General features: G+C 47.3%; 3 protein-coding genes and 2 long non-coding RNA genes across 7 annotated transcripts; 3 read left to right on the forward strand and 2 right to left on the reverse strand.

The window, feature by feature from the left end:
- The first annotated feature begins 74,040 nt into the window (after positions 1–74,040).
- Positions 74,041–79,134, forward strand: LOC109251082 (uncharacterized). Of its 2 annotated transcripts, XR_002073337.2 has the most exons (6): positions 74,041–74,320; positions 74,399–74,650; positions 75,431–75,627; positions 77,663–77,884; positions 77,981–78,519; positions 78,884–79,134. It is a non-coding gene; the product is annotated as an uncharacterized LOC109251082 (long non-coding RNA). The 2 variants fall into 2 exon arrangements; XR_002073336.2 differs by having other exon boundaries at positions 77,663–78,519.
- Positions 79,135–104,464: 25,330 nt separating this feature from the next.
- Positions 104,465–105,902, forward strand: LOC109251209 (40S ribosomal protein S17-like). The gene has a single exon (XM_053894227.1). The coding sequence runs from the start codon at positions 104,602–104,604 to the stop codon at positions 105,205–105,207; it is 606 nt and encodes a 201-aa protein (XP_053750202.1). The 5' UTR covers positions 104,465–104,601; the 3' UTR covers positions 105,208–105,902.
- A 6,796-nt stretch (positions 105,903–112,698) lies between these two features.
- Positions 112,699–207,352, forward strand: BAIAP2L1 (BAR/IMD domain containing adaptor protein 2 like 1). 2 transcript variants are annotated; one of them, XM_019422600.2, is made up of 14 exons: positions 112,699–113,015; positions 138,628–138,703; positions 143,104–143,190; positions 180,873–180,934; positions 181,042–181,113; positions 182,334–182,471; positions 183,120–183,272; positions 185,058–185,225; positions 187,718–187,865; positions 189,733–189,949; positions 190,577–190,654; positions 191,705–191,885; positions 205,001–205,038; positions 205,533–207,352. In XM_019422600.2, exons 1-14 carry the CDS (start codon positions 112,965–112,967, stop codon positions 205,606–205,608), a joined length of 1,545 nt encoding a protein of 514 aa, XP_019278145.2. In that variant the 5' UTR covers positions 112,699–112,964; the 3' UTR covers positions 205,609–207,352. The 2 variants fall into 2 exon arrangements, with proteins under 2 accessions (XP_019278145.2, XP_053750201.1); XM_053894226.1 differs by having other exon boundaries at positions 187,760–187,865.
- Positions 207,353–207,523: 171 nt separating this feature from the next.
- On the reverse strand, positions 207,524–217,475 carry BRI3 (brain protein I3). Its single transcript, XM_019422603.2, has 3 exons — positions 217,121–217,475; positions 216,476–216,578; positions 207,524–207,947 (listed from the first exon to the last, which is right to left on the reverse strand). The coding sequence occupies exons 1-3, from the start codon at positions 217,260–217,262 to the stop codon at positions 207,815–207,817; spliced, it is 378 nt and encodes a 125-aa protein (XP_019278148.1). The 5' UTR covers positions 217,263–217,475; the 3' UTR covers positions 207,524–207,814.
- LOC109251213 (uncharacterized) lies at positions 208,225–211,014 on the reverse strand. Its single transcript, XR_002073409.2, has 3 exons — positions 210,029–211,014; positions 208,792–209,001; positions 208,225–208,329 (listed from the first exon to the last, which is right to left on the reverse strand). It is a non-coding gene; the product is annotated as an uncharacterized LOC109251213 (long non-coding RNA).
- Positions 217,476–223,375: the final 5,900 nt, after the last annotated feature.

Below are 223,375 nucleotides of genomic sequence, written 5' to 3' on the forward strand. Positions count from 1 at the left end.
ACAGCCTGCATGTCTAGAGGCCACGTATCATCAGGCAGAGGCCTTGGCTCACAGAAGGATCTGACCCTTCTTTGCAAGTCCTACATGGGGCCAACGTGGCTTATGGAACCAGAGCCCCTCTCTTGGGCCACGTGGGTCTTTATCATTATAGGGAGGTTAGGGGAAGCAACCACAGAGAGAGTTTTCCCCGACCTCAGCCCTGCCCCATTCTCCTCTGTTCCAAGAAAAGAGAAGGAAGAACAAAACAGAAACCCGGTCCAGTAGGGCCACAGCCAGCCAAGGATGCGGCCCAAGCATCACTCACTAAGCCACACTTTGGAGCCTGCCATAATCACTGGGAACACAACCAGTGCACCCGGAGCTGAGACCGAGAGCCAAGTCAGATGCAGGGACGAGCAGAGACAGGCCAGGCCACTCATGGCTCGTAGAATGGAGTGAGGCCAGTCCCTGGCCTCCCTCTCATCCCCAAGATCCAGACCAGGTGTTCCTCCAGCTGGGGCTTCCGCCACTGGTATGGGCCCTGGTTCTCAGGGCATCAGGGTCACAATAGGCCCCTGGGATCTTGGTCTGCTTGCCTGGCCTGGCTGGAAGGGGCCTGAACTGTGGTGCAGTGATCCCAGGTCCACGCCTGCCCCTCGGAATATTCATACCGCACCCAGGCATTTGGACCCTCCGCGACACACAGGCCTGACTTCCCATCCCCACATCTCCCACGGTGTCAGCTTGCGTCCTGCGCTCTAGACACATGGATCAGCTCGCCTTGCCTTTCCCCCAGTGCATCCCGTACATCCCCCCGACCCACTCGCACTCCTGCCTGTGTCATTCTCTGCACCTGCAATGCCTGCACTCCCATCTTTGCTTAACAAAATTCTGTCCATCCTCCAAAACCTATCTTGGATGATGCATCCCCCCACAGAGCTTTTCTGATCCTGTTGACTCAGTGGTCACCAACTTGTGATGGGGGAGACCAGGGAACGTTACCATAATTACACCCCACCCTCCAGTCCCCTTCACTGTGATCCTGCCCCTGGAAACCATGATACTTGGTATCATATGATAGCTTCCCCTCACCAAGTTGAGAGCTACCGCTGTGACCAGACATGACTGTTCCATCTTGGTGGTGCTACATGGTGTTGCAGTGATCTGTGAACTTGGCTCTGAGGAGTTTCTTCTGGCCGCATGGCAGTGTAGCTTAAGGAAGGCTGGCTGCCTGTCAGGCCACGTGGCACAGACGTCTGCCACACGCCGGCCCCACGTGGTGAACCTTGCCAGCGTCTCTGAGAGCATCAGCCTCAGGCTTGTCTCCTCTTAACCACTCACAGGAGACTGGTGTGTAAGGCCAACTTGACAATTTATGAGGAGATCAAACTAACAAATGATATTAACATAAGCCTGACCAGCTCCTCCTCTCCCTATAGGCACCCTGTACAGGAAGCCAATTGTAAACAGAAGGTGGTTTAGAGAGCCGGGAACCAGAGCAGCAGTGAGCAATTAAGCCACTTCGTGATTGGCGTGTTCACCGCATTGGGTTCTGTGTATCAGTCAGGTGTTATATGATGATGTCACCTAACAAACCCAACACCTCACTGGCCTAAACCACCAGCGTTCATTCCCTATTCACAAGTTTGCAGGTGGACTATGGAGGCCCTATTTCAGGCTGCAGTGTGGGGTCAGGTCAGCTCCACATGTGTCTCATTCTGGGGACCCGGACTGAAGGGGCTTCTGGGACAAACTCTTCTCGGGGCAAATGGCAGAAGCATAAGAAGCAGGCAAACACGCAGGCACGTTTAGGCCCCTGCTCCCATCACGGCTACGAACATTCCACTGGCTGAAGCAAGCCAAGGCCAAAGATAACGGGGCTGGGAATAGACTCGCCTCAGGGAAAGCATAGCAAGGGCAGGGAGGGAAGGAAGAGTTGGGTACAAATAGTGCAAGCTGCCACCCACGAGCAGCCCGGGAAGTGCCTCCAGGCCACAAGGACACCCCTGCCGCAGGGTGGGACCAGGGCGCCAAATCCCCAGCTGTGCTGGGCAGGCGGGGGAGGGGGTCCTCTCCGGTGATTTGTTTTCTGCACGGCACGGTCTTTCTTGATGTAAGTTCCGCATTAAATCCAATTACAGCCCTGCTGACTGACTCTCTCTTAAGGTGACTTTGCGCACTGAGCTCTGATGTAGGAGGTCTCAAGTCCATAATTCAGCTTCTCCAAGGTGAACCTTCTCTCCCTTACTTCCCCGATCTTTCAGGATGCCTCACCACTGCCCGCGGGTACCTCTTCCACGAGAAGGCCACTCTGTGAGGGCAGGGACCATATCTGCATGTTTGTGTCCCCCCATATTCCTATATTGAAACCCGACCCCAAAGGTGATGGTGTTAGGAGGTGGGTTCTTTAGGGGCACCTGGGTGGCTCAGTCAGTTGAGTGTCCTAATCTTGATTTCAGCTGAGGTCATGGTGGGGCCCTGTGCTGATAGTGTGGAGCCTGCTTGGGATTCTCTGTCCCTCCTCTGCTGCTGCGTTCCCTCTCTCAAAATAAATAAATAAACTTGCAAAAAAAAAAAAAAGTGAGGCCCTTAGGAGGTGACTAAGTCACGAGGGTGTAAGGGTTCTGTCCTCATGAATGGGACTAGTGCCCTAGTAAAAGGGACCCCGTAGAGCCTCATAGCCCCTTCCACCATGTGAGGACACAGCAAGAAGACACAGTCTAGGAGCCAGCTCTTACTAAACACCACTTCCCAGCCTCCAGAACTACAAGAAATAAAGTTGTGTTGTCTGTAAGCCACCTAGTCTGTGGTATTCTTATTGTAGCGGCTGGAACAGACTAAGGTAGAATTTCCCCAACGATCTCAACACACCTACACGGAATTGAGCGTTGGCTCCCAGAAGCTTCAGGAAAACTGATATGAGAGCACCCATTTTCCTTGTCTGTATCCCCGCTAAGCTCCATGAGGACGGTCCCTTGATCGCCGGCATATCTGCAGCGACTGGAATGGTGCTGGTCACAGGGAGAAGCCTAATAAATAGCTGTGACTAAATGAATGGGTTCTTGTTCTCCTCCTTTCATCAGGAGCTGCCAGTGACGTCCCCATCTTCGCTGCCTCTCAGCCTGACAGCCTGAGAATTGTCAAGGACATCTCCTAGATCATTGTCCCTGCCACAGCTCTGCCAAACAGGCACTTCTCACGGGAGGACAGAACAGAACGTTCCCTCTCAACACCTTTTCCCACTGGTTTTTGCATTTGCCTCCCTCAGACTCAACAATGGCTGATTCAAGGCCATGAGTCATGCTGGCACCGAGTGTGAATTAATGGGGGCTGTTGGACGTCACAACGTCACAAGAATCACACCCACTGACAAGGTGCTGCTCCGTGTATGCTCAGAGACCAAGAAGGAAATGGTCTTCTGGCCACTTGGGGGGCCGGAATTCCGGCCCCCGCCTTCCGCAGGTCATTGTGCGGATGAGCCTCTGCCTTCTTCCCGTGTCACATCCACGACCCCTGCTCCCCTCCGCGGGGCGCGGCTCTGACCGGGCACGCCTCTCAGGGAGGCCACTGTGTCCTGCTCATCCATGCAGAGCGCCATTTCTGGGAGCAGGCGCAGTTACCTGTTGCCGGAGAACCATTCAGAAGCGAACACTGGAGTCTCTACTGACTGTTCTGTTCAGTTCTTACTCATTTTTAGTACACATTCAGTACGTGAGAAAAAGGTGTCCCTCTCCATCTCCAGACAAGGATGGGAAGGAGTGGGGGTGGCCTCTTGCCACAGCACGTTTCCTTTCCTGTTCCTTGTTTCGGAGGTTAATTGGTGTCCACCAGGGTCTGCTGGTGCATTTTTAACAGCATTGTAGCGGCCAGGGGGCATTTACTGATACTAGGAAATCAGATAGAAATGAAAAACAATATTTATCTCCGGGGGGGCCTTTGGGGGCCCAGCTGCTCCTCCAGCCAGGCAGCCAAGGCGACCACGTTGTCACTACTCGTCAGCTGAGTGGCCTGGTTCCTACCATCAAGTCGGTCACTGTCCATGATCGTGACAGGACAGGGACACAACTGCCTCAGGTGGGAGCAGTGGTGAAGCCCCAGAGGAAGCGGGGGATTCCTTTGCTTGTCAGGCTCACTTTTCTCAGGAAGGAAGAAGAGTCCTACTTCTGGTCAACAATGGCTGGCAGAGAACCCTCAGTCCCCTCATGACTGGAGTAGGGGGAGAACGTGGTGTTGGGGGTATCAGAAGAAATCTCTGCTTCTCTTGGACTCTTCCCACTCCATTCTCTTCTCCAAAGGTGCCCTTGACACAGCACAGTGGGCAGCAACTAGAACGACAACATCACAAGCACAAGAGCATTTTACAGCTTCCATTTTTTCCCACAGCTGTTTTCTTATTTATTCCTCACTGCCCTTTATATAGGTGTTGTCGCTGTGCCCATTTTATAGACAAGACAACTAAGGCTTGGGAATTGTCAACGGCTCACCAGCCAATGAGTGATGAAGCAGGGGGCCAGTTTTGTCTGGGGTCAGCCCATCCTATGTGAATCATTTCCTTTGACCCCACACAGAAGGAGGGGGTGTGATGGTTTTACCCTGAGACTATTGGTTCCCATCCAAGTGGGGAAGGCTCCTCCTGGCTGTGAGCTCTGGGCTCACACCACCAATGCTGCCATCATCTGGGAGGAACAAACCAAGATAAGGGATGCTTGGGAACTAAGGCATCAGCTTCTCCGAGCAGGACGGGATCCCCTGGCCTTCTGTTCACGCTCAAATCATGTTCATGTTCGGGCTGGTTGCCAAGGGCATAGCTGATGATTCCACCCTGGCAGCTCGCTAATACCCATTAACTTTGCTACCTGGGAAGTGCGACCCCAGCTCCCACCAGAGTGGCCCCCTCCACCTGTCCTGAAGTTTTTCCTTATTTCCAAATTTAATCCACATCCTGCCACCACTGCAGTAATTGGGGGCAAAAACTTCAAAACCTTATATCGCGTGAAGATGGAACTTTTTCGCGTGAAGATGGAACTTTTTTTAAAAAAAAAATTGCTTCCCCAACCAATGGTGCCCCTAATGGAATCAGAAAACAGTTCTCTCTGGCCTTTCAGATGCGTCTTACAGGCGCTAGGCTTCCTTTGTCAGGGGAATCATTTTGTTTCTGTGGAGTGTCTTGTCTTACACCGAGCCAGGGTTTCGGGGCAGGGGAAAGAATCTGGACAGAAATAAAGAGATCTAGGCTCCTTTTGTTCTTTGCAGACAGATGCCTGAGAACTTTCCAGTGTCAGCCAATAAAAGGAAAGTCTATCTGGTCACAAGACTTAGTCTATTAATTTAGTTAAGCCTGTGAAGCGAGTTCTTTATCAGATTGTGTGTTTTTTTTTAATGATAATTGCCATAGCATCTGGCCCGGACAGAAAGGAACTCAGCATCAGAAATAGTTGTGGTGCCAGTGTCCTAATGACACAGGGAGAGCAGCCTCCATGGAGAAAAAAGACAAATGTCAGCACAGACTTTCAAATCCGAGCCAGAAATGTCTCAAAGCAAAGGCCAGTGCTGTGGATCAAGGGTTCCCCCAACACACACACACACACACACACACACACACACACACACACACACACACACACAGAGCTTTGTCTTGCCTGCTCTTAGATTAGCTAACCTAAATAGAAATATAAATTTAGATTGAAGCTAAGACTCCCCTCACCCCCACCACCACCGCCCCGCATCATCAGTGGTTACTCTGGAACTCAGGACCCAGGAACTGCCACGTTCTTGAAAGCCAGAGTGACCTCCAAACATCCAGAAATCCACTACCACTATTTAAATATGATTGTCACAGCCTGGGTTCCTCATCCCCAGCCTGGGTTCATCCCTCTCCCTGTGGGAACCGAATAGGTATGGCCTAGTGGATTCCTCTGGGAACCTCCCTGTCTTCCTTTCTTGATTCAGGAATTCAGGATCACACAATGGAAGGAATGCAGATTGGACCCCACCCTCTTCTCTGCAGTCCTGACCCTGACCGCAGCCACTGGCGTCAACCTTGCGCTGGCTGCCCCAGGCCCTGAGCTTTCTCTCCCCAAGCCTGTTGAAGAGCTCCTTCCCTGCCTGGGGAGAGGTGGGGCTCACGTGCTGGGAGCCAGGGTTAATTGGGTGCCCTGGATTTCAGTTCTGTTGGTGGTGGCGTATCTCAGCAAGGGTCCTTGGAAATAGCTCTCCCAGGACGCACACCCTCCTCGGATGAAGAATGCCCCTAGCCTCTCTGCTCTGACCGTCGCTTCCTTCCCGAGGTTCACCTGGGGGTTTTCTCAAGTGTGGCACACGCCCTCCAGGAGTGGGGAGCAGCCCCCTCCTCCACCTAAGGCAGAATCTAATAAAAAGGGAGTCTTCTGCTGTTCTCTGAGGCAGAAAGTCTACGTGGGGCTGAGTCCTCCCCAGACTTGTGCTGTCCTTTCTGCCAGAGGAGCCGGACTGAAACGCAGGAACTCAAGGCTGCTCACGGGAAACCAGGAAGTCTTCACGCCTGGGTGTCAGGAGGACAGACAGACACTCACGCCCTGTAACGGACTCTACCTAAGGATTTATGATGAGGACCAGACAGGTCAGTTACAGCATGCCAAGGAATCCCTGTGAAGACGAGAACAAGTTCCTCCTTCCTTTCTTCCTTCCTTCTTTCCTTTCTCTCTCTCTCTTTCTTTCTTTCTTTCTTTCTCCCTCCCTCCTTCTTTTCTTCCTTTATTTTTCTTTTCTTTCTCTCATCAGTCCATCAAGCCATCCAACCGTCCACAATAGGAGCCTGTTGGTCAGGCCTTGTCACAGACAGCACAGTGCTGAGTCCGCAGTGGGGGGGTCAATCACTCCACGAAACTAAGAAACTGCCAAATGGGCTGGGCTTCATGCCTGCCAGAGTCTCATAGATTCTCAGATGCATTCCCCTTCTTTCGTTGGCATGATTAAAGGTGTACAACCAGCCCCCCTACTCAGTATTCTTCTGATGGGGTATCAGAGAAACTGTATGAAATATAACTGATGGGAGCAAACCAGATGTAACAGAATTTTCACTGCAAAAATTCCACTTCTTCTAGCCACTGATCTCCAATTCGTGCCTCAGATTTTGCATGATCTTTTGGGAACAGCCTTTGAGGTCTGACTGAGGCTGGAGCCAAATAGATCCTGATGCTTTGGACACACGGAGGCCCGGAGGTAGGAGGACCCCAGGTGGTCCCCACAGCCGGAGTTTCATCAGCCCGGTGGTGAGGGCAAGGCCTTCACTATTTGTCTCTGCTCATTACTTCCACTGAAATCACGAGTCTTCAGAGCCAGAGATGTGGATCAGCTGTTCTCCTGGGCTCCGCGTATGCATCTCATTGTCTAAAGCCAGAACACAATGTACAAGAAATGGGAAAGCGAATGTCTGAGCGGCGCTTGTCGTTCACGAGGATCAGGCAGCAGCTGCCCCTCACTGGAGGCCCTGACGGTTCGGGGTGTTGATGCCCGGTGCCGCTATCAGTGGGCCCTCCAAACGCTCTTCAGGAACAATCCTGTATCGTGTGAATTAATTACAGCAGGTAAAACCACCTGACCCTGCATCCAGTGGTCCTGCCCTCGAGCAGGTGGAGGGGAGGAGCAGGCACGAGACCGAATTGTGTTCTCCACGTGCCCTGCTGTGTAGCAGCCCAGCCACATCTGTCCCAGAGAGAACCACCTGAAAACCGGAACCCCCTGACAGCCTAGGCGCCCCCTCAGAGAACGCAGGAGCAACGCTTCCTTTGGTTTCTATGGAGGCAGCCCACCAGGGCCATTCCTGTCCGGGGACCGGGGAGGTGGCGTGGTTCAGAAAGCAATTGTGCCCTGGCCTTCCTAAGCGCGTGCACACGTACGTCATCCCAGTGGCTGCCGCTGTGTCCCGCTCACACGTCCTATGCCAGGCACAGAGCTGACCTCATCATCTCAGTTAATGCCCGCGACAGCCTTGTCGGGTAGAGACTGTTATCCCGGCATCGCAGACCAGGAAACAAGGCTCAGTCTGGCGACTTGCCTCGTGCCTGGTGGTCATGGGAGCTGGACTTCAGCCCACGTTGTCTGCATTTGGGGAGCTGCGTGTGCCTCTCACGGGAACAAACACTGGAAGGGAATGTGCAAAATAAAAAGGGTGGTGTGCCAACTCCTGCGTCCCCATCCTTGCTCTGCATCTGTACCGTGCCCTCTGGACACCCCGGAACGTCCCAAGTGCACAGCGTGCTGAACCCTCATCTCCCGATTCGAGCCTGGCCCCCATGCCTGTGTCTTTTAACCAGATTTTCTAAGCCATACAAGTACATTGAAGGTAACCTTGTCTCTTGCCACCTGCTACACCCGACGGGAAATCCTCTCTGCCTGACCCAGCATTCCTCCCCTGATGCCTGTACCACCCCCTCCTTGATCCCCTCCATCTCACTGCCACAGCCTGCCAGACGCATTAGGTCCCATGAACCCATCTGCCTGCAGGCGTGCGTCTCCATTTTCTGTTCCATTGAGACATCTCTCCTGAGGCCATTACTGTCCAGCCTCAGTTTACCCCTAAAGCCTCATTTGCTGCCACCACCCCTCCCTGCACACAACCAGTCCCTGTACCCTCTTGTTTTACTTCTGTTCCCCAAACACCACGGCCTTTCATGGCTTGGTGCCCACATATCTCCAGGGGTACTCAGTGCTTCTCAAGTTCCTCTCTGCCCGGGTGCTCCACAACTTGCCCCGCCGAGCGTCTCCCTCCTGCCCCCCTCGGTCCTGTGCGCTCAAGGGCACGGGCTACCACCCATCTCTTCTCGGCCAGCACTGGGCTTGACTCCCAGGTGCAGCTCAGACAATGAGAGCTGGACAAATAAACTAGGGGCAAGAGGGAAGAGCCTGTGGGCACTGCCTGGGCCAGGAGCTATGTGAACTTGAACCGGCTCCTGGCAGTAACAGAGGATGGATGCACAAACAGCCTGGGACCCACAGTTAACTAACAGCCTTCTCTTCATCTGCACCTCGTGGAAGCAGAGTTGATGTACCCTCTGGGTTGGGGGAGATGGGGTTGAGCACCTCATCAAACACTCTGGGTGCCTGAGTCTCTCCACCTGGGTGAGTTGGCCTACCACCATGACTGCCCAGGGCCCAGTGCCGTCAGCTCCTAGGGCACCCAGGCAGAGGCACCCACCTTCCCCTCCTCCTACCTGCCAAAGGGCTCCTGTGCCTGAGTCAACTAGGCAACAACAAGCCCTGATGTGGGCTCCGTTTCTGACTGTGCGCAAGTTTGCAGGGATCACGAAAAATGTCCTCCAGAAGACCATCGAGAACACCAAATCCTTTGAGAGCCTCTTCATTTAGCTGTTTCCTTCCCTGAGAGGCTAGAAATGCACCCATGCATCCAGTCCGAGGCTCTGCTGCTTCCATGAATATGCAAAGCTGTTTGTTCAGTCCTGTGAACGTAGAAAAGAAGCCACCAGCAACGCTGGGGACTCCGCCGGCTGCCTGCCAGCGTCCCCCGCCCAAGCACATAACAGGGCCAGACTCCCGTGAAACATCGGGCTTCCGTGAGCTGTCCACCTGTGCATGCGACAAACTCTGGCCCTCTAAACAGGGTGATCCCGTCCCTGCTGCCACGGGTGACTGTTTCAGGTGACCCAGGGCTCAGCCAGTCAGCCCACAGCATTCCTGACACCGCCTCAGGGACGGACCTGTGTTCCAGTTTGGGGGAATGGCACGTAAGGAAAATTTGCTAGGAACCTCCTAGGAAAAAAACACACCTTTGCTTTTCTGATTTTACCATATCTCAAAAGGAAAGTGTGGTAGTGGTTGCTCCAGGTTGAAACTCTGGAGGCCCTTTTGCCACCGCGAGGGAGGCTGCTTGATGACGAAGCTGCCATCTTGGAAGGCAGAGCCTGAAGGAAAACCGGGTGCTTGATGGCTTTATTGAGCTGCTGAATCCAACCAACCCTGCAACCCACCTCGTCGTTGAACCTTCCCATTCTGTGAGCCAGTTGGGCCCCTTTGGTGGTGGAGCTAGTGGGAGAGGAGTTTTCTTTTTCGGGCAGCCCTGACAGCCTCGCTCCAGCCTGGAAAACGGCTTCCCGCAGAGCTGGGAGCTCTTCACCTGCATCAGCCGAGCCTCAGTCTCTCTGTCAGTGAAAGTGCTAGTTCATCAAACTCGCAGTGGACCAGGAGAGTAAACGTGGGTGTTGCAGAGTTCCCAGCACATAAAAGGTGCTCAATAAGTGATGTTTTCTCCCCTTGCCTTAGGCCACTTCAGGAGTCGATACTCCAGGATTTCGTTATAAAATGGCAGTCGTAATATTTGCCTTCCTCTCCTGAAGCGGCTGCTTTTAGGGTCAAATAAAAGAGATGTGAAAAAACTGAGCAATACGAAAGCCTCTACCTGGTTAAGGCATGAATATTGCAGACTCAGAGGGGCCCGATGGCCGTGATCTACTTAGGCTTCGCTATCCCTGCTGCCTCCTCCGGGAAGCCCACCCAGACACTTCCCTCCTCTGGACTCGGCCCCTGAGGTTCTCCCGTGACCCTCCTCACAGGCACAGTAACTGCACATTGACTTGCCTGCGTCCTGACTAGACACTGTGAGCACAAGTCTGCATTTGTCTCCTCTGCCCTGTATCTCGTACACAGGCAGGGGCAGAGGCTGGCCCTCGTTAAACAGTTCCAAAGAGAGGGAGACTCCCAAGGCCACTGTGAATGGCACCTTGGGAAAACTAGAAAACAGCATCCCTCCAGGCAGCTGGTGATCAGTGGGCACTGGTCTGGCCTGCAGACAGTTGTCCCAGCTGCCCCGTCAAGGTCATGGTGATTTTCCGTTGTCATTCTCTGCTCTTGTCCACCCATTTCTTTTCAGTTAACGCCCACCATGTCTCCGTTTCTGCCACTGCGTCTTCTGGTTCTGCCCCTTGCTCTCCACACCCCCACCTTGAGCTGGCCCTGGGGACTTTGGACACTGCCAGGCCTCTCCACCCTGTCTCTTGCTTCCGTTTCCCTCCACACGTCAACTCCTTTATTTCCCACTGTGGATGGCCTTTTTCCTTGTGAAAAAAAGATGCTCAGCCATGGCAGCTCTGAACTCACCTCCTCACAGTTTGGCAGCCCAAGAGGAGGGAATACAAATTTTAAAATCCCAGGGAAGCACTCTGATTGGCCTGGCTCAAATCATGTGCCCTACCCTTGGGCCAATCCCTGAGCTAAGGTGCTATAGTTGGCAGCTCCCACTAGAATGGCCCCCTCAGGGTGATCTGGCCATCCCAGGGAGTGGGTGGGGGGTCTGGACAGACAGAAAGGGTCCACTGAACCCCCAGAACAGGAGCTCTGCTTAGCTCCTAAGGACTGTCCCACATGGCCGGGCAGGCACCTGTCTTTCCCTCCCCATGTCCCCACCTTGCCCTCCCTCAGCAGCCCTGGCAGAGAGGAATCAGAGTGTACAAGAAATTTGATGCTTACTTCCGGAGACATAGGTTGCATGCAGAGAGTTACAGAAAGCAAACTGAAGAAGAAAACAAGCAAATTGAGACACAGAGAGGTCTGACAGCCCATCAGGGGCTCAATAAATGACACACTCTGGGGAGCCTGGGTGGCTCAGTAGGTTAAGTGTCCAGCTTCAGCTCAGGTCATGATCTCACAGTTCGTGGGTTTAAGCCTCGCTTTGGACTCTGTGCTGACAGCTCAGAGCCTGGAGCCTACTTCGGATTCTGTGTCTCCCTCTCTGTCTGACCCTCCCCCGTTCACACTGTGTCTCTCCAAAATGAATAAACGTTAGAAAAAAATTTTTAATAAATAAATGACACACTCTTCCTCTCTCTGTGGTCAGGCCTCTTGACAGCTGAGCCACTGTGAACTGTTGCTAAGTTTCTATACCAGACATCTCCCCCAGTGCCCGCTGGTGCCCCATTTTTACTCTCGGCTTTTGTCAAAATCCTGTTCAAATGTATCATCTAGGGACATCAAGGCACCACATCACTAACTATTCTTGTCAGTCTTTAGTAACTGATGAACTAGTCCTTCAGATTAGCCAGTGGGAGAGCCCAAGTTCTCTCAGCAAGAGGTATGAGACTCGGCATGCCACACTGCGTGTAAAGAAAAAGCCTCCTGGGAGAAGATGTCCGCACTCCCCTGTGGGGATTCTGAGCAGCCAGAAAGCAACGTGAGGACCCAGGCACTGTGGGGCAGAAGAATGCTGGGGAGACACCATTGGGTGCTCATGTTTGAAATATTTGTCATGTTCCAAAGAAGAGGTGACTCTATTTCTTGGGGGGAAAAAAAAGTGGAACACGGTCTGATTCCAGGTCAGAGGTCAGCTTTGCACACTTCCTGGAAGTTTACAGATGGGGGGAACTACAGCAACCCTAGGTAATCTCCAACTAATCTCACCAACCCCCCCCCCCCACCCCAGACTCTCAGTGCTGTGGCCTGGGCAGCACAAACAGGACCCTCCTGAAAGAAAGGTCAGTCAGAGGGCCCTGCTGCTCTTGGGGAGCCCAGTATGTCACGATTGACCTGAAAGCTGCAGTGGCTGACAATCGGGGCCTCCACGAGCTTTGGACCTCAAGAAAACGCTCACCGTCATTTTCTGCTTCTGTGGGTGGGGGAACCGAGGAAGACGGCAGCACAACGAACAGGGGGTTAACTTCAGGAGCGGCCAGTCCCACCTCCGCTATCTGCCCTTCCCTCAGCCTTCCTGACCATATTGTTCCTTCGGACGTACTGTGCCAATATAAGCAGTCATCAGTCGTCATTACTCTTCTTGTTAATTTAACCAAAAGTCATGTTTTGTACCGGATAGGTGCAGATGGCTGCAAGAAAAAGTTAATCGCTGCTTTTGGTCACTGAGACCCGGGGAAACCCGGCCAGGTGAACAGAGGCTACAGCTGACCCGTTACTGAATGTAGACACCCTTGGAGTCAGGGGGCGGGGCGGGGGGCGGGGTACGTGGAGAGAAACTGCTCTCATGCTTACAAGTTCATGAGTAAGGAAGGAGGCTCCGTTAGGACCCTTCGGGATTCGACCTCCGTCTTCTGGGGGTCATTACAGCAGGGCTTTTCAATAGCATAAAGTTTATTTGCCCTCCCACCCCCACCCCCACCGCCAAAAAGCCCTAAACCCAAGGAAAGAAGAGCAGACGAGTTTCAGAATATTTCTCTGAATGGCTGTCAGACCCACAAGTCTTTTTCCTCTCATTGATTGCACGGCCACCCTCCCCAACACCCATGCTTTCCTTCCCTGGGTACCAGTCCATTACTCCATGCACCTGCCCGCCCAGCCTCTGGACACTAGCTCTGAGGAGCAATTACCAGGTTCCTGGCTGTTTGCAGAAGCCGCTAATATCAAGTCTCATCAATGACCATACTTCCAGGAAGCCACAAAGAGCTCTGTCCCCTGCCGCCTGGAATTTCATTTGGCTCTGGCACCAGAACCATCTAGAAGGGGATCAGCGGCATGTCTGGGCACTTAAGCCGTTTGTGGTAAGAGGATCCGGATGTGCAAATGGCTGAGTTCCCTGATATTGGGTTGTTTTTTCCACTAGATGAAAAACAGACTTTTTTTTCCCCCAACTGGCTGCAGCTCCATTCAAGTACTGACAAAAAGAACTTATGGTGGCACATTATATACACGGTAAGTCTTTAAAAGAGAAGACTTGCTTGGTGTGAGGCCCAGCTTGGTGACACAGGGTGTCTGACGTTTTTGTTCAGTAGTCACCAAGCCCCTTTTTGTGCACGGTGCTGTGGGCCTGAGCTGAAAAGGAAACAGCAAATGCGTGATGAAGGAAGACTGAGAGGCAAGGGGAGGGCATGGGCGTGCGAGGCTGAGGATGCCTCGAAGACCCAGGCCGAGGAGGGCACAAGAGGACCTGGCCAGGTTAGGGACTTGTACCACCAGGGCAGGGGCTTCACGCAGGCCAGGCCGGAAGTAAACGCCCTCCCCCTGTCACCTGTTAACCTGAGCAGTGTCTCAGGTGGTGGGCTGAGTAGGCAGGTGAAACGGGTGAGGCCAGAAGCAGGGAGGCCAGCTAGGAGGCTTCCTTACGAAACATTTATTCAGCTCCAACTGTGTGCGGGCAACATGCTGAGTCCAGAGGTGCGACAGAGAGAAGACGGACCAGATCCTGCCTCCCCAGGGCTCCGATCTTGGATGATAATCAGGGAAACAGATGTTGTGATACATCATGAAGAAAATAAGCAAAGAGGAGAGGAAGCCGGAAGCAGGGGCCAGCCATGTGGATGTTGGCTCTCTTCCAGACAACAGTGGAAACAGAGTGAGATGAAGGTGTTCAAAGGGCTTTGGATCCTTTCCTTAAACCGTGCAGTCCCCTTTCGGAATGTGTCAAGCCCTGGGGCCACAGAACTCTCCTGAAACGTGCACGCAGCCCTTTAAGCCCATTTGCACAACCCTACTCTCTCGGCTTCCTCTCCCCCCAATTCTGGGCCGTACTGACGAGAGGAAGGGGGAGCTTCACTCTCTCTTCTAGTGAGCTAAGCATGCTGCTGCCAGAGCCAGTTCTGAGCCTTTTCCCCACGCCTTATTTTATTTTATGTTTTTGAAGATCACACTCCTACTAGGAAACCTGGCTCATGTGGATGCCCCACGTGGGCAGAGGTGTTTTAAATGCCACGTAGACAGCACAACTGAGCCATGTCTGGATGCCGTACGTTTTTAGCCACATGAAAAGAGCAGGGCTTTGTTGGCGCTGCGGGGATTAAGTTTCAAATCTGTTAGATCCGAGATCTCAGTGGCTGCCAAGGCAAGTCACCCGGTTAAATAGCGACGCTACAAATAGATCACTGCCAGGAACTCCTCCCAACAGTGGGGCTGTGGGAAGGCTTCGATGCGAGGAGAGGGGGGGAGCCTTTACTTCCCTCAGCCTGTGTCCACACGGCACCCGAGTCACAACGGAGTCCCCAGGACACGCACTCGCTCGGGGCTCCTCTGCCACTTGGGAAAGGTGATTTTGGCATGTGCACCTGGACCTGTAGTCTTTGAGTATATTTATGCCTTTGTTTCTGAACGGATGGCGTGGTGGCTTTGGGGCACCTCGAGCTGAGGACATAACTGGCTTTTTCAGGCCAAGGTTTCATGCTAAAGCCTGCTTGTCCCCAGTGTGGGAACCAGTTGTGCAAAAGAAAAGCCTCTTGGCCTCGCCAGTCTCCTGTGACAGAAGGATCTGGGGACTCCTGATTCCTTTTAGGAGTATGTGTGGGAATATTTTCCCCGTTGAAAGAAAAGGGAAAACCAACTGGGTGTACTACAATTTTGTACTACAGTTCAGTTCAGATTGCCCCAGAATTCTGTGCCCCCCGGGAGTTAGCACAAACCCCATAAGTCTAGGGCTCCCCAGGGCTACCCGAATTTCAGACACCAGCCACGCTTCAGGGACCACCAGGCCACCCACACTTCTGAGCAACTGGCTACAAATTTGGGGATTTCCACAACACCCTTGAATTTGATAATTCTCTGAAACGACTCACAGTATTCAGTGCGTTACCGAGTTACCTGTCACGAGGGATAAAGATACCTGTGTCCTGCAGCTCCAGGCTAACCTCACTGTTCCGCACGTCCGGGAGGGGGCTCCACCTCTCCTGATGAGATTGGAAAAAACTCGGCACGTGCTTCGAAATGCTGATGTGTCCGCTTTCCGCCCAAACACCCAAGGCGCTGCCTGAGTTGAGAGAGATTTCCCCCACGTTTTATACGATCAAGAAAAGAGTTGGTCCCCAAGCTTGCATTTAATTCTGCTACCTTGGGTCTTGAGCTATTAAAACTTTATAGAATTCTTTCACAGCCTTCCCCTGGGACCTTCCCGCACTGGCGGGTGCTACACTTCAGAATTTATGCTCTTTCCTTCCTGAAATTGAAGATTTCATGTCTTTCCTTGCTACATCTCACCTGGGCCACAGTAGAACAAATTACCTTGGCAGAACACATCCTTACCAACTGGTAACACCGCAGGACAGAAACTAAATCCACACTTGAAATAAATCTGAGCAGAATATTTTGAAGATCATCCAGAAATAATGTGCTGCTAGCTAACCCATTACTTGGAGATGGCTGCATCTGGGCGTGTGATCTCGGGGTGAGGATTCACCCCACGGAGGCCCCAGGAGCTGGCCTGGGAGGCACAGGCCTGGAGAGGATGAGCAGAATTGGAAGAGTAAGGATTGGGCCTTAGGTAGTAGGGAGGACGCGTCCATCCTACTCCTGGTTATTCTGAAAAAGAGTTGAACTAATTCAAATTTCTGGTTATTGATTCTAAACTTTTCTTCCCCCAACGCAAGCCAAGAGAGAGGCACCCGGCCCGAACTCCACTGGGCTTTCTTTGAAAATATTCTTTGTCGATAGAGGTGACCTCAGACTCCAAAATGAATCTCTCTTATGGGCAGCAGAAGAGAAAAACAGGAAGAGAGGCCAGAAGTCTCAGTGGAGGCAGGCACCCACAGCACCTTCTCCTCAGTTTACCCCCGAGACCTCCATCAGAAAAGTGTCCAGGTCACCACGGTCCTCATCAGACAGAGGAGGAGACCGAGATGATCAACTTTTGAATTCTTGTCCTCCTTCCTAATACTATCCAAGGCGCATGTGGCTTTCAAGTTCCTCAGATATTCCATGGGGGCCCCTCCTTCAGTGCTTCCTATGAGGTCCATTTGTCCTGACTGGACTTTTTCCAATCCATTCCTTTATGAAATGCCAGGATAATGAAAGGAACTTATTGGAACCTGGGGGGTTATATGAAATGGGCGGGTCACCTTAGCCTGGCCTAGGCCATCACACAGAGGTCATCTGGACACATGACTGTGACTTAGCCGTTTGTAACAACGATGTGCTCAGTGGGAAGAGGCAATTTCAGACTGTTCACGAGTCATAAACGCCTCCCTCCAAAAGCACATCTTAAACTTTTTAGAAAATGCTTAAGTAAAAAGAACGATAATCCTTGCTTGGAACTGAATTTTTTTTTTTTTTTTGTAAGTATAGCAGCTCCATCGTGAATCATACTAATTCTACTCTAAAATTACACTTGACCCCTCAAAGGAATTGATCCAACTGCATACCTCCAGACCATGATTCAGCCCTTCTGAGTGCTAAAAATGTCATTTTGCTCTCCAACGGCTTAAAACAAATTGATGTATTTATATCCTACCAATCTGTAAGTTCTCAGGGTGTGAATTGGTTGTTTACTGTAAAGAGAAGACAAAAAGTAAGAATTGTAATAGTGGTGGGCTCTGAGGGCTGAATGCCAAGAGCAGAACGAGCCTTCTGGGATCAGATTGGATAACCCACCTCCGGGAGCTGGTGAGGGAAGAAGGCACCCCACGCGCCTAAGAGGAGCAAAGGCCCACCCCCTACTGCTGATAATTGCAAACTTGTCCCAGCAGTCATCAAAGGAGTGTGGGTGACGGTGGCTGGCGTTTGTGGAAGTAGGCACTTAATCCCGACAGCAGCCTTGGAGGTAGCTGTGGGCATCGTTCCCATGGCACTGAGGAGGACACTGAGCTGGAAAGCACGGGGCAGAGTCCCCACCAGGTTCTTCGCCGATGCTTCCCAAGCCCCACTGTGCACTTAGAGCCCAGGCCTCCAGGCTCCCCGGCCGCCCTAAGCCCTGGCACGTAACTTTCATCGGAAGCTCATAGGAACCGACTGTGTGTTCATATAAGAAGAGATCTCTGCCGTGAGCCTGGGTCCCACCTGAGTGCCGCAGGGCAGAGATGCTCACAGCGATTAGTGCAGACCGACAAGGCCCAACTGGCCCCACTTCTTTCCCGCAGGACAGTGCTCTGGACAGCCCGACGAGGAACCAATGTTTCACTTACTTCTCTCCAGGCTGAGCCACGAACAGGGTTTAATTAACATAAAATACTTGAATGGCCATTTTGACCTTCACTCGTGTGTTCGGGGTCCTACCTGACCAGCAAAGCGAAGCGTTGCCTTTGATTTTTCTCCCTCGAATGGATTGGTCATATGCCTCATTTGGTGAAAAATGGGCTCCCAACACTGAGAGTTGTATTTTTTAATAAAAATGGATTTGTGATCTGGGGCTTACTTGTGTTTACAACTCTTATTTGCAACAATACGGTAATTTGTACGTCAGAAAACAGAACCGCCGCCCCAGAGGCTGCAGAGCTGCCTCCGAATGTCACACTCTGTTTACGAAATGCCACGCCAGGCCCCAGGGGCCTGCAGCCTTGCTCGCCTGGACGCAGGGCAGGCTGAGGACCCAGATGAGGGCACGTGCTTCAGAAGAGGCCTATGATTTTATGGGGAGACAGAGGTCTGGAACGACAGACCTGCTTGAGCAGGACTCTGGGGTTGACCTTGGCCAGACCCCAGGGCCACTGGTGTGTCACGTGCCACTGAGCTTCAGGGCCCTGGGCAGGGCTGACACAGGGTCACAGCCACAGATCAGACAGGTGGCTGTGATGAGAGGGACGCAACCAGCTGGCCCTCCCTGTGCACTCCTGATCGTGCTGGCTTCCTGCTCAGAAGGGCCGTGTGGTGGCTGAAGAATGTCCCCACCACCACCCTGGAAGTTCATACCCACTCAGAACCTCAGAATGTGGCCTTGTTTGAAAACAGGGTCTTTTCAGATATAATTAAGGTCTTACTAGATTAGCACAGGCCTAAATCCAATGGGATGGTGTCTTTAAAAGAAGAGAGACACAGACACGCAGAGAAGGCCATGAAAAGAGAGACAGAGACTGCAGTGATGTGTCCACCAGTGAAGGGACACCCAGGACTGCCAGGAGCCACCATGGCTGGAAGAGGCAGGAAGGACCCTCCCCTAGAGCCTGGGGTGAGGAGCATGGCCCTGCAGACAGCTGGATTTCTGGACTTCTGGCCTCCAGAACTATGTGATAATACATTTTTATTGTTTTAAGCTACCGGTTTGTGGAATTTTGTTAGGGCAGCCCCAGGACACTAGCATAGGCTGCTTTGCTGGTAGGTCCAGAGCATACTGGCACCTCTGATCTTCCCCTGGACTCAGAGGAGGCAGAGGCAGGGAGAAGGGAGGAAGAGGACGGCACTAACTGTCCCTGTCCCCACACTTTTCCTCAGATCAGTGGCCTCACACACCCTTGGAACCCGTGGTGAAAGGAACCCTTTCACGTGGTGAGGAGGAGAGAGCCACTGCTGTGCCCTGGGTCACCTGGGGCCGATTTCTCCTTTGTTTTTTTGTTTTTTAATTTGTTTAATGTTTATTTATTTTTGAGAGAGAGAGAGCGAGAGAGAGAGAATGAGTGGGGGAGGGGCAAAGAGAGGGGGAGACACAGAATCTGAAGCAGGCTCCAGGCTCTGAGCTGTCAGCACAGAGCCCAACTCAGAACTCAAACTCACAAACCGTGAGATCATGACCTGAGCCGAACCGACTGAGCCACCCTGGCACTCTGCCCATCTCTCCTTTGTGACCTCAGGCAAGCCGTGGCCTCCCTCCCCACCGTAAACCTCAGTCTGCTCCCTCTTCAACGGGCATTCAGTGCCTGCTCATGTTCAAGGCCTGCCACAAAGTGGACTCTCACTAAATGGTGACCAGCAGGCACGACACACTGGCCAGCATAGTGGGAATGGAAGTTCAGGGGTAGTAAGTGTCTTCTTAGGAAGGCTTCCTGTGTCCATCCCACGGAAGACCCCGGAAGGATGAGAGTAAGCTCAGCCACGGTTGCCGGCCGACCCAGAGCAGCGTGTCTCTCCCGAGATCACGTCGAGATGCTCTGAATGGACACTCTCGGCTGACCCAGTGACCATTGCCTCCAGCCAGCGTACCAGGACGCACGGATGGCAGGAATGAGAAAACACACCGGAAGTCTGGAGGAGGAGGAATCGGGAAGGGCCAGGCCTCTGAGCAGCAGAAACTAGTCAGCTGTCTGCCCTGAGCGAGCCCGGTGTGGGTTAGTGAGCGCCCCCAACACCTCGTCGTGCCTCCTCACTCCATTCCAGATGCAAAGCTCACAGAAAGTGAACGGCTAGTCCAGCAGTGGGGGGGGGGACTGCACGCCCCTTAACTACTGCCTGGATCTGCCTTTCTACCCAGATGGTGCGGTAGGGCGAGGTGGAGAGGATTCCCCAGGAGGAGCCGCAGGCCTGGTCGGGGAGGGTGAAGTGATGGACCCCAGGGGCCAGAACCCGGTGCCCGACCTGCACCTGGCTTGATCCTGAGAAGCGGGGACAGGAAGGTGTGACATGCCTGGTCAGCTCGCCACCATGGGCACCTATGTCTACAGCTTCCGCCACTCTTCTTCTGAGGGTGGGCTCGCTGTGGGGCGTCTGGGCCCCTGGGGGACACAACGTCACCCACGGGGCAGAGCACAGGAAGCTGCATGCTGCTTCTGCAGGGCACAACTGGCTCCAGAGATGGGAGCCCGAAACCAGGGAGAGGGGCAGGACTTTGGTGGTGGCATTGGCAGCCACACCCCTTGGACAGGCTCCAGCAAGCCCACTGCCCTCATCTGCTCAGAGGTCACAGAGAAGGACGGCAGGGCTGGGAAGGGAGGGGCGGGGGCTTGCCCAGGGCCTGAGGCCAGTGTGGGACCCAGGCCAGAGCAGCGGGGAGTCTCCCAAGAACGTGATAACTTGCAACCTGTCACGAAGCCGTAGCTCTCCCACAGAGGGCGGAAGAATGTGCAGTGGGCCCAAGAATGTTAATTAAAGTGTGCAATAGCAAAGGTGCAGTTAAAATCGAAACAAACAGGGTGTGCCAAGTGCACGAAGTTTGGGCAAATGGGCTCACAGTGTCCCTTTGTTTACCGAACACCTGTTACCTGGCAGGCAGGCCCTCAGTGCCGGGAACAGAAACCTGCCAAGGATACAGGCACCTGAAGGCAGAGACTTGATGCGTTTACATCTGGACACCAGGCTGAGGCCAGGGCCTATGCATTGTGCATGGACGGTGCTCAGTAAACCTCAGCCAAATGAATGAATGAACAAATGAATGAAACATGATTGAATGAATAAATAAGCCTAATAGGGGAAACAATCTAAACGTCTAAATGCAGCCAGGAGGGGAACAGGATTTGAGCTGCAGAGGAAAGAGTAATCAATTCAATCTGTGAGCAACCCAGTAAGGCTGCCTGTGGGAGGCAGCATTTGGTCTAAACCTGCAAGATTGAATAGAGTTTTGGAGACTGGAAAAGTAGGCCACAAATATATGTGTGTGTGTATATACATACATATATGTATACATACATACACATATATCTGTTATATATGTATATATTTATATCTCACAAATATATGCATATATATATATGTATATATATATGTACATCTATATACAGATTCTAGAACACTGAGGCATCTTTATACGTGGCAAAAGGGTCACACCAAGATCCCCAGAGGAAGTCGAGGTGGGGGACAGAGTTTGGCCCCAGGCTCCAAGGGGAAAGTCCAGTTCCTGGTCCTGTGCTGGTGTGGCATCACAGCGAGCAGTTAGCTGCCTCTCCCCTGGCAGGGAACACAGCAAGACCAGAGCCTCTGGGCCGTTCCCAGGCTGAGGGGCAGGGGCAGTGCAGGAGGGAGCTTGGCCCTTTCAGAGCCCTGATCTGCACGGCAGCCAGACAGGCGGGTTCCTTCCATTCTTGGCTTTCAGAAGAAAAAGTGGAAGCTTAGAGATGAAGACACTCCGCCAAGGCCGTCCCTCTGGGGAGGAAGGAGCTTGGACTTGCACCCAGAACCCAGAACCTCAAGACCAAAATTTATGACCTTGCACACCCGGATAGTTGGCAGAGCGGGGTGCCCACTGAGAGGGGAGCGAGGGGGCCCCAGGCTTCGGGAGGAGGCCGGGGGGTGGTGTCAGAACCCTGCCCTTGCCAAGCAGGCCCTCTGCTCAGCATATCACTCCCCTCCCAGACTTGAGTCAGATGTGGGTCCCAGAGGGAGTCCTGGAGGGGAAGTGGGCTGGGAGCTGAGCTCAGTGCTCCTCTGTCCTGGAGCAGCCCCCTCCCCTGCCATTTCTCCTTAGGCCAGAACTTCGAATGGGAGGCGTTGTTCCCTTGGGGTCACACGAGCCCCCCTCCCCCATCAGAACTGCAGACACACGAATAAATCAACTTGGCCATTTCTGGGCTGGTGGGAGTGAAGGGGGAGCAAACTCCTGTGTGTGTATGGGGGGGGGGGTGGTTCCAGGTGAAAAATGACAGTGTTGCCAAGTAGGCCTGCAGCCAGGGGTGGAATGAAGCTCCCTGCAATCCACACAGGTCCAGGGAGCTGTCACCCTTGGAAAGGCTAAGCCATTGCCTGGCCGGCACACCTACAGGGTCCCTCCAGGTGGCCCGTATCCCCCTCCTGTCACCCATCACTTCCTAGATGAGGGTTTTAGAAAGGGACCCACTTTAGAGCTCTGGTAATCATGGGAAAAATCAAACCCATCAGAAGAGAATATGCAAAGATACCTACTGTCCTATCAGTGTCGTGAGAAAGGATCGTTGAGGTAAAATACTGACTCTCATACAAATATAAAATAAACGTGTGTCAAAGATCTTACTGAACTCATCAGTTAATGAGGGAATCAGTGAGATAGGACCTGTGGTTTAAAAGAGAATGGAAAGAATCACACAAGGAAGGCAGACACGAATTTGCAAACAGACGCAAAATGGCGGCAGCAATACTCTGCCCTCCAGTAGACACAGTTGGCTTGCCTTTCGCTGGACAAGAATCAACTGCATCATTATCAGCTTTGTACAACTTGCAGACGTGAAACAGCACAGAAACAAGGAAAGGCAGAGACAAGGAAGGGGGAGCTAGACAGGCCCCTCTCTCATCCCACTTGCCTAAGGAGCTGTCCCCCCAAACTGCCAGGAGGCCTCTTTGTGTCCCACCGCCCTCTGGGCACAGACTCCCCTCCCCCTTCCACCAGCCTTGCCGTCACTCCAGCAACGACCGTCCTGCGTCGTCATCGCATTGTGACGTCTACTGGACCACTCCCAGCAGCATAAAAACAAGCTGTTAAGCCTCCCACCTAAAATCATAAAAGAAATCTTTAAAGAAAAAAAAGTCCTTGATCCCACTTCCTCTGAAAGCTACAGTCCTTGTCTTTGCTCTTCTCGGCGGTAAAACCCTTGGAAGGGTTCCCTCTTCTCTGCTCTCTTAAGCCCACCTGGCTAGAATTTGCTACCCTCTCCCCCGAGGTGCTTGGGATTTGTCTGCTGGTGCCACGGTGACAAAGTACCACAGATGGGGGGCTTGGCCAACAGACATTTATTTCTCGTGATTCTTGAGGCTGGAAGTCTGAGAGCAAGGTGTAGCAGAGTTGGCTCCTTCTGAGGCCTTTCTTTCTTGGGGTGTAGACAGCAGTCTCCTCTCTGTGTCCTCACGTGCTCCTCCCTCCATGCATATCTGTGTCCTAATCACATCTCCCTACAAGGACACCAGTGTTACTGGATTAGGGCCCATCTCTCATTCTACCATAATCACCCCTTTAAAGGCCCCCAGATACAGTCATGTCCCAAGATCCCAGGGTGTTAAGGCTTCCCTGTATGAGTTTGGGGAGGACACACCAGCCCATCACCATTGTCAAGGTCAACAGTGACCCCCGTTTTACTCACAGTCCCAACTCTCACTGGCGGCTTCTCTGCACCATGGGCTTGTTCCTTCTCTTCTCTTTGACTTCTTTGACTTTGAAGGGCCCCAGAGCTCAGCCCCCTTTTTCTCTTCATATGTACTTACTCCCTTAACCTCGTTCAGTCTCCTGGCTCTAAATTTCATCCATAGACAGACAACTCCCAGTTGTACATCCACAGTCTGGATCTTCCTCCCAAAGTCCAGACTCCTGTCCAGCAGCCGGCTGGGAATTGTCCAGTGGACATCTAAACTCAACCTTTCCAAAGCCCTAACCCTGACTTTCCATCCCAAACCTCTCCTCACAAGGTCTTACCCACACTTGTTGATGGCAGCCAAGGTCTTCAGTCACGTCCGACTCTTCCCTTCCCTCATACCCACATCCAATCTCTCTGGAAATACTCTTGAAAATACATCTGGAAAGCATCACTTCTCACCACTCCACTGTAACCACCTTGGTCCAGGCCACCATCATCTATGGCCTTCTGCTAACTGGTCAACCAGCTATGTCCTTGCCTCCCCCGATGGCAGATAATGCCATTCCTTTTATCAAAACCCTGCAGTGCCTCCCCCTCTCATTCAGAGTAAAAACTCAAATTCTTCAGTGGTTTCCCTCAGCTGCCACCACGCACCGGAAACACACCAGGCACACTCCTGCCACAGGGCCTTTGCACTGACTGTCTCCCTGCCCAGATGCTCTTCCCCTGGATCTCTACTTGGCTACTTCCCTGGTGTCCTTCAAGTCTTTGCTGCAATGCTGCCCACTCTCTGAGGCTTCCCCTAACAGCCTTATTCCATATCGAAACTCCTCCCTAGTACTCAGCCCATACGACTTGGCTACACTCTCAGCCCTTACCTGGCTGGGCTTTTCCTTTTTCCATAACCCTTCACTCCTCTAGCCGGATACAGAAACTCCATATGTATTCTGCTTTTTGTTTACTGTCTCTCTCCCGCTGGAATGTAAACTCACGAGTGAGGGATGTCTGATGTCTGGTTCACTAATGTCTCCCAAGCACATAGAACAGAGCCGGCACCCAGCTGCTTCACCAGTCTCATGCAGTGTTCTTTCCAACATGAGAAAACATTTGCTTTCCTTGCCTCCGCATGCCGCATCTGTACCACAGCCCGGTGCCTCACCTCCCTGAGGCTCGGCAGGTAAAAGGACACACCAACCAAGGTCACCAAGCCAGGAGGATGAGAAGAATTCGAACCCAAGACTTTCTCACCCCAAGCCTGCAGTCTTTCCCCAAGAGGTGGGCAGGCCTTGGAGGGCAGCACCTGAGTTGGGTGTGTCAGGTCTGCCCTGTGTCACCTCCTTGTCCTTGTACCCCAGACTCAGCAGCAGAGCCCTGGTGACCCGATCAGAGGGCGCCAGTGTTGACAGAAGCTCGTACGCTCCCAGGAAAGACAGGCTGTGTCGCCGTGGAGAATTTAATCTCCGAGCGCGTGCCCTTGTCCAAGACCACGTCCGGGCAGCGTGCAACCCGATAAGGCTCTGCCCCAATTAGCCTCGAAGTCTGCAGCACCTGGCACGAGATCTGGGGACGCTGGCAGAAGCAGCTGTAATCCCATCCAGAGAAAGGAAAAGGAAGAAAGAAGAAATGTCCTAATGCAGCTGAGAACTGCTCCTTGCCGTCGGCCTACTGGCACTTGGGTGCACAAGGAGGCACCTACAGGGCCGTGCCAGTGAGCGCTGATTGAACACCTGCAACCAGGTGAACACTCCTGGGTGGTAGTATTTGCCCCATGAGAGGCCCAAACTGTGCGTTTTGCAAAACGGCCTTCAGATGTGGATGGATGAAGTGGCCTGCACACCCCCACCCAGTCCACACACAGACACGGGTCCCGCCGTGCGCCAGACCCGAGTGAAGGACCCGAGGGTGTTTGGGGAAGGAGTCCCTTGGGCCCATTTCTAGTTACTATGGGAGCTAGAGAGCTGCGGGGTGGGGGGGCACTGGGGAGGGGGGAGTCCGGCCTGGACCTTTCCCAGCTCTGTACTGCGCCCTGGGATGCTGTCCCCTGCTGGCCCTTGGGGAGCACTCCTGGGGGTGAATGCTCCCCAGAACAATGCAGGTGCAGATGAAAACCTGGTTTCCTTCTGCCCACAGAAGAAGGCTCGCCCTTTCACAGGACTTTACCAGGTGATTCAGGAAAGCTGGGAGGAAGTCGTCAGGAAATATATAAACAGCCTCATTTTAAAATCCTGGCTTTCAGATCCCACAGACTACAGCCAGTCCCAAATGGCCGGTTCCTCCTGGCACCTCTCTGCCCCCATCAGGCGGCCCCTGGCACCTTCTTGCTCTCTGGACTCAGAGCTTATCTGGTGGGTCTGTGGCTGGGGGCGTGGAGCCCGATGGGGGCTCAGAGGCCATCTGGGAGGCAGAGATATCTCTCTGCAACACCGAGCACCCTCTGTGATAATCAGCTTTTACAAAGAGACTGTAGTGCAGCTTCCTGCACGGCCCTTGAAAATTTTCAAACCAAGCAAATGCAGAGAATCCATTTTCCTGCTTAGAATCCACACTCATTTCCTAGGGCTGCCGTAACCAAGAGCCACAGGCTGGATGGCTCCCATAGCTGAAATCTATCGTCCTTGAGTTCTGGAGTCTAGAAGCCCCAGATCAAGGGGGTCGGCAGGGCCAGCTTCTCCTGAGGCCTCTCTCCTTGGCTCACAGGGGCAGTTTTCTCCTGTGTCCTCCCCCTCCCATTGTCTTCCTTCTGGGGGTGCCTCTGTGTCCAAATTCCGCCTTTTCATAAGGACACAAGTCCTATTGGATTAGGGCCCATCCTAATGACCTCATTTTAAATCAATCATCTACAAACAACCTATTTCCAAATAGTCACATCCTGAGATCCTTAGAGGTTAGAACAGAGGAATGGGGTGGGGGGTGGGGGCACGTGGGACACAATTCAACCCATAATGACACCTGAAGGAGGGAAAAAAAGGTAGATGAAATGGACGTACCAATTATACCCCAAATATGATCTTCTGTCTGTGACCACCCCCCAAGTTTGGACAAGGACAAGAGGGGGATGCCGAGGCATATGCTCGAAGGGCAGACCTCAACACGGAGGTCAGTCTGGAGCCCTTGAGTGAGTCCAGACACCCTCCACATCCGTGGGTCAGCTTCGGGATAATAAACTGCATGGGGTTCTCATGGGGCTCACAGATAGAAAGCATTTACGGAGATTTTTGGAATCATTCAAAACCCTCACTCGGCTCCCCAGGAACTGGTCGCCCCGGAATGACCAGGTTGGCAGAAATATGTCCATTCCTGGGCACAGGGACCATCTTCACAGGAAACGCGTGGGTTGATTTGACCCAACAGCTTGCTCATCTCCACCATTTTACCCCCACAAACTGCCCCGGGTTGAGCAATTGTTTTAAAACCATGGCAAAGTTGAGGATGGATGGAATTGTCTGGAACATCTATAAAGGGAACCCAGAAAGCCCAGGCAGCCGATCATGCTCAGGCTCTGTGGATTGTCTGCCCAGGGCAGCTCTGGCCGCCGAGCTCAGGTCTCCATCTGGCATCTCGAGACCTGTTAAAAAGGCTGATGTGGTTTTCCTGTTGACGAGACAGACTGAATAAAGGAGAGAAATATAGGAGTGTACCCACAAGGGAGGGCTATCAGTGAATGAGAAACGTCAGTGGGTTTCTGGAAGATAAGGAAATGAATGGGGCCACGTGGCACAGTGAAATGGGGGGGAAGCCCAGACACAGGATCCAGTGTGGGGGCACTCCAGGCCTGATGGAGGCTGTGAGCAAGAGAGAAATCAAGAGTGGGGTGGTTATGAAACACCTACTTCTATGTGCCCTCCACCAGCTCCCTTCCCAGCACCTGTCCCTCACAGCTCAAGAAAACTATCACTCAATCCAAGGCAGACCACGGGGCCATTAGGAGAGAGGGACTCTGTGCCCAGAACTGCCTTTCTCCAACAGGGACTCAGGGCATCTGGGGCCGACCTTCCCTCTACCCTCAAAGGGAGCCCAGTCATTGGCACACCCGCCTGAGGTTCAAAGAGCCCGTTCAGGGAACCAACACAAGAATAAAAAAGAATATAACCATCACCCATTGGGAAAGGCAGGAAAGCAGGGAAGAGAATGGTGTAAATGAACTAAATTATCATGGACCATAACAGGATGGGTAGTTACCCCCTAAACTTGGTAAGTGAAGCAGCAGAGGAAGAGGCAGATTGTCTCGTATGCCAGCCACCATCACTAGGCAGAAACGGGGAGGTTGTCCTGAGTAAATGGGATGGGGACTGGGGATGGGCCACCCTAAGCTCTTCCATTCAGTCTGATTTATAACTGAGCATCTATATCATTGTAAACACAATGATATTTTCTTGGTAAATTTTCTTGACACACGAGAACATTCTCACAAGACTGATAGGGCATGGGCACCAACCACAATGGAGAAACTTTCTGGTTGCCCCATTTTCAGAACTGTTGGCGAACATCTTCTCAGAAGGCATTACCATTCCTCTGTCCCCAAGTCATCTGGGGCAAACGAGCTTATATGCCGATTTGGATAGAAAAGGAGAAACGGTGCAGACTGAGGGGAGGAGCAGAAAAAAATGTTTAGAACTTGGAGTATCCAATCCACTTTATATTTGTTTTCATAATGTATTTTTTTAAGTTTATTTATTTATTTTGAGAGAGCAAGGGCGGGGCAGGGAGAGAGGAAGAGAGAGAATCCCAAGCAGGCTCTGCACTACCAACACAGAGTCTGATGCAGGGCTCGAACTCGTAAACCACAAGATCGTGACCTAAGCCAAAACCTAGAGTCGGACACTTAACCAACTGAGCCACCCAGGTGCCCCACCTTATATTTATTTATTTTTTTTAATTTAAAAGGCAGTGCTGATACAGTAGGCCTGAGAGCTCACATGGTGTGTGTCCAAAGATGACAGCTCAGTGATGCAGATGGAATCCAGAGGTCCTTCTGAGCTGTGTTCTAGAACTTTCTTTGCATCTCATGGGCTCAGAGTGAAAAAGAGGAAAAATACAAATTCACAAGCCCAAGTTCTCTGTTCTATTTCTCTTCTAAAGTAAGAACTTTCACCACAAATACATGTGTGAGCAAAAGCTACAAAGTCCCCCAGCTGAGCAAACCGCCAGGTCTGTGTGTGTGGCTGTCTTTACTGCAGGCGGAGAATCTTGTTCAATTAGATAAAGATTGATAGGTGAGAACAGAGGGGCAAGAAATCTCTGCAAACTGCCTTTCCTGCACAGGCCTGCATCCTGTTGTTTGCCTTTTAGTGACATTGACCCTAGTCATAAAATGCTCCTGACTCAGGAATTTGAGACCAGAGAGGTGAGACCATCGCTTTTCTTACCTGCCCAGCCCACGTTGTGAGGTTGGAGTTCCCTAGGGATGATACACACCCAGCTGGGCCTACCTCTATCGGGATGTGTCCCCTAAGGCCGAGGCCAGTGTCTACACCGCGGATGAGTCAGTGCAGCAGGGGAGGGAGAGACGTTATGGGTCCCGAGGGTTGGGTATCTGGATTGCTGGGTGTTCATACCCTGTGCGGGGACATGTTTGAGATGAATAGAGACTTGTGTCTGTAGGAAAAGACACTGCACCAAACACATCATCACCATCGTCCCTGAAAGTTGGGAAACAGGAGGAACCAAGTTTTAAATGTGAGACTCTCTTTATACAGAAGAGCCAGTTGTGTACATTTCAGTCCCAAGTCCAAAGGCAGAAGACTAATGTCTCCCACCTAAAAGAAGGTCAGATAAAACGAATTCCCTCTTACCTAGGCTTTTTGTTCTATTCAACTGATTAGATTGGGGCCTTCAACTGATTGGATGAGGCCCACCCATATTAAAGAGGGCCAGCTTCTTTATTCAGCCTACGGAGTCACATTCTAATATCATCCAAAAACACCTTCACAGATGCATCCAAAATAATTTTTGACCAAATACCTGAGCACCCAGTTGTCCCGGTCAAGTTGAGACATAGAATGAACCATCACAGGTAAGCACCAATAGTGGGCACCATGACCCTGGTGTCTGTGCTGAGGGTCTTGTGTGCCAGTGTCCCTGAAGCCACAGCCTTCCTGGGCCCAAGCTGAGCCCTACTGATTCATTTAATAAACGCCTACATAGCACTTGCTGTGTTCCAGGCACCATTTTATAAATATGACTGATTTCTTGGTGCAAAAACAAAAACTGATTTCTTGGCACATGTATCTTGAGAAACTTGAGAGTATGCTTTTAGGATAACTTCATGGCAGTGGGGTTGCAGGGAGTATTTTTAATTTTCATAATTATTCCCTAACTGTCTTCTGGTACGAGGACACTGATTCATACTCCCACCAACAGTGTAGGAAAATGTCTACTTCACCAGCCCTGGGGCATCCTGGTTTTCCATTTTTGTTATTTGATAAGTGAACAACAAATTTCACTATTGTCTGTTTTACATGCCCTTCGTTAAGAATGAGGCCGGGCATCTTTCCCACATTTGTTGGCCATTTGTATTCACTTTTCAGTAAATCGCCCGTTCACATCCTTTGCCCATTTTTTCTATTGGGTTATTTTTTCTTGTTGACTTATGTGAACTCTGTAAGGCAAGGAGATTGGCCTGCCACATATGTCTGCCACAGACATTGCAAATATGTTTCTCCCAGAATTTCATCTCCCTCTTGACTCCGTTATGGTCTACTCTATCAAACAAAAGTCTCCGATTTTTATGTAGCTAAATTTATTGATTATTTCCTCTCCGAGCTCTAGGCTTTGCATTTTATTTCACTCATGCTCTCTTCTGTAATTTTTATGTCTTTATTGTTTTTAAATTTTTATTCTGAAGCAATCATAGATTTGCAGGAAGTTGCTAATATAGTACAGAGAGGGGTCCCTGTACCCTCACCCAGTTTCCTCCAGTGGTTACAGCTTTTGTGGTTATAGTTCAACTTGAAAACCAGGAAACTGACATTGGTTCAATGTGTGTGTGTAGTTCTGTGCCATTTTATCACTTGTGTAGATTTGTGTGGCCACCACCACAACCAAGATACAAAACTGTTTCATCTCCACAGAGATCTCCCACACACTGCCCCTTAGTCAGACCAGTCCTCCTTCCCCTACTCCACCACTAGCCCTTGGAAAGTACTAATCTATTTTCCATACCTGTGATTTTTTTTTCTTTTTTTAAATTTTAAATAGAGTATGCAAGTGGGGAAGAGGGGCAGAGTGGGGGAGAGAGAGAATCTTGAGCAGTCTTCCACATTAAGTGCAGAGCCTGACCAGAGCTTGATGGCACAACCCTGGAATCATGACCTGAGTTGAAATCAACAGTTGGACGTTTAACTGACTGAGCCACTCAGGTGCTCCTATGATTTTTTTGTAAGTGGAATCACACAGCATACGACCATTTGAGATTGACTGTTTTCACTCGTCATGATGCCCTTGAGATCATCCAAATTGTTGCCTGTTTTGACAGTTCATTCCTTTTTACTGCTGAGAAATATTCCATAATATGGATATTCCGTAATTTGTTGAACCACTCACCTGTTGCAGGGCACTTTGACTTTTTCCAGGGTTTTTTGGCTATTTCAGATAAAGTTTCTACCCACAATTGGACTTTTCTGTGGACATAAGTTTTCCCTTCTCTGTGATAGATACGCAGGAATGCAATTGCTGGGCCATATATTAAGCATATGTTTAATTTTTTTAAGAAACCGCCAAATTATTTTCCTGCATGCCTGTTTTTTCTAATTCACTCTGTCAATCTCTGTCTTTTAATTGGTATATTTAGACTATTTATATTTAATGTAATTACTGCTGTCAGGGCTTAAGTCTACCTTTTTTTGCTTGGTTTGTTTTCCATTCTTTCTCTCTGTTTCTCATTTCTTGTTTTCTTTTTTCTGCCTTCCTGTGGGTTACTTGAACATTGTTTAGAATTCCATTTTGATTTATAAATAGTGTTTTGGAATATGTCTCTTTGGATACTTTGTCATGATTACTTTAGGTATCTCATGAAACATCCATAATAGATCATAGTCTACTGATACTGGTGTTTAACCAGTTCAAATGAAGTATAGAAACCTTACTTCCCTTACACCCCATTACACTCTCCCATTTATAATATGATTGTCTTAAATATTTCCTCTACATATATGGAGTACTTGTCAAATATGCTAGAATTTTTGCTTAACCATCAAACATAATTTAGAGAACTCAAGAATAAAAGGAAAGTCTGTTGTGTTTACCCATATGTTTACTCTTGCTATTGTTTTTTCTGGTGTTTCAAGATTCCTGTTTTTATCATTTTTATTTCTGTTTTGAGGACTTTCTGTAACCATCCTTTTAGGGTAGATGAGCTGGTGACAAATGCTCTTAGATTTCCTTCCTCTGAGAGGTTCTTCATTTCCTCTTCATTCCCAAAGGATATTTTTATTTGATATAGAATTCTGGGTTGGTATCTCTTTCTTTAAGCTTTTGAAAAATATTGTGCTGCTTCCTTCTAGCCTCCACAGTTTTTTTTAATGTTTATTTATTTTGAGGGAGAAAGAGGAGGGGTAGGGAGGGGCAGAGAGAGGGAGACACAGAATCTGAAGTGGGCTCCAGGCTCTGAGCTGTCAGCACAGAGCCCAATGCAGGGCTCGAGCCCACAACCCACGAGATCATGACTTACAAAAATTTGAACATGGTGTGTCTTAGCATGGACTTCTTAAGGTCTGTCCTGTTTGGGGTTCACTCAGCTTCTTGCACCTGTAGGTTTATGTCTCTTGCCAAACTTGGGGAGTTTTCAGCCATTATTTCTCTGAATAATTTTTAGCCCCACACTCTTTCTCCTCTCCTTCCAGGACTCCTATGGAATGAATGTCAGACCTTTTGTTGTCATCCCATAGGCCCCTGAGTCTCTCTTTTTTTGTGTGATGATGACTTTTAGTCTGTTTTCTCTCCATTGTTCAGACGGGGTAATTTCTATTGTTCTATCTTCATGTTTACAGATTCTTTCTTCTGTCCATTATTGTGCTGTGAAACCCACCCATTGAGCTTTTATTTTGGTTCTCTCATTTTTCAGTTCTAAAATTTCCATTTGGTTCTTCTTTATAGCTTCTATCTCTTTGCTGGAACTTTATGTTTCTTTGCTAAGATATTCTACACTGTCTTTTGTATCATGCATGTTTATTATTTCCTGTGGAAGCATTTCTATGATGGCTCCTTTAACATACCTGTCAGATCATTCTGATCTCTGTGCCACCTCAGTGTTGGTTTCTGTTGATTGCCTTATCTCATTCAAGTTGAGATATTCCTGAGTTTGGGTATGATGAGTGATTTTTCTACCGAAACCTGGATATTTTTGGTATTATATCTTGAGAATCTGGATCTTATTTAAATGTCCTATTTTACCAGGCCTCCTGTGACATCTCTCTGGCAGGAGAAGGGGAAGGCCTCCTCCTAGCTGCTATAGGTGGGGTAGAAGTGGAGGCTCCCCTCTAGGCCTCAGCTGACACTACCCCAGGAGGGAGGGGGAGTGGCCCTTGTTACTTCCCACTGGGTGGTGCTTACCCCCAGGCTCCATACACAGCCTCCACCAAATCCACAGAAGGAGAGGGTCTCCTTACCACCAGCAGGAATAAAATTTGTAGCTCCCCATTAGGGCTTTCTCTGCCACCATTTTGTCAAAGGGGAGGGGGAGTAGGTTGGGGTGCCTCATTACAGTCTGGCAGGGGTGAAGTTTTGGGCTCCTCACTCAGCCTGTGTTGGCAGGGGTAGGGCCTCTGTTTTCAGTAGTGCTTGGCAGAAGTGCAGAGGTCATTGTCTAAAGTTGCCTGCTTTACTAGGCTCCCACTTTCCTTGTCCTTTGGCTAGAGAGAACAGATTCTTCGTAGGGCTTTTTTTGTCTGTACCTGTTGGCATTTCTAGGTTGCCAGCCTCTCTGATACTCAGTCTGAGATATGTAAAGTGCACACACACACTTACACATACACACACATCAAACTTCAAGGAACTCACTACCATGTCATTCCTTGGGTCCTAAGCTCCCTGGCCCGTCTGCCTTCTCCCCACCTTTCAGAGACTTCTTATGTTTGTTTTCCATACAATGTCCAGGAATATTAGCTATACTTAGCAGGCAGAATAGAAAAAAATACCTATTCCATCTCTTCAGAAGCCATGGCCTTCTTTCTCAGTAATACATTTAGCCCTCTGATCCATCTAGAATTCATTTTCACATAAACAGTGATGTAGGGAACCCCAGCTTCATTTTTTCCAGACTATTCCAAGTCTCTTTCAATACCGCTTATTGAATAATCCCACATTTTCCCACTGATCTGAAATGTTATACATCTTCCCATGCACATGTGGGGCTGTTTCTGAATGTATTCCCATTGGCCTGTGTGCTGCTTTAGTGCCAGATGCTTACCTATGCACCAAACATAGGCGCTGTTTGCTGAAACAAACATTCTTCTTCTGCCCAAGGGCCCACCTCTTCAGACACTGTCCCCACTCTCTGAAAGTCGCCATGATTCAGAGCAACATAAATTTAGTGTCTCACTGTTCTAGAGGCCAGGAGTCCAAAACCAAGGTGTTGCAGGACTGGTTTCTCCTTGGGGCCTCCATGTTTCTCCACTAGCTTCTGGTTCCTGGCAGTCTTTGGAATTCCTTGGTTTATAGATGCACTGCTCCAATCTCTGCCTCCATCATCTCATGGCTGTCTTCCTACTGGGCACCTCTGTGTCTTTTCTCCTCTTATGATTGATAAGAACCCCAGTCCCATTGGATGAAAGGCCACCTACTCCAGCAGGACCTCGTCTTAACTAACTACATCTGCAATGACTCTATTCCCAAATAAGGTCACATTCTGAGGATGGGGGAAGGACATGAATTTTGAGGTGATGCCCTTCATCTCTGTACAATCCCCAACAGGATGCACTTGTCAGGACCCCCCAGCATCTCCAACATCCATCCACCTTCCCCAGCTCCTCAGTTTGTGGCAGGAGCTCCAACTTCACAGCCCAGCCAGGGCCTCTGTCTGCCCCTGGGTGGGGATCACTCTGCACTGCAGAAGCCCAGCAAACCATCTCCCCCAGCCTGCTCAAACCTCTTCACTGTCCCCCATGTGGGCCTTTCTTGGATGTGCAAGAGAAGAGGAGCGGCCCATTAGGGGCTCAGACAGGGTGCGAATTCCTTGGTCTAGACAGTAGGCAGGGTGTCCCCCCGCAGATGGGCAGCAGTGGAGGATGCAGTCAGGGGCCCCTGTATCGGGGCAGATGGTCCCCGGTGCTCCCCTCCATGGAAGGGACAGACATCCATGAGAATATTTTTCCACTTGCCACCTTGTTCAAAATCCATAAAGTCCTAATCACTAGAGTTGCTACCCTGTGTTGAGAACCAGTTCACTGTCAGGCATGTCACATAGACTGTTCCTATTGCTGGGAAAGCTCTGTGGTGGACACACTGCTCCCATTAAACAGAAGAGGACACAGGCTCTGAGGAAGATGCAGACAGATTTGAACCAGCTTCACCTGGCTCCTCCCCCCATCCCTGGGGGCCCCCTGGGGGCCTCACAACCTGGCTGTTCTGCTGGGTCCACCCTGTAGTGCTTACTGCAAGACCACTGGGTTCAACCTTAAGATAAGTAATTCATGGACATAACCTTCATCTTGAGCCAAGGAGAACCCAGAAGCTTCTCATGCAATTGTCCAGTCAGCACGAGGGAAAAAGGGCCTTCCCCACGATGTTATTTTCATGAAGAGCAGAGTTTTAATATTCTTTCTCTTGAATTTGGGGAGTTTGCATTTAAACTCTTTCAGGCACCCCCTCTTTTTTTTTTATTTTTTTTTCAGAGTCATTAGCACTAGATCAAGGCCCTGCTGGGACCTTTCCAGCCATCGGCCACAGGTGATGGTGTTTCCATGAACCATGTCACCACCTCTCGGGGAGCAAGATGCCTCCCCCCACTCCAGCTACCTCAGCCCATCACTTCTCCCATGTGACCAGGCCCTCCTGGGTCTCAGTTACCTCTAGCGAGGACCATGAGTCCCAGTGGCCCAGAGGTAGTCTTGGGTGCCAGACTCCAGGTTTCACATCCCTGCTCTGCCGTCTACCAGCTGAGAGAGCTTGGGTGGGCAAGTAATTTAACTTCTTCCAGCCTTCCATTTCTTCACTGGTATGTGCCCCATGGGGCTGCTGTCAACTGAACACCACAGTGCATGCAATGAGTTTGGCACAGTATCCAGCCCATGGACTGTTCTTCAGAAATGCAAACCGTCAATCTAGCCATCACGGTTATTACAATTGCTGCTCTTCAGGCAAGACAACAATAACTTGCTGGTCTAAAATGCAGGAGCCTCTGGACTCCCAAGGACCAAACTGGAAACAGAAATGTAAGTCACTGGTTACACCAGTGTCACTATGAGCAAGGGGGTCTTGATTATTGGCTTGCTTCCGCTAATGACAGCTTGACATTTGTGCTGTGTACACATCCACCTGCACTCGCTGGCACATGCAGCCTTTCCTGCATCTGCGGGAGGGGGGCTGGAAAGACAGCTGTCAGTCATTTTGCAGACAAGCCACAGAGAGGACTTCACTGAGGTCACACATGCGCTGGGCAGACCAGGGCGCCAGCCGACTCTGTCTGGTTCCATCCCTCTAAGCTCTTACCTTGGGCTCTTCTGCCTTCGACCCCACCATGCCTGCATGGGAGAATTCTAGAACCCTCTCTGGGGACATCTTTGCCACAGCCCCTTAATTTTTAATGCAGATTTTTCCTGGGAAGATCTTGGGCAGGTTTGGGGGTGACCTTCACCAGGAAGCCTGGCCTCCCTCGGGCCTGAAACAGCACCAGCCACACTGTGGGCATTTTCCCATCCATGTCATCCATCCTTGTGGCTGGAGGAAGCTTCAAGCCTTGCTCCAGGATTTGGAGTATGTGATGGGTGGATTTGGTTGTGTGGTCAAACCACAATTGCCCCCCAAACAATTGATAGCTTCGTTCCTTTCACCAAACTGTAACGAGCACCCACAATGTGCTTTATGCCTTGGAGATACACTGAGAGGAGCCCGCCAGTCCCCTGCCCTCATGGAGAGACAAACGACAAACTCCATACAAGCAACTGAGAAGATATTGGGTGTGAGGTATGTGCAAGGTGTTACAACAAGATGACATCATGGAAAGTGATCAGATGTCCCCTTCAGATGGGCTGTCACAGAAGCTCACCATTTAGAGGGCATCCACGCTTGGTCTGAAGGAGCCAAACACGTGAATATCAAGGAGACAAACATTCCAGGCAGTGAAAACAACCTGTGCAAAGCTCCTGAGGCAGGAGTGAGTTTGCATGCTTAGAGAACAGGGGAGGACCAGAGCTGCAGTCAGGGCAGAGAGGACTCTACAAGGTGTGGAGACAAGCCTGACTCCAGAAGGCGGGAAGCTGGGGTTCAAGATCGTGTTCTGTTTGGGCAAGCCCCTTCCCCACCAAGCATCATGTGGCCCAAACAGGGAGTGCCCTATGTAGACAATCACCCATTTATCCTGGTCACCGGGCCTCAGGACTCCCCAGAGTTCCACACTATGCAGGCAGTTTGGTTGGTTGACAAGGATGGGACACACAAAGTCCTTGAGACCCAGATGCATTTCTGTATGTCATCGTCAGCAAGGACCACTGCCCCCAAGCACTTCCCCATGCTATAGGCAATGCAGCCTGTGGCCGGCTCATGGGTACCCACAGCCTGACTATCTCCAACCACCGCCATGACAAGGGAAGCCACACTTGGCTAGGCTGCCATTTGCACATTTCACGAGCACATTTCTGTTAACTCTGTTCTCCAGCATAGCTGGCAGATGATACCTTCTGTCTCAATCAGATAGCCTGGTTATGAAGCATTACCTCTATACCTTCCATGGATCTCCCTATCCCAAAGAGTTATAAAACAATAAAACGCATTTAGCACTAAAACCTCAGTGACCATAATTTAATCTGGCTCTGATAAACAGAGAGTCTCACCAGGATTTTTTGTTGCCTGAGAGTCATAATTATGAGTATCGGTTTCTATTTGTACCGTAAATGTGCAGATCTGCTGGTTAATAGACATTTCTGGTAGGCGAAAATGCTGTATCGACCATCTCTTATGATCCACCCCCTTTGCCAACCCGGAGAAGTAACACATACAGATGAGGACAGTTTTCTCCATCCCACAAACACCTGACTTAATGAAGATGTACAATACTCTATTTACTTGCCTTCATTCCCTCCAAAACTTGCATCCTCAGTGTATGACAGACGTTTGCAGACACCGAATATCTTTGCACTCCACTCAGACAAGATCTTCAGCAACATGCCTTTCCTCCAGGAAGCTGGATGATGCTTGAGAATCAGCAATCTGCTTCTGGGTCCTTCTGCCCTTGCCAGTCAACGAACTAATACAAATCTACTCCATCAGCCCCTGGTAATTAGACTCTGCTGAACTGATATATCAGATGAACACAGCAAAGTTTAAAAGAAGCCCAAATTAATCTCACTGAGAAAAGGGGCCTGATGCACTCTGAGACACTATTGATGTCAGGAAGATGCAGTAAATTTTATTTTTATCATTCCACATAGATTGATGTTCTCATTACCTATCATACTCACATATGATAAAAAGCAAATGTACAAGTGCCTGTTTTCCACAGAGGCGATCTTGTACGCTGTATTGAGGATGTGATCATTATACTTACACATTTTATAGTAATGTTTTCTTAACAGCCAAAAGCACTTTCATTTAATATTAATAAAACAGATGTTTGGTTGAAAGTGGCTGGAAACCATATGGCGTTCGCACGTTCAGAAACGGCAGCGCCTCCCTCTGCACTGTTCTCTAAGGGGCCCCACCCCTGCCTACAGAATCTGGGGCAAGCTGCTTCATTCAGTCCTGATCCCCCTATCTTGCCTCGTATCCCTAAGTGAGGGTAAATGGGGGAGAGTAGAAATCCTATTATCATTAGCCAAGGTCCAAAAGATGAGGTGCCCCTAAAATGGACAACACACTCCTTCTTCCATTTTTGCATCATCCACCCTTTCACCAGAACCAACCATAATTTTGAAAGTAATTGAGAGGCACCGAACAAGTGGCTTTAGCAGCAGAGTCAATCCCGGTAGCGCTTAAGGGGTGGTGGGAAAGGACAGTGCTTCTGTACTGAGCCAGAACTCTGAACACGTACGAGCCTCTTGCAAACTCTGTTCTTGGGGCCGCGTGACAGCGCTCCAGCCCAGCTATAAGCCTGGCCACTACTCCCTCTCATCGTCATAAAAAAAGCAGCTGGTTGGTAAATTTCCCCTTGGCAACCTCTTGTTCAGAGAGAAGATTTTTGAAACGTGTGGGGATGTTTTCTCTGTAATATTCTGGAAGATCCAACACTCGGCTTGTCCCTGACAACCTGCCCTATAAATAAAAGTGAAAATCCCACACTGGTGATACGGAGCTGGGGCTGGCCTCCTTGCCTTCCAGGCAGACAAACCCCTTATCAGGAATGCCTCCTGTACAAGCCAGGGAAGGAGTACGAGACTAGAGCAGTGAAGATTAGGACATGGAACTTGATGAATTTATTTGTTGGCAAGGCTGGCCAGCAATACAAACACGCAGAGCAATGGTGGGGTGAAAAGGTTGGACACTGTCTGGCTTTGAAGAATAAAATGCTTGCAGCCCTGATCAAAACGGGGGTCCTGGAGCACCCCCAGGGAGTGGCCCTGGGAGTGTGCAAAATTGATGGATGCTTTGCTGTGTTCACAAGAAGCCACATTGAAGTCTTATTTCAACTCGAGGCTGAACTCCTCCAAATGTTACACTGCACAAAATTCTCTAATCCACAGGGACGCCAAGCCCTCCGGTCAATTACCCAGATAACCTGGCCTTGGGTAGACACATTATTTGGGAATCGATTGTTTCATCTGACACAAGCAGGGTGCCTGATGCGCAACAGGCATTTGGTAATGCTTTTAATGAATGGCAGAATGAGTGAATTAACAGATACAGGGATGCCACGGTTTTCTCGGGGGTGATGGGTTAGCACTCCCAACAAAATGTGTTTATAGTCAAACTGCCTTGGAGAAACCCTTACCTGAGCCAGGGACAGCCAGGACGAGTGTCACCCTGGCTGGGATTCATGGCCACGTTAACAGGCTCTATTGGGAGCATTTGCATCATTTCCCAGAAGGGCCAGCTTTCCCACAGGACGGTCCCGTGTCCCTGGCTGCACCCATGTGGATGGAGCAGTGGGCTGGCTGGTGTTCCGTGCCTGGCTGCACAAAGCAATCGGCTCGTGTGCCAGAATCCACTCTGCCCAGCCTGGGGAACAAACGCACTTCCCACCTCAAGCTGGAGCCCACGGTCCTGTGCGTTTACATCAGTGTTTTCCTGTCCCACCACCCACCCCTCTTACAGTTATGCCAAGCGTGATGATTAAATTCTGGAATTTTAAACAACTACGTGAGGCCATTGCAAGGCTGAGCTGGCCGTTTGAAATCCGGACAGCTGTAAGCTTCATTCGCCCCAGGAATCGATTTGCTGTTCCAGGCCCCAGGCCCTGGGCACCCATCCACACTGCAAACACGGAGCCTGCAAGGCCAGGAGCTCCTCCCCTGGCTCCCGGAGAGAAGGGTGTGCGGGGGTGCCAGGAAGCCAGGGAATTTCAAGGGAATGGTGGAAAATTATGCTCGCTACCAATAGGTAAGAATGTCTCAGCAGATGAATAATGAAATGGTCTTCAATAATCCATCGGTTTGTATTTAAAATTCCAAAATGTTATAAAATCTATCTGTCTGCAAAGACACTGTTTCCGAGTGAGGTCGTGCTCACAGGCACGGCGAGCTAGGACTCGGACGTCTATTTGGGGAGGTCATTATACAGCCCACCACATCCACAAAGACTGGGGGCGTCAAGGTTACCAGGGAAGTTGCTGAATCAAAGTCACTTCTGTTGCCTGTCCATCCACATCTCATCTTTCCTGGTGTCCCCAGGTCCCCCGGAACCCCACTCTCCCCATGGCTCTCCTCCTGCCTCCCCCCACCTCCCCCATGGGCTTCCTCATCCGGGGGGGTCGCCACCCCATCCTCCTCGTCCTTGAGGTCAGAAATCATGGCGGTGGCATCGGCCACTCTCCCTCTTACACATCTGATCCCACAGCAAGTCTCGTGTGCACCATCTTCAGAAAAGACCCCGAATCCAACCAAGTCTCACCACCCACCTGAGAGCCTCCGGAAGGGTGTCCCTCTTTCTGTCCCACTCAAATCCATTCTCAACAGCAGCCAGCGTCACCCTGTGAAAACATGTCAGCTCAAGCCAGCTGTCCACTCAAACGCTCCCATGGTGCCCATTTCACTTAGAGAGAGCCAAGTCCTTTTAAGACCTACCAATCCCTCCCAGATTGGGCCTCTGATTATTTTTCTGAGCTTTACCCTACCCCCACCCCCACCCCCATATAGCCTCCTTCTTTTTTTAAAACAAAATTTTTTTTTACATTTATTTATTTTTGAGAAACAGGTGAGACAAAGCGTGAGCGGGGGAGGGGCAGAGAGAGAAGGAGACACAGAATCTGAAGCAGGCTCCAGGCTCTGAGCAAGCAGTCAGCACAGAGCCTGATGCGGGGCTCGAACCCACGAACTGTGAGATCATGACCTGAGCCGAAGTCGGACGCTCAACCAACCGGGCCACCCAGGTGCCCCCATATAGGCTCCTTCTAGTTCTCAACGGCCCCCAGCATACTCCCCACACCCCACACTGGGCCTTTACACTGGCTGTTCTCTCTTTCTGGAATGGTCTTTCCCTAGATACCCAATTGGCTCCCTCCCCCACCCCCTCCAAGTCTCTGCTCCAACATTGCATTCTCAGTGAGGACCCCCTGGCCATCCTATGAAGATTACAAACTGCCCCCTGGCCCTCCCGATCCCCACTGTCCTCCACTCAAACATACACTCCCAGAGTGGGGATCTTTGTGTCCATCCCCCACAGATCCCAACGCCTAGAATAGAGGAGACACTCAGCCAGTGTTTGTTGAATAAATGAAGTGAAGTGAGAAAAGGATGCCAGAAAAACAGAACGCTTCAACTGTAAACTATATCATATACCAAAAGGTGTATATAACCTTTACATATAGTTTAAAGAACAATACACACCCAAGTACCCAGCACCCAGCTTCAAATAAAAAGATGGCTCAGTTGGTGAAGCAGCAGATTCTTGATCTCAGCTCAAGTAATGATCTCACGAATTGTGAGTTCGAGCCCTGCGCTGACAGCACGGAGCCTGCTTGGGATTCTCTCTTTCTTCCTCTCTGCCCTCACCGGCTCATGCTCTCCCTCTCTCTTCTTCTCTCTCTCTTAAAAATAAACATTTTGAAAAAATACATATGGCTGTTCATTTGAACTCCTGTGTGTCCCCCATCACAGCCCCCTCCTAACCCTCCAAGTTAATCTCTATCCTTCATTTGCGTGAATCATTCCTCTGCTATTTCCCCAGTTGTATGTATCCCTGAATACGTATAACACATATATTCTACATCCACATAATATCTATGATAAATATTGCCTATTCACAAGTTTTAAAACAGAAGTGCTGACCGTTGTAGTCTCCAAATTATGGGCGACTTTTCATTTTCTTCTCGTTCTTTTCTGTATTCTCCAAGCTTTTACAATAAATATATGTTACGCTTGCAATCGGAAATGATGAACTACTTGCCCACAGACACCTGAGCTGTTCCACTGTGACACAGGAAACATGCTTGTTTGTGAAACAAATAAATATTGTTTCTGCACACATGTCCCTCTCAGACCTACCCTCCAAAAAAGCTTTAGATTTGTTTCTCGTGGTGGAGAAGGAAATATCGCTGACACGAATCTCGAAACCAATGTGCCCAGAGTGGCTGTCCGGGTGAGCTGGGGAGAGGCAGGTGTCCCAGGTGCAGCCCAGTGCTCGGCTCTGGTGGCAGCACCTGGCGTGTGTGCTGTTGCACTTTCTGTGATTTGTGAGCTGATGTTTGTCATGAGCAGGGACTTGTCTCTTCTATTATTAAGGACACCAACAGTCCTATATTTTTACTCCTTCGCCACTGCCTCTCCGGGGCAGTGGGCTGGGGGCTACACCAGGCCCCCAGCCCTGCCCAACCTCCCCCTTGACATGACCTCAGCCATGCCGCTCAGAACCCCAGCTCCCTTCTGTGCAGCAGGCAGATGGAACCTGGAGATTGGACCTGGCCCTGTATGTTTGTGGTTTTCATACTGTTTCTTAGCCTCTGCCTGGGCCTCCCTCTGGTCCCAGGGAAGGCTCCGTTTCTCCGTGCCTCTGCTTTCCCATCTGTGAAATGGAGATGACAAAGAATTCCGACACGGAAGATCTGAGGGGGACCTCAGAGCAGGGCCTGCTCACCGAGAGCTCTCTGTAAACGTGGGCTACAGTCCTTACACAATTTTTCCCCCTCCACTGTTTTGGGAGCTAGAGACACTCCATTTCTAGGATTTTAGCAGTTGCTGTTACATTTTTTAGCAGGGATCTCCTGTATCATGAAAGGCCGCCCTGAATCACCGGGCTTCGGTGCACCTTACACATCCTTTTGTGCCTCCCCTACTTTCCGTGATGTGTGGTATTTTACTTTCATCCTGTTTTTAAGCGTCTTTAGCGTTAGCCTTTTGTTATTACAGCCAATATTCACTTGGAAGAAAAGACTCGTGGATTTTCTCTGGGGGCTCCCCTGCATTAACAGCAGCCTTAGAGCCTCAGGCCCCGCTGGTCCGACTGCCCATCACCTCCCTGACTGGACACACACCCGCACCCCGACACGGACGCTTATGCCCACAGACACACGCACACAAACACGGACACACAGAGATGCCTCCGAGCGTGCACACAGACACACGCACATGCACGTGCACACACAGCTGGTGACTTCGAAGCCAGGCTAGTCGCGAGTTTTCACCACTGTACGACGATTATGTAAGATGCTAACTACAGCGGGGGGTGGGCGGGGGCCGGGCAGGTGAGGGTATATTGGAACTCTCTGTACTATTTCTGCAGCGTTCCTATGAGTTTCAAATGAATTCAAAATGAAACGTTTTTAAAAATTAACTTGGTGACTTAAAAATATATATTCCTGGGCCCAATGCAACTCTGTGGAATCAGAGCCGCTGTGGGTGGGATCCAGGCAGCTACGTATTCTCCAGACCCTATCTACAAATGCCGTCGCAGTCTGATGTATTAGCGGTTAGGACTTTGGCGGGGGACACAGTTTAGCTCCTAAGGGTTGAATATACTGATTCCCTCTGGCCTCTGCCTGTCCTTCCAGGACATCCATGTCCTGCTCCAGGCACAGCCCCAGGGTGGCACCATCCCCAGGCCGCATAAAGCACCCACCCTCACTCTCCTGCCATCTCCCCTGGTAGGACTGAGGCTGGTCCTACCTCAGGCTGGTAGGTAGCCTGAGGCTGGTAAATCTTACGTTGGGAGCCCAGGAAGGACCAGCACTGGGCCAGGGGCAGAGCCCAAGTGGGGAGAGGCTGGATGGAGAGGCCATAGGCACTCAGAGTGTGGGGCTAGATGCCGCTTGCTCCAGAGAGCTCCATTTTTTAATTTTTTTTGACATTTATTTATTTTTGAGAGACAGAGACAGAGTGTGGGGGGGGGGGAGCAGAGAGAGAGGGAGACACAGAGTCTGAAACAGGCTCCAGGCTCTGAGTTGTCAGCACAGAGCCCGACGTGGGGCTTGAACCCACAGACCGTGAGCTCATGACCCAAGCCGAAGTCGGCAGCTTAACCAACTGAGCCACCCGAACGCCCCAGGAAGCTACATTTTTAACAGAGGACGCTTGCGTTCCACAAAAGCTGGGAACCCCAAGTGCTCACCCATAAGGGCCCATCAGGGCTGAATGCACTGGCCAGTAGAACTTACTACTGATGATAGAAATGTGCCACATCTGCTTCCCCCAATACTGTAACCACTGGTTGCCATGGCTATTGAGGACTTGAATGTGGCTCATGCAACTGAGGACCTGAGTTTTAACTTTTATTTAATTTTCACCTAAACAGCTGCATGTGGCCAGTGGCTGGTGGATAGTCACCAGCACTAGCCCCTTGTGCCTCCTTCCCATCCCGCGCTGTGCACAAACACCAGGCTGGCATTTTACGTCAGCCTTACACCCACCCTCAAAGTGGGGATGTGGAGGACCAGGCAGGCCGGGGGGATTTGAGTGGTCGGGGCGGGGGGGACTTGCAGGCACTTAACTGAAATCTGCCTCCTCCCCAACCACTACTGTCTAGGCAGCCACAGCACTGGGTCCCTGCAGCTCTGAAACCAGTTTGGAATTTCCCTCTGGAGGAGAGCCGCTCAAGAGAGGGCAGCCTAGCACTGCATCAGTAATGAAGGAGCAGCCACAGCCCTGAAAAGCCTCACCCACTCCAGGTTCCCGGAGCCCCAGGGGAGAAGGATGCCTCCCTTCTCTTGCAGACTGGGCCGGGCCAGGCCAGGGCACAGAAGGACCGCCAGGACAGGCTTCACCCCAGCCACGGCACAGACCTCTGCCCTCCAGGCATGGGCAGCAGAGTGGCCTCGACTCCCCTGGGTCCCCACTGGCCTCATCTGGCCTGAGATGGGAGTCCATCCATCGACTGGCCCCAAAGGTGTCTTCCCACCCCCTGGGCACAACGGCCAGCTGGAATTGTCCGAATCCTCTATGGTAGCAACAAAGAAGCCAGGAATACAGCAGCGGAATCCAGCCCCCGAGGGAAACCAGGAGCGAGACCTTGGCAGAAGAGATAAAAGGACAGTCTTGCCATTTTGGTCACAGAGCCTGTGGTCTGGAGAGGACAGCCCGAGAGGCACCGGAATGCGCCAGTCTAGAGCAGACCCGAGATAAGGATTCGAGGCAAGTAGTTTCTCTGGGAGGTGACCCCCAGACCCCGGAAGCACTGCGAGAGGCAGGGCAGGTGTTTTAGATTGAACTGTGTCCCCACAAAATTCTATTTATTTATTTATTTATGTATTTATTTATTTAGAGTAAGAGTGAGCAGCAGAGAGGCAGAGAAACAGAGAGGCAGAGAGAGAATCCCAAGCAGGTTCCTCATTGTCAGCAGAGACCCCGACCGGGGGCTGGAGCTCACAAACTGCGAGATCATGACCTGAGCTGAAACCAAGGGTCGGACACTTAACTGACTGAGCCACCCAGGGGGCCCCTGCCCACAGAATTCTTATGTTGCGGTCCTAATGCACAGAGTGGCTATATTTGGAGACTGGGCCTTTAGGGGGTTCCTAAGGGTGGACCCCGCTCGAATAGGACTGATGTCCTTCTAAGAAAAGGAAGAGACACCAGAGCACTCACTCTGTCTGTCACTCTGTCTCTACCTCTGTGGCTCTCTGTGAGCAGAGAAGAGGCCAGGTGTGGATGTGACAAGGAGCCAGAAGGAGAGCTCTCACCAAGAATCAACACTGCAGATGCCTTCATCTTGGACTTTCAGCCTCCAGAACCGTAACAAGATACATGTTTGTTGCTTAAGCCGCCCAGTCTGTCATTTTTTGTCACAGCAGCCCTAACAAACTAATACAGGAGGGAAGGTGGCTAATAAGTCACCAAGCCAATCTTTCCTCTTCCCTAAATCCCCCAGGGCCCAGTACCAGACAGAGACCACCCTGTAGCTCAGAGGCCCCCCGGACTATTCAAACCAACGAGTCCTGGCTGTTTGCCTGCCCTGACTTTCTCCAGGGAAACCCAAGAGAGGATTCGGCCTCTGCTCTCCCCTCCCTCTGGCTTCTGTTGCCCACTCCCTCTGGCCTCTGCCTTCTGACTCTGGCGCCTGCCCACCTGGCCTGCCTGGATGTGTGCCTCTCATTTCTGGGAGAACTGTAACATTAAACTTTTCTTTCAATGACATTATCCCCCACACATTGTCACTCAGTCACCTTTATAATTTAAGACATGGTTACAGATCACAGACCCAGGGGAAGGTGAGGTCACGGAAGACAAGAAGGAAGAGAAAGACGTTCAGAAAGGAGGTAAGGCTGTCCGTGCATCCTGGACGCTGGCCAGAGCCCAGGGAGCAGACTGGCACACCCATCAGACCCGCCCAGAGCCCCGAGCTGACTCTGCCAGCGGGCCAGCAGGCCAGTGGGTGGCGTGCATGGAGGGGACGCATTCAACAGGTGCACAGAGCGGACTGAGCCTCTGCGCTCTGACCCAGGGCCCAGGAACAGGGCCGCGCTGGGAGGAGAGGGGAGGTCAAGGCAGGTTATGTAAGACTCACGCACATTTGCAGGCTGGTGGGAAGGGTCCGGGAGGGCGGGCCAGGTTGCACATGTCCCGTTGGGCGCCTTCCCACACGGGCTGTGCCGGTGGCTTCCCTGAAGACCATGAATAAATGATTACAGATCGACATTGATCCACAGACCTGAGGCCCATTTTATTTCTGACTCCTGTCTTCTCTAGTGATTGCTCTGAATGGATGTTGAGAAAGTAACCCCTGTTCCCTAATAAAAATAGCAGACTCCCCGCACCTGCAAAATGCTTTCCCAGCATACTCTTCCTGCTGGTAGCTTGTCGCACCCTGGCCACGGCCTCGGCGCCCCTGATCATGGGTCCTGCTGCCCGTTTACAAAGAAGGGGGTTGGAAAGACACCCTATGAGGGTGGGGCAGTGGCCTGTCCCCACAGCTGCCCTCACTCTGGCTGGCGGGAGCTTGTGGGGTGCAGGGAGTCGGGTGGGGATGGAGTGGGCTGGATGGATAGATGGTCTGTTACAGCCAGAGCCCCTCCTCTCACAGAAACAGAGGCAGGCATTCTTTTGACAAGAGGCTTTTTTTCAGAGGAGCGTTCTTCTAGAAGGTTTCTATTCCAAAGACCGAGGCACGTCTGACATGTTCTCTTACCCCAGCACTACAAGGGCATAAATTTCCCTTGCCAGTCTCCACTCCTGCCCTGTGAGTTACAGCAGCTTCTCAGTCATTTATTATTCTTCATTATTACGGTGACATATTCAGCCATCGAATTCATGGTCTCCAAGCGCTGACTTCATCTCGCTCCCTAAACGCTCACCGGCTGGAATTTCTTCTGACAAACTCCCGGCCCCACTCTGGCATTATCTTTCCCCAAACAGGCATGATCATTTAGAACTTTATTGGAGATCTCGTAAAAGAGCCCTTCAGAAACAATCAGGGCTTCGATGTATCACCGATCACTTAACACTTAGGAAGGACACACATAAGGACAAGATGAAACTGCCTGCTCTCCCTGCGCCACAGAGGAAGTTCAAGGTGCCACCACTGCGGTCCCTCCGGGGAGGCATCAGAGATGTCCCCTGGCTCATCAGAGACCCCCTGACTGCCACATCCATGGAATGCCTGAGTAGGGTGGAGACTGGAACCAATATCATGGATTCCCTCAGGCTGCCAGCTCAGCTCGAGGGGAGGGGCGGTGAGTCCTCAGACCCTCTGCGGTCACTCCATTTTTTTTTCTTTTTTTTTTTTTGAGAGAGAGCATGATTGGGAGCGGGGGAGGGACGGAGAGATGGGGGAACAGAAGATCTGAAGATGGCTCTGCGCTGACGGCAGCGAGCCGGATGCACGGCTGGAACTCACGAACCTTGAGATCATGATCTGAGCCGAAGTCGTAAGCTCAACACACTGAGCCACCCAGGCGCCCCTGCGGTCACTGCTGCTGTGGCCCCACTGGCTCATGCACCCAGTTCCCGCCCACGCGTTGCCTCCTACTCACTGCCCAGGGGGACCCCTGCTGTGGACCCCAACCTTCCCTCCCTCAAAAGTGGCCTGCCCTCCTTCTGTTCCTTTTAGGGACCTGCCTGCACTCACTGGTCTAAGGCCATGCCGTCTGGTAACACATTCTGCAGTGAGAGAGATATTCTCTGTCTGCACTGTCCAATAGGTAGCCACCGGCCATGGGTGGCCTCTGAGTGCTTGAAATGTGGCCCATGCAGTTGATATATGCATTTTTAATCTTATTGAACTTTAAGTTAAAATTAAATAGCTCTTGGGGCGCCTGGGTGGCTCCGTCAGTTGGGCGTCCAACTTCGGCTCAAGTCGTGATCTTGAGGTTTGTGAGTTCGAGCCCCGCATCCGGCTCTGTGCTGATAGCCCGGAGCCTGCTTCAGATTCTGTGTCTCCCTCTCTCTCTGTCCCTCCCCGACTCATGCTCTGTCTCTGTCTCTCAGACAGAGAATATTACATATTTATATAATAAATAAATGTTAAAAAAATTTTTTTAATTAAATATCCCCATGTATGTAGTGGTGACCAACTGGAGAAACAGATCCACGGCGGGGTGGGGGTGGGGGGCTTGTCTGTTCACGTGGCATATGTCATCTCTCCCAGAAAATAATCGTAGTTAACGCTGTCCAAGTTCTTGACAGGTGCCAGGCATGATGTTAAGTGTGCTGTCCACGATCCCATTTCGTGTTGATGACGACTGTGTGAGGTCAGTATCCTCATACCCCACTCTACAGACGGTAAGACTGAGGCTCGGGGAAGGTAAGGCACATTGCTAAAAAGAGCTTCAGACCTTGGCAGTCCAGACTAGAGTCTAGAAGAAAGCGGGCAGGCTTCCTCCACACCACAGGGGTCTGTGTGATAGGCTGGGCTCTGTAGGATGTCTCATCTCGCTGGGTCTCTGGAGCAAGATGACTCAGGGCCGTCCGATGCCTGCACTCTCAGCAGGAGCAGGGTCCCTCCCACCGTCTCCTGGTGGCTGGGAATATTACTGTCCCTTCTCTGGTTCACGCAAGCTTCACACCGCCGCCCCCTCCCCCACCCCAGCATAGGGTGGTCCACCCCAGCCGGGGTCTGGTTTTACCCTCTCTCTTGTGAGCCTCAAACAAGAGGAAATGTTACAACAGCAGCCGTTTAGGTACGACACGAAGGGTACTTTGCAGGCACTAGAATGAGCTTCAAGGGAGATGACAGCAGCAGCATCTCTGAAGAACCTTAAAGCAGCACGGCTTTCTGTCTGGGATCGTTATGAGAGGGTTCCATGCAGAGGCAAGGGGAGGACCAGAGGACCCCCGCAGTGGCCCCTTGGAGCCTCTAACTTTTTCTATGAAAACTGCTCTTTGTCATTAAAATCCCTCTGTCCATTGCTTGAGGAAAGGGAATAGGGAGCAAGACGTAAAGAAATAAGTCTGGGACTAATGGGGCGCCCTCTCTCCTAGACTGATTCTCCTAGGATTCATCTCTTCTTTGCTAACCCTTGGTTTCTGCTCCTCTTCTCAGGGAAAGTCTGTTCCTCCCTCTCATGAATAGCTTTGTCTTCTGCACACTCTCTGAGACTTAGGATAAGAAGGCGTTCCGGCAAATGGAGCCGTTGCGACTAATGGTGCGTCCTTCCTTCCTGCACCGGCTGGAACATTCTCTGTTCTTGGGTCCGGGACTCCCCTACCCACAGGAAGTTGTGTGGGGCTTCCTTTCCTGATCAGATGCTCTGTCCCTAAAACAGAACAAAACCTCCCTCACCGTCATCCCCTCTTCCAACTCACTGTGGGGGGATGTCAGTCGTTACTAGGCAACCAGCTGTTCGGCACACTTTTCCCACCCCAGAGAGCACCCAGGTCAGAGGCACGCAAGTCCAGAGGCAACGTTACATCTTCTTTTCAATTTCTTTCTTTCTTTCTTTCTTTCTTTCTTTCTTTCTTTCTTTCCTTCTTTCTTTCTTCCTTTCTTTTAAGCACTGCTACTTTTATTCCTCTAAGATCAGGCTATCATTGCTTTCTTCTCAGTCTTGCTAACTGGATGAGAAAGAGAGACACCTCATCCATTTGCGGCAAGATCACACAGATTCACACTGCGTGCAGATGTGCGTAATGTGGTCTCTTTATTCCTCTACAGATGATATCTATAAAATAATTCAATCTTCCCCCCAGGCCTACACCCCATTTGTAGCTGGAGGAAGGGGAGGGGAGAGAAGAAAACAAAATTTAGTGCCATCCAGTAAATACAGTGTGCCCTTTCATAATCTAGTGGTCTTTTTGTTCCCTTCAGGGTTTCTCTGCCCTCAGGTCCCCAAGAGTCCCCCCAGCCCCCTTGAGATGGTGTTCCAGCCCATGTGGATGTGGTTGGTTTTGTGACCTCATGACACTAGGGCAAAGGGGTCCTTGTGCTTGGATGAACATGTGGCTGGTGCCTCCTGAGAAGAACTGGCTATATACAACCGGCAGGACTCCGTGCCCAAGGAAAACGTGCGGTGCTTTGTGCAAAAATTGTTAAGAATTTTGGGGCGCCTGGGTGGCTCAGTCAGTTAAGTGACTTTGGCTCAGGTCATGATCTCGCAGTTTGTGTGTTCCAGCCCTGCATCAGGCTCTGTGCTGACAGCTCAGAGCCTGGAGCCTGCTTCGGATTCTGTGTCTCCCTCTCTCTGCCCTTCCCCTGCTCTCTGTCTCTCTGTCTCTCTCTCAAAAATGAATAAACTTAAAAAAAAAAAAAAGAATTTCAAGATGGCGACAGGGCACATTAAGCCAAGTGCGGGCCCTTCTGGGTACAGTCCCATGAACTGCACAAGCCACATACCCACAAAGTTGGTCCGGCCCCCAGTGCAGACCTGCCTCTGGTTAAGGTCTATGGCCGAGTGAAGGCTGTTGGAGTCTGTGCTCCTGGGACTTGGTCAGATCCAAAGATGGCTCTGACCTTTCTTGCCTCTGGGAGGGGTGCTATGCCCCATCCCCCACCAGGGCCCAGGAGGTTAGCCCTACAGCCCTTTGATATGGAGCCCGCAAGTCTCTGCCCAAAGGTCCCAACCCCAAATCAAGCCAGAAGCCCACTCACCTCCTCGCTCTCCCAGGAATGTGGGTACTTCCGGTCCTGCCCACCTCACATGGAAACAAGGGCACTTGGAGGAAGTGGACTCAGGGCTTCCCTCTTCCTACCAGGTGGGGAAGGCAGGCTGGGAGGCCACCTGCCCCCGCCCCCACCCAGACTCCTAAAAAGGAGGTGTAACAGAGGCCCCTATGTAATGCCTCACCCATGGGCACCCCCTGCCTGGGGAGAGGTGTTTATGATACAGGCTCTGTGTCCCTGTCTCCATGTCCCTCTTATTGCACGAGCCGCTGGGCTCAAAGAGACAGATCCCCTCCGATTCAGTGCTTCTTGAGCTACTAAAGGGGGAACTAAAGTAATTTCAAGAACCTTTACCTCTCTTGACCAAACCTGGCTTCCTAATCTGGCTGCATACTTAAAAATCCTATTTTGTGCATCAAAACTGATATTAGCTTTCCTCCTTTTTGTGAATCCTCTACCCCTGTCTCCCAGGAAACTGAAATGGCTTTGTGTTCTCATGGCTGGATCTGGAGCCCTGGCAGAACAGTTTCACAAGGACAAGTGCCAAAGGACAGAGGGCATGGCCCCGTGGCTCACTCATAGTAGGAAGACCCACCCTGCCTGGGTGAGGTCCCTGTGCTAGGGTGCCAAGGGTGGGAGATGCAGAGATCCCCCCTTTCAGATGAAATCTCAAGGAGGAACAAATGTGAATTTAGCAAAGGTGAGTGGAGATGAACAGGTGCAAGAAAGCAGGGGTGGGGTGGGGGGGGCGGGGGGGGGGGTTGGTATGTGGCAGGCCACCTGCCCTGGCTTAAAGGGGCAGTCCCCGGCTCGTGCTCACGCGGCCACAGCGGGGAATGCCAGCCTGTTAATGTTTTCACAGATTTGTTATGTGTTTAATGTTGACAGTTCATTCCAGTGTTTAAAAAATAATAAAACCGTGTGGTACATCATGCAGGAACCAAACAAAGCATTTTCTGGCTGAATCCAACCACTAAAAGAACAGAAGGAAGACTGGACACTGGGAATGAGGGAGTGAGGTGAGGCGGGAGGCAGATCTGGCAGGATCATGTTGTATTCTGAGAGAGATGTGTTCCCATCCCTGGGAAGCTGTGATGTGGTCTCAAACAAGGCACAGTCACCACCAGATCTGCGTCTTGAAAAGACTCCCGCTGGTTGGTGCACAGAGCCTGGCTCCAAGGAGAGAGAGTGTCCTCAGTTGGGAGGACAGAGCTGACCATGTGGTGGCAGCAAGTGAGGAGAGATGTTTAAGAGGTAACACTGGCGAGCCCTAGAGGTAGACAGTCATTAAATAAGCCAAGAGTTGATTCCCCGACCGACACAAGCCAAAACTACACATTAAAATGAACTCGGGGGGCGCCTGGATGACTCAGTTGGTTAAGCTGCCGACTCTTGATGTTGGCTCAGGCCATGATCTCACAGTTCGTGAGGTCAAGCCCCATGTCGGGCTCTGTGCTGACAACAAGGAGCCTGCTTGGGATTCTCTCTCCCTCTCTCTCTCTGCCCCTACCCCAGTCACTCTCCCTTTCTCTCTCTCTCTCTCTCTCTCAAAAATAAAAAAATAGACATTTAAAAAAATCAGCTCAGAAACTGGCAGGGATGTGGACCAATGGAAAGTCTTACTCGCTGCTGATGGGAACGTACAAGGGTACGCCCACCTTGGAGAACAGTCCAAAAGTTCAAGAATTTATACATCTGCCATGTGGCCCATTCTTTCCTGGGTGTCTACCCAAGAGAAACACACGTCTCCACACAGAGACTCATACCTATGTCCACAGCAGCTTCATTTGCAGTAGCCAAAAAGTAGAAACAATGGAAATGTCCATCAGTGGGGGAGCATATACATAAAATGTAGTGTCTCCACACAATGGGATGCTACTCGGCAGCCTGCTGATCAATAACAATGTGAGTCCCTCGCAGCTCATTCTACTGAATGAAGGGAGCCAGGTAAAAGAAGGCTACATACAATATGACTTCATTTATATAAAATTCTACAAAATGCAAATGAATTGAAAGACCCATCAATGGTCCCCTGGGGGTGGGAGGGGAGGGATGAATTTCAAAGGGCCAGAGAAAACTGTGGGAAGCAATGAAGTCTTTATCTTGAGTGTAGGTTCTGTCTCTGTGTGTATAATATATATATATATATATATATATATATATATATATATATGTATATGTATATAATACATACATACATAATGTGGGGCACCTGGGTGGCTCAGTAGGTTAAGGGTCTGACTCTTGGTTTCGGCTCAAGTCATGATCCCGTGGTTCGTGAGTTCAAGCCCTCCTGCATCAGGCTCTGCAGTGCTGGTGCGGAACCTGCTTGGGATTGTCTCTCTCTCCCTCTCTCAAAATAAACTTTAAAAAATCTTTAAAAAATTGTACACTTTCAATATGTACAGCTTCGCATACTTCAATTATATCTCAATAAAATTGGAAAACATTAACTCAAGGAACTGGAATAAAATATTCTGAGGAGACCCCCACGTCCACATCTGGCTCTGCATTTCTACCTCTTTTAACCCAGCTTCTAATTTTAGACAGAAAATAAAAAGGAGAGGTGAAGACACCAAAGTGAGATCTCACTTTAGAAAGGTGTTGAAAATATATTAAACACTGAGATTTACCATAATAAATTAAATGAATAATTTCAGATCTCTCTTGTCAAATGCTAAAAAAAATTTTTTTTAATTAGCAAGTGCAGAGAAAACTAACGTGAGCTAATCATTTTAAGGAATATATCCTAGTATGTTCTAATGAGTGGCTTTTTTAAATTTGGTTTTATTTTTTTTTTAAGTTTATTTATTTAGAGAGAGAGGGAGTGTTGTGTCAGCAGGGGAGGGGCAGAGAGAGAGGGAGAGAGAGACAATCCCTGCACTGTCAGCTCAGAGCCCGACGTGGGGCTTGATCTCACAACCATGGAATCATGACCTGAGCCAATATCAAGAGTCAGATGCTTAACCGACTGAGCCACCCAGGCGCCCCGATTTTATTCTTCTAACAGCTTTTATTTCCAGATTTTCTTAAAGGGGCTTTCTGATTACATGTTTTTAAAGTACAATTTGGAGAGAACAGGTTAGGTTTTAAATGACTATATAATGATGTTCCCCTAGGGCACAGACTTGGAAGCAGGCCAGTCCTTAGGTTCAATCCCAATCTGTCTCTTGTTTATTGTGACTCCATTTGTGCCTGTCACAAACAAATAGTTCCTCCATTTGTAATACAGAGCTAATGACTTCCTCTTCTCCAGTAACACATACTATAGAGATTGAACATGGATTTCCTCCCTCTACAGTGGTAGCTGATAATTATTAGATTTTATACTCAGTCCTGAAATTGCTGTCTCCCAAAAGGATATTTGAAAGGGGGGAATAGCAATGTTCATTCCCTTCGTTCAAGTCTGATTGTTGATCACACAATGAACTGGACCCTTCTGGATGCATCGTAAAACGTTCTCAAAACAATTCCATTTTTCGTTCCTCACCTGCCAGGCAGCTGAACCACAGCTTTATGAAATACGACACGAGTCTTCTTTTATAGCCAGGCATTCATCTTCAGACTCCTTGGCATACGAGTCCCTCCAAGTTATTTTATTATTTCCAAGAAACTGTAACTGAGCCTTTTTATATACCTTCTGTTGTCATAAGAGTGATCATACATAAAGCATGTCAACCAAATATGAGAAAGGCATCCTTCATGTAGTTTACGGTTTCCTTGAGACAACCACTCTCTGGGCCTGGTCAGCTGATGCCTCTGATAGGGCATTGAATGTAGCTTTTCAAGGAAAGGAAACCTGGGGCCCTGGTCAGTTCAGCCAGTGGTCTGGGGTCTACCTGGGGTCTGGGGTGCAGCCAAGGTGCTGAGCTTGGGCTAGATGGCTAAGGACCAGTTGGCTGTGCTGGTCTCAGCCACCCCTCCCTCCGTGTCCCCCCTACTTTCTGAGGTTCCAGTCCAGCGTGTTAACCCCTTGTCGCCTCCCCCTTTCCTGTCTCATCTCCTTGTTCCAAGGAGGCAGACCTGGTTCAGCTTGCCTTCCTGGGCCTCAATTTCTCAGTCTTTAATATGGGGATAGAAAATATGCCAGCATTGGGTTTTTTTGCTTTTTGTTTTTTAATAAGGATCAAATCAGATGGTGGCGGTGAACACGCTTTGTAAATTACCCAGAGGTGCGCTGTTACTGTCATTATCATTCCTGCTTTGCGGCAGGGAGCCCCAGGCCCGGCGGCATGCATATAAACAGCCAATGTTTGCCACTGTGTCCCTGCAGAAGCGCTGCTCCCGGGAGCCGGCTTAGCCCAGAGCTGAAGAAATCATCCACCGACTCAGGAATCACCGGCCTCCCCGCCCCCCAGCATCTCCTGCCTCCTAAAGGGATGGCCCGAATCCCCCAAAAGTTATGAAAAGTAAATGTAGTCTCATTAATTCTGGAAACAAGCAAGTGCAGAGGGAGAAGAAAGATGACGACCCGAATTCAAGGACAAGGCAGAAGGGGACCTGAAGTGCTTGGGGGGGCGGTGAAGGTGCAGGGACCCCAGACTCCTGCACCGGAGCCGACAGCCAGGTGGAATAGGAGAGGTGGGGCAGGCCTCGGATAGGGCGGGGCGCAAGGATGGGGCGAGGCACTCCGGAAAGGACCCGGCAAGCAGGATGGGGGCGGGGTGCACAGGGCTGGGCCGGGGCCCACAAGAAGGGGGCGGGGCTTGCGCGGGATGTAGAGGGAAGATGTGGCAAGGTTGGGGCAGGGTGGCAGGCTGGCAGGGCAGCTGGGGCCGCCCCAGGGCAGTTGGGGGATGCCTGGCAGCGATTACCCTCCGGGATGACTGTGGCTCATCCAGAGAAAGAATCAAGGGGAAGAACATGTCAGATGGGGGGAATAGCATATCCAAGTGCGGTGGGTTAAATCGTGACCCCAAAATGTCATATGTTGAAGTCCCACACCCCAGCACCTCACAATGTGACCGTATTTGGAAATAGGTTCGTTGCCGATGTAATTAGTTAAGATGAGGTCATCTAGTAGGGGGTCCTAATTCAATGTGTGCTGTGTCCTAATTTTGGGAAAATGTGGTCACAGTGATGCTCATGTAGAAGAGGCCGCGTCGAGGGACACGGGGAAGACAGCTACCTACAAGCCAAGGAAAGAGGTCTGGGACAGATTCGCTCTCACAGCCTCAGAATGAACCAACCTGCCCACACGTAGATCTTGGACTCCTGTCCCCCAGAAGCCCTGAGATGATAAACCCATGTCGTTTAACCACCTAGTCCGTGGTGCTTTGGTACAGCAGTTCCAGCGACCAAGTCACAGAGGTCTGAATGAAAGGGCACGGTGTGGAGGACTGCAGAAAGTTTGTAGCCAAGCAGGGAGCAGGAGTGGTGCACATGAGGCTCAGGACAAGGGGGATCAGGGAGCCACGTTCAGGAGGTTAGGGTTTGTCTCGCGTCCATGGGGAGGCATGCAGGCCTTCTAGCCAGCGCAGAAGGTGGTCAGTGTGGGCTTGAGGAAACCCACTCTGGCTGCAGAGACGAGGAAGCTGCCACGGACACGTAAGCAAGGGATGGAGTTCAAAGGCAAGGGAATGGCAGGAAGAGGGCCGCTCCGGGAGTGTGCGGCATCCTGGTCAACAGGACTCCCAGGGGCCAGCACGGGTGAGACATGTATCAGGCCGTGCAGGGCCGCCGTAAGGGAGCACCACACGCCGGGCGGCAGAAACTGCAGGCATGTATTCTTTCGCAGTCTGGAAGCTAGAAGTCCAAGATCAGGGTGTCTGCTGGGTTGGTGGGTCCTGGGGCCCCCCTCCTTGGCTTGTCTCCATGGACATCTCCTCACATGGTTGTCCCTGTGTGTGTGTCTGTGTCTTAATCTCCTCTTCTTTAAATCTTTTTTTAATGTTAATCTTTTTTTGAGAGAGAGAGAAAGCAGGGGAAGCAGCAGAGAGAGAGGGAGAGAGAGAATCCCAAGCAGGCTCCATGCTGTCAGCGTGGAGCCTGACACAGGGCTGGATCTCATGAACCTGAGCGGAAACCAAGAGTTGGACGCTTAACTGACGGAGCCACCCAGGCGCCCCTTAATCTCCTTTTCTCATAGGGACGCCAGGTATGTGGGGGAGGGCTACCCTAATGGCCTCATCCTCATCGATCTTTCAATTCCAGTGTACGTTGTTTGAGCCCATATGACATGGGACGCAGTTAAACGACCCTCTCCACATCTCCGTTTCCCTGCTGTGTCACTTGCTTCCCACGACTCTACAATCTCCTAGAATGCGCTTGGGGAGTTTCAGCCAAGGGCGAGTGTGTGTCATTTGAAGCTTGCACGGATCTGTAGCGGTGGCTTCCTGTGGAGGTGCTGCACTGGGCTGGCGCACCAGTCATGGGCTCTTTGGAACAGTGTTGACATCTGCATGATCTTGACTCACAAAGTGTGAATGGAATTGTAATCAGCTGTGGCCCTAGTGGCTTCTTCCCACAAGGCCGGGGGTGGTTGACTTCCCAACAGTAGAGAGTCTCAAAGCCTGTGTGTGTTCTTTAAACATGTGTCAGTGGTTGACTCCAGAGATGGTGTGAGGAGAGGCACGGCTGGGGCAAAGGGGGCCTTCCCAGGCCAGCATGGTGCCAGTAGGGGGGCACAGAAGGGTCTGGAAGGAAGACAGGCCCGGGAGCACACTGGGCGGAGAGCTCTGCTGGGCTTTAATAGAACCCTCAGCTCCACGTCCCTGAAGGCAACATTCCCAGCTGGTTGTCTGCCTCATTCCGTATACCTCTTTTTTTTTTTTTTTTTTAATGTTTATCTATTTTTGAGAGAGGGGGGAGGGAGAGAGAGGGAGGGACAGAGAGAGGTGGGTACAGAGGATCCGAAGCAGGCTCCGCACTCACAGCACAGAGCCCAACACGGGGTTCAAACTCACAAACTGTGAGACCATGACCTGAGCCACCCAGGCACCCCTGTGTGTACCTCTTTAAAGACCCTATCTCTGACACCTGAAAGGACCCAGGACAGGCCTACTGCTCCCCCCAATTGGCCCTCACAAGGCAACCATTTTTTCCTGGGAATCTGCCAGTATCTGGGTTCAGCCTTCCCAGCCCGCTCAGAAATCTAATTTTCATTCATTTGAGTGAATTTATCGAGCTGGCACCACACCAGACGTTGATTTTCTGGGCACAGTGAAATGGATCCATCTGTCTTGGGGGTGAACTGGCACCAACCAAGTTCAAAGAATCTGATAAATAAAAACCTCAATGCCAATTTAGTGGTTGGCCCTGTGAGACACAGCCATTGGGTGTGCAGGTTGACAGGCCAGTAGCCTCTCTCCCTCAGAAGACCTCCAACGAGAGCCAGGTGACCACTGGGGGCCACTTTGGGTGGACAGGCTTTCTGGCAGACTAACTACCCTTTCTTGTCCAACAGGCAGGCCTCCCGGAGAATGACTGATGCCCTAAAATTTGCCTGATTAGCCTGGAATCAGAACAAGGAGAGTGAGTAAACCTGAGCGGGGGCTCTGGGCCTGCACAGCCTGAGGTTCCCTCTCCCATGGCAGGGATTGGCCATCTCGAGCTGGCCTCGATGCCTCCACCAAGATGACTCCTGCCTGACCCCAGCTGGACAGTCTGCCCACAACTGTCCCCAGGCCACTCCCCTTCTTTCTACCTGATCTATTTCCAAACAGAGTAGGATTCAATTGGCCAGATTTCCATCGACTGAAATTGTAAAACGATGCCAGGCTACCTCCAGGCATGTGTCCCCAAATCCCAGAGTTCTGGATGTTTCCAAAGCCTCCAGCCTTATTCACAGACCCTGGATGCTGCCAGAGGCAAATCCCAGCCAGAGCAGAGATGTAACTTCTCTGGGCAGCCCCATTGCCAGGGACAGATTTTCAGGCAGGAAGCCCCAGCATCAGGACCTCTTGTTTGCTTGGGCCCCTGTGAGAGCTGGAAGATCGTGGGAGTCCTAGAACATTCTAAGTGGAGAGAAAAGCCAGGAAATCAGCAAATGTGGCTAGTAATTTGCCTAAAGAGATAGCAGAAGAAAGTGACCTGAATTCCCAGGGATCCAGTACTCTGTGCTGATTTCCTTTCTTATTCTAAATAAATATTCACTTCCATACCTAAGTGCATATTGCACTTATGTATTCTTTTTCTCAAAGGGAATCCCTCAAATAATCAGAGCTCTGCTCTCTCAAACTCTGGACCCACTCCTGCTAGTTTGCCTTGAGTCCTCATTCCAGGATGGTGCTGGGAGTGAGGGAGTACCCCTTCGAAGACGAGAGGCTCCTTTCCTTCCAGAGTCACAGAAACACTGCCCAGGAAGCGGGTTGAAATGATGAGCCAGAGAAAGAACCTAGAAGTTTTCAGCGTAGAGCCTTCAGTGTGTAAAGGAACACTGGATGTGAGTTCTGCCCCCACAGTGAAGAATACTCATTAACCACTGGGCCCTCTCCAAGGAGACCACCATGTTGGAAATACCTACTTGGCTGGTTGCAGCCATGTTTTTGCTTCATTTTCATTAAAGGGAGAGACTTTCATCTCTTTTTTTTTTTTTTTAATTTTTTTTTCAACGTTTTTTATTTATTTTGGGGACAGAGAGAGACAGAGCATGAACGGGGGAGGGGCAGAGAGAGAGGGAGACACAGAATCGGAAACAGGCTCCAGGCTCCGAGCCATCAGCCCAGAGCCTGACGCGGGGCTCGAACTCACGGACCGCGAGATCGTGACCTGGCTGAAGTCGGACGCTTAACCGACTGCGCCACCCAGGCGCCCCGAGACTTTCATCTCTTAATAGCACACGTCTTCGTGTTCTTTTCCAGGGACATTTTTAAGCTTAAACGAAAAAAATAAAACTTTGAAAATTGCTTTAAACGTTAAATCACGAATTTTTGTGCCTCCCCCTCAAATTCAAAATAATGTATTTTTTGCAAACGACAGAAACATCAGACATCTTCCCTCAGTCATCTGTCTGTCTGACTGACACATTTTTAGGGACAGGCGACTGCAGTGCTTAATTTATGTCTTTGTGTGTTTTAACGAGCTTTGTATAATTATTTTGATCTGGGAGTTGCTGTATGGCTCTGCTTCTCTCATTAGTCATCTCCTGAGGCGTTGTTTGTCATCTCCTCACCTGTGGAGAGTTCTCCCCACCCCGCACTTCATTGTGTGTCTGCGGGTTCCCTCCCCATCCCACCCCCGCATAAGCTGGGCTCCATATGGGAGTTCTTCGGGTGCCAGATCCTCCCTTCATTCAGGATAAAGTCTGTCACATACAGACGTGAGGGGGAGGAGCAGTAGCCAGGGCCCCATCACCATGTGAACTGGTGGTAGGGCCCTGGACGCTGCAAGCTTCGCCTCTAAGAGCAGACATCCACCTCCCCCTTACAGAGTCTGCTTCCTTCCGCTCCCTGCCCCCACTCCCAGCTGGGGCCCCAGACCCCTTGCCTTCCACAGTGTAAAATGGCTCCCCCACCCTTTGCAAGAGTTGCCACCACTCTGAACAGCAATCACAGAAGCTAATGCATGATTCATAGGAGGCTCTTGGCCTGGGAGTGAGTGCCAAGGGAGAGGATCATGAGGCCCACAGAAGCACTTTGGTTCAGGGAACATTCTCTCATTGATGCACATCTGTGCTGCCTGGAAGTGCATTAAAGAGAATCAGATGTGCTGCTACTTCTAAAATAGCTTTTGAATGTGCAAAGTGCCCAGGGAGGATGGGGAATGGCACGAAGCTGACGAGGCACTGGGCTGCTAGAGTTTCATTCCGGCTTTGTCCTTGAAGCACAAAGCACCACGTGCCCAGTAGTGGCCCTCCTGGACGCTTGGGGAAGAGAGAGGCCTGTCTCAGCAAGTGCAGGACCACTGAGACCAAAGAGCCCAGCACTCCACCCCCTCAAAAGTTCAGCTCTTTTGGCTCTGTGGCCATTTCAGAAACACAGATATCTTTGTCATCCTGCCTAACAAGGAAACCTCCCTATAGCTCTCACCAAAGGCCTCGCTTTGGGCAAAGTGGCCAAAGGGCCCGACATCCTGGTTCAGCCCCAGCCCCACCACCCACCGCCTCCCTATAGTCCTCGGGGGAGTCACCAAGCCTGGGGATAGGAAAAGCATGCCCTCCTGATGTAAAACTCCCCAGACGGTACCCCACCAACTTCTGATCTGCTTGTCTTTGTGCTGTAGGGTATTCAAAGGGACCACTTGTCCTGGGGACAAGACCCACAGAGCTGCCGGCCAAGGAACACTAAATCAAGAATGTCTGTGAAAGCCAGGGCATTGACCCAACACACATATATCCATCATGGCTTCCAGCGGTAAGTGATTTAAATCTCAACACAAATTGGCCTCACAAAAAGAGGGAACTTATTAGTACCCATAGGTGAGGTTGCCTTCAGGCACAGCTGTATCCAGGCATAGAAACAATGTTGTCAAGACCCTCTAATGCTGCAGCCCATGACCCTGTCTTCCCCTCTGTTGGCTTCATTCTCAAGCAGGCCTGTCCCATGTCGTAACTTTACAGCTTTGCCACCCCAGTGGAGGGAAAGAAGTAGGAAGGAAGGAAGGAAGGAAGGAAGGAAGGAAGGAAGGCCTCTTGTCCAAGGGTTCAATGAGAGTCCCTGTGACCAGAAAGATGGATTGAATGATGAGCTTGGGGAAGAGAGGTGTCCATTCCCAAATCTACACAAAATGAAGGAAGAGATTCCTAGAGGAAACTCAGAGTCATCAGAAGTACAGGGACAGTGTGCAGGGAAGAGAAAAACACTGAGGACCCAACATGGAATGAAGACGGGACCCTGTGGCTGGTCTGCTATTTACACAGACTGAAGCAATTATTCCTCCTTTCAGGTTTGTTCTCCCCAGGGCTCAGGTTACAGCACTTGGCATTTGAGCTGAGCTGCTGAGAGTAAGCTTGAGTTTTCCAGGTGGGAAAGGAGGGAACAAACAACGTTCCAAGCAGTGGGACCAGCATAAGCAAAACCACTGAGGTGTGAAAATGCATGATCCCCATTCTTGCCAGCACCGCATGGGCAACAGAAATCACAGAGTGGGAAGAGCACTGGTTTAGGAGTCAAACATGCTAGGTTCAAACCCCAGCTCTGTCACTTCCTCTCTGTGAAGTCTTGGCAGGCCCCTTATCTTTGCTGGAGTTCAGTTTCCTCCTCAGGACACTGACAGGCACAGGAGATTCTGAAGTCCTTTATGCCACTGATATGTGCTGTTTTTACAATCACACACACACACACACACACACACACACACACACACACACCAGCCACCCATCCTAAGCCTTTCTCTGTACACTCTCTATGGCAGAAAACTACATTTCCCAGGCTCCCTTACCCTCTGGTTTCTAGGTAGGTTTAGTCAACGGGAGTCAATGGGAGGTTTAGTCAATGGTTTAGTGCAAGACTGAAAGGTGATACAATGATGCTCAACATCATTAATCTTTAGGGAAATAAAAGTCAGAATCATAATGAGATACCACCTCACACCCATTAGGATGGCTACTATTCAAAGAAACAGCGACAACAGAAAAGAACAAGTGTTGGCAAAGACATGGGGAAAGTAGAACCCTGTGCACTGAAGGCAGGAATGTGAGTTAGTGCAGCCATGATGAAAACAATATGGCGGCTCCTCAAAAAATAAAAACCGGGATTACCATAGATGATTGAGTGATGCCAGTTCTGGGTATATATGTATAAAAAAAATACAGCAAGGTTTCAAAGAGCTATTTGTCCACCCATGTTCATAGAAGTATTATTCACAGGAGCCAGAATGTGGAAGCAACCCAAGGGTCCATCAACAGGGGAATGGATAAACAAAACGTGGTATATCCATACAGTAGGATATCATTCAGCCATTAAAGGAAGGAAATTCTGGGGGTGCCTGGGTGGCTCAGTCAGTTAGGCATCCAACTTGGGCTCAGGTCATGATCTCACAGTCTGTGGGTTCAAGACCTGCGTTGGGCTCTGTGCTGACAGCCCAGAGCCTGAAGTCTGCTTCAGATTCTGTGTCTCCTTCTCTCTCTGCACCTCCCCCACTTACACACTCACTGTCTCTCTTAAAAATAGGAGGGACATTCTGGCACCTGTTACAACACAGATGAACCTTGAGGATGTTATGGTAAGTGATAAGCCAGTCCCAAGGAGACACTGTATGATCACATTTATATGTTATCTAAAGTAGTCAAATCTATAGAGACAGAAAGTAGAAGGTGGGAGCCGAGGGTGGGTGGAGGAGTTTGGGGGGACAGGAGAGCCAGAGGGGACAGAGTTTCAGTTTGGGAAGGTGACAAAGTTCCAGAGATGGATGGTGGTGTGAACGCATTTGACACCACTAATCCGTACCCTTAAACGTGGTAAAAATGGTAAATTTTGTTATGTGCATTTCATTATAATTTTTTTATTTTTAAAATATTTTTTAAAGTTTATCTATTTAGTGGCGCCTGGGTGGCTCAGTCGGTTGAGCGTCCAGCTTCGGCTCAGGTCATGATCTCACAGTTGGTGGGTTCGAACTTTACATCGGGCTCTGAGCTGACAGCTCGGAGCCTGGAGCCTGCTTCAGATTCTCCCTCTCTCTCTGCCCCTCCCCCCACTCATGCTCTGTTTCTCTCTCTCTCTCAAAAATAAATAAACATTAAAAACTTTTTTAAAACTTAAAGTTTATTTATTTTGAGAGAGAGAGAGAGTGAGAGACAGCAGGGGCAGGACAGAGAGAGAGAATCCCAAGCAGGCTCCACACCATCAGCTCAGAGCCCGATGTGGGCTCGAACTCATGAACCATGAAATCATGACCCAAGTTGAAACCAAGAGTCGGATGCTTAACAGACTGAGCCACCCAGGTGCCCCTTATTGTATTTTGTTTAAAAAGGTAAGGTGGGTGGGATAGAGGAAGAAGCCAAGATCTGCCCCCTGCCCGGGCGGGGTCTCCAGCAGGGATCCTCCTCCTCCATGGCTCTAGCACCCTCTGCACAATCCTTCCCTCCATGATCCCTGCTCCTGGCAACCAGCCACTGCCATGGCTCCACCTGCCGCCAAACGGCCCCAGATCCTGGGCTTCGGTAAAACCACATCCTCCGTCGGTTTTACCAATCCCGGGGATGGGTTGCAGCTTCCGGGTTGCTAATCTCTGAGTTACCCTTTTGGCTTCTCTGCTCATCAACGCCCTGGGTTACCAACAAATTCACTTTGTTTCAATACCGAGAGTGGTTTCTCTTTTCCTGACTGGGATGGTCTGTAATACACGTTAACACGCGTGTGGCCAGCGGGCAAGGGGCTCTCCAGCAGCAACCCCCAGCGGTTCCCGACTGGCTGGGCACACACGGACCAAGCAGAAGCCTGGAGGTTTGGCTGCCTCTGGGGCAATCTGCTCAGCCAAGCCCCAAACCCCCAGCGTGGAGCCTCCGCTTCCCCAGCAGGTGGGCACACGCGGCAGACCCTCCACAGGTGATAAGGAGAAATCAAAGAGAATCCACAAGCATTCTCCACATGCTGTTCTGTAAGTAGCTGCGGAGGTTCATTATTTATACCTGCAGGCAGGGGGCGTTCCTGGGGCCTGGGTTGGGCCCCCATCCAGCCCTGTTATACCTTGGGGACCCCCTGGGAAGTCGTCTCAATGACCCTCAAATCCTCCTGCTTTTCCTCAGATCTACCCCCTTATTCGAGATCTGCAATCCTGAGCTCATCTCCCTCCCAACTCCAGGGCCAGCCACACTGTCCCCCTAAGGACAGCCCTTCTGCACACCCAGGAGACAGAGAGGAAAGCCCGCTCCACTCCCCAGCTGGGCTGGGCCCCACCTGAATTCTGACACTTCTTTTTTTTTTTAATTTTTAGGTTTTTTACTGTTTACTTATTTTTGAGAGGGAGAGAGACAGAGCACAAGCGGGGAGGGGCAGAGAGAGAGGGAGACCCAGAATCTGAAGCAGGCTCCAGGCTCCGAGCCGTCAGGACAGAGCCCGACGCGGGGCTTGAACCCACGAACCGCGAGCCGAAGTCGGGAGCTTAACCAACTGAGCAGCCCAGGTGCCCCCTGAGGCTTCTTATCCACGGCCTCCAGCTTGCCTCCAGGTCACGGGCAGAACGCGTGTAGAGGCTGCTCGCCGCTGGACCAACTCAGTCGCAGAGAGCAAAGGTAAGAAGATTGCCTCCTAGGAACCCCAAAACCAGAACCACCCCACTGAGATGCAAGAGGAATGAGGCACAAAGAGGGGAGATGATGTCCAAGGTCACACAGCCAGTTGAGTAGTCAGGGAAGGGAGGACCAGGAGCCCCAGCACGCCTGGAATCAGATCGCGAGTGGGGGGCTGATGTCAGGCTTGCATTCCCTGAGCCGTGTCTGGCAGACCTGGGGAGAGCCGGCCACCCTCCCTGCGCTGGGCCTTCGCTGTCCTCCCTCACCGGAGGCACCCACCACGTTGGCCTGGGCCCTGGGCTCCTGCCTCAGCCCAACCCTGGCTGCCCTCTCCCGAGGGGCGCCCTGCCCTGCACCCTGGACCCCTTTGCACATCTGATTTTGACCATGCCGCATTCCCTCCCGGGTCAGCCAGCCTCTGAATTGCAAGCAACAGAAATGAACTCTGGTTAATTTGATGAGAGAAGGGAATGAATGGAAAAGGTAGTGGGGAACTCACAGACTCGCCGGCAGGCTGGAGAACCAGACCCCAGACAGGTGGAAGTCAGGCCAGCTGGGGCAGCAGCCCAGACTAAGGTCGGGGAAGACATGGCTGCCCCTGGGGACACACTGGTCCCCAGGAGGCCTCTGCGGTGCTTAGTGGAGGCAGAGCCAGGAAAGGAGTCACCCTGAACACCACCTGCTGTCAGGGCTGAGTCCTTGTGGTGCCAAAGGCCCCAGGCCCAACCGTGTCCTGACAGACCCTGAACCTTGGTAGTCTCCAAGGGGAGTCCACCCCCAGCCCCCACTGAGCGCCTTCCTCCGCTCCCAGCTTGGCCCACAAAGTAGGAAATTCTGCTCTCACTGCCGCCTTCCCAGGAGACACTGTGAGGGCAGCATCCGCCTGGTCCTCCCTCCTCCATCCCTGGTCATGACAGGCCAGTGACCACTGTGATCGTCAAGGGCTGCCATCACTAAGAAACCAAAGACCGGCAGAGGCCTTGGACTAGGGAAGACGGGACCGTGCCTCCTGCTTCTCTGCTTGGGGAGATGGTCTCCCCCCTCTACTGGCCCATGGATGTGGGCAACAGGACCCGGCCCTCTGCTCTGGCCCCAGTACGTGTTCGCGGTGCTCACCAGACTCTCCGGGGAGGAAAGGCAAAGAGGAAACCTGTTCTGGTTTCTTTGGTGCCTAACTCCCCTCTCCGGTGTTAAGCTCTGCTTTTATTCTGTTAAGCTACGCTTTATTTAATTTATTTTTTTAATTCACATCCAAGTTAGTTAGCATATAGCGCAACAATGATCTCAGGAGTAGATTCCTTAGTGCCCCTTACCCATTTAGCCCATCCCCCCTCCCACAACCCCTCCAGTAACTCTCAGTTTGTTCTCCATATTTATGAGTCTCTTCTGTTTTGTCCCTCTCCCTATTTTTATATTTTTATTTCCCTTCCCTTAGGTTCATCTGTTTTGTCTCTTAAAGTCCTCATGAGTGAAGTCATATGATTTTTGTCTTTCTCTGACTCATTTCAGTTAGCATGATACCCTCCAGTTCCATCCACGTAGTTGCAGATGGCAAGATTTCATTCTTTTTGATTGCCGAGTAATACTCCATTGTGTATATAGACCACATCTTCTTTATGCATTCATCCATAGATGGACATTTGGGCCCTTTCCATACCTTGGCTATTGTCGATAGTGCTGCTATAAACATGGGGGCGCATGTGTCCCTTCGAAACAGCACACCTGTATCCTGTGGATAAATGCCTAGTAGTGCAATCGCTGGGTCGTAGGGTAGTTCTATTTTTAGTTTTTTGAGGAACTTCCATATTGTTTTCCAGAGCGGCTCCACCAGTTTGCAAAAGAGATTCTCTCTTTCCGCATCCTCACCAACGTCTGTTGTTGCCTGAGTTGTTCATGTTAGCCATTCTGACAGGTGTGAGGTGGTATCTCATTGTGGTCTTGATTTGTATTTCCCTGATGATGAGTGATGTGGAACATTTTTTCATGTGTCGGTTGGCCATCTGGATGTCTTCTTTGGAGAAGTGTCTATTCATGTCTTTTGCCCATTTCTTCATTGGATTCTTTGTTTTTTGGGTGTTGAGTTTGAGAAGTTCTTTATAGATTTTGGATACTAACCCTTTATCTGATATGTCATTTGCAAATGTCTCCTCCCATTCCGTTGGTTGCCTTTTAGTTTCACTGATTGTTTCCTTCATTGTGCAGAAACTTTTTATTTTGATGAAGTCCCAATAGTTCATTTTTGCTTTTGTTTCCCTTGCCTCCGGAGACCTGTTGAGTAAGAAGTTGCTGCGGGCAAGATCAAAGAGGTTTTTGCCTGCTTTCTCCTCAAGGATTTTGATGGCTTCCTTCTTACATTGAGGTCTTTCATCCATTTTGAGTTTATTTTTGTGTCTGGTGTAAGAAAGTGGTCCAGGTTCATTCTTCTGCATGTCGCTGTCCAGTTTTCCCAGCACCACTTGCTGAAGAGACTGTCTTTATTCCATTGGATATTCTTTCCTGCTCTGTCAAAGATTAGTTGGCCATATGTTTGTGGGTCCATTTCTGGTTCTCTATTCTGTTCCATTGATCTGAGTGTCTGTTCTTGTGCCAGTACCATACTGTCTTGATGATTACAGCTTTGTACTATAGCGTGAAGTCCAGCTTCGCTTTTATTCTTTGAACAAAAGAATTACAAGTTGCCTAGAGACAGAAGCCTTTTGCCCTTTGAAATCCAGCGCCCCCACCTGGCTTAACTGTGGGACGCATTTTCTCTGCTTGGGGTGATGTGGCAGGTATGAGGCGTCGCTAGGGTGGTGTGGACCTCATCCAGCCCTCTGCTCCAGCGCAGAATGAACATCCTGCTCTCTGCTCAGAACCCTGCTGTGGCCAGGAAGGCTAAAGAGAACATTCTGTCATCCCCTCCCTGTTGGACCCATTTAGGCCCTGCTCAAATAGTCTCTTTAGGCCTTACATAAATGGTGAGGCCTCTTCCCGAGGAACTTCAGACAATGGGAAAGCAAGGGCTCTCCAGGAGCGTGACATATCATCACAGTAAAGGGGGCAGTGGCTCTGGGCCTGCTCTGCTTGGGGACAGGGGTCAGGAATTTATAAATATTTCCCCTTCCCGTTGGGCTAGCCTCCCTGTCCTCCCCAGCTCTGCTGTGAGAACACTGGCAGTGGCCTCTTCTGGGCCCTTGGTCTGTCTGCCAGTTGATGCACATTTAGAGGGCAGAAGAAGTTGAATGGTGTCCCCCAAATCCATGACCTCCAGAGCTCAACCTTATCTGGAAATCAGGTCTTTGCAGAAGAATGATTGAGGCTGGAGCTGAGGCCATACTGAATTACAGTGGCTCTAATCCAGTGAGAATCTCCTCTAAGAGACAGAAGGGGACCTAGAGAGCCACAGGACAGGACGGGTGGAGAATAGAGTGAGGTCTATAAGCCTGGGGGATAGCCAGGAGCTTCCAGGAACATCTGGAAGCTGGAGAGGCAAGAAGAGATTCTCCCCCTGGAGACTTCGTAGGGGATGTGACCTGCCGATGGCTTGATGTTGGACTTCTGGCCTCTGGAACCCTGGGAGAATAAATCCCTGTTGTTTCAAGCTGCCCCTTTGTGGTGCTAATACAGAGAAGTGTCCAGAACTGCCCGCACTGCTTAGCCCTCAACGACAGAGATGCCCACCGGTCACCTCCCAGGACTACACTGCAAGGCATGAAGCCAGGGCTGACTCCTCTGACAGGCAGCCTTTCTGCTCAGAGTCTTGGAAAGTAAAGTAACTCCCTGCCCAGTCATCCTTCCCCCAGAGCCGGCCAGGCTCCGCAGCGAGTAGCGTTATCAGGTCCCAGGCAGCCATGCAGTGGGGCCCAGAGCCTGGAGGCTACCCGCCCTCGCTTGCTTGTGTCCAGGACTGTGCTGCCCAACATCGCACCCACCCACCCCCCATTTAAAAACAACAAGTAAAAGGGGCACCTGGGTGGCGCAGTCGGTTAAGCGTCCGACTTCAGCCAGGTCACGATCTCGCGGTCCGTGAGTTCGAGCCCCGCGTCAGGCTCTGGGCTGATGGCTCGGAGCCTGGAGCCTGTTTCCGATTCTGTGTCTCCCTCTCTCTCTGCCCCTCTCCCGTTCATGCTCTGTCTCTGTCTGTCCCAAAAATAAATAAAAAACGTTGAAAAAAGAAAAAATTTTAAAAATAAAAAAAAAAAAAACAAGTAAAAAAAAATTTTGAGAGAGATACAGAGCACAAGTAGAGGAGGGGCAGAGAGAAAGGGAGACACAGAATCCGAAGCAGGCTCCAGGCTCTGAGCTGTCAGCACAGAGCCAACGCAGGTGCTCAAACTCCTGAACCGTAAAATCATGACCTAAGCCAGAACCAAGAGTCAGATGCTTAACCGACTGAGCCACCCAGGCGCCCCTAAAAGTAATAGTTTTTTGTGTGAATTACTTATTTTATGAATAGGCCCCTCCCATCTTGTTTTAATGTTTTATTTTATCAAATACACAAGGAAGTCATATTTCATAGCTTGGATAATCCCCCCGCCCTCCCCACCCTCTCCCCCACCCCCAGAGTATGTTTCAATAGAACCAAGGCACAAGACCAAAACATTCAGATGTAATAAAAGTCACGAACAGGCAAAGGCAAAATCCAGGTAGCCGACAAGTAAATGAAAACAGAGATGCAGGGGCTTCTGGGTGGCTCAGTCTGTTAAGCGTCTGACCCTTGGTTTTGGCTCAGGTCATGATCTCTCCTGGTTTGTGGGTTTGAGCCCCATCTTGGGCTCTGCACTGTCAGTACAGAGCCTGCTTGGGATTCATTCTCTCTCCCTCTCTGTTTGCCCTTCCCCTGTTCTCTCTCTTTCTCTCTCAAAATAAATAAACTTAAAAAAGAAAAAAACAGAGATGCAGATACCAATTTTATCCACCAGATTGACAGCTATCAGAAAATAGGATACCAAATAGGATATTAAATGTGGATGAAGACAGGGAACACTGGGAGTTCTCCAGCATAGCGGGCCGAACAGCACTGATGAAGTGAGGTGTCTGGTTCTGTTCCGGAGGGCTGCCTCTCATGTTGGGGCCACACACCCCAGGAGGGGACCCGCACCAGGACACCCATCATAACCCTGCTGGAGATGGCATGTTGTGGAGGGAACCCAGGCTAGATCCCTCAGAGTCCTAGCAGGAAACAGATGGCATGCCCAAATCAGGATCCTTTGAGGAGGGTTAATTTATAAAGGGACTGTTTACAAAAGTGTGGGGACAGGGAAACCCCAGAGATAATGCAGAAGCCCCAGGTTCAGAGCAGCAGAGATGATACCGAGGCCATTTGGGTTTGGCCAAGCGTTGTGTGGACAAGCAGGATCCAGCCAGCTATGGGTCTGCTGCCAGAAGGATCCCCAGAAAAAAATGTCCTGCCCCTCTGTCCCTCTCCACTCACCCCCCTCAGCCCCTCTTGGGACTTCTCTTTGGCCACACCCAATCAGAAGCCAGAGAGCAAGGAGCCCATTGTTGGGTTCATATGAGGCATCCTGCTGGGCACAGAGCAGGAGGAGAGGGTGGAGGGGAGCCTGAAGGGAACGGAAGGCACCCCATGTCCTCCCGCCCTGGAGAAAAGAGGAATCACAGCACATACTTGCCTTGGAACACAACACGGCCATCGGAAGAAGTATAGACCTACAGACAACGTCATTGGGTATTAACATCTGGTGCTGAGTTAAAAAAAGACAACAAAGACACAAGATGGAGAGCCCACCATGTGCACACGTTTAAATGCTCATGTACACGAAGCCAAATCTTCTCAAAGATTCGCGGGACATCCGAGGCACCAACCAGAAGGAGGGCCGTGGGAGCAGGGACTGGAAATCTGTGAGGGAAAGATGAAGAGCAATAAAACAAGAGAGCCCCCCAGGACTGACTGAGCAATGAGCAGGGTAGGATCGACTCAGTGCCTCGCCTGGAGGACAGCGACAGACTCCCTGAATCCTGCTCCCCAGACACCCACGTGAGCATCCCAGAGTGCCGGGGGCCCAGAACAAATGGTGGGGGTTTCAGAATCTTGGGGTTTAACGGACCGGACCCAGTGTTTCTTAGGATGGAATTCTTCAGTGTTTCTACTCCTCCGTCATGGGGGTGGGTGCATTTGTGGGATCTACTCTGGGTCCCTCTTCCTAACAGAACCCAGATTCCCATTTGGCCACCCATCTTGCCTGGTGTGGTCCATGTGCTCTGGGGAAATGAATCCACCCCAGGTCTAGAGGAGGTGTGCTAATGTTTGCAGGGACCACCATGATGAAGTACCACAGATGGGGAACTTAACCATCAGCCATGTATTTCTTGCAGTTCTAGAGGCTGAATGTCTGAGATCAAGGGGTCAGCAGGGCTGGTTCCCTCTGAGGCCCCTTCCTTTGGCATGTAGATGGCCGTCTTCTCCCTGTATCCTCACATGGTCATCCCTCTGTGCATGTCTGTGTTCTGATGGCCTCTTCTTATAGGGACCCCAGTCCTGTTGGGTCAGGACCCATTCAGTGGCCTCTTTTTACCTTAATTACCCCCTTTGAAGGCGCCGTCTCCACAGTCACATTCTTAGATCCTGGGGGTTAGATCGTCAACATGTGAATCAAGGGGGGACGCAACTCAACCCACCACAGGCTGGCTCAGTTGGTGTCTCAGTGGACAGAAGCCCATTGGCATCTCCATTTCCCTGGCCACAGGCATTACTGTCTGGTCAGTTTGGATCTCAGGCTTAGATACGGGACAGAGAGTCCCGTCACCATCCAGATGACAGGGCGTGAAGAAGTGAGGTAGATGATGTGGAGCCATGAGGGGGAGCTGACTGAGAATAAAGCTTTTGTTGCAGAAGGCAGAGCAGAGAGATGGGAGGAAACTCTCCATGACACCTTAGAAGCACTAAATCAAACCCACGCTGACGCCTTCCTGCCTCTGGCCTTTTAGTCACATTAGTCAGGAAATATTTAACGGTGGAGCTGGTGTGAGTTTGATTTTCTAATGCAAATGCTGTTCACATCCTGGGTCTTTGCAGTTCCTGGCATGGCTCCCATGTTCCCCCTGGCTCCCTCGGGAGAGTGCTGATTCCTCTCCTTTCCTTTGGGTTTCTCCTCGGAGGCTTACCCTTTCCTGATGGGCCTTCAAGGCCTTATCTCTCAACAAAGCCACATCCAGGTTCTCTAAGTGTCCTTTGGGATTTAAACAGCAGGATGTCCCTGAGAGATGGCCACTGGGCCCTTATTACCTTGTGTAACCCAAATATGTCAGGCTGTCCACATAGACCAGTCACTGTGCAGAGTGTACTAATGTAGGTCTTTAAAACTGAATTCATCACGGGAAGCCGGGGGGTTGCACCAAACATCACGTGGAAATTTCCTTAGAATTCTCCCTAGACATCTGTTTCTCTCCCCAGGATTGCCCACCCTTGGAATCTGCTAAAATATCTCTGCAGTAGGGGCACCTGGGTGGCTCAGTCGGTTGAGCGTCTGACTTAGGCTCAGGTCACGATCTCATGGCTCATGAGTTCGAGCCCCACATCGGGCTCTGTGCTGACATCTCAGAGCCTGGAGCCTGCCTCAGATTCCGTGTCTCCCTCTCTCTCTGCCCCTCCCCTGCTCATTCTCTGTCTCTCTCTCTTTCTCTCTCTTTCTCTCTCTCAAAAAATAAATAAACATTCAAAAAAAATCAGTAAAAAAAATAAAATAAAATATCTCTGCAGCTTATCCATGTGACTCTCTGTGCCGCTCATCCTTTCTTCCTCCTGGGGGGCCGAATCCCTCCCATCCACCTGCACCCCTTCCTTTGACCCTCCTCCAATACACGCCCCTTTAGTTCTCCTTTGTCCTGAGCATGAGCCCATCCTGGGAGATTAGTGAATCAGGATCTCTGCCACACACACACAGCCACACACATACGAGCTCCCGCTCAGGCACACATTCACCCTCATACACATAGGCCCACAGACCCACATGGTCATACACAAACACACACATGATTCAAACATACAGCACCCGTGCACACTCATCAGACACTGGTACACAGGCACGCATTCACCCTCACACATGGACACTCACACCTGCACACACATGCTTGCACGGACTCATGCTTGCACGCACACATCTTCGCTTCCTCTCAGGGGCCTCTGGCGATGCTGTCCGACCCCACCAGGCTGACCCCTCGCATTTCCTCGCAGAGGGTTGAAGAGCCCGGGGAGTCTGACATTTCCCAAGCATCAGACCTCTTGAGGGAGCTATTTCTTCTCCAGCCTCCGGGCTCTGTGTCTGGTGTCAGAAGAGGGAGGCACAGCCAGCCAGCCATTTCCCTTGGTGGGCGGCGGGGGGGGGGGGGGGACTATTGGCCTCCGGGTGTTTTGTTGTTGTTGTTTAATGTTTATTTTTTGAGAGAGAGAGCCAGAGTGCAAACAGGAGAGGGGCAGAAAGAGAGGGAGACACAGAATCCGAAGCAGGCTCCAGGCTGTGAGCCATCAGCACAGAGCCCGACGCGGGGCTTGGACCCACGAACCAGGAGATCGTGACCTGAGCCGAAGTCAGACACTCAACTGACTGAGCCACCCAGGCGCCCCAGCTCCTGGGTGTTTCTTGCTGTCAGGCCTGAAGAAGGCATCGGGCCATCCCTGCTCCCAGATTTCTGAAAAGCCTCTGAGTGGTGCGTCTGTGAAATACCAGGGCGTAGGAGGTCAGACCACCCAGAAATGCCACTCCTGACCCACCCTACCACTCTGTTCAGTTGTTGGAGACCTCATACCTCCCTCCAGCCCCGGCTGCCTCTGAGGGGATTGCTGACCACCCCACCCCCTACGAGACTTGTTGGGTTGCCTCAAAGGCTTGGGCCCACCCGCGTGACTTCTGCAGGCCTGCCTGGTGCTCAGCACACATCCTCTTCACTGATCCTGGAGGCTGCTGAAAGGGGCTCTTTTCCATCCTCGACTCTGGTGAGTGCCACCGTGAGAATCGGGAGACCCTCATTTTGTAAGGAAATCTAATGTATTCACAGCAATTCTTGCCTCCAGGAAGTTCTCATACACACCCGGCCCACCGTGCCTGGATCTCCAAATTTTGTTCAAATTTCGTTCAACTGCCCACGATGGGGAAGCGGGGGAGTCCATAGTGACTCATTTTCCCCATCGGCTGAGATGGCCTTTGACAAATGAAGCCCAGCCAGATGCTCCTGTGGGACCGAGAGACTGTCCACCTCAGAAACGAGACCTTGGCTTCCAGGCCAGGAACACCTCCCATGTGGATCTTCAGACTCTCATCCACCAGTGCGTCTCTGCCTGCCCCCCCCCCCAATCCCCTTGAGGACTCAGGACGTCCCCAAGCCCTTCCTCCTGCTCTCCACATGCCATGTCCTCATGCCCCTGCTGACAGCTTACCCTGAGCTCACAGTGTGAGATCCCCCTATGGCAAACTCACCACAACCGACACGTCGCAGGAGACCTTAGGGACAGAGTGAGGCTCCCGTTCTCCATTGGGAAACAACTCTAAGTTCTTCACAAATGGGATACCTCTTTATTTATTTATTTTTCAGAGAGAGACAGTGAGCAAATGGGGGAGAGGGACAGAGGGAGAGAGCAAATCTCAGGCAGATTCCATGCTCAGTGCAGAGCTTGATGCGGGGTTCGATCCCACGACCCTGAGATCATGACCTGAGTGGAAATCAAGAGCCGACCAACCGAGCCACCCAGGCCCCCCATGAATGGGATACCTCTTAAGGCAAGGCTGAAAATTACTTCCCAGCCCTTAACGTCACGAAGCTTTTAGACTTCCTTGGTTTAATGAATTTATATGGAAATCTGGCCCTCCAAATCTGTGCCTCCTCCTAAAAATAGTAATTCCGATCTCAGTGTGTTTTTCACAACATCGCCCCTTTGACACTAGCGGTATTCTAAGCTTCACGAATTCCTTTGGGAACATGACATTCGACGGTGAGGTGGTATGTGTGTGCCCACCACCATGCCTGACACAAAATAAGCTCTCGGAAAATATTTTTTGGTTGAAAAAAGATGAAATAAGATATGGCGTTTGTTCTCTTGGCTCTGCAGCTACCGTGATGCAATTCTAACCACCTGGAATGAACATGGAGTCCACAGGGCAAGACTGCCCCCACGTCCGTCACCAGCCACAGGCTCAGGGATTCCCAGGCCACGTGCAATTCTGACCCACCGGCCACAAATCTGGAGGGGGGGTTCATGACCCCCATCAGGTTTAGGAATTTGCTAGGATAACTCACAGAGCTCAGGTAAGTGCTATACTCCTGCTTATAGTGTTATTATAAGGGATACAGATCAGGACCAATCAGATGAGGAGCCACTTCGGGCAAGGTGTGGGAGGGACTTGAAAACTCGGCTTCCGCGCCCCCTCCCCTTGGAATCTGGGCAGGTCACCTTCTGGCACAACAGGAAGCTTCGCCCAGCCTTGCGTCTGGCGTGAACCAGATTCCTGTCTCATCTGGTTCAGAGATGGCCGTTTTTTCACTGTGTCCTCACATGGCCAAAGGGGCGAGGGAGCTCTGTGGGGTCTCTTTTATAAGGACACCATCACGTTCACGGAGGCTCCACCCTCAAGACCCTGTCACCTCCCAAAGGCCCCACTTCCTAAAACCATCACATTGAGAATTAGGATCTCAGCATAGGAACTGGGGGGGCCACGAACATTCGGACCATAGCAAGCTGGTATCATTGGCCCAAGGCTCCAGTCTGCTAATCACATGGGTGTTCTCTCTGGCTCGGCCAGCCCCCATCCTGAGCCATTTCATTAACATAAACTCAGGTGTCATCCAAGGAGGCCATAATGAATAACACACACTCCTATCAACTCAGAAAATCCCAAGAATTTAGAAGTTCCCTCCTGGGATGAGAACAAAGACCAGTCAGATTCTTTATGATACAATAGCTCAGATGCTGAGCGATTATGTATAATAGGGGGTGCACCTGAACACAGCACCTAGATCTCAGATCCTGAGGGTAGCTGTCTAAATGCAATCCGAGTCCATCTCGAGGCTCCAGGTGGCATCATCTTCAAAGAAACACACCCATTGCATAAAAACTATCAAAAGATATTCTGGGGCCCCTGGGCGGCTCAGTTGTTAAGCATCTGACTTTGGCTCAGGTCATGACCTCATGGTTCGTGAGTTCAAGCCCCACATTGAGTGAGCTCGAGTGCCATTCAGGTGAACACGAGCCCTGCTTCGGGTGAACTTGACCTTTGCTTTGGGTGAGCCCCACTTCTCTCTCTCTTTCTCTACCCCTCCTGGGATACTTTCTCTCTCTCTCTCTCTGTCCCTTGTGCCCTCTCTCTTTCTCTCTCAAAAAAAAAAAGGGTATTCTGATCTGGGGCGCCTGGGTGGCTCATTCGGTCGAACATTTGACTCTTGATTTCAGCTCAGGTCGTCATCCCAGGGTTGCGGGATCAAACCCTGTGCCCAGCTCTGCACTGAGCATGGAGCCTGCTTAGGATTCTCTCTCTCCCTCTGTCCCTCTCCCCCACTCTCTCTCTCTCTCTCAAATTAAAAAAAGAAAGATATTTTGATCTATGCTATGACTCTTAAAGAATATTGCACATTGGTGTTTCCTCACGTGCCCTTCCCATCTTTTGGCGTCTGGAATCCTCATCCCTGACAGCCTCCCCGGAGCTCCCGTTTCCTCCCCTGCCTCAGGAAACGAGCCGAGCTGCCAAAGACCGTGCCTCCAGTTTCATGAATGAGAAGAAGAAACTTTCCAGATGGTGATGTCAATGTAATGTTATGTGTCAATTTGACTGGCCACGGGGTGCCCGGATGAAACGTGATTTCTGGGAGTATCTGTGAGGGTGTTTCTGGATGAGATTCGCATTTGAAGGTGTGGACTCAGGAAAGAAGATGGCCCTCTCCCGTGTGGGTGGGCCTCATCTGATCCACTGAGGGCCCGAACAGAGCGGAAGACGGAGGAAAGAGGGATTTGCTACTTTTTTCCTGACTCACTGCTTGAGCTGGAATATCACTTCTCATTTGATCTTCTATACCATCCGCTTTTCTGGGCCTCCAGCGTGTAGATGGCAGTTAGTGGGACTTCTCAGCCTCCATGTCACATGAGCCAAATCCTCATTATATAAATCTCCTTTGAGATAGGTTGGTAGGTAGGTAGGTAGGTAGATAGATAGATAGATAGATAGATCCTATTGGTTCTGTTTTTCTGGAGAACTCTACCTAATAAGCAAGCCTAACTTGGGTTTAAAGAAGACATTTGGTCCTGTCTCCTCTCCCCTCTGGTTGATTACAGCAATTTATGTTTGCATAGGGATCTGGAAGTCAAGGTGAGAAGCTCATTCAGTGTGAGCTTTACAACACCCTCGGACCATCCACAGAGCGAATGCTACTCTCTTCTGCTGTCATGAAGGAAAGACTTAGTGCATTGTGACCTGCCGAAAGTCACACAGCCAGCAGACCAGCCCACCCTCAGCCTGGGTCTTCTGATGCTGAGACCAGGGCGTTTCCAGAACACCACGCTGAGACTTCACAAGTAAAAACCCTGACCCAGAAACACCACAGGATCCTGTATTTATCTTTCGCTATTTACCAAAGTAGACGTTCTAGAGATCTTTTTTTTTTTCCCCAGTGTAATTTGAAAGTTTGAACCAAAAGGGCTTCTGAGAAGCATTCAGTTGACAAGAAGCAGACAGCTCCTCCTCCTTCCCGCCCATTCATCTGCTCCCTGAGCCCTCTGGACAACGGGAGAATTTAGTTTGAATGCCCGTTTCTAACAACTCGGTTTCCCGAGTTTCTGAGCAACCCAGGCACCCGCTATTTGTCATCAAGAGGGTGACCACTGTGTCTGCCCAGCTTGGTCATGGACTGCGGCCTTCAGATGGGAGAAGATGCTTCCAGACTTTGCCCGGTCATTCTTCTCCACACCTTAACTCACCTGAAAACAGATGCAGCGAGAAGCATCTTTCTCTGCCCGGCCGTCTCCTCACAGATGTCTCCCGAAACATTTTTTCACAACACCTTTTTGCCTTTGAAAAGGGATCAACACACAGTCCCTGTCTGGGGAGCCGTGGTGCAGGGGAGTGTAGCAAGTTAAACCCAGTCTCCACCACTCACCGGGTAATCTTGGACGCATTATTGGTCTCTCCGAGCTGTTTCTATGCCCACAAGGTAAAGGGCTTCCGTGCGACAGGGGACACGTCTGGGGGTCCTTCCCACTTGTTGATTTTCCTCAAGAAACCCTCCTGGGGGCAGACCCCACACCCCACCCCGCCACCGAATGACGGCGCGCAGTGCCCCCAACAACCCTAGAAGTCCTCACCCCATTGGGACCCAGCTCTCCACTGAGCTGGCACCTGCCAGACCACGTCACGGGCAGCCACCACTCCCGTGTCCAGCTCAGACCAAGGCGAGCAGAGAAACTACTCCCCTTGCCCGCCTCCTCCCATGGTGACTGAGGGAGCATGGGAATGGTTCCCCGGTTGCTCAGGTTCCCAGTAATCCTACAAGCCACACTGTTGTGCTTAACTTCCAGACAGAGGAAGAGAAATGGTGCGTGTCCTCTCATCCCCAGTCCCCACTCCCCCACCCCTGCTCCCTGCCCCGAGCCGGGCATTCCAAGCAGAAAGCAGACCCCTTCGGGCGCCCAGCTGGGATCAATTCGGCAGAGCCACACAGAATGTGAGAAGCCAACCAGTTCAAAGCCAGGTTTGCACAACTGTGTCCATTCTTCCTCCAAGAAATTTCACACCTTGACACCAAGGAGCCGGTGTTTAAGAAAGAGGAATTTAAGGTTAAGTAGCATTTTCTCTTTTTTCCAAGTTTATTATTTATTTTGAAAGAGAGTGAGAGAGCATGAGCAGGGGAGGGGCAGAGGGAGGGAGGGAGGGAGAGAGCAAATCCAAAGCGGAATCCACACTGTCAGCGCAGACCCCCCCATGTGGGGCTCGAACTCATGAACCGTGAGATCACGACCTGAGCCGAAATCAAGAGTCGGACGCTTAACTGACTGAGCCACACAGGCGCCCCCAAATAGCATTTTCAACTGTGGAGGGGTACGTGAAAGAAAATCTGTGTGGCCAGTGGCCCCCTGAGATATGTGAAAGGGGGCCCTTCCCCCCAAAAAGTGAACCTCTCATGACATTCAAACCCCAAGTCACCTTATCTCAAGAGGACTCGTTTAAAGTGGGTCAGTGAAAATGGCACCTGCAACTATAGGTTAGCTTGCATTACCTGGCATACAGTGGTGCCCAATAAATGTTGGATGGATGGACGGATGGATGGATAAATGAATGGATGGGTGGATGGGTGGACGGGTGAATGAATTATTCAATGCCCCCATCACAAGCCAACATTCATTAAAGCCTTTCCATAATGATCTAGGTGTGGAAGAACTGTTTATGGAAAGGCAAGAACCCAATTTGCAAACCCTCCTGTTGGCTTCGCAATAATTCATGCTCATCTGCGTCTAATAAAATATGGAAGCAATTTTACGGGAACATTTTGTGCTTTAGCGATTCATTTAACTATTTCCTCTGGGGGGCAAGTCATATATTCTCATCCAGATGTGTGGGGAGTTCCGTGAATAAATCTGCAAATATCAAGATGAGATGCTGCCCCCACCCCCACCCCTGGGAGCCTGAGTCTAACTAAATGGAAGCATAAACGTGGAGACCAACAGAAGCCATTCTGGCCTCCATTCCTCCTCACGGTGTCCAGGCCCAAAGCACCCCAGGCCCACCTGCTGCTGAAGTGACCGGAGACTGATAGAGGAGCCGAGCGCCCAGGTCACTTTCCTCAAAGAACTTTCCTCGGTCTACTGGCAGTGCCTTGGAGAGATGAGCCCCCAACTGAGACACCAGGAAGGACACTCAGGTGCCACAGTGGCCACCATTGGCCCTTCTGACACCACGTACGGCCCCATCACCGCGTCCCCTGTGTGAGCTGCCCCCAAGCCCCTTGCAGATTTAAGAACTTATGAATACAAATGAGTAACACCTGCCTGGAGCCGCCTATCAATCCGTTCACATCCTGATTTTCTGGGTCACCAATTTTTCTAATTAAACTTTTAATTTTGAGATAATTGTAGATTCACATGCAGTTGTAAGAAATAATATGGAGAGATCCCATGTCCCCTTTATTCCATTCTCCCCTCCTTCCCGCCTTATGGTAATATCTTGCAAAACTGTAGTGCAACACTGAGTTACCAATCTTTAAAATGTAACATTGCATGCCTATTCTTAATGTACGATCAATCGATCAGAAGTGTATTTTCACCAGATCAAGACTCTTGACCCAACCCCTCACCCACTGCAAAACCTGCTTGATTTGACCACCCAATATTTCCCATTTTGGTAAAGGGCACTCCCAGCCCAGGAGAAAATTCGGAGTTTTCTCTCTCTCTTCTTTGCATTCCTCAACTCAAATCCCAACTAGCAGCCAGTCCTACGTGTACGGGCCAAAAGGTCCCGCATCCACCCACTCGTCACTCTCTCTACCACAAGGACCCTGCCATTAGCCACTGTCAATGCTCTTCAGCAGAACCAGCTACAGAGCTTGCAAGAGCCAGTGAAGAATGAACACCAGGAGCCCTTCGTTCAAAAATTAAGGATTTCAATATGGTGGCCACACAGCATTAAACCAAGTGCGAGGTCCTTCTCAGTGCAGAGCCCTGTGGACCACGCAGGTCCCACGGCCGTGAAGCCCATGCTGTCCTTCAAGCTGTGGCCACCGGGAGCACACTGTGGATGAAACAAAATCGGGGTCTGTTAATTTGATGCAACAAGGGTGAGCACACACTACCAGGAACCCTAGGGCATCTCAGTTAGGACCTACTGCAGGATGGAGGTTTAGATTTGGTGTGGGGGTGGGGGCTCAAGAAAGCAAGGTTTGCTCTGGATTGGATGCTCTCAGGCGTCAGGGGTAATGCTGTGATTTGGCATCTTAATTATTCTTCTCCGGAAAATGACAGAGATGGAGCAAAGCTAGAGCTGATGTTGACTTAAAAAAAAAAAGAGGGGGCGCACCTGGGTGGCTCAGTCGGTTAAGCGTCTGACTTCGGCTCAGGTCATGATCTTGCGGTTCGTGGGTTCGAGCCCCACATCGGGCTCTGTGCTGACAGCTCAGAGCCTGGAGCCTGCGTCTGATTCTGTGTCTCCCTCTCTCTCTCTGCCCCTCCCCTGCTCACACTGTGTCTCTCTCAAAAATAAATACATGTAAAAAAAAATTATTTAAAAAAAAAAAGAGTCACATTAGCCAGGACGGGGGATGTCTGGTTCATCTTGTGGTTTGGACCGTATCCACACGTTGTCTATGTTCAGACATGATTTTAGAGAGGTCTCGTTGCTCTCTTGATCCAACTGGGGCCTTGCCTGAGGTTGCTTAAACTACCAGCAGCCTCTGCAGCCAGTTGAATTGCTCCCCCCCACCCCCGCAAAAAGATATGTCCAAGTCCTAACCCCTGGTACCTGTGAATGCGACTTTATTCAGAGGCACTGTCTCTGCAGATATGATTAAGGATCTCAAAAGAGTTGCATTTCCGGTGGGATCTACGTCCGATGGCTGGTGTCCTAAGAAGAGAACACAGAGACACAGAGAGGGGACCGTGTGAAGACAGAGACTGAAGAGGAACGACCACAGCCAAGGAAGAGCTGGAGCCATCAGAACCTCAAAGAGGCAAGGAAGGATCCTCCTCTAGAACTTTGGAGGGACCTCGGCTCTACCAACATCTTTTTTTTTTTTTAAGTTTATTTATTTCGAGAGAGTAAGAGCGCGTGTGTGAGCGGGGGAGGCACAGAGAGAGAGGGAAAGGGAGAATTCCCAGTAGACTCTGCACTGTCAGCGCAGCGGCCAACACGGGGCTTGAACTCACAAACCGTGACACGATGACCTGAGCTGAAATCAAGAGTCAGACACTCGGCCGACTGAACCACCCAGGCGCCCCTGCTGATTTCAGAGTCCTGGCCTCCAGACCTCTGAGAGAATGCATTTCTGTTTTAAGTCACCAAGTTTGTGGTAATCTGTTGCTGCAGGCCTGGAGTATAGTCTCTTATTGCAATTAGAAAAGACGTCGGCCTGCTAGACCCCCCGGGACCTGGGCCTGCCTCTCGCCATCCTCATGTGCAAACTGCTTCTCCCGTGTCCCCCCACCCCCAGCTTCAGCCACGCCTTTCTCTTCATCCAACACACCAGCCCTTTGCACGTGCTGTCCCCACTGCCTGGAATCCACTGCTTTGCTCTTTCCCTGGCTGATCCTTGTCATTATTCAGATCTCCATGCAGGTACCCCTCCTCTGGAAGACCTTCCTTAGTGTCCTTGGTTAAAAGAACACAGTCCCCCCCACACACCTGCCACTTGCCCTCCATCCTGTTGCGGGCTTAATTTTCCTCATGACCCTGCAGTTCTCTCATTTATTTGTTCACATGTTTATGCTTTGTCTTCACCCTCCACATGAAGCCTCCATGGGGTCAGGAGCATCTCTGCATGCCCAGCACCCAGAAGAGCTTATTTTTATTGAACAAATGTAGGAGGCGGGCGCCTGGGTGGCTCAGTCGGTTAAGCATCCGACTTCGGCTCAGGTCATGATTTCGTGGTCCGTGAGTTCGAGCCCTGCGTCAGGCTCTGTGCTGACAGCTCGGAGCCTGGAGCCTGCTTCGGATTCTGTGTCTCCCTCTCTCTCTGCCCCTCCCTCGCTCATGCTCTGTCTCTCAAAAAGTGAATAAAAACATTAAAAAATATATTTTTTTTAAGTCACACAGCTCATAAGTGATGGAGGCAGGATTGGAACCCAGACAGTCTGTCCCAGCCTCGGTGGGCTTAAACATCCTGCTTGACATACAGAAGACTTCAGGAAATGTCTAGGGGATGAGTGAATCTCCCTTCAAGAGTGGCTACGAGCCCTTTGCAGGTAACCTATCGGGTGGGAAGGAAAAGGGCCCAGGAAATTTCTCCCATACCTGCGTCTCAACTACCAAGAGGCCCCACTGTTCCTTCCAAGGCTCAGGGGACAAGTGAGGAAGAAACGAGTAGCATTGTGGAAGGTTCTAGAACAACTCCAAGCCCCCCAAGTATGGGCTGCCTCCCAGGGTGTCTGGCGCCCCTCTGCCCCCAAGTCCCTCTCTCAGCCATCTCCCTCCCCACCTTGGCCTGAGCTCCTGAGGGAAGGGATCCAGTGTTAACAGTGGTTCCCCATGCCAGGCACCTCGGTGGTCCCAGGAAACCTGATCTCTGTATTTTGCCTCCTGCCCAGCAAGCCCAGCAAGTCCCGGGACAGGCCAGCACCAGGCACCCACGGGGCTTCTGTGGCCTGGGCCTTAGCCCACCTTTCTCCAGCCACGGCTCTGGGGTGGGGGGAGGAGAAGGGTGCTGCCAGGAGGAGGAGGGAGGGGCCTTTTACTCGGTGCACTGGCACTTTCTGGCATGTTTCACATCCTATCAGCTTTCGTTCCATTGGTAAACAATCCCAGGAAGCAGAAATAAAGTGGGTGGATCAAGAAATAAATTTTTTAAAAAGGAGAGAGAGCCATAAGAAGGAAGCATTATCAGAAACGGGAATGTGCACTCTGCCTGGGAAGAAAATGATAGGGGGGCAAGGTTGGAACCGAATGAGCAAGGAAGCCGGAGAGAAGAAAATAAAGCTTTCACGGCAACCAAGCCGGAGTCCCTTCCAGGAAGAGAAACTGCTCCCGGGGGCCCCCCCGGCCGGCGCCTCCACGGCCCTCAGCAATCCTTCCGGCTGCGAGCCTCGCGGTCAGTGCCGGTTTATGATTCATAGGTCGGTGGTGATCTTTTATTTTCAGGTAAAAAAAAAAAGAAAAAAGAAAAGAATAACTCTGGCAACCTCCCTTCCTCAGTGATGCCCTCAGTCCCTAGAATGCTGTAAACACAGTTTATGGCTGCAGCTTGGGTTTGTTTTTTTTTTTGGGGGGGGGGGGTTGTTTTTTGTTTTGTTTTGTTTTGTTTTAAGTCTTGGGAGCTTCTGTCTCCTGTTGGCTGCTGGCTACCACGGAAGGTGAGCTCTCCAGCCGCCAGCAGGCCTCCCTCCCGAGGTGCCCGATGCAGCTCTGGTGACCTAATGGGAAGCATTTTCAGGTAGATGATTCCATCTGCCTGGTCCACAGGAAAACTTCCTAGAAAAATATCTCCCAGCTTGTTCTGGATGTGAAAGAAGGTATTTCCCACATCACATAATTAGCACCCTCCACCCTCCGAGCAATCAGCATCCAGGAAAGAGAGTTCTGATTCATGAAACTTCCCTGGAGTTATAATTAGGGCTCTCTCCATCTCCTTTAAAATTGTATCTGTCCTGTACGTTACGCTTAACTATTCATCAAGCGGCTTCACAAATATCATCTCGCCTGGCCTTCTCTTCAATATTCTAGGGTGAAACTCGCTCACAAAGCCTTCCTAATGTACCCCAGATCCTCCAGGAGGAAGGGGCGAAGCGTCGGTCAGATTCCAGGCCTGTCTAGACCCATTGTGCAACGTCACTGTCATCAGAGGGCTCGCACGTTTCTAGTGCTCTCCTCTCTCCTTTGACCTCCGATCCTGAAGAGCTGGGGAGTGATAGGACTCAGGCCTGGCCCCCTCCCATGCTGGGCTGGCCACCCTCTCTCTGTTTTTCTCTCAAGAGGCAGCCAGGCCCCCCACCAGGGGCCAGATGGGTCCCAGGCACTGGGGGCTGATATGCTCTCTCTTGCTCTCTACTTCTCTGACCCCATCCTCCAGTGCTAATGGTTTTGAACAATTGGCCTTTGTCCCAAACCCCTGGACCTTAGGAAAGAGGGAGCTCCACGGGATCCAGCCCAGATCACTGGGATTTGGAACCCAAGTCAAGAGACATTTTCTTATTCAGGGACCATGTCAGGGAGGGGGAGGCTGACAAGGCCAGATGAGGGCGTTGCTGCATTTCTGGATGAGCCGACACATCCCCCGACACAGTCCATCAGGCCTCACGGCTGGGGAACCGCAAAGCTTGAGGCCGGCCCCCAGTGCCTCAGTCTGGGCTCCCCTAAAAGCAGAGCCTGTAACAAGGATCAAGTGCTGGTATTTCTCGGGGAAAGAGGGCCGAGGGAGCAAAGAGAATGGAACAGGTATCCTGGCTGGAATCGTGGGCTCCAAAAAGAATTTAAAGTCCTAACCCCCAGTAGCTCGGAATGTGGCCTTATTTGGAAATAGGGCGATTGCAGGTGTGATTCGTTAAGATGAGGTCACCCCGGAGGAGGGTGGGCTGCTCGCTACAATAACTAGGGTCCTTGTAAGAACACAGTCATGTGGGGGCGCCTGGGTGGCGCAGTCGGTTAAGCGTCCGACTTCAGCCAGGTCACGATCTCGCGGTCCGTGAGTTCGAGCCCCGCGTCAGGCTCTGGGCTGATGGCTCGGAGCCTGGAGCCTGTTTCCGATTCTGTGTCTCCCTTTCTCTCTGCCCCTCCCCAGTTCATGCTCTGTCTCTCTCTGTCCCAAAAATAAAATAAAAAACGTTGAAAAAAAAAATTTAAAAAAAAAAAAAAAAGAACACAGTCATGTGAAGACAGAGACACACAGGGAGAAGGCTCTGTGACAACATAGGCAGAGGTTGGAGAGATGCAGCCAAAGCCAAGGACGGTCAGCCAGCACCGGGAGCTGCAGGCAAAGGAGGAAGGGAGGCTTCTGAGGGAGCACAGCCCCGCCGACACGTTGATCGTGGACTTCTAGCTCCCAAACTGTAAGACAATACACTTCCGTTGTTTGAAGCCACCCAGTTTATGGCTCTTTGTTAGGGCAGCCCTCGGATACTGACAAGGCAGGGAAGAAGGAAAAGCTAATCACTGGTGATTACTCGGGTCACCACTAAAGGCCACCAGCGCTCAGTCCTCCCGAGACACCTGAGCAGCCATGGAGATGATGACTCACATTCATCTCTCCAAGACCAGGTACCGGGCATCCACACACTGGCTCCGGCGTCCAGCTGGGTGAATGTTGTCCCTAGGGGTAGCCCCGGCACATGGCAGGGCTGTCCCTGCGCATGGACTGAGCTCACGAGCCATCCATCAGGCTGCAGGTGACGTCAGAGGTGGATGAAGGGATACGGGGTGGAGCAGACACTGGGTTATGGGTCCTGACCCCATCATCCCTCCACAGCACTGCTTTTCTGCATGAGAGACAGGCCAAGTTCAAGGTGAAAACCGAAAGCCACCCACACAGGCTTACCATTAATGCATGCACTTTGGGACCTCTTATTTCAGATATATGCATGGATTAACTTGTCAAAATGTTATCAGAGGGAAAAAGAAGGAAGAGGAGAAAGAAGAGGAAAGTCAATGTCATTGTCATTTTACAGGTAAGGAACCTGGGGTGCAGAGAGGTTCAGTGATGTTTTCCTGGGCGGCACAGCTAATAAACATCCCCACACTAATTCATACTAAGCCCATCTGACTCCCGAAGCCCACAGTCTTGAACGCAGAGGAGTTTCCTCTTTAAAATGTAAGAACCCACTGTCACAAAGTACATCTGATCTTTTAAAGCGAGAACCGAGAACCGGGAAGGAAGCTGGTGGAAACATTGTCCATATTCATGATATGTGGTTAAAAAAAAAAAAAAAAGATTTATTTGTTCGTAGAAATTTCATAACGCTGGCCACGGATTCACGTGATTTAGGGGTCTGTGGGTCTAAAGCAAATGGGCACAGGTTCCCGACACTGATACCTTTACTCTTGCTTTGTAAACCAGGATGGAGATTTCTAATTTTTGCTCATAAGAAATTTCAGGGTAACGTTAACTGCTATAATGAACAAGCTGTAACATGGCTCAAAAAAAATGACTCCCCTTGGCAGTTTATGTCTTGTTTGCGTAGAGTCCAGAATAGGGGTCTGGGGTCATGGGTGGTGCTCCTCTATGTGGTGATTCTGTGGCCCAGGGGACTTCCATCTGTGGCTCCCCCGAGGTCACCATTCTTGTCTGCACCAACCCAACCCAACCCAAAGTACATCTGGTTCTGAATAGGGTGACCATATAGCATATCTCCCAAATCCAGACACTTTGGGAGTGAAAAGGGGTGTTATTAAGAATTAGGCCATGGGGCACCTGGGTGCCTCAGTCGATTGAGTGTCCGATCTCAACTCAGGTCATGATCTCGACGTTTGAAAGTTCACAAGCCTCACATCGGGCTTGCTGCTGTCAGCCTGTCAGGGCAGAGCCCGCTTCGGATCCTCTGTCCCCCCTCTCTGTCCCCCCCCACTTGTGCTCTCCCAAAAATAAATGTTAAGAAAAAAAAAAAAAGAATTAGGCCAAGACAACAGGTGTAATGGAGTCTGCACAAACTGAGACATATGGTCTCCCTACCTCTTAACTACCTGGATCTGGAAATGACCCATCTCACTCCCCTTCACAAGGTATTATGATTATTTTTGTGGGACAAATCACACCAAAACAGCGGCTTAAGAGACAATGGATCATTTTTTTGCTCGAAAATGCAGGGTAATCTGGGATTAGCTGGGTGGTTTTGCTCAGGGTCTTGCTGGGGGGTGCAGTCGCGGGGCGGGGGCGGGAGGTCGGTCATCGAGAAGGCTTGTGCCCCTTCGTTGTCTGGTGCAGAGCTGGGAATCGCCACGGGGCCACGTGAGCCTTTAATCTCCATGCCATCTCTCCAGCACGACAGTGCCCGGACAGCCCAACTCATGCCAGGCGGCCCAGGGCTGCAAATAACACCTGTCGCAAGAGAGAGCCAGGCAGAAGCTGCGTCACCTTCTGTGTGCCAGCCTTGGAAGTCATATGACATTGCCTCTACTTCCTCTGCTGGGTGAGGCTGTCACAAAGACCCTCCCCCAGTTCAAGGGGAGAAACAAAGATTCCACTTCTTGATGAAAGAGCAGCAAGAACGGAGGAGACCAGAAATAGCGTTGACATCATTGTTTGGAAATTACAACCTGTCACACGTGGTCCTACCAAAGTCTAAGGGGTGGGGCACTGCTAGGAAACAGAGATTGGCTGGACAGCCCCAGGGGGCTTATAAACAACAGAAACTCATTTCTCACCATTCTAGAGGCTGGGGCGATCCAAGATCAAGGTGCCAGCCTGCTCTCTGGTTCTCAGACCCCATGATGCCTTCTCACTGTGTCCTCGAGCAAGCTCTTTGGGGTCTTTTCTCTAAGGGCACTAATGCCGTTCATGAGGACTCCACCCTCGTGACCTAACCACCTCCCAAAGGCCTCTCCTCCTCACGACATCACCTCAGAGGTTAGGATTTCAACAGATGAATTTGAGCGAGAGGTGGGGGCACGGACATTCGGTCCATAGCACCAGCCCAACTCTGAAGTCTGGAAGAGAGCAGGGTTGCAGCCCCCACTGGCCGTCTTTGCCAAAGCGGCCCAGACAGGATGACCTAGGAAGGAGCAGGGGTGGGGCAGGTTAGCCTGGGCCCCAGAAGCACATTCTTCCCTGGAGTCAGTCTGGGCAGCGCCTGGCCTCCTATGGGATGAAGAACCCAAAAAAAGCTACAGATGACGCCCCGCTCTGTCTGAGTATTCTGTGTTAGCCAACACAAGGCTGGCAGCTGACGGTTAGCCCATTAGAAAGATTTTTTGAAGAAAAAAAAAAAACAACAATGATATTGTTGGTGGCTGGAAGTTATTATTAAATGAATCTCTTTGCAAATGAATCATGGGAACATTTTAAAATTTCACTTGAAAGGAAACCAACCATTTCTGCTTTCCAATTCTATTAGGATCCCATGGAATCCTGGCAAGGCTCGAAGTGTGCTTTTTCAGCGCAAAGGCGTGCTAGACCGTAAGTTGAGAGAAACAGTTCCTAGAAGGTTCTAGAAGGACCCACTAAGTGCACATCCAGGAGTCCTCCTAGGCAGCTAGTCAGGGCTTTTTATCCAGCCTCAGCATATGGCAGTCACTTATCATCGTGTCTGCTCCTTTGAAGGCCAAATCACATCTTGTCTCACTTAGCAGACATGGTTTCTGTGATGGTTAACTTTATGTATCAACCTGACTGGATCACAGGTGAGATTATAGATACAGATACAGATATAGATATAGATATATATATAGATAGATAGATAGATATACAGATATATAGATAGGGATAGGGATATAGATACAGATATCGCCTACCTGCTCTGTTTCTCTGGAGAACCTAATATAGTTTCCTTTTTGTGCCTGAAAATTCCTCCTTTTCAAGAGATTTTGTTCCCCTTTCCCCTCAACGTGTCATCACTATCCTGTAAACATTACAAGGTGAGAAGCAATTAATTCAACTACAAGAAACAGGGAATTCCTACTTGGAGATCAGATGTTTGCCCTCTTTTTTAACTGGAAGTTTCTACAGAGGGAACCACTTGAGCTTCATTGGTGTAAAAATGACAACGCTGTCCCAGGTTTCTGATTTACTCCGTGAAAAGGTCTGACACGTGGCCCCTGGTTCTGGACACAAGAGTTCTCACCTGCAAACCCGAGTCTGTCCTGAATCACCTGCATTCTAATGAGAATGTCCCGTCCTGGTGGATCGCTGCATGAAAGTACAAAAAAACCTCAATTTTCCTCATGAGGCCCCAGGATGACAGCTTTCTCGTTAACATTTTCCTCAGGCCTAGCTTAAATGAGAGTCACTCCGCCCCGAAACGGAGAGGTCCTCAACTCCTGACAGGTGGAGCCTTCCCTCGCTCCCCCACAGGGGCTCTGTGCCCTCCTGCCATCTCCAGCAGGTCACGGACAGTGGAGGGTGGCCCCACAGGACTTCCAAGAGCCGCCTGTGAGTGTCTAATCCCAGCTCCTTGCTCAGCGACACCACGCTGGTAGCTTGGAACCAGCCATATCATTCCTGGGAAGCCCGTTGGCCTGAGACCACAAAACTGCAAACGAGAGGAATAAGGACATCCCCGGTCCCCGGAAAGTTCCGACTCACTACCTCTGGGACTCCAGGAAACCAGCCTTCGTGGCCCCATGTCACAGGCAGGTGGGCCAATACCCTTCTCCTTAAGGTGTCCTCACCCTCGCTGTTCCACACAAGCCTACATGGCTCCCCAAGACGGGACCAGCTAGACCCCGGGGGACTCAGGGTTATGGTCCCATACCCACACTCTGTTCCCACATAGTCCCCAGCGTGCTGGAGGCTTTTTCTTTCTTTTTCTTTCTCAGGTATGGTCCCAGTACAGAGTGGCCTCTCTGATTTTACCAACAGAACCTTGTTTCCTAGATGCCGTGAGACCCAGGAAAGCCCGGCCTGTAGGCTGCACCTGCAGTGGGTCTATGCAGGGGCATGCCAGAGCGGAAGGTGCAGGGAGGTCACCTTGCTGAGTTAGACCGGAAGGGCAGGGGCAGGTGAACCGGCTCACGACTGAGGGCATCATCACATGTCTCAGTCCAGGCTCCCGACCCCCATCAGCACAGCCCCACGCAAGACCCCACTTCTATCCGTCTGTCTGTGAGCCCCACCTCACCCCTTCCACGGACAACCTCCTGGTGGGTTCCACATATGCACTTTTATTCACGGGCGTGCAGAAACACCTGTGTTGTTGCCCATGGCGATGGACCTTCTGGTCCTTCCTGTTTTTAGGCGACACGAGGCTTGGAGATACTGCTGTGTGTACGTCCAACCCATCACCCCGGAGTGCTGCACAACATCCTGAGGTGTGTTTCTGACCACCTTGCATCTGGGGCATCTCCCTCCTCGTGCGTAAATGCCAGTGCGAGGAGCATCCTGGGACGCACTCTCTTAGGGACCGGCGCGGACTGTCCTGGCACAGCGAGCATCTTGTGTGTGCCAGGCGCCCTGGGTGTGCCATCTCAGGTACATCCTCCACGGACGCAGAGGTGTCCCTTTTTCACCTGCCAGTGGTGGGAATGATCAACCCAGGCTGATGGTTGGGTGAGGACATGGCTGGGAGGGTTTCGAGATGCTGTTCTGTGTCAGAACTCAGTAATTCCAGGAAGCCACCTCGAAGAGGACGTACACGGACCGATGGTAGACCAGGGATCACCTGAGAGACTGTGTACCAAGAGTAGACCTTTCCCCCGCCAAGTCCCACACCATCCTTAGCCAGGTGACAATTAGAAACATTTCTCTTTAGGGAAAGCTGAGTGACATTGGGTCCCTAACTAATGAGCCAGCTCACCCTCCAGTGGAAGCCTCCTGTGGTTGAGAAAATGGGGGTGCCTGTAAGAGTGACAAGGTAGAAGGGATGGGAACCCGAGCTGGGGAGGGGGGGGCAGCTAGCTTCACAGCCAGAAGGGAGAAGGCACGATTCTTCCACCTCGACAGCAGGAATGCAGAGAGGTGCAGGCGGGGGCAGGTAGGGAACTCACTCTGCTGGCTTGGAATTTCTCGATGAAGTCAGATGTGGCTCCACAGAGCAGAAGGGAGGGAGGGCGGGAGCGAGGGCGGCTCGGGGAGAAGAGAAGAGGAGGTATGAAGTCGTCTGTGCAGAGAGTGGGAGTAGAGTGGGAGAGAGTGGGGCTGCCGGGAGCACCCCTAGGTCCGTGAGCATGAATTTACAATGGAAGGAGTCTCACTGATCGAGTGCTTCCTCCCCCTCCCCCAGCCCCCTGGGGGATGCTGGGTTGGGGAGGGGGGCAGGTGCAAGAGCAGAAGACAGCCGAGGGCGAGGGCGGTGATCACACAGGAGCAAGAATGAGGACGGCAGTGTTTCAGGGAGACTGTGACGCGAGCCCTGGACGGCCGGAGGAGCTGCCTGGGCAGGTGCCGGGACCGTGAGGTTGCTCGAAGCCTTCCTCCCACAAGGGGGCAGGGTCCCTGATCGCAGCGTGTTGGCGGAGATCGCTGGAAGTGAGCAAGTGGAGTCAGAGAGAAGCCACGGAGGAGTATGGCCATCTGTAGGCCCGTCGGGAAGAGAGCAGGTGGAGCAGGGAAGAAACAGCAGAGCGGAGGTCTTCGGTGACCACACGGCCAGCGGACGGCAGCCACCGGGAGGGGCGGCAGGTGATACGGCTGAGTCTAGAACAAGAAGGGAAGAGACACGTCTTAGAAGCGACCTTGGCAAGCATGGAGGAGGCTGACCCCAGCCTTAGATTTGAGGGGTTGTGGAGCGTCAGAGAAGAAAGCCTACCCCACCTCCCACCCCTCCACCGCCTCCCGTGGAGGGCAGCAGGGGAAGCAGTGAACCTGGTAAGAGCGAGGAGAACCTTCCCAGAAGAGGTCGAGGCCCGAGGCTCGGGGAGTCTGCTGGCTGCACATGGCGACATCAGTCTAGCCGGGAAAGGTGAGCGGGACAGAGATGAGAACATGCCTTGAGTCAGATTAGAGAAGGCACAGGTCTGGAAGAAGGGTCTGCGGCGCCGCGGGGCTTGGTCCCTTGCAGGTGGCCGAATTAACAGGGAAAGCAAAGCATGATGGGACTAGCCCTCTAGGATCCTCCACCCACACCCCCACACACATAATCGCGCCAAGCCCTGGGTTTGAATGTTGCCGGAGCTTCAGGCAACTGCTGGGGTGACAGCTCCCCCTGGTGGCTCAGGCAAGAAGTTCTACAGAGAGCATCCCCAAACTTGCAGCTGGAGACCCCGAGGCGACCGGTCGCCAAATGCCTGCAGCTGAGGGAGTGGGGCAGCGCTAACAACGAGGCCCAGGTGCACAACCCATTCCTTTCCCATTTGTTACCTGTGGGAAGATTCCAGCCCAATAAATTCCCTGTCCGGAATAAAACCCAAGAATCCCCCAATCTCCGAATGTGTCTCTTCTGCCTGGTGTATTATCTGTACACGAGTGGCTTAAAACCTGTTACCCTTGAGGGGCGCCTGGGTGCCTCAGTCAGTTGGGCGTCTGACTTCGGCTCAGGTCATGATCTCAGGGTTCGTGAGTTCGAGCCCTGCGTCAGGCTCTGTGCTGACAGCTCGGAGCCTGGAGCCTGCTTCGGATTCTGTGTCTCCCTCTCTCTGTGCCCCTCCCCAGCTTGCACACTCTCTTTCTGTCTCTCTCTCTCTCGAAAATAAATAAAACATTTAAAAAATTTTTAAAAATCTGTTACCCTTGAGAAAGAAAATGTATCGCCCTCCGATGGTAGGAGTTTTCGTTTAGGAAAGCTCTTGATTGAATAGACGTGAGTGTGGGGCACCAGCATCGGAATTTCCCTCCAACATTTTCTTACAAATATGTATTTTCAAACTTAATGGAAGATCAGAAGAATTTTACTGACCCTCCGTTCCTCTGTCCATCCAACAAGCCGTCTTATTTTTTGATGCATTTCACAATGGGTTGTGAGGTCAGTACATTTCACCCGTAAATACTTCAGCACAAATGTTATTAACTAGACACCAATATTTGTTTCCAGTCTGTTTCCCACCCCCCACGCTTTGAGGCAAAATATCCATAAAATCACAACCTCAAGGGTACCATTCAACAGACTTTGACAAATACATACACCTCTGTAACCCATATTCCCATCAGGACAGAACAGTAGCATCACCCCAGAAAGGTCCCTCCTGCCTCTTCCCCGTGAACCTACCACTCCTCTATCCCAGGCATGTTCTGATTGCTCCCATCACAGATTAGTGTTTGCCTGTTCTAGAACCTACTATAAATAGAATTATAAGGTACAGACTCCTTGGCACAGTAGCACCGAAATTTCCAAAGTGGCCCAGGTGATTCTAATGGGCCAGCAGGGCTAGGAACATATTCCCTGCATTACAAATGAGAAAACTGAGGCTCAAACTGATTTTTTTTTGGTGTGGGGGGGTGTTAGGTCACAGTTAATTGGCTATAGATGCAGACTAGAATTCAGGTCTCCTTGCTGATAGCCCTCTGTTTACTGTGCAAACAGGGGCCACTAGTGGTTCTCAAACTTCAGCATCCGTCAGAATCCCTGGAGGGCTGGGTAGATTCCATCAGACTGGGGTGGGGCCCAAGAATCTGATTTCTAACAAGTTCCCAGGTAACAATGATGCTGCTGGCCCAGGGACCACACTTAAGAACCACTGTTCTGAAAGCCAGGTGTAAGATATATTATTGGAAGCCAAGGGTGTCATTTCTACAGCTGGCCAAAATGGGTGAGTGTCATGACAACTAAGAGCTGGGGGCAGGGCATGAAATACTGATGGTGGCCGCATTACAGGGGGGTGTCCTCATCCCAAGCTGGCTTTGTTTCTTTTTTTTAATGTTTATTTTTTGAGAGGCCTTGCATGTGAGTGGGAGAGGGGGAGACAGAGGATCCAGAGTGGGCTCTGTCCTGAGACCAGAGAGGCTGATGCGGTGCTTGAACTCACAAACCGTGAGATCATGACCTGAACCGAAGTCAGATGCTTAACCGAGCTGGCTTTCTTAAGATCTTCCCCAAGGTCTGTATTTAGCAGTCACTCTAAGGACTTATTTTTGTGTGTTTCAGCAAAAGTGCCCCCATTTCACATCATTTTCTCTTTAATGGGGAGAAGTCCTCCTCTCTCCTGGTTGAATCATTTTTATGAGTGCCTCAGCTGATGCCAGGGCCCCTCTTCCCTTCAGCTGAGTTTATCTGGTCATTTTTAAGACCCACTACTACTTCCAAAGTCTGAGGGCAGCCTGGGCGAAGCTACCCTCCAGGACAGAACCCCCACACACTTTTAGGAGGTGCTTTTAGGGCAACATGCCATATAATTTTGTTTTAATTTTTTTTTATGTTTATTTTTGAGAGAGAGACAGAGACAGAGCACAAGCAGGCAATGGGCAGAGAGAGAGGGAGACACAGAATCCGAAGCAGGCTCCAGGCTCCGAGCTGTCAGCACAGAGCCCGACGCGGGGCTCGAACCCATGAACTGCGACATCATGACCTGAGCTGAAGTCGAACGCTTAACCGAGCCACCCAGGTGCCCCCACACCATATAATTTTTAATTTTCACACTTATGAATTGATTTTAACGTGCCTAAAGAAAGTAGGGAACCCGTGAATTTACGCCTTTGACATATTAAACTGTTTCCTCTTTGAATAAATTTAAATTTAGAAAAGGAATTGATTTGAAGAAGCAATACAGACAGACTAAAAAGTCAGATGTTTGTAGGTATGTGAAGGCATATGAAGCTGACTGAGGTTTGAGAATCTCTGCTTCAGCAGATGCCAGAAAACAGGGGCTATGGAGTCTCAGAGAACAGTGTGTCCTGTGAGGAAAACTCACATCCTTTTCCTGCAACCTTTAAATTATTGAAAAGAAACATAAAAACAACTCCAGGGTTTTTTTGCATTTGTATTTTGTGACTTATTTTGCATATTGGTCTTAATATCTTATAATAACTTGCTTATTTTCTTTAAAATATGTGAATTTATCTATTTGCTGTAATTTTAAAGTGATTTTTATAACATTCTGGGACGAGCATTCTTTTTCCTTAAGGAACACATTTTCAATGTTATAATGAAAGCTAGCTGAAATATACAATTCTGCATATAGAAAATTACCTTAGAGACAAATTTTCAATATCTTTTACTTCTAAATGAGTTGTATTGTTATTAAAAAGTAACCTTATTCAATTGTGTTTATTTCCTTATTTTACACTCCCCCTCATTCTATATAGATGTGAGACAACCCTAGAAAGAACACATATGATAAAATAAAAATTTTTAAACTAAGACTGGACATTAAAAGTAGGAAGTCAAGGGGTGCCTGGGTGGCTCAGTCAGTTGGGCGCCCAACTTTAGCTCAGGGCATGATCTCATGGTCTGTGGGTTCAAGCCCCGCATCAGCTCTGTGCTGACAGCTCAGAGCCTGGAGCCTGCTTCTGATTCTGTTTCCCTCTCTCTCTGTCCCTCCCCCACTCATGCTCTGTCTCTCTCCATCTCTCAAAAATGAATAAATGTTTAAAAAAAAATGAAAGTAGGAAGTCAATGTGGGGGAAAGTAAAAACACAAATATGCAGGTCCTCCAGACCCAAGTGGTTAATGGACTATAGTTGAGTTTCTAATTTGACTCTGAGCTCCCTGGCAGCTAAAGAGAAAAAAGACACTGCACAATCTTTTCATCATTTTCATTTTTTGGGGAAAAGGAAGCATGTTCATTTCCTCAGGGAAAGCAGAGCTTTTCCCAGGATTTAGCAAAAGATGAAATTCATCAGTAACATCCATTGCCACACAGTACAATTCTTTTATTTTGATGAGAACTTTTTTTTAAGTTTTATTTATTTTATTTATTCCTTAAAAACAGGAATCTCGACACCTAGCATGGGGCTCAAACTCACAACCCCGAGATCAAGAGTCACACCCTCCTCTGTCTGAGCCAGCTGGGCACCCAAGATGAAATTGATTAGGATGGAGGGAGCATTGCATGATATAATGGATCACACCCTTGACATTCCTAGAGCAAAGAGAACAAAACTCCTCTGACACCATCAAAGGTAAGCTAGCCACATTGTTTTCCATAATTCTCATCTAAAGTCCTTAGAATCAGCCCTGTGTGTATATAACGCTACACTTAAAAGTCTCTCTTGGGGACATCTGTGTGGCTCAGTCGGTTAAGTGCCTGACTTCGGCTCAGGTCATGATCTCACGGTTCATGGGTTCAAGCCTGCTTCAGATTCTGTATCTCCCTCTCTCTCTGCCTCTCTCTGTCTCTCAAAGATAAATAAACATTTAAAAAAATTTAAGTCTCTCTTTATAACCAACCAAAGTGTTTTGAGACATTAAACTGTTGATACATCAACTATTCTCAAATTTATACTCTCCTAGCTCCTGGCTTATATATTCAGTGCCTCCCATACATCTTCGCTTGGGGTCTAATGGACATTTTATCATTTTTGTTAATGTTTGTTTCTTTTAAGAGAGACAGAGAGGGGGTGGGGGAGGGGGAGAGAGAGAGAGAGAGAGAGAGAGAGAGAGAGAGAGAGAGAGAATCCCAAGCAGGCTCCACACATAGCACAGAGACTGACACGGGGCTTGGTCTCATGACTGTGAGATCATGACCTGAGCTGAAATCGAGAGTCGTATTCTTAACCATCTGAGTCACCCAGGAGCCCCTAATGGACATTTTAAATTTAACATGACCAAAACTCCAACTCTTCCCCCCAAAACTGGCTGCATCTACAACCTCCCACCCTTCATTGATGGCAATTCCATCCTCCTATCTGAGGATGCCAAAAGCCTTGAATCCCTCCCATCCCTCATCTGATCCGTCAGGAAATCTCATGGTTCCACCTTCAAAGTACATCCAGAATCTGACCATCTTCTCACCACCTCTGCTGTCACCGCCACACATGAGCCACCAATAATACTCACCTGCGGTACCCAGTTGCCTCTTTTTAAAGTGTCTTTGTTTATTTTGAGAGAAAGAGCACATGGGGAAGAGGGGCAGACAGAGGGGGAGAGAGAATCCCAAGCAGGCTCCATGCTGTCAGTGCAGAACCTGAAGCGGGGCTCAAACTCCCGAACCGTGAGATCATGACCTGAACCGAAATCGAGTCAAGCGCTTAACTGACGGGGCCACCCTGGCGCCCCTAGAAAAGAGGTTCTTAATCTATTTCTGTGCTGTTCTAGAAGACTATGAAATTACTTTCAAACTTTTTCCAAGGAGGGTCCCTATAGCTTGCACCAGGTTGTCAAAAGATACCTCTAAAACAGATCAAGAACAACTGATTCAGGAAGAAGGGAAGTTTGGGCAGGTCAGGTTGAAGGCCAGAACCCACAGCTGGTATTAATTAGGGACTAAAGGCTAGCAGGTGAGTCACTTCACCTCACTTCCTCAGGATCCTCACCTATACATTGGGCTTGCAGTGGGGATCAACCTGGCAGGTGCTCTCTACACTGACAAGCACTCACTTAGAAGAGCTGACCTGGCCAAGGAAGGGTGTGCCGTTCTCACCTGCACAGCCAGCGCGCCATCTAGTGGGCACAGCGGGCAGTTCAGACAGCTGGCACACCTCTGGCCCTCCTGGGTCCCAGGCAGCAGCTGGCTGGGAAGGTTTAAGGGGCTCCAAGTCTGTGCAAACTGTAGAGCAAGACAGGCCTTTTGCCTTCCCTGCAGAGCAGAGGGGAACTATAGGGGTAGGCTTCCTGGGACAATCTTTCTGTCCACCCGTATCTCTCTGGTTCACAGGGACAGGACTGGGCAAGAGAAGTGAGGGAGGAAATTGACTCAGCACAAAACTTAAGGGAATGCCAAACGATTCAGTAATCAAGTTATCTTCCTGCAATGTTTTAGAAAATCTAATGCAAAAAGGATCTATGATGAACAAAATAGCAAATGCTCAAATATAGACAGGATCGGTTTTCCTGATCTTTCTATCCATCTCAGGCTTCGGTAGTGCTCCCAGGGCATGTTACGGATCATGTGCCTCATCAGCCTGGTCTTAGGAGAGCCCCGGAGGGTCAAAGGGCCCCTGTCTGCTGCACCAGCCAGGTGACCAGGCTGAACCAGAGCCTGGGTCCGGCAGCATACCATAACCAACAAATGCATGACCCTTGGGCACCTGGATGGCTCAGTTGGTTAAGAGTCTGACTTCGACTCAGATCATGATCTCACAGTTCGTGCGTTCGAGCCCCACGTCAGACTCTGTGCTGACAGCTCAGAGCCTGGAGCCTGCTTCAGATTCTGTGTCTCCTTCTCTCCCTGCCCTTCCCTTGCTTATACTCTCTCTCTCTCCCTCAAAATAAATAAACATTAAAAAAAATTTTTTTAATTAAAAAAAAATTGTACGACCCTGGAGAAAATGGCAAATTTCAGCCCCAAAGGGGACTCTTCATTTAGATGGGGAAGGAGACTGATTCAAATTCTTTCTTCATGGGGTGCCTGGGAGGCTCAGTTGGTTAAGCGTCTGACTCTTGAATTCAGCTCAGGTCATGATCCCAGGGTTGTGGGATCGAGCCACACATCATCGAGCCCCACCATATTGGGCTCCACGTGGAGCCTGCTTAAGATCCTCTGTCTCCCTCTCTCTCTGCCTCTTCCTCTCCCCTGCCCCCCCTCTCTCTATAAAAAAAAAAAGAGAGAGAGACAAAAGATCTCTCTTGAGTGATGGAGGGAGACACAGAACTAGGGGCTGACCCTGCCTTCAAGGGGCCCACCATCTTTTAGCTGAGACCATGCATGGACTGGAGAGCAGAATATGAGAAGATTATCCGGTTAGACTTTGAAATAACAACAGAGTAACACTTTACTGTAGCAAAGTGACAGGATGACCCCTGAGGACTTTCCCTGCCCCGAGATTCTCGGTGTCTCCACAGATAAGTCATTGCACAGAGTTAACACTCATGGACTCGGTGTCCTTCACCCACTCCGCAGAGGCCCAGCCAGGGTGGTGGCATTTCTCTCCAAGGCAAACAGAGCCGCCTCCTTATCTGTCTGTGTTTACTGATGATGTCACATCCGTCCGGGTGTCCTGATCCATGTGACTCAAGGGTGAGCTGCTGGTTAAGGTGAGTCATACCTTGACCCACCCAACCAGGCAAGAATCTGGCTCCAGGAGGGACCCAGTCACTGGAGGACTAAGCTGGATGAAACCCTGCAGATGAATCAGAGCGTCTGACACAAGGAATGTCAGCGAAGGGGCGTCTCAGTTCCCTGTGGCAGCTTCTGTCGATGCCACGTGTGTAAAGCTCCCAGTATCTCATTGCAAAGTCAGGCCCGGAACAATGCTTTCAAAAGGCAGAGAGGGGAGAGGGGCATGGCATGGAAAGCTGGGCCAAACCAGGTTGGAAAGAATCAGGTCACTGAGACCTGAGATTTGAGCGTGGGCCCAAATGCCAGCAGCCTGCCCCACTTCTTCCAAAGTCGTTTTCTCCAAATGGTGGCTTGGGAGCCACGGGGGGCCCCAGGTCAGACTCTTAATGAACCGAACCACCCAGGTGCCCGAGGGTCAGGCAACTGTTGGTTATGGTATGCCGCTGGACCCCAGGCTCTGGCTCAGCCTGGTTATCTGGTCGCCTTCTCTACCATCGATACTGCTAAAGATCAGTGATTTGGTTGGCTGGGTGGGCCAGCGAAACAGGTGACAAATCAGAAAGTGTTCACTCTTCAAAAAGTAATAGTAATAATAAAACTTGAAATACGCCTGCGAGGTAGTTCACAGCCCTCGAGGCGTGTGGAAATTCCGTGTGACTTTGCAACCAGGCTCTGGAGCCTGAGGTGGGGGGTGAAAGAGTGGGCCGGCCCATCCCAGGGTGAGCCGCATTCTGTTGACAGTGAAAGGGAATGATCTGGAGATCAAAGGCAGCTGTGAAGGGGGCCGGGTGGGCAAGCCGCAGCCTCAGAATAGGGACGCATGTCCTTCCCTCTGCCTCCACTAAGGCAGCTCCAGCCGGGCCTCCTCCTGGCCAGCAGCCCTAGCACCGGCGACTTCCTGGTCTACGCAACTGATTCTCCCTCCTGTGTATTCGGTGGGGAGCCTGGCGAGGTCGCTGCATCTCTGGAGAAGCGCCGTAAGGGAAAGCATGGCCCTCACCGCCCTCAGGGTCCCCTGGAATACTGTCTGCCCCCATTCCTATTGATTAGGACACACAGGTCCAGGAACGTGACGTGACTTACTCCAAGCCACACAGGATCCGTTATCACTGAGACTAGAAACTAACCTTCCCGCCATGTTGGGCACACTGTTGTCACCCCCCTATCACATTCCAATAGCGGCGGGAGACCCTGGCCTCCAAGTCGCAACGGGGACAGGCCCCAGGAGCCCAGGCCTACCCTGAGGTCAGGCTTACTACAGCCTTACGCTACAAGGCCTGAATTCTGCTCCTCTTTCCCAGCTGCCATTTCTACCCGGGGGAAGGAGCATGGCGTCTGCCTTCAAGAGTCTACTCAATAGCCCAACAGCCAGATCAAGCAGAATGGGAGGAAATGCAGACCCCCAGATATCTTGTCTGCTTAATATCAAAGAACCAAATGTTTTACAACCCAAGGATCTTTGAATGATACTTTGCGCCAAAGTCCCATCTCCTTCTGTGTTTGGAAGAAAGCCACCGATACAGAGGGAATCTTCCAAGAGTTATGAACTCAATTATAGGCCAAGAGATGGATCACCTTTTTAGCTAGTAATAACACGCGAATACTTTTCTTTTTGTGGCCTCCGGGGATATTGTCATTGTCATTGCTTTGTGGGAGCAATGACTGCCTTAAAAGCAAAGTGGATGATTTATCTTTAGAAGGCTTTTATTTGCCAACTTTGAAAAATGATTCAGAAATGTATTTCTTGGAAAGTGGGCGTAAAATCACGTTCTTTGATTAAAGTAAAAGTACTTTTAAAAAGTGGCTTAAGGATGTAAATTCACAGACAATTTTCTAGGATTTTCCAGGAGAGTCCCAATTTTAATATTTCCTGCTTTGGTCTCCATAATCATATTCTTATTTGGCAGTCCCCAGATCTTTTGGCTTTATTTCTAAATATGGTCATCCTCCAAATGAAGACATTTAAATGTATCAAAAGTTTCAAGAAGCGCTTTCTCATCTTTTGGATTTTTCGTGTGACGATTCGTTATGTTTGCATATGTTGACTTCAACGCAATCACAAATTTTCCCAACTTTTATTTTATTTTTTAAAATGTTTTTAGCATTTATTTATTTTTGAGAGAGAAGGAAAGACAGAGTGTCAGCAGGGGCAGGGGAGGGGCAGAGAGAGAAGGAGACGCAGAATCTGAAGCCGCCGGCTCCAGGCTCCACGCTGCCAGCACAGAGTCCGACGCGGGGCTCAAACTCATGAACCGCGAGATCATGACCCGAGCCCAAGTCGGATGCTTAACCGACCGAGCCACTCACATACCCCTAATTTTCCCAAATTTTAATTACAATATGTCACTTAGGGATGCTTTCAGCTGTAAAGAACAGAAAACTCAGGGCTCACATGCTGTCAGGGACCCATTCTCTCTCTTTCCACACAGCAAGCTCAATTTGTTGACACCCAGTCTCATTTGTTGCTTGGAGCTCACAAGATGGCTTGCATGGACATCACATCTGCTTTCTAGGAAGTTATTAAGGGGTCAAGCAAACAATTGCCCAAGCCCCAACTATTTTGCCTTTTACCTTCTCAGTAGACCTTTGTTCATTTCCTTTGTCTCTTTGGCCAGAACGTTGTCTATTTTGTCACTCCCAATTGCAAGAGAGACCAGAAATTCAAGCTTCTTGCTCTCTACACCCTATAACAGAAAAAGGGGATGGAGTATCTGATGTCATACGCCTGCTTGTTGTTTTATGAAGGCTACAGTAACTGCAGCCTTTAAATATCTCTAAATACAACAGATAATGCATGGGATGTATGATTTTAATTGGGTGAGTGCATCCTTTGAGAGCATTAAAATAGTGAAGCTCTTTCCACCATGGCTTTGTGACTGCTACTTCTGGGCCCAGAGTACTGCCTGACATCATAGCCAAACGCATGCTTAAAGTTTTATAGCGATCGGATACTAATGGGACATTACAAACTGGCTTAAGTGGCAAAATCTGCCTTTTGGACTCAGCAAAGTTCCCATTGATTGTTAAGCCTTCTTTTGCTTCTTGGTCAATGTCAATGTTAGGGACATTTTTAAAGAAACACGTAATGACTAGTCAAGGTTTTTGCTTAATTATTTATAATTGCACGCATTTGCCTAATGGAAATTTTCATTTTATGCTGAATTTCAAGATCCTCGGGGCTAATACTTCCCCTTTTAGCAAAACGGTTGCATTCCTTCATCATTTATTGCTCTCTTGGATCCATGAAAATTCAGAGTCAGAGTGGTGGGACACTGATAGACCAAGAGAAAGGTTACAGACGGTCTGAGCTGTTCTGAAAACAAATGCACTAGAAATGCCCAGGGCCCGGGGTTGAAGGGGCCCGTGTGGTGAGGTGGCAGCTGGAAGGCACGTGGACACAAACATGGGTGTGTAATCAGATGGAGATGCAGACAAAAAGTTCATCCGAGACAAGCCTTTGCTCTCCCTGAAAGAAAGCGTCCAAAGACAAACTGTCCTGGCTGGAAAGATATTCCCTTCTGTTCCACCCCCTCAGCACCCCCTGCTGTTCATTTTGGGGAATTGCTTGACAATCCTGTTTGCCTTCTGGCTTCGTTACTATGGCCGCAGCAACAGGGGAAAGGACGTGAGAATTGTCTATCTGGCTCAATAGATCCCTGTCAAAGCACTTCAGAGTATCTTTTCCCAAGTCTTTCCTCCAAGAAAAAGCCCCACCTAAAGGTAAAGTTGTTCCAGACCTTACTGCGCTTGTCTATCGAGATAAAATGTTGGGCACGCTGTGCAAGAATTTAAGTCTTACCGAGAGGAAATTTGCAGACATGGTCGATGTTTGGCATTTGCTAAATACAGAAAACCAGGCTGCATGGGAAGAGAAGGTCTGGAACTTTCTCTGCTGATATTTTTTCCTTGGAAAAATAAAAGACAAGGCGAATGAAGAGAGGCCAGGCCGATCCACTTGCACAAAGGCAACCATTTCCCCGCGAAGCCAAGGCACTGAGGGGTTTTTGGGACAACAGACGAGTGTCTCTTCCTTTCTGCCCTGGGAAAAGTAAAGAATGTTCGGGTTATCTTGGCTTCGGGCAAATAGCCTCTCCTCACAGAGGCCAATCTGCACCTGGAGAATAAGACTTCAGAATAAGTGCTGTGGACAGGACTTTAAAAAAAAGAAAAAAAAAATCAGAGAATTTTAGAACTGAGAGTAATTTGAGGACCAACCACCCTAATCGGGACGTGAAAAAACAGACCAAGAAGTGGAAAATGCCTTGCCCGGTCCTACATACTGATAAAGGGAATGTGATCCTTGGCCTCCTAGCCCAGTGCTTATCACCCCAGAAGCAGCCTCAAAGGGAGACTACAAAGGCCCTTTCAGGCTTCTGGCAGACTGTACAACCCAGAATTCCTCCAGTTACAAATACTTGAAATGACATATAAAAGGTAACAAAAATATTTTAACATGCAGCCGAGTTTTGGGGGGCGGGGGGTGGGGGCAGGGAGAAGGCAACAACAGATGCCAAAAACACAAAGGGAAGAAAACCAAGCACCCAGGACAGATGATATAGCAGCCCTTATGGGTGTGGAGGGGAGTGTTAGAGCTGAAAACTGGCCCAAATGGTCAGATGTTTCCAATATTATAGAAGTTCCACCTGTATAGGGACTTGGGACCCGTACAAGATGGCGAGTAGACAGTAAGACCCATTCACACAGATGGGATCCTCAGAAGACTGCATGCCAGTAAGAGAGGTGCTAGGAGGTACTTTCCGGCCCAGGGAGAGGACAGAGGAATTTGGCTTCACTGGGGGGTTTAGTAGAAGAAAATACTATCCTAAGAGAAATTAACCCACCAAACCTATGACACGGGGCAGGGGCAGAGTCTGAATTTTATACCCTCCCTTGGTAATCTTCTTGGAGGGCCTGGCAGGAACAAATGCAAAGCTTTCCTGGAGGAACACTTTATAACCCAGGCCACATGGGGTTTTTCCAGACAAAGTGGATCACCACGCAAGATGACCTCATAATAATTACCAGATCCACCAACGTGGGCCACGTTCGCACCAACACCGTGAAGAAGGTGGCCCGGGTCATTACTGAGAAGTACTACACATGCCTAGGCAACGACTCCCATGCCAATAAGTGCATGTGCAAGGAGACCACCACTATTGCCAGCAAGAACCTCTACAGTGAGATAGCACTTGATGTCACTCAACGGATGAAGCAGATTCAGAGAGGCCCGGTAAGCAGGATCTCCATTAAGTTGCAGAAGGAAGAGAGAGAAAGGAGAGATCATTATGTTCCTGAGGTCTCAGTCCTGGATCAGGAGATCAATGAAGTAGATCCTGACACTGAGGAAATGTTGAAGCTCTTGGACTTTGGCAGTCTGTCCAGCCTGCAGGTCACACAGCCTACAGTTGGCATGAACTCCAGGACACCACGTGACTCCTTCTGCTGTGCTGCGATATCATCAATAAACCTTGGACGAAAACAACAACAACAAATTCCCAAAACGGATAAAGAAAGTTGTGATTCGCCATGATAGAGCATGCACAGCAAACACAACCATGGCTTAATGAAACAATAAATAACCAAACCAGACAAAGTAAAACAAACAAACAGAAATGACACAGAACTATCTGGGAGAAACTATAAAATAATATTGCAAGTGATTACAGAGAAGAAGGAATAGAAACCATAAGGAAATAACATCTGAAAAAGAAACAGAAAGACCCTATAAAAAGAGATTCGATTCATGGTTTTAGAACTGCCCACAAAGCAAAGTTCAGATCTAGGTGGCTTCCCTGGTGAATGCTACCAAACATTCAAGGAAAAATAAGTACCAATTCTTCATAAACCCTTCCAAAGAACAGAAGATGAGGGAACATTTCCCAATTCCTTCTGTAGGATCAGTATTGCCCTAATATCAAAATCAGTCAAAGACATCACAAGAAAACAACACATCAATGTCCCTTATGATACAAATGTAAGAATCATCAATAAAATACTAGCAAACTGAATCCAGCAATAATAAAAAGGATTATACACCATGACTAAGGGGAATGTATCCCAGGAATGCAAGGGTGATACAAAATACAAAAGTTCAATCATTGTAATACACCGAATTGACAGAACAAAGGACCAAAAAACCCATGATCATCTCACAAGACACAGAAAAAGCATTGGGAAAAAAATTAACACTTTCATTATAATACACTTGACAAACTAGGAATAGAAGGGAATTTCCTCAATCTGATAACAAGGTTACCAGATAAATACATAAAAATCAATTATATTTCTGTACATTCTCAACGAGCAATCTGAAAATGAAAATAAGAAAACCGTTCAATTTACATTAGCATCAAAAATACTTAGGAATAAATTTAACAAAAGAAGTGTAAAACTTGTACTTTGTAAACCACAAATCACTGTTTGAAGAAATAAAAGACCTAGATAAATGGGCGGACATTCTATATTCATGGATCAGAAGACTTAACATTGTTAAGGTAGTAATACTTCCCAAATTGATCTACAGATCCAATAACACCATATCAAAATCCCAGATCCTTTTCCTGCATAAATTAACAGGCAAATACTAAAATTGATATGAAATACAAGGCACTCAGAGTAGCCAAAAACAATCTGAAGAAGACAAAGTTGGAGGACTCACAGTTTCCAACTTCAAGACTTAATGCAGAGCTACAGGAATCAAGACAGTATAGCACTGTTGTGGTAGGATAGGCATATAGATCAACTGAATAGAATGGAAAGTCCAGAGATAAACCCTTACATTTATGGCCAATTAATTTTTGACAAGGGCACCAAGACAACTCAATGAGGTAAAGAATGATCTTTTGAACAAATGATGCTGGGACAACTGGATATCCACAAGCTAAAGGATGAGGTTCAGCCCCTTTCTTACATTATATCCAAAAGTTAACTTGAAATGTAGATCTAAGTGTAAAACTATAGAACTCTTAGATGAACACATAGGATGACCTTGGGTTAGGCAATGGTTTCTTATATGACACCAAAATCACAAGCAACAACAGAAAAAAATTTAGATAAATTGGATTTAAAATTAAATTTGTCAGGGGTGCCTGGGTGGCTCAGTTGGTTAAGCATCTGGACATGGTCCAGATTTGGTTCAGGACATGGTCTCACAGTTTGTGGAATTGAGCCCCACGCTGGGTTCTGCACTGTAAGCGCAGGATTCTCTCTTTCCTCTCTCTCTGCCCCTGCCACCCCGCTCATGTGCACACATGCACCTCTCTCTCTCTCAAAATAAATAAACGTTAAAAAAATTTGTATGTGTGTGCTTCAAAGCACACCATCACGGAGGTGAAAGGACAACCTACAGAATGGGAGAAAATATTTGTAAGTCATACATCTGAGAAGAGATATGTAAGAGACTCACATCCAGAATACATGAAGAACACTGGCAACTCAATAATCAGAAGATAAAATAACACAATTTAAAAATGGGTCAAAGATCTGAATAGACAGTCTCCAAAGATGATATGCAATAAGTGCATGAAAAGATACTCAACATCATTAGCCATTAGAGAATGCAAATCAAAACCACAAGATACCAATTTACACCCAGGAGGAGAGCCTAAAAAAAATGGACAACAAATGTTGACAAAGATGTAGGGAAATTGGAACCCTCATACATTGCTGGTGGAAATGTAAAATGATGCAGCCACTTTGAAAAACCATTTGGCAGTTCTCAAAACTGTTCAGCATGGAAGCACCCTGCAAACGCACTCTCAGATGTGTACCTAAGAAACATAGAAACTTACGTACAAATGTTCACAGCAGTATTCGTCACAAAAACCAAAAAGTAGAAATAATCCAGATGTCCATTGATGGATGAATGGATAAGCAAAAGTGGTATATGATGAAATATTGGAATATTATCCAGCAACTAAAAGGAACTCAGTCCTGATACATACTACAACATGGATGAACCTTGAAAGCACTATACTAAATGAAAGAAACCAATCACAAAAGACCACACATTCTATGATCCCATTTGTATGAAATGTTCAGAGTAGACAAATCTACAGAGACAGAAAGTGGATCTAGTGGTTGTATAGGACTAGGAGACAGGGTTGAAGGAAGATGAAGACTAACAGCTAATCATTACAGGATTGCTTTTGGGGTGATGAAAATGTTCTAAAATTGAATGCTCAACTTCACGAATAACCTAAAGACCATTAAATTGTACACTTTAAATAGATACATTGTATGGTATGTGAATTATAGCCCAATAAAGCTGTTTTTTTTTAACAGAAAGTGATAGTTGAAAGAGAACCAAGTAGAATTATAGAAATAAAAAAATATTGAAATTTAAAACTCAATGGGTAGATTAATTACACAGGAATTTGACATAGCCAAAGAAAGAATGAGTGATGCAGAGGATGATTCTGGAAAAATTATCCAGAATGCAACACAGTAAGATAAAGATGTGCAAAATATCAAAGTTAGTAATTCAGGAACAGTAGAGAAGATGGATTAAGATTTGAGCTTTCTTAAATTTGAACAAAGTTGAAAAAATTGAGCAAAGTTGAAAAGCAGAAGTGGTTCAAATGCCATTGAAGTGACAAAATTGGCTTTCACATGTATTTTATGGAATCATTGAAAGCTTCATGGTCATATAGCATTTAAAATATATTAATGTATTTTGCATTTAACTCTTATTCTTAGAAGGACTTACATGAAAGGTTAATAAGCCACTATACTTTAGAGCTATTATTTAGTGTGTTTTTTTTAACGTTTATTTATTTTTGAGAGACAGAGTGTGAGCAGGGGAGGGGCAGAGAGAGAAGGAGACACAGAATCCGAAGCAGGCACCAGGCTCTGAGCTGTCAGCACAGAGCCTGACACAGGCCTCAAACACACAAACTGAGAAATTATGACCTGAACCAAAGTCGGAGGCTTAACCAACGGAGCCACCCAGGTGTCCCTAGTGTTTTCATAAATAGAATGAGTATTTAACTTTTCTTGAGTGCTAATGTTCTCAGATTGTCCATACAACAGTGTGTCTGCCATGCACTGCACATCGTAAAAAGTTCAGGAATTTTTCTCAAAATTTGTTTATGCCAATGCTTTGTTACCGTTTGGTATTTGGTGAATTGAATCTAATATCTGTATATTCTCACCAAGGACTTCAGACTTCAGGTGTTTTGCAGTCTATTTTATCGTTTTTTGAAAGCTGGAAAAGCAAACCCCTGACATAGTTGCTTTTTGTGAAATAAAGAGCCTTTTGACTACCTCATAAATGTATCTTCTTAGAACAGTTCTTGAGCACCTACTGTGTGCCAGGCACTGAGCCACCTGCAGAGAACCAGACAGGAGTCAGCCCTGCCCTCGTGATATTTGCATTCTAATGGGAGAATGGAGTGGAAAGAGACAATCAATAGAGAAATGGACAAGGAAAAGTTTAGCTAGTGTATTAGTTTCCAACAAATTACTACACATTTAGTGGCTCAAAACAACATGCGTTTATTCTTTTACAGTTCTGGGGCAGAAGTGCGAGATGAGTTTCACAGGGCTGAGATCAAGGTGTCTGCAGAGGTAGTTTCTTTTGGAGGCTCCGATGGGAGGGTCTGTATACTTGCTTTGCCAGCTCCTAGTGACCTCCTTGTTATTCCTTGGCTTGTGGCCCCTTCCTTGGTCTTCAAAATGCATCATGACAGGCTCTGCCTCTGTATCACCTCTCCTCCTCCCCTGACTTCTCCCATGTCCCTCTTATATGGACCTTTGTGACTACATCCAGTCCATCCAGATAATCCCAGATTATCCCCTCCTCTCAAAATCTTTGATCTCATTTGCAGAGTCTCTTTGCCATGTGAGTTAACATTCACAGTTTCCAAAGCTTGGACTTGGACAGCCTTGGGGAGTCATTCTCCAACCTACCATAGCAAACGACAAGCACTGTTAGAAAAGAACATGCCAAGGGGTGCCTGGGTGGCTCAGTCAGTTGAGCATCCGACTTGGGCTCAGGTCATGATCTCGTGGTTTGTGAGTTCAAGCCCCACATTGCGCTCTGTGCTGACAGCTTGGAGCCTGGACCCTGCTTCGGATTCTGTGTCTCCCTCTCCCTCTGCCCCTCCCCTGCTCATGCTCTGTCTCTCTCTCTCTCTGTCAAAAATAAACAAACATTTAAAAAAAATTTTTTTTAAAGAAAAGAACATGCCATGATAGAGAGGGTCTAAAATAACGTCTGCAGGTGGAGGGGTTAAGGAAGGCCTCTCTGAGGCTGCATCTAGGGTAAAATCCAAATTATGGGAAAATGCTGTGTGAGTGGGGGAAGCACATTCTGGGCTGAAGGAACAGCTTGTGAGAAACTCCATAACAGAAGTGAACTTGGTGCCCTGGAGAAGGCAATGCACCTTGGACGGGGAGAAAGTTACAGAACAGCCAACGAGTCTCCAACTCACATTGCCTTTTCAGAATGGGAATACTTAAAGCCCCATCCTCCCTCTTGGCATTTCATATGGGAATTTGCCCCAAACTACTATCATATCGACAGAGACCTCTTGTGTCGCAAAGCAGAGTGGAATTCTCGTGTGCATCCTGAAGCATCCGGCAAGGCTGAGAGCCCCTTGTCAGCAAGTTCCGAAGAAGGTAAAACCTCAAAACAAGAGCCTGTTAGGAGTGTGGCTTTCAAAGTCTTTGTGATGTTGGCATCTGCGATTGCCTCTTACAAACTTTGTTAACATAAACAGGATTTTTACTTGTTTAAACTCAAGCAAAAGTTAAAAGAGGAAACCTTGGGTGCCTGCCCATTGGGACCTGTTCAGGGCCCACCCTTCTTCAGGCCACTCGTGTTCTGGGTTGGGGGAGGGCCGCTGCAGGGCTTTCCCAGCAGATGGAAAACTGTTGGGCCAAATGGCTTCTCCTCACCTTCTCCTGAGTCATTCCTTTCTATGGGTTTCACTTTCCTTGCCCAGAGCGTCAGGAAGTCTTAGTACAACTTCAAGTTCAGTTTCAAGTTTGCATGAAACCAACAAACGCACTTGAAGAGCCTAATACAACTCGCTTTTTGAGAGGTCTCCCACCTTTTCACACCGACAGCACCTTTGACTGTACCTCGACTACACCTTCCATTAGGGTCCTCCTTGAATTCTACTTCTCGCGTATGCATTAAGGGCTTCGGTCAAGGGCAGTTCATTTTGCATTCCTGCACCCACCCCTCCCAGCAGAGCGCCTGGCATGGAGCAGATAATCAATACTCATACTCTTGTTCAACAAACAACTACCAGGCATCTATATGCCAGCTACTAAGCTGAGAGCTGAATGGCACTATTCTTAATGTCTGTACAGACCAAGAAGACTTCTAAAGGAGCAGGATGGTCCCAACCAGGAAATTATTTCCATAAAGGAGAGTTAAATATAACAGAATATCTGTTTGTAGATTTGCATACAGTCATGAACCTGGTCCTTTGATCAAATATCAACCTTGGCAATCAAATCAGGCCATCTGAGATGCTTGCCAGTTTTAAGGTGGTTTGTTAATCTCTGTCTTTTCTGACTCTGAGCTACACTGCTGAGCTGTGGGGTGTTAAAGGTTAAGCCTCTGCTCTCTTTTCCAACTCCTCGGTTGACTGACTGCCCTGCAGCAGAGAGTGAAATGACCCCATTCATCAGAAAGCACAGAGGTTAGTTCTAAGACAAAAGGAGACCTGCAAAGTTAAGTCAGGGATTTTCAAGTTTAAATGAAAACCAGCAGACATACGTGAGGAGCCTAATACATAACGATGGTAATTATAAGGTCATGAGTTCACCTCAATATGGCAAATGAAACCCAATTGGCAAATCTTATGAACCAAATGCTAGAGATCTCTTAAGGAAGGAGGCAGTCACTTCCACTGCCTGAAACCTAGGGCTGATGTGTTATTTCCCCCAACACCTGAGAACACATAATCTTTTGGTTCCCAAGCATGATGTTTTATAACTTGTAAAACCCGGTAACATTGTCCCAGAGTCCAAGTGGTTGTCTCTGTTCTAAGTCCAGCCACATTTCATTCTCTTGGTGTTCTCATCTGGGACACACAGTGCCTTCTTTGTGTACATTGCCAATTGAACTTTATCACAAGAGCAGTTTAGAAGCCTCATATCCTAACAGCTCATAAAAGATGCAATTGCACCCAAATGGAAGCTTTTGAAAACCGGAATAAGACCTCCTTGTTGGGAGGATGTCTCAGATATTAAGCCGTGGCTCCTGTCTGAAGAAGACTGTTCTGGATCCTCAGGGTCTGGGCTGGAGCTGGGGTGGAGAAGAGGACAGGGAGCATCAGGAGCCACACACCTGCTCCCTGTAAGTGTTGAAAGGAAGAGTTACCTCCACAACACCTCAGCTCACCGTGGCTCTCTAAATCCAGTAACGATCTCCTGAATAGCACGGCTACGTAACATTAAAGGTCGTTCTTGATGTAAAGTTTAAAAATGTACTGCCGTTTCTGCGACCATATTTTGGCATTCATTAAGTTTCTAATCCAACAGGAGCTTCCAAAACTGCAGGTGGCAGCCTCCTTCCTCCATCTATGAGAGCCCCTGCCTTGGGATCCCTCAGGTCTTTAGGGTCAGCGAGAGGGGTGCGCAGGAAGGGGGTCAAACAGCGAAATCAATACAACTGGGGGACGTGGGTCCCCCTTCCCGCAGTCCCCAAGAGACAGCACGGAGGGGCGCCCGCGGAAAGCGTGGGTCTTGGGGCCTCACCGTCACCCCTGCGGGCTCTGTCCAAGTAGAACAGCATCGCGAGGTACCGATGCCTCGCGGGATCCGGGCGGCCGCGAGTCGGGAGCTCTCCGCGGGCAGCAACGAGGCAAAGGGTGGCCGCCCCGCCTCCGGCGCCTCAGGTGGGGCCGCCCCGCCCTCTCGGCCCAGCTCGCCTCCGCCCCGCCCACCCAGGCCACGCTGCCCCGCCCCCCCCGGCTCGGCCCGCCTCCTCCCCGTCCCTCCACTCGTCCGCCTCAGGTGGAGCCGCCCCGCCCACTCCGGCCCCGCCCACCCCTCCCGCCTCAGGTGGGGCCACCCGGCCCGCTCGCCTCGCCTCGCCCCGCCGCGTCAGGCCGCGTCTCCTCAGTTCTTCACGGGCGGCGGCGGCGGCGGCGCTACAACTTTTGACATTTTGGCGGCGGAGGAGCGCGCCGGCACTGCGGGACCGACGGCTGTGGCAGCGGCCGACCTTCGAGGGCCCCTCAGCCGCACCGGCGCTCCCGCCGCCCAGGGTCGGGCGGCCACGAGGCCCCGCCGCGTCGTCCCGCGTCGCCCCGCCGGGCGGCTGCAGCCATGTCGCGGGGGCCGGAGGAGGTGAACCGGCTCACGGAGAGCACCTACCGGGTAAGCGGGTCCAGGACGGTCCCGGGGCCTCGCCGTTCGAGGGCGGGAGGCCCGGGGCCCGGGAAGGCACGGGCTGGGAGCTCGAGGCCGGGGAAGCGGGGAGGCCCCGCGGCGGCTCGCGGTCGTCGCCCGGGGAAAGGTCGGGGCGAGGAGGGGACTTGACGCGGGAACACCCTCCCCCTCCCGGCGCTGTGACGCCCTGCTAGCCACACGTTTCGCAGCCAGACGTGGGGGTGAGGGGAGAGTGTCCCGTCCCTGGGGGGGCCGCTGCGCCCGGGCTCTCGGGGGCCCGGGAGCAGCGCCACTTTCCTGCCTGCGAGGACGTGGGCGAGCGGCGCGCTGTGCTCGGGCCGCGCCAGGTGCGTCCGGGGGGCGCCACGGGCTCGGGGACCCTGCCTCGCGCGGCGCCGCATTCCGCTGGGCGATTGTCCCGGGAGGCGACCGGGGTCCCAGGACCCCTCCCCCCGGCCGCCCCCGAGGTTCTAATGAAAATGGACCTTACCTGAAGGAATGCGTTGACGGTCACGCTCTTAACTTGTCTTTATTATGAAAGCGTTTTTTTCCAGAAGCAGACACAGATTTGGGATTAGTGGCCAGTTTAGTACGTTTAAGTGCTTGTAAATGAATTCCAGTTGAAATAAGACACGTGCTTAATCATCTGCTATTAATAGACTACAAAACAACTTTTGTTTTAATTCAAAATTCAAGTTCTCTAAATTCATTTGTAGCCATTTTTAAGGCCCACCTTTTGGTCACTTTTATAGACTTTTTTTTTTTTTTTTTAGCCCTAAAATTTAGTCTCTAGGGTTGAAAGGTCTGAGTGAATTCTTGAAATCAGAGGAGTTCATTGACTTTTATAGGAAAGGAATAAAGAAGAGTGTGAAAATATAGTCGTCATCTGTCTTTTGAGTTCAAAATAATTGATTCCCTTCTTCTGACTACACAAATAGGTAACGTGAATTCTATTTTCTGGGAAGTTATGCTAGACGCAGTGGACACAGCATTTTTGGTCTCACTAGTAACTGTTTCCTTGACACAAGGCAATTTTTAGAAATCGCAGAAACGTGAATGTTAAAGTTTTACATTTGTATTGAGATTGTTAATATTTAAGTGATCCTGAAGGTGGTGGGGCTGGCGGTGTAGGGTGTTGACGGTGTGTAAATAACACGTTCTTACTCTAAGACCGGCGGGATTGGAGCCACTCCTGCGAGCGTCAGTTAAGGAAAAACCCAGTGCAATTGAGGAATGCGGATCATTGCAGATATCAGGCAGTCTGAGTGTCCACTGGGGCACGAAAACACCGTGAACACCCAGGTTCCTATCTTCCTGCCTCCAGGAAGACAGGCACATAGATCTTTCCCATCTGGGATGAGAGATCAGTTTGAGACAGGCAATCAGATGCTCCGAAGTAACTCTGTTTTTTCTCCCACTTTTTCCTTGCACTTTTAGCAATGACTCAGTGGAGGGGCTGTACTCAAGTGAGTTGTAGTGTCACAAATGCCAACCCCAGAGAACTGGGGCAGGATGCAAGAAGTTTGGATTTCATTGTTTGGGTGCAACATATTTGTAGACATGAGGCAGTGTAAACCATTCTCATACTTTGAAAAGTTGTAATACCCTGAACATCAGAGACCAGTTACTTATGGCCTTCCATTCCCAAGTGTCTTAACACATGTTAAAAGCTCACAAATGTTTGTTGATTGACTTTCTTTTAAATTTTTTTTTTTTTTAACATTTATTTATTTTCAAGAGACAGAGACAGAGTGCGAGTTGGGGAGGGGCAGAGAGAGAGGGAGACACAGAATCTGAAGCAGGCTCCAGGCTCGGAGCTGCCAGCACCGAGCCCGATGCGGGGCTCGAACCCACCAACCGTGAGATCGTGCCCTGAACTGAAGCTGGATGCCCAACTGACTGAGCCACCCAGGTGCCCCTGTTGATTGACTTTAATACCCATTTTTCCGTTAATGTTTTCATGTCGTGTTTTTTATGTTGAATGGTGGTAAAAGAATTTACAGCTCCAGACAGCAAGTTTATATATAGTCTAGGAGGGGAATGCTGCTGGCTCATGCTTGGGCTATGGTGGAAATGCATAGTGAAATTTTACATTTGCAGGTTTGGTTGAAAGCCTGCAATCCTGCCCCACCTCCTCATTGAGTTCTTCCCCACGCCACCCCTGATGACCAAAACTGAAAACAATTTAAGCTTAATATGGTAAAAATCTGGCAGTGTTGATGATTCTAGTTTTTTTTGTTTGTTTTTTTTGTTTTTTTAAGAGATTTCCTTTATGTTACCTAACAATCTACAGTGTTTAACTAATGGAAAGATAACCTAACCAGGTGCAGTTACAAAAGCCACCTGCAAATGAGATTTAATGGCTTGCAGCTAGCATGGATTTTAGATTTTTTTTTTTTAAATACTCAAATTTCTCCAGCTTTGGAATAAAGGAATAAAATCTTTAGAGAAAGTGGGGGATTATAAAGTAGTGTGACTCTCTGTATGCAGTATTAAGTATCTTTCAGTATTTATTTACATATTTGCTGGGTTTTCTAAAATGTATACTTAGACAAAAGATTATTCCAGACCTATGCTGAATCCCAGGAGGGTGTGTGTTTTACGACTTCACAAACAAATGGTATGATAATAAGCCCCAAAATGTCAAGCAAGGTTACTGTTGCTAATTAGAGTTCCCAAAGATCCCTCCCCTTCTCCGCATAGTATGCCCATAATTTGCCCTCAGTGCTTGCTTGTGATTTTGTGTGATTTTCTGATGAGTACATGCTTTAGTGGTACGAGGAAGAAATACATTTCAAAAAAAACCTTTGATAGTAACCACAACCTTCCTAGAAGTTAGAACTGTTAAAGCGGTAGGAAGTTGAGGAGGGGTGGGTGTGATGTCATCCAGGGCTGTCATACCTGCATTAATCTTGCTAAGCAGCAGTGAAGGGGGGAAATGTTACTTAAAAAGAGGGCGGGAGGGAAGGGACACATAAGTCTTTGTTTAAATGTCCCGGTCTCAGAGAGGCCTGCTCAAACCACTCTTTAAAATTGTAGACAACACCATCCATCTCCCAATCCCACCTAACTTTACCTTTCCCATGAAGTGCTTACCACCTTAGGATATTCTACACAACATATTTATTTTATTCGTTTATCTCTCATCCCCCTCTAACTAAAATGTGAACTCCCAAAGGAAAGAGCTTGGCTTTGTTATATTCTGAACACTTCTTGTCATGTAGTAGGCATGAGGGTTTGTTGATTATGTGAACATTTATTTGATTTACTTAGTAAACACCTATACTCGGCCTCCCACCCCCCTTGACACTTTCCATAAAGCATTTGTTTCATTCTAAGTATACATCAGCCTTCGAGGTGGATATGGATTTTGTTTACTGTTAAGAAACTGAGGCTGACAGTCTAGGGGTGACCAGCATCCACATGCCATTTACCCTGCCAGCCTCCATTCCTCTCCTTTGGGTATAGTGGTTTAGTTTCTAGTGGCCAACAAATGCACAAATCAAATGCCTTTTCATAATTTGGTGACCTAAGATGTCACCAAAGTTTTCTGCCATTTTGTTCATCATCTTTGTTTTTAAAAAAATTTTTTTTATTTATTTTTGAGAGACAGAGAGAGACAGAACGTGAGTTGGGGAGGGGTAGAGGGAAAGGGAGACACAGAATCCGAAGCAGGCTCCAGGCTCTGAGCTGGCAGCACAGAGCCCGATGTGGGGCTCGAACCCACAAACCTTGAGATCATGCCCTGAGCCCAAGTCAGATGCTTAATTGACTGAGCCACCCAGGTGCCGCTCATCATCTCTGTTTTGAATAAAAATTTGTTCAGTAAGAAAATGAGGTTCTTTTATCAGGTGTATATACTAGGTTTTGTCTGTTTAATGGTTTTTTATTTTCTGGACTTGGGTTTAATTGGTACGTGTAAGTGAAAGTCCCTGCCTGGTTGGCTTCCAGAGTGGCCTGTGGTGTATGGGTCTAGCTCATGTGTTTATTGCTGTAGTTACCTGTATACACTATTTGATATCTTCATCTGTTCCTGTAATGCTTTCTTCAGGTATGCTGAAGGTAAAATGGGATTTGCAGAAGCCCAGACAGCTTGCTCTTGGCTCCATGATGACTATAAAAGTAGGCAGTAAGAATCAGGTGCCAGGTAGCAGCCGAAAGCGTTGCCAGGTGTCAGTATTAAACTGAACAGCCTGGTATTGTAGCTTTTTGTCCAGTGAAGTGAAAGTACAAAGCCAAACCATGGTTGTCTTTTTTTGTCATAACATTTTTCCTGATTGGAAGGAGGTTTTAGAACTAGATTATTAGTTCTATATATTAGAACTATATTAACATTATTGCTATGTAGACAGAGCAGTGTCCTTTATTATGAAGCTTGGCCAGGGGACGCCATTCACAAGTTTCAGGTTGCTTTTGAATTAAAATTTGTGACATTATGCCAGTATTGGGCATTAATTCTTGCTTGGCACTTCTGTTGTAATGAGCCACAGGCAGGCCTGCAGGGGAAACCTAATGTGCATGAAATGTCAACAAATTGGATTTTTGGTTTTATCACCAGTCCACACGGCTATTTATTCTGTAATTTAAAAGCAAAAATTATTGTAAAAGTTGCATAAACATTGATTTAACTTACCTGTTGACGTTTGCAAGTATATTTTTTATTTCCTAAACTTTTTATTGAACTGTAATACATGTGTCGAAAGGTGTGCTTTGGTGTATATAGCTAATAAAACCATCACGAAGTGAACACATGAGTATAACTAGCACCCAGATCAAGATGCAGACCATGCCCAGCCCCCCTTGAAGGCCCTTTCATGCCCCCTTTCCTCTGTGCTCCCTCCAAGATAACTTCCTTAACTTCTAACAGCACTGATTAGTTTGGCCCATTTTGTCTTCTTTCACCCAGTGTGTTTGTAAGATATGCCCATGGCGGAGTAATTGTAGTTAGTTCATTCTTTTTACTGTGTAGTATTGCACTGTGTGAATGTATCAAGGTTTATCTATTCTCCTGAGGGGCGTTTGGATTGTTTTCCAACTACTCCAGGGTATTATGAATAGTGCTGCTATGAACATTCTAATACATGTCTAATGGGCATAGGCCCTCATTTCTCTTGGATATATACATGGGAGTAGAATTGCTGAGTTATAAAGTATTTGAATATTTAGCGTTGGTAGCAACCACCAAGCAGTTTTCCGAAGTGGTTGTACCAGAGTTCCAGTAGCTCATCCTTGGCAACAATTGATATTTTCTTTGCCTTTAATTTTGGCCACCCTGATGGGTGTATGCAAATAAAATGTTAAAATTCAAAACAAAACCATTTGCTCCAAGTTTGCGGGTTGGATGTCTGCAGCCGAAGCAGAAGCCTGACTCCCTGGGAGATTTTTAATGTCAGAAAGTAGAACCGAGGACCTAGGGAATGTGGGTCTGAGAGAGGGCCATACAACTGTGGTATTGAGTAGAGTAAAACATAAATTTATTAGGCTATAAAACTATCATAGTTGCGCACATCAAAAAGTTTTATTTCATAAGGGGTTTTGAGGGCATAGGTGAGCCATGTTTTAACCAACTTTCCGAATGCTGGAAGAGGGGGTGCAGAGTTATGATTAATTGACTTTTCATGCTAATTTGAGGGTTTTTCTTTTAATTTTTAATGTTTTCTATTTATTTTTGAGAGAGAAACGGAGCATGAGCAGGGGAGGTGCAGAGAGGGAGAGGGAGACACAGAATCCAAAGCAAGCTCTAGGCTGTCATCACAGTGCCTGACGCAGGGCCTGAACCTAGGAACCATGAGATGATGACCTGAGCCAAAGTCAGATGCTTAGCTGACTGAGCCACCCAGGTGCCCTGTTATTATGAGTGTTAACGAGAATAACTTTTCTTTTTGTGTAACTTTTCTTGAAAATGCACCTACTTTATTATAGGTGCAATAGACTAGTTTTTACTTTTTATTTGTTTATTTGAGAGAGCATGCAAGCAGGGGAGAGGGGCAGAGGGAGGGAGAGAGAATCTTAAGCAGGCTCCATGCTCAGCTCATAGCCCCATGTGGGTCTCCATCCCACGACCCTGGGATCGTGACCTGAGTTGAAATCAAGAGTCAAATGCTCAACTGACTGAGCCACCCACGCGTCCCTAGACTAGTTTTTAAAAAAGAATTTCAGTGAGTTACAGTAAGAGGTTTGAAGACTAGGACTTTCTAAAGGAAATGACACTTTTGAGTCTTTTTCCTCCACCTGGTTTGTTCATGAGTGAGAACAAGTCCCCCAAATCATACTTCTCAGCATTTCCCACATTCATATTTTATTTATTTATGTGTATGTGTTGGCTTTAATTTCAGAGGCTTCTTAAAGCTGTATTTTTCAGATACTAGAAAATTTCCAAGATTTCTGTGAGGATTCGCACTGGAAGTAAAAGTCACCTGGGATCCCACAACGCAGAGATAACATTGTCGATTCTCACTGTCACTCTTTTCAATATTTTCCAGTCCATCTTGGTGTCAGTATTCTATGCCTCACCAGTTTGATGACTCCACAGTACTCCATTCTTCAACAATTTATCGATCCAGTCCCCTTTTACTGGACATAAGATTGTTGCCAGCACTTTGCTGTTAAAGCACTGTAGCAAGTATCATTGTAGGTAAAGCTTTGCACAAATCCGTGATGTTTTCCTTAAGCTGAATGTCCAGAAGGGAGTTGTGGGTCAAAGGTTAGGTACACTTTAAAGCATATTTGCTACACATTGCAAAATGCCCTCCAGAAGAACATGCCCCAAATTATGCTTAATCTGATTGTTTGAGAATGCACCTTCCTTAACCCTAACCAATTAAGTAGGTCTTTTAAAGTCACTTCCTTTTTTATAACCTATACAGGGTTTTTGCTTTTTGCCTTTAGTAAGACCAGTATAGCTATAATGTATAGTAGCTTATGGACATTGGCCAGGACGAGACCTGAGATTTCATGTCTTCCACTATTGGGTATAATTTCCCCAATTAACTTTGTACTTATAGATGTGTACAGAATAATTACATCTCTGTGGCTCTTCAAGCCTGTGTACTTTTGTTCTTATTTTCCTCAGCCTTGATTTTATATTTCTATTTATGTTTTCCAAAACTTGGGTCTGTTTTTCAGGTTTATTATTTTAGGGACTGGGTTCTGGTTTTAAGAGCTGCCTCAAATCTTTGTGGATAAAGGTGAGACTTGTGTAAATGAGATAAAAAGTTTCTGGTTCCTCTTTCAAAAGTAAATTAAAAATATTACCAGAACGTGTTCCCAATCCAGGGAGCAAAACAAATGAGCACCCCTCAGAGATCTGATTGCTCACAGCCTTGGAGAGCTACATATGCTTTAAGTAGAACAGCCTGTGGGTGAAGATACCCTCAGATTTGTTGCTTACCCTTTTTATTTATATGGGGATTAGAGATTAAAAAGTCCTTAAGCCATAGCAATTTCTTCACCAAAAATACCCAAGTATAGTTGAGGTTAAACTCTAGGGCAGGGGGAGGGAAATTTTTACTTATCACTTACACTCTACCTTCTAGAGTGTTTATATTTTCTTTACATGAGTAGATTACTTTTATAATTTTAAGCTTAAAACAGAAATTGACATACCATTTTCATGGGTGAAAAGTTTTTGAAAACTAAGCTAAAATGTGCCATTTTCTACCTCTGTTTTGGAAATTAGCCTTTCATAGGTAAACCTAATTTAAAGTCTCATCGTTTTTCTTTTAATTACTACTTATGGGAGTATATTTTTAACGTTTACTAACCTGAGACATGAGGGCAACAGAAAAAGAATTCAGCAAAACTGAGAACCCCAAATTCCAGTTCTTACAACTATCTTTAAGCATCTTATGCCTGATGTTGCAAGCAGCTGATCCCTTTCAAGGTGCAGCTGTAGCCTTGAAAGGTATGAAAGCTGTAATAAGGACGAGAAAAGGTGCAAAAGTGGTAATAACCTGTCAAAAGTAAGTAGGGATAAAAGTTCAGATGATTAGAAACACATTGTCAGAATAACAAACATGAAAAAGGTTGGAGTTGGTGGTCAGATCTCAGATGACAAGTCTGACTACTAGTCACCGAAAGTGTGTCTCTTTGGACTTGAGGATGGAACAGCTCCATCCTGAGTTAGGAGGGAAGCCCCTGCCTGTGTGCAGGAGGCAAGAGGTGTGCAGGACACAACCCTGCTCACCTTCATATTCTTACCAGGTACACATGTCTGAGACCTAAGCTAGTAGAACAGTCTGTTTCTGACTACAGAGAAAAGAAAATCAGGAAAATCACAATGATAATTCCTTTTACTTAAGCACTGTGCTATATGTATATATATATCTTGCATGTTTTACTGACTAAGCCAGCCAGGCACTCCTGTATATCTATCTATCTGTATCTATGTTTTCTTTAATATTAATGGATTTAATTGACCAAATGGTATATTTTATCATGGGCTTCATCTTATATTTGAAGAAGCTTAAGGTACAGGACACCGACTGTGTCTGACAGTAGAATATATTTCTAAATGTGTAAAGACACTTAAAAAAATTTTTTTAATGTTTATTTCTGAGAGAGAGAGACAGACAGAGACAGAGACAGACCATGAGCCAGGGAGAGTGCAGAGAGAGAGGGAGACACAGAATCCCAAGCAGGCTCCAGGCTCTGAGCTGTCACCACAGAGTCCGATGGGGGCTCAAACCCACAAATCTCAAGTATCATGACCTGAGCCGAAGTCAGATGCTTAAGGGACTGAGCCGCCCAGGCTCCCCTAAACACACTTTAAACATGCAAGACATTGTTCTATTAGGACATGCAGTCCAATTGTTGCACTCTTTGAGAAGACAGCTTGATATTCAGCTAACGCATCCATTTGCCTTATCCCAGATTTTTATATGTACTCAATGTCATGTTACTCCATTTGACCTCGTGCTTCAGTTTTCTCATCTGTAAATAAGGATGATAATAGTACCTACCTCATGTGCTTATTGTGCAGACTGAACATTGTAACACAGAAAGCTTTTAGAACAGTGTTGTTAGTAGCAGTAGCATATATTTACTGGAGTATTATCACTATAAGAGCATTGATTTTCATCTATTTTGTTTACTGCTTATCTCCAGTATCTAGTAGAGTGACTGACACATAGGCAGAGCTGAGTAAATATTTGATAAAAGAATAGTGTTGAAATTATTGGTACAAATTTTTCTGTCAGTGAGCTATATACTTCTTGAGGGTTTTGGGTTTTTTTTTTTTAATTTTTTAATCTCTTATTGTGCTGGTGCATAGTAAGAACTCAAAACAATTTTTGAATAAATACTGAAGACCTATGCTTATCGCGCAGTTGTAGCTAAAATCCTCACTTTGGGGGCCAGTGGAACTGAGATAGCACTGGTAATAATAGCTACAATGTTTTGAGCATCTGTTATGTATGTGCCAAGCTTATTACCTACATTCACTCTTCACCTGTTTTCTTAGGCACCACAGTTGTGCCAAGCACTGTGGTTACCACTAGGACCCACAATGAAGAAAAAAAGTCTGTGCTTTTCTAGAGTTTATAGCTTATGACAGGTCAACAGCGCCAAGGTTTTAGTCTCTCCAGCATTTCATCTCTACCGTGGTTTGCCCAGTATCATCAATTCTGTTTCCTTGTTCCTTCCCCACCCTCTCTCCCAGCGAGATCCTGCCTTTACCAGTTCAATTCTTTGGACTTTGTTTTGTCTTGGTATTGGAAGAAAGGAAAAAAATAAATGCATGTGTGGATTAAGTTCAAGAGGAGGGGTTTTTTTTTAATTTTTTTTTAACGTTTATTTATTTTTGAGAGAGAGAGTACAAACGGAAGAGGGGCAGAGAGAGAGGGAGACACAGAATCCGAAGCAGGCTCCAGGCTCTGATCTGTCAGCACAGAGCCTGATGTGGGGCTCGAACTCACGAACCATGAAACCATGACCTGAGCCAAAGTTGGATGCTTAACCGACTGAGCCACCCAGGTGCCCCATCAAGAGGAGTTTTTAAGGCAAGTTTTAAGAAGTCTTGGAAAGTTGGGTTTAAGAGAGAAGTAGATGAGAAACAAAATGAAAAAATTAGAAGTTTTGATTCCCCTCACTGTTATCTGAAAACTACATGTAATGAATTTGAACTTTTTGTTTTTTAATTTTTTTTTAACATTTTATTTTGAGAGAGAGAGAGAGAGAGAGAGAGAGACAGACCACAAGCAGGGGAGGGGTAGAGAGAGAGTGGGAGAGAGAGAGGGAGACACAGAATCCAAAACAGGCTGCAGGCTCTAAGCTGATGCGGGGATCGAACCCATGAACCCATGAGATCATGACCTGAGACTAAGTCAGACGCTCAACAGACTGAGCCACCCAGTCGCCCCTGAACTATTTGTTTTTTAAATATTTATTTTGAGAGAGAGAGAGAGAGAGAGAGAGTGTGTGTGTGTGTGTGCGGCACACATACACAAGAAGAGGGGCAGAGAGAGAGAGGAAGAGCGAGAATCCCAAGTAGGCTCTGTCAGGGCTCCATCTCCTAAACTGTGAGATCATGACCTGAACCAAATCAAGAGTCAGATGCTTAACTGAGCCACTCGGGTGCCCCAAACTTGAACTGTTTTTAAATTATTTTAGGTTTTTGAACAATATTTCTCAGATTGCAAGGGCTGCAGTTTTTTTTTTTTTTTTCCAACTTTTTTTAATTTATTTTTGGGACAGAGAGAGACAGAGCATGAACGGGGGAGGGGCAGAGAGAGAGGGAGATACAGAATCCGAAGCAGGCTCCAGGCTCCGAGCCATCAGCCCAGAGCCTGACGCGGGGCTCGAACTCACAGACCGCGAGATCGTGACCTGGCTGAAGTCGGACGCTTAACCGACTGCGCCACCCAGGCGCCCCAACAAGGGCTGCAGTTTTAATGCAAAACAGAATGATCCATCTCACAGGGTCTGGGTGAGGGAAATTCAACTAGAATTATTCCAGATACAATGTAAGAGTAGCATTTAGAAAGAACTAGCAAACTAAAAAGAGAATGTCACTTGCTGTATGAAATCAGCAATTTACTTTGATCTAGTAAAGTTCCTGTAACCTATTGAGTACTGAAGACTTTCTAAACAAATGTGACTCAGCCCATGAGAAATTCTTTCCTGTAAATTCATTGCTTGATTTTTACTCCATGATACACCTTTTCAAAAACAATAAGTAGGCAGGTAAGAACACTTAACCAAACAGTCTAGTGTGCTCTCTAGCCTTCAAAGTATATATCTGTTGACAGCTATTTTAAACCCAGTAAGTTAATCATCACTGTTTCCTTATTATATACCATTTATCTGTGATAAAGTTGTATATTTCTAAGTGATATTCAAATAATATTAAAGATGTCTGCATTTCTTATTTTCACATGTCAGTCTGAATTGCCTTGGTGTTTTTTTGATACCTAATCGGTCTCCCTATTAGATCATGTGTTTTCAAGGGCAACACATGTGTTGGACACATCTGTGTGTCCAGCATAGGACTGAGTTCATTGTAAGTATATAATAAAGATTCAACACATGTATAGTTGTTTCAAAGACCCAAACACGAGAAGGACTTTAAAGAGTTAGTGGAACGAAGCCTAAGTACATGTTACCTTGTACTTGCCATGATACCCTTCCTGCCCCCCACCATAGGAAAATACCAGAAGAGAGGCCCATTTTCAGATTCCGATTGAGAGTTATGTAATAGTCATCTTGGTACTGTGGCTATAGGGAGGATTGTGTTTCCATTCTTTGAAACAAGAACATGGACCTCTGTGAACCAAGCAAAAATGGATCCTGATTTCATTTACTTCAGTCTCCCAGGTACTACTCCCTCGCACGTGTAAGGTCCAAAAGTTGCTTGGATTCTCGGGCATGGTCCCCAGGTCCCCTGTCAACTGAAGCCAGTGTGGGCCAAACATTGTTACAGTGTCTGATAGGTTGCTCATTGCCAAGGCTAGGAATGTGTGCTTTCATTCCTGGAAACTTTCTTGGCACTGCCAAGAAATCCAAAACTATATGGAGTTATAGCACCTGTTGGACCTTGGACCCAGAATAATCATCTGCACTTAAACTATAAGGAAAGGTGGTTTCAAATAATTCTAGGTAAATGTAAAACTTTTGTTTAGTATTTAAAATAGAATGAAACTTTGTAGTGTTGAAAGGATTCAGGCCATTACTTTCTCTTAAAGTTGTTTTATCAAGGATGGTTATGAACTCAAGTTGCCCTCCACACTTAAACAAAACAGTTGAATACCTAAATTCTTATACTAAATTACTGGGTGGGATAGCTCTGGGACTTACTTTTCATGATAGGCTTGATAAGCTCATCAAAAAGTTTGAACAGTTATAGAACACACTTCTTACTTTCTCCCGCCAGTGCAGGATCTTTTTGTTTTGCTTAACTGTGCTTTTGCTTCAGAACAATTCTTACTGTCTAAATGAGTAGTGAATAGAGAAAGTGGTGTTTGTCAGAGAAATTTGTTTCTTTAAACAATGAACTGAAAGGTCATGGAGATGTGATTGCTTCTAGTAGTGTATCTTAAGAGGGAACAATACATAATTTTCTGGATGATCACACTGGTTCTCATCACTTGGTTGGTTGGGTCTTAAGGAGCTCTAATAGGTGCTCTCAGAACAGTCAGAGAATATTCTTCCGGGAGAAGATAAGCCCAAAGAGATGGCCTGGTGCTTTGCTTATCACTGGCCCATTAGCTTTTCTTGTTCAGGTCATGTTGCAAGGGATGGAGCCTTGTAACCTTGGGGGTTTCATGGCTTCATTTCTAGCATGCCCTTTGCACTCTGAAGGACTGCTTTTATAGAAATACTTATAAACCAAAGTCTGGATTATGGATGAAGAAAGGAAAGGAAGAATGAAGGCAAAGCAACGTTTAAATCCTAGCAAAACTTTCATAGGGAATTTTCTCTGTGTGCTAAAGATTTCCTATGAAACTACCCTTACAGGAGGACACAGAAAAGACTTTTTTTGCCTGGAGAAACATTTGCGAAACGAAACTCCTTCCCCAATCATAGCTGGAAAGATAGCTGCTAATCCAGCAGGAGATTTATCTCAAAATAGCTGGGTTATCTTTTTCTAGTAATGGGTCTAATTGATTTTCACTCTAGGAAGGGAAGTTGCTGCTGACAGCTACATGGGTATAAGTGCTTAGAGGCCAGTAGCACTTTTCTGGGTGGTTCTGGACCAGTGTTCACAAAGTGGATGGCCTGCACCTCAGTACATCTGGCTCTCTGTGGACAGGCTAGTTAGAAACAACCAAGGAGTGAGTGGACACATAGCTTTGTGGCATTCCGTAGCATTAAGGATTTAAAACGTGAGCCCTTAATAGCCTGGAACATTATGTTTTTGTTATTACTCTTCCTTTAAAAAAAGAAAACAAACAACTTAATCTAAGTGTTATTTATAAAGTATAAAATTCACTCATTGTAAATGTAGAATTCAGTGATTTTTTTGGTAAATTTAGTAAATTTATAGAATTTGCAACCATCGCCACAATCCAATTTTAAACATTTTATTCATCACCCCCAGAAGGTCGTTTGTGACCATTGCCATCATTCCTCCTTCTCATCCCCAGCCCCAGACAACCTCTAATATGTTTTTTGTCTCCATAGATTTGTCTTACTAGATATTTCACATAAACCGAGTCCTATAATATATGGTCTTTTGTGACTTGGTTTTTTCCACTTAGCATGATGTCGCTACATGTTATAGTGTGTTTTGGTGCTTTGTTTCTTTTTATGGCTTAATAATATTCCATTTGTGGATGTACCATGTTTGTTTATCTGTTCACCAGTTGGACATTTGGGGTATCTCTTGCAAGGTACTTTTTTAAGGGCCACATTACTGCTTAATACTTAAAAAGTAATTTAAAAATCAACTTGGAGAAACATAAGTTTGGGAAGTCAGAATTCACAAGGGAAGCCCTGGCATTTTCAGATTTTGTAAGCCTGCTATGACTTAGTAAGCATAGGGCAGAGCCTTACAGCTTTTGTGACCTTCAGTTGGAGCTGTTACTTTGAGCTAAAGAAGGTGCAGGCAGTGTATGACCTCACACCTGATTTTCACAACTAATTGGCCCACTGGGTCATTGTGTCTGTTGCAGTATGTTCAGATGAACTGAGGGCATGTTGTGTAGCTGATTCATCCATGAGCACATATATCTCTTATATAACAACAACAACAACAACAACAATTGAAAACTGCTGTTGATGAGTACATTTTGGACATTAGATGGTCCAGGCACTGTTCTTGATGCTACAGATCTCCCTTGGCCTTAATTTACATGCATTTCCTACTAAGGAAACAGTAAATAGATTGGTAATATCATGTGAGTTAGTGATCAGCCTTTTGAAGGAAGAGAAGCAAGGAACGGAGCCAGAGAGAGAAGGAAAATAGAGGTGCTACCAGACATGGTGGGAGGCAAGTGGAGGAAAGTGTCTCTGAGAGGGTTGGCGCTGAGAACTGGTAGACATGTATCTAGGAAGAGAGCCTTCAGGCAGGAGAGCAAATACAAAATAGCTCTGGTGGGAATGGGTTTGGTGTGTTCAGATAACAGCCTGGAGGCCATTGTGCCTGGAGCACAGTGATTGGGGGCAGGGAAGGGGGTGGCCAGAGCCAAACCTGCTTAATTATATGAAGTATCCAGGCTTTTGGTGCCCTACCCTGCTGTTAAATGGATAAACTCTCTGATGACCTTAAATCTATGTAGACCTGAGAGTTGAGGATGAAACCATTGCAATATACTAGTTAACTACCTTTCATTGTTTCTCCTCTCCTGCTCGGATATTTCCAGTTATGGGTACTTTTTTATTGCTGACAGGGGAGGCAGTTAAAGTTCTTTTTAAAAAGGTACTGTTTACAGGGCACCTGGGTGGCTCAGTTGGTTGAGTTTCTGACTTCAGCTCAGATCATGATCTCACGGTTCGTGAGTTTGAGCCCCACGTTGGGCTCTGGGCTTACAGCTCAGAGCTTGGAGCCTGCTTGGATTCTGTCTGTCCATCTGTCTGTCTGTCTGTCTCTCTCTCTCTCTCTCTGCCTCTCTCTCTGCCTCTCTCTCTGCCTCTCTCTCTGCCTCTCCCCCTGCCTCTCCCCCTGCCTCTCCCCCTGCCTCTCCCCTGCTCACACTTTGTTTCTCTCTTTCAAAAATAAACATTAAAAAAAAATTTAAAGTTACTGTTTTTCACTCATCAGGTAGGAAAAAAACTGTGGCAACACTAAGTGTTGGTGAGTGTGTGGTAAGATAGTGCTTTCATACAGTGATGGTGGGAGCACCCATTGCTACAGCTGCTTTCTCTAAAGTATATTATGGTATATAACAAAATTGAGAAATCTGTCACATACTCTATGCCTCAGCAATTCTGTTTCTAGGTAATTTCTTACCTGTGTAGTACAAGGAGACATGTACAGTCCCTTGCCACATACTTCATATTAGCCAAAACTCGTAAGCCCATCTAAATGCTACTCAGTAGAGGAAATAAATTGGCTTACTTGATTGTGAGGGCTGGGAAGTCTGAAATCTGTAGTGTAGGCAAGCAGAATATCGTCTTCCTCAGAAGACCTTAGTTTTATTCTTGAAGGCTTTTCGAGTGATTAAAGGAAGCCTACCCTGATTATTGAGGATAGTACTTAAACTGGTTGTAGATGTTAACCATATCTATAGAATTCCTTCACAGCAACACCTAAATTAGTACCTAATTTACTAACTGTTATGCAGACACCTAAAACTAACAATCACAATGGGATACCATGCAGACTTAAAGTAGTAGAATAAACTCAGTCAATATGTAACCAGGTGGGCAGGTCTCAGGAACATAACATTGAATTAAAAAAAAAAAAAAGTAAGAGTGAAATGTATTTTGATACCATTTATTTTATTAAAATGTACAAAACAAAATTATGTATCAGTCAGGACTAAATATATGTATATGTAAAAGTATAAAATATGAGTTAGAAAATTAACAGCATTCTTAATTGATGGTTCCCTCTGGGGAGAAGAAAGTCAAGAGATACAAGATGTGGCTGGGGTGGTTAAAAACATCCGGTGGTTTTGTAATATTTTAATTCCTTTACACTAAAGAAAATCAGTATGATAGTGTCAACCATTATTCTTGTGAGGACTATAGGTAGTTGAGGAATCTTCTTTTTCTTTACTTTTTTTTTTCTTTAAAAAAAATTTTTTTTTTAACGTTTATTTATTTTTGAGACAGAGAGAGCATGAACAGGGGAGGGGCAGAGAGAGAGGGAGACACAGAATCTGAAACAGGCTCCAGGCTCTGAGCTGTCAGCCCAGAGCCCGACGCGGGGCTCGAACTCACGGACCGCGAGATCATGACCTGAGCCGAAGTCGGCCGCTTCACCGACTGAGCCACCCAGGCGCCCCAACTTTTTCTTTTTCTTAAGGGAAAGAAAAGAAGGTCAAATATTTGTTTGCCCGGGTAGAATTGGTCAATATTGGTTTAATTCTTCTGCTATTAGTATATTTTATTAATAAAAAATCAGGAGTAATATCACAAGAAATCCTCTAAAAAGAAAAAGAAAACATTGTAGTCTCCCATAATTTCTCACACTAAAATAATGCTCTGTTATACAATCATTTTCAGCTTATACGATTGCACAATTCACTTCGAGGAATTGTATTGAGACCTGAGGGGTGAGCGCAAAGGTTAGCAGGGAGGCTGCCTGGGCCTGACCTTTGCGATCTTCAGCAAAGTTTTTATTTTATTTATTTAGTTTTAAATATTTATTTATTTATTTTGAGTGAGAGAGAATCCCAAGCAGGCCCAACACGGGGCTCGATCCCATGAACCCAAACCGTGAGATATGACGTGACCCAAGCTGAAATCAAGAATGGACGCTTAACTGACTGAGTCATGCAGGCACCCCTTCAGCAAGGTTTTTAAATTTAGCATCTCAAAGCTTTGGTGTGTCATCCATAAAATGATGATAATAATAATCATGTTGTTAGGATCTAATGAAACAGCCCATGTAAAACATGGGCACAGAGCCTGAAATATAGTAGCACTCCATAAATGCCAAATTTATCTCACCTAGGAAAAAGAATAAAATATTCTCAACTGAATAGAAGAAATAATAACACCTTCGATTTCCTTTGTATCCCACACTTTTCTAGAGTATTTTATATTCATGGTCTCTCTCATCCTGATGTGACCCTTCAAGGTAGAATAGCCAGTATCATTTATTTTCATATTACAGAGAGGAACTGAGGTATCTGGAGACATCTGTGGAAATGGGAATGTTCATCCACTTGAAGAGATGACTAATATTTTAGAGCTTTTGTCTTGCAATATTAATTATTACAATTGATTCAGTGTGCACTAAGTACCAGGTGCTTGGAAGAGCACCTAAGTGTTGCATAAATACTACTTAATATCTCATTGAATCTTCATACTCCTCATGAAGTCCAAATTATCATTATTTCCATTTTATAGAAGAGAAGATTGAGGGGCGCCTGGGTAGCTCAGTCAGTTGGGCGTCCGACTTCAGCTCAGGTCATGATCTTGCGGTTCGTGGGTTCGAGCCCCATGTCGGGCTCTGTGCTGACAGCTCAGAGCCTGGAACCTGTTTCAGATTCTGTGTCTCCCTCTCTCTCTGACCTTCCCCCATTCATGCTCTGTTTCTCTCTGTCTCAAAAATAAATAAACGTTAAAAAAAAAAGAAGAGGAGATTGAGCCTTAGCGAGGTGGTGATGTGATTTCCCCAATTTTTTTTTCAGTTTTTTTTCATCCAGCGTTAACCGGGCCCATTGCTACTGGAATGCATGTTACAAATTATAGATAATACAAATCGATAGATAATGCAAGTTAGAAGCTAGTAGCATAGATAGATAATACAGACCGAAGGGGAACAAAAACACTATTCATGTTTGATAGGAAGCATTTCTGTGTTTTACATATTTGAATCTTGACAATTTCTGCTGTAACTTAATACTTCAAACAGAATATCTCCGTTGTCTTATTTTCCTTTACTTGGCTTGTGCTCCCCATTGAAGATGGATATGAAAACATGACTCTTCTGACCATCTATTAGTCTACAAGCAGCTGCTTTTTTGCCAAATTTACTCACTAATATCTTCCCTAAAGGCAGGGGACATAATCAAATACTGATGTTAGTCCAGGAATGGTGGCTTCCAACAACACAAGGAAGGGATAAGTAAAATTTTCTACAAATGATGTCTATCTAGAAGTATTCTCAAACAGTTAATCCTTATTAACAGATAATCTTGTCACATGAAATGAGAATATGCCTTAATTAGTTTAAGCATTTGTGACATTACTGGATTAATTTGTATGAGATTATATAAAATGGCATTGAAACTTTCAAGGGTAAATATGTTACCTGAAGAACATTATAAAACTCCCTATTTACTTAGAGATTCTTAAATCACTTTTAAAAGCTTATTCCAGTGTAAATATTACCCACAATTTTCAACTGAGAAAAATAAAGCACTGATATATCAAATAATTTGTCCTTGGTCATGTAGAGAGTTGGAAAAAGAAACGTAAACTAATTCTTAGAAATTTAAAGTCAGCTCAGTTTATCTGGCTAGTCATAATTGAATTAATGTATGCTTCATTGTCTTTAGTTCCATGTTGGTAAAGGTAATTGTTTTTTTTGTTTTTTTTTTTTAAATGAAGGAAAAATCTAAATGGTGAGGAAGCTAAAACCTTCACAAGATTATATAATTCATTTTAAAATTATGATCTGTAGCTCCACAGTAGGCAGAGGAAATGCATGAGATAAATGGGCCAGCTAGAAATCTGGTGGAAAGTGTGTGGTTTATTCCTCAGCATTTTATTTGGAACAGCTAACCATTAATTCTCCAATGCTGCTTATTGACTTTGGTGCTAGAACCAACTCCTCTTCCTGAGACTCAGCCCAAGTAGAACGGTGATATTGCCAGTTATTTTAGCTTAGACTATCCATATTGCTCTCTGAATGGAAATGAAACTCATTCTGGTGGAAACTGGTTTGGCAAATTATCCTCCTTGCCAGGCAGTAACTGAGCTTTTGTTATTGATTGTAACAAAATAGTGTTTCTTGGACCGTTTTTTTTTTTGTTTTTATACTTGGTATTTAAACCTTTTATTTTTAGTGCCAAACTTAAAATGGATTTGTTCATTACTGCTGGTGATTTTCTCTAAATCTTAGGCCATGTGAACAATTCAGGTCTTAATAAACCTTAACACACCATATGACCTTTGACCCAACGACTGCCCTCTCAAAAAAATGTGGGACCCATCCAGTTCACAAAGATATCCACTGCTACTTATAAAACTTTACAGATTGTGGAGTACAAAGGCAGCACTGCTTTTTTGTTCCTGAGTTTAAAAATACATGTACTTCAGCTAAAATAACTAGATTAATGGCCAAGAGCCAGGGTAGAAATGGATTTTCCACTGTTCAAGGGGGCCAAAGTTTCCGGGGGAAAAATTTCTGTAGCTGAACTTAAATAATAAGAAATTGAAGTGTATGTTAAACTTTCGAGCCTAAAAACTCTTGTATTGTTTTCTCTGAAGCTTATTGTAGTCCTAAGTCTTATGAGTTAACTTTTTTCCCCAGTAGAATCATTTGGATGGTTGGTTTATGCTTGGGTGTTAATTTTGGAAGTTCTCATTAATTCATTGTTTTTGATATTTTAAGATAGGAGTTATATGTAAACATTTCAGGAATTATATCAAGAAATCAAATTATATTTTCCTCTTATTTGGCTTAGCTGAACTAAGAATAATCTTAAGAAAAAACACAGATCTGGGCTTCTTTTTAATGACTGTATTCTAGTAGACAGAGTTAGCTCTGCATCTGTTTCCTTATATTCTTACCCCTCCAAACTCAGCCTCATAAGTTTATTATAAGAATTTTAAATGATGTTTTTAAAGTTTTATCTTTAATTTTTTTTTTTTTAATGTTTATTTTTGAGAGAGAGAGAGACAGAGCCTGAGTGAGGGAGGGGCAGAGAGAGACAGAACCCAAAGCAGGCTTCAGGCTCTGAGCTGTCAGCACAGAGCCCGATGGAGGGGCTTGAATTCACAGGCCAAGAGATCATGACCTGAGCTGAAGTTGGACGCTTAACTGACTGAACCACCCAGGTACCCCAAGTTTTATCTTTTTATTAGAACTTACATTCTTGTTGTCCAGACTTAGTCTCTTAAGATTATTATAAGAATTTTGAAAGAGATATTGAAAAGTAGTTTTATCCTTTTATTAAAAAGCAATTATTTTCCAATAAAGTTATTAGATTTTAAAAAGTACCAAAATCTCATACATTGCTGATGGGAATGTAAAATGGTACAGGCACTCTGGAAAATAGTTTGGCAGTTTCTTATAAAGTTAAACATATACCTACCACATGACGCAGCAATTGAACTCCTAGGTATTTATCCTGGAGATATGAACACTTAACGTTTACACAAAAATCGGTATGTGATTGTCCATATCAGGTTGATTTGCAATTGCCAAACACTATAAACAACCAAAATGTTCAACGGGTAAATGTATAAATAAACTATGATACATCTGTACTGTGGAATACTACTAGCCAAAAAAAGGAATAAACTATTAATACACCCAACAAGTTGGATGGTTCCTAAGGACATTGTGTGGAGTGAAAAAGCCAGTCTCAGAGGTCACATACTGTATGATTCATTTGTATAATATCTTCACAATGACAAAATTAGAGTGATTGAGATTGGTGGAGAGGGTGTGACTGTAAAGGGGTAGCATGAGAGAGATCACTGTGTTAGTGGAATGGTTCTGTACTGTATCTGTGGTGATGGTCACACAAGTCTATACTTGTGTTAAGATTTCATAGACACAATGCACTTTCCCCCCTCAAAATGAGTGATATAAAAACTGGTAAATACAGGGGTGCCTGGGGGACTCAGCCGGTTAAGCATCCCACTCTTGATTTCCGCTCAGGTCATGTTCTCATGGTTCATGAGATCGAGCTGCACATCAGGCTGTGTGCTGGCAGTGCGGAGCCTGCTTGGGATTTTCTCCCCCTCTCTCTGCCCTGCCCCTGCTCATGGACTTCTCTCTCTCAAAATAAATAAATAATAAAAACATTTAAAAAAAAAAACAAAAACAAAAGAAGCTTACAAAAAAAACTGGTAAATACAAATGAAGTCTGCAGTTTAGTTAAGCGTTGTACCAATATCAGTTTCCTGGTTTTGATAATGTACCATGGTTATATAAGTTACTGTCAGTGGAAAAGCATATGTGAGAACTCTCAGTACAGTTTTTATAGCTTCTTGTGAATCTTGAACAATTTCAAAATAAGCCTAAAAACAAAACAAGGGAATTGAGAAAAGAGGGTAGAAATAGCAGCTATGGCTTTAGGTCCCTGTGATCCGGTATTGAGACTTAGATCTTTCAGAGAGACTGGTATGGGAGTCATCTTTGGCTTTGGGGCTTTATGGCTGCTGGTTGTAAATGAGGCTCAAACAGATGACTGGCTTCAATAACACAGGATGAGTGGACTTCCAGTTAAATACAGCAGATTGATCCTGAGGTTTTTCTTCTAAGAATACATGGAAATGATGGGGCGCCTGGGTGGCTCAGTCGGTTGAGCATCCAACTTTGGCTCAGGTCATGATCTCACAGCTCATGAGTTTGAGCCCCGCGTTGGGCTCTGTGCTGACAGCTCAGAGCGTGGAGCCTGCTTCGGCTTCTGTGTCTCCTTCTCTCTCTGCCCCTAACCCACTCGCATTCTGTCTCGGTCTCTCTCAATAAATAAACGTTAAAAAAAAAAAAAGAGAGAGAGAATACATTGAAATGATAGCAAAGGAAGGAAAAGAAAAAGAGGAGAGGAAAGGAGGGTGGGTGGAAGCCATAAATTCATGGTAGAAAGGACTGAAAAAAGAGCAGTTGATGAACAGCCTAGAAAAATTTGGAGGAGTGGTAACTGCCTTAAGAAAACTTAAAGACTCTGCAGTGGGAGTACTGATGAGAGCTGAGCCATTCACCTCAAAGAACCTGAGAGGCTGGAGAGCAGGCCCACAGAAGGTGGGGACGGAGGGGACACCCAGGGCCAGAAAAGGAGTTACACAAGGTGGTTAAACTGACAGTTTTTCTTTCCTACCTGAACCACCACTACTACTAGAAGCTCTCTCTGCCTGGCAGACTCGAGATTTAATCTCAGGGCATACTGAATCATAGGAGGTCTCGACCTGGAAACAACAGCAGAAGGTGGAGGGAATAAACCTTAGAGAGCAGGAATTCAGTAAAAATCAACTCAGTAAACTGTGAAATTCCCAACCCAGTCACCTTCCTGATGGGTGGGGAAAGCCAGCCACCTGGCCATTGCCTCTTCCCTTACCCCTGATAGGAAATAAGAAACTGGTCTAGAGAGACTCAGTGGACCCTGGTTACTGTCACATGGCCAGTTTGTCTATAGCTGACTTGTCCAGTTACTCTGAATGAAGCCTACTAGTCAACAACAACCCTAGTGTACACACCCACACCCACAAGCTTCCAGCCAGCATTTTAGGACTTTACTCTTAAATATGAACAGGCTAGGGGCGCCTGGGTGGCTCAGTCGGTTAAGCATCCGACTTCAGCTCACATCATGATCTCACAGTCCGTGAGTTCGAGCCCCGTGTTGGGCTCTGTGCTGACAGCTCAGAGCCTGGAGCCTGCTTTGGATTCTGTGTCTCCCTCTCTCTCTGACCCTCCCCCATTCATGCTCTCTCTCTGTCTCAAAAATAAATAGACATTAAAAAAAATTTTTAAAATTTATAAATATGAACAGGCTATCAGGGATTGCCAGATGTCTGAGGAAAGCCTCCAACACAAAAGACAGATGGATGCCAAACAATGAAAAGAAATAATTAGGAGATAATATGGAGAACTGGAAGAAAATAACAAAAAAATTATAATTTATTCCGATTAGACATACATCATTCACAAAACAAGAACTGGATACTTTTAAAAAGGGATAATTAAAAAAAAAAACTGCAAAGAGCCCAAATTTAAAATATGATATCAAAAGTTTTAAAAAACATAATAGAAGACTTGGAATGTGAAGTTGATATCTGTCAGAGATGGGGGAACAAAAAGTGGAAAATCAAAGAAAAAAGGTAAAATGATTAGATAATAAATTCAGGATGTGTAAAATCCTTATCAGAATTCCAGAAAGTAGGGAGAGACAAAAAACAAAACAGGAACATTTTTCAGACCTAATGGGCATAACTTTCTATATGGATAGGGTCTGTTGAATGCCCAGTAAAATAAATAAGTACCCATACTAAGACAGACCATTATGTAGTACACAGGGATAAAGAGAAGTCTTCCAGAAATAAGCACCCCCAACTATGTCCTATGCAAAGGAAGAAGAAATGATGGCTGACTTCTCAGTAGCAAAACTGGATGCTAAAAATTGTGGAGCAGTATCTTTAACATTCTAAAGGAAAATCACTTTTGCTTTGTAATACTCTAGCCAGCAAAATATCAATCAAATGTCAAGGTAAAGATAATGTCAGACACATGGTGACTCAAATTTATCTATCATGCATCATTCCTTAGGTTGTTCTTGGAGAATGATCTTCAGCAAATGGGAATAAATGAAAGACGAAGGTGTGGAGTCCAGTTAATGAGAGCTCTAACACAGGGGATCAGAAAAGGACATGCAAGGGTAACAGCGTGGCAGGGACAGGCCAGACTGAGCAAGAGGACGGAGTCCTTGGAGGAAGTTCAGGGGAAAAATGGAATGGAAGATTAGCTGACAACTTTGTGCATTTGAAAAATAATATTGATAGACTTCTGCTAGATGGGATGGAGCATGTGGAAAAATTTAAGGTAGATTCATGGAAAACTAAGCCGGGGAGGGGTGGTGTGTGTGGAGGGTGATGAGATGATTGTTAATCCCAGGAGAAACAAAGACTGTACCAAGAAAGGAACATAATCCCTAGTACATTCCTTGCATTGTAGTGACCGGTATTTACAATGTCATAATAAACCCTCTCAACTTACCAGCAAATTGCCATTTAATTATATAGGAAGGATTGGGGTAGGGAAAGTGGAGTGATATGGAGAGCTGAGCCCTTATCTAGGGTAGTAGAAAGCCAGTCATTATTGTCCAAAATTGAGAAATCAAGAATATTATCCAAAACTATGGCAATGAATATAAGAATAACAACTTAGTTGAAAGTGCTCTTAGGAGTAAGTTGAAGTTTAGGGAAAGGTTGAGCCAAGGGTTCTTTTTCATGATAAGCCTTTATCATTGTTTGATAAAATAAAAGTTATTATGTTCTCTCTGTACTGGTTTATAAAGGAGAACCTTTTATCCTGAAGAGCATGTGTATCAAGTATCTGCCATTTGAATGTTGTGTGTTTTTCATTCTTTTTATTGCCTGGTCTTGTACAAATAGGGTTCACATTTGGGGAGAGGAGGTAAGGAGACTTGAGTGGTCCACCCGGAGTGGCTAATGCTGTGAAGCTCATTATTTGTAGATGGAACAAATACATTCAGTCACCGTGTATTCTTAGTCAAGAAGTCAGAAACCCATAGGAATGATCTTTTGTCTGTACTTCAGATTTAGGATAATCTAAGTTTAGGTCAACATTCTAAATAATTGCCTCTTATACTTATCATAGCACTTGTCTCTATGTTTGTGACTTTCTAGTGATATAAGAATAACACTTTTAAAAATGAAAACCATGACATTTGCAGAGATATGGCATCATGAAATCTATGAGAGGGAAACCATGTCTTTCCATCTACTATTGTGTGCACAGGACCTACCTACCACTCGGTGGTTACTCCATAAGTACTTAATGAATAAACTGATCACTAGGAAAAAAAATGCCAGTGACCACCTGGACAGAAGGTCGCAGACTGGCCTGTGTCCTAGGGCCATCAGCAACACCCACCCTCATACCCTCTCCTGGTTATTAAGCATAGTAAAAACAAGATCTCTTAGAAATGTCTGTTCAGGGGCACCTGGGTGACTCAGTCAGTTAAGCATCCAGCTTTGGCTCATGTCATGATCTCATGGTTCGTGGGTTCAACACAGGCTGACCGCTCAGCCTGGAGCCTGGTTCGGATTCTGTGTCTCCCTCTCTGTGCCCCTCCCGTGTTCGTGCTCTGTCTCTGTCTCTCAAAAATAAATAAACGTTAATTAAAAAAAAGAAAGAAAGAAATGTCTGTTCAATTGATAACCAAAACGTTGCTTATATAGTTATAAGGTTCCAATCATGCACACCTGTTTTTAACATTAGCGTGACAACCATTAACCTACTTAAACCCCACTGGGAGCATCAGCTTCTGGGCCTGTAACTCCTGTGGGGTATGCTTTGGAGGTATGCGTGTCGGCTACTTGCTCCATTTATAGTAGGTTCTAGGCAGCCCTTGGGCAACTGGGAAACTGCCAGGATCACATGTGTCTTGCCAGTACGAGTGCCCTGTTCCATCAGTAAAGAAGTATGTGCTCTTCATTATTTTAAAGTAAACATTCATGGCTTTGTAGACGTACTGTCGAGCATACACAGGCATCCATGGCTATGTAGTGACAAAGTCTAAAGATTACTTGATCTACTGTTTGCTTATCTTATTAATTTGTTTGTTTGTTTGTTTGTCAGAATGTTATGGAACAGTTCAATCCTGGGCTACGAAATTTAATAAACCTAGGAAAAAATTATGAAAAAGCTGTTAATGGTAAGTGTTTTCTAAATTTATAAATATAGTGCACATATAAAAACCATTCAGTAAATATTTTACTTAATTATTTTTATGTGGTTAATAGTGAATTTTTGAAATATCTTGAAGTTAAAAACAATACTTAGGTTAATTCTATGGAAGTTTGCAATGATAGGATATTAGTGTATTTGAAATGAATAAATTGAATTATTGGCTATTCTAAGTGATGTATTTCAATTACCAGATCATGGTTTTTGACCGGACTCAATCTTTTACATCATTGCCATAAACATGTTTTCCACTTTGCAAACCAAATTCGTCGTGAACTAATAACATATATTAAATGTGTGCTTAAAATATTTGTTAGTGTCTTGCAGCAGAAGAATTACTCTCTTTTTATTTATGTAGAATACTTTCTTGCCTTTGGGTGTATAACTTCTGATAGTGATATGAGAAAAGTTTTAGCCTGAATGGAAAAACATCTGAGTTAAAGGTTGAAGTTAAAATTTTCATTTCCAAAAGAGTGCTTCCTTTAAAATGAATTCAGGCATTGGCTTTTGTCTCTCTTTGTGAACTGGAGTTGTTTGCTAGTTTCAAGAGGTTTCATTGGAGGAAGCTGACCTGCATCTACACATGGATTTCCCTACTAAGAGGTGAATGTTATCAGTGATCACCTTAAAAACTTGAGATGCTGATAATCACTAGATTTTAACACAGTCACAATAATTCTCCCTATGTAACAAGTGTCACCCCAAAAATATTCAGACACCATTTTCACCCTGTACCTTGGTTCACTAAAACCACCGTGTACCATAAGTAGAAAACTTAGTTTCCAATGGTTCAGATCAAGTTCTGGGTCTTTTATGTATTTCTCATTTCCTTCTTTCACCATGTCACACCTTTGGCTGCTCCCTCTTGAGGTTTTGAAAATAAATCTGTGACCTCATATACCCTTAGCATAAGCATGCCCCAGGAAGAGGGGGTATGGTAGCTAGAGTTTGGATGACAGGTGCCCAGTTGTCATAATCATGGGAAAGTAAACTACTTATTTACTTTCTTCTGGATCTCTGTGCTGTTTGCCAGACATTTTCACTGTTGGGAAACCATCCCTCACCCCCCAAGAAGTGTCAGCGACCTCTGTAGGTGACCCCTCACCTCCCTTATCAAAGAGCAGGAGACTGGTTTTAGAATTCTTGCACAGCTGACTCTCCCTCCGTGACTGCTTAGTCACAAGGCCACAAAGTCATTGCTTTAGATGCCCCTGTGAAGGAAGTCACAATGACCTGCGATGGTTTTTTTTCTTTCTAGCACTTGGTGCCTTTCCGAGGCAGTTTTACAAGGTGACTCAGGGAGCTGCCAGCAGCTTAGTCTCTTGCTAAATAAGGCTTCTCCCCAAAGGGACTATTTTGCACTTTTAAAGTATTTCCAGAATTTCTGCAGGCCATCTGTTTTTTACTGAAGCCATCGAGAAATTGAGATAAATTTGTAAAGTCCTCGGTAAGAATTTGTAGTATAGTTGAGGATGCCAGATGTGCAGTCACCACTTAGGTCATAAGTCAGGACAACATTCACAGCTAACAAAGAGCATGGAAAGAGCAGTGTCACAGGAATTTGAGCAGTGAAGTTGGTGGGGAACAGAGCAGGCGGGAGGCCTTGTAGGAGCTGTGCAAGCTGACACATGTTAGGTTTCAGGCAGAAAAGACAGCATCCAAGCCAAAATCTGAGGCCCAGACTGGCATGAGTGAGAAGCTGTTGGGGAATAGTAAAATACAAGGTGGAATGGGTTAGATTGTTAATGCATGTGAATGCAGCATCAGTTATCTATAGCCACATAACAAAGTCTCCCTAAACTTGGTGGCTTAAGGCAGCAATAGTTTATTATTTCTCAAGGTCCTGTAAAGGCAGTGCAGTTCTCTGGACCCCTGGGGCTCAGTCCTACAATTGCAGTCAGCTGGGGGCTGGGCTCCCGCTTTCTGGCATAGCAGACTTCCAAGAGTGCAAATCCCTGTGGGAGTTATGCTTGCTGGTACCCCATTGGCCAAAGCAAGTCACATGACCAAGCCCCCAATCAATGTATAGGGGACTACAAAAGTTGGGAATTCTGGGAGGTATGGTTTATCCAAGGCGATTTCTGTAAAATCTGTCATGAACTCTGGAGTGTGGGCTTACACTATGGGCAGTCGAGGCCATGAAGGTTCTTGAGCACTCCTGTAACCTAATGAAATTGTACTTTAAGGGAAAATTATCTGGTAGCAGTTTGTAGATTAGATTGATGAAGTAGTTGGTCAACCACTAAAATAGGACAAATATGCTTCGTTCCTTAAAACAAGTGATAGAAAATCTCCTAATGTATTCACAAAGGGGGGATGGCAAAATTATGAGAATAGTATTCTTTATTAAGTTCTGGATAAATTATATAGTTTTTAAAGTTAATTCAACTTTATTATTAAAGCAAGAATATTTTACCATTCTGAGGTTAAATAGTTTTAAACATAAGTCAACAGTTAACAAAAAATTTCAATTTCATGTGTGGATGCAAACCGAAAATTTTTTTTATGCATTGTGCATATATGTCATTCTCTCACTGATCTGCTTTTCAGCTTATCAGTATCGTACAACTTAAAATCTTCTTATTAAAAGTTGCACCTATTAACTTGCCAGTTTATTGGCTACAAACCTTGTTTTTAGGTAGAGTCCTCTCTTTTTCAGTTCTAGCTGAGACCAAAGATTCGCGAAAAGCACGGTAATTTAGAACTGAGGAAGTAAACTACCTTAGTTGGAGTTATGTGCACTGCCTCTGATTTGCCATTGACCTTGGGCACGTCCCAGCATATCTTCACTCCACTCTCCTTCATGAAACAGGGTGATAACATCACTGACCCATGTCTTAATATTCTTGGATAGGTAAACTTAAGTAAGGCTTGGAAAGTCCATATAAATGCTACTTGTTATTGTTCTTTTTTACTATTATACTTTAAGGTTATCCTCAGTCTTATGAAATAACTGTATAATGGAGCGTTACATTTCTTAAACTTGTATACATATTAGTAAAAGCTGTAACTTTTACATTTTTTTTCAACTCTACAAGAAATAGATGAATTTGCCATGAAAATGTTACTTTTTTGGCCAGTAATATCCTCAGCTAGACTTGTACATAATTTGTTCTGTGGCACCCCCTACCTTCTCCCCACTACTTTTTATGCTTGAGATATCTTTTTTAACCCACTGTTGTAAAACAATACCCATTATAAATTGGGGCAAAGCACTTGGTATGGCCTCTGGTTTTCTTCACAGTAAAAAGGAAAGGAATCTTAGAGATTCCTAAGGGCTCTTTTAGTTCTAAAATTTTGTATTCTTCAGAGTTAGCCTTTGAGTAAAGCAAAATAAATTGTTTTCTTCAAAACCACACTAAATAGGCTAGGTGTTGTTAAAAAGCTTGCTTGTTGTACACTATCAGTCTTACCAAACCTAGCTTGTTGGAAAGTGAAGGAAGGAAATCATATTAGCAGCTTCCATGCTTGTGCTCTTAGGGCATTTTATAGATGACCCTCCTTTGTTTCAGAAAGGATAGTGACCTTGCCCAGGGAGGTCGTGTCATTAGAAGTAAAGGCAGAATGCAGACCCAGGTCTGTCTTGCCCCTGACTCCCTTTCCTAAAGAAAAAGAAAGGAAGGAAAAATAAAAATCAAAAACAGATTTCTACACCTTATAATTTAGTCTTCAGAATCAATTTGAAAAGAGAAATACTATTTTTAAGAGAAATAGAATCCAATTGATATAGCAATAGAAGTTTTCCTTGTTTCTGCCAAAAAGGTAGTGGGGAGTTGATAGAACATTCAATTATTTTTCAGAGAATTCTGTTGTGTTTTTGGAGTGATTAAAATAATGTATTTTAAATTTCATACCTTTCCCCCCTAACAACAATTATTTTATTGTTTGTGGCTCAGAATAAGTTTTTCAATAGAAAAGTAAAAGTGCCATTGAAAGGCCAGGTTCCTGGGCCACCCCATGCAAGTTCTTTCAACTAATAATGTTGCAGACCTGTGTAGCTGTAGAATAACCAGCTGAGAAAAGCTCTCTTGCTGGAGCGGATATGTTTCCAGCCCTAATTTGATGTTGGAAACATATCCCCTCTGGAACTGGCATCAGAAGGCAGGGCCTTTTCTGGATTCAGCTATGCCAGGGCTGGTCCAAGGTGAGGATCCTGTGGAGCTTTCCATTGGGCGGGGGCCTCCGAAAGTGCACTGGAGGGACGTCACAGCTATCAGGCACAAGCCCTGCCCTCCGAGAGCCACCCTTGGCACAGCCCAAACCTTTCTGCACCCAGAAGGGACTGAGGGATATTTGGAAGCAAACCTCCGTGCACTTCCTCTTTTCCTTGTGTAAGTGATGATTTTGTGTGTCACCTTCCCTGTCTAGCTATGATCCTTGCGGGAAAAGCCTACTACGATGGAGTGGCCAAGATTGGTGAGATTGCCACCGGGTCCCCTGTGTCAACAGAGCTGGGTGAGCTGACCGTCATTATATACAAACACAAGTTGAGCTGGTTCATCCTGTGAGCCTTTCATCCTGTGAGCCCTCGTAAGAATACACAAGGTGGCCCAAATCCAGAATAGTAAGAAGGGCTAGCCCAGTACACCCGTGTGTTGTTCACTTCTGGAATGATGGAGTTCCCTGTAGTCTGCTGAAAGTGGAGGCTTAGTTAGAAGGCAGGCCAAGGCCAGTGGCTGACCTCCCTGCTCCCTAGGAACTGGGCTTCTGCCTCTAAACTTGGGCCCTAGCCCTTCCCCTCGGATCCCTGGAGCATGAAACCCAGGGAGTTTTGACCTACATTCTTAACTGAAGGAGATGGGCACGGCGGGCCTCCCGACTCTGGCAGGAAAGTTTCCTGTGACTCACCTAGCAGAAAGCAGACTCCTTTACGTCCTGCTCTTGGCTCTCGCTGCTTCCACAGTTGCTCTCAGTTGTGATTTTTCCGGTTTTGCTGGTATGAATTGATCTCCTGTGCACACTCGGAGGGCAGCCACACCCTCAGCAGTGCCAACTGCAGAGGGAATCTGGGTTTCTGTTTACAGAGTCCGTTCACTGCGTCCTCTCCTAAGGGTGGAACAGTCGCTGTTTTTCCTTTTCTTAATAGCCCCACACATAACCATTATTTTTAAAATTTGTTGATTCTTTTTATTTTACAAAGGATAAGATTTCTGGTTTCAAAATGCTTGTTATGATTTGAAAGGTTCAGAAAAGCAGAGGAAAATATTGGTAAAGTGTGTGTATTTAAAAGTGTGTTTCTGGGGCGCCTGGGTGGCGCAGTCGGTTAAGCGTCCGACTTCAGCCAGGTCACGATCTCGCGGTCCGTGAGTTCGAGCCCCGCGTCAGGCTCTGGGCTGATGGCTCGGAGCCTGGAGCCTGTTTCCGATTCTGTGTCTCCCTCTCTCTCTGCCCTTCCCCCGTTCATGCTCTGTCTCTCTCTCTGTCCCAAAAATAAATAAAAGAAAAAAAAAAAGTTGAAAAAAAAGTGTGTTTCTGTAGAAAGGGGAGGCAGAGGCGGGGGCTGCATGTAGAACATATATTTTAGGGTTAAAATAATTCACATCATTTCTGTATAAAGTGTCGTAAGGGTTTTCAAGATGGCTTGGAGAACTCTTACCTGACCCATAAAAGCGGAAGAACAAATTCCAGGTGTGATAACAGTGCTGGGGGTGCGGGCTGGGTTACAGGGTGTGAAGTGGATTTGGGTGCCCAGTAACATTCTCTCACAACTTCCGTTCTTGAAGAGTTTGTAAAGGGTCTTGAAACCTAAGCCTGAAGTGATGTCGTGTGATGATGAAGTCCGTGCTGCTGTATTTAATAGAATCAGGTACAGGCAGAAAATTTTCAAAGCCCTGACGTGTGCTTTGTTGGTGGCATAACTTGTGTGTGTTCTGGTGAGGTAGGAACTACAGAAACTCTGTCTTCAACAGAGTCAGTTTCATAAAATACACGGTGCGTCGTGCAGTCAGAAGCAGATAGTAAAACTTAGGACATTTGAGGGATGATGGTGATGATTAGAGGGTTCCAAAAATAGGACTAAATTAAAAAGACACATCCTATTTGTGTCAGGCCCAAAGGGAAAATGTGTGACCCTTACATTAAACCATATGGTGCTGATTCACCGTCATTCAGTTTGCCTTTTTAATGTTTTATGGTTCTTGCCACTGTTTAAATAAGATTTCTGTTCCACACCTTACTTTATTCAGCTGCGAGTTCATAATGTTGAATCAGCTATTTCCACAGCAACCGTGTTGTTGCAAACACAGGCTGAAACCTTCTTCAGTTTCAATAAGGAAAATATGTTGCAGTGGTGAAATTTTCTTTCATGTGGATATGTATTTGATTCAGAGGGAATGGAAATAACTTCTGTGTTTTATTTTTGTCTCAAGTTGTCTTTTTGCTTATATTCACCATCTCATATAGTTAGTAATTTTCTGCTCATCTACAGCAATTTCATGATAAAGTACTACCCTAGCAAGAGTTGCTTTTGGAGGCCTAATACTGACTTCCTGTGATTTGCTTAGTTTTTCATTTTGTTAAAGTTTAGACTAAAATATTGCCCTATATGTGTTTAAATTCTCTGTTTGAAAGAGTAATGAACAGTTCACAGGAAAAAGAGACCAAAAGTGGATTATATTTTCCTCATTTTTCAAGAAGGCTTTATTGTCTTATTGCTGACTTTTGGTGTTGGTATTCATAACTTTATTACAAAACATTTATAAATTCCATCTGATAAAACTGAAGGGGTGTTTCATATGTGAAGATCATGAATCATTTCAGAATTTTCATTCCTTTCCCCCTTTCCCCTGATCTTCCCTCTCCCTCCACCTCCAAATCCTATAGTTTAAAATCTTTCAATTTAGGGACACCTGGGTAGCTCAGTCAGTTAAGCATCCGACTTCAGCGCAGGTCATGATCTCATGGCTCGTGAGTTCAAGCTCCACGTTGGGCTCTCTGCTGTCAGTGCAAAGCCCACTTCGGGATCCTCGGTCTCCCTCTCTCTCTGCCCCTCCCCTGTTCACTCGCTGTCAAAAAGAAATAAACATTTAAAAATAAGTAAATAAATAGGGGTACCTGGGTGGCTCAGTCGGTTGAGCATCGAATTCAGCTCAGGTCTCAGCATCTCATGGTTTGTGAGTTCAAGCCCCACATGGGACTCGCTGCTGTCAGCACAGAGCCTGCTTCAGATCCTCCCTCCCTCCCTCCCTCCCTCGCTCCCGCTCCCTCTCCCTCTCCCTCTCCCTCTGCCCCTCCTCCACTCACATGCACATGTGCTCTCTCTCAAAAATAAATAAATAAATATGGGGCACCTGGGTGGCGCAGTCGGTTAAGCGTCCGACTTCAGCCAGGTCACGATCTCGCGGTCCGTGAGTTCGAGCCCCGCGTTAGGCTCTGGGCTGATGGCTCGGAGCCTGGAGCCTGTTTCCGATTCTGTGTCTCCCTCTCTCTCTGCCCCTCCCCCGTTCATGCTCTGTCTCTCTCTGTCCCAAAAATAAATAAAAAACGTTGAAAAAAAATAAAAATATAAATAAATAAATAAATAAATAAATAAACATTAAAAAAAATAAAATTTTCAGTTTAAAAATTTTGCTTGGGAAAGAAATGAATGGGATGCTGAAAAATTATTACTGTTTATTTTTTTTAACATTTAAAATTTTTAAAAAGGTTTTTTTTTTTACATTTATTTATTTTTGAGAGACAGAGACAGAGCATGAGCAGGGGAGGGGCAGAGAGAGAAAGAGGGAGACACAGAATCAGAAGCAGGCTTCAGGCTCCTAGCTGTCAGCACAGAGCCCGACGCGGGGCTCTAACCCACAAACTGAGATCATGACCTGAGCCGAAGTCGGACGCTTAACCGAGTGAGCCACCCAGGTGCCCCTAAAAAAATTTTTTTTGAGTGGAGGAGAGGGGCAGAAGGAGTGTGAGAGAGAGAATCTTAAGCAGGCTTTGTGCTCAGCATGACGCTTGACACGGGGTTTGATCCCACAACCCTGGGATCATGACCTGAGCCAGAATCAAGAGTCAGATGCTCAACTGACAGCCACCCAGGTGCTTTGAATTCTTACCATTTCTAAAACTTAGATTGCAAGAGTAGGTTTCAGTTTAATGTTGAGTTAAAAAATATTTTTTAATGTTTATTTTTGAGAGAGTGTGCACCCACGTGTGTGTGCGTATGAGCTGGGGAGGGACAGAGAGAGAGGGAAACAGGATCCAAAGCAGGCTCTGTGCTGACAGCAGAGAGCCCAATGTGGGACTTGAACTCACCACAAGATCATGACCTGAGCTGAAGTTGGAAGCTTAACTGACTGAGCCACCTGAGTGTTCCTGAATTAAAATATTTATTAATGTTGCTATAGAATATACAGTCTTTCTCATTTTGTGTGTGTGTGTGTATACACATAATTTTTTTACGTGAAATTTCTGTTCTATTCTGATGTTTTTGTACTTTGGGAGGTGGGTGAAGAAAATATCCTTTCAGTAAAATATTTACCTAATTCATAGAAATTTGCTGTGAGGAGTCTACTTGGAAAACTTGGCCAAATGCATTATGAGTATTAGTTAGAGTGGCAGAACTGAGCATTTCAGTCTCTTGTCTCACTTTAGGGGGGAAAAAAAGGAGCTAAAACCTGGAGGAGAAAGTTGATTAGCTTTTTAACTTTTATCATTTGGATTGGCACCTATTAAGACCAAGCTGTAGCATTGCCATTCCTGATTTTTGTCTATGGGTTTTTTCATTTAGATATCCCTCTGAGCACATCACCTCACCAAATGCTATATGAATAATTTTAAGATGCTTTTGCCTAAAAGTACCAAATAACCAGTTAATAGTGGTTTAAACATTAAGGATGTTTATTATCCCACATAAAAAGGCCAGGAGTAGCAGGTTCCTGTTTAAGCAATCATTACTGAGAACTCAGGTTTCTTTTCTTTCTACTTACCCTCAAGTTCAACTCCTCATGGTACCAAGATGGCTGCCATCGCTAGTCTTACACATCACATCCTCCTTCCTCCCATTGTATCCAAAAGCAGGAAGAAGAATTTCTTCTAAGCTGTGCCCTTTACAAAGAAGGAAATCTTTCCCTGGGAGCCCCAGCACACACACCCTCTCATGTCCCATGACTCTGCAGCCAGAGAGCTTTCCCCAGCACCATTAGCTAAGGAATACCTCTGAGGGGGAGAGGACAGAGCTGTCAGGGGGGGGACACCTGATGATACCACCATGTCTGGCAGTTCTGGTATCAAAGGTCTTGTTTCAACAACTTTCAGTGAAAGGAAAAGACTTACACAAATGTCCTCACTTTCTCTGTGCCTCAGACTGCGTAGTGCTTCTGCATTCTGTGAGTGTCTCTGGTTCGGGTAATGTCTTTCTCCCACGTGGGATGTTTCACTATCATGTATATGCTTCAAACTTTATGATTGTTGTTTTTCCTGGATACTTGCTTTTTCTCCTGAAAACCACAGTCTTCCTTCCCACAGCCTTCTATTCCTATTTGGGAAGTGGGACTCCAAGCACAGAGGAAGGTTAAGGATATGGGGGTAGTTTCTGTTTTTCTGCCCTTTTTCTTTTCAGCCTTTACAGTGTCTTGTAATCATGAACTCTTTGATGCATTTTCTCTGCCTCTGCTTCTCTCTCCTTCCTTTTCTCTCTGTTCAATTGTCTGCATGACCTCACACTTTATTTTTGAAAACTGGGTGACTAGAGGAAAAAAAAATCACCTGTAATTTTACCACTCTAATACACCCGCTTTGTCACCACTATACTCTTTTCTAGTCTTTTCTTCCTGTGAGTATGCTCTTCTATAGCATGCCTCACAGCAAACATCAAGGACTGGCTTGCCAGACACAGGGTGCAGCCCCTGACGGGTGTTATTTCATCTCATTCTCTACACAGTCCTATGAGTTGGGTGTAGGCACTTCCACTTTTAGGTAAGACCTAGAAGTGAAAGGTGTGCCCTAGATCACAGTGGATAACAGATGGTCCAACTTTAGAATCTGAGTTCTTCACCTCTGTTCTGCTTACACTGTGCCTTACTAAGGCAGAGGGGACTGGAAAGAGCCAGCCAAGAAGGGGCCACTGAAAAGAAAGGAAATGGGAACCCCATGATGGGGACCTTTTCAATCTGCAGAGGCCACCGGCCCCCTCGGAAATGGTGGTTTCACTGGGGTGCTGACCATAAATGCCAGGTATTACATTATGGGATTAGGAAGGATGGAAATTACAGAGCAGTTAACTGTGTGTGTGTGTGTGTGTGTGTGTGTGTGTGTGTGTGTGCGCGCGATAGGTGTTATACAATATATTATATATGGCTCTTCTCACAAGTGTTGCCTGACTTGCGCTTGTACTGCTGTGCTTTGTATAGAAACTCAGATCTCAGTTAAGTGCCTGCTGTGTGCCACTTGCTTCTTATTCTTACATTGCCTCATCTCATCCTCAGGAGCCTCATGGATGAGTTTTTCCTGCTTGAAAACCCAGTAACCCAGTGTTTCCTTGATGTGACTGATAGGCCCTAAAGGGTAAACTTGGTGGTCATTTCTGCGTGGAGGTGAGAGAGAACCTCCATGGGCAGCCACATTGGGTCCTGTGTCCCTAGCTATGTGCTCTGCAGCCAGGCAAGATAGAACAGGGGTTGTAGAGTTGGTGATCCCTAGGGTGCATGGTAGGTGGCATCGGTGCTTCGTGGGTCATAGAGCTTCCTCCCACCCCAGCCGAAGCACAGGAAAGATCCAGTTACCTAGGATGTGGAAGCCAGGCCAGATTGTATCTTCCCTTGAGACCCTGGCAGGTAGCTTATTACCCAACACCTAAGAGATGCTCAGTAAAGTTTATATTGTTACCTTGCTGCTATCAATTCGTATTACTTTGGGCAACACTTCGTGACTATGAGCAGGTTGGCATGCCTACAGGGGATGATGGCAACATCTCTTGAGTTGTCGGAAGATGAAATGAGATAATGTACCTCCTAGATTCTGTAGTTTCAAAGACCAGAAAGATGCTTCTCTGTTGCCACTTCATATATTCACACATATTTGAGAACTCAAGAAGAGTATAGGTTTTTTTTCATTGACATTATCCTGTAGAATAGGTAATGTAAGTTTGCAAGAATATGCATTTCCTTGATTATTCCTGATTATTCATGAACCAGTTTTTCAGTTCTCTCCATTGTATCTTTGTTTCCTATTTTATGAATTTCTGCTTTTTCTTTTCTTCTTTATGCTGTCTTTAGGATGACTCTGTTATTCTTTTTCTTTTCTTTTTTTTTAATATATATATATTTTTTAACATTTATTCACTTTTTGAGAGACAGAGTATGAGCAGAGCAAGGGCAGAGAGAGAGGGAGACATAGAATCTGAAGCAGGCTCCAGGCTCCGAGCTGCCAGCACAGAGCCTGACGCGGGGCTCAAACTCATGGACCGTGAGATCGTGGCCTGAGCTGAAGTCGGATGCCCAACCGACTGAGCCACCCAGGCACCCCTGTTATTCTTTTTCTAATTTCTGAACTGATACATTTAATTCATTAATTTTACATACAGGTGTCCCCATTTTGCACAGCAGTGCAGGACCACAAAAATGACCATGCAAGTTAAAACTATTGAAAGCCATCTTAATCATCAGCAGGGAAAATATGATTGTGCCATGACCTTGAAAAACGTTTGTCAAGGAGCACCTGAGTGACTCAGTTGAGTGTCTGACTCTTGATTTTAGCTCAGGTCATGATTCCAGGGTTGTTGGGATCAAGCCCTGTGTTGGGCTTCATGCTGAACAAGGTTCCTATTTAAGTTCTCTCTCTCCCTCTGCCCCTCTCCTTTGCTTGTGCACGTGGTCTCTCGCTCTCTCTCTAAAAAAAAGGGAAAAAAAAGAAAACAAAATTGTCAAAAATCCTCAAAATTCTCTTATTCTCAGTTACAAATGTATAGGGAAGTGGAAAAAAGAGTTAAACTAGTATTTATGTTGTACACATTAATTTAAAGTATTAGAAACACTGACAATGGAAGCATTTTTATTGTAAAAAAATTGGGTGGTCTCAATGGCACTTGTCTCCTTCCCCTGTAACTCAAGATACAGAGTAGACATCTTCTCTAAGCTTTTATGGATTGTCCTGCTCCTTCCTAACCCTGTATCAACTTCCAATATTTTATCCTTTGTGACTTCAATGTGACCAGATACCCTCTAGAGTTCTTTTAACGTGCAGTTTTCTGCTGTCATTGCTTTCTCTGAAACCTCTTCATTTTATTTTTCGTCACAATCACTTTGCTCGGTTATGTTGTAAGTTCAGGCTTCACCCAGTTCTTGTGGCTGCACGTCCAGGGTCTCTCCAAGGGCCACGGTGTCCACATGCCCATAGGCAGTTACTTCTCGAACTCCGTTTACTTTGTTGTTACTGTTTTTCATTTCTTTGCTGCACTTCCACTTTAAATTATCCATTTTTGTAACATGTCACATGGGTTTCTCACCAGGGAAACAAGGAGGCAACACATCTCCTGCACTTTGCTGCCCGAATGCCACACTGTCTTCATCTCTGTGACTTTAGAATGCATCCTGATAGCTAGAAGTAGACCTCAGATAGAACAAATCGACGCTCTTACTCAAGGGCATCTTGGCTGTTGTTGGACTTTTGCATTTACATATATTTTAGAATCAGCTTGTCAAGTTCCACGAAAAAACAATCTCCTAGAATTTGGACTACAGATTGACTCTGTAGATAGATTTAGGAAGGATTGATATCTTAGCAATACTGAATTTCTAATCCACGAATATGGCAGTTTTTAAAAATTTACTTTGGGCTTCTTTAATTTCTGTCACTGTTTTTTGTTTTTAATTGTAGAAGTCTTGCACACATTTTTATATATGCATTATTAGATATTTATGGTGTGTTTTGCTCTTTTAAATGGCTTTAAAATTTTTATTTTCTAATTGGTTCCATTGAGTTTTCACTTTCAGTGACTATTTTTCATCAGTATTAAGTTCTATTTCGTTTTTTTTGAAATCTGCAAATTAACTTTTGTCATATTTTTTATAACTGCTTTATTGAGATATAATTAACATAGAATACAGTCCATCCATTTATAGTGTGCACAGTTCAGTGGATTTTAGTATAGTTACAAAGTTTTAAATTACCACCATAGTTAACTTTAGAATATTTTCATCACCCCAAAAAGAAATCCTGTACCATTAGCAGTCAACTTTCCATTTACCCTCAACTCCAGCCATAGGAAATGATTAATATATTTTATCTCTACAGATTTGGTTATATCGAACAGTTTCATATAAATGGAATCCTACCATATGTCATCTTTTGAGACTACTTTCTTTCACTTAGTATAATTTCAAGATTCATTCACATTATAGCATGTGTGAGTACTTTCTATTTATGGATGGGATGATATTATATAGATATACAATGTTTTGTTTATCCATTTATCAGTTGATGGACAGTTGGGTTGTTTCTACCTTAAACTATTAGAAATAATGCTACTATGAACATTTGTGTACAAATTTTGTGTGTATGTATTATCTTTTTCTTTCTCATTGGTGTACACTTAGTGTAATTCCTGGCTCATATTATGATAACTCTAAATTTAACTTTTCTTGAAGAGGTGCCAAGCTGCTTTTCAAAATTAATGCACCATTTTACATTCCCATAAGCAGTGTGTGAGAGTTCTGATTTCTCTACATCCCTGTCAACACTTACTGTCTTTTTGATGATAGCCGTCCTAGTGAGTGTGAAGTAATATCTCACTTGGGTTTTGATTTACATTTCCCTAGTGACTTACAATGTTGAGCATCTTTTCACATTCTTATTGGCTATTGCATATCTTCTTGGGAAATGTATCTATTCAGATCCTTTGCCCATTTTTAATTGGGTTGTCTTTTTATTGATTTTGCAAATTAATTGTTTTTAAGTTTATTTGAGAGAGAGAGAGAGAGCATGCACTGCACGTTCACGCACGTGCAAGCAAGGGGGGAGCAGAGAGAGAGAGAGAGAGAGAGAGAGAGAGAGAGAGAGAGAGAGAGAATCCCAAGCAGACTCCTCGAGGTCGTTGCGGGCCTTACCAATCATGAGATCATGACCTGAGCTGAAATCAAGAGCTGTATGCTTAACTGACTGAGCCACTCAGGCACCCTGGAAACTAACTTTTAATTTGGGTTTTGTTTTTATGTTTTGATTTCTTTTATTATCTATGCAGTAATTCCATTATTTTGAGTTCTTGAAGGTCTGGTTCTACTGCTGCTATTATTGTGCCTCTGGATTCTCATTCATGAAGGATTCTCTCTAATAAGGGTTTTATTATTATCTTACTGTTCTTATGTTGGGGTAACACCTATGGAGGATGTAAAAGTTTTGTTGTCACTGAAAGTCACTGAAAATGAAAAGGAGAAATGCCTAGCAATGGTGGAACTTCTCTGATTAAAAGGTATTCAAAAAATATAGTTTGCTTCTTAGAAAATAAAAATAACTGATGTAATATGACTTACCATTTGATAAAACTCTTTTTAAAAATTTGTTTATTTTGAGAGAGATAGGGTGTGAATGTGGAAGGGGCAAAGAGAGAGGGAGAATTCCACGCAGTCTCCATAGACAGCACAGAGCCCAACACGGACTCAAACTCATGAAACTGTGAGATGATGACCTGAGCCAAAAACAAGAGTCAGACTCTTAAGCGACTGAGCCACCCAGGTGCCCTGACATTTGATAAAATTCTTGTAAAATATTTAGAATTTGCAAAGCACTAGAAATGCCCTTTCATTTTCTGTTTAATCCATATGAACAGGGGCGCCTGGTGGCTCAGTCAGTTGGGCATCCGGCTTCGGTTCAGGTCACGATCTCACAGTTCATGGGTTTGAACCCGTGTCAGGTTCTGTGCTGACAGCTCAGAGCCTGGAGCCTGCTTCAAATTCTGTGTCTCCCTCTCTCTCTGCCCCTCCAAGCTAGTGTGTGCTCTTGCTTTCTCTCTTCAAAAATAAGCATTAAAAAAAAATACATATGAACAAAGGTATAGTGTAAGTTTTGCAGGGCAAAGGGAATCAGATTTTATGGAAAATATTTTAATGTAAATTTCCAAAGTTTGTAAGTTATTGTAGCTATCTGAAACTTGAGAAATAATGGCAATTTTTAATTTTCTATAAATTTGCTGGATACACATCCTTCTCCTGAAAAAGTCCTATCCTGCTCATTTCTCTTGAAAATGAAAGGCTCTTTATGAATATAGTCTCTTCTCCTCTTGTAGAGAATACTCAGAAAATGTGTCATTGTTTTTTTTTTCAACTGTAATTGAAAGTAAAATATTTTAAAAAAATTTTTTTAATGTTTTAATTTTTAGAGAGACAGAGTATGAGTGGGGGAGAGGCAGAGAGCGTGAGGGAGACACTGAATCAAAAGCAGGCTCCAGGCTCTGACCCGTCAGTAGGGAGCCCAAAGCAAGCCTTGAACCCACGAACAGGGAGATCATGAACTGAGCTGAAATCAGTTGCTTAACCCACTGAGCCACCCAGGTGCCCCAGAAGTAAAATATTAATCATTCAAGGGAAATACCAAATTTTAGTCATTTTTATGATAAATGCTCTAAACCACTTGAAGGTAACAATAAGAATTAGCATATATTTTCAAGTCTCTTTCAAATTCATTTTGCTAAAGTATCACCTTTTATTAGTTGTACCTTAACTGCAGGGGTGAGCAAACCAGAGCCAGAGGGCTAGCCAGCACCTATTTGTAAATATAATTTTATTGGAACCTGGCCAGGCCCACTTGTTCATGTATTGTCTGTGGCTACTTTCAGGCTACTATGGCAGAGTTGAGTGGTTGCAACAGAGAAGTTTGGCCCACAAGAGGCCTAAACTATTTACAACCTGGCCCCTCCCAGGAACCTTACCCTGAAGGTGGAAGAACTTTAATATCACACAGTTGTTTACGTGTGAAGACTGAGTGACTGTGTGAGCAATTTGATACCCTTTTTTCTTGAAAGGCAGTTCCTTACCACCTGCTAAGTGCTTGGGTTTAACATACATTAATAGCCACAGTAGTATGTGCTCAAGAGCACAACCGCTTTGCCTTGTTGGGAGGAACGAATAAAAGAGCTGAAGAGCTCTGTAGTCATGATTGGCAGGTAAATATATTTTAATCCATTGTGTTTAATTGTTAAATAATAAGTCACTTGAAGAATTCATTGTCAGAATGTGTGTTTGTAGTACTTGTAGTGCACACATAAATCTTTATCTTAGGTACACACTTCAACCCAGAACAGTACTCATTTAAGAGAGGAAATTGAAATATGTATAAAACTTCCAGTTTTGTCCCTAAATCAAACAATGTTTATTTTTAAAAACGTAGAAAATACTGAAAAAGTAGAAAAGGAAAACAGAAAGGGTCAGAAGAAAGTGTTTTAGCAAAATATTTAAAAGAAAGTATGAATCAGTCATTTCATTTTTAAAGCATGGAAAAATAAAGTTTGTTCTCATTTATTTCTCAAGAAATAACAGGAGACTTTCTTTGGAGAGTTTACAATTTTGCTTTGAGGTCCTTATAGCTCACCATTACATAAATCTAGGCTGTATCTTGTTCTTGTTTAGTCAACTATTACGTTTTGAATCATTTGTTAATTTGTTTGGCCCAGTTTCTTAAATTGGGTACAAAACAGAAGATTTTATCTCCTCATCACTAAGGAACCTACAAAATCACAGGTGTTCTTTTGTTATTGATAGAATGCTTATAGGTCATACAATTTATTTTTTTTTAGGTCATGCAATTTTTTAAAATATTATAATTTTGTATTGGCACTCAAAATCAGTCTTAGGTCTTAAAAATAAAAAAAAGTATCTGAAATATCTTTTTAAAAAATTTTTTTTAATGTTTATTTTTGAGAGAGAAGAGAGTATGAGTGGGGAAGGAGCAGAGAGAGAGAGAGAGAGACAGAATCAGAGGCAGGCTCCAGGCTCTGTCAGCATGGAACCTGACATGGGGCTCGAACTCACTGACCTTGAGATCATGATCTGAACTGAATGAAATCGGATGCTTAATTAACTGAGCCACCCAGGTGTCCCAAAGATGTGTTTTTTCTGACTTGCTGTATCTTAAGGCACTCGAGGTTATCCTGCTCGTTATAGTTTGGCAGATAAAAGGTTGTGTTAAATAGTGAACCATCACATAGTCTGAAACTGATTGAACTGATTCATGCGTCTGCATTTTGTATTTTTTTTTAAGTTTATTTATTTTGAGAGAGAGGCAGTGTGAGTGGGGGAGGGGCAGACAGAGAGGGAGAGAAAGAGAATCCCAAGCAGGCTCTGCACCATCAGTGCAGAGCCCGATGTGGGACTCGAACCCACCATCTGTGAGGAGATGACTGGACATGAAACTAAGAGTCGAACACTTAACCACCTGAGCCACCCAGGCGACCCTGCATTTTGTGTTTTCTTCATCGGATATTATGAAGATTTTCTGTTTTGTGCTTACAAGTATTTATAATATGACCTTTATTAATTTTTATTGTTTATTTTCAGTTTGGGATTTGAAAAAAGATTGTCCTGGAATTGTACATGTAACAAATGCCTTTGGACTTTGCAAGTGACTCTTGTCCATTCAATTTTCAAGTAGAAAACATTCACTCAACACGTCCTTGTCCCTTTGGGAGCAAGAAAGATCTAAGCTATAGTAACTGTAGAGAAAGATAGGCTTATAATTTATAAATGAATAATTTATAAAGTCTACATATGCGTCTGCCATTTAACTTTTTTTTTAAGTTTTTTTTTTAATGTTTATTTATTCTTAGAGCACAAGCAAAGGAGGGGCAGAGGGAGGGAGACACAGAATCTGAAGCAGGCTCCAGGCTCTGAGCTGTCAGCACAGAGCCTGACGAGGAGCTCAAACTCCTGAACTGCGAGATCATGACCTGAGGCGAAGTTGGACGCTTAACTGACTGAGCCACCCAGGTGCCCCTGCACCTGCCATTTAAGTCCCCATATCAGAGGAATATTGGCATATGTATAAATTCCTAAACTTTAAGAGGAGGTTCTGTATTGTAAATTGTACTAGCTTATAGAAATTGTTGTAAGAAAAGCATTCTTTTTCTTAGCTTTGATATAACTATGTGTGCAAACGCACTATAATTAGTAAAAACTGGAGATGTAAAAGCTGAATCGTCAAACCAAGATTAGTCAGTTGAACATTTAGTGCTTTCTGATTGCATGGTGGGCACATCCTGAATATACATCTGAAACATCATTGCCTATTTTTCATAACTTTATTATATTTGCCCGATCTGTTACATTTTTGAAGTATGTGAAGAGAAAATTATCTTGTTTAAACCAAATTTTCACAATTAGTCAAATTGGTCTTCTCCTTAAAGGATATTGTGTGTGCCATCAACTCAGGATGGAGAGAGTGTGGGAGTCCTCATTCTTACACTCTCAGCTATAGCCAGAGGAGAGCTGGTCAGGGGCCATAGCAACTGCACAGGTCACAGTGAGGGGCAGTGGCTCAGGAGACCCAGAGGGCTTTGCTTCACCACCACCATCATTGTTGATAGGGCCTATTCACATTCTCTTAAAAATGCTGGAAGAGCTATCTTACTATGTTCATGACACCGTGCTAGGCCCAAAGTTATGTGTCAGAAACAAACTCACTAAGTTCTAATGTACAAATATAGGAAGGGAAGGGACTTTGAAGCATGCCAAGAAAAAGTGGCTCTAGCAACAGCAAAAGGGTGTGGCCTCTATGACAGGCTGAGGAAGGAGGATAGGTAAGTAAAAGGGCGAGGGATATGCCAATGATAGGTGTAGTTCGAATCATGATATGAGCTGGACTTGACTTTCCAAGCACACTGTGATGCCGTGGTGGAAAACAACAGCCATGGTGGGTGATTGGGTAGACTCCTTGTTAGTACAAGTGGGGTTCTGACAGTTTTTGATCTTCAGCCACTTGGGAGTAAATGTACTTCCTTAGGTACTCTTTTGCGTTCCAAATGACTTAACAAAATTATTAAAAGTAAGGATGCGAACAAGCACATGAAAAGTTACTGGATATCATTAGCTATTAGGGAAATGCAGGTCATAACCACAATGAGCACTTCATAACCAACAGACTAGCTATAATTTAAAAGACAGGGGTGCCTGGGTGGCTCAGTCAGTTAATCAGTTAAGCGTCTGACTTCAGCTCAGGTCATGATCTCGTGGTCTGTGAGTTCGAGCCCTGCGTCGGGCTCTGTGCTGACAGCTCAGAGCCTGGAGCCTGCTTTGGATTCTATGTCTCCCTCTATCTCTGCCCCTCCCCCCCCAAATAAACATTAAAAAAAACTTTGACAATAACAAGTGTTGGTAGAGCTGTAGAGAAATCGCAACCTCTGTACATTGCTGATGGGAATGTAAAAGGAAGCACCAGTGTTGGAAAAGAACCTGCCTCAGAATTTTAACAGAGTTATGGTGTGAGCCAGCAGTTCCATTCCTTAGCTCTTTACATGCCCACATGAAATCTTAGCAGTGCTTTTCACAATAGCCCAAAGGTGGAAACAGCCCAAATGTCCAGCACCTAGGAATGGATAAACAAAATGTAGTATGTCTTTATAATGGGATATCACTTAGTCATTAAAAGGAATGAAATACTGATATGTGCTACAACATGGGTGAACCCTGAAAACATGCTAAGTGAAAGAAGCCAGATAAGGCCACATATGAGTGCATGGTTTCATTTATATGAAATTTCCAGTCAGCGAATCCATAAGAGAAGGCAGATGGGTGGTTGCTAGGGACTGGGGGAGAGATGGATGAGGAATGACTGCTGATGAGGGCAGGGTCTCCTTTTTGAGGGGTCAAATGTTTTTCAGCTGGATAGTGGTGATGGTTGTACAGCATTGTAAATATTCTAAACATTGCCACTGATAAATTTGTGTTATGTGTATTGTATCCCCCAAAATCAAAAAAGGTAAGTATGCTGATCTGAGAAGTTCCCAGCACAGGGCATCCTAGTAAATCCCTGCTATAAACAACATACTAGACATATTAATTCAGGAGGCTAGTTGCACACGTTTCCCAGTCCCATAGAAAGTGCAGGCAGCCCAGCAGCACTATCATGACCATCTAATCATGTACGACTTTATTCCCAACTTTTCAGCAGAAATCTGAAAATCTGAATTAGGACCCCAGTTGGTCAGAAATATTTTAGACAGTTTGCTCTGTGCTGTGCAGCACGTCTCACACATGCTACCTCCTAACGTTGCAGTAACTTGTGAAGAGTTTTATTTGGCCCCGACTCAGTATGAATAGCACAGTAAATGAATTTTGCTGGTGCTAACAAGAGTTCAGAAATCAGGAGGCTCATGCGGTTCTCCCAACAGTCCTCTGAGTTGGGGATGTTCTTCCCATTTTATATGGACAAGTAAACAGAAGCTTAGTTTAAGTAACTTGTCAACCTTCACACAACTAATTAGGAGTAGAGCTGGGGGTGTGTTGATTGCATGGAGAGTGGAGTGCTTCCCCCAGACTCAGGGAGCATCAGCCTTAGGACCTCTCAGGTGCAGCACAGCTTTTAAAACCCTGTACTTAGGTCTGAATTTGTGATTTTGTATTCCTTAAGGAGGACCCCACGGAAGTTGGATTTCTACATAGGGAACAAATTATGAAAGTAGTCTTTGAAATCTGGAAGACTGGGCACATGACAGAAGGATTTGGATCCCCTGTTCATTGTTCCTTAAACCCAGTGGAAAGAAGAAACAGGAAACCAGAATTTGATTCAGTACAGGAAATGGCCTTGGGACATGTCCTATAAAACCTGCAAAGGAGCTGTGAAGATGTGCTCACAACAATGTGTCTAGAAGGACTCTGAGGTGGGGGAGGTGTCCTAACCCGTCCTTTAGCAGAGTCAGCTGGAGGGGAAGGCTGGTGAGGCAAGTATGTGAGAAGTAGATATACTCTAGGATGAGCTTAGAAATGTTTGTTGGTCAACCAAATGAGTATCTCATAAGGGTACTGGGTACTTCAGTCTAATGTGAATCAGGTTTCTCTAGGCTCTCTTGAAACCATGGCTATCATTTACAGCATTCATAAACTTGGCCCTACCTTCAAGATATCTACAACATAGTGAGGGACATTAAGAAAATATCTACATACGTACCTTTAATACAGGAGTGAGTGCGAGAGTAAGACATACAAAGGCTACAGGATTTCATGGGAAGAGATGATTACACCCGAGTGGGGTAAGTGGAGGGAAGCTGAGTGTCAGGGAATGCTGAATATCATGATGGTCAGCATTGGAGGTAGAAAGGGTGGTGGTTTCTGGTTGGGGGAACAACTGGGGGAGGGATATATTTCAATTTGCCTGGAATTTAGGACTAATAGGATCATGGGTGTAATGGGTACAAGTTGAAGTTGCAGCCTTGTTATTTTGAGTGCTGGCCTACAGATTGTGTTTGTGTCATTTCAAATTGAAATTAAAAATTAGTAAGGCTAAAGGATTTTGAGTTATTAAATGCTGACTAATAGTTCAGGAGCATGGGTTCAAAGATAAAATAAAAACTGCAAGATGACTAAAGAGCAAATTGAATGGCAAGCCCTTTACAACTCAGAACTGGACTCTTAAGAGTCCAGAATAAGTCTCCCCACTGTGACTCTTGAGTGAAGTGAAGCTGATATATAGATGACTCAGGTATTTATAACTCAGAGCCGTGGCTGATAGTCAGCAGCTTCCATTTTTCTAACAGAATTTGTGACATACTAAGGTCTCTTTCCCATGTGTGTGCGGGTGTGTGATTAAGTATTTTAATCTTACCTCACTTTTATTTTCTCAGTCCTGCCCAACTTCCCATTTCATGTTAATATTTTAAATAACTTATGAGTCCTCTAAGACGTTTAGAATTATACTTTCATTTTATAATGAGCATTTAAATATACTTCAAGTTTTTAAAAAATGTAATACCTACTGAAAAATGAACCTAATAAACACATTTTCTACCTTTATTATTTTAAAATGTTTGTACATAATTAAATCTGCGGCTATATAAACTACTTTGTTCGCTGCTTTTTTAAATTTAGCACTCCACTTCTGTTTCTTTGTGTTAATAAGTAATCGGTTTATTCATTGTTTTTGATGGCTGCCTACATTTCACTTTACATTTTCTTCTGTTGGTACCAAGGCAGAGCCATGTGTAGGGACTCCGAGGGGGAGAATTGCCATATAAGGATGAGTACAGGGTTTGTTTCTTTTCTGTTATGAAAAATTGCCCCTTAACCAGCGGGGGGAAGGAGGGGAGTCATTGCATGGTATGTTGAAAAGCACATTAAAAAAAGAAAGCACAGGGGCTCCTGGGTGGCTCAGTTGGTTAAGCGTCCGACTTCAGCTCAGGTCATGATCTCACAGTCCATGAATTCGAGCCCCACGTCGGGCTCTGTGATGACAGCTCAGAGCCTGGAGCCTGCTTCAGATTCTGTGTCTTCCTCTCTCTCTGCCCCTCCCCTGCTCATACTCTGTCTCTCTGTGTCTCAAAAATAAATAAAAACATTAAAAAAAAATTTTTTTAAAGAAAGCACATAAAACCAAATATTCAGTAATCGAGGGATTATAGTAGTTTTTCTTTCCTCGTTTAAATCACAGTATAAATGAGCATTTACTATCTGGTAGCTTTGCTGCAGTCACTGGGGAGAATACATAGAAGTCCCTGCTCTCTGGGAACTTACTTTCTAGTGGGTGGTAAACGAACATGCCTAATATGCCAGATAGTAACAAGGCGAGGCGCCGAGTGATGGAGGAAAAGGATGGAAAGGGGCCATTTTAGGGAGAGTGGTCAGGGACATGCAGTTAGGAGGGAGCGCCACAGGCAGATGTCTGGAGAGACCATTCCAGTGGAGTCCAGCAAGTACAAAATTCCTGAGGCCTTGTGAACTTGGTCACAGTGTGGAAGCCAGTCTGGTTGAGACTCAGTGAAGGATGGGAGAGTGGGAAGGGATGAGGCTACAGGTACAGCAGGTGCGAGGGTGGGGCCGGGTCACATAGGGGTGGGTGTTCATAAGCATGTTGCCTTTTAATCTGTGGTGGGGGTGGGGATCCGCTGCATGTTTTGAGCTCAGGTGTGACTTGGTTTGACTTAACATTTTAAAAGCTTCTTACTGGCTTCTGTGCAAAGAATAGAGTGTAGGAGGGTGGAAACAGGGAGACCGGTTGGGAGGCTGTTGTGCCAGCCCAGGTGAGAAAGAATGGTGGCTTGGACTGGGATTGAAGGTAGAGTGGGGTTTGCTGTGCAAGTGTGGACAAGGGGGTATGGTGAGGCGGGGGCGGGGGTGGTGGTGGTCAGGGTTTGCTTTTAGATGTGTTGGGTTTGGGATGCCTAGTAGGCAAGTGGAAATGTCAAGGCGGCAACTGGAAATGTGAGTCTGGAGTTCACTGTGTGAACGTGTAGTTCTATATCCCTGTGAACAAGTCGGGCCCTGTTTCGCTTGCCCAACCACATTGATGCTTAACACTCCATGCCCTGTGGCTTCCCTCAGTAGGAAACCAACAATTACTGAGGATCACGGCATGCCAGGTGCTTCGTTTCTGTCTTCTCCTTTGATTCTCACCAGGTCCTGTGAGGGGCTCTTTATTTACATGTCCATCTTACGGATGATATATGTAATGGATAATCCTGTTTGTATGCCTCCCTAGTTCCCCTCCTAAAACATTTTTTAGTTTGTTTCCAAAGTTCAGGTGCATGGAGCAGATACCACTGACCACTCCGTTTGGGAGGTAGGTCGTGTGTGTATACGTACGCACGTGTGTTTGGATCTTGGTAGTTGGGGGTAGCTGATTTTCATGGGGTGCCTTGGGGAGTCAGCCCCACCACTTTGGTTTTACTTCCTGCATGACCCAAACACTATGAACTGAAATGGCTTTAAGCAACCAGGCCAGGCCTTACCCAAGTGATGCTGCCCAGCCCCCCAGAGGTAGCCTGTTCCATTTTCAGACAACACTAATAATTAAAGTGTTCTGGCTGATGTTGAGTAGATATTCCTTTCCCTGTAATTGACATACACTGGGCATCATCCTGTCCTTGGGTACCAAGTAGAGAAAATGTGACTCGTCTTCTACATGGTTTCTCATTGCATATCTGAGAGAGGATGCAGAGTAGTTGAGAGCACAGGCTTAAGATCAGACGTGAGTTCACATTCCAGCTCTCCCACCTTTTAGTTCTTGTGTAAATGTGGGAAAACCCTTGAACCTCTTACAGCCGTGGTTTCCTCCTCTGAACAGTGTGGGTAACAGCAGTACTCCCTTCTGGGTTGTGAGGACTAACTAGAAAAGGTCACCTCTGTACAGCAGTGAGCACAACTCTGGACACAAGGGAAGAACTCAGTCAATACGTGTGAGCTGCCGTTACCTTTGAGGATCTTACAGTGTGTGCCGGTGTGCCATCTTGTCCTCTCAGGTAGAGAAGGTGAGAACAACATCAGAACTGCAAAAGCAGAGTTACTCTCTTCTCTGTGTTTCAGTTCTTGTGGAGTAAGCAGTCTAATAAAAGGGAGTCTGTATTTTGTGTAAACTCCCTTAAATTCTCATCATATTAAGACTACCCAATGTCTAACATCTTGGGGTGTGTGGTTTTAGATCAAAAGAATAAATCGCTTTCCATCTGAAAGTTGGGAGCAGTAGCCTTTCTTATACTGTTTTTAAACTTGTTCAATTACAATTGGTTGCTTAAAACAATGAAAATCCTTACTTCTTCTTCACTTAAATTTTTTGAAGTGTATTTATTTATTTTGAGAGAGAGAGAGAGAGCATGCGATCAGGGGAGGGGCAGAGAGAGAGGGAGAGAGAGAATCCAAACAGGCTCCATCCACACTGCCAGCACAGAGCCCGATGCGAGCTCAAATTCATGAACCGTGAGATTATGACCTGAGCCGAGATCAAGAGTCAGACGATTAACCGACTGAGCCACCCAGGTGCACCAAAAATTCTTCACTTAAAATTTTTAAGATGGTTTTACTCAGTAATACTGAACTGAAATAGCCCCTTAGTGCCTTCTTTACCTACATATTGTCCTTGTCTTCATGTGTTGGGGTCCTGTTTCAAAGTTTTAAAGAACTTTTAAAACTTAAGATGTAGCATTTTTTAGCCTTGAAAATCCTATAATTAATTAGTGACACCATAAGGAATAACTAGTTTTCAGTTTCATTCATTATTGATAATACACCTGATTTCATTTTTGTTAGTATCAAAATGGTTGTATTTTAGCCTTAATCTACTAATCAATGAAAAAATGAAGATGAATAATTAATGTTAACTTACTAATAGCTTGTAGAAAACTTTTAATCTTTTGATGCTGTTTTTTTACATTGACATGTAAAGAAAACAATTGCTTGTAATCTGTATATGGATGCAAAATTGATAAATTATTCCTGGGTGATATATAATTGATAAGCTTGAATAAGTTAATGTCCTTTTTTTTTTTTTTTTTTTTTTTTTGAGAGAGAGAGGGCACAAGTGAGCGAGGGCAGAGAGAGAGAGAGACTCCCAAGAGGGGCAGAGAGGTGAGGAGGGGAGAGAAGCAGGGCTCGAGCTCACAAACTGTGCGATCATGACCTGAGCCGAAGTCAGATGCTTAACCAACTGAGCCACCCAGGTTCCCTAATGTCATCCTTTTAGCTAAAATAAGAGTAGTACATTAAAATACACCTCAGGGAATATTTTTCCTTCATTGTAAATCCTGTGCTTTGACTTGACAGTGCTTGTGTACAGCAGGTGGACTAAATTAGTGTAATTGCTGATCAAAAATGAAGTAGGAAATAAACTAATTTGCTTCCCGAATCAGTTTATCAGTCCTAATGACAGAACTGGCACCTAATTCCCGAATCTTCCCCTACATTTACATAATATTTGGTTTAATTTTCAGAGAAGATGTCTCTACTAGGTATTACCTTAGGTGATGAAAGACTTGGTTTCTGATATTGGGCGTGCATTTGTTCTCTGCTTCACTGAAAAGACTTGAGTTTAAATATCCAGGATGTTTTCTAATGATAATTCCCATGGAGATTTAAGTCTCTATGCAAAGATAACTAATATTTTCCTTTTAAAGCATTTTTATATATAAGTTAAGAATTAATTCATATATGGAGTTTATTGGTTTTCATTTATTCTTCCTTCACACTTTTTGTCATTCCCTTTCTTAAAAAAGAAAAAAATTTATTGTTCCTTTCTCTAGCTACCTTCTTCTTTTATTGCCAAACATCCAAAATAAGTGGTTTATACCAACTTCCTCCTTTCTGTATTATCTTTCCCTTCCCTTCCCACTTTTTACCAGAAATCAGAAGCTAGAAGGGAGTCTAGCATTGGGTGTTTAGTGTGCGTCTTGCTCTTGGAACCTTTCCCTTGTTAGCACACTTAATCCTCGCAGCCTGGATTGCCAAGTGTCCAGAATCGAACCCACATAGTCTGGTATTATAGCTTTTTGTTTGGCAGAATGAAAATTTTGTAAACAAAAATGTCCCTTGGTTTTGGTTTTTGTTGTTTTTTTTTTTCTTTTCTTTCTTTTTTTGGTATGTTGTTTATGGCTCAGGATTCTCTGAGACCAAACCTCAGGGTTACTAAACCTTGGTGATAGGAAACAAAAGATGCCAGGAATTTGCTCCTGGAGGCTCTGCGGATGGAAACTGGTCTGTGTGGGTGCCAGCCCTGGCTGAGAGAGCTTGTTCTTCCGGGGCTTAGGATCCTACAGATGGATGCTGGGTGCTCACACTCCAGATGCAGCCAGCGTCTGTACTGCCACAATAGAAGCCTCTCCATCTAGATCCAGTTGTTGAGTAGATTAAAAAAAGAGAGAGAGGGGCGCCTGGGTGGCGCAGTCGGTTAAGCGTCCGACTTCAGCCAGGTCACGATCTCGCGGTCCGTGAGTTCGAGCCCCGCGTCGGGCTCTGGGCTGATGGCTCGGAGCCTGGAGCCTGTTTCCGATTCTGTGTCTCCCTCTCTCTCTGCCCCTTCCCCGTTCATGCTCTGTCTCTCTCTGTCCCAAAAATAAATAAAAAACATTGAAAAAAAAATTAAAAAAAAAAAAAGAAAGAGAGAGAGAGAGAGATAAGGCAAGTTAGGGATCAGGCATTCAGGTTTAACAGAAAGCATTCTTCCTGTAGGACTTTCTGTGATACCTACGTGTATAGGAATAAAATAAAATACTACAGATACCACCATATATGATGGGTCAAACTTCTGCCAGATTTTCCTTTCTCTGCCCTACTATACTACTTTATGTTCTTTCTCACTGCAATTACCCTCTAATTCATTTGTTCAGTACACTTACTTATTGACTAGACTTTTAAGGACTGTTATGTGCTGGGCAGGCACTGGTATCACACAGGTAACTGAGAATCAGAATGCAAGTTCTTGTCCATGAGTAACTTCTAGAAGCATTCAGACTCTGCATGTGTTTTCCTCGGAACAGGGCAGTGCTTCCTAATCACTGCTCGTTCCAGACGGCTGTTGTTTTGTGTTATTTTGTTTTTAATAAATTTGTTTTTTTAAAGAAGTTTTAGGTTTACAGAAAATTGAGCAGATCTTACCCAGACTTCCCACATACTCCTCTCTCTCCCACTCAGTGATGAACCAGTATAGATACATTGCTATCAACTAAAGTCTATAGTTTACATTAAGGTTCACTTTTTTTTTGTTTGTTTTTGAGAGAGAGAGAGACAAAACACATGAGTGGGGGAGGGGCGGAGATAGAGGGAGACACAGAATCCAAAGCAGGCTCCAGGCTCAAAGCTGTCAGCACAGAGCCGAACACTGGGCTCAAACTCATGAACCGTGAGCTCATGACCTGAGCCGAAGTCGGACACTCAACTGACTCAGCCATCCAGGTGCCACAAGGTTCACTTTTTGTGTTAACATGAGTTTTGACAAATGTTTAATGACATACGTCTACCATTACAGTATCCACTCCCCCACCCTCCTTGGCGACCACTGATCTTTTTATTGTCTCCATAGTTTTGCCCTTTCCAGAATGTCATTTAGTTGGAATTTTGTAGTATGTAGCCTTTTCAGACTGGCTTCTTTCACTAAGCAATATGCATTTAAGCTTGCTCTCCATGTCTCTTCGTGGCTTAATAGTTTCTTTCTTTTTTGTCCCTGAGTAATATACTCAGTTGTGTACATGTACCACGACAGTCTATCCATTCATCTTGGTTGCTTCCAAGTTTTGGCAGTATGAAAAGGCTGCTATTAACATTCATGTACAGGTTTTTCTGTGGACAAAAGATTTTAAGTCATTTGGGTGAACACCTAGGAGCACAATTACTGGATTGAATAGTACGACTGTTTGCCTTTGTAAGAAACTGCCAAACTATACCATTTTTGCACATTCTCGACATTTGGCGTTGTCAGTTTTCTGGATTTTAGTCATTCTGATAGCTGTGGAGTGTTTTTTTTTAATTTTGGGTTTTTTGTTTTTGTTTTTAGAAAGAGAGTGGGGGGAGGGGCAGAGACAGAGAGACTCTTAAGCACGAATCCCAGTCACTTCTAGCTTTTGATTTAAAGTGATAGGTGTGGGGCACTTTGGTGGCTCAGTTGAGCATCCAACTCTTGATTTTGGCTCAGGTCATGATCCCAGAGTCATGGGATCGAGCCCTGCGTTGTGCTCCACGCTCATCCTGCCTTTAAGATTCTCCCTGCCTCCAGCCCTCTCTCCCCCCCCCCCGCCCCTCCCCTTCGCTCACACATACACTCTTTCAAATAAAAAAATAAAGTGAGAGGTGTATGAATCTTTTTTTCACTTGAACACTTAAAGGCCATTATAGGGTTATTAATTAACCTAATATAAATATTGTTGTATCTCAGGGAATAGGGAGGCCAGAGGAGAGGAAGTGAGGGAGGGGAGCTGTTGGTCAGTGAAGCAGCAAGAACATAACATTTATTAAGTCTGCCATCTTAAATGAGTGAGATTAAAAGCACCCCAAAACTATTCTAATAGTAGTATCAAAGATCATTGATCACAGATCATAGTAACAAATTCAGCAATGAGAAAGTTTGAAATATTGTGAGAATTGCCAAAATGTGACAGTGACAAAGTGAGCAAATGCTACTGGGAGATGGTGCCAATAGACATACTTGATGTGGGGTTGTTACAAACCTTCCAGTTTATAAAAAATGCAATATCTGTGAAGCACAATAAAGCAAGTTATTCCTATAATTTGTGTCTTCTCTCTTTTTCCCTGGTTTAGCCTAGCTAGACGTTTATCAGGAGCATTTTAAAGAGCTAGCTTTTGGTTTCATTGACTTTTCTTTATTATAGTTATCCTATTCTCATTTATGCTTTAATTTTTATTGGTTCTTTTCTTCCGCTTGCCTTAGTTTAAATTGTTCTTCTTTCTCTGGCTTCTTAAGTTGGAAGCTTCGAGTACTGACTTTATATCTTCTTTTCTAATACATGCATTGAGTGCTATAAATTTCCCTTGAAGTACTGCTTTTGCTTGCATTGCACAAATTTTGATATGTTGTGTTTTCATTTTGTTCAAATATTTAAAAAGTTCTCTTGTTTTCTTCTTTGACCCCTGTGTTATTGAGAAGTATGGTGTTTCATTTCCAAGTATTTTGGGATTTTTTTTCAGCTAGATTTCTGTTACTTGTTTCTAGTTTAATCCCACCGTGGTCTGGGGGCATTTTTTTGTATGACTTCCATTCTTTTAAATTTGTTGAGGTATGTTTTATGGTGCAGAATGTGGTCTGTCCTGGTGAATGTTTTGTGTGAGCTTAAAAAGAATGTGTATTCTGCTGTTGCCGGGTGAAGTTTACTCTGTCATTTAGATTCAGTTGATTGATGATGCTGTTCACTTCAATCATCCTGCTGTCAGTTACTGAGAGTATTGAAGTCCACAGTGATTATTACAGTGGATTCATCTGTTTCTCCTCACAGCTCTGTCAGTTCTTCCCCATGTATTTCAGCTTTCTCTTAGTGGGCACGTGTACATGAAGAAGTCTACTCTGTCAGTCTCTCTTTTAATTGGTACATTTAAACCACTTATATTTAAAATGATTAGTGATGTCATTGGATTAACATCACTGTACTTGTTTTGTATTCTTTGCACTTGTTCATTATCTTAAAACAATCTTCCCCATTTCCTGCACTTTCTGGTTTTAATTGAGCATTTTATATTCCATTTTATCTCCTCTCAGCATACTGATTATATTTAAACCTTTTTTTTTTTTTTTTTTGGTAGTGGTTGTCCTAAGGTTGGGTAGTATACAGGCAATCTAGGTCCACTTTCAAACACCACTGTATCACTTCCCAGGCAGCACAGGGTCTTTATGCAGAGTGTTACCAGTTCCTCCCTCCTAACCTCTGTAGCACTGCTGTTATTCATCTGATTTATCCATAAGTCATACCCACTCCATATGTTGTTGCTATTACTTCAAATAAACAGTTATCTAGTGTATCAATTAAGAATAAGAAATACAAGGTTTAATTGCTTTCATTCATTCCTTTTTTAATGCTCTTCATTTCTGTCAACCTTAAAAGTAAAATAGCCAACTAGTTGACCAGCAAAATGAGTTTATTTGGGAATTGCAGTAGGGGGTACACAGACTATGACAAACCATAGGCAAGTCCAGAAAACACAGGAGAGGGTTTGCTTTTACAGAGGAAAGGACAAAGTGGGAGGGGCTATTTGGAATGAAAGCTCATTGGAGGAGGGCGAGAGTTCAGGTTTATGGTGACTTCTCATTGGCTGAATTGTTGCTGGGCTGGAGAAAATCTTCTTTCCTCCTCCTGCGGGTAGTAGGCTTCTTCCTGTTGGGAAATTCAGACATGCTGCCTTTTCCCTGCTGAGGTCTGCAAACGGCACAAGTGGTTATGGGCAAGAACTACCCCCTTGGGGGCTTTCTGACTCCATTTGAAATGAGGTTTCCTTTACTCATTTTCATTTCTTTATGTAGCACCAAGTTTCTGTCCTCTGTGATTTTCTCTGGGAAGAGCTTCGAACTTCAGTTTTCCTCTGATGTCCTTGCTTTGTCCCATCCCACTGTTGTCTTTCAGTTTCCTCCCAAAATCCTTCTAAATGAAGTCTCAGATGTAAACCCTGTTGATGGATGCTGTAGTAGTGAAGTATTAGGGAGGGGGATAATTCTATAATTCTAGGTTTAAATCTCCATTTTTTGTTTTGTGGGGTGTATTTGATTTTTAGTGGGTCAAAATACCTGGCATAAGGCTTTAGTAAAACAGTTTATTCTGAGGCCTCGCCTTCCATACACAGAACAAAGCAAGAACAGAACAATGCTGGGCTGATTTCAGAACGGTTATTTTCCCCCTCCACCTGCCTGTAAGCCCCGTGGGCATTTTCTCCAGTCTTCAGGGTAGGAACCTGGTGGGGGCTCCTAGAGGTAATACTCATGAAAGTGCTAGACTCCTCCCCTAAGACTGAGCCCTCTGGAATTTTTTTTTTAATTTTTTTTAATGTTTATTCATTTTTGAGACAGAGACAGAGCATGAATGGGGGAGGGTCAGCGAGAGAGAGGGAGACACAGAATCCGAAACAGGCTCCAGGCTCTGAGCTGTCAGCACAGTGCCCGACGCGGGGCTTGAACTCACAGACTGCGAGATCATGACCTGAGCTGAAGTCGGGTGCTTAACTGACTGAGCCACCCAGGCGCCCCTGGAATTTTTAGCTCAAGCTGGTTCGTGCTGAGCCTCCAGCAACCATCAGTTACAGTTGAAGAGTTTCTAGCAGTACTGGCTCCAGCATTAGTTTCTGCTGCCAGTAAACCAGGATTCTCCACATTAGCCTCTCTCTGGTTTTCAGGGCAGATCTTTACCTGTGAACTTAATTCTCTACCGAATCTAAGAAGCACTGTTGTTTTTCAGTTTATTTAGCTTCTTCATGTGAGTAAGAGAGTAATGACTTCCAAGTTCTTCACAGAAACCAGAGCAGAAACCAGAAGTGCCCTTGGTGGTTGGTTTCTAACCAGCAGTGGTCAGATGTGTCTGTTCTCCAATGGATCGTTCCTGGTACAGTATAACTATAGAAGAATTGTCAACACTTAAAACTGAAGTGCTAAGTATTCTGTTTAGTAAAGGGAAAGGCTCTGAGGTGGAGGAAAGAGTACTGTGTGTATTCCTTTTTGATAATAGTGGTAAGGGAAACAAAGGCAAGAGAAATGTAGCTTAAATCTCCTCAGAGCTTGCAGCCCACTCATAAACACTTGAAACATGCAGACCATGACCTTCCTCAAGCAACTCATGGCTGCCTTACTTCCTTAATGTTTTTGTTTTATTAAAGACTAAAAGTAACCTTATCTTAACAGCAGCTAGCCCCTCAAGGTCCTGAAATCCTTGCTTTCAAATTCCTTAGAGGCTACGCTATCCCTTACCTCCACTAACTTAAAAGTATATAATCAGTCACTCCTCGCAACCCTAGTGTGGTTCTTTCTGCCCACGGGTTCTGTCCCTGTGTTTTAATAAAATCATCTTTTTGCACCAAAGACATCTCAAGAATTCTTTCTTAGCCATTTTCTCAAGAATACCTTCAACAGGAGATGGACAGTTTTTCCTTTGGGGACCCTAGGAAGGGGGAAAGAAACATGAGAGGAGCACTGAGCTGAGTTTAGGAGAGGTGGGTGTCCATTTGTCTATTTTAGTAAATTTTAGGAATTATTCTGAAACATTTTAAGCATACTAAAGTATATTAAAGAATACACAGATGTGTACATGTAAGGAACAAGAAATATTTAAACAAATGTGGTAACTAGTTATAAGTTGACAACCTAGTATGTGGGCTTTATTTCCAGAAAACAAGTACTCAGGAAGAAAGCATGTTGAAAAGCATGTGGGCCCATTCTGTTGTTGTGTTTCATGCATTATTTAACTTATTTGCTACTCCTGTCTGGATGCACACCTTACCAGCCAGTGTTTCCTTTCAGAGCTCAGGAAAGCACTGTACTCTCCTAAGCCTGTGAAGTAGATATTCTGGTTACCACCATACAGCTGACAGTACTGAGGCTGCATGAGATGACCTGGAGAGAGGTTAAAGAACTTACCAGAGGCCTGTCTGGCACCATTGCATCTTTCTGCAGATGCTTTAACCTTTACCCGATGTTTGTGCCCCTTGAGTTCACTGTGGGTGATTACAATGCAGAGCACCCCACTTTCTGAAAATGCTCCCAGTCTTTTAGCTTTCACAGTACCCCACTCTTTTCCAGCCTCCTCAACCAGCCTTTCATCTTCAGGAGCTCTTCTTAGACATCTTGTGTTCTGTCACTGAGAGACCAGCAGTAGCTGCTGGCCTTTCATTATGGAAGAACGATGTCTTTTGGGAAACCTATTCTAGGTCTATATATAAAAGTTCATTTGTTCTGTGTCTAAAGGGACTCCACTCCTCTCCAAGAAGGAAAGAATGTTTGGGTTTGTAGCTACAACTTCTGTTTGGCTCAGAGAACTTTCTCCTTCAGATCTTTGGCCATTTCTACTATTTTCTAAGATTGAGATTGCCAGAGACTTACTATGAAATAAGCAGAGCATTGGTAGGTATTCTTTCTCATGTCAACACACTTCTTTATCAACCAGCACTGGATTGATGACCAGAGCAGGTAGATCTTTTTAAAAAACTTTTTAGAAGATTTTTCTATTTTTAAGTAATCTCTACACCCAGCATGGGGCTCGAACTCATTACACCAAGATCAAGAGTCACATGCTCCACCAACTGAAGCAGCCAGGCGCACCCAGACTATGCAGATCTCTTATTCCTCATCAACATTTGTTCTCTAGATTCAGCATCTATTAATTTTGCCTGAATGAGTGTTTACTGTACTTGTTGCATTTTACTTTTAACAGAAGCCCTCCTTTCTCTCCTCTTTCTTTTTTTTATGTATCTATTTATTGCTGTGGGCTCATGGGTTCCAAGGTTTTTTCAATTATTTATATATATCCTCTTACTGTCCTTAATTACTTTGGTGCTCAAACCATCCTATATTGGGCCAATAGGAGCTCCTTCAGGGTGATTCTAATTCATTCACTCATTCATTCATTCTTTCTTGTATACTTCCTTATTTTCTTGCATAAAAGTACGTTTGAGGCTCATCTTGTCCCTTCTCAATGGTGGAATCAACAGCTATTTTTTTCTGAGGAATGCTCCTTGCTTTTAGTGGGGATGATACTAGAAGCTAAGATTTGAATACTAGGTGTGCTTATTGCTCTGTTGAAGTGTCATCTTGATCCTTTCAGCAAACAGATCTAGGAAATATATACATGTATACAGTGTGTACTGTGTACATACATACATACATATAAAACCATACCTGTGTATATACATACATATATGCATATATACACATGGACATATAAAAATAAGCATATGCACTTACATATTTTGGAATATGTGCAAATATTGGCTCCCAATAACATCATCATATTTGTACATTTTCTCAATTCTGTGATACACCTAAAATAGTTCTGGAATTATTGGGGCACCTGGATGGCTCAGTCAGTTGAGTGTCCAGCTTCAGCCCAGGTCATGATCATGTGGTTTGTGAGTTCAAGCCCCACATCAGGCTTACTGCAGCCAGCCTGTCAGCACAGAGCCTGCTTTGGATCCTCTGTCCCCCTCTCTCTGCCCCTCTGCTGCTTTCACTGTCCCAAAAATAAATAAATATTTAAAAAATAAATAAAACAGTTCTGGAATTATTAAAAATTTTTATCAGTTTAAACTAGTAGAACACTGTATGTTTATTATACTTGAATTAAAAAAATAAATTTGGGGGTACCTGGGTGGCTCACCTGGTGAGCATCTGACTCTTGATTTCAGATCAGGTCATGATCTCAGGGTCGTGGGATCAAGCCCCATGTCAGGTTCCATTCTCTCTTTCCTCCCCTGCCTCTCTCCCCTGCTTATGTTCTCTGTCTAAAATAAAAAATAAAATTAAAAAAACATTTATTTTAAAAATAAATTTTTTATAAAGTGAGTCTTGAAGAGATATCTGCACACCCATGTTTATGCAGCATTACTCACAATAGCCAAGAGGCAGAAAGAACCAAAGTGACTGTCAACATTTTTTCCTCATGATGAATAGATAAATAAAATGAGGAATATCCATACAGTGGAATATTATTCAGCCTTAAAAAGAAATTCTGGGACACCTGAGTGGCTCAGTTGGTTAACCATCTGACTTCAGCTTGGGTCACGATCTCATGGTTCATGGGTTGGAGCCCCTGCTTTGGGCTCTGTTTGGACAGCTTGGAGCCTGGAGCCTGCTTCGGATTCTGTGTCTCCCTCGCTCTCTGCCCCTCCCCCATTCATGCTCTGTCTCTCAAAATAAATAAACATTAAAAAAGAGAGAGAGGAAATTCTGACATATCCTATAGCATAGATGAACCTTGAGGACATTGTACTAAGTAAACCAGTCACAAAAGGAAAAAAATTTTGTATCAATTTATAAGTTTATTTATAATAGTGAAGTTATACATAAACTTAAGTATTATAATTATACATTTTGGAATACCAAAAGAAAATGATCCTACTAAAATGATTTCAGAGTTTGTAAGTTTGTCATTCACCCTACCAATTTTTTTTCCTGTCCTGAACATTGTGATAAAATGTTATAGACACTCAGGGCACCTGAGTGGCTCATTCGGTTAAGCGTCCTACTCTTGATCTAAGCTTAGGTCACAATCTCATGGTTCGTGGTTTGAGCCTCGTTTGAGCCTGCACTGACAGCACAGAGCCTGCTTGCAATTCTCTCTCCCTCTCTCTCTGCCCTTACCCCACTAGTGAGCTTGCTTTCTGTCTCTCAAAATAAATAACTAAACTAAAAAAATGTCGTAGAGACTCTATTTTGTTATCTTCCTCTTAAGATTGTGGAGTTTTATTCCAGTAGACAGTTACATTACTAGTAGATCACCTTGATTCGTGGAGGCTTACTGGTAGATTTTTTTCTGGTGGATCTATTTTGGTTTTGCCCTTGTCCTGTGACTTAGTGTTTATTCCTAAGTCCCTTCTTGATGTCACTGGGAAGCCTGTGGTATTTATGAAGCCTTTCTCACTTCGTGGGACTTGAATTCCCAACTTTGTATTCCCCCCGACAACTCAGTGTGTGTCCTACTGAGAATCTCTGCCAAACTCTACATCCTTCTAACTGCTGGTTTTTCTTAGAGTCTCACCCTGTGCATGTGTAGTTTAGGTGTTAGCCAAGGATTTGAGAGGAATTTATATACAGATATCGGGTCTTCCTGCTCCATTGTGTGAGTTTATCCATTCTATAATTTATCCATTCCAGTGTTGATAGATGTTTGAGTTGTTTCTGGCCTTGGATATGTGAATAAAGCTGCTATGGACATTCTTGTGCTTCTGTTGGTAAACAAATGCACTCATTTCTCTTGGGAATATATCTAGGAGTAGAATTGCTGGATCACAGAGTAAGCAGATTTGTTTATCACATACTGTCGGTTTTGCCTTTTCCAGAATGTTTTATAAATAGAATCATACAGTATGTAGCTTTTTTAGTCTGGCTTCTTTCATTTAATGTAATATTTCTGAAATATATCTGTGTTGTTATGTTTATCAGTAGTTAATTTATTTTTATTATTGGATTATATTCCGCTAAATTCTTGAAATGAGTGTTTAGTGTTTTTCACACTCCTCTAACATATGCATTTGAAGGCTATAAATTTCCTCTAACCACAATTTTTAGTTACATCTTACATGTTCTTATATCCTATGTTTATCATTTTATTTCAAAATAATTTTAATTTCCATTGTGGTTTCTTCTTTGATCTGTAGGTTATTTAGAAGTCTGTTTCTTCATTTCCAGTATAGGGACATTTTCTGGTTACCTTTCTCTTAATGGTTTCTGGTTTAATTTTGATGTGGTTAAAGGGCATACTCATTGTGATTTCAGCCCTTTGAAATAGAGTGAGGTTTTCTTTTGATCTCTTTTTAATATACTCTTTGCTTTAAAAATGAAGTTATCAGATATAGTCTTCTATATATGTTCACTAGATCACCTGTATTTATCATCTTATTCAGGTTATCTACATTTGTACTGCTATATTTGCCTACTCATTCTACCCATTTACCAAGAGAAGCATATTGAAGTCTCCTACAATTATCGATTAATCTATTTCTTCTTATAATTCAGCTTTAGTTTAAATATGTTGAGACCATGTTAATAGCTGCCTATGAATAAAAAAATTTTCCATCTTCCATATGAACCTTTTCCCATTATGAAATCATTGTTTTATGTCTAATTCTAATAATGCTTCTCACCCTCTTTGACCACTTACTACATCTTGTTTGGTTTTAATGTACCTACATCAGCTTTCTTTTGGTTAGTGTTTGCTATATATCTTATTCCATCCTTTTACTCTCTGTATCCCTATATTTAAAGTGTATCTCTTTTAAGGAAAATATAATTGGGTGTTTTGTTTTTTTAATCCTAACAGTCTTTGTCTTCTAATTGGATTATATAGTCTATTTACATTAAGTGTAATTACTTTCTGCTGTCTGTCCTATGCTCATTTCTTCTCTTGTCCTCTTTTTGGCTGATTGTTTTTTTCCCCTCTCTGTTTGCTTGGTCGTTACACGCACTTTATTCTTTTAGTGGCTACCCTAGTGGCATCTCTTCTTAACAAAGTCAGATGCTGCCTGGCACTTTACTTTTCTCTCAGACTATGAAAGAACTTTGGAACACTATATACTTCTAATGTACGATTTCTGTTTGTCCAACTTGTTTTCTTGGGTGGACTAAGTCGTGATCAGTGGTAGAATAATTACGGTCTCCATGAAGACATTAATTAGAACTGTGGTACTATAGTTGGCCAGGTCAGAAGCTAGATTTCTGGAGGAGTGTTGGATGAAATGCTTACCCTATCACTTATTTGGCTTTATCCCTACATGCACGTTGTTTACTGGTACAGTATTGACACTCACCAGAAAAGAGCACCTCCAGTTGCATCCAGGGACTGTGGGTGGGCAGCCCGAGGGCTATTCTTAGATGCTGGTAAAGCTTTCAAGTTGAGTCACGTGTTCATGGTTACTAATCTGCCTCTGTACTAATTCCGTGCTGGTGACTCTAATCTGTGGGATACATACTTTTGTATTTAACATAGCCATCTGCGTGTAGTTTGCTTTTACTTCCATTATATTTTCTCATCACGTTTGATATTTTAAAAATTGTCAGAAAAAGTATATCCTTTTTCCAATGACTTTTTGGTCAGGTTTACCATAATTCATGTAACTTTAGGTCCACAGTAGGTTGGCTTCTACTGTCTCATTTTATTGTTTGATTCCACTTGAAGTAACAGGGAGGAAATCGTGTGTGACTCACTCCATCATTGCTCTGTGCTTTCTGGAAATACTGTGTTCTGATTATCCATGATCAATTATAAATGAAAAAGAGTCTGTGTGCCTACACGTTGAGCACCTGTTCTGTGCTACTCATGTCTGTTAATAATCTCCATCTGGTTTCTCTAAATTTATGCTGTGAATTGATGAAGAATTATCTAGTTGTCAGGGTGCCTGGTGGCTCAGTGAGTTGAGCATCTGTTGATTTCCTCTCAGGTCATTACCTCACAGTTCATGAGATCAAGCCCCACATCAGGCTGTGCACTGATAGCACAGAGCCTCTCTCTGCCCCTCCCCCGACTCACACTGTCTTTCGCTCTCAAACTTTAAAAAAATGGATTATCTAGTTGAAAATATATTAACAGTCCAACAACTAATCTGTATTTCAAGTGAAAACTTTTATGTGTTCATACAAGTAATACTCTTTAATTTTAGTTATTTAACTTTTTAAATCCATTCAGCTTAAATTCGTATCTTTATATAGTATTGTCCAAATTATTGGACATGTTTATTCAAAGTTCCTAAAACTGATAGTGGACATCAACTTTTAGTTATATCAAATTCATGATTTTGAAATATGTATATATGTGAATCCTTTAGTAATGCTATTTAAGAATATAATTTACTCAGACTGAGTCATATTACTGTACTTGGGTGTTTCTTCCCAGAATGTGTACTCAGAACCTAAAAGGGAAAAAGGAAATGGTTGATCAGTACATATGGTCTGTGATTTCTGGGACCAGCACATTGGTTCCTGTTTGGGTGTGTGTTTAGTTCTGCTCCATTAGAATGTGGGCTCTGCTCCACCCTCCTTTTCAAAAAAATTTTTTCTTCTCAAATGTAATTTATGAAAAATTAGGTTACAGGGCTAAGAGTAAATAAACGTGTGCAATGCCACGTTTCAGACATAAAGGAACACTTGCTATATTTAAGAATAAACTTCTGTAGATTGAACATAAAGACTTTTCATTTTCTGTTTCAAGATACACTTTTGGCAGCTCCCATAATCACAGTAAAGATGTTTTCTAATCCTTCTTTGACCGAGGACTCTGTGGCTGCTGCTATAAAGTCAGCATTTAAATTCCACGAACTGTAAGGGGCAGGAATAACCAGGATAAGGTCGGGTGTTCTGCTCCTGGACACAGAGTGAATGGGCTGTTTCAGTGAGCCTTTCCACCCAGCTGCCTACAGGGAGAAAACCACGAGGTGGGAGGGGCCTCGAGACCAAGCACCAGGTTCAGCAGTGCTGGCTTTCACAAGAGTGCCACACTAGCACAAGCTTTTGTTTTGGCAACATGCTTCTCAGAGATCCACATTATATACGGTTGTAGAGATAAAGTTCATGACCATATGAAAAAAAAAATTGTGAGTGCTTTGATTCTAGCTTGAGTCACACTGAGTGATTTAAGCACAATTATTTTTAGACTTTTTAAAAAAAGTAGATCTGACTTGCCAAGAATAGAGTGCTTAATTTTCAAATAATTGAAGTAGGGGCTTTTTTTGTTGTTACTGTTTTTCATCTGTAGCCAAGAGTTATTTACGATTTTAAAATGGATGTGAAAGTAACTCAGACTATTTCAGTGTCTGAAATCACTAAATGATAAAATGACATTTAATATAATTATATTCTCGGGCATGTGAAGGCTTCCTTTGTGGTAACTCTGAATTATTTCATGTTGAGCTTTAGGAGAACGTAATTATGGGAGAAATGAAGTCAATGTCATTAAGGATGGAGAGTAGGTATCTTGATAACTTGGTGTGGTGGGGATGCGGCTGGCTGTGTGTCTGCCCCCTCCCTTTGGTTCATCCAGCAGGCTGTTCTGTTAGAGGTTCCTAGAATCATAGGCTGCTTAGGGACTTAGGAGTTACCTGTCTGTAACTTTGTAAGGTTCTCTCCTTACAGGAAGTTCTCTGTCCCCACCACCTGCCATGGTTATCTTAAGCAGCATTGTCCACAGTGGGCTTCATGCTGAGGAGGTGGTTTATCTGGGATACCATGGGTGGGGGCCAGGGGAATGAAATGTTACATCTGGTTTTGAGGGATCTCTGGCACCTGTGAGGAAGAAGATCCAGAAGAGAACAAGCTGGGAGTAAAGAGAAATGATGGGCAGGGGGACACTCCTAGTCCAACTGGTGGGTTTGAATGTGTTGCTGGGTGGCAGATTACGGTGACTCTTCCCCACTTGGCCTGGGACAGATGATTGAGTGCACATAGATTTCACATGTCATTTCCACATATCTTCTCTCCACGGCAGGGAAGGGCCAGCACATTTGTTGCCCAAGGAAGCAAGATGAGTAAGGGGCATGATTTCACCCTAGAGGTTGGCCCAAGTGATGACACCACATGCACAAGGGATGCATCTTTGTCATTGAGTGTGACACATGGGTGAATTGTCGACCCCTTGTGACTGGCTAGCTGGCAGCCAAGAGCTGGGGCTAGAGAATATGGGGTGAGCTCACTTTTAGACATGTTGACCATGATGTACCTCCTGGGACATCCAGGTGGACAAACATGTTCAGGAAGGGATTGAATTTCTTTTTCTTTTTTTTTTCTTAAATTTTTTAAATGATTATTTATTTATTTAGAGAATAAATAAATAAATGTGCATGAAAGCGTGCACAATTGGGGGAGGGGCAGAGAGAGAGAATCCCAAGCAGGTTCCATGCTGTCAGTGCAAAGCTGGATGCTGGGCTCAGTCTCATGAACCATGAGATCATGACCTGAGCCAGTATCAAGAATCAGATGCTCCACTGAATGAGCCACCCAGGTACCCCAGAAAAGGGTTGAATTGGGGGAAACCTAGACTGTTTGAGAGTCAGATGTCTTAAACTGTTTCGACAACAGGGCACTCATTTGTGTAAAGGTGACAGCTGAAGTCATAGTCTAGTTGGTATTCTTTCTCTTTTCCCATATCCACCACAGTCTTAATTTAAATTCTCCTTCATCTACAGCCTTTCAGTTCACCCAAGGAATTCCTTTCTATCTATATCCACTGAACCGTAGGGGACCTATCCAGCACATTTTGTTTTTATTTAGTATGGTCTGGTGGTTATTCCAGATGATTCCATATCTGCCAGGTCTTAGGTATCAGACCCATTTGGTTCCTATAGATAAATGAGCAGGGAGAGAGAGAGGCTCTTGTTCACCTTTATCAGAGTTGAAGAAATTCAACCACTTCCTGAACACGTATGTCCCAGTAGGTACCTCACAGTCAACATGTCTATCACACTGCCTCAAACTGCCAGAGATGTGCTTTGCAAATCAAATGATCATCCTGCTGCCTTTGGAGTAAGGCTCCTTAGTCCTGGAACATTCTCTTCTGTCCTGTGACTGTACTTGTGTCAGAGACTTGGTGTAGTCCCGGGAGATACGAGGCAGAGCACTGTCCCTGCTGCATTTTCCCATGGCATTAATATTTTCCAAAAGGACACAAGAATGAGAGAAAAAATAACCTTTATCTTTTATGCCTGACAGATAATCAGATTACTCTGGGGATTAGATAAAAATAAGTCATTTGTTCCTATAGGTAGTTACTATAATGACCATGATAATCTTTTGTAAGTGAATTTAAAAATTAAATCAGATAAATAAGATTCAGCTTAGGGAGGGAGTAAATATAGAAAGCATGATGTGAATTTGAAGACAAAAGTTGGCATTCTTTGGGTGAACAATGTTGTGGAGTGAGTTTGCGAGGGGCTGTGTCCCTCTGGAACCCACCCTGCCGTGGGTGTGAAGTCAGTGTTTCTGACAGGCCACAGGGCCTGATGCTTCCAGGCATTGAGGGCAGTGATAGACTGTGCTTCATTCCATTATTTTACTTTCTTTAATATCTTTACAAAATCCACCCAGTGACTCTCCCCCCTCCCCCCAACATCTGGTTTTATTCACAGGCCAAGTTCTCATAGAGATTTCAAGTACCCACAAGAAACTCAATGAGAGTCTTGATGAAAATGTATGTAAACTTTTGATACTTATAAAATATATTTATTTTACATTAAAAATTTGTTTTGCTTAAAGATTCAAAGCTGATGTGAATTTTTCATTTTCTTTTGTTAAAAGTTCAAAAAATTCCATAAAGAGATTATACATGAGCTGGAGAAGAAGACAGAACTTGATGTAAAATACATGAATGTGAGTACACGGTTTTGCTCCACCTCCGTGGGTGGAGGTAGGTGTGGGGCACAGGGGCCTGGCTTTCCCAGGAGGCTACGCTTGCCTGGTCTCTAAGCCCTAGGAGAACTTTCTCTCACTGTGTATCCAGCAGCAGCAAATACGGATAGAGATTAGTATTGAGTATATACACAGATGCATGAAATAGACAAGGTGCCTTCCAGGGCCCCATTTGCATTAACACCTGGGATCTTTATTAAAAAGCATAGAGGACAATATTGCAAGGAATCCTGCTTCTAGAAAGCATTGTCTTCAAAGTACACATACATGGGGATGGCATCTGCATCTGTATTAGTGCAGCTGTTGCTTTCACAAACCAGCACTTGAGGACGTGAGACGTGCTTGGTGTTCTCCCAGTCATCACAGACTGCTCCTGCATGGTGTCCCTTGCCTGTCACCCGGTATTGATGATTCCAGCAGTTTTCTCCATCTGCCTGACCCTCCACACACAGGGCTCTTTCCACCTCCCTTACCTGCTGTAGAGTAGCTACTTTCTTTGCCACCTAAAGACCCTTTCTCACCAAGGCCCCATGTGGCAGTAAGCAGTGTAGGTTACCCTGAAATTGCCCTGCTGCCCCTGTGTGCACTCTGGAGGGACCTCCAAAAGCTGCTGAGGTAGATGTAATGGCAAGCATTTTCCATACGTTATCTGATGTTTATCCCTATAGAAACTCTTATGTAGATACTCTTCTTATCCTCACTGTACAGGTTAAAGGGAGAACATGGGTTTTAGAGAAATTAAATAATTGCTGAGATCACACAGGAAATGAAGGATGATGCCAGAATTCTGACCTAGTTCTATTAGGCTCCCCAAACACTTCGCTACACAGCACCCAAAATAATTGGTTGTGATTGCAATTGTTAATTTTGTTTCTTAAAACTGTAAGTCATAAAACAGTCAGGAACATTAAATTGTTTTTTTATTCCCCAAAGTACTTACCACTCAGTGTCCTAAAACATTGGAGAGAACAAGAAAGAAGAGACATTGTTATCCTACAGGAGCTGCCCTTGTGGTCAGTGGGCCCTTCTGTGAACGGGGAACTTGAGGACAAAGTCACACGTTGAAGTGGAAGGGAGGGAACGGGTGTGCAAGGCCACGTCCAGTGGAAATATTGGCAGCAGTAACTGCCCAACAGTTTGTATGGTGCTACACTAAAACAAGCACAACATTTCACTTACAGGCAACTCTTAAAAGATACCAAACAGAACACAGGAATAAATTAGATTCTTTGGAGAAATCTCAAGCAGAGTTGAAGAAGATCAGAAGGAAAAGTCAAGGAGGACGAAATGCGCTCAAATATGAACACAAAGAAATTGAGGTGAACTTTTCAGCACTTCTTTATTTTGTTGTTGATGATTTGTGCAGTTTACAGGGAAGCTTGCTTACCTCACTCAGCCTATACTTTCATCTGCTTACTGCTCTGCTGCTGTTGAAGCTTACGAGCATTTTTGAGTTGGTATGAGCTTAAGGCCACAGAGTTTTCCAGAGTCGAGGATAATTAGTAGCCTCCTAAGAACATGGGCATTTTTTCCCGATTCAGGGGAGGGTGGTTAGCATTACTATCCCCATTTTACAGATGAAGAAAATGAGGCTTAGGCTAAGTCACATGGTTGATACTTAGAACTGTGGTTTGAATTCGAAGTTTCTGGTTCTAAAGCTGTTGATTTTCCAACAGAACACAATCCTGTCCCTGAAACATAAAGTAATATTTTGTGCAAATTGCCCAGCACAGAGTGGAAGGCCTTTGGCAGAGTTCTTCTGCACATGAGTCAGGGATCTTAATGAGAATGATAATACCTGCTCAGATCAGGCTACCACTTTGTTATTTTATCTAATGTTTATCTGCATTTAGTATTTATTCCATTATCAAAATAAACCAAGTGCAAAGATGGTGGAAGATAAACGTCTGGCTGTGCAGCTCTGATTCCTCATGTCATACTTGTATAATTATTATTTATTTTCCTAGTATGTAGAAACCGTTACTTCTCGCCAGAGCGACATCCAGAAATTTATTGCAGATGGGTGCAAAGAAGCTCTGCTTGAAGAGAAAAGGCGCTTCTGCTTTCTGGTTGACAAACACTGTAGCTTTGCAAATCACTTACATTATTATCATTTACAGGTGGGTTCAGATGGCAAGTTGTGTTGCATTATTAATAATTTCATATTCAAATGCCCTAGAAATTACTTACCTTCCATATGTGCCTCAGTGTAAAGTGATGGGCCTATTTTGCCAATGAGAAGACTCCAAAGAAAGAGTTTTGGCCAACTTGAATATGTAAACTTTGAGAAACGTGGATGAAATGGTCAAATGTTGCTTATAATATTTAAGTAATATATCCATATTTAAAATATTTCATAAAATGCCTAATAATTGAGAAACAGCACTTTTTCTTTTCTCACCTATGAGTCTGCTTTTCTCAGACTCTCTCTGATGCATCCTCAGCATCAGTGTCCTCACCAGAGCCGTGGGATGGGCCCCAGTGGGCCCCAAGTCCAGCCCACCTGGGTGGTTTGAGATATTCACCTTGGGAGTCCATGTACAGAAGTGTCCCTGGAAGTTCTGTCCCAGCATCGAGACAGTTGTTGTGGTTACTTTTTTATCCTCCTCAAGGTGTTTCCTCGTGATCTCATCAACTGAATGACTGGCTTTACGGCCCTGCTTCCAGCACACATAGTTTTGAGGTTATGCCCCCAGAAAGCATTACAAAATATGTGTCATTTCCCTTTCCCTTTTTTTTAAATTATAAATTTTATTGGGCCTGTGTAAGCATCCAAAACTAGCATTGAGTGAAGTCAAATATTCATTGTTATTTGTAATGTAATTTACAACATTACATTATTGTTGTATGTATTGTTGTATGTATGTTGTATATATTGTTGTATGTATTGTTGTATGTATGTAGAGTGCTCCATGGTAGAAGCTTTGTAAACACTTGCATATAAGGCAACGTCCTCTTTTTCGGGGGAAACAACTTGGCCCTATCTGTATGCATCAGGCAAATGTTACATATTTTATAAAGTGTTTGCAACTACCAAATCTAAATTCCTAAGATCTAACATTGTTACAAGAAAGAACTGCAGTATTAGATGATCACTTTTGTCAACAGTGCATCTGTACTAGTTTTGGCAGAGTCATTTTCCATGGTGAGGGTGCCCTGCTGGGCCAGGGTCAATAGGCCAAGTGACCGTGAAGCTCTTCCTACAGCAAAGCCTTGCCACTGAAGGGATGCTCACTGTGACACAAGGCAACCTGGCCTGTTTCCAGAGAGCTCTAGTTGGTGGCAGACTCTTTCTTACTGTTAACTTTGGATCCCAGCTATGCTTTGTAGCATAAACTAAGTCTACTTCTTTTCTCTATTGGAAGTCACATCACCTTTCTGAAAACTGCTCTTGTGCCTTCCCTTTTCCTGGCTTCGGTGTCCCAGTCCTTTCAGGGGCTCCTTGGATAAAGCAGGCCCAAGCAGTTGGTGTGTGAGGGTTACAGTCTGAGGGCGTAGAAGGGTTGGGGTGAGGGCTTTGCCCTCTCTCAGGAGTAAGAGGAAGAAAGCACTGATTGGCATTTCTGAGGCCACTGGGGAAACAATAGGGCTTAATAAGATTGCTCAAGCCTCCCTTTTGGTGTTTGAGCTTGTTCTTCATCATTTACAATTCTTGTAGTAGTCTTAAACTCTGCATTCATGCTGTGGGAATGGAGAAGCTCCTGTAGAAAAGGAGCCTAATCTTTCTCAGCCAGTAACCCAGGGCAGATGCTCAGAGATGGTTAAATGTTCACTGGATTTAACACAATGTCTCAGACTTGTGGTAGTAAGTCAGTAAAACATTACCACTGATAGTTGATGTAACTTTTCTCAGCTCTTTGAGCAATACATGTTTGTGTTTAGTTGTGTTTCTTTTGGATTTATAGTCTGCAGAATTACTCAATTCCAAACTGCCTAGGTGGCAGGAGACCTGTGGGGATGCTACCAAAGTACCTGAGAAAATCATGAATATGATAGAAGAAATTAAGACCCCAGTCTCTACCCCAGTGTCCGGAACGCCTCAGCCTTCACCAATGATCGAGAGAAGCAACATGGTAGGAACTGGTTTTCTCCCCAAGATTTCACATTTACTAATACGATTTGGGCCAAATTTGCACAGAGGACCAAGGCTTTTGTTAGTGGGAATCACAGGTCTTCCTTTATTCTAGGGCCTGCCTTTTCTCACTTGTATCCCCTTGCCTTCAGATTTGACACTGGCTGTGCAGTGGTTAGCAGTGTGTAGTGCTGTGGATACCACTGTTATCTTTGTTTTGGAAATGTTATTGTTACTGTTTTTAATTGTAATGATTCAAAATTTGTATGTTTATTCGTAGTGAAGGAAGTGTAGGTGTCTTAGAGAATAATTAGCAAAACTCTGGTGCCATTCATCACAACATAATCTGGTACTGGGAAAAAAAATATGGCCACCCCAGTATTCAAGGTAATGCAGTCAAGCATTGTAGTTTGCTGTTCTTTGAACCCGGGTTTTAGTACTTTGTGCAGACATGTGGAGATTTGTTTCCAGTGGGTAGTTTGGATACATGAGTCCATCCTAACCTCTGAAATGATAGCAGAGATGCTAAAGACCAGTCAGCAACCTACAGAATAGATCCATAACTGCATGGGGAATAAGAGAAGGTGCTGTCAGTGGGCCAGCAACCCTGAAGGAGTCTAAAAGAAAGGCAAGATCAGTGTGTGGAGAATCAAAAGAGAAGGAAACCTTAGCTCTGAGCATGTGCAGGGCAAGACTGCAGCAGAGGGCGGAGCAGTAAGCTCAGAGTCCATGGTTTGCAAGAAGCGGTGGAGAACCCAGGACATTACATTCCTGTATGATTCGCATCCTCTAAGTTGGTCAGTTTCTTCCCCACTGTCTCACTTGCGCTGAATGTCCCACTTGCGCTGAATGACCCAATTGCGCTGAATGAACAGTAGGCAACAGGGACTTTGGTCTACTGGCCAAAGCACCTCACTGCAGAGGTCATGCATGCTCCTGGAAGTATCTTCCCTGTCCTCTACCCCACTGTAGGTAGCCTGTGATAAGGAGAACAGGCAAAATCCATACTACCATAAAGAGTGAAAAGAATAGAGAATGCCGTAAGATACCAAGATGGACAGATAACCAGGAATCACTGAGCAAGTAAGGAAAAACAATGCCATAAAAAGATACACCAAAAGAAAAAAAACCAGAATGGCCAATACCGGAGGCAACAGAGGAAATAGCGGAGGAGAAATCTTAAGAAAGAGATGAAAAGATATTACATCCCCAGGGAAAAATCAACTAGAGATTTTGGAAAGTAAAAATTGGATTATTATTTATAATTGAAATGTCTGGGATTTGCTTCAGCATACATAATCCAGGCATGGGGGAAGATGGGTGTGGTGTACATGAAACAATAGTGGCCATGAATTTGTAACTGTTGAAGCTGGGTGTTGGGTACATAAAGATTTATTGTGCTCTTCTTCCTACTTTTGTACTTGCTTGAAATTCTTCTAAAATAGGTTTTTAAATTTCTCTCCCCTTCCTCCCTCCACAAAAAAACAAACAAACAAGAAAACCCCACACCAGTAGACGGGCTTGTTAGCAGAATGGAACTGCTTAGAAAATTAAGCCAAAGAGCTCTCCCAAAATGCCACACAAAAAGAGAGGATATAAACTTAATGTTAGACAGGTTGGAGATACCCAGTTGCCTTCTTAGAATCACCAGATGTCTAATGGGGATCTCAAATTCAGCTTGTCCAAAACCACACGATAGATTTTCTCACTCTAAACATGCTTCTCCAGTCTTTTCCATCCAGGAAATGGCAGCTCCATCCTTTCAGTAGCTCAGGCACAAATGTGGACTCCGCCCTCCCTCTCTCTCCCCCTCCCCCTCCCCAGTCACAGCCAACCCACAGGCATGCCCTGTTGTTTCCACCTTCCAGGTATATTCAAGGCCAGCCACTTCTCCCCCTCTGCTGCCCTGACTATGGTCCCTGCAGAAGTTACTGCAGTAGACCCTGCCTGCTCTTTAACACTGAGTGAGTGAGCCTGGACAAGAGGAAAAAACCAAACCTCAATAGATCGTGGTCAAGTTGCAGAAAGAGGCAAAGAGAAAATTCTAAAAATTTCTGGGAGGGGGGAAAATAAATTACTCACAAAGAAAAGAGAACACTAATGGTAACAGATTTCTTGTTACCAAAACAAGATGTTAGAAATTAAAGGAGCAATGCACTCAAAATTCTTTGGAAAAATTATTTTAAGTATAGAATTCTGTAGCCAAGAAGACAAATCCTATAGACCTAGAGAGGACCCTAAAATCCATAGAGACAGAAAGTAGATTAGTGGTTGCCAGGGGATGTGGGAAATGGGGAGTAATTGCTTTAAAAAAGACAAAATGAAAAAAAGAATGTGATAATCTTGAAATAATTCAGAATAAGGCATTACCACCCAACTAAGAGAATTTGGGGAAGAAAGTGGAATTTAAAACATGTTCCATCAGCCCTGGAAATCTCTGTAAGTCCATTGCTGTGTTACACTAATATTAAACTAATAAGGAATTTTTCACAGGTTGGGAAAGATTATGACACCCTTTCTAAATATTCACCAAAGGTGCCCCCAGCTCCTTCAGCCAGAGCGTATACCAGTCCTTTGATTGATATGTTTAATAACCCAACAGCAGTTGCACAGAATTCAGAAAGGATAAAGAATTCAACAGGTAAGATATTTATTTTGATTTCTTTTTAAATACCTTTTTTTAAAATTTTTTTTTTTTAACGTTTATTCATTTTTGAGAGACAGAGACAGAGCATGAGCGGGGAAGGGGCAGAGAGAGAGGGAGACACAGGATCTGAAGCAGGCTCTAGGCTCTGAGCTGTCTGCACAGAGCCTGACGTGGGGCTCGAACTCACAAACTGTGAGATCATAACCTGAGCTGAAGTCGGATGCTCAACTGACTGAGCCACCCAGGTGCCCCTTTTTAAATACCTTTTTAAATTTTTTTTAATATTTTGGATAAATGTTACCATGAAGTAGAATTCAGCATTGCCTTATTGGAACTTACACTTCAAAATAAAGGTATGAGTTTATTATAAAACCGTAAGACATTTTATAAGTGACACTTTAACACATACTAATTCCATGTACTGATTCATGTTTATATAGAATAATTGTGCTATTGAAAGGTGTTACATTTTAGGGGCACCTGGGTGGCTCAGTCGGTTGGGCATCTGACTCATGTTCGGCTCATGTCTTGATCTCGCGGTTTGTGGGTTTGAGCCCCACACTAGGCTCTGTGCTGACAGCTCAGAGCCTGGAGCCTGCTTCGGATTCTGTGTCTCCCTCTCTTACCCTGTCCCTCCCCCGCTTGTGCTCTGCCTCTCTCTATCTCTCTCAAAAATTAACATTAAAAAAAAATTTTTTTTTAAAAGAAAGGTGTTACATTTTAAAATATAATGTACAAAGAGCCTCCACACTGAGTGCCATATTAGGTGGCAATTGTAATAAAATTTATTTTTTCAATAAACAAACTATTAAAGTTCCCATGACAAAATTATGGTTATTAATCTTACCAATAGGCTTGGTTTGAATTATAATCAGCATTTTACATCATCTCTAACAGAGAACTTCATGCCTTCTGAACACTTAAGTTCTCGCTGCTTAAATTTCTGTTGATGCTGTTTTAATAAATCAGGACCAGTTACTGTTTGCAGACATTTCAGGCAGCTTTGGTTAGGCTCTGCTCTGTGCAGAGTTTTTGACACCAGAGACCCCTCTTTCTGTGATAGGTGTCTCACAGGCTCACTCATGAAAGTCATGGCCTTCAAGCCATGTGCTAGAGAGAGCCACAGACTGCAGCCTTTGCAGCCCTGGGTGAGACAGGAGAGGAGATTTTCAGAATGGCTCTTTTGTTTCTTTGGAGTGGTAAGTATCAGCCCGCACTCCAAGGGAGACAGAAATGTACAGGTCACATAGCGCTTCACGTATCAAAGTCCGGGCTGTGGGGTCAGGCTACCCACATCTGGTGCCCAGCTAGGCCACGTGCTAGCTGTGATCCCACTGAGTCACTGTGGATGATAACTAGTCCTTCCCTCAGAATCTGCGAAGCATCAAAAGTGTGGACGGCGCTGATTAGGGTTCAGTTAGTGAGCACGGCAAGAATAGCTGCATTTCCAGTCTCCTCTTGTTCCTTGCAGCCCAGAGCGTGGGCAGTGGGGTTTGAGTAGATCCCGCCTTGCCTTGGGATTCATGTTGGGAGAGGGGGGTGAGGAAGGCATCAGACCCTCTGGTGATGCATCAGCTGGCCTCTGATTACCTCAGAGCACGGGTGAGGCTTGGCCTCTGTGTGTCCTCTCTGCGTGGGGAAGAGCATTTAGCCTCAAGGGTTGTCCTCGGTGGGGGGCCTCAGGCCGCTGTTCCCCGCCCAGCCGTCCGTTGGTCTAGGCAAAGACTAAGGCTCGGAGATACGGCGCGTGGAGCTGAAGTGGAAGGATCGCTGGCAGACAGGAGTGGGTGGCTTTCTGGGGTTTGCTGGTGTGAACTTGCCGTGTTATCGCTCTTTGAAAAGCAATCGCTGCCGTGCTCAGTTTTAACAGATTCTTCAGATGATCCCAGTTTACAGCGATCGGTTTCTGTCGCAACCGGACTGAACATGATGAAGAAGCAGAAGGTGAAAACCATCTTCCCACACACCGCAGGCGCGAACCAGAGCTTGCTCAGCTTCGCCCAGGGAGATGTCCTCACGCTGCTCGTCCCCGAGGAGAAAGACGGCTGGCTTTATGGGGAGCACGACACCACTAAAGCGTAAGTCTTGGGGTAGATGCTGCCCGCGCAGGAGTCAGGACCGCCCGCTGCTTCAGGGAACTGCTGTATCTCCATTGAGTAGCAGAGTCCTTGTGGTCACTGTAGTATTTTTACCAAAGTTAAGTTCCTAGTTTAGTTCATCGGAGTTATACTCTGTTCCGGGCCATTTTCTATATGTCTGTGCATCTGCAGATGAGTTTGATTCTTGAATAGATCATATGAAGTCGCCTCAGAAAGTACTTTAAATACTCTTTGTCTTCCTTTTTTTTAATGTGACTTTGGATTTCTCAAGGATAATATGCACATTAGATAGATTTTGTTAAGATTTAGCCCACAAATAGTTTAAAGGCTAGTGTCCTCATTTCAACAAGTAGGTGCACAGGCTTTACTGTAAGGTGGTTAAGTTGGTTTCTGTGTAGATTACTTACCTATTAAATAAATGTGGAAAAAAAACCAAAAAGAGAATCCAAATAAAATAAATGCTGTGTATAAAATACACATCATGTGACATGGTGAAAAGGAATTGGTCTGCTCTGGAGCTGCCCCAAGTCCCCCCGTGGTGTGTTTATTGTCCACTTGTCTGCTGCTGACCCCATGATCAGGTTTTTTTCTCACACTCACCTGTAGGAGGGGTTGGTTCCCGGCATCTTACACGAAGTTGCTGGAAGAAGATGCAAAGGAGGCCATGAGTGTGCCCACACCAAGGTAGGACCTGACTGTGGCTCCCATTTCCCAGTGACCACAAACTCACCTTTGACTGCATGTTCTCGGCCATATCAGAATTCCGTCTGCATATGGAGCCAGCCCCACAGGGAAACCCCCGATGGTGTAGGAGAGCACAAAAGGGGGATTGTTACCCGCGGCTGTTTCCCTTGTGGCTTCTGCTGTGAGGGCACGCCCCCAGACTCTGCTCCTCACCCCGTCAGCCCTCTGGAACCACCCACCACACCCCCCCCTCCCCAACTGGTTACTAAATCCAAGGCGACCGTCATGGTCATTGCCGCTTAGGAAGCGCCAACATGCCTTACACTGACTAGCTCATTTAATTCTCAGAACAGCCTTATGAGGTAGGTCGCCGCTTTAAAATTGAGGAAACCGAGGCACAGAAAGGTGGAGCCAAGGCTAAAACCCAGGAAGGTCTTTCCCACACCTGGCTGTGAAACTTGCGTGTGTGTTGCACAGTTGTAGTCGGCTGCCCCGTGGGGTCCTCAGAAGTGACCCCTCCAGACTACCCTCATCTTTACCCTAAACTGCCACATCCTCAGTGGTTCCCACCTCAGGGAAGCCCTGCATCCCATCTAGCTGTCCGGGCGCACCTTTGAGCACCACAGCTGATGCCCCCAAGTCCTGGTCAGTGTCGTCTCTGTATCCTCATCCCTGGCCATGTAGCTCAACAGCCACTGGGCCAAGGAATGAAACTAGGTATCGTGTTTACGATGTCAAAATGCTGAGGTTCTTTTTGTTTTGTTTTAATCTGAAGTGCTCAACACTTTTTAGTGTTCATTTTCTTATTGATCTCCTTAAATTAATCAAGAGCCAGCCCTGAATTAAGCTAGTTTTCTTTTGAGTGCACATTTATAAACCAGTGAAAACATGACAGTCCTTTTTACATAGAGGTCTATTATGTGTCCTCTCCTCCCCACACCCTGTGTGGTTGTTAATCTGTTGCAGTTCTGGCCATAGGATGTTCAGGATGTTCGGGGTTCAGATGGTGGGATCTTATGTAATGCACCTTCTCTGCCTGTTGGTTGTTAGCCCAGCGCCAGTGAGAAGCATCAGCACCGTGAACTTATCCGAGAAAAGCAGCGTGGTCATCCCCCCGCCAGATTACTTGCAATGTCTGTCCCTGGAAGCGGCTGCAGATAAGAGAGCAGACATTTCCAAAAGTATTTCTACCTTTAAAGCACCGGTGTCCAAACCAGAAAGCACCTCTCCTGTGAGTGGAACTGCAGCGTGACCCGCTGTGACCCAGCTCCTGAATGGCGGTGGGGGGTGTGGGCTGTCGTTCCCAAAGGGATGAAGGTTGCGACCATGGGGCGGGCTGGGGGCAGGCCATGTGTCCGTCTCTTCTGGGTTCCCTTCTCTGTCACACAGCCACTCAGCTTCCTAAACTCGGTCCCTCTTCTGTTTGTATTTTATCTGTAAATGCAGTTTGTCAGATGGTATCAGGTTTTACTCTCTCCTCGCCTTTGGTCCTGGCTCCAGTCTGCCAGTCACTTCACCTTTTTCTGCATTTCCTTCAAGCTTCATACTATTCCCTGAAGGGAGACTTCAGGTTAAGAATGGTAACTATATCTCAGTGCCTTCAGAAGGTGTTTAGTGTGCACCATGTGCTGGGGAAACACCGCTTCATGTACGTTCTCTGGAATCCTAAACGACCCTATAAGAAAGACCGGAGGGGCCGTGGGTGCCCAGAGCCCCCTCATTCCTTGGGCAGCTGTGTCTGCCGAGCCCCGGTCCCTGGTGTGGGCTCTCGAGGTACAGAGATGAGCGACACCAATTCCTGGCTCTTCTGGAACCTACATTCTACTGAGAGGAAGTGGGCGGTGATGGAGGCCATGCAGACAATCAAAGCAAGGTGAAGGGATAGAGGGGAAGGGGTGACAGCTCAGATGGATGTCCCAGGTTTGCATGCAGGCGCTTATGAGGGATCCCGAGGGTGCGCCCCTGTGAGAGAGGGCGCAGCATCAGGCAGGGGAGAAGCAGGACTGCGAGAACATCTAGGGCGTGAGGGCTTTAGCCAGGGCGATTTCCAGAAGAGCCTGGAAGACCAAGGGCAGCACCCCCCTGCAGCCCAGTACCAGTCTCTCGGTCCTGAGTGGGATCTGGGCAGCACGCGACCATATCCGCACCCCCGAGGAGGCAACGTCGAAGCTGAGACCTGAATGGCAAGGAGCCCATCATGCAGGGTTCAAGGGGAGAGATTCCCAGACACAGGAGCAGAGGAGGGCACGTACTTGGTATGCTCAGAGAACGAGGCCATGATTCCAGGATGGCAGAGAATCGAGAAAGGGGTGCGTGTTGTCAGTTTTGTCTCAGGACAGACTATATCACAAAGGAGGGGCAGGATAGAGAAAAGGACAGTGGCCTCGAAGGCCAGAAGAGCACACCTGGCAGATTCAGTGGCGGGCCAGGAGAAGGGACACACAGGGAGTGCCCAACTGAGGACATCCACTCTGTCGGCCAGGGAAGTGAGATCATTAGCCGATGGGGGCAGAGCGAGCAAGTCTCAAGAAAGAGAATCTGTGACACAGGCATTTTGAGGAGTGAGAAGGTGCCTGCGCTCCAGAAAGGTAGTCGCAGTATGCCGATGCCTGTTTACAATTTGGGGTCATGATCTCAGACGAAGCCAAGAGGTACGGTCGTTTGTCCAGCAACATGCCGCTGCGCAGCTCAGGCAAGAAGTAATTAAGTGTTGGAGGGTTTCCAGGTGGTGGGGCTGGAGGAGGAGCAGAGAGTTCCAGGTGTTTGCAGGGGTGGGGCTGTGGTGTTCCAGACCATGGAATCCAGGCATGGCCATGGACAGACGGTACCGGAGGGTAGGAAAGGAGGGGGCAGGTGGCGTCCGGACCTCCGTGAGGCTGCATGGTTGCAGTGGGAAGGAGCCGGGGAGGTGAGGGCCAGAGCGTGGGCTGGACTCCTGGGGGCTGCCGGCTTCCACCTGGAAACGCCCTGGGGCACTGTGGGTGGTCCACGGGCACTTGGGTGCAGTGATTCTGGGCTACTGTGATTTTTATCTTCCAGTTATTGTGTGGTCCTTTCAGTAGTGCACGCTGAGGCATCTCCCTGCTTCTCACGGGGTGTGTGGCTCCACAGCCCTGCACCCCTGGCGGCCTCTGTTCAGCTGTGAATGGTGCCTGGGCGCAGTCTCTGGATTACATGGGATGGGCACTCTTAACAAACGTGCCCCGTGTTTCATTGTGCGAGCCTTCGGGTGTTTTGAAACATGCCTACTTCATCATAAGCTGCAGTGGTGTGTTCTGATCCAGGAAGTGCAAGGTTTTGCAATTTCATTCAAAAATGTCTTTGTCTGGCTCCTCTCAGAGAAGCATACTGTATGGTAATCGTTTGCACCTTTATCATTCCAAGTTACTCCGAATACCTAACTCAAAAATTATTTTCAGAAGAATGACACACAGCTATTGGAAATGGAGCTTTTCCATTCTGTTGTCGTGGAGAAGAAATCGCTTGGAAGGATAAAGATATCAAATGCTGTTTTATTAAAGGCCCTCGTACATTTTAAAGCAGTATTCACAGCGTTTGGAAATGACTTTAAGGCATTTTGAAAAGCATACAATTCCTTTTACCGGGGGAAACAAACCTTACAACTGCATGCCACAAAACATAGGATCCAGGAATACCCAGGTATGCTGTCCTGGTGTGACCTGTCTGTAATGCCTTCTCCTGTCTTTGATGTTCAGCTTTTTCTTAGGGAAAAATTCAAACATACACAAAAGTGGAAAGAGTCAGATATCTAATGACCTGATCCTCTCACCCCCAGCTTTCACAATTACCAGGTCATTTACCAGTCTTTTTCACCTTGCCCCCAGCCACTCCGTCATTTCAGTGTTAATCCCAGACTTCATGTCATTTCATGTATAAATGCCTTAAATATAATACATTTTATTTATTTTTTAATTTTTTTAATGTTTATTTTTGACAGAGAGAGTGTGCACGAGAGTGAGCATGAGCAGGGGAGGGGCAGAGAGAGAGGGAGACACAGAATCCAAAGCAGGCTCCAGGCTCCGAGCTGCCAGCACAGAGCCCGACGCGGGGTCGAACTCACGAACCGCGAGATCATGACCTGAGCCGAAGCCGGACGCTCAGCCGACTGAGCCACCCAGGCACCCCTAAAAATTTTATCTTTAAATAGAATACCTTTCATTTTTACACAACCACAATACCAATTATCATATCTTTAAAAATTGACAGTAATTCCTCAATGTCATCAATCATCATTCCTCAATCATCAAAGTTCTGATTGTCTTATTAAAAGTTTTACAGTATAGTTTGAATCTGGATCCAGACCAGCTGCATACACTGTAACTGGTCACCAAGCCTCATGATGAGTGTTTGTACCTACGAGTCTCTTCATATCTTTTTCCTTATAATGTACCTGGAAGAACCAGATTTTTGTCCTGGAGGGTGTCCCCAGGCTCAATTTTGCTGAACGCAATCCCGTGGTGTCCTTTATTGCATTCCCCTTTCTCCTGTATTCTCAGCCTTGATCAGAATCAGTATTATTGTTTTGTTTCTTTGCCTGTTTTGTTAGAGCATTTCATCGGTGGTGGTGGTGGCTAGTCCATCCAGGGGGACACATGTCTAGTTATCTCTCCTTTTGTGGTATTAGCAGCTTTGATAATAACCGCCTCGCTCCATTACTTTAAGGCTACGTAATGTCTTTTAAGATAAAAAAGAACCTTGCCCCAAAATCATAGTTAACACTGAAATTATAAGCGAAAACACTGACATTTTAGCCAACACAGTCTCGGTTTTAGAAAACTTTCAGTATTGTTACCGTGTCAGTAAAGCTTTATGACAAAAGTACTGATGCAGTTGTTATTACGCTGGATTGGATACAATGAAAAATCCTGTTTTCTCCTGCCCAACATAATAAAGAATAGCTAATACCATCCTTCTCAAACATTTTCCCAAAAATTGAACAGGAGGAAACACTTCCTAATTCATTCTGAGGCCAGCATCACCCTGATACTACAGTCAGGCCCCCTATTTCTGTCTTGTAAGCCAGAAGACATTTTTCTAGTGTTTCATCTTAGCAGCCATTAATGTTTGGTTTCATGTAACATTTTTTAAAAATGTTTTTATGTGAGAGAGAGAGAGCGGGGAAGGGGCAGAGAGAGAATCCCAAGCAGGGCTGCAGGGCTCAATCCCACTAACTGTGAGATCATGACCTAGTTGAAATCAAGAGTCAGATTTAACCCACTGAGCCACCCAGCTGTCCCTCATATAACATTTAGAAGCCCCAAATATCTAACGAAAATGCTTTCTTTGTATGGGTTCCAGTGGTGCTTTTAGTTATCATTCACTTCGCAAGCGTCAGAATAATGAATGCTGATGAACTTTTTTTTTTTTTTTTTTTTTGAGAGAGAGAGAGGGAGAGGGAGCAAGTAAGGGAGGGAGAGAGAGAGAATCCCACGAGGGGCAGAGAGAGAGAGAAGCAGTGCTCACTGGAAGCAGGGCTCGAACTCACCCAATGTGGGACTCGAACTCACAAACCTGAATTCATGACCTGAGCCAAAGTCAGGTGCTTAACCGACTGAGTCACCCACATGCCCCAGTTAATAACTGAAACCTTCCATAAAAAAGGCATGTTTAGTACTTCCAACAGGCAAAGGAGTCAATACCTGTAGTGAGGTCGCATAACTTTGGTAACTAATGTTTCCGTGGCATCAGACAACTGTGACCAACCATACTTCTTTTTTAAAGACAGTTAAATGATGTGTGAAGATGTACAGTATAGAAGGGATCTGTGGACCACGGTGAGACCTTCATGTTGGAATTCACCCATTGAGCATTGACTGACAAATTTACCATGCATGGTCCAGGCCCTGTGCTAGCCCTTAGGAAACAAACAGGAAGAAGGCAGCCTAGGAGTGGAGTCCAGTGAGCAGTGGAGCCATGCGAAAGTGTGGAGGGCAAATACGTGACGGGCGGCGGAGGAGGGAGGGCTCGGGCTCCTGGCAAGCACAGGGGTGGCTTCTTGGTCGCAAGCATTTGAGCCAAGTTCTAAAGGAAGAGCTCTGACCAAACAAAGCCTTCCAGATGTGCATTGTGGGAACCGTGGTGGCTACGTGCGGTCCGGGGCCACAGCCAGACAGGCGGTGGGAGGGACAGGCTGGGAGAAAAGCACACCGAGCCAGGATGTCTGGGCCGTGCGTCGTCCTTCCTGCGTCCTCCTGCACGGCAGGCATCTGCTGATGGCCCTCAGGGTGTGCGCTGGGGCCTGGTGACGGGGCAGGAGGCAGTGCAGGTGTCCAGGGAATGAGGGTGGTGGGAGTCGCGTTCGGTGGAGATGGAAAGGGATGACAAGTTATTTAAGAGGTAAGAACTGACGGAGCTAGTGACCACTGTGGCCTGCTTGGAGAAACCATCGTCCTGTCTTCACTTTGGAAGCAGTTCTGGTTTGCTCACGTTAATGTATGTTGGAGCTTTTTTTTTTTTTTTTCTTTCTAATGTTTATTTTTGAGAGAGAGCATGAGCAGGGGAGAGGCAGAGAGAGAGGGAAAAACAATCCGAAGCAGGCTCCAGGCTCCGAGCTATCAGCACAGGGCTCAACATGAGGCTTGAACTCACAAACCACAGGATCATGACCTGAGCCTAAGTCCAGACGTTCAACTAACTGAGCCAACTCAGGGCCCCGGGATTTTTTTTGATAATTTATGTAATTCTGTGTTCCAGATCTTTGAAATGCCAACATTAAAAAAAAAAAAAATTCTTACCTATAATTAAGTTATACATGTAAACTACTAGAAAAACATTCTGAATAATGTAAAATAATCAGGGTATTATGTATTTTTATTCCTTAAAGATGAAGTTACTTATGGATTTTTAAAGTACAGAGTACACAGGTGAACTCAAGCCCCACTTGAGGCTCTGTGCTGTCAGCACAGAGCCTGTGTGGGATTCTCTCTCTGCTCCTCATGCATTTCAGCTCTCTTTAAAAAAAAAAAAAAAAAAAAAAAAGGACAAAGTACAATTTGAGAGACCCTTCTTCTCACTTTTGATAAAAATTTTTTCATCTGTGTATATATATTTCATGCTCTACTATATTTAACATTAGATATGGCTTTATGGTGAAAATTTTGTCTCAGATTCTACTACAAATAATCAAATTGATAAATTACCCCACTCTGGAGACAGAAATAAGGATGCTCTCGAATTAATAACATTTATCCCTACTGAAATAGTTTTCATTTATGTATTATATATAAATATATATGTATATATTCACATATTACATTATATACACAATACATATATATACATGCATATACACATATATGTATGTATACAATATATATGTATAATATCTATTATACATAAATGAAAACAACTATTTCAACTATATTATACATAAAACAACTATATACATATACATATACATATATATATATATATATATATATATATATGTATATATATATTCCCCCCCCCCCCCCCAAATGCTGCTGTTTGCTAGATAAACACTTGCTGAAATGAGATTTCCTGTAACTCTGCTGGGCCATCACAGCTGCGGATCTAAGTTAAAGAGCAAAGTCCAAGTTAAAATATCTAATCATTATACCTTATTTAAAATACTTCTTTATTATTTATTTAGAGTGCACACAGGGGAGAGGGAGAGAGAGGGAGAGAGAATCTTAAGCAGGCTCATGTTCAGCATGGAGCCCGATGGGGGATGCAATCCCATGACTGTGAGATCATGACCTGAGCCAAAATCAGGAGTTGGATGCTTAACTGACCCAGGTGCCCCCGAAATACCTCTTTTTAAAGTAACACAATTTGCTACTTATAAAAATAACCAAAGAACTTCTGTTAGAAACTATCCGTAACTTCACCTCCAGGATGACTGCTGTTAGCACTTCAGTAGATCTCCTTGAGAAAAATATAGGCAAATCTGTTTTTTCAATTCTTTGGGTTTTTTTTTTTTTTTTTTTTTTTTGAGAGAGAGCATGAGCAGGGGAGGGGCAGAGAGAGAAGGGTGGAGAGAGAATCCCAAGCAGATTCTGCCCTGTTAGTGCAGAGCCCTATGAGGGGCTTGAACTCACAGACTGTGAGATCATGGCCTAAGCCATGATCGAGACTCAGATGCTCAACTGGCTGAACCACCCAGGCACCCCGACTAGATATTTTACCCTCCCTCCCCAGCACCCGCACACAGTAGGATCAGAACACTTTCTCGGACCAGGCATTTATGAGTGCCAGACGAGCCCCGTGCTGCTGCCTGGGCTGGTGTGCTACGGGAAGGCTGCCAGCCCAGCTCTCTAAGCTCCCAGACCGTGGGGTGGACTGTGGGGCCTTGGGAGATGGAGGAGAGGGGGAGACACAGAGCGAAGGACTCGGAGTCCTTCAGATTGAGAAATGGTTCTGACACCTCAGCTGGCCGTGCATCAGTGTGTCCTGCCCCTCCCCCATCAGAACGCTCCGTATGACAGGTCCCACTGTCCCCTCTACGCTCTTCCCGAGGTACTGGCAGGTAACGATGATCGCTGCTTCGGTTTTGTGGTCTGGAGGGTAATGGAGAACACCAGTTCATAAAGGTCACAAGAAAATACTAACTGGTTTTTAAAAACCAGCAACGGCCACAAAGTCAGAGGGCCTCCCTGAACAAGACACTGCCGGCCACGACTTCAGGGGCGCCCTCCCCCATCACCCTCTTTAGAATACTCAGTTTTCCTTATCTGTAAGACCACAGAGTCATCTTCTCTTGGAATAAAGAGGGTAATGACCCCAAAATACGTACACAGTGCTTCCCAGTTGCACAGTGAGATTAAATGATTGATATTCCATTTCTGTCACTGACGTTTTGAAGTCCTATTTCAAGATCCTATGCAAACTGCCAAAGAAAAAACCCCACACCTCCAACGGCGGACACCCTCACGTGCTCCTCTGCTGACCCCGTTCTGTTAGACGAGCGACTGCGTTTCGTCACTGGCAAGTCAGATCAGGAGTTCCGCGAACATAACTGAAACCTGCGGGCCTGCTGCGGGGAGGCACACGAGAACTGGTTCTGCTCCCCAGAAGTGGTCTCAGGAGCCCTGGAAGCTCCTGAAATTGGAACCGGCCGCCTCGGCTCGGTGGCCTCTTGCAAGAGCAGCAGGAGGCACAGGATCTAATCCTCCGGTGTCAGGGCATGGGCAGGGCTGATCAGTGACTCATAACAGTTAGAGGATTGGACAGAAATGTCCAGGACTGGGTCATGCAGGCAGTGGCTACCATTTTGGACAATCAGGTATAGATCATACAAAAATAGAACAGTGTTCCATTTAAAAGCCTGATCTACATGATGGCGGAGAAGCATGTAGCATGACTCAGGCCTGCCTGGTACGCGGTCCTGGGATTTTGTATCTCAAAAGTTTTTATGCCCAGCCAGGCTGATAATTTATTTTTCCTAAACTAAAATTTTTAAACCAGCTGATGATGTTGGGGAAAGGTATGTTCTGTCTCAGCCAGATGCTGGGATCCATGGCAGCTGGCAAAGCATCTTAATACTTTTATACTTAATTTTTATGTACAACTGTTATTGTCAGTTACATGTAGTCTTAAAACACCAGGATTCTTAGGCTTAATTAAGTATACTAAACACCCAATCCTGGGAGCTGCCTACCATACAATGTTCCTGGGCCCACCAGCCCCACAGTTCTGTAGCTACCCTGTGATGTTCTGAGACACCGACTTCTCCCTGGAGGGCTTGGGGGAGTGGTCCTTGAGACTGAAGCTGGAGGGTCTGATGGCCACGTTCTCTTGTTGCCCAGGGCTGTTAAATAGAGAACCAGGCTTGAAAGAGCTGTTGAAAACTAAGTTCTCCTCCACATACATTTGCTTCTCAAACTCAGCATTCACTGCCCTGTGTAAGCCACAAGTGTGTGTGAGGGAGGGCCCGGAGTGTGGCCTTTTTGGTTTGTTTTTTGTTTTTTTTTTTGCATCTCCTCTCCACAGGGGACACCTTGGTTCCCCAGGGTAGTTGACTCTTCCCTGTCTGGCCTTCAGTGTCCCCATTTAAGAATAAAGGGGTTGAACTAGTTCAGAGGTTGTGATTTGTGAGATCAGTCTAGCCCACGTTGAGGATTGGCATTAGCTGTTAACATCTAAAACAAGCATCAGGATGGGACGCCTGGGTGGCTCAGTCATTTGACTGTGCGACTTCGGCTCAGGTCATGATTTCATGGCTCAGGAGTTTGAGCCCCGCGTCTGACTCTATGCTGCCAGCTCAGAGCCTGGAGCCTGCTTCAGATTCTGTGTCTCCCTCTCTCTCTACCCCTCCTCTGCTCATGCGCTCTCTCTCAAAAATAAACAGACATCAAAAATTAAAACAAGCATCAGGGCTGCCCGTGTTGCAGGTAAGAGCTGACTTCCAGCAGCTTCAGACAGGAAGGAACTATCTGATGGAAGCAGCAGCCCAGAGAGGGTTGGTATAGCAAGGCCTCCCTCAGGGCTCTCTCATCAGTCACCCTGTCTTCTGGGGACATGAGCTCCGTATCACCAGTGGGCAGAGAGCAGAGGTCACCCCCCTCAGCATTCTCACTGGGCCACAGAAGTCCCTGTCTCGTCTGAGTGTCTGCCTACCGCCAGGAGGACGACTGTATGGGGTGGTCTTATGCTGACCTGGACCACCCATAAGCTGGGACCAAGTAGTTGCCTTCAGGTACGTGGACATGTGGTGGACACCCAAGCAGAAGCCTGGCTAGTGGGAAGGGGAAGATGGATGGACACCACGTGGCAGCAAGTGCCCACTCAAGGTGGACTTGCGTGTTGTTTTCTGGGGGAATCACAAGATGTGCCCTACTCTGCCTGTTCCTGCTGGGTCAAAATAAGCTGGTTATGGGTTATCTTGCTGACCAGGCCCAAGGCCTTCACTGCCCTTACTGTCTCACGGATAACCTTTTCCGCGCTCATAATGACATGCCTAGCCCCTAGGGGTGCCTGGTTTTGTCACTTGATCACCTCCTGTCGTGTTGAGTACACTCCAGACCAGCACCATGCTGCTTGCCGGAAGGGGACACAGAACATGCAACCGGCTGTGCCTCTGAGGCCATAGGTGCCGGCCTTTGTGAAGTCTGTAGAAAAGTGCGGGATACGTACTGCTGACTCAGAGCAAGGTCCACATTGTAGAAGGAATTTTTCTGCCAGGGGGCTAGGGGACCCTGGGGAGCTCAGCTCCACAGACCTGCTCTAGCATGTGCTGTGTGCCCTGCACCGTGCGTGTGGAGAAGGTGGCTCACGGCCTGCAGCCTGTGCAGAGGGGCCCTGGGGCAGCAGGAGGCGTATCAAGACCAGCCCGGTCCAGGGACGCAGGACCAAGAAAGGCCTCCAGAGACTTTGCTGTTTGGAAGAGGGAAAGACAGATTGGGGAACGCAGAGACCAGGAGACCCGAACCCCATGACTCAGCCTCAGGGAGGCTGTGGAGGGACAGGTTCAGTTGGAGCTTTTGGAGGCAGCAGGCAGGATGGACAGACGGGCTTGGGGCACTGGCCAGCGCAAGGGACGGGGTCGTGTGGTCAGCTTGGAGGGAAGGTTCCGCAGACGCTTCTGAGCACAACATGAGCCTTCCTAACAGACTGAATGAGGGCAGTGCCACACGGCCTGGGGGTGCCCTTCACTGGCAGGAAAGGGAACACAGGAGTGGGCTTAGTGGAAGTATGTTAAAGAGAGGAGAAACCTTTCTGAAAATGTCCTGTTTTTCTAAAAGCAGACATTCAAGAATGCCATATTCAGGAAAGTGCAGGACTTTTCACAAAGCAGCTACATATAACCAGCACCAGAGCAAGACCTAGATTATCAGCCCCCCAGAAGCCCACCCCCCCCACACACACACGGCGCTGTCCCTTCTCAGTCCAGACAGCCCCAACTTCGGACCCCGTGACGGCGCATCTGGTCTGGCCCTCAGAGGAAGTGAACCACACAGCGGGCTGTCCTGTGGCGCTCCATCGCTGCGTGGATTCACTGGATAGAAGGCTCTTGTCCCTTCTCCTGTTGATAGATGTTGAGGCTGGCCTGTCAGGGCTGCTCTGAGTATCCCGGTGGGGTTTTGGTGCCCACGTGCACGTGTGTAGGTTGGCCAGGGTGTGTGCGGGGTACGTACCGCACCAGGACCCGGGTTTGCCTGGCACTAAATAGCTTTGGGCTGTCCCAGGTTACTCTCACCTTCCTTCCTCACAGCGGAGTCATCACTTGTCACTTTAGGGTCGAGTGTGCTGCATCTCTGCAGCCATTTTTGTTTCTCTCAAATGTCTGGACCGAGTACTCGAATGGCACAGCCTGTGAACATGTGCCTAAACTCATTTTAAAGTTCAGTTGGGTCGGGGGCGCCCGGCTGGCTAATCGGTAGAGCATGTGACGCTTTATCTCACAGTTGTGAGTTCAAGCCCCACGTTGGGTGTAGAGAGTACTTAAATAAACTTTAAAGTTCAGTTGGGTCAGTCGGGACTCAGGAGGCCCTCCCGGGAACAGGCCCCAAAGTTTTCCATCTGAGGCTGAGTCTGTCTGGCAAGTACTCCAGGGAGGGTTTTGTTTCTGGTTTCCAGTTCAGAGCGCACGGAGCTTTCCTCAGACTTGAGGACGCACACGGCAGGGACAGAGCGTGCTCCCGGGAAAGGCCACAGGAAGGTGGTTTCCAGACAGTATCAAGGAGCAAGAGGGCCAAGTGTGCCTCTGCGGCCAAGCGCAAGACGGGCAGAGGCCACACCTGGCTTTGCAGGAAGTGTGCTTTCCAGGCCAGGAGGGAGGACACTGGAGGCCTCTCTGCTGCGTGAGCTGGTGCCTCTGTGCACGGGCTGTCTGCTCTAGGCGACGTGCCACTGCCAACGGACTGAGCACACGTGCCATTGTAGGGCAGGCATCCTGGTGCTTTTTCAGTAAGTCATAAATTAGCCTGTAACCATCACGGAATGAGAGCACTACCCCACAAATGACTTGCTCTGAGGCCTGCTGGGGAAGCTCAGCACGCCTAGTAGGAAGAAATCATTTTGCAGCCATTTAAAACCCTATTAGGACATGCTGAGCAGGGCAGCCGCTGTGTGCATCTGTGATGAAAAGTAGACACAGGGGCACCTGGGGGGCTCAGTCAGTTGAGCATCCGACTCTTGATTTTGGCTCAGGTCACGGTCCCAGGGCTGTGGGATGGAGCCCTGTGTTGGGGCTCAGGGTTTGTGGAGTCTGCTTGGGATTCTCTTTCCCCTCTGTCCCTCTCCCCCCCACTCACTCTCCTCTCTCTCTCTCTCTCTCTCTCTCTCTCTCTCAAATAAATTACAAAAGAAAAGGTAGACACTGAATTGGGGCACAAGGCTGACTGGGGTTGCCTTCAGGTGCTTGGGGCTCCCCATCAGAATGACCTTGCTTACCTGCTGGTCTCGAGGTTCAAAGCACGCTCGGAGGTCTTCAGAGGCACAGAGACAGCAGGCACAGGTCTGAAGTAGCCCCAGTGCCCACAGCCTCTCTTGTACTTCGAGAATCTGTGTCCACAACCCAAGAGGAGCCATGCAGAAAGAGCCCTGACCTGGGCTTTGGCCTCCAACTATGGCCTTCGACCCTAGGCTGGCAACCAGAAGTGAGAAGAGCTATCTATCCTTCAGTGTTCAGAGGCCCATATGCCCTGAGGCCACTGGGAATCCTGGGAGCTTCCAGGAGTCTGGTCTGGTCTGGTGGCCTGTGGCTCAGACGGCATTACACTGCCCTCTCCTGGGCAGCCATCTGAGAATTAGCCCCACAAGCTCAGGCCAGTGATTTTTTTCAACAGCCAGAGCAGATTTAAAGCAAATTCTGAAAGCCTTCTAGCTTTATAAAACGAAGGACAGAAGGCACACACACACCCCTGGTCCCTGGCCACACTGGGAGACCCCCCCCCCAAGTCCCCAGGCTCTGGTAGTTCCTGAAGGCAAGGGCAGTGTTGTCCCTCTGTCGTCCCATCTTCTGGAACTTCCCACCAGATCTCTGGCTAGCCCTTGGCACCACATCTGTGGGCACCAAAACCCAACAAGGTTTTATTTTTCCTTCCTGTTTGTAACGGCCTCATTCAGGACTGGGCTCCCAAAACACCAGCTGTAGGCACTATGGCTGGGCAGCTTAAGGGCCATGGTCTTCCAAGGCCTGAGACATGCCAGCACTTGTGAGGGCCCCTCACTGTCTTCGGTTTTCTGTTCTTACCCTTATCCCTTAGGTGACTTTAGACAGACGTTGAGATGGCCTCAGGTGGGCTTACACGCATCAGCCGTAAATTGCTCCTTGCACTTTAGATATCTTTACCTTTAAGGTCTTATTGAAAATGTCCCGGTTTCGTGACCCTTCCATAAACTTCATCTTTATCTTCCTCACAGAACGACGCAAATGGGACAGCAAAGCCTCCTTTTCTCAGGTACGTTGAACTGTGTTCCTGGGGGTCTTGGTAGGTGCACAGCCCGGGGCAGGGGGTGGGGGGGGTGTCCCGGCCGAGGCGCCTTAGGCCTATGGGGTCCAAGGAGAAGGCGGCCGCCTTGTTCTCACAGCACAGGAAGCCTGCCCGGCCTCTGCCTGGGTCCCCAAGGGATGCCTCCCAGCCATGTTGCATTTGGCATCTTGATCCAGACCACGTCCTTATGGCTCTCTCACGTAACCCCTCCCACACAGGGCCACAGAAGGGTGGGCTCTCCCATTACAGCATCTACAGCCCTGGAGAGTTCTGTGACGGGTGGGCATGGGTGCACAGAGAGGACTGCCACCGTGAAACGTCTGTGTCTAGAAAACGTCCAGAGTTTTATACAGAAGCCTTCTAACTTCACAGAGCAAGGACGGTAGTTCACAGCTCCTCTAAAACCCAATTCCCATCCTGTAGTATGGTCTGCAGACGTGGTTTTTCCTCTCCCCCTGCAGCGGAGAAAACCCCTTCGCGACGGTGAAACTCCGGCCGACGGTGACAAACGATCGCTCTGCACCGATCATTCGATGAAGAGCAGGCCGGGAGCTCCAGTCCCTCCGACGTTAAGTTCTCACTTGCAAAATGATGTGTTGTTTGGTGTGCGCTTAACTGTTGCAAAGCTTCGCCAAAGGGTGCCTGATTTTAAATGTATTCCACTTGAGCAAATCGACGCGTTTTCTCAATTTAACATAGTTGGGTTGATACGTTTGTCTTTAATAATAGTCTAGTGACCAACTCAAATCAGTGAAAATATTTTCCTCCCATTCTGTCAGAAGACCATAAATTTGGTTCCAATCCTTACTGTATCATTTTTTTTTAATATTCTGTGATTATTTTTTAATAGAATGAGGGATAGTCTGCTTTCGTGACCAGCTCTCTGCATGAAATGAGCACAGTTTTATTTTAAAAAGCATGTGCTCTTATCTAGCGTTATAACATTATCTAAAGGAAAGGCTGGTTGTGTAAAGTTGCATCTTAGCATGCAAATCATAATTTTAAGCAATATAAATTATGAATAGTCTATATTTGATTTTTTAACTTAAAAATTCTTAATTTTTGTTTAACCAAATGTAGAGCTACCTAGATGGAGAAATCCCCCAGTTCCCCTTGATTTAGACATCGCTACAGAGCACGGAGGTGTTCTGCCTGTCCCTGTCACGGCCACGTTTAGTACTTGCATAACCCTAGAGCCACGGACTTTGGTAGTTCGGAGTCACCGACTGGATTCACCAATGAAAACACACCAGGCTGTGCTGCAGGTGATGGGCGTCACTCACGCGTGTAAGGACCCTGCGTGTGCAGACCCAGGGCGTTCTCGCTAAGCCGGCTGACCAGAGCTGCCTCCATCGCTGGTGTACTCTGAAACCCCCTGGGGTCCAAGTTTCTCCATTTCTGAGTCGGGTACGGACACACCTACGCACGCCCCGAAACAGCGCGTACAAAGCCATATGCCCGAGTCTCAGCGGCTGGGATGGGAAGTTCTGCATTTCACCCGAGACCTGCCCCGTGCCCTCAGAACCCGGGGTGTCCCGTGCCAAGGGACCTCGGAGCGAGTGGCCGAGTTGATCTCTGGCTGCCAGGGATCGGGCCCTGTTTGGGAGGAGTGCAGAATCAGGACTCACACCCAGGCCATTCACTGTGTGTGGGCGAAGAGGGCCCTCTTTTTTTATCATAGCCCCTTTGGTCTCGCCGTAACTATCAACGTTTTTCTAGACACTTGAAACTAGTCCCGGGCAAACGCAGGTAAACCAGTGTGTGTGCATGCCACTTCTCGTTCTTGGTCCTGTCCCGGCCGCGTTGGCAAACCAGACGAGGTCCCCAGGAGCTGAGGGGTCAGACCCATGTGAGGGCTCTCCAGGGGCCGAGTGGTTGGCGGGCAGTACACCTGTCTTGAGGAAAGACGCTCCAGCCAGGGAAGAAAACACGGTCCACTTTAGTTACGTGGTCCACCGCTCCTCTAAGAGGAGGGTTCACGGAAGCCCGGTATTTTCAACAGGGGGGTGCGGGGGGAGGGTTTAAGACACAGCCCCGGTGTGTTACAGGGGGTGGGGGCCCTGGTCTCCAGAGCTCCGCTCTCTGGGATCCTTTGGCTTCGTTACAGATTATTAGGTGCGGTCTGCGGGCCCACCCGGGGACCCGTTCTGCACCTCCAGGGAATGGGCCGCAGCGGGCACCCACCTGCCTCACAGAGGGTGGGCGGGCTTGCCTCAGGCCCCGGGCATGGAGTAATGTCAAGGTATTATGTTTCGTTATAATAATAAAACTTCGAAAAGCACATTCTCTGGAGCTGCGAATGCCTACAGAGGACTAGATCAAGATCGGCCACGATGGACAGTGTTGAAGCCAGGCGCTGGGTATGTTATTCTAGTCTGGTCACAATTTCCAACGTCCACACAAGTTTATTTATACAAGTGGCAGTGTGCACACCAGGCAGAACCAGGTCAACAATGGTATGAATCTCATTTATTTAAAACAGTATTTCTCACCTTTCTCAAATTGAAGACTGCAAAAAATAGAAGCAGTGCTTTATTGAGTTGTCATTCACCCCGAAGCAGTGCTGCTGCGTCCCCACGCCGTGACCCCTGTGCCCCACGAAACCGCAGCTCACGCGCACGCCGTCTATCCCGCCTCACTTTACAAAACAGTCCTGGAAGCTTAATCAAATAAAGCTACTGTACACGACATTTACATTAGAAAAAGACAGCTGGATGTAGGAAAGCCAGGTGTGTTGTTCCCTTTAAGTGAAGTTTGCTCCACAGTTGGGGCATCTTCGCTTCCTCAAGGCAAAACAGCAGATGAACCCAAACGGGAACAAGATGATGGCCAAGAAGATGCCCAGGAAGGTGAAGGAGTCCTCCAGAACCCCGACTCTGCAGAGAGAATGGGGGGGAGGGGGGGCACGCGCGTTAGGGTCCCTGGCAGACCCCGAGGCTGGACCCAGTTCTGTACCCCCCCCACACCCCGGCACAAGAAGGGACTGAGGCCGCGAGGACCCAGGGCCCCGGGTGCCTCACGGTGACCAGGTCCACAGAAGCAGCCTTCACCCCTCCAGCAACAAACCCCCGGCCTCTTACACATGCCCATTTACCCAGGGGAAGGCTAGCTGCCACTCTCAGCCGCTACGTTACCTACAGAATTACCACTTACAAAGACAAGAACGTTCAGTTGCCACATAACCTGCAGTGTTTTCTCCTCCGTCACAAAAGGAAGAACAAGAAGCAAATGCTAGTTTCTATAAAAATTCTTGTATCTCTGAAAACAAGACCCAAGAAAACCGTATCATTTTAGAGTTTTTCTCCCCAGTGTTGAAAAGTTTTATTCTTCTATTCCTTAGAGGGAAATTCCAAAAACTTATGAAGTTTAGAATTCAGACTTGGGGGAGGGGTACAATAGATTTTAGTGAACAATTAAAATCAGCCACATTCACAACGTCTGGAAGAAGGCAGCACTTAACAGGGTGCCTGTGCGCTCAGTCGGTTAGGTGTCTGACTTTGGCTCAGGTCGTGATCTCGTGGTTCGAGCTCCGCGTCAGGCTCTGTGCTGATAGCTCGGAGCCTGGAGCCTGCTTCAGATTCTGTGTCTCCCTCTCCCTCTGCCCCTCCCCTGCTTGTGCTCTCTCAAAAATAAATAAAATCACTTAAAAAAAATTAAAAGAAAAAAAGGCAGCATGTATCTTGAGACATTTAATCTGTTTCTTCAAAAAGTCAAGTTTACCTTCAATGCGCACAACACACAATTACCACAAGGCGCCTCCGGGCTATCACCCCAATCATGAGCCACGCGAGCACAGGTTCAGTGATCTGAAGTCACCGCTCACATTCCAGGGTCCTTTTCAAAGGCTCGCTCCCAAAGGTGGGAAGCAAGAGCCGTGTGCTCAGCTCTGCCTCTGCTCTTTAGGCTACTTCTGGAAAGTTCTGGACACAGCTGAAATTAAAATGAGAGCCGCAATAGCCAGCTCAGCCCTAATGAGAAACCCGTTACATTCCGGAGACCGAGGAAGAGCCGGTGGAAACAAACTCTCCCAGGCGGCCGGGGAGCCTCTAACCCTGTCTACCGCGATGCGAACCGAGGGCTTTTAGTGAACAGGGCCCTTCACCAGATTTCACGGGAACAAATGGGCCAAAGTGCCCAGGGCTGAGTACTGAGAAGGAATAAAGGAGGGGCTCCACGGGGGGACAGGAGCTGGGTAGTGAGCAGGAAGACTTGACCCACTCCTTCCTGGGGAGGCCCCCACTCCCGTGCCCCCTGCCCCGGGTTCACCCCAGCTGCCTTGGTCTCCCTAAAGCCAGGTCTCCCATCCGTGCCTCAGCCTGTCTTCAAACACTGCTAAGGATCTCTTGTGCCCTTCCAGAATGTTCTGGAAACAGCTGCTTCTCCTTTTGCCACCTTGTGTGTGCAGAGGAAGGTTCGGCTTAATAGAAGCACCCAACAGAAGGCCTCCTCCACTCAAAATGCCAAAGCTGCTAATGCTGCTCCTTCTGAGGGCCACACTGCACCCAGCCCTACGGAGCAGGCGGGGGAATTGTGAGAAACCAGACTAAGAGGCCTGGCTTTCCACTGGTTAAAGAAAAAAATCAAACTCAATGCCCACTTCTCTTCCTGCCCACTCAGGAGAGGGTTGCCTGAAACTTCCACAATGGACAGACAGTAGGGTCAGAAGCGCTTCCCAGGTGCTGGTCCTAACACACTAGTTCCCCTGATAAACTGCAGAAAAGGGGTGGGGGGGTTCTCTGGTCAATTTGGGGAAACTCTCTCCCCATCCTGGTATCACAGCGCACAGTAGTTTAGGAATGGCTCTGAGAAGTCCTGTAGTAAAACCATTTGTTGAACTGTTGTCTCAGCCGGCATTTCCCAAACCGATGTGTGTGCCGAACGGTTAGACTGGACACAGACAAGGCCAGATCTGGGGGAAAGTTAATCAGTAGGCCTGAATTTCTCTCAGCAGAGTTACCTTTCCTTGAGAGCACGCACCAGCAGAGGGGGGAGAGAGGATCCCAAGCAGGCTCTGCACTGTCAGCACAAGAACCTGGCACGGAGCTCGAACCCACGAACCTGGAGGTCATGACCTGAGCCGAAATCAAGAGTCAGACTTGCTTAACTGACTGAGCCGCTCAGGAGTCGCCTTTCTAAGGACTGCAAAGGCAGTCGGGTCGCTACACTGCTCTCGGGCCCTCCCATGGCTGCCCCGGCCCGTGGGAGTCCGGACGCAGCTGCGCGGGGCCCACCTTACACCTGCCCCACCGGAAAAAGCACCTAAGGCCATGCTGCCAAAGTCAGGGGTGAGGCTGTGGGCCACCAGCTGTGTCCCCACACACAGGGAGACTGGACAGGCTGCCCCGGGCAGGGAACACACCTGTTCTGTCCACAATCCCCGCCCACAACTCCTGCAACTACTGATGCTCATCAAGCCACTAACAGAGCAGCTGGAAGCAGCCGGGCGGCCCTGTACCAGTTGGGAGTTACGGCACCACCCAGGTGCCACTGTCCTTCCTCCTGGCCTCTAAGCAACGTTCCACCTACAGCTGAAGTCCCAGGAACCACACCAGTTCACACGTTCGGTCAGAATGTCCAAGGAAACGGCAGAGGGCAGGGGCGAGCCGGGCCTCACAGCTGGGTCACCTGCGCCAGCACAGAACCTTGCAGAGAAGACTGCCCTCTGGAGGAGCAGAGGGTGCCTTGCCCAGCGTCCCCTCCAGGGGCCAGTGAGGCCCGAGGACCGGGACTAGCGGGCTGAGCACCCACCCAAGCTGGACACTCCATGTCATCTCGTGTCAGGATCCAACCTGTCAAGAGGCACAGCCTAGAATCCATGGTGTCTGCTCAGAGGCTCCAGGTGTCTGGCGGGAGGCTGGGGCCAAGGCCTGTCCTGTCGTCCTCAGTGCCCTCAAGTGGGTGCGTGTGGGCAGCCCGCACCCCTGACTGCAGGAGCGCCTCCCCCCCACCGCCGCCACCCTGCTCCGCCCCAGCTGGGTGCAGTCTCCCCGGCGGTGCAGGGGCCGGGAGCTACCCACGCTGCCTGGCAGGCCCGCCGAAGTGAACCGCCCATCCTGGGGGCTGCTTTTCCCGGATGCTCCAGGGCCCGCCCACCACCAAGCACACCCGCGAAGGCTGGTCACTCTCGCCCAGGCCCTCGCTGCCCTGGAGCCCGGGGGACCGGCCCCCCTGCTCAGCCCCCGGCAGCTGCTCTGGGAACCTAAAGAGCAAAGTGAGGGTAACACGGGCTGACCCGGCCCACCTCCGTTTCCCAAACACGGGTAACACCAGCCTGCGGTGCTTTCCGTCCAGACCTGTCACTCACTGTCACCAGAGCACAGCCCAGCTCACACCATTCACCTTAGGGGCCATCCCTGCCAGCAAGTCTACGACCAGACCACCTCCCACAACAATGACCAGAACCCAACCTGGCTTTGAAGCCTGAGGGACAAAGGGACGGCCAGCAGGAGCCTCCAGCTCTCGGGCACCACACTTCCCACTGGAAAGAGTCTTACCCACAATTCCAAACAACAGAAAGCTCTGAGAAAACTTTGTTTCATAGGCTTACAGGAAACTCACCTGGCAGCCACAGGTGACCTGAACTGATGTGGCCACTGATGGTCATAATGCATTCACTTAACATGAATATTCACGTCTTGCTACAAAAATATTAATGTTTTGACCAAGAGTAATGCCCCAGACCTCAAAAACAATGCTGACATAATTTAGTTTTTAAAAATCCAGACTCTTCTGGGGGCCTGGGTGGCTCAGTTGGTTAAGACTCCAACTTCGGCTCAGGTTATGATCTCCTGGTTGGTGAGTTCGAGCCCCACATTGGGCTCTGTGCTGACAGCTCAGAGCCAGGAGCCTACTTCAGATTCTATGTCTCCCTCTCCCTCTCTCTCTGTCTCTCTCTCTCTCTCTCTGTCCCTCCCCTGCTCACGCTCTGTCTCTAAGATAAATTAAAAAAATTTTTTTTAAAAATCCAGAATCTTCTGAACTGAGAAACATAATCTGATCTCTGGGCCATTCTTGATGCAGCGACACTCCAGGTTACAGAGCAGACCTGTCCTCAGTTACGGTCCCCATGTGGCCACCACAGGAGGGATGGGATGCCCTGTCCTGGCCATCTCCTGCCGGCCTCTCCCAGCTTCCCACACTCTTCTCCCCAAACCCCCCCCCCCCCGGAAAGGCCCCGATCAGTTCAGGACAAAGTTTCAACTCTTTCAAGTGGCTCAGAATCCAAACTGAGCAGGTTGCTCTCGCTGAGGATGGAAGGCCCCGCCCCCACTCTTGAGCAACAGATTGTGTGGTTGTATGTGGGTGTGGGTGTGTGTGGTTGGGTGGCTGGCGGGGGCGGGGGGGGGGGGGGGTCAGGGAAGCTGGGGAAATAAGGAACTTGACAAATGCTGAAAATGCTTATTGGATGTCTGACTCATCCTATGGAGAGAGGGGCCGCCCGCCATCTATCCAGAGCGGGCCTGGGTGACGCGCTGGATGAGCAGGATGACAGAGGCCCTGCCTGCACGGGGGTCCTGCCTCACAAGGGACGGCAGCATGGGAGGCCCGAGCCCACGCGTCCCAGGAGGTCCCGAGGCTGGGTGCCAGATTTCCCCACCTCCCGCTTTCCTTACAGCAGCCCCGCCCAGGGCTTCCCAGTCCCCTCCCCGCCACCGGGGGACCAGGTACCACGAGCTCCAGCCGCCCCCGGTTCGTCCCCAACTACTCACTCATAGAGGCAGAATGCAGCCCGGGGGCAGTGCCCAGACCAGCCCTCACCTGAAGGACTAGCCTCTGTGGGGAAAGGGAGCGGCAGACTTCTCGGGGTGGGGAGCAGATGCCCCGGCACGCGGCCACCCGGGTCATACCCGCCCGCCTGGCGCATCTGTCCGGCCCTCTGCGGTCCCAGGGCCTCCCCTGCAAACAGGCCGCCGGCGGCTCTGAACGGCCTCACGCCTCCCGGAGCAGATCACGGGGCGGGGCGAAGGGGTCTTCCATGACAACGGCCTCTGGAGGTGCCGCGGGCCACCCCGGCTCGGTCCTCGGCCCGCAGACGGGAGGCGGCCCCACGGTCCCTCGAGTGCTCCCACGGGCTGCACGGCCCGCCAAGTCCAGGCTCACCTGGGTGCTACTCCCCCTCCTCCGGGACCGAGGACCAATGAGACAGTGCCCACAGATCCTTTCCTCTCAGGACCCCTCCACACACTCCACCACGTCCCCCCACGTCCCGTGTCATACCCTCACTGCCTGCCTGTGCCCCCACCGGCTCTACCGGGGTCACCAGTCCCCTCCACGCTGACCACCCCGGGCCACGTGCACCTTACCGCTGGCTTCAGGCGACATCTGACCCTGATCTGTTCCTGGAGCCTCTCTCGGCTTCCAAGGCCCCACTCATTCCCAGATCTCCTACCCCCTCTCTGGTTATCCCCGAAACTAAATACCCGAGGACGCCCAGCCAGTGTCAGTGGGGAACTCAGAGCAGGCCAGGCCCTGCGTCTGCTGCTTTACGCGCGCCCTGGCCTTGACCCGTGCTGCTCAGAGCGCCTTCTCCACGGGCGACCCCAGCACAGCCCCTGGTGCACCCAGCCGGGCCTGGTATCCCAGACTCTCGGTGCCACCTCCCTGGGATCAGGATCCAGGCACAGCCCACACCCCCCCAGGGGAGGCCCAGCTTTGGAGAGCCCGGGGGCCCGGCTGAGCAAGACGGCACCCAGTCCCCGCGAGCAGGGCAAGAAGGAGCACGCTCATCCTCTGGGCTCACACGAAAAGCTCTCTTGCAGCCGACTAAAAAGGGAAGACAGAGTCAGGCTGCTTAAGATGATGGCCAAGTGACATGGGACACAGGCCTCTCACGCCAAGCCTCCCTCAGAAGAAATCACAGACGTGTGACTTGGGCAAATCGCTGCCAAGCGGTTACCAGGGAGGGAAGGGGACAGAGCCTGGCGGGCTGCACGGAAAGGGAGAAAGCACAGTCACATGACAAGTGTCCTGTCTCCCAACTCTAGACACCATGCCCAGGGGCCACCTCTCCATCCTGCCCAGAGAGGAGCGGCCTCAAGGCCACGCACCCACTCCCCAAACCACAGGAGAGCCTCCCTAGGAAGCGCCGAGACTCTCCTTCCTTCCCGCTGCCCACCTCCCTTCCCCCAACCCCCCCACCCCCCAGCCCCCCCACACTCCCCCGTGCTGCAGAGGCACAGAAAGGACCGCTCCCCAGACGGGAGGGCGCTGCCGGCAGGGGGCAGGCAGGGGGCAGGGATGCTCTTGCACGAAGAACCCAAGTGCTGGAGGGGCCCTTAGCTCTGGCATCCATCCTTCTTGGGCCACAGAGGAATGTGCCAAGAGGGAGTCCGTGTGTGGTCCCAACACAGTTCCCGGACTTGCTCTCAGAGCACCCACTCCTCACTGCCTTCCGCCCAGAAGAGGGAGGACAGGGATCCCCACACAGAAAGAAAGAAGCCTGTCTCCGACACAGGAGTCCCGCACCTCAGCCTTCAGGCAGCCTGACCTTGATCGGGATTCCGCAGGACTGGGGCTCTGGGACCCGAGGCAGCAGAAGCCGCTGGCCCCCAAAATGACAGAGCTCCCACCCCAGGGAAAGTGCTCCCCATCTGGCAGCAGCCACGTGGGCCTTGCTGCTGGTTGTGCACAGGCACGAGGGCCAGGAAAGGGGCTTCAGAGAGCATCCCAAGACGCTCCCGTTTCACAGAAGGGAAAACAAGGCCAGGATCTAAACCCAGTTCCTCCAGCAGGCTGGGCACTGGGACAGAACACTCGGACGTAGCGTGGAGGCCCGGAAATCCCAGACTGCTCTGCTCCAGACAGACCCCCCCCCCCCGCGGCCCCCCTCTAGTTTACCGGCCTGACACCACTCCCTAAACTTGGGAGATCACTCAATTCTCCCACCCAAAAATAGGCCTTTGGAATCCTCCAGCTGGCCCAAGTGGGGACAGCACTGTGCAAGCAGCCAGGGCTCTGAGCACCCGGGACCGCCTCAAAGCCAAATACAGTGGGTTTCCCCTCACCCACCTCTACAAGCAACCCCCCGAGACACCGGGGACCAAGTCCCGATCCCTGCTCAGCCCAGCGGCACGCTGCCAGCGCCCAGGCCACACAGGCCTTCTCCCCACCCTTGGGCCCTTAAACCCCAACAGCTGTGACGCCCCCAGGTGCCCAAGAAGAGAAGGGCGGTCAGGAGGGTGCGGGTCATTCGCCCTCCACCCGCCCCTCCGTGTCCTCCAAAGGCATATCAAAGAGGGGCCTGTTCCGAGGGGCGCCTGGGTGGCTCGGCCAGTTAAGTGCTGGATTCCTGGTTTTGGCTCGGGTCGTGATCTCGTGCTTCTTGAGTCTGAGCCCCAGGTCAGCCCAGCGCTGACTCCGAGCTGATGGTGCAGAGCCTGCTCAGGAATCTCTCTCCCCGCCTCCCTGGTTCGCATGTTCAACCTTTCTCTCCAAGTAAATAAATAAACTTGAAAAACCCAGAAAACAAAGAGAGAGAGATGCCTGTTCTGAGTTTACACACGAGGCACGTGGCCAGCCCACGGCCCCAGGGCCCCCTGCCCACAGCCCTCTTTACTAAGTACTCAGTTGGCTCTGGGAGTCCCCCTCCTCCCCTCATCTCTGTGATGCCCCCGCTCCTGGACGGCACTCACCCCCCACTCGTTACTCCTGTGACTCTGAAACCTTTAACTTCCCCTTGTCTCCACCCTGGGCCTTCCAGATACACCTGCGACACGAAGCCTAAGTGTAAACCAGTGTTTCTCAATTCCATCTCTGAGACTTCCAACTTCCTCCTCCCACTCAAGGGGCTGACCTGGACTCTCTCGCATCAACCAAGGGCAAGGACCAAGTCTTACCCGAGTCTGACTCCTACGGACACCTGCCAAACTCCAGAGGCTCTGGTTTGAGAATACGGAAAAATCGCTCCTGCCCCCAAAGAAGCCCGGTGTTTCTGTCCTCCTCCAGCTGACCGCCCTGCTGGGGATGAAGCAGCCCTCAAGGAGGGTGCTCCCCTGGCCTCCTGGACCTCCGGCTCCTTGAACACACTGGCCACTGGGGCTTTCCTAGCTGCCCCTTCCCAGCAAAATGAAACCTTTCACCACCTTCCAGAATCAACTGCAAAGCAAACTTACACGTCCTAGAACCAGGGACATGAGACATTAACATTTCTACATCCCACTCATTTGGGACTCGGTGGCCCCAAAAGCACTCTCCTCAGGAAAGTGAACCCCTCCCCTATGACCCTTGCGACGTGTTTAGATCTAAGGACAAAAGAACCCTCTCTCCCCCACACCGCAGGTCAGTAGCTTGTCCCCAGACAAGACTAGCCCACCTCCGAACGAGTCTGCCTCTCTGAGATTCTGGGTATGTGTTCTCCGGATTGGGGGGGGGGGGGGGGGGGGACAGCCCCCGGCCGGTGACATACCTGCAGACCGGGCAGCCTCCAACGACAACGATGGAATTGGCAGGGTACCTGGTGACATTTCGACTGTGGATGTTGTAGACCCTGGGGTGGTGGGTGGGTATCCCTGTGGGCAGGAAGGCACGTGAGAAGGGGGCAGGGAGGAAATCTGGGAAGCGTGAGGACTACTCCTACCTTTCCCCCCGACCTCCCCCCACTTATCCTTTCCAAAATCAAGACGACAGCCGCCTTCGCCGAGAGCCCGCGACGGGCTTGACCCGGCGCTAACTTGCAGACGGCACCTGGTTAACGAAGTTAATTGGCAAGACGGCCGTGGCGCGACACGAGAAGGGCCGGCCTGGTGCTCGCGAATCCCCAACACCCCCCCCCCCCCCGCCCCCGGGTAGGCAGAGGGCCGCACGGCGGGATCCCGCTGCGGGAGCCTCACCCGCCGCCCCCGTCCCCACCGGCTCGCGTTCCCGGCCCCGAGGAGGCTCCTCGGCAGCACCCGCGCGGGGACCCCCCCCCCCCGGCCGAGCACGGCCGGGCCGCGCCCCCCCGCCGCCGCCGCCGCGTCCGGAGAAAAGTTGGTTTCGGGGTTAAAGGTCGCCACAGCACGGAGCCCAAAGTTTGCTCCCGGTCCCCCCCGCCCCCGCCCGCTGGGCGCACCTGTGACGAGGTAGGGGTAGGGCGGCGGCGGGGGCGCGGCGGGGATGGCGCCGTAGCCGTGCGGGCCGCACGCGAAGTCGCCCTGGCCGGCCTCCAGGTTGTAGGCGGGCGGCCGCTCCTGCAGCAGGGGCTTGTGGTCCATGGCGGGCGGCGCCCACCGCGCCCGGCCCGGCTCCCGCCCGGACTCCCGCTCGGACTCCGGCTCCCGCGCCGGCTCGGACTCGCGCGGACGCCCGGACCCGCCGGCGGGACCCGCTCCTCGCGGGCGGCGGCGGCAGCGGCGGCGGCTGCGGGGCTGGGCCCCTCTCGGAGGCGGGCGCCGCGGGCTTCCCCTCCGCGCCTCCCCCCGGCCAGTCACAAGACCCGGGTCACGTGGCGCAGCTCCCGGCGGGGGGTGCGGCGCGGGGCGGGGCCGGCGCGGCGTCTTAAAGGGGCCGCGCCCGCCCCGGGCCACCCGCTAGGCCGCCCGCCGCCTTGACCCCGCGCTCTGCCCTGCGCCGCTTCCGCGGCCCCCAGACCTCCCGCCGCGAGGAGACTGCACGCCACACAGGGGACTGGGGGGAGGTGCCGCACTTGGGTCGTGACTTTTATGGCCCGCGGACCCCGCCCCTTCCAGAGCCGGGGTCGGCCCCACCCATCTCCTAGCGGAGACCCCCGTGGTAGGCGGGAGATCCGATGGCCCGAGCCCACTCACCACGGGGAAGGGCAGGGACCCGGGGCGGCCTGGAGGAGGGTCCAGGAGGGGCGAGTCCCCCGGCTGTTACCTATCCTGGGCAAAGGAGCGGGGGGTGGGGAGGTGCTCCGCGTGTCGAGTGACCCCGGATCCCAATCTGGGCCGCGGCCGGGGTCAATGGAAGCTCAAACCCCTGCGGGAAGAAGCAGGGCGCGCATCTCAACGTTGCCTGCTCGCGCTCGGCGGATGCTCATTCCCTCGATTTTCGTCTTGACAAATTAGATCATTTCTAGGAGTTGCAGCCACTGATTACAAATAACTCCCCATTTGGGGACAAAACCCTAGCTATTGAGCACCTCCTACGTGACAAGCACTGTTCCGGTTGTTCCTCGGTTTCACTCATCGGCACAGCAACCCGGGAGGTACTTATTAGCCCTGGTTTACGGGGCCGGGCCGGGGACAGAGGCTCAGACAAGGGGAGTGGCCTAAACTTGGCGCAAAGACCAACCACTCGGTTGGGTTCCCTCAAAGAAGCATTTTCCCTGTCACCTGCTAATGTTTAATGGGTTTGTAAAAAACTTTAAAAAGAAAGATCTGAATTTGTAGCTCCTCTAGGCCTTTCCAGGGCCTTCTGTAGCATTTGGTGTTTCCCAGCCTCTTTTACGTGACCTGCAGTTTGATCCAGCGCGAGGACAAAGGACAGCTGAGACCCCAGCCTATTTTGAATTTCTCCGAAAAGACCATCTTCTCTGTCACAAGTGTGACTCCTCAAAGCCCATCCCCACCTTTTATCTCCTGAACCGGTCACCATCATCCCAGCATCCTGTGGGGCGGAACGAGGGATGGGTCTGGCTAGCATCCAGGGAGGGCCAGGTCAAGAAAAGAGACCGCAGAGGGGCCGAGACTGGGGCCAGCAGAGGTCCTGGCCTGTGGGAGAAATGGCTCCACAGGACAAGAGCCCCCACCAGGGAAAAACAGGGGTGCATCCCCAACCTCATCGACCAGTGAAACGTGGGCTTAGGTCAAGCCTGCTAACACGCTGTCAGCTGTGCACACCCATATGGGGTCCCCCATCCTTCCCCAACACCCAACCGTGCCAATGTAGTAGCAGGTAGCTGGTGAGGTCATTTCTCATTGGACTGCAGGTAAATCGGCAGATGTCCCTTCAATTTCCCTGGTTAATTCTCCCTTCCTCACGTGCCTTTGTTTGCTAATCAAACTCCACAAAATCCTTAGCCTCTGGCTCCCTTTTCCTCCAATAATTGATTCCTCCTCCCCCCACCCCCCAGCTTGGAAATCCATATTCGTGAATGAGAAGATGTGGCTTGGGATTTCCCAACATCACTCTGGTAAACATTGCTCACAGACACAAAACAGGTCCTGCTCCTTAATTCTTGAGCAAGTTGAGTGTGACCTGTTATCCCACAGGCCACAAAAGCCCTGGGGGGTGGGGGGAGGGGCAAAGATGACAGGCCAGGGACACACAGAAGGAGCAGTCTGGTAGGGAGCCAGCCAGTAAACTCACAATGGCAGTGCAATGAGAGGGTTAGAGGGGCCCATTAGAGGGGCCCAAGAGCCCTGGGTGCCCCAAGAGTACGAGGGCAGAAGTCCCGTCTAGAATGCCAGCGCTGACTTGGCCCTAGGGACCAGGAAAGGTGTGAGAGAGGTCAAGAGCCCACTGAGCTTTGGTCACCTCCTGGATGGTTGTGGAACACTCGTGATGCTCAGGTTTCTGGCTCAGGCGACAGTATCGCCCGAACACGGATGTGAATCAGACAAAGCCGTCTGCAGGCTCGCACAGGCTGACTTGTGCACGCAAATCCCGAAGAAACACCAAACCAAAGAAAGGCGAGGCAGGAAAGTAACTATAAAGCATTAGCCTTGTGATAAAGATCTGAGACGATCGTAGTGGCTGACGGCCGATCACCCACTCCTCAAGTATTCATGGAGCACACACCCTGCCCAGGATGCCACAAAACTGGCAGCATCCTGCCTTGTGGGGCTACACTCCAATGGGGTGGGGGCAGTGTTAGAAAATGGGGAGTGCCGCAGGGGGGAAATGAGCAGGGTCAAGGCCACGGGGGTGAGATGGGCAAGGTGGCGCAGCGGTGTTTGGAGTGGGCACGTCCGGGAGGTGAGCAGAGCCTGGACGGGGGTCAGAGTTAGCTGTGGGACCAGAAGGACCAGCTTGGTGTGTTTGCTTGTGTTCTGGGCGGAAGGAAAGTAACAGCATGTGTATAAAGTAGGAAGAGGGAGGATGTGGGAGAAAGAGGGGGGGCGGCGGAAGGAGCTGGGGTCCAGTGCCCGGTAGATGGCGGCACAGCCCCTGCTGGGATCCCAGAGTCACCCACAGGAACAGGAGAAGGTAGAGCGCGTGGGTGCCCGTGCAGGTGGACGAAGGCGGGTGCTGTCTTCTGCCTGCTTCTGTTTTCCGTATGACACAGGAAGCAAGGGCAGCAGTGAGACCGAGGATAGGGGAGGGGTGTTGGGGTTCCAGGAGAGAAGAGAAAGTAGGGAAGTCACCGAGGAGAATGGGTGTGCGGCCAGGCTACGGAATCAGGGTCTGACCGCAAGGCAGCGGAAGAGCTGACCGAGGTCAGAGCTGCTGACTTCAAAGGGAGACCAGGAATAAACTAAAACCAGATAAAAAGGCCCCAAACGGAGTCACTTGTGCTCAGCCCCATGTCAGCAAACCAAGACTTAACTACCTAGGCAAACTGCAGTTTCAACCATTGGCAGGAGTGCAGTTTTAAACCAGTCAATCTGGAACATACTGGTCGGCAGTAGTGAGGTGATCCACTTGGCAGAATCCTTCTATCCCCCAGAGGGGAGGTAACCCACTCCCTCCCTGCCTTTCCCCCTCTGCCTGTAAAAGTCTCCCATTTTGTGCAGGTTCTCCCGAGCTCCTTTTTTATTTTTTAATGTTTTTTTTAAAAAAAATTGTAATGTTTAGCACGAGCAAGGGACGGGCAGAGAGAGAGAGGGAGACACAGAACCCGAAGCAGGCTCTGGGCTCCGAGCTGTCAGCACAGAGCCTGACGTGGGGCTCGAACCCATGAGCCATGAGATCATGACCTGAGCTGAAGTCGGACACTCAATCGACTGAGCCACCCGGGGGCCCTATTTCTTTAATGCTTTATTTTATTTTTGAGAGGGGCAAAGAGGGGCAGAGAGAAAGGGGGACAGAGGATCTGAAGTGAGCTCTGTGCCAACAGCAGTGAGCTGGATGCGGGGCTCAAACTCACGAACTGTGAGATCATGACCTGAGCCGAGGTTGGTTGCTTAACCGACTGAGCCACCTGGGTGCCCCTCCCGAGCTCCCTTCTATGTGCCGGATGGGATGCTGCCCGACTCACAAGTCACAAAATAAAGTCAAATTGATCTTTACATTTACTCAGGTTTTTGTTTTTTTTTTTCTGAGAGAGAGAGAGAGAGAGAGTAAGCACATGGGGGAGGGGCAGAGAAAGAGAGAGAGGGAGGGAGGGAGAATCCCTAGCAGGCTCCACGTCCACGGCACAGCCCAGTGTGGGGCTTGATCCCACCACCGTGAGATCATGACCTGAGCCAAAATCAAGAGTCGGACACTTAACCGACTGAGCCACCCAGGAGCCCCACTTGGTTGAATTTTTAAACACCTACAACACAGTTGATATCTCAGTTCATCCTCGGGGCCATCCCATGAAGTAGACTCAGACAGCCCCCAACTGCCTGATGAGAAAACCAAGGCACAGAGAGGTCCCGTAACTTTTCCAAGGTCACCAAGCCCACATCAGCACTCAGGCCACTAACGATCACTGTGCACTGCTCTCGTGCAAAGTGCACAAGAAAAGCCAGCGGCCGCTGATGTTAACACGAATACGTTCCTGTGCAAGAAGACTTGGAACATCACTTCCTCTGTGCACATCTTACAGATGGCTGAAATCCAGCATGTCCATGTGTGTACGTCGAAAAAAATTCTTTGGTATTGCCATTTCCATGAAAGTAACTGCTCACTTAACTGCTATGTGTACACGTCTTCACCAGGAGCGCTCTGTAGGGGACCCGGTCGGGCCGTGGAGGTGCTGCCGTCCTCCAGACCTTGACAGTCACCGAGGACTCTCCCCAGCTGTACCCAGAGGAAACCAAAACAAGGATCATGCCCTTTTTCGCAGACTTTGAAAAGTGCTGATAACCCATCATGTGAGTGTCTTGCACATTCAGGAAACTAGCATCTCACGTGGCTGGGATTGTGGTATAAAAAAAAAAAAAAAAGCAGCAGCAGCAAATATCATTTCAAAACCCAAGGCTGTAACCAATTACAAGTGCCTGGCTCAGGGAAGGCTCTCACCAAATATTTGCTAAATGTTTATCTTAGATAAACACTGAGTTTTAAGTTTTATGGCAAGCCTGTGATAAGCCTTACAATTCTGGTAGGCAAATATTTCTAAATATTTTATAAATTAAGCACATGTGTTTCTATGCAACACAGATGACAATTTCTTGCTGGGTCACACAGTAAATCTCATCACAAGTGACATGCATCCATAGATTTAAATCCATACTACACCCTTCCTTCTCTAAGAGGTGGCCCTCGCTCCATAGGCGGACCTGAGAGAACACATTCATACACTGAAACAGGAAATGTCCTTGGGTCAACATTTTCTAGCAATTCTCATAAGAACAAAGAGCAAATTCTGGAGAGCAGGTCTCTAGCTAAATAAATTTCCAAGTAGCTGTTCTCAATACCCCTGAAAAGCAGTTCAGTATTAATGGCTATAACTGATGGGCTAGACCAGTAACAGGAGAAAACTCGGAAGTCAGACCCATCTGTGGTGACCACGTGCAAAACTGATTTAACGCCTTTTATCTCCACCACGTTCAGAGTGCTTTTACAAACTTTTTTTTAATGTTTATTTATTTTTGAGAGAGAGACAGAGACAGAGCGTAAGTGGGGGAGAGGCAGAGACAGAGGGAGACACAGAACCAGAAGCAGGCTCCAGGCTCCAAGCTGTCAGCACAGAGCCTGATGCGGGGCTCGAACCCACAAACCACGAGATCATGACCTCAGGTGAAGTCGGATGGTTAACTGACTGAGCCCCGCCCAGGTCTTCTTGGTTGGGGGTAGGGGAAAGTCCAAGAAAACGGCAGCCAAGTTTGGATGTTGAGGGCGGCACTCGAGGAAGTGGGCTGAGGCTGCAACAGCTGGTGCCCACCCAGATTTCCACACAGAGAACAGCTCTCAAGCCTAAACTGGCCACTTAGCCTTCATAAGCCAGGCTTTCTTAGACTAAGACTTCAAGCATTCTTCCAGAACTATTACAATGGCTCCTCTGTGGGGGCCACGTTTACCTCATCGCCTTCCACAATGATAGAATCCCCATTTCTCAACAGGACTCACAGGGAGAAACCCAACCTTCGTCAGGTTGTTCTGTGCCGGGTGCTAGGTTGTGATTCACGTTACCCACGTCAGGGCCACGATCCTCAGATTTTATTACTCCCAGTTTACATATGAGGAAAGAGCCAATCTCTCCACTAAGTCGGGCCCACAGAACCCCCCTGTGGGCCGGGATAGTGTCTTATCCCTGTATCTCCAGGGCCTGGAA

The sequence above is a fragment of the Panthera pardus genome, unplaced genomic scaffold (assembly GCF_024362965.1).
Source record: "Panthera pardus isolate Hobbes unplaced genomic scaffold, ASM2436296v1 HiC_scaffold_4, whole genome shotgun sequence".
Taxonomy (NCBI): domain Eukaryota; kingdom Metazoa; phylum Chordata; class Mammalia; order Carnivora; family Felidae; genus Panthera; species Panthera pardus.

Coding starts and splice junctions, on each gene's coding strand:
- LOC109251209 (XM_053894227.1), top strand. CDS start 104,602: ATGCAAAGCTTTCCTGGAGGAACACTTTATAACCCAGGCCACATGGGG.
- BAIAP2L1 (XM_019422600.2), top strand. CDS start 112,965: ATGTCGCGGGGGCCGGAGGAGGTGAACCGGCTCACGGAGAGCACCTAC. Junction 113,016..138,627: donor TCACGGAGAGCACCTACCGG/GTAAGCGGGTCC, acceptor TTTGTTTGTCAG/AATGTTATGGAACAGTTCAA. Junction 205,039..205,532: donor GCAAAGCCTCCTTTTCTCAG/GTACGTTGAACT, acceptor CTCCCCCTGCAG/CGGAGAAAACCCCTTCGCGA.
- BRI3 (XM_019422603.2), bottom strand. CDS start 217,262: ATGGACCACAAGCCCCTGCTGCAGGAGCGGCCGCCCGCCTACAACCTG. Junction 216,579..217,120: donor CTACCCCTACCTCGTCACAG/GTGCGCCCAGCG, acceptor TCCTGCCCACAG/GGATACCCACCCACCACCCC. Junction 207,948..216,475: donor GGAGGCTGCCCGGTCTGCAG/GTATGTCACCGG, acceptor TTCTCTCTGCAG/AGTCGGGGTTCTGGAGGACT.